Source organism: Nannobrachium achirus (assembly GCF_963921795.1).
Source record: "Nannobrachium achirus genome assembly, chromosome: 11".
Classification (NCBI taxonomy): Eukaryota; Metazoa; Chordata; class Actinopteri; order Myctophiformes; family Myctophidae; genus Nannobrachium; species Nannobrachium achirus.
Window position 1 is genome coordinate 59,246,651 of NC_137820.1, and position 254,358 is coordinate 59,501,008.

Sequence of the window (254,358 nt, forward strand, 5' to 3'; positions counted from 1 at the left end):
TTATTTTTAGATGTGGTTTGCTGTTTATTATATTGTTTTTTTGATATACGACTGCATTGTCTGAAGGATGCCAAACAAAAACAAATTTTACTCTTATGTACCTGTACAAAAGACGTAACAATAAAGTACAACCTTGAACCTTGATACAATGACAAACATGTTTTTGAGGAAAAACAATGGTGAAGTATGGCAGTACATTTGAATAAATTCATGTTTCCTTCTCTGCGTGTCCCCTTGCTGCAGCAGCTAGATTTCTAATTCACCTTTTAAGTTCCATTCCCAGGAATAATTGAAGCAGAAGCACCTTGGTAGAAACCTTTGTAGAAGAGACTGTGACAGATTTAGTTTCGCTCCATGACAACAGAGCTCCACCTGTCTTGCAGCTGTTTATCTCTGTCAGAGTAACGCCTCATTATCATCGTGGCCCTGAACTGTCCAGCTGCATCACAGAGGACACAGCACAGCATCAGGAACATCTTCCAGCATTCGTCAGAGACCATGTAGTAATTAACAGGTATGGGGGCCGCAGAGGTGTTAGCAATGAGGGTCAGATATACTGTAGAGATATCAGTTAAACATTATGCGCACAGTGTTTCTCCATCTATCTCTCTGCTGACTTGTGATGCACCGTATAGAAAGTGTAGCAGTGTAAATGCAATGCAAATGAATGTATGAAATGCAGAAGTGTTCAACCTACTCCCTCAGCAAGCTCTACGGAAGGAACCCTGTGAGATGAAGGTCCTCCTCTACACTCCCCCCCCCCCCCCCCCATTTCTGTAAAAGAATATCTAGAATTGCTTATAGTGTTTTTGCTGATACGTAATGTATTTTATGTCTTGACGAATTGAATTCAAAGGACCACAATAGAAACAAGCCCCCTACGGCTTTTTGTGTAATCCTTTTTACTGTTTCCTAACCTTATGTAGGTATTCAATCAATAAAAAAGGTGATATGCATATCTTCAATAGTGCCTGCACATCACCAATGATGTCTGCTAACGTGAGCTTTACTGTATGTACTAACATTGATAACATTATGGAACTTAGCCCATGTGATTCTCTGTAATGTACCACCAAGGCCACAAGCTCAGTGGCCTTGTGGTTGGAGTGTTCGTCCTGAGATTGGGAGGATGAGGTTCGATCCCCGGCTGGGTCATACAAAAGATTCAAATGGGACCCAATGCCTCCCTGCTGGGCAGCCACTCACAGGGGAAAGTACCTGTGACCCGTACTAGCGTCATGTGAACTTGTTCATCAAGCTGCCTCATGCTACAGAAACAGGAGATAAGCTCCTGCCCTCGGCAAGGCTTACTACTACAAAGCATAAAGTGTGGAGCTGTGATTTACAGTATCTACTTTTGTGGGGACTAGCGACAGAGATGGGCCTACAGAGATACAGACAGAGTTACAGACAGAGACACAGACAAACCCAGTTAGACCAGTGGTTCTCAAGCATCGTCATGTCAAGGACCCCCAGACTGACTGGACCCTTACAGAATGACATTATGAATAAATAACTTAAGCCCCATTTAAAAGAAAATAGTGATATACATGTCGCATAGGGACACGTTGTGAGCTAGTAGTTCTGATACAGTATGTTCACTATTTCTTAAATGTTCCTTAAAAGTTTTTTTAATTGACAGAATTTTTATTTTTGGATTTCTGAAATTCTTTTGAAAAAGGATTTAACCACAAACCAAATCACTGGCGGTGCATCAAAATGGACCCAGAAACACTGCTCTATACAGTAGTCTCTCAGCCTGCATGTGTTCCACAGGGCCAAGTGTTCCCAGTGGGATTGAGTGACAGGTGGTTGCAGGGTGAGTAAGATGGCCTGCTGTTGGAGCATGCCTAATAGAATTGGCACAGTGTGGAGCAGTGTGGTACACCATGGATTACTGTGAGCCACGTGGAGACCAGGCCTCTCTCTCTCTCTTTCTCTCTCTCTCTCTCTCTCTCTCTCTCTCTCTCTCTCTCTCACTCCTCCCTTTGTCTCATCCCCCACTAATCCTCCTCTCATTGCTTTCGCTCCGATGTCCCAAATGTCATATACTGTATAAATCCAATGAAGGAAGCAAGTGAGGGGTGTTGACGCGGGGAGCTGCTGCCTCTTACCTGACGTCAATGTAGAATCCTGAAACTTACGTGTCCATTTTTACAATCGACATCAGGATTTTGGTCAGGGACGTGCTGGCCATTGGGAAAAGCGGTAACAGCCGGTTAATTCCTGGCCAGGCCGGCCATTAGGAAAAAAATAAAATGTCAGTCTTCGTTCCATTTTGGGGGCTGGGCGGCCAACAAAGTAAATCGTCACTGTCGGGCAGAAACCTCGTATCTCCAAGTTTCAAATGTGTACATTTTTTCGCAAAGCAAAGCCCTGCTTCATCATACAAGGCCGTCGCACAAAAGTATTGAAAACAGCAGATCTACAAGCACACTAACGCCTCGTGGTGCGAGGCATTGTGTGCTTGTAGATCGGCTGTTTTCACAAGTTGAATTCATTTTTTAAATGATAAACAAAACAAACGGTTTTGGACATACAAGGTTTCCACCCAACAACGACGAAATATAACTCATGTAATTGGCCCACTGGCTTGTCACTTGTCATGATCTGAAATGGCAAATCTTTGAGTAGCAGCAGCGCTATGGAGAGAGATCTCTCTATAGCGCGCAATGAGGGCCTCTCCAACTCTTTTTCCTGGGCTGAATCAGGGGCCCAGCATGTCCCTGCTTACAGGGGTCATCAATATGTCTGTACACAGACACATTGTCCGTGCCAAAGACTTGGCCTCGTCCGTGGCGAATCTTTTCACACTCTGTGCTCTTTCTCTCCCACTCATACTGTACATATTTATCTGGATGTGTTGTAGAAAGGACTCAGGAGGCATGACCGCCTCCTGTTAACAGGCTGGCCTTGGACTTTTACGCTCTGGCCATGTACATTACCTTTTCCTTTTGACCATGTGGATTGTACCAGTGAAAAATTACCTTTTCAGGACTATGTGGTTGCAAACACACATTTGTGAGCTGCTGTGATAGGAGAAGGATATCAAATGGAACCCAACCCCCTTAAAAACCATTGTATATATCCCTGCTCTGCCTGCATGTAACCTTGATGCATGAAAACTGTTACACTCTTTTCACCTGTACATATGTTGTTCCGATTGTATTATATTGTATTGTATTGTGTGTACACTTCTGCTTTGGCAATGTAAACGTATGTTTTCTCATGCCAATAAAGCCCTTTAAATTGAAAATTGAATTGGTTGAGCCTGACAATGTGCTGAATCTGTTCCATTCCCAGGAATAACTTTTAGTTTTATTTCACAAGATGTCTTGTTACTTAGGGGAGGCCATGAGGTGGCTGTCATCTTTTCCCCCTTGCTGACATCGGCCTAGGCAGGGTTTGAACCACTCAACCTTCCGCATGATTAAGCACTAACCACTACACCAACGTTGCGCCCCACCCTTTGCCTCAATGTCTTTATCATGTAAAGTTGTACCTAATGGATAAAAAATAAAATGCTAAAATAAACTATGTAAATATCTTTTGTTATATTTTCTTCCCCTTCCTTTTATTTTTCTGTCTGTAAATAACAAAAAGATTGAATTCTACACCTGTAAACCTGTGATGTGACTATACAGTTGTTTCTGATTCTGAAGGAGAGGAGAACAGAACATAGAAGAAGCAGGGATTTGTGTGACGGATTCACCAGGAGAAAACCTTTTCTTTCTGCACACCGCCTGGGGTTGAATTTACCACCTGGAATATGCTGTTCTCCCGTGACAGACGGTTGACACCTCCGAGCGACTGTGACAGCTTTACGCTTGGCACTGTCCTACTTGCAGAGCTGACACTCCTCCTCGTCTGACCTCTGGTCCTTTTGTAAACGCCGCAGCATGCAACAATGGCTCTTAGTTATATATACACACAATAATACGTACGGTAAAGTACTGTATGCAGAGGAAAAATGAAAGCTGAAAAACAACAAAAGAACCTGACCACTTTCACCCTGGTGTCCCTATTTAAATTTTTTTCATTATAGGCGAGAAATAAATACAATTTCAAGTAATAAAGAATTAACTAGAGATTAATCTTTGAAAATAGCAGACCTACCAGCTCACAACACACACGCAGTCACGCACTAGATTGGCTAATTATGAAAATGTTTTAATAGGGTTTAAGTGGCTAATTAATTGAAAAATGTATTTTGCACTATTAAAAGCGGAGAGGGTCTTTTGTATCCAGATCAAGTGTGGGCTTGTGAATACACTTCTATTACACCATTCCCACTTCACTCACAGACAATTTAAGAAGAAAAATTATACACTTAAAAACAAACTAAAATGAGCAGGAATTAGCAATTCAGATCTTGTCTATGCAGTGATAGGACAAATTAGCATAAGACAATGACGCAGGTAAAGCTCCTAGGGCTGTCACAATTATGACATTTTACATGACGATTAATTGTCACTCAAATAATTGCAATTAGACGATTATGTAATAATTGTGACTGTCCTATTCCCACCACCTTCCAGTGCTTCCACTGTTCCACAAATGTTTTGTAAAAAGAGGAGTGGCCATTGGGTCTTTCTGAGGCTACTCCTCGAGATGCGAGATACTATTAAAGAGGACTCTGGACAGATTTAATAGGGACACAATACAGTCATTGGTCATGAAAGTGGACTTTCCAAGGAATATAGAGATGTTTTCATTTTAAAAGTCGCTTCATAATTGACAGAGCCATTATCGAATCAAACTGCGGTGTCTTTATTTGCTTCCTAGATCCTCTATAGATGCGTGGCATGTGCCACACCAAAAAAACTGACTTATATCAACGCACTGTGTCGTGGCGTGTTGACAACTTGACAGCTTATACACCTGTTATTTTCAACACATTTATGACAGCAGTGCATCAAGCCGACATTTCATTGAATTAAATTATCCAGAGCACAAGCAGATTGCTGTAATTTAAAAATCTCAACAACCAGCAATGTGTGAGTGATAATTCTCTGTATCAATATCATTTTATTTCAAGGCAACGCCGCTCTTTCATGCAGAGAAATGTGCAGATACCCTCTATTCACTTAAACTTTATGTTGATTTGTTTACTGTTGGGTTGAGTGAGAAAACAATGTTGCACATTAAGTTAATCATCTGGGGACCCCTCAAAATAATTTGGAGACCCCCCTGGGGGTCCTGACCCACAGGTTGAGGACCACTGTCTTAAAGGACAACTCTGGGCTAAATATAACATAGAGGCTCATTTCCTACATATTCCTACAAAGTCTATGGGGGTCTATTTAGCAGAATTGCCCCTGTGGTTCAGTTTCCCCAGCAGACCCCAGCAGCCCTCATAGCATAGAGCAGGGTTCCCCAATAGGCGGGGCTACTGTCTGGCCCCCACCAACCCCAGTAATAATGGTAGCATAAGAGCAGCAAAAACACTAGTATATCGTCGTTGTCAAGTGGAAACCTTGTATGTCCAAAACCGTTCATTTTGTATTTATCATCTAAAAAATGTACTAAAAACATTTGAAACTTGGAGATACAAGGTTTCTGCCAGAGAGTGACGATATCTGAACTGTCGCTGGAGTAGCGGAATTCGCCACCGTCGCCCCCTGCAATGTTGTGGCCCTCGGCTTGGTACCCTAGACATAATTTGGACCTTGGGGAAAACTATTTGGGGAACCCTGGCATAGAGTGTAGATCTGCTGTTTTTGCCGTGCAACTCTGTCACATGACGGGGCATAAATGAAGCATGAACGTGACTGTGAATGTATCGTCTGTGGATGTTGGTCGGCTCTGAGGACCTCATCTGTCAATATCGACACATCTCCTCGTCTCGCCAGCCCACAGTCCACACCCTGACTGAGAAACAAACTGAGAGAGAGAGAGAGATTGAGAGAGGGAGAGGGTATACTACATAGCAGGGGTGGGCAATTATTTTTTCCATGGGGCCACTTTAGCCATTTTTGATGGGTACATGGTAAGGCACCTGCTTGTTATTGAGACAACATCCAATGATTACGCACACATGCTGATGTACGCATTGCGTCCATGTGCGTGAATAAAAAATAATAATAAAAGAAATGCAGCTTTAGTCCATGCATGAGGTAAAATTAGATTTTTTTTTTATTTTGTAATTTGCCATTAACCCTACAAAGGCCGGTCAGAGTGAAACAAAGGGACGCACAATGCCCAGGTCTGATATATAGGGACTTCAATTCTCTAAATTGACCACAGGGAAATTCAGACATCTTAATAGCCATGTGTTCATGCACGTTTGCGTATATTTACTGTCTGTGCACGTCCACATGTGTCAATGAATGCAAGAGAGTGTGTGCGTGCATGCTGTGATTTTAGTGGTCATAATAGAGAGAATAAATCAGATGAGATTTGGTTAGAGATTAGATGCTTTATTGATCCTGCTAGGGAAGCAGCACACTGAGTGATCACGGGCTGAAGATCAATCAATAATCATGCAAGACACAACATTGGGTTAATTATTAACATACTGTACATGCGTTCCCTAAGAAAAAGATGAGCCTGTATGCTTTACAACATATTAAAGACAGTTAAGGTACTGCACATGGTAGTGTACGACTGTATAATGAAACCACACCACTAGAAAACAGTAGTATATTCAAAGTGACAACCAAACACAATCGTAGTAGTATACTGTAGATCAGGGGTCTTCAACGTTTTCAGGCCAAGGACCCCTTAATTGAGCGAGAGATGAAGCAGGGACCCCCTCTACATATTGTATAAATGTGTTATGCAGATTTTCATCGACTTGTTTGACAGCACTGTCATCAGTCTATGTTGGATTTGTGTTAATGTTTGTTCAGACATTTAGCCACTTCAGTCGTCCATACGTAGTAAACTTGACCTTTCCCTCTGTACTTGGTCTGCTCTTTGTGACCTCTACACCAAAACCTCGACTTAGATCATAGCCGATCTACAAGCTGAGAGCTTGTAGATTTGCTATTATTCTGGCTAAAGTTCTCCTCAGAATAGGGATGCAAGGGTTATAATAATTATCCTATCACAAGGATTTGGTGGCCCCCTGGCTGTAGTAACTCTGAGGATCCCCTAGGGGTCCCGGACCCCCTGTTGAAGACCCCTGCTGTCGATAGAGCTACAGTACGTCTACAATCTAGCACAGTTTTAAACTCTGTGATTACTACAACACAATATAGTATAGCAAGTAAGCAGCTCTCCAGGGCCAAGTATCTTCAAGGATCATATGCACAAATGCACGCATAGGAAGCATGTTATTTATTGACACACATAAGCTATCATCCAAAACACCACACACACGCACGCACGCGCGCACACGCACGCACGCACGCACGCACGCACGCACGCACGCACGCACGCACGCACGCACGCACGCACGCACGCACGCACGCACGCACGCACGCACACACACACACACACACACACACACACACACACACACACACACACACACACACACACACACACACACACACACGTAAAGGAAGGAACAGCATGTCATGTATGTTCAGTTATTAGGTGACTGGGGAAACCATACAGTACAGTGACTCACACAGACATCAGTCTGGCATTGTAGAAGTAAAACAAATCCTTCTGTTCCATGCTGTTGGGTTTTGTAATCCCATAATGATTTTCACTTTGCTATGCTGTTATTGTTTCTCCCTCCCCTTGCTATTACATGCAGTCTCCCACTTTTAGCAGCTATAGTCCCCTCCACAGACCACAGACTAGTGTTGATATTAACACAGACGCTAAGTCATTGGCGTAACAGTTCTCCATGGGAAGGGGCAAGTTTAATTCACCTTGTGTGGTCTGAAGAAAAACACACACTCAAATAACATACTTTGTACTTGCCTTCGGCCTGGAAGCATGTTATTTATTCACCAAAATTAAATATATTTTAAATAAAATATTTTAAATAAAATAAATGAATCTCTTTTCTAAATAAGAACTGAAAATGAGTCGATAAAAAATATTAAATGTCTGCACCATCTGTGAAGCCTCATTTATTGACTGTGTCCATGGACATGACGATGAATGCAGCCATACAATTATGTGTGGATTTGGTAGTCTTTTTTCCCATTTACATATTATCCAGACTTGGAAATGACTAAAAGTGTAATTCCATACTCTCCATACTTGTGTAGGAACCCTATCATATGTTTTTTTAATGATTTATAAATGTAGGTCTATAGCACAGAATGTCTCAAACCTTTTTTTCTTTTTAGTTTTTACCCAAACATAATGTAATAATAATAATGTAATAATTAGTAATAATCATTTAACTGGTCAACGATACAATTCAGAATTTACAGTGAATATTATGAAGTATATTTACATTTTTGGAGCCTTCTCAGCTGACCATTCAAGAAGAATATTGGCATTTTTTACTATAGTTGAGAAACTAATAAATAACAAGTAAAAGTTATATTTATCTGCGACATACTGAAAAGATAATATATTCCATTTCAATGTGAAACAATACAGTATTTGGTGCACTGAATCGCTATGTAAACAAAGACAGTAATGGGGAAAAAAAGGAAAGAAAAAAGAAAACTGCACAAACTCTTTTAAATAGCGACATCAATTATTTCTTTGTTGTTTTAGCCAAGCATTCTGGAATGTAGGGTTTTTCCACATTCAACCGGAAGATGATGTGCGTATTTTATAGAAGCTAATAAAGAAATATCGCTGTGTCTTTATTTCAAAGTCTTGGATCAGCATTGGGAACTTGTAGCGTATGAGACCAGTAGCAAACATGTACTGCTTAAAAGACATTGTCAATAAATACAAACTTTTACACCTGTAAACTAGGGCAGTGACGGTAGTACAATTGAATTGATAGTGATACCACATTTGAAATGATAATTGTTTAACATGCTATAATTGTTTTTTTGTTTTTTTTTATCAATAAATACATTTACAAGTCAAATTTATAATGGATTTTTCTACAATAATACAATGACAATTATCTCTGAATGATGCCATTTTCTCTCTCTCTCTCTCTCTCTCTCTCTCTCTCTCTCTCTCTCACAGAACACCAAACTGCATGCTGTGGTGATGTTCTCATAGAGCAGAGCAGTGACAGCACATAACATCAGACAGCATTATGTGGCATCTCTGTCAGTCTGTCATAGAGAGCCCATAACACCTCTCTCTCAGAGAACACATGTCACACATGCTGTGTGACAGATGATTTATTATATGTAAGCCATTTACCATGAGAGGGAGTGGGTTGTTGGCTGATTTACCACTGTTTCAGGGTTGTGGCACGAGGCGGAGCAATACTTAAAGCACAACTTATCAATACAGTGCCTAACAAAAGTGTCCATGACAGTCAATGCTAGTCAGTGCTACAAGTATCTCACCGCCATGTCAAACACAAGCAAAAATACTCAATACTACCAACACAACCCAATAGTGCAGAGCCAAACAAAAGTGTCCATTGGTCAGTGCAAAACAATCTAAATAAAACAAGAAAGGGTGATACAGCAAAGACGCCACATGAAAGCCTCCCTGGAAAGGTCCCTATTATTGATATTACCAGTAAGACTCCCTAATCGGGAGATAAGCGACCGTTGGTCGCTTATCTCCACAAATAGGCCAAAAGTTTGTTTTACCAATTATTACACTCTATGTGAACATTTACATCAACAAATCCCAAGTACTGGTTTTTAGGGGTGCTGAGTGTGGCGCAGCAGCGTGTCATGCATTTTCTGCAGGGCCTTGTCACACCTTTGCCCTGCTCATATCTCCGCATCAGTATCACACTGCTGACATCAGTATGACATCACACCGTACACAAATGACCCTTATATAAGACCGGCATTATCTACCGACAGATTAGTAACAAGATGTCAAAATCGTTAGGTTGAATCTCCAGATATGGAGATAACCAACACATCCCTCCATATATGGAGATAACCGACGAATCTCACTAAGTCTGACCTCACAAGCCCCATATTTGGACACGAACAACATATAACTCCATATATAGAGACATAGCTGCTGACATCAGTATGACATCACACTGCTGACATCAGTATGACATCACACCGTACACAAATGACCCTTATATAAGACCGGCATTATCTACCGACAGATTAGTAACAAGATGTCAAAATCGTTGAAGGTTGAATCTCCAGATATGGAGATAACCAACATATCCCTCCATATATGGTGTGATGTCATACTGATGTCAGCAGTGTGATGTCATACTGATGCGGAGATATTAGCAGGGCAAAGGTGTGACGTGTGACGTGTGACCGACGGACGGACGGCCGGTGGAGGTTTTGATACTAAACTGCGACCTGACGGTCGCAATTATTCTCATTCTAACATGATTTTGCACTTTACAGCTGGACTGAGTTTGTATCCAGGCTCTAATGTCTCTCTCTCTCACTAACAAGAAACAAAGCAGAAATGCCAACAAATGCCAAAACAAAATAATTCTGTGAGACCCTTTTCATTTTTCCCCAATTTAGTCACTGCCAACTACTGGTAGGACGAGGTTGGGAACCCACATTAAAGTCTGTCTGACTATTGACCATATTTGCATTGAAACCGGGTGGCAACTGGGGTGGCATTTCTGGCATTTCATTAACTTAATGGCAAGATGGCTGCAGTGTGAATATGGTCAATTGACTTGCAGGATATCTCTAGCACCTGATACACCCTGAAAGTATTTGACCACTAGGGGGGAGATACAAATACAAAAAATCAAATAAAAAAAATCAAATCAAATAAGACAAATCACACTAAATAAAACATTGATGGTCGATCATAAAAAAAAACTCAAAGGAAGTCTCATAACACTGTTAAACACGTGTGTAAAATGATGCCAAATTGGGGGTGCCATCAACTCCAAACACGTGCATTAGTGACCCGTTGACCGCAGACCCCGCAACTGCAGTTCAGTCAAGATTTCAGACTCAATTGGTCGGTTGACGGGGCGGGGGCGGGCGGGTTATCACCACTCTCATGTGCAAAAAATAAATAAGAATAATCACCTGCTCTTATTTGCCTTTTATTTTTAATAAGAGTAGGCCTATGCCTTATAATAAGAATAAGAATAGGCCTACAACGGTTTGAATACACTTGAATTGAGCGAGATCGAGCAATTTAAAAAATGTGCCAGAGAGGTTTGGAGCGAGGTTTCTCCTCCACTCCTTGGTGCGAGGACCGTCCCAATTCCGCTCCTGTTGGTGCCACGAAGTTGCACGAACCACATATTGCGTCTCGCACACACGATTTCTGACACAGTCAGACACACAACGGGTGCAGAGCAGAATGCACAAACAATTTGCAGTGCGGGTCGCTGATCAGGATTTCACTTAAATGTCTCTGTCATCCACCCTAAGTCTGTAAATGCTTTGTGTCAGTTAAGTTATATCACCCGCCAGTCAACGGATACGATTTGAAACGCAAGTGAGACAGATTTTTGACTGAGTGAACCATTCACATTCACCTCGTGTCGCCCCCATCTCTCGAATCAATAACCAACTGCATTTAATATTGTCTGTCTTTTGCTGTCTGTTTGAAGTACGGGGCACTGTATAAATATGATTGACAGAAAACTTCATTCAAAACGCCATTCATGCCCCGACGATGCCCCCGATTTAGAGAGAATGAACATGTCTTTTTGCATGTCTTTTTTATCAAATAACAGTAGCCTAAAGAATCCCATTTTGAACATGTTTGTTTATTTATTTTAGCATATGACAATATTGTGCTACTGTAGACCTTTCTGTAAAGCGACTTTGGGTACTTAGAAGAGCGGTATATAAAGATGAGCTATTGTGGAGATGATTATCATCTTTTTCTTTTTATGCGGGCCGCGGGGCAGGCGGATTCGTTGATTTGTATATTGTTCTGCAGGGGCGAGGCGGTGCGGGCGGGGTAGGTTCCGTGCGGGTGGGCCGAAACGTTCCTGTGGGCGGTGCGGGTTATGAAAAAAACCTGACCCGCGCATCACTAACGTGCATGCATGAGCCTGTTGCAAATTTGGCATCACCAAACTTTCTGAATATCTTAATTCATATATATTTTTTCCCCTTCTTCATCTTCTTCTGAAAGTCACCTTCATCATATTCCTCTTCATCACATCCCATAGTCATATGCTGTGTTCGGACCCTGTTAATAGCTATATTCACATTTATATTCACTATGATATTCACATGTTCACAATTCATTGCCGCAGAGGTACACTAAAGTCTAATGCAGCTCTGAATGCAGTTAGGATCTTGAATAAGTGCTAACATAGAATACTGAAACAATACCAACATTGTAATAAGAGACAACATTTTGCTAAGAGATACGTTAGATATTGTTTCATTTATATTTAGTCATTTATTAGTGAATAAATGTTCTCCATTGACTTGAATGGGAAAATGCAAAAATGTAACTTTTCCCAAATATGGAGATGGCTGACATCATAAATGGCTAACATCATAAATGTCGGACGTCATAGACCACATGAGACTGACACAGTATGTCCATATATGGACATTCCAAGATATGGGCTTAATATTGATCACATCAGGGATCTCCATATATGGGCATAAAGGGACATGGACTGACACAGAGATCTCCATATATGGCCATTAATTTATTAGTGACTACATTTTCACCATTGTCTTGAATGGGAAAGGTTTGTACTTTTGTTGAATTCTCCTCTTAACTCTGAAAACCTTTATAGCCCACCGTATGACACAAACAAATAAAATGTAAATGTAATGAAAGAAATCAATTATTGATGGGAAACATGGCTTTAACAAGGTGATACAATCCATAGAGGTCTGAGTTGAAGCTTTTACAGTCAACTAATTTTGTTTCCTCCAATATTGTACTTGGGGAACTGTGTGTGCATGAAAAAAATAAAACATTTTGAAAAAGCTATGTGTTTGCATCTGGGGGGCCACATCATCACCAAACTTTTCGTCAGAGAGTTTCGACTTTCCGATGTGCAGCTTTACGAACTCTAATTCACGGCAATGCTTTTCAGAAGTTGCGAGTGACGTCATTTTGTAGTTGAACTGGACCTTTCCGACGAAAGGTTCGGTGGTCAGAGACAGTATGGACAGGCCTTAACCCTTAAAGGTGATACACCATGAAATTTCACTTTTCCTATTTTAAAACCTTTTTTTGGGGTCCCACTAGCACCTTCTATCCTCAAAAAGTCCCATTTCTGACCGTTGTGTCTTTCTCTGGTTTTGAGAAGGCGAAGGTTAAAAGTATCCCACGGGTTCTCAAAACAGGCTATCCAGATTTGCTGCCGATTGTGACGTCATCTGCCGATTGTGACGTCAAGAAAATCGTAAAAAAAAAAAAAATGAGAGAGGCTCTCTATTCAGGAGTGGTAATTTAGCCTCAAACCTTTTGAAAAACGTTTTTGGGACATAAACAATATGACATAAATACTTTTTAAATGCATGGTGTATCACCTTTAATCATGTCTATTAATAATTGACCTATTAACGGATACTAAAGCTGACTAGGTGGTTAACTTGTTCTCTGAAAATGAAATATGTTATCCTCTCTGTGCCTTGCAGCCTACAGGGGATCATACAATAAACTGTGTGCCTGAGAAAATCAAGGGAGAATTCTTTTTTCCTTCTTTTTATAATTCTTATCCCACGATTTTGTAACCCATTTGTTCACCCAGTGCCAATTACCTAACCTAGTAATCCTAGTTTCTGCTCTCCCTCTGCCACGCCTGGGGAGACAACGGGCTGACCTCATGCTTCCTTCAGTGCATGAGTAGTCCAAGTTGCTTCTCTTCACCTGACAGGGGGGGATTTCCCTGGTTTGGACGTAGCGGGTGGAAGGAACACGTTATTCCAACCAGTTCCTTTCCCCTCCATCAGGCGCCCCGGCTGGCCAGGGGGAGGCATTAAAGATTGATGATTATGATGACAAATGCCATTTCTACTACAGCTGTTTCTACACCACAGTATGAATCATACTCTCCTCATTTCTCTGTGGTTGGCCAGGGATTAACATGGTCTCATCTCTAGTTATGTCTCTGTTTTCTTCGAGGCGGGGTTCAGTATCTCTCTTCTCTCTACCAGAGCAGTCAATGGGATCTTTACATCTGCCATCGTCCGTAGAGTCAACCACTTTCCTGACATTGCATGAAAAGTTGTCTATGGGTTTGTTCTCTCTTTTATCATTGACTATAGATGATTCTGTGCATGAAGACTCCATGGGTTCCATGTTAGCTTCATTGTTATTTAAGGAGGATACGTTAAGATGGGCTGAGCTTTCTGTAGAGACCACACCTTTACTATCACCTGTTTTGAAGCCACTATCATCGTTGGTGGTGATACCAGTTATAAGCACATGATTCCTACCATTGGCCGGAGGAGTTGTATCCGTCCAAATCTTAACCGACGAGGTTTCTATGGGATCTTGGTCTTTCCTCCCATTGGCTGAGGTTGCTTGAGGAAACGGCCCAGTCGTGTCATCACCGCCGACCACCTTACCGCCCTTCCATTCTGAGCTGGTGTTGAGGATAGCTCTCCGTGCCCTTTTGTCCGGTGCACTGCTGTTGGGCTGGGGCGTGCTGGTACGTGAGTCTATAGCTGGCTTATAGCTGGCTTGGATCATCGACAATGTCCTCTGTTGTCCCTCTGGTCCCTGGCAGCGGTAAAGCCCACGGAATGCCGAGCGGAACTTCTGGGACATGGCGTTGTATATTACCGGGTTGATGGCACTATTGGCATAGATGCAAGTCCGACAAAACAGGATGAACCAGGAGTCCAGGTAGGGTGTGGACACAAAAGAGTTTATCAGGACCAAAGTCCGGTAGGGCATCCATAACAGCGCAAATAGGATCACCACCACAGCTAGCATCTTAGTTACCTAGAGGTGAGAGAAGAGCAAGCAGGGAACAGCTGTAAGAATCACAGAAAGATTATTCTAGTTCAGGGGTCTTCAACGCTTTCAGGCCAAGGACCCCTTTGCTGAGAAAGAGATGAAGCAGGGACCCCCTCTACATGTTGTATATAACTATGTTGCAGATTTTCATATTTAATATTGTCTGATAAATTGTTACAATTTGTCTGATTATATGTGTTTGCCTCATGATTGTTTGAGGCAACAGAACATTTCAAATGAAACATTAGCAGCCCCTGAAGTGGGTGTATGTGTAAATAAGTGAATCTCCGCAAGTGAACTTGTGGCACTGTGGCACTGTGTGTATCAGATGTATTATACAGGTCAGTCTATTCACAGCTCGTACATAACACATCATAGCTACATCATGCAATCTAAGGGTTTCCACTTTCTCCCTTTCTCTAAAGAATCAACAAAAACTGTCAGCAGTAATGTAGTCAATGGGCTAAACATGCAGAACACTGGTATGGTCCTTTAACAATGATTCTGTGAGTGAGCCAGCCATATAGCAACAGCAATAGAGGGACAGGTGTGCTTAACCCGTAATAACGTGTGGGCTCCCGGTCCAGTCTGTATAGCTACTGATAGTATGTTTAGCTAGCCTAAGTAACTATACGGTTTGTGAATGAAGCTGCCCTGCATTATATTATATGAACGGTAATACAGAAGAGAAGGTCATAATACACTATAAAAAATAATTTGATGACAATGGTCATTGTAAAGAAATTATTTGAATCGGTGCACACATAAACAACAGAGGAATCATCAAACACAACCAAACAGTAACAAGGAAATTCAGTTACAGCAAAAATAGTGTATGTTATTTATGCGTTGTGCATGGTACTGCACATTTGTACAAGTGTGTGTGTGTGTGTGTGTGTGCGTGCGTGCGTGTGTGTGTGTGTGTGCGTGTGTGTGTGTGTGTACAAAGTACAAACAATGCAACATCCCTCACCACACCCACAAACCCCCATGGCTTTGTGACCATGACGACAGCGTTCAGGCATTCCTGAACCCCGGTGCGACAGTAAGAAATAGAAGCAGTCAGCGTATAAGGCTTCAGTGATTAGCCTTATCAGTCCCCAACAATACCACACACCTTCCTTATCCCCCCACTCCTCTCCCCCTCCGCACCCAGCCTCACCCCGTACACCTGCAGACATTTTAGAGCTCCCCCACCATCCCCCACCCGTCGTGCCCATAATAATGTTGTTGAAGCATGGTTGCCTTTCACTCAGCTCCCTATGTTTTGTGATCACTGCAGAAAAAGAAAAAGTCAGGCAGGTTGATAGCGCATATCGTGCACACGTCTCTCCTCCGCTAAATGCTATTTGAGATAAGGGTCTCTGTCCCCTGCCTCGAGCAGCAAGGCAGTGACAGCCACCTCAGCAAGTAGATTAAGAAGGGAAAATCGCTACACAACAAAGCATTTAATTGAACAGGGAGGAGGCGGAGAGGGCGGTTTTCTAATTATCACAATGCAGAGATAATGAGACAGAAAGAATCTGAGTGGCATTTTGAATATGCATATTATTACTGCCACTATGCACCAGTGGCTTACTGGGTTCTGATACCACAAACAAAGAGGACGGACTCGGTCGAGGAAATTAACGTAAGAGTCCAGGTTTCGTTTCACCAAAGAATCTGCTTTTCAGTTCAGATGTAAAATGATATCAAGTTGCCCCTGGTTAATACGACAGCCAGGGACGTGCTGGCCATTGGGAAAAGCGGGACAACTCCCGAACGGCCGGTTCATTCCCGGCCAGTCCAGGCTGGCCATTAGGAAAAAAATAAAAATAAAATGGCGGCCTTCGTTCCATTTTGGGGGCTGTGCGGCCAACAAAGTAAATCGTCACTGTCGGGCAGAAACCTAGTATCTCCGAGTTTCAAAAGCAGTGAAAACAGCAGATCTACAAGCACACAACGCCTTGCGATGCGAGGCGTTGTGTGCTTGTAGATCGGCTGTTTTCACTAGTTTAAATCATTTTTAAAATGATAAATACAAAACAAACGGTTTTGGACATACAAGGTTTCCACCCGACAACGACGAAATATAACAAAAAAAATGAGGGCCTCTCAAACTCTTTTTCCAGGGCTGAATCAGGGGCCGAGCACGTCCCTGGATAGCACCACACACCAAACATAACCACCCCGTCTTCTTCAATGTGCACTTCAGGAGATCACAGACAGGAAAAAAGTCTTGAAGATTAAAAGTGTATATTAATCTCCCACCATTCTTTGGTACACAGAAGTTTATCCAACTCTATCAGATTGAATCAGCCTATCAAACAGCCCGAGGGCAGACGAATGAAAACAGTGTGGACTGCATATTGAAGAACAGAGAGTAAAACCATCTGCAGTATTAAGCACACTTCATTGTAAATCCCAAATCACATTATGCAAATCTTTGGCTCTTGGATGGAGCCCTTGAACACAATATTGATTAGAATCTACTCTCTCTCGTATGAGTATTGAGGCTCATCATGCACGCGTATGCATGCAAACATGCATTTCCTTGCACGTAGCCACACACACACACACACACACACACACACACACACACACACACACACACACACACACACACACACACACACACACACACACACACACACACACACACAGACCAACGCTAGCCTAAGATGGCTCAGCGTTGAAGACAGGGTTAAACAACTAAAAATGGGATTGACATTCAAAATAGTCAATGCAAATCTGCCCTCCATATCTGACCAAACATCTCCAAAAAGTTAGCGACACCCACAGCCACAACACCAGAGGGAGCGCACACAATGATCTGATAACACAAACCCATAAGACAAACATGGGTACATTCTCCTTCTACAACACTGCCACCCAGGTGTGGAATTCCTTGACTACCTCCCTTAAAACATGTAGCTCGCTGGCATCCTTCAAAACTGCCCAGAAAACTCACCTTTCAGGAGGTCAGAGATTACCACTTTGTCTTATCTGGTCACAGATTTTTATGTACTGCATGTGCAAATTGTTGACTTTAGTGTGACATTGTGCAAGTGTGCGATGGAACCCATGCGCCTCCATTCTCTCTCTAAATATCCTGAACACTGCGCTGTTTTTGTGTGTAACCAAGCAGTTGATTTATGTGACCGACTTTCCTTATTTCGATAAGGGCTTCTGTCTCTTCATTAGACTACGTCTGTCCACGTGACATCTTTCTGCTGCGTAATAATGCCCCTGTGTTTACAAATTATTCAATCCTTCAATGCCACGCTTTGGTTTATTTCAGCAGTTGATGTGGATTGCATTCACAGACACCATCAGTGAACTGAACTCTGGTGCGCTTGTAAGCAACGCGAGACCAGGTTATTTTGAGGTTTAGTATTTGTTTGTTTGATCCACACCAGAATTCGCATGAGCCTTAAGCCCTTTGCACACAGGCACGTTTATCCGCACGGATAAAACGGACAATTTAATTTTTTTTAAAGAAAACAATGATTCTCTACGACCTCATGCACACCGGATCCGAACGGCTAGTAATGGAAACAGGCATTACCGTTCATGAAAATATATTTTAAAATGTCATTTCTGCTAAGCAGCAAGCTAAACATGTTTAGATGATTTTTATTTATATAATGATAAATGTGCGCGATGTGAGACGGAAACGGAAGTGATGAGGAGACTTCACTTCCGCTTTAACCAGGTACTCATCGTTCTTCTTTCGATGCCCCAGACTGTATGACGGGAGCATTTCCAAATCGCGGAGTCAACAGTCTGGCCACGCGAGACTATGAGCCTTCACACCAGCCCAAACAAGTAAGCCATTTACCATGAGAGGGAGTGGGTTGTTGGCTGATTTACCACTGTTTCAGGGTTGTGGCACGAGGGGAAGCCGGAAATGTTACAACTGCAACACAACAGTGGGCGGGGTCCATGAGCCAACTCAAGGTTGTTGACTGATTTACCACTGTTTTAAGCCAATCAGAATCCAGTATCTGTGTTACCACATACATGTGACCACAAAAAGTGGTAGAAAGTGCATTTTATGACAATACACGCTCCTTGATTTGTTTTAATCGCAGTAAAACATCCTGGCGTGAATGTGCCCTTATTCACCTCAACTGAATATAGATCCAACTTCTCTATCAGTCTGCTCTAGCCTGATCTCAGACTCAGCTCACGGAGTAGTCTGAAACTGTGCCCTATTCTGAGCGATTTACGGGGGAGGGACTTTTTTGCGAGTGTGCATGCGCGCGTCCGCGCGCGAGTGATCACGACGCACGGTGATCGAGACGCACGGTGGACGCGACGCACGGTCGCGGAGTGTGTGTGTGATTGTGTGTGTGTCTCTGTCTGTGCCAGTGACTGCTTCCACACAGAACTGCGACCAGAAACATGTAATCAACATTAAGAGCTTGGTGAAATCAGCGCGTGCGTGTGTGTGTGCCTTCCTCAGCCTGCCTGTGTGTGTGAACTTCGTTTGAATCGTTTCAACTGCTGCGCGGATTGGATATTCGTTCGACCCACCCCCACCCCCCGCGCTCATTGGACGGGCCGGTGACCAACCAGAGCGATTAGCGAGCGAGACAAGAGCCCTCTGGAGCGCGGAGCGGCAATTGTCCTCGCTCCGCTCCGTTCTTGTGCTCTGACACACACACACACACACACACACACACACACACACACACACACACACACACACACACACACACACACACACACACACACACGCACTCTCTGTGTCTTGTTTGCGCTGCTCCACTGCACTGATTGCACTCAGCTGCGACCCCTGCTTGGGTCCTGAGTCAATACAGCCCTATGTGTATGTGTGTGTGTACATTGCCAGATCTACACTATTTTTTTTTATTCTATTGCTTCCCCGCGACATATGACTCCAAATTTGGGCAAGGTTTCAATCCGATCTGAGGCCTATTGCCTTCCATTATCAATGTACAATATTTATAAGTATAAAACATGATGTTGAAATTAAATTCTGCTGTGGCCTGCTGGCAGTGTGCACAATACATTTGTCAATGATTGTTCCAACAGTTTGTGAGATTAACAACCGGACACACACGCACGCACGCACAAACGCATGCACACACGCACGCACGCACATCACAAACAACCTGGACCCTCTTTGATTGTAGAATGTTGAATTGATTGTAGATGTAAGGTGCCAGATGAGATCCTGGCGAACTTTAATGGCTTTTCTCTGGAAAGTGGAGGCACCTTTGAATGAGTGTCAGAATCGATTTATCCTTAACACATCGGATGCCCACGTGATCTCTGACGTCTTATTTGCTGGTGCCCATGGCAACGCGTCATTTTACCTACCGGCGAGAGTACTGGCGAGAAAAGTAATCCGAGTAAATGTAATCCGAGTATGTCCTGTTTATTTCGCGAAAATCTTTTCTTTCAGTCAGGACCGTTTTTTATCATTTCTAAGCCACAGTGTTTGTGTTACGGCATGTAGAAGAGGCTGCCGTTTTGAGAAAAAAATGAAAAAAGGAAGAGAATCCGGAGAAAACAGCACTTTTGTGCAGCCGGTAAACAGGAAGTCAACGAGCCACACAGCACGTCCGGGTGACGTAATTGCGCGCTGCATGTTGGGAAATGGAGTTGTTTAATCACCGCGGTAGCCAAGTGCAGTAGCTACAGTATAGTTTACTGTACATACAACGCGTCAAACGCGTCGTTGGGCACTCGTAAAGATCAAAGAGATTGACACGTAGACACCACGTGGGCACCCGATGTGTTAAGGTCACACCATTTATTCTAGCAGCGGTAATGTGAATATCGGCAAACCATAAATGAGAACAAATGCTTCAATATTACTGTTCCTTGTGTGATGAATGCAAATAATACATATATGTCCAATTCATTTTAAGAGGAACAAGCAAACCAACTTTTCAAAATGCTATAATCAAATGCCACAATATAATCACTCACAAAGCTACTCCCTTCATGTCCAATCCCCTCATGAGGGGATGAAGTGAGGTAGCTTTTAAGACGAAATGGCTTGAGAGAACGCAATACGTGTGAAAGCACACAGACAAAGCGTGCTATCTGGGATGAAAGGGTTCTCGATACCCAGACCGTTCTCAGAGGTAAATCTCTTTCCCCCCCATTGCCTCAGGAAAATAAGCCATTACTGCCATGTGACACTTAAGTAACCGATTCTCAAGCTAATATTGTGGCACAGAGTGTTGATTTTAGCAATGTTTTTGGTGTCACATAGGCCCTAATAGCCACATAACACCCAGGCCACAAGTGCACCCAAGGGCACTTATCTGAGGTGATAGATAGCAGAAGTATTGCCACTGCTCTCCCTCTGCCACAGAGGGAATCATGGCTCCCAATCCCAACAGATCGCGCACAGGCAAAGACCAGCCATGGGTCAAGTGTGACCAAAAGCTATTCTCTACGACAATTACTGGACAGATAAAAAAAAGAGATGTAATAGTAACAGAGAAGAGGAAGAAGAGGTGAGATTGTGATGACGTACCTCACAGCCTGGCATTTACCCCTTGGAAATGAGATGGTCAAGATCTCAACAAGTTACTCCTAATTCATTATTTCCAACATACCTGTTTCCTTGATGACAGAGCACTCTTTGGCCGGCTCTGATGACCCCCCTTCCCCGACTCGGCCCTTTCTCGGCAGCTGCGATGAAGCGTGGTCGCACCAGCAGTGATGGTGCCACCATCTGGGAGGTTGGGCAGAGGACTGGGGGTAACAGTATCCAAGCATTAACAAAACCATTCATTACAATAGAGAAAGACTGTACGTGGCTTATTTGATTGATCAAACCATCGACCCATTGATCGATTGGTTGTCAAGAAATCAGTGTGTACATTATGACAATGACTTTCCTAAAGGTATTTATGTTTTCTTTCAGTCAGCCAGAACATATTAGGTACCTGAGGTAGAGGATTCGTGCTATGAGGCCATACAGCACAATCGCCAGTAGCAATGGGATGACATAGAAGATGGCAAAGTCGATTAGGTAGATGGGTAGGTAGAGCTCCCGTTTCACCTTGTAGCCACACTGCACGTGTCCATCCTCGCTGACCTGAATGTCACATAGTTGTCACATTGACATACAGCAGGGGTCTTCGACAGGGGGTCCGGGAAGTTACTACAGGGGGGCCTCCAAATCTTTGTGTGATAGAAACTTGTTTTTTTCCCTTTTTTATATTAACCACTTGAACCCTAGCGTCCATATTCTGAGAACAAAAATAGCAGATCTACAAGCTCACAACGCCTTGCAGTGCGAGGCATTGTGAGCTTGTAGATCGGCTATTTTCGGCAAAGAGCTTTGGTGTAGAGGGGAAAAAGAGCAGACTAAGTACATAGTGAAAGGTTACGTTTATTAAGTATCGACGGTTCAAGTGGTTAAATATCTGAAAACACACATTAACATGAATCCAAAATACAATGATGATCGTGCTGTCAAACAATGAAACTATATGGAATCTATGAACAGGTTGTGGGGGTCCCTGCTTCATCTCTCTCTCTCAACTAAGGGGTCCTTGGCTTGAAAATATTGAAGACCCCTGACATACTGTAATTTTAAGTTTTGTTTGTGTAGTGACTTTCCTGAGCACAGGGATGCTTAAAGATTAGAAACGGGCACCAATACAAGGGCTATTAAAACACAAAGAGGGTCAATATGGGGCATTCTTGTTGCACATGGCTGGTGGAGGCTAAGGAGCTAAGACAAATAAACAGTCTTTATTCTGTGGTCACACCAACCATCCAAATCCCTCTCAGGCATACAGTATACTATATGGTTAATTCTTTGAAATGCCAACAATAAATAAATAAAGCTACCTTTAGTCTTGCCCTGCTGCTGCACCACTATGTTAGTTATTCACATTCTAATAAAATCATTATCTGCAGTACTGCAATCGATTTTGTTTTTTCTTCTTTTGCATATCTTGGTTCTATAGAGTCCAAAAACAGTATGAGAAAATGTCAAATCTTCCCCACCACTGGTCCCTTTCTGGGGGGTCATCTATTGTGGGGCCTACCAGAACAGTACGCCAGCCAGTTATTTTCATAATATTGTCATTTCATAAAAATAACTTTTTAAAGCTAATTTATTGCACTTTTAAAGCAGCCAGAATAACCTTTCTGACTTTTGGTTGGGGTCTTTCCTCCCCTGGGACCCTCTTGACTGACCCCAGTGGCTATCTCAGTACTCATTACATTCCTTGCTCAAATTAGATCATAATTGAGGCATAAAGGTTTTGATAGCTGGGATCTGATAACTTCTTTTTAGCTAATACCAAGGGTCTTCCACTGGGGGTCCGGGACCCGTCCTCAGAGTTACTACAGGGGGCCATTCAAATCACTGGTCATTTCAGTTTTGGCCCTATTCTTGCAACCATTTCTGCAATTTGCTAACAATTTTTGAATATTAGAAACTCTGTTTAACTCATTGACTGCCAAGGCACGAGTTTCACGAGTTATTACAGTACTCCCAGGCTGCCACAGCCCGAGTTTCCCGAGTTGGAAGCCATTTTGAAAAAAAAAAAAAAAAAAAAAAAATTCAAAAAAAATGTTTATAAAAAAAATTCTAAAAATGCCTCAAATGTATTAGGCATGATCGCAATTGCGAAATTGCATGTTTAGCCCCATAACAAACACATCTTTCAAAATGTCAAAAATGGCTGTTTTGTCTGACTTTGAAGGCTTGTATCTCATGAATGCCTGAACGGATTTCCAAGCGGATTTTTTTGTTTGAAAGCTGTTAAAAAGTACTACACATATGGTGCATGATCTAGGCATGGGCGTGCACGATCCGTGCACTAGAAATTGATCCGTGCACTAGAAATTTAGGAAGGTGGCAGTGTTTGTTTTGTCTGACTTTGAAGGCTTCTATCTCATGAATGCCTGAACAGATTTCCAAGCGGATTTTTTTGTTTGAAAGCTGTTAAAAAGTACTACACATATGGTGCATATATGGTGCATGGGCGTGCACGATCCGTGCACTAAAAATTGATCCGTGCACTAGAAATTTAGGAACGTGGCATCCTGGTACTTGGCGGCCATCTTGAAAAGGGCATTCAATGAGTTAAGCTTGTATGTGTTTATTGTACTTTGACAGTTTATTAGTATTCTCAGTTTTATTTATAACAGTTATGGTGGACAGGTGTTACTGCAGGGATTACATGAAGGTATTGAAGAACAACGTGTCCATTTACTACATAGTCTTCACTCACAGACACAGACACACACACACACACACACACACACACACACACACACACACACACACACACACACACACACACACACACACACACACACACACACACACACACACACACACACACACCTCTTCATTATTGTCACGCTAATACCCCCACCCCTATCCTCTTAAAGAGCCCATGGTCAATTATGCTCAGAGAGTCACTACTACAATACAGTAAATTCAGAAATACAGGATCTATTCGTCTTCATCATCATCATCATCATCTTGAATGTCCTCCCTAATAGTGCAAAGGGTTTCGTTTGAGCAGCTGCACTGTCCCTTCCAACCTGCTTTGCACTTGCAGCCACATTTGATGAGCTCAAGTACTGCCTTTGGAGCAGGGAGGGCAGGGAGGGGTGGGGGTTTTGGGGTGACAACTTTTATGCTTCAATTACGACATTTGACATTGTTCAAGGACAACAGAGCAAGGAATGTAATGAGTACTAAGATAGGCACTGGGGTCTGTCCAGAGGGTCCCAGGTGAGGAAAGACTGCAAAAAAATGAACTTAGAATGTTTATACAAAACAACTCTAATACAGGGTTGTCAACATTGGACTGTCAGAATCCAGGAGATTTATTTTTGGGGGGCGCGCGGAACTCCCCAACCGGGGTCTGGGGGGTCCTCTCCCCAAAACGTATTAATAGATATTTTTTCCTGTGTTCTGTTGAATTTTGTGCATGTTTGATACATTTATCAGGCTTACTTTACTATCATGGGTACAATTTCAGCCTTAAAATGCCAAATGTTGTTGTACAGATTTGATGACTGAAGCAAAAGGACATCTTTAATAATGATTTCTCATCTTTAAGTCATTACTTAAGTGAATATCTGTATGATCTTTCTTGCATGCATTGCCCCCACCCCTAAAGCGGGGGGTCTGGGGGTCCTCCCCCAGAAAAATTTTAACATAGTAGATGTAATTTCCTGTGTTCTGGTGAATTTTGGGAGTTTGATACAAAATCCAGGAGAAATCCAGGAGATTTGCCAATCCAGGAGACTCCCAGGAGAGGGGTTCAAAATCCAGGAGACTCCTGGGAAATCCAGGAGAGTTGACAGGCCTGCTCTAATAGTATGAACATCCAACATTAACTGGATGTTGTACTGTTCTGGGAGATCCCAAAATATACTGCTCAAAGAAATGAAGGGAACAAAATGTGTACTGCTCAAAGAAAGCTCAAAGAATTAAGGGAACATGTTGTTCCCTTCATTTCTTTGAGCAGTGGATATTGCTATTACAGTCCCAGCAAAGTTCAATGTTGCTTGTATTTTCTCTGACCTGAATATCAACCAGGAAAAACCAGAGCATACAGTAGACACAGGTGATGATCCAAACACCGGTGATGATCCGTTTGGCCCGGGAGACCGTGCACACCGTCTGAGCCCTGATTGGATGGCAGATAGCTATGTACCTGCAGATGGATAGGCAAGGGGTTGTTAAAATATAATGAGACCCCAGTTCATGACTTCATGTTATGGGGTAGAACTTTACTGTATATGTTCAACTGAAAGATGAAGTTTCCCGATGTGTATCAAATGCTGTGTTGTAAACAATGTGTTGTAGTGTACTTTAAGCTATTTGCAGACAATTACAACTTGTGTATTTTCTCATTTCCAAGTGCATGCATGTTAAAATACACTGTTCCAACTTAATTAAATACAGTGGTGGAAGGTACTATCTAGTCTACTAGCAGTGCCCAAGATTATCAGGGGAACAGACTCACAGGAGTGAAAACATAACATTTCCAGCCTGTTGAGGACAATTACAATCAGGCCTATCATTACCAACAACATTAAAGTGATTACAATCAAATAGTATGACTGTGAAATGGGCTAATCTGCATGATAACTATTACGTGTGGTACTGTAAGCATATTTTGATGCCAATACTTTTACTCAAGTAAAATCTTGAATACATGACTTTCATCATGTGATCAGTGTCACCCGATCCCCAAGTTTTCATCCCATAGATTGGGATGAAATCAGCAGCACATTATCCCATAGCTATGGCCGGTTTGGGCCCAATCGCCCCAGTTAGTTGGGGCTTTGGGTCGTTTATTAGCCTTTCCTAACGCTGATAGAATGTGTTGTTTGGGGCAGATCAGCCTTCATTATGGGCAACTCGGTCACGTGACCGATGTCATCATGTTGGCGGTGGTTCGAATCTACTTGATTTTCTGAAATGATTTCCACCCCTTTTTTAATCCCAAAAGCTTTCCTGTGGCATTTTCGTGCCGACGTCTTTATTAGTATCAATACAAATCCAACCCAATGTTTTATAACCACAATTGTGACGTGGTTATTCCTCTGGTTGATTCCCGCACCGCCCCACGGCCTGTGGGCCACGGGATCAATAAAGGAATCTATCTACCAATCAGTCAAGTCTGTACAACACGGCTTTTTAATGTACAGTACTTTTTTTTTTTTTTAAATCGTTTTCGTACGTGTCAGCCTGTATTATGACATTCCATTTCTAATTTTAACATGTTAGATAGTGTAGTGGTCAGTGCTGGTGGCTCTAAGGATTTTTGCCTCTTACCAAATGCAAATGGTAAGGCAGGTTCGAATCCGGGAGAGGAAAGAGGTGGTCATTTAATGATTTGACTGCAGTGTCTCTGCATTGGCTTTTTTTTTGCTTAAAAGTACATTTGATATAACTAATATGTATAAATAATGTAAATATAAATAGATAATTGCGACCGTAGGTCGCATTTACTACCAAAACCTCCACCGGCTGTCCGTCTGTCTGTCTGTGAGTCAGTCACACTTTTGCCCTGCTCATATCTCCACAACCGTTGCCCCCATCCATGCCACATTTTGCACACACACTCCTTACCTGCCAAACTACAACCTCCAAGGACCCCCGGAGCTTCAGGGACCCCCAGGTCCCTGGGGGACCCCCAGGTGTAAAAAATGACCAAATGTGCAAAAATGACCAAATGACCACCCCAACGGGGCTGCTCACGGGGAATTCCTGGGGACCACCCACTCCTGCTGCTCCAGAACAGATGCAAAAGTGGTGACGCCCCCAGTGGAGGACCCCCTCCACTGCAGCTCACATAAAATGCCGTAACTCGGCCTAGGAGCGTCCGGGAGAGCCGGGGCCGGTACCTATTCGTCCGCCAAGGCAACGCGGAGACCCCACCCCTCATTTCTCACATGGCCCTCTTCTAGCGCCACCTTCAGGCCGATTTTTAAAACACATTTTTGGCCACTGCTCCTACAGTTTTGGCCCTAAAATCACACAAATTGCTACACAGTATGTCTACACTCATCCCATCAACATGAATCTGTCCCATATAGCGCCACCTTCAGGCCGATTTTTAAAAACACATCTTTGGACACTGCTCCTACAGATTTTGCCCTAAAATCACGAAAATCACTACACAGTATGTCTACACTCATGTCATCAACATGGATCAGGAAGAAGTAGAGAGTGAAAAAAGTATCAAGTACGTATATTATTGCGACCGTCAGGTCGCAGTTACTATCAAAACCTCCATCGCCTGTCTGTCCGGGGGGGCTGTAAATTAAAGTATCAAAGTTCGGTGCAAGTTACACTTTATTCTGACTCGCCTTTTGACGCTGAATCCAACTAACCCGGTCTCGTGTCTCTACGACGCTCCTAACTCCAAAGGTCAAGGAAAGGTCAATCTAGGCTTCAAAACGGGCCCTCTGTCCTAAAAATCAATAGAAAATAAAAAAAAAATCCTTCTGTTTCAGGCAGGGCACACTTTTCATGTTTGAAGGATGCCCGATCCAACGGAATTGGTTTCGTGTCTCTCCGACACTTTAAACCCTTTCCGTTTGCGAAAAAGACACGAAATTTGCGCGCCACGAACACGATGACACATTTTTTTGGATAAAAAACACTTATTCCGACTTACTTTTTGACGCCAAGTCCGTTGGTGCTGGTCCCGTTGTGTGAAAATCTTTCGGTCCGTTTCTAACACTCCTAGAAGGGCTAGCGCGGGTTCTAGAGGGCGTAGAGACAAAAGGCAAACAGATTCTTGATCCGCTCACCGAGACGAACGCGCTGATGTGTGTTTCATTTCTGAGCGACCCCTAGGGAGATAACTCTAATTCCAACTAGGGTTAGCGTTCACTCCGTACAGGAACATCGTAGGGAGATGACACACACATCAGCGTGTTCGTCTCGCAGAGATGAACGCGCCTATATAACTCTCCTCGCACACATACACTCCTGTGAGGAGATTGATATCTTTGGCGTGCTGGCCAAAGCCCTCTAAGGGCTATAGACTCTATGAGCCTTGTGAAATTGGAGATCCCAGGGGAAAGAAGGTTGTAGAGGAACATGTGAGACATCAAAACGTTCGTCTCGGAGAGCACTACAACATATCTCAGAACCGAGTTCTGACGTCTTATCGTCTTTGAGTTGTTAAGGCTAAAAGGCTAACCCTAGGCTAACTAGGGTTGGCGTTGGTTCACGAACCGATGCATCTCATGGGCTCAACTTTTAGTATGTTGTAGAGCGCATTGAGATGCACGCGTGGATATGTTTTTCGTTTCTGTGCGACATTCCCGGTGCGACGCTAGGTTTAGCCTTCTTTTAATTACTAGAAAATCACAATAGAAATATTGGTTTACTGAGTGTCGACCTGAGGCTTAAAATTACATGTAGTTTTGGATAAAAAATATACCGGAACACCTAGTGACCCGGAACTACCTAAAACACACCAGGAAGTGGCTATTTGAGGCACTTCCTGTTACTCGATTGAAATAAAACCTGTATATTCAGATTCAGCGCACCTTTTTAGGGGTGTCGCGTCCACAGGAAGGGGCGGAGCCATTTGCAAACAAGTCCTATATTCATAGCTCCTCATTACCTTTCATTTAATATGTGGTACGTCTCTATCAGCCTTAGTGGTAAAGTGGTGCTAAAATTGGCTCTACATGGTTCTCATCGTGGTTCACTAATATTCTCTGTATCGTTCCAATTTTAGCCCAAAAATTGAGAGAGAGACGTGAGAGAGAGAGAGAGAGAGAGACAGACAGACAGACGGACGGACGGACGGACGGACGGACGGACGGACAGACAAAATCTTCCTGATGAGCAGGGCAAAAGTGTCACTGACTCACAGACAGACAGACAGACGGACAGCCGGTGGAGGTTTTGGTAGTAAATGCGACCTACGGTCGCAATTATCTATTTATATTTACATTATTTATACATATTAGTTATATCAAATGTACTTTTAAGCAAAAAAAAAGCCAATGCAGAGACACTGCAGTCAAATCATTAAATGACCACCTCTTTCCTCTCCCGGATTCGAACCTGCCTTACCATTTGCATTTGGTAAGAGGCAAAAATCCTTAGAGCCACCAGCACTGACCACTACACTAACTAACATGTTAAAATTAGAAATGGAATGTCATAATACAGGCTGACACGTACGAAAACGATTTAAAAAAAAAAAAAAGTACTGTACATTAAAAAGCCGTGTTGTACAGACTTGACTGATTGGTAGATAGATTCCTTTATTGATCCCGTGGCCCACAGGCCGTGGGGCGGTGCGGGAATCAACCAGAGGAATAACCACGTCACAATTGTGGTTATAAAACATTGGGTTGGATTTGTATTGATACTAATAAAGACGTCGGCACGAAAATGCCACAGGAAAGCTTTTGGGATTAAAAAAGGGGTGGAAATCATTTCAGAAAATCAAGTAGATTCGAACCACCGCCAACATGATGACATCGGTCACGTGACCGAGTTGCCCATAATGAAGGCTGATCTGCCCCAAACAACACATTCTATCAGCGTTAGGAAAGGCTAATAAACGACCCAAAGCCCCAACTAACTGGGGCGATTGGGCCCAAACCGGCCATAGCTATGGGATAATGTGCTGCTGATTTCATCCCAATCTATGGGATGAAAACTTGGGGATCGGGTGCCAGTGTGCAGGCATTGACACTAAGGCTTGCCCACCTGCCCCCGGCAGGTAAATAAAACTTTGGGGCAGGTGAAGTTTGCTTTCAGGTTGCCCAACCGGGCAAGTGCTCATTTGAGACAACCATTTATAAAGACAACACAAGATATCTGTCACGAGATATAAGTGTGAAACCATAGACATTTTTAATCATAGCTATAGGATTTGGATTTGGAGGTATTGAGGTATGACATTTTTTATTGCACAGCCCCAGAAAGTAAAGAAATAAGTGTTAAATTTGAACGGTAATTCAAATTTTACCTATCATTTTATAATGGACAATTTACTTTTCGGGCAAGTGGGCATGACCTTTGGGCAAGTAGAACATGACCTGTACTTGCCCGACGGACAGATGCCTCTGAGACCTTAGTGTCAACCCCTGAGTGTGTTATTGCTACTTTCACTCAAGTAAAAAAGAAATAAATCAGAGTACTTCTCTTCCACCACTCCACATACAGTATTTCTCTCAGTGAAAGGTTTTGGGTAGTAAAGTAAGCCCTACTGTACGTCACCTCTCTACGGTGAAGGCCGTGATGGAGCACGATGACACATTGATGCCCAGGTACTGGAGGTAAGTGATTCCCAGGCAACCGGCGTGTCCAAACACCCACGTGCCGGTCAAACTGTCAGAGATGTTGGGCAGTCCGGCCGCCACGAGCACGGTGAGATCCGCTATGGCCAGGCTGACCAGGTAACAGTTGGTGGGGGTCCGCATGTGTCGGGATGTGAGGACCACAAGCACCACCATGATGTTCCCCACGATGCCCAGTCCGCACACCAGCACCACCAGGAACACGGACACGGTCTTGTACTCCAGGGATTCGGCAACCGCGTCGCCGGGGTTCAGTGAGATGTTAGTCGGGGTGTCCATCCTGGAGCTCTCGTTGTCCGCCATGATGTCCGCACACAAGAAGGGTTGCTTTTGTTCAGATGTCAATAAATCAGTCAAATCATTTGATTAAGATTACGTGATGATGAGGGTCACGACCCTGAAATGTCACCATGATTTTTTTTATGCAATCTGGTTGTATTTCTTCCCACCTGTCCTTCTGTTGGAAATCGGTTCACACCAACGTGTGGCAATTCAACAGCAGCTGCTTGAAGCCACCAAAACTTCCACTAGGCTACTCATAATTTCTCAAGAGACATACTTATGCATTCAGGATGTTTAAAAGGGAAGAAGAGACCAAATAAGATTCACACTGCTTTAACATCTCAAGTGTCTGTTTGATTGTGTTCTTCCCACTGAAGAGCACAAATTAGCGCTGAATGTGCTACAGACTACAAGTGCAATCACAGTGTGAAGGAATTAATCTGAATGTGTTGGTCTTCTTGACTGCTACATTCCTCTTGTATGCCTCTTCTTGTGTAGTTTATTCCATGGACAAAAATTGCAGCCATTTATCCACCTAGAAAGAGAAAATACTGTAGGTTAAATATAAAAATACAAATATAAATACTATTTGGTATAGCTTTGGTAACGGAATTTTGCAGTAATGTGACAATGCACTCAAGCACCCACACACACACACACACACACACACACACACACACACACACACACACACACACACACACACACACACACACACACACACACACACACACACACACTCACGCACGCTCAGACAAAATGTGTATTTATGTAGACATAAACAGAAGTACACGAATGCCTTAAAGCCAAAGGACATAAACACATATCACAAACTACACATCATTGCCACAGCAGGCGACCAAATGGATGCCATTGCCAAGCAGATTACAGTGAGTACATCATAAGGGAGAATGTATCTTTCAGCCAATCTGGTCCAAAACTGGTTTCATCAGCAACCACAATTTAAATAACTCTCAACACATACTTCCATGAACCCAATAGTGCCCCCATTCTGAGGTGAACACACGGTTAGAAAAGCTACAAGCACACAGCGCTTAATTAAGGAGTAGTTCACCCCCAAAATGACTTTTTTTTCTATTGATTACTAACGCCATGGAGACTTGAGTTTGATAATATCTTTTTGGTTTTTGTCGCTTTGCTAAGACAAAAAATTTGATTATAATAAATGTAATAATAAATGTACCCTGATGGTTTCCCCATCCAGTGCCATACATTCGGGTCCCCATCCGGAATCAATGGGGGTAAATTTACATCTTATCACATTTCTGTCTAAGGAATGCGACAAATACAATATATATATATATATATATATATATATATATATATATATATAGTATTGAACTCGAGTCTCTATGGCATGAGTAATCAATAGAAAAAAAAGTCATTTTGGAGGTGAACTACTCCTTTAACTCATTGCATTTTGAGCTGTAAATGGTTAAACCCAGATGTGCGTTCTTTACTGCAGGGTCTGTGCGAGGATGGATTCACCAGTCAAGATGAGAGAGGGCTTAGCCTGTGATGTGGACGAAGTGCTATATCCACCAGACCCAGCTCAGTGAGCAGATGGATAGATAGATAGATAGCAGATAGATAGATAGATAGACCTTTATCGAGCCTACGGGGTAAATTCAGTCGTCATACTAATGATAATAATATAGGCCCCACTCCTTGGGGTGCTCTTTCACTGTATACTTGCCCATACGTGAAATGTGTCCTCTCCTTTAACCTTTCCTTTAAAGGAGCACTATAGGAGCAGTGAGCAGACATTCTCCAGCGCTCTGGGAGCGATTTGGTGTCAAGGGTCTTGCTAAGGGACACACATTTATACATTGCTGTCCTGGAATGGTACCTGGGACAACCGGGGGTCTGGCTCCCCAGGCCATTCAGCTACCGTATATGGCCGAGTCATGGCATTACAGCAATTATATAACATGCGACAGACAGAAAAAGTGATACAGCTAGGAGTACCAAATTGAAAATAAAAAAAGAAGAACATGGAATAAGAAACAGTGCCATGGCATTGGTCCGACATCTCGTCGTTCCTGCATCCCATTAGTCCGAATCTGGTGATTGTTACTATGCCTAAACCTAACCCTAACCTTAAAGGGGAAGACCACCCATTTTCAATATTGAACTATGTCATTAATATAACTTAGAGGAGTTGTGTGGAAATAGAAAAAAAGTTCCCCCTCTTCTGTGTTGCCTAGAACTGGAGGATTGATTTTGGGGTTTGTATTGTAAATTACAATGTGTGATGTCATCAAGTTGTAATTTACAATACAAACCCCAAAATCAATCCTCCAGTTCTAAGCAACACAGAAGGGGGGGAACTTTTTTCTATTTCCACACAACTCCTCTAAGGTATATTAATGACATAGTTCAATATTGAAAATGGGTGGTCTTGACTCTTCCCCTTTAAGCTTAACCTCAGTAAAACTATGCCTAAACCTAACCCAAACCCTAACCCTAACCTCGGTAAAACTAGGCCTAAACCTAACCCTAAAACCTAAACCTAACCAAAGTAGGACTAATGACATGAAGGACTAATGAGATTTAGGACTTATGGGCAGTCCCCATAAGAAACCATCTAAACTACTCATCTCTCAGCACTTGGACTCCCTGGACAGAGATTTTACCAGTCAAACCTGGTAATTCATGGATGTGTTGACAAATTTTACAATTTGGAGAGAAATCTATATTTTCATCAATGTGCAGTACTGTCTTGTGTGTTATGATTGGTCATTATCTTTAATTATGTATCTGAAAAATAAATAATTACATCTTGTGTGTTCAGAGTTGTGATTAAGTACATTAACAGTATAATCAAACCTGGACTATCATTAAAGGACAACTTTGTTTTTTTACAACAAGGATTCATATTTTAGATAGTAATTAGAGAAAATAAAAAGTTTGTGTTAAAATGTTTTCATTTGCTTTGTTCTATTGTTTTATCGTGTTTACTGTGCTAAAATGTGGGGCATGCGTACAAGTGGCTAAATATGTCTTTTTAGACACAATAAGCCAGCAGTTTCTTTATTGCTATTTACAGTAACACTTCTAGCCCCCATAAGTCACATCCAAATCCAACCATGAAAGGCTGCGTTGTATTTTGGGAATGGGCTTATTCTGTGTAAAATGACATATTTAGCCACTTGTACGCATGCCCCAACCACTGAAATAAGAATCTCTAAAACAATAGAAAGAAGTAAATGAAATAATTTTAACACTCATCTATTATATTCTTTAATTACTATCTAAAATATGAACCCTTGTTATAAAAAAATAAAGTTGTCCTTTAATTGTATAATAGTTAAAAGTGTTAGATTGAGCAGAGCAGTGTGGTTCAAATTGTACAATCTTGCAAACCGTGTGTGTTGTATGTGTTACGTGTATTCTTCTTTGTTTTGCTGTAATTGCTTTTCTTTTACCGGTGCAGCAGGTATTGATTGAATCAGAAATGTGTGATTGACGACAACAAACTTGCATTCTTTCTTTCTGTCTAACTTAGCATAGAAACACTGCTTAGAATTAGATGTTTAAGTATATTACTTTGCAGTGGGCAAAAGACAATTAGAACCGTTATGACGACATGTACACATCATTTTGCAGTATCCTCAATCATTGTGCTACATGTGTGCATGGTGTGGAATGGCAATTTCAGGTTGTTCTGTAAAGCAATTAACCATGTTGACTCTGTGGAACTGTTGCTGACATCTGTTGGTCTTTTCACATGAAAAGCTAGGAATTGAGCGATGTTGGATCTTCTACTAAATGAATGTGGACAAAGATGTAAAAGTAATTTATCTCCAGTGCACAAACAGTCAGACTGCATCAACTACCCCTTCCATTCCACACAAGTCTACAATTTAGGCCTAGTTGGGGTTGGTAGGCCAGATCTCACTTCGATAACATTGTTTAAGTGTGTTGTTGCTGGCGGTTGTATTGGCCAGTTTACGAATTTAATTTACTTTTTATTTAAAAAAAAAACATCCAAGGAATTGTCTTTTTTTCTTGGATTGACGCAATTTGTAATACCATAGGCTATGTGCAGCCAAGTTCAAGTTCATTTATTGTTTGTCCCCGAAGGGCAATTTGGTTGCAGCAATATAGACGGGTTTCTGGTCCACGTCACGTTTGATTCGGTACCAAAATTAGCCAATGAAACCAGGCTTAACCAGCGCTCCCCAAAACAACAGGTTTGGGGATTGGACGGACTGATTACATGATACAGTCACCTGTGCATTTAGTCTCAATGTTTGTAAACAAGAAACCCGTCTATATATAGCCTGGTTCAAGCCCATAGACCCGCCCACTCTCAGAGTGGACTGTTTCTCTGGTTTGGAATTGTGTTCATAATAAGTGATTTCTGGAGCCGAAATGACGGCTCCTCCAATTAGCGCAGGGGGTGGGGGTGGGTTTAACAAATAACCAATCTGTCAAAGTCCCTCCCCTCCAGAAATCGCTCAAACAGGGCACAATGTCAGAAATCAGGCTAGCAATATATAAAAGACATATAAAAACACATAGGACACATGGAACAACAAAAACAGGATAGCAGTTCATGATCTCAGCTAGAATTAAAGAAAAAAAGCAACAATCTATAGGCCATGCAGGACCGAATGTACCGGCATTGAAATTCGCATCATTTCATACTTTAGAAACTTAATTAAGTCTCCCAAAGCAACAAATTACCTCCTCCTCAGTCACAGTATTTAAAGCCTGTATTGAAGCACAAAGGAAAACTTATGCCTGTTTGTTGTGGCCACTGGAGCTTCCAGGCGAAAGCCAGAAGGAAGCAGCTTGTACTCAGAGCTGGGAGGATGGGAGCTGTCCATACGAATGGACTTGGCTTTCTTAAGACATCTGTTTTTGGAAGACGTGATCCAGGCTACTGAAGTTTACTTATATAATATTTGAGGCCGTTCTCACAATTCTTCCAAGGTGTTTTTTGTCTTTTATGTTCAGGTTTCCATACCAACAAATGATGGAGAAGGAGATTATTGACTCAATAAAAGCGCTGTAAAACAGTCTCATTAAAGATTTGTCAACGTGAAATGTGGCAAGCCTCCTTAAACAATAGAGGCGTTGCTGACCTTTCTTGCACAACATTTCACAGTTCACATCAAATTTAAGCTTACTATCAAACGTAGTGCCCAAATATTTATAGGTGTTAGCCTGACAGTATGTTGCGGGTTCGAATCCCGTTCCCGACGACCTTTGCTGCCCATCTCTCTCTCCATTTCCTGTCTATCTCCACTATCCCCAGAAAAAGAAATATATGAAAAAATAAAAAGTAAAATCTCTTTCACACACAGGGCACCTTTTCGTATCGACCACAGGGATACCTTCTTCAATTCCATTCCATTCTCCATTAGATCTGCCCACTCCACCGATTCTTTTAAATCCAGGCTCAAAACCCTGTTTTATTCACAAGCATTTGAATCCCCCTGACACGTTCCCGCTGCTTTTATTTGATTTTATTGTTTCCATTTATTATGTTGTATGATTTATTATTATTATGCTTCTGGATGTTTATTTTATTATTGCTGTATTGATGTGACGATGACATGTCTGTACAGCACTTTGGTACAGCGACAGTTTTAAATGTGCCCTATAAATAAATGTGATGTGATTTGATTTGAAATCAGTGCAAAACCTTTTTCAACTGTCAGTCCAGGCTAATGCTACATCATACTAAAAGGCCTATTTCTCTGCTCTGCAACATCAAAAGTCTATAATGTAGGCAATAACTCAAGCTTGACTAAAGCCCCTGACAAGTAGGCTGCTTTAATATGCAGTTTATGTTTTAAATGTTGTCTATGGACTCACTGGAAGGCAGAGCCAGGGTTCTCTCCTTTCACGTTTGAATAACTTCAGATAGCAGATGTCACTCTGTGTATGTGTGTGTTATATTAAACATCCAGAAAGTGTCCTTAGTGTGTGTGTGTGTGTGTGTGTGTGTGTGTGTGTGTGTGTGTGTGTGTGTGTGTGTGTGTGTGTGTGTGTGTGTGTGTGTGTGTGTGTGTGTGTGTGTGTGTGTGTGTGTAAATTAAAGTGTGAGAGAGTGTGAGAAACAGAGTGCGAGTGAGATACAGAGGAAACATGGAAGACACAGACCAGAAGCAATGGACAGACATCATAGACAGAACAGAGAAATGGAAACAGGCAGCATGGGATGTGTCAGTGTCAGTGTGTGTGTGCTGTTGAATTTTAAAACAAACAATGTTTTGTACACTGGGGCAGTCCAGCTTGAGAGGGTTAACTTAAATGCACAATTGCCACACAAAATATTTCATATTGTCTTTACCAATTCTTTCTTTTGATTTGCTTAATGCACAGCCTATGGCAAATTGATATTACGTTATGGCATAGCATTGTAATAACTATATAGCCTTGGACCAAGACTTTTGGTATCGATTCTATGAGTAGCCAGCCTATACTATACTAGACAGGTCAAAATCGACCAAAGAAATATGTGAGACAGACTTAATCCAAGGCAAACTCGGCGACTGTAAAGTGGCATAAGATAAGCCATGCATGAGACGAGATAATTAAACATGCATAAATAATATTATTATAATTTTAAACTCATGCACAACTCAGACAGGTTATTGCAAGTAGAATAATGAATTACCTACCTACTAATCCACTTTCTTGACAGGTGCGATGCAGACTAGAGTCCTATGCTCTTCAAAGATGTCTTTATGGAGTGTTTTCAGGCTTGTCTCGTTTTTCGCATTAGTAGTATTTTCCCCCTTGTGTCAGGTTTCCGTTAAATTGTAGCTGCTAAGGTTATAAATGTTATGGCAGACATTGACAATGACGTGTGTCTGTCTAGACTCTAGAGAGCACCCACTGTACTGCTGCGACCATAGAGTTGACTGCGCCTTGCCGCGCAGGGTGCCTTTAGTGCGCTTGGCGCTTCCTTCCACAAACCCAGGGCTGGGTTGCTTTCCTTGCCGGTCCTTTGTCGCCCTCTTGTGGTCAATAAGGCATTAGCAGCGACACACGTGTCCTAGTAAACTTTTACATTAAATAGGTTTAGGGTTAGGAACGCATAAGATTTAAAAGGCATTCTCTTTAATGCAGAAAGTGTGTGGGTTCAACCACAAATGGACAACTCTTCTATTGTTTGTAGGCTAGGTAGGTAGGTGCCACGGTCTGCCACCAAAACTTGGAGGAGTAGCGCAGCAGAAGAAAGTCGGACAAGTAGCCTACCATAGGTAACAGGTCAGGTGGGCTGGCACCAATTAACCAACTGGCCAGTAAGGATGTCTGGGCACCAAAACCATCTGGGCACTATATATGTGTGGGCACCTGGAACTGGGCATAGACATGTGGGCACCTGGACAACTGGGCACCAAAACCATCTGGGCACTAGGGATCGAAGTGTGGGCACCTAGACGACTGGGCACTAGAGACATGTGGCATGATGTGGGCACGTGCCACCAGGACGATATATCATATTTGCCAAAATAGTAGGAGGTAGGATAAGATAAGGTCAAAAGTAGCCTACATTATAATAACAGAGTTTCAAAGTATTTCCCAAAATAGAAGTAGGCTACTGTTAAATTGGGGAACAAAAATAAGTGTAATAAGTCAAGTGTATGAAAAAAAAAACACAGAGATAAATAGTAGCCTTTTATACATTTATTTTTTTACTGCAAGGTATGTTTTCTCTATCTATTCAGTTCAGCATTTTTTTCCCCAGTAATTTCTTTACTCCCATCTATTTATTTTCTTTTTTTTCTATTTTTCCATCATTTTTGATATACTTACTCTTTGCCCAGTTGTCCAGGTGCCCACATGTCCCTATCGTGCCCAGGTGGTTTTGGTGCCCACTCATCCAGGTGCCCAGTTGTCCAAGTGCCCAGATGTCCAGGTGCCCACTCGTCCAGGTGCCCAGTTGTCCAAGTGCCCATACTATACTGCCCAGATTCCGTGGTGCCAGCCTGACTTGTTGTATTCGTACAACCACACTAATGATGTAGCACAGGTGCCGCTGTAACAGTGTCAGGTTGAACTATTCCTCATAACATTTAGCAGAAGGACAACAGCGTTGCCAGATCTGATCTCAGATCTGCCAGATTTGGCTCTCATCGCGGCTTTTGCTTGCAGATCGTCGGCGTTTGATGACGTCAAGGTAATGGCCGCTCTCGCCGTGTCGTGTAGGGCTTTTTATTTTCTCCACCGCAGCGGATAAAATAACCACCTAATATTCATTGTAAAGTGTAAAAGACAACCTCAAATAGACTGGGCAGTTCTTAGCACCGCAACCGTGTCTTCAAAGAGGTCCAGGTTGCCAAGGTGAATGGCCATGTTTTGATGTTAGCTAGCAGACTAGCTAAAAGCTGCTAGTCGTACGGGAGGCTGCATTGTTAATTGAAAGGCAAGGCGAGCATGCTTAGTATCGATCAGAAAGTGATGCGGCGGAGGTCGTCATTCCGTGCACTTCCACGGCATCATTTTAGCTTTTAAAGGGGTTTTGGTAATAAAGATGAAATTGTTGTTCAGCAGATATTAGGTTTTTTGCGCTAAGGGGCTTCGGGCCTGGTTGCTAACTAGCGCGACTCAGCTGTTAGCTACACGGTTAGCAGGAAACTAAAGCTGCAGGTTTGTGTGTGTGTGTGTGTGTGTGTGTGGTGTGGTGGGGGGGGGCTGCGAACATGGCAAGGTGTAATTGCTGCTTGAGAGAGATATGCAAGATAGTTTTGGCCTTCGTCTCAGGTAATGTAGTTGCTAGCTAGCTAAATAACTCAAGCAACTAAATTACTCATTCTCAAGGGGATAGGCGAAATCAGTGGCCAAAGTAAACAGTTTACAGCTACTTTTCTTATAACTTGTTGTGAGCTGCTACATTCAGTTACACTTTGAATTCGAGCCCTGTGCTGCTGTCTGCAGAAGACTGCTAAAGTAAGCCGTATGTCAGTGTTTTTGACTCATTGCTTTTGTTTTCAGCAGGAACATTGTCTGATGGATACCCCTGAAAGCCCTACCCAGTCACCTCAGTCTCCCGAGGAGGAAGAGAAGGGCATATCCGACAGCGAGCTTCTACGTTCTGCCGACGAGGACGACGACGACCGGCTTCTCTCAGACAGCGAGCTCGTCCACGGCGAGGAGAATGGAAGTCTGGCGGAGGACGAGGGGATGGGGGGTGGAGGAAGAAGGGATTCTGACTTGGAGGAGGTGGTCCCAGATTTCATCTCTGACCCAGAAGACGAGGAGCCTGTCGTAGATGAAAGAGGGGGAACGGGTCAAGAGGACGAGACCATTGTTTTGATGGAGGGAAGTGAGCGGGGGAACAACTCTCCTGCTGAAGAAGGAGAGGCTGAGGAGGAGGAGGAGGAGGAGGGGGAGGAGAGACGAGGACACAACGAGGAGGAAGAAGAGGAGGATAGAGTCTTGGATACCCCACAGTCTCCTGATTCAGTACCAGACCAGCATCAGAGCTTCTTCACCCAGGAGAGAGAGGAAGAGGAGGAAGAGCCACCAGAGGGATATGGGACTGCTAGGAAGGAGGAGGAGGAGCCTATGGCGGAGCCACCCACTGGGACAGCAGCGTTGGATGATGATGATGATGATGAAGAAGATGAGGTGGAGGAAGACAGGAGGAGGAAGAGGGCTGAGGAGGAGGAGGAGGAGAATGAAAACGAAGAGAGGAGGAGACGACAGGCCGTCATAGTCAGGGAGACAAAAGACGACTCTGTGTCTGTCTCCCGGGACCTGGACGAGCACGAGCTGGACTACGATGAGGAGGTGCCTGAGGAGCCCAGCGTTCCCATGCACGAGGAGGATGAGGAGGACGAGGAGGACGAGGAGCAACAGCAGCAGCAGCAGCATGTCAAGGCAGAGGGAGATGAAGAGCAGGACAGAGAGGACAAGGACGGCCGCAGCAAAAGGAAGAAGGCCATCCTGAAGCCCATCCTCCCTCCGTCTCCCGGCGACAGCCAGTCAAAGAAGAACGAGGACTCCAGAGGAGCAGAGAGGAGTCGGAGAGATTCCTTCCGAGACAAGAAGATCAAGGATGAGGATGATGGAGAGATTGATGAAGGAGAAATAGAAGTAAGTGTTTGTGTAGCTCCTTTCGGAACCTCTCCCTCCGCTATGCAGCTCCGAGATGAGGTTCCTCGCTGTCGTCAACCAGAATCGGGCGGCTGGGTGGAAGCTCCGCCGTTCGCGAACACTTCTTACCTTTTGTGAACATTCTATCCAAAAATTGAAGGTCCTATGCCGGGGTCTCATCGGTTTACTTCTCAAGCGTGGAAGAAAATCGAAGCAGCGTGTTGAAATAAAGAGTTTATATTGCTTATTTTGTCAGCCGGTTCCGTGTTTTTAGCCTCTCTGGAACATCCTGGCTCCAGAGGCAACATTACTACCTCCCCTGGTCACGTGGTATATATGTTACAGTATGTTCAAGAAACCAGTAAAAGTTGTCAAGGAGCACTCGTTTTGACGTTCACCACACACTAATCACCACCAGATGGCGACGTCAGCCACTGCTCTGCCATTCACCAGAGTGTATATAAGAGAGTTACGTCACGCTTTGAACTCGCCGCAGACCGGAAGTGTTTACTCTTTATTTACTAGCCTAGCCTAGCCTAGCCTAGCCTAGCCTAGCCATTAGCTCCATTGTAGTCACTTGGACAGGGCGTTTAACGTGCGCTTGCCCAGGCCTTACGGCCTGGGCATAAATATAACGATTGCATTCACCACGGCTTCGTAACTCGCGCGGCGCTCCGCCGGCCGCGCGGCCCTGGCCCGCTCTTCGCGGCCACTCGCGCCTGCGGCGCTCGGGGGCGAAGAGCAGGACCAAGGTCCGCTGGCCTTCGCGCCGCTTGGGGCTTCGTGGACCCAGGGGGGCCTCGTAACTCGTTTGGGCTTCGTGGATACAGGGGGGCTTCGGTAGCCGCTCGCAGTGTCGTGGACAATAGAGCGGCGCACCGCCTGGAGTACGTTGTTGTGGCGACCGCTTGCTCCGCCCCGTGCCGCACCACGAGTGCTCCGCGTCTCGAATGTGCTGTTTCTCTAATATACTATGACATATACATCGAATAAGAGTGGGGACGACAGTGAGGAACCTCATCTCGGAGCTGCATAGCAGAGGGAGAGGTTCCAAAAGGAGCTAGTGTTTGTGATCACGACTGGCTTTAAAGTGCAGTGTATTTTCAGCAGTTCCATAGATGAAGTGACATCAAGATGAGGTGCTGACCATGGTTAATTATCATCGTCACACACCTTCTGGGCACAGTATTTTGATTGATGAGGCTCTTGATTGGCCAATTATGTTATTATTACATCTGTCAGTTATAATAACATCAACCCTGGTAGCATATCAGGACTGCGGTGCTTTCATATGGGATGTCAACTTGCTTCTTTGGTGTAGTATCTGTGATTCTAGTTTAGTAGTGAATGCTGCAGTGACAGATGGGATATATACAGTTGTGAACAAAAGTTTACATACACTTGTAAAGAACATCCAATAATTTCTAAAACTCTTATTTTTCTGTGATAGGTTGATTAGAGCAAATACGTCTTTGTCACACACAAAAACAAATCACAAAGTTTCTTTTATTTTCATGAATTTATTATGGGTTTTCTGAAAAAGGGACCAAATCTGCTGGGTAGAAAATATACATATGGCAATGCTAATATGAAATGTGACCATATCTGTTGGGTCAAAAATATACATACTGCAATGCTAATACCAGTAAGACTCCCTAATCGGGAGATAACCAGTGTCCAAAAATGTGTTTTGCATGAATCGGCCTCATGATGGCACAAAAAGAGGGCCATGTGAGAAATGAGGAGGTTGTGGTTGTAGTTTGGCAGTCAAGGAGTATGTGTGCAAAGTTTGGCATGGATAGGGGCAACGGTGGCGGAGATAGAGAAAAGTGTGACGTGACGTGATGTGACAGACTGACTGACAGACGGTGGAGGTTTTGATAGTAACTGCGACCTGACAGTTGCAATGAAATGTGACCACATCTGCTGGGTCAAAAATATACAAACAGCAATGCTGATATTTCGTTGCCCATTGAAGCAGTAATGAGCTTCCTTTTGGGCTCCACAGTTAACCACTTGAACCACAGTATCCATATTCTGGAGAGAACATAAGCCAAAAATATCAGAGCAGAACTAGCTATAGACATCTAGAGGTGCAGAGGGACAGGACAGGACAGGACTTCTACTATTGGTTTCTATCATGGGAACAGAGTTTTGTTTTCTCCCAAGTATTGCGATACTAGAGCCTGGAATATCATACAGTATTCGGTATTTCGTAAATAAATGTATATTGTGATATATTGCAATATTGATTATAATGCCCATTCCTAATGAATAATAGTCATAAATCTAATGCAATGTAATTTCATCAGCAAAGAATTTCCCAATCCCTTTGAACAAATTCAGAGGCAAACTGATGGGGGGAAAGAGAGGGGGGGGGGGGAATTAACTGCTGATATGACTGATGGTGTGTCTGAAGAGACATTCATCTACCATTTTGTTCCATGTGTACGTAACAAACCAAACATTTAGACAAAAGTTTGAGTGACTGTCTGACCACATAATGTTGTCCATAATGTGTGTGTGGCACAGGATGATGATCTGGAGGAAGGGGAGGTCAAAGATCCTATGGATAGGAAGATTAGACCCCGTCCCATCTGCAGGTTCTTCATCAAAGGTACGTCATCACAAGCCACAGTAGGCCTAGAATTATTGAATGCTTTAACCAGTGAAACATAGCAGATATACAAGCTCGCGTAGATCTGCTATTTTTGAAAAGGTCGTGAAAATGTGTGCAAATCTTTGAATATATGTATTTTCAGGGGGGGTATTTTCTGGGGGGTCCCTGGAACTAAATATTTTGAGATGCGGGTCCATAGCCAAATAAATATCAGTTTGGGGGTTCTTCACATGAAGAAGTTTGAGAACCACTGACATAGTAGTCTCTCAAGAACAGACTAACTGAGCTCCAGTTAAGTGAAAAGGACCTTTTCTTTGTCGATGGCTTACCAGATTGCTGACATAGAAACATAGGTTTTTCAAAAAATCTCAGAAGGATTCAAAAGACACTAATTTTCACGATTTTTCAAAAATAGCAGATCTACAAGCTCGCAGCGCGGCACTCGGTGCCGCGCTGTGAGTTTGTAGATCTGCTATTTTTCAATAGTTAAAGCATAAAATAATGATACACAAACAATGTGTACCCGTTCTTAATGGGTTAAAGCTGGTTTATACTTGGTTGCGCGGCGATGTCACACGCCGAAAACAGACGATCTACGAACTCGCAATGCATTGCATACTTGCAGATCAGCTATGTTCAGCATGCAGCCAAGTAAGCGTAACCCTGGGTTCATACTGGACGCGGAAGCGCTGGGTGCGACCATAGATATAGAAACGTAGATAACTCATTGTTTGCTGCAGTGCATTGGAGCGACCTGTCTCTGTGGCCGCCATATTGGGAAGGGAATGCAAATCCTTCTAATGAATTTTAATATTGAAGCAGGTGGTCTAAATAAAATAAAATAACAAAAATCCATGGAAGATAACTGTTTTGCACAACTTTTGATGTGTTGCCACGGTCTACAATTTATTGTTTAACTGATGAAGTGGTGAAGCCTCAATTTGTAAAATTGAGAAGCAACACATAACATAATAGGATGGCTGTCGATACCACATTCTAGTTTTCCTTCGAATATTCAAATAAAATAATATTCAAATACAAAAAAAGAAGGTTTGATATCTGCTGCAGTTCTTACGAGACTCTGGGCGCATGTAACGTTAAACGTCAACTGATCTCGCAAGGCAGAATTCTCCCCTCAAAGCTTTGACGGTGCCATGTGCTCAGAGTCGGTAGGCTTTAGACTCGCAGTTGCTTGGTATTAGTCTATTAGAAAGCACACCTCCGAAAAACTATGCATGGACTTTTGTCTCTCGTGGTAAAACTCCCTCCATGTCACATTTATCTTGTAGCTTACCTTAATTTGATTAAGCCAAAAACATTCCATTCCATTATAATTTCATGTTTCATGTTGTGGTAAAGATTCATTGGTTGGTTGTTTTTTCACATGATGTAGGACAGCCAACACTAGTTTCTTTCCACAAATGTACCCACGAGGCAGCCACCACATTATAATGCAAATGCAGTTACAATCAGTATTACAATCCAGCTTTAGTTTTTCATTCAAGATTTCACAACTTCCAAGCCAGACAGACACATTTCTGTATTACTAAACCTTCATTGTTGGACCTGTGTGCAACTATGTTCTGTGCACCCAGTTATACATGGCTTGGCTTGAGGACATAATTGCATTTAACACTGTTGATAATGCGGTTGAGTCGTCCACCTCACGTCCACGTGGTCAGATCTTAATGCATCTTTGGAGAACCTGATTTAGCTTTAGCACTGTCTGATTATAATTTGATCACGCACAGTCTGACTGCCTTATCTATGGTATGTTGTTTCATCTGAATTATTGGGGTCATTATTATTGTTATTAAGTCTACACTAGGGGGAGCTCTTGTACTTAAAACCGATGAATGTGTGCACTTGAATCAGTACCTTTGCTTTGGGACATACTCACTTGATATTCTCTCTTCTGTTGTGCTGAACATGATTCGTATAGATGTACCCAAAGACATTTTTAACACTTGTTCTATTTTTTTATTTATTGATTGATTGTGTGCTGTATTCAACCCTGATGCTGAAAAGTTCAGGTGGTTGCTTGCTTGCTTAAGTAATTTAGTCCAGTTGTAGCATTGTTAACAGGATTTCTTCTCTTTTCTTCTTTTTCTTGTATTGCTTGTTGCTTCCCACAGGCAATTGTACTTGGGGTATGAACTGTAGGTTCATCCACCCAGGAGTCAACGATAAGGGCAACTACTCCCTCATAGCTAAACCAGATCTCTTCTCTCCTAATGGGGCTCCTCCTCCAGGAGGAGCACCACACCCGCTCATCCCCAATAACCCCTGGGTAAGTAGATTAGACACCACCAACACAGAGAACCCCCATACACTCATTTTGTGTGAAATAGCCAAATACCAAGAATGAGAACTATCATTGAAAGATATTGACTGAAGTGTATGGCGTTATCCACACCACAACTATAACATGACAGTGGCAAGTGATATTGTTTGGGGATCACTTTCAGAGTGATTTGGTGAACGATAGAAACACTGACGGGAAATCAAATGCGATGTGAGGGTTTTAGGACTAGCCAACACCACCCAGGGACTACTGGATCTCAGCCCTCCACTCCCTCCTATCCTGCATCTGTTGCTAGCTCTGCTGTCACATGGCAGTGTCTCTATGTAGGACGTAGGTGGTGTAGGCATCAGCGAAGTCCATATATGGACATAAAAGGGACAAGATACAGAGATCTCCATAATGGGCATAAAAGGGACACGGACAGATTGGTACAACCGATACTCTGACATAGCTTGGCAGTGCGACATAGGTGGTTTGCCCACCACTTAAAGGACCGAACCGATGGCCCTGCCATGCATAGTCCACCATGGGCACTGTCTTTTATGATAATAATGTGTGTCTTTGGTATGTGTGTGAATGTTTATATTGTATTGGTTCTTTAATCATTACATTAAATTGCTCTATAATCTTTTATTATTTTTGACCCCAGGAAGAATAGTCACAGCTGAGACAGTGACCAATATAATGGGGAACTAAAATTAACAATAAACCTCTAGTTCAGTGTTGCTCAACCACTGTTGCCTGGGGACCTTTGGTGTGCCCCTGAGAAGGGTCAAGTGTGCCCCTTGTGAAACTGCCTGAAAGCCAGTATTGTATTTATCATTTAAAAAAATATTTAAACTAGTGAAAACAGCCGATCTACAAGCACACAACGCCTCACGGTGCGAGGCGTTGTGTGCTTGTAGATCTGCTGTTTTCACTACTGTTGTGCGACAGCCTTGTATGAAACGTACATATTTGAAACTTGGAGATACAAGGTTTCTTCCCGACAGTGACGATATTTACACCCCCGTATTATGTTGGTGTGCCCATGTTCTCGTCCTTATTATTTAACATACTGAGATATTTCAATGGTACAGTATGTTTGAAAACATACCATTGCTATAATTCATTCACTGCTCACATTCTAGGCTGGACCAACAGTTGAAGAGCTCCCGCCACCCCCTCCTCCAGTGGAGCCCCCGGTTGAGAGTGCCTGGGAGAGAGGCTTGAGGCATGCCAAAGAGGTACACACTGCTTGCTACCTACCTACATAGGCATCACTGTTAGTATGTACATCCAGTCTCAAAGGCTTTAACCCATTTAGGCCTAGAATTATTGAATGCTTTAACCAGTGAAAAATAGCAGATATACAAGCTCACAGCACGGCACCGAGTGCCGCGCTGCAAGCTTGTAGATCTGCTATTTTTGGAAAAAGTTGTGAAAATGTGTGCAAATCTTTGAATATATGTATTTTCAAAGCGAACGTTTGTAACTCAGATTTTGCTTCTGGGTGGTCCCTGGAACTAAATATTTTGAGATGCGGCTCCGTGGCCAAATAGATATCATTTTGGGGGTCCTTCACATGAAAAGGTTTGAGAACCACTGACATAGTAGTCTCTCAAGAACAGACTAACTGAGCTCCAGTCAAGTGAAAAGGACCTTTTCTTTGACGATGGCTGGCCAGATTGCTGACATAGAAACATAGTTGTTTTCCAAAAATCTTAGAAGGATTCAAAAGACACTTATAGAAATTATAATTTTCACGATTTTTCAAAAATAGCAGATCTACAAGCTCGCAGCGCGGCACTCGGTGCCGCGCTGTGAGCTTGTATATCTGCTATTTTTCAATAGTTAAAGCATAAAATATTGCGTCATAATGTGTTCAGGCCTAAATGGGTTAAGACTGCAGGCAAATCCAATGTGTTTCTTATCATCTTTAGGACTGACTTTCAAATCGGATTTGTGTAAACTCAACAGCATACTCTGCCGCTCATTGTGTTTGCTTGCGGGAAATTGCTGATCTACAAGGTCACAAAGCTTTGCGTCACAAAATGTTGGGAGCTTGTAGATCTTCTATTACAAAGGCGAGGGACACCTTTGTACGACCAAGTACAAATCAGTTTACATACTGAGAGAAATCTTTGGAAATCAGATTCCATCCGCTTCTTTGTTGTTCAGAATAGCGTAAAGATATACCCTTTGATGTTACCTGCCTGGTTTAGCATGCTAATTCTGTCATCATCATATGGAATGTAGTTCATTCATGTGGCTCCCAGAACAAAGTACAAAGCACATGTCATATTGTAAATCATGATTGACGTTGAGTGCATTTTCATGCACATGGTGGTACAGACGGGGAATTTCGGGACTGCCCCCTGTTCGCCCTTATCTCCAACATGCCTATTGAAAGGCTGTATTTTACGACAAAAGTCTATATCGAGTTCGTTCCATGGTTCCATTGTTGACAGATGCGTTGATAGCTTAACTATCGTTGTCTGAATAGAAGGTGTGAATGACTGAGTCATTCTGACAATGTGTTAAGTAGACCACTGGCATCCGTTTTCAACTGGCAGAGGGAGATCAGCTTGGGAGAGTGCCTGAAAGTAAATACAATTTATGTGATGATCCAGGCATCGACACTAAGGCTTGCCCACCTGCCCCCGGCAGGTAAATAAACCCTTGGGGCAGGTGAAGCTTGCCGACGGGGCAAGTGCTCATTTGAGAGGGGATGCAACCGTCTATAAACACAACACGAGATATCTGTCTAAACACCTGAACGTGGCCAGATCGCTTTGACTTCTGGTGTGTAGAATGTAAAATAAGAGCACTACCTACTTAACCTATGATGTGCTGGTTTTACTGTTGCTATACTTAAAAATATAAAATAACAAGTGTGAAACCATAGACATATTCAATCATAGCTATGTAGGTATTTGGTATTTAGATTTAGAGGTATTTAGGTATGAATTTATCGCACAGCCCCAGATAATGGACGATGTACTTTTTGGGCATGACCTTTGGGCAAGTAGAACATGACCTGTACTTGCCCGACGGGCAAGTGCCTCTGAGACCTTGGTGTCAACCCCTTTGATGCTTTGAAATGTGAGATTACCCCTCACTACGTCCTCAGCAATTATTACATTATCACATACTCGCAATTATGAGTTGATCACAGTTATTTGGCATAATTGTTTCCATGTGGCCCCCGGGGATCCTAACGTGGCCCCTGATGTGATGAAACTCATTGCAGGCCCCCAACAGTGTCTCTGCCCATATTGGTGCAGAATGTGCAGATCGGAGCATGGTTGCACCTCGCAGTATATAGGCGATTGTTATATATTTTGAAAGTATAAAATATGTTAGTCATTTCTTCCAAGTTATTTGCCAAAAGGGAAATAACTAGTTATTTGTCTAAAGACAGACACTATTTTTGAGCACTCTTCACACAATCTTTAATTTACTACTGGGTACTGCACGCCACGGTACAACGAGAATTCAACAAACGTATACAGATAAGATCACAGTGCACGTCACATTTGTTTCCCCTTACTTAAATGCCAAAAGTTAATTTTAACTGGTGTTTATAAGATTGTTAGGATAGGATAACATTACACTCGCAGACATTTTGTGTAAACATGTACGCTTGGGAATGTGTGCAGTTATCTGTATCGCATACCTAACTACAGTGCTTGTCACATTGATTGGGGTTTAATAAGATATACCTTTATTGATCACCATGGGGAAATGCATGCCTAATTGGACGTTTTGACTGCTTTTTATTTTATTTTATTTTTTAAAGTACAAAAATGTTAAATGCATATATACAGTGCTCAAAGCTTATCGCAAACGTTCGGAAAGCTCTCGCCGAGCGATGGAATCGCACAATGATCTTCTCACAGAGGCTTTCACACAAAAACTCGGCGAGCAAAGCCCCATCTTGTGCCAGATCGGGGTTTTGTCCCGAGCGCCAAAAATGGTCGACGAGAGCATAATCGGAGCAAATAACTTTTTTCCATGATTATCAACTAAACTTCCCACAAAAACAGTCCATTATATCTCCCCTTTAATAATTCCAATTGTTATTGTGTTTGTGTGTTCATTTTTATTGTTGATCCGTTACCTTTTCAACGAGGTAAGCATCGGGCATTTGTGGAATGAGCAACACAGCCAAACGTGTGGTTAGTGCCACCCAAAAAGTTGTCAAAATGACTGCAATACTGTTCTGTTGGTATTCACCTTTGTTGCTTGGTGCATTGAATGATTGCACTCTCCCACAGTAATAAGGAAAAGAAAAAAAACAACACATATTGGCCATTTTGGCCATGTTTTACACTTTTTTAAACTCTTGTCAGGTAAGCCCAAAACGAGAGAGTAAATTCCTGCAGAACAGTATTGTAGGCCATTTTGGCAAATTTTTGGGGGGCGCTACCCACACGTTTGGCTGTGCAGCTCATTCCACGAATATATAAAACACAATACAAAACTCAATACCAATTGGTATAATTAAAGGGGAGATGTAATGCACCGAAGTTAAGTTTCCTTACTTTTTGAGGGTAGTTTACAATGCAACAAGCTGGCATTTCGTGGGCAAGACGACAGTACAGCTTCTTGTTTGAGTTGATTCGCAAATAGCCTTGATTTGTTTTAATGGCTAATTGAGTATTTAGATACAATGTACAAAATGCCCAGAAAATCCTAAGCTTGAAAAAAGGGACAGCCCATACTGTATGTGTGTCACATATACTTTAGTAGTCAATCATTTTCTCCTGTTGTGTTGTGTCCCTGACTGTCCGTGCAGGTGTTGAAGAAGGCCACCATTCGTAAGGAGCAAGAGCCTGACTTCGAGGAGAAGCGTTTCAATGTGACTATCGGAGAGGAGGAGAGAGAGTTTGACAAGGAGAATGAGTTCTTCAGAGAACGTAGCTACCGCATCATCAGAGAGTAAGACCATTTATCACTTCCTCAATTAATTAAAACCCATTTAGGTCTAGAATTATTGAATGCTTTAACTATTGAAAAATAGCAGATATATTTTATCTATTTAAAAGCGAACATTTGTAACTCAAATATTTGCTTCTGGGGGGTCCCTGGAACAACATATTTTGAGATGGGAGACCATGGCCAAATACCTGTAATTTTGGGGGTCCTTGACAACTAAAGGTTTGAGAACCCCTGATTTAGAGGAAGGATTTAGAAGTCTGGTCAAAGATCGGGACAAAGATATTCAAAGACTTGCACACATTTTCAAGGTTTTTCAAAAATAGCAGATCTACCAGCTCGCAGTGCGGCACTCGGTGCCGCGCTGTCAGCTTGTATATCTGCAAGTTTTCAATACTTAAAGCATAAAATAATGGTTAAAGTGGCTAAAATCTAATGCGACTCGGGCGCGTTCCAGGTATTTGAGTGTTAAACCTGATGTTGACGCTTTGCTAGTGCCTGCTGTGGTGTAGTAAAAGTGCCATGTCACACAGGTGTGATTGATGATGCTGATGATCTAGAAGGAATTTCTAGAATCTGCCTCAGGTCTAAATGGGTTATAATAAGCACATAATCTGTTCTCCCTTTTCAGTGAGATGGAATTCAGAGATCCTATGTACGGGTGAGTGACAACATATCCTAGAGTCATGCATTTCTCCACCTCACAACTTTCAGTTCATTTCTGTACTTTTTTTCTGTGGGTTGGCACAGGTCACAATTGTTACTTTATTTTTTCTTGCTGCAAAATGTTCGATTTATTTGGTTGGAGATCTTGTAAATCGGTCAAACGGTAATTTCAAGTTTCTCACTGAAAATGTTTCATCTTTTCAGTAGATACAAATATTTAGCATAAAACCATGTAGCATAATCTTGATACAAAACGTGCACACTAATAAGTTCTGCATTGATTTATTGAAAAATGTGTCAATTTAGTCAGAAGGACCTTTTTCAAATAGACATCTCAACCATAAAGTGACATAGTGCTTAACTACAGCTGATCATTGCGATGGTCCACAGCTGTGCTGGAAGTTTTGCATTATAACATTACTTTTTTTTAAGCTCCATTTTCCTTCCATATTTCAGAATGTGAATGGCGGAATGGATAAAAGTAATAGTGTGGTCTTCTTATATATTATAATATACAGTATATTTGTGGGTTTGTATGCGTTTCTCTTTGCAGTGCCACTGAACCATATGCTGCTGATCCATATTATGATTATGAAATGGAAGCCCTGTGGCGAGGGGGGCAGTATGAGAACTTCAGAGTCCAGTACACAGAAGCTCCTCTGCCGTACCCCTATAATGTAAGTGCACTCCATACTAAGCTGAACTACTCTTCTAGAATAAACTAGACCAGGTCACCTGGTTCTGCCAGACCCGCAATGAAAATCAGAATGCAAGGAAGGGGGGGGGGGGGGGGGGGGTGGATCAATCTTAGTCTGGCCTCTCTCCTTTGACCTGTCCGGCAAGCGTGACGCTGGCAGGAGTGCAAGACTCCAGCTGGTATAGCTCGTGGGATCCTTAAGGCACGCAAACCTCCCCACCACGATAAGGTGTTGATCCATGGGGAAGGGGGGGGGGGTGATAGACAGACAGAGGACAGAGACAGGACAGTGACAGTCAGACAGACAGAGGACTAAAACAGGACAGTGACAGTCAGACAGGCAGAGGACTAAGACAGGACAGTGACAGTAAGACAGGCAGAGGACTAAGACAGGACAGTGACAGGCAGACAGACGGCTAAGACAGGACAGTGACAGTCAGACAGACAGAGGACTAAAACAGGAAAGTGGTAGAGCCTGTATTGTTAACAAATTTAAGGGGAACTCTGACAGAGTTGGGGCGGAACATTTTCAACACTTAATAGCAAGAGCTTGTAGATCGGCTGTTTTCACTAGTATGGCACTGAACTAACACATGAACACACAGGATTGTATAGGCTGAGCAGCTGGAAATGTTTCTGAGCTTGTAGATGGGCTGAGGAATTTATAGTGTCAGCAGCTCGTCAGCCAACTCAACTCAGCTGGTCCTGTACAGGTGACGGCACTCAAGGCAATCAGCCGAGCAAGGGAAGGGAGGGGCAGATGAGCAGTCAGAGGCAAACACAGGCACACTGAGGAAAAGAGGGACCGACCGACCGACCGACAGACCGACAAAGCCTTTTGTAGGCCGACCCCCTGGGTCTGGCAACAAGAAGGTGTCTACACCATGTGGCTCTCGGATGTCATGTGGCTAGTCTTGACTCATGTTCGAAAATAAACAAACAGATTTGCTCTGAAATCATTAATACGAAATGTTTGCATTTCGTTCAGTAGGAGCGAGATCATTTAGCGACCTACAACCGGGTCGCGACGTGGTCGGTAGTTTTCAGCGTCCGGGTCGCTAAATCGAGCGACCGGGTCGCTAAATCACCGACCGCGCCGCTAAATCGACCGACCCGGTCGCTAAATCTACCGACCTGCCTGCAGTTTTAGGTCGGTAGATTTAGCGACCCGGTCGGAAGATTTTGCGCCCCAGTCGGTCGATTTAGCGACCCGGTCGCTCGCTTTAGCGACGCGGTCGGTGATTTAGCGACGCGGTCGGTGATTTAGCGACCCGGTCGGGAGGTTGCGTGGCAGGTTAGCCTAACTGAGGTAACGGTCGGGAGGTTGCGTGGCAGGTTAGCCTAACTGAGGTAAGGTTACTGAGGTTGTCGGGTGAAAACCTTGTATGTCCAAAACCGTTGGTTTTGCATTTATCATTTTAAAAACGATCTAAACTAGTGAAAACCGCAGATCCACAAGCACACAACGCCTCGCACCGCGAGGCGTTGTGTGTGCGAGGCGTTGTGTGTAGATTGTTTGTAGATCGGCTGTTTTCACTACCTTTGTGTGACGGCCTTGTATGATGAAGCAAGGCTTTACTTGGTGAAAAAACATTCAAATTTAAAACTTGGATATACAAGGTTTTTGCCCGACAGTGACGATTTCCTTGATATGGTGGATCAAATTGGAACATAACAAACTCACTATCTCAAAGGAATATAAGGGATCACACACTGTAGCTTCCTTCAATTACTTTATTTTGGCATCCATCTAAAAGTGACATTTCGAGCACACACTAAATTCCATAACCTCCCTCTACCACTCACTCCTGCTACTCATGGTACTAAGGCGCTCGATGTACAGATTATTGTGTTTTTGATTGTCTTTTGAATTTGAATTCTTGGTCTACTAAAGTTTTTTGGATTACTATTTCTTTGCATTTTATGTATTAATGTTGACGTATTGATGTATTACCATGTACTGTCCTTGCTTATTGTAAGTCGTTCTGGATTAAGAGCGTCTACTAAATGCATACATTGTAATTGTACATTATGCTTTGATTCAAAGCATCCGCCAAAAGCAAATCACTATTTCCGTTCTGTCCCACCAGGAGCGCGAACGAGAGCGTGATCCACGAGACCGCCACAGGGACCGCGAGCGAGAGAGAGACCACCGCGAGAGGGAACGGCGGCAAAGGGAACGTGAAAGGGAGAGAGAGAGGGAGCGCGAGAAGGAAAGGATGCGCCGAAAAGAGGAGTGGGAGAAGGACCGCATGAAGAACCGGGATGAGAAGGAGAGGCCGAGGATGCGTCCTCCTCGAGAGCCGAGGGAGAAAAAGGAAGAGGATAAACTTAAACCTCGCTCCCCCATCAGCTTACCACCCAAGTAAGTCTTAATACCTGACCCTATACTTTATGCCCAATTCACACAAGCAGCGTGGACGCTAGTACGGCTAAGATGACTAGGTTCTTTACAAACAAGCTGCGAGAGACGAATCATGGAGTATGTGTTCTCCTCTATCCCCACCTATTTAGCTCTACTCCTGGACAGAGGAGTGGCAGCGAAACGTGTGAGCTTGTTCGTTGCGACCAAAGGTCGCAGTTTAGTATGAGAAACGGCACATGTCTCCGTCCGTCCGGACGTCTGTCCGCGTACGCTTTTTTACGGTCTATGGGTTTGGCGCTCTGACATCACTTAGGCGTCTTAGACAACTTTACATTTAAGTACCAAGCACTCTTATTTTGTATTAAAGTCCACACAGTGAGAGAGAGGGAGAGAGAGCATTGGCACTCGTCTTGTGTTTATACTATTATTCCAACTAAAGATGATTGCGTCCCCTCTCAAACGCGCACTTGCCCAGTCGGGCAAGCAGAAACTCCACCTGCCCGCATGTTGTATTTACCTGCCACGGGCAGCCAGTGTCAACCCTGTATAAAACAGCTATAACAATCGATTATGACACGTTGCTGAATCGATTCAGAATCGCGCACAGCCGAATCGCGATGCATCGCCGAATCGATGATTGTTGATACCACTGCTACACAACACAACACATCCCCCTGTGCTGGAGTTAAATCCTTTTGGAAGTTTTTCTATGCAACTTCAGTGATGTCATTACGTGCGCATCCCGCATCAAAAACTCATTCAAGTCACCCAGGGACTCATTCATGTCATGGTCCTGGGGTCCCGGGGATGCACCTCCATTGGAGTCCATGTTAAAATAATTTACCGGGTCGCGGTAAAAGAAAAACATTTTAAAATTCCACAGACACCACCACTGTTCATGGGTGAAAGCATCCTACTAAATCCACGTAGAAAGTCTTAAACAGGCGATAGAAACGTCAATGTTTTGATTCCACCGACGTCCGACGCCATTTTGCGCGCCCGAATTCATTAGGGGCACATGTTTTAGTAGTTTTAGTAGTTCTAAGTTCAATCATTAGCCAAATTGTAAAATAAATATAAGAAATAGGCAAACATTTTGAAAATAGCTGATCTACAAGCTCACAGCGCTCGAAAACATTGTATTGAGGACTCATAAAACTTTTCTGGGACCCATTTGAATGACCACCTGTGGGTCCCGGGACCCATTACATTGAAAACCTAGTAGCATCACTGCAACTTGCGGGTAACGGCAGTGGCTGCCTTTAACTGAAACTTAACCTTGTGCCAGGATTTCAACCGCGGAGCGGAGGAAAGGCTGCTTAGTGCTTTATGCCTCTCCCCCTCTCCTCTGCTCCGTGAGGAAAAGCATGCTCACAGCGCGGCGTGGGGTAGGCGAAATGTGTCCATCTACACCATACATGGACAACTGGCGGCCACATGCGGCCCCCACCTTCACTTAATGCGGCCCGCAGGTTAATACTGGAATACTGATATATTATTGATTTCAGCTGTTACAATTCCAAACATGACCTACTTTAATTCCGTCAGTCTATATTAGTAGCTTAATGACTATTACAGTAGTATTAAAATGTATTTCTTTTATGTCAAATGATTTTGTATTTAGGTTCATAAAGTTAACATGAGTATATAACTAAATGCGTTTGAAATTAAATCAAAATGTTACATTTCAGGATTCCAATTAAAAAATAACAAAAAAATAATTCAGGATTCCAATTCAAAAGATGCAAAAATAGCTGATCTACTGCGATGCGTTTTGAGCTTGTAGATCTGCTATTTTTGCTCCTTTTGTATGAGATACTAAAGTAGGACGTAGCAATATGCAATGTGGTCCTCTGGAGTGAAGGTGGAAATATAGTGGCCCTCGCCATCATCAAAGTTGCCCACCCTCTGATCTACACTGTAGTTCCAACTCTCAAAATAGTGGTTTAAAAATAATCTATATATTTTTTCCGTGCACCATTAAAGCCCTGCTGCACACTCTCCTGTGAGGGTGGGCTGGACGTGTGTGTGTGTGTGTGTGTGTGTGTGTGAGATGAAAACAAGCTATTGCACTGGTGACGTTTAGGGCTTTTCACTCTGCGTCTTGGCCAGGCGCTACTGATTTCAGCCCGGTATGCCCACCTGGCCAAAAAAGCGCTGTCGGAAAAAATTGAGTTAATCCTGTGACACACTGAAAGCGTGACTAACACACATCAAACAAAAGAGTTTCATTTTCTGCGCCACCTGTTGAGAGACATGTCAACTAGTTTTGACATGTCCAATTGACATGCGTTTAGTTGTAGCCTGTGAAATACTAGCAGATACTCAAATACAGTGTAGGCGTGAGATTATAAGTGACACAGAAGCCAATGGTTTGTTTCATAATTTTTTTGCCCACATCTAAGCCCATTTTTTTTATTATTGTTTCTGTAGAAACTCTAAATGCAGTTACTCAGATATTGCACAACCTTTTGTTCTTACCAAACATACAAATACACATACGTAAAGAAAGACATATCGGAGCAGAAAAGGCAAGGTAAAATACTTTACGCATAGACATACACAATCTGAAAATTGGGGTTTAACAATAAATGTCTGCCTAACCCGAGTATCCCGGGCTGTCGCCGAATGTTCCATACGCACGGAAGGCACGAGCGTGTAAACGCATGCATACATGCTTATTGTTATTACTAGGGACGTCCAGCAGTTTGTCTTTTCTCTCCTGAGTTTCTAGTGTCTCCATCTCTCTCTGGAAGAGGTTGCACATGAACTCTTCCACAGCACTGAGGCGCTCCAACACAAACACTGACATTAATCTTCACACTACTTCACACTATTACCATATAGATAACTAGACAGTGTTGCAACAAACCAAACCATTTTTCACTTTTATTTGGGAACCTAAATACATTCATAACGTGTCGTGACTTGTGATGTGATCATGACGCTAGTTTGTGCTTGAAACGTTATCCATGCTTATTGCTCAATGGTGTTGGATAAAGAAGGAAGAAGGAAGAGGGGAGAAGAGTTTCTGTTGCGCACAGACATCAGCTGCTTCCTTGAGTGTAAACCGTTACTGGCTCTCTTCTCAGTTTAACTCATTGACTGCCAAGGCACGAGTTTCACGAGTTATTACAGTACTCCCAGGCTGCCACAGCCCGAGTTTCCCGAGTTGGAAGCCATTTTGAAAAAAAAAAAAAAAAATTTTTTTTTTTCAAATTTTTTTTTTATAAAGAAATTTCTAAAAATGCCTCAAATGTATTAGGCATGATCGCAATTGCGAAATTGCATGTTTAGCCCCATAACAAACACATCTTTCAAAATGTAAAAAATGGCTGTTTTGTCTGACTTTGAAGGCTTGTATCTCATGAATGCCTGAACGGATTTCCAAGCGGATTTTTTTGTTTGAAAGCTGTTAAAAAGTACTACACATATGGTGCATGATCTAGGCATGGGCGTGCACGATCCATGCACTAAAAATTGATCCGTGCACTAGAAATTTGGAAGGTGGCAGTGTTTGTTTTGTCTGACTTTGAAGGCTTCTATCTCATGAATGCCTGAACGGATTTCCAAGCGGATTTTTTTGTTTGAAAGCTGTTAAAAAGTACTACACATATGATGCATATATGGTGCATGGGCGTGCACGATCCGTGCACTAAAAATTGATCCGTGCACTAGAAATCTAGGATAGTGGCAGTCTGGTACTTGGGGGCCATCTTGAAATGGCATTCAATGAGTTAATCAAACGTGCCACTCTGTTACGTTTTTTTCCTCCCGTCTCTGTTCAATGCCGTGTTGTGTGCGGAAAATCTGATCTACACCAGTTGTGGTATGTGCAATTATGTGACCAGCCTCCATGGATCCGGGGATTCCGGGCGGAGGGGAACTCGATTCGATAGGTACTGAAATGTTGTGTAACTGCTGTGCGCACTTTAATGCATGCTCGCTCGTTCGTGAGAGGGAGAGGGCGCGAGAGAGAGAGTCAGAGAGGCTTGCCACCTTTTTCCGCCCCTTCCACTACATTTATTTGAACACTTAAGTTACTAGCCTAGTTACTTTATAGATTTTGATTATTATTACAAAACACTGAGTTTCTGTTGCGTTCTTACGCACAGACATCAGCCGCTTCCTTGAGTGTAAACCGTTACTGGCTCTCTTCTCAGTTTAATCAAATGTGCCGCTCTGTTACTTTTCTTTTTTTCTTTTTTTTTCTCCCCGTCTCTGTTCAATGCCGTGTTGTGTGCGGAAAATTGTGAGCTTCTAGATTTGCTAAGTTCTCCTCTCTGTGTGTTCGTTCAGTCATTCGAGCCTCATGTGTGTGTCTGTGTAATTCTGTGTGTGTGTGTGTGTGTGTGTGTGTGTGTGTGTGTGTGTGTGTGTGTGTGTGTGTGTGTGTGTGTGTGTGTGTGTGTGTGTGTGTGTGTGTGTGTGTGTCTGGGGTAAAGTCGCGCATGCGCAGATCCTGTAGTGTTCGCACTGGCCTAGACATGCACTGGACGAGACATGCACGAGAGACACAAACATGTCTATAGCGGAGCAGTGTTCCACCGCTCCAAAAAGTAATCCCTGAAAACTTGCCCCCTACAACACTCTGCAATTGTTTTTTGTGTGTGTGTTAAAAGGGAATCCGTTTAAGGAACGGCTGGATCTACTGGTTCTGTATGAACTGGGTCCATTTGGTTACTGTATATCAGTAGACTGCCAGAACAAACACAAACACAACAGAGATTCTTTCCCCCATTCAACACAAGCAATTACAAAAACAGGAGACATCTCACTGAGAAGATTCATATAAAGATCTATATAAAATAAATAACTGATGGCCGACTCGCGACGATAGATTTGTCCGCTGTTTGTGTTGTTCTTGGTGCTTCGTGGAATCTCGACTGCAGGGCTAGGGAACACAATTCTGCCTAATCGACCTCTTTTCTAACAGATGTATGAAACAAACAGGCTTTGCTTTTATATTTGATTTGCAGCAGCGACTTGCAAAATAAAATCTTTCTCAAGTTGTTGTGTTGAAAGACACAGCTCCGTGAGCCAGATTCTCCGACCAATCAGTAGCAGCATGGTGTATACAGGTACGTCACTGCTTTGGCCCCGCTTAGCCGAGCTCGGACCTACTCTAGAGTGGATACTTTTAGTACCCCATTTTGTACCACTTTCACACCACTCTACCCAGTTCCTTGTAGTTGAAAACCTGCGTGTGGAGTGGGGTTGGGCCATGCCAATGGAAAGGTGGGTTATGTGTCACCACTTCTTTCCGGGGTTGCCTGAAACGGCGACAGTTGGGAATGTGTTGTGTGGTTAGCCGTGGCACGTCACAAACAATTGACCGGGTGAACAGTTCATAGATAACTCGAACACAAATAACGTTATAGTGCACGTCACATTTATTTTGAAAGCCAGTCCCTTAAATAGCAAAAGTTAATTTTACCTGTTGTTTGCAAGATTGTTACGATAACATTCCATTTGCAGCCATTTCACTGAGCAGACTTAGACGTGTAGGGATGGGCATTATGATAAACATGTACACATGGCAATGAGATTAGTTATCTGTCATATGCATGTACAAATAGCATTACGTGCATGTAAGCCAATCCATTAAATACCCAATGTGAAATTTAACCGGGGTAAGTAACAGGCCCAGACACTCCAAAGACAGACTCCAAAGCTGTGAATCCGGTCATTTGTAAAAAATGTGATTTCTTTACACAATAAGCCGGCTATTTGTGTCGCTGCAAGACTGAAGGTATGGAGGTCAGGGCAGAACCCCTGCCCCGATTTTTCTTTAATATTATGCCTACATATTCTGTCCATTTATCACGCAGATCAGTACACAGTATCTCTATAGTCATGTGATCAAGACAGATCTGTCGGAATTTTCATATTCCATCAAGATTGGCTTCCAAAGTTTGCAGTAGTGGCCTGTTTTTGATCATGAACGCAGCATCCGGTTGCAGTGAAACTTTTCACGCACATCCCCACTGTCTAGGCCAAGAAAGAAATGCCACAAAATCCAGGGGAAAAAAATATAATGATTGTATGATCTACAGTTATTGGGGAGCATTTCTTCCTTGGCCTAGTGGGATGGGATGTGCGTACAAAGCTTCGCGGCAACCGGACGCTATTTCTCTCCTAAAAACCTTGAATATTATATTATGACTGTGATTATGGTGCTCACGTTTCATATCACACAAATCATACAGTACCGCCCCCCCCCCCACACACACACACACACACAAAAGAAAAAACAAATCAGTGTAATTGCTGCAAATAGAATGTTATCCTAGTTTACAAAATAATAATAATAAAAAAGATCACGATTATACATATCGTCAAGTTTTAAATTGCAATATATCGCAGGACGGTGACACCCCTAATCTATTGCCTAAAAATGTGACTAATCAGTTTGTTTGAAGTCATGGAAGAAGTAGCTTACATTCCAGAAAGTGGGAAAGTGCTGCCTTACGCAAAACCTACGTAGATGCCACCTCGAATGTTGAAATAGTCGAACGAAAGAGTTCTCAGGTACACAATCAATTGACCAGGCTTGTAATCCCTCGTGTCATCAAAGTAAGCAAAGTGAAGGCACGCATGGGTGACGTGAAATGCTTTGGCAACCCTACCTACCAGCAATGGGGAATGTCTTCCTGTTCACCCTGCTGATATTTAGAGGATCTCCTCGGGGTGAAATACATCTGTCATAGCTAGGATTATAAGAATGGAACATGTGTCATAAAAGTCAGACGCGTATTGTGGTAGAGATTCTCTGGCCCTAGGCCAACTGCTGTCGAAGACAAGGCATACTTTACTTTATTATATAATTTAACCGAACCAGTGCGCTGAAGAGTAGTGGCTTTCTAAATATAGCCTTTCGTTGTGTTCAATGTGCAGAAACTTGGATGTGAGGAGTAAGGACCTTTTTTAAGACTGTATAGGCCAGGGCATTGATCAATTTAGCAAAATGGTTTGATAAATGGTAGTGTGTTAGGGGGAAGAGAGAGACAATGTGTGTGGTGGTGAAAGAGTATGAAGTTAGCCAGTGAATACAGTAATTTTACCCAGATGGGAATCAATGGGGCAACATTAGAATTCATTTTTTGTCTCATGCTGCACTCACACTGAGAGAAGCCAAGCTAATGGTTTGCTTGGTAATTCAATGTATTCTCTATGCTTGGAAACTTTAAAAGCTGGGTTGCATAGAGAATACATTGAATTACCAAGCAAACCATTAGCTTGGCTTTCCTGTATGTGAATGAGGCATTAGGAATGCAACAAACACAAAAAAATATTTTTCATTTTGGGGGTGAACTACTCCTTTAAACAAACTGTTGTTCAAGGAAAGAAGTCCACCTCCTTTGGGAGGAGGCGTTTTATTGATGCATATCACCTGTTTGGTGTGAATGAATAAACTGGCATATGGTACATTCTGCTCTGGTTCTATAAAAAGCCCGGAGCCTTTTGCTGTACTGTATAATTGGATGTCCCTTGTTGGCTTTATGAAAGATTTCCTGTATTGATTTACTCCCTCTGAACAGGAGGTGCCACAGTGAATAGCGATCATATTTCAGAGCTATAAATAGCTCTTGTGTTGTGCTTCTATTTTTAGACCGATGAGATCTCTTGTGTTGTGGTTCTATTTTTAGACAGATTGATTACGTGGCTGTTTGCGCTTGCATCACACCTCTGGAATTTTTCACTCGGAGGGAGGGGCGAGGGCTTACTCGTGTGGGTAAAAGAGAGATTGCGTAGCGTTGTGTGTCCTTGCACACATTGACGTGTATTCATTCTTATCCACTATTACTTAATGGTGGAAAATATTTACAGATTGCAGCAGAAATGTCACTTTTGTTTTCAGCCAAGCAGGAAGTGGGACTCGCACTCATGCATGAAAGTGACAGTTCTTTAAAGCAGTGATTCTCAACCTGTGGGTCGGGACCCCAAATTATTTTGGGGGGGTCCCCAGATTATTAACCAACATAAGGTTTTAAGTGTATAGAGGGTATCTGCACGTTTCTAAATTGACAATTTATGGACTACATCTAAAATGACAAATTAATCAATGGACAAATTGTCAAATATTAGATGCAGAAATTGTGAAAATAGCAGATCTACATGCTCACAACGCCTCGCAGATCTGTTATTTTCACAATAGAACACTGTTATACAAAATGTAATGCCTCGACTCTTAGTGCTCATCAGAGCACTAAGAGTTAAAATATTACTATTTTGGGATTGGAGGGAAAAATCTTCACCTGCGCGAGCACCGAGCGGAGGGTCTGTGCGTGGCCAGTTGTAATGGCAGCATTCATTAACATGGAGCGGATTTCTTTTTTTGCTCCTGGTGGCATTCAAGCGTCACACATTTCCTACTACAAATATTTAGACAGATGTTATATTTAGACAATATTATTGGTTCCTTCCGCTATGGAAACTCCCAATGTCAGGTTTAATAAGTTGACTTGAATAACGTGGCTCATTAACCAGTAACCGCCCACCTGATATAAACATCCTATAAGCAGGATACAGCTCTTATGTCCAGGATACAGCTCCCATGTATGGCCAGCTGCGTTGAAGTACGCACTAGATTGAATTTGATTCAGGATTCCCCTTTATTTTCCGGCTACTGTAAATGTATACTGAGTGTTTGTTTTTCAGATGACGTTTAGTTGAACTTATAACCTGTTCTCAGCTATATGAACTCCTCTACCCTCATGGAATTTTACAACAATCAGCCCTGTCCTCTACAGGTTGTTAATACAGGTTGTTTAGTGATGCAATCTTGTGTCAGTCACGTAGTAATTGTAGATATGCATTATCTACTGTATCTCTCCTCTCATCTCTTTCAAACTTAAAAAGTATGTATATACTGTAGTTCAAGTAGACCTTTTGGCCTGATGCCATCGTTTAGATAGTGTTTTTTTATTTTTAGACTCTAAACAAACACAATTGGGGGGGGGGGGGGCTGAGCAGAGAACGTGATATTTGTCACTGCATAATAGTTTAAACAACTAGTTTATTTAGTTAACGATTATTAGTAAGGGCAACACCGTTTAATACACTTGTGGATTAGCTGTGCACAACCCTACCTAAAACCTCATCTTGTCATATGGCATGGTAATGCCTGGCCACAAGAGATTCTTCTTCATGATTCCTAATGTTGCTTTTCTGTTCAGTGTCTCTGATCTTCACCTTTATCTTTGCCAGACCCATGAAATGGGTAGGCCTACATAAGCAAATGTCGGCCTGTCCGGGTTTTCTATATAAAGGGTATATATGATGATGACATGATGATGACATGCCTACAAAAGGCATGATGTCATAAATGATGATGACAGACAGGGGGTCTGGCACAACCAGGTTGACCTGGTCTAGTTTTACCTGTATGAGGGTGTAGGAAATGATCACCATCCCCCATGAATCAGAATCAGCTATATTGTCACATCACAGGTTTACAGTGGGTGAAATTCGTTTTTGTGCTTCCCATCATATCATTATTTCCAAAGAAGAAAGAGAGGGAAGAAGAGGGTGGGGGGGAAGGAGATCAAACAAGACAAAAATCAAAACGAATTATCTGATCATGGCATTACAATTAACAGTTATTACAGGAAAAGTTACCTGCGGGTAAGGTAGCCAAGAAATGTTAAGTATCGTTTTTTTATCAACCTATCAGATTGTGTGCACATTTATTCGAAAAATAGGAGGACCACAGGATCAGTTGAAAGTATAGGGGAAAACGTGGCGGACAACACCACTTAATTGACCACTAGAGGTAGAGGATGATTTTGGGTTAAGGAGATTAGTTCTAATCTGTCTTTGACTCTAGCTAGACTATTGCATAGTGGTTTGTCATCATAAGCCCTTGCTCTAAGCCAGTGTTTCTCAAATGGGGGTAGGTGTACCCCTAGGGGTACGCGGAGGTACTGCAGGGGGTACTCAGAAAAGGCCCCCCAAAAAGAAAAATAGAAGTATAAATCATGATAATATTATTCATAGTTAAATAATTAACTATAATTAAATTAGATGGAGAAAAGGCAACTGGCATGTGTTTGAATGATTGAATGTAAGTTATTGACACGAAAAGTGCTGAAAATAAATCTGTCCACACCGTTTGAATCTATCACTCCCTTATTTGTGATGTTATATTCTTGAAAAGGCGAGGTTATCATGGCATCATGTACCACTAGTTATGGTTTTAATTGCAGTTTTATAAGGAAAACTTTGTTGTCGGTTAAAGGATTCAAAAATCAGGGAAAGGGGGTACACAAGCCAAGAAAGATTGAGAAACACTGCTCTAAGCCTTACCTTACCATTTACACCATAACGGGCCAGAAGCACAATGCACATTTTACCTTTTTGATTACCCCCCTCCCTTTACCATTGTCCACTGCATTTCCATTGTCCACTTCAATCCTTCTCTTTGATTCCTGTCCTCCAGCAGGCCAATGGAACCGCCTCCCAAGAAAGATGCTCTCCCTGTAACGAGGCGACCCGACGAATGGAAGGACCCGTGGCGTAGGTCCAAATCCCCAAGGAGACGGCCAGGGCTGGGTTCCCCACAGCGAGGACGGAGACGACACCGGCCCTCTGGCTCCTCTGTGTCCCTGTCCAACTCCTCCAGGTAGTAGGGCTTCTTAGGCTGGATTTACACTGGCAGCCAAATCAGATCTGTGTCACATCCAGATTGGAATCTGATTTGTTTAACCCGGACCCCCATCTCAAAATATGTTGTTCCAGGGACCACCCAGAAGCAAATATTTTAGTTACAAATGTTCGCTTTTAAATAGATGTATTCACAGACTTGCAAAACAAATCTAGATTTTTCAAAAATAGCAGATCTACATGCTCGCAGCGCGGCACTTGGTGCCGCGCTGTGAGCTTGTATATCTGCTATTTTTCAATAGTTAAAGCATTCAATAATTCTAGGCCTAAATGGCTTTTAAATAAGTCTAAATGCATACAGGTCACATGCAATCTGATTTTGTCAAGGTGGTTTCAGATCCGATTAAAATTTGATTTCTAAAGATGTGTCTCAGTCTGAACACAAGTAACCTGATTTAATAAGCCAAGTTACATTATGAAACTGTCCAAAACGTCACTTGCAGCACGACCCGAGCTCCACTGATGTCATTACAGAGAATTGCATTTTGAGGGTGTAATGATGCCTCAGTACATGGGAAATGTACAGGAACAATTATGGAAATATACTGTATGAAGACATATCTCATGGCATGGCAGGAAATGGGTTCTCAAGGTCCTATCTGCAATATCTGAGGAAAATTAAACATTTTGAAAAACACAGAGAAAAGTCATGAAGCCTACGTTGTTACCACGGTAACCAACGCAGATTATGTCGTCGCAGGGCGGCTTTGGTTTGATGACGACCTTTTTATCAAGTACATGATACACTTAACCACTTTCACCCTGGCATCCCCACCAGTTTAATCATCTACTTAGGACTTTGCTTAGAATCTGTGTAGAAGCCAATTTAGCATGCATGTCTGTATAAAACAAGCATGTCATTAGTCCTCATTCCTTACCCATGTTGCAACCTTATAGATACTATTATGTAACGCTGTGGTTTCCAAGAATCTTTGGTGTGTCCAAGACACACCAAAGAGCAAGTCAAAACCTCAAGACACATCTGTGTTCATTCATACACAAGTTACTACATGTTATCACTCCTCTTAAGCCCTTTGCACACAGGACAGTTGCGTTTCTTCCGTTTGCTGTATGAATAAAACGCATTGGATTTGGTGTGCAATGCTGTGCGGAATCTGCGCTGCGGATCCCAAAAGGAGTCATAAAAGGAGTGATGAGTTTTTTACCGCATGCGACAAGACGCACAAATCGAACTGGTTTCGATCGAGAAAAAAACACACGGCCGCAGCCACTCGTCGCACGGCTAATTCGGATCCGGTGTGCATGAGGTCATAGAGAATACCGTATTTTCCGGACTATAAGGCGCACTTAAAAGCCTTTAATTTTCTCAAAAAACTACAGTGCGCCTTATAGTCCGGTGCGCCTTATATATGAAAACAGTTCGAAAATAGACCATTCATTGACAGTGCGCCTTATAGTCCGTTTTTTTTAAAAGAAAACAATACGGTAATTGTTTTCTTTTAAAAAAATGAAATTGTCCGTTTTATTCGTGCAGATAAACGCGCCTGTGTGCAAAGGGCTTTAGTCGTCTTAGTTCCCAAATAATAATCCCTGGACCCAAATAATGTTGACTGATCTGCCCAACGGGCACCCGTCTTGGTTCTCCAACATTACTAACATTACTTCTGAGACTCGTGCATACCCCCCCACCCCCCACCCCCACTATGAAAATAGTTGTAGGTAGACACACCAATCCAATACATGGTTTATTTGAATAGACTGCTTTGCAAAACAAATGTAATTACCTATGGTGGCGAGCATGGACATGGAAGGTGTGCTCTTATGGAAAGGTCATGCAAGTTTATATGTGTTTATTCATGTGAAACAAATGGAAGCTAAAGGAAACTAATCAGGTCTGGAAACATAATATGGGAAATTACTTTTTTGTGTTTTATAACCTCAATATTGTGCCGTAGGTCCTCCTTGTAATAAACTGCTCTCATACAGCACTTGTTGGATGTATTTATATCTTGGGCGTTGTACAAATTAACCAAGGTATTATAAATAAGTCAGGCTCGCGCCATTGACGCATATTGGAGGCAATTGCCGTTTATGATCATATGAACAAACACTATTTCTTTTTTAAGATTGCATCCTTTGTCAGTTAATCGGTTCAGGAAGGATTTGGTTGTTGATTGACGCACATAGGCAGCCGGTAAATATGTTTTTTTAATGATTTGTGTGTGTTTTGCAGGTCTTCGTCTCGCTCTACATCGTACACTGGTTCCGGTTCTTCTCGTTCTCGTTCACGTTCCTCCTCCTTCAGCTCGTACTCCAGCCACTCCTCTCAGCATAGCTCCTTCAGTGGCAGCCGCTCCAGGTACCGTTGGATGTGTTTGTCCACAGCACCTTTTACCTGAATATGCTCTCCAGGTCAAATTCACACTTATGTCACTAAATTAATAATAATAGTAATAATAATTAACCCATTTACGGGGCACGGTGGCGCAGTGGTTAGCGCTTCGCCTCACAGCTAGAAGGTCCTGGGTTCGATTCCCGCCGGGGGACGCTGTGGGCACTGGCGGCGTGTTCCTCCCTCCGCGTCATCAGCGCCCACACCCTAGGTGGGGATGGCGATAGGGCCTTTCTGTGTGGAGTTTGCATGTTTTCCCTGTGTCTCCTAGGGTTGATACCCTCACAAAAACATGCACGTAATCCTGGTCTCAATAATGCCTCCCCCTGGCCAGCCGGGGCGCCTGATGGAGGGGAAAGGAACTGGTTGGAATAACGTGTTCCTTCCACGCGTTGCGTCCAAACCAGGGAGATCTCCACTGTCAGGTGAAAAGAAGCAACTTGGACTCCTCATGCATAGAAGGAAGCATGAGGTCAGTCCGTTGTCTCCCCAGGCTTGGCAGAGGGAGAGCAGAGCCCAGGATTACATAGACAATTGGCACTGGGTGAAAAAATGGGTTACAAAATTGTGGGATATATAAAATAAATTGCAAATGATTTTTTATTTTATTTTTTGTAGATCAAGATCATTCTCCACCTCTCCATCACCAAGTCCTGCAGCACCGAGAATCGCCAAGAATAAAACAGACCTGCCTCCTCCACCGGCTAAAGGGTAACACCAAATCTCTGCCTTTGTGACCTATACCCATCTATTGTCATCCATAATCTGGATTATATCTATTTACACGTTCTCGCACACACGTAACATATGCTTCAGTCATGCATGACATGACGGATAGATAAAGATTGGCGTTCTCAACCCACAGTATATAGGTTAAATACGGGAGCAGACTCTTTGAGTCTTATCAAAGGAACAATCCGTTGTTTTGCACTCACAGGATAATGTTTCAGAGCTTTTAATGTGTCACAGACAATGCGTCTTTCAGCCCTTATGACGTTCGTCAGCATGCGAAGGCTAGAAGGGCCAAAATGCATACTGGCCTTGGCACGCTGACGAAAGTCAGAAGGGTCAATGCTTGTATCTCTCTTTGTGTCTTCTGTCTCTTCTCTTTTTCTTTCCCCCCGACATGGTCAAGTCAGATGGCCGCCCACCCTCTGCCTGATGTTTTTTCCAGTTAAAGGACAACTTAGTTTTTTTACAACAAGGGTTCATATTTTAGTTTGTAATTAGAGAAAAGAAAAGATGAGTGATGCGAAAAGATGAGAGATGAGATGAGAGATGCGATTTTAGTATTTTGTTTTCAGTGGGTGGGGCCATGCATACAAGTGGCTAAATATATATATTTTTTATACACAATAAGCAGGCAATTTCTTTGTTACTATTTACACCAGCCCCCATAAGTCACATCTTGGGAATGGGCTTATTGTGTCTAAAAAGACATATTTAGCCACTTGCATGCATGCTCCCAACCTGAGGGTTGGGGGCATGCCTCAAAATTGTTAAAATCACTAAAACGATAGAAAGAAGTAAATGAATGCATTTTAATGCTCATCTTTTCTTTTCGCTAAAGACTATCTAAAATATGAACCCTTGTTGTTCTTTAAAGGGGAGTTTTTTGTTGCCACTGCGGCAAAATGTCTTGCTCAGGGTGAGACTGTTGGGTCTCTCTCTACATGTAAAGTGTCTTGAGACAACTTGTTGTGATTTTTTGATTTTGATTTTTAATAAAATGCAATTGAATTGAATGGCTGTTGCTGCGGTCACATAAAAAGCTCTGAAACGGATAAAGCAGCCCAAGCATTCATGATCTGAAACGATACACACAGTCAAACATTGCACAGTGCCATCGCATGGGCTTGCCTGTGATGCTAGACACGGTTTTGAATGCCTGCCTGTCATGCTTGCATGCCCGACAAAACGGAATGCCTTCTCCTTCCCCTTACCCCCTAAGCCCGCCGCTGAAGCCTGGTGCCGTGCCCCCCGCTCGCAGGGACAAACCCCCAGTGAAGAAGGCACCCAGCCCCCCACCGCCTGGCGGACAGCAGGGGAAGCCTCCCAAACCAGCGCCGGAGGGGGGCAAGCCTCCCGCCAACATCCGGGAAGGAGGAGGAGGTGCTGTTGGTGGCGGAGGAGGAGCAGGACCGGTGGGAGCAGCAGGAGGAGGGGGCCGGCCCCCTGTGGCCCCAAAAGAGCCCGGGAAGCCCCCCAACCCGAGGGAAGGCAGGCGTAAAGAACGGCAGCAGCACCCCCCTCGGAGGTAGGAGCCCTCCTTAGTCTCTACACCAGGGTTCCCCAATAGGCGGCCCGCGGGGGGCTACTGTCTGGCCCACACCAACCCCAGTAATAAGAGCAGCAACAACACTAGTATATCGTCGTTGTCGGGTGGAAATCTCGTATCTCCAAATTTGTACGTTCTTTCGCAAATCATAAAAGGCCGTCGCACAAAAGTAGTGAAAACAGCAGATCTACAAGCAAGCACACAACGCCTCGCACCGCGAGGCGTTGTGTGCTTGAAGATCGGCTGTTTTCACTAGTTTAAATAATTTAAAGGAGCTATAGTCAACTTTTTCTTGAAAAACGGATGCTAAAATAAAAATAATGTTTCGAAAATATTTTATAAAAAAATAAGCTTCATATATGTGTTTATCTATCTATAAATGCGAGAAGTCTCTGCGTGTGTGTTTGTAATCCGCGTATCTCGAGAACCGTTCGTCCCACCGGCTTCAGATTCGGCACGCGCGCTCCCCGCCGCGGCACGGAGTGCAGTGCCGGGCCTCGACCCGACCCGACGCGCGGTTTTCCCTAACCGGCGCGAAACGTTCGGAATCTCCTTATGCGGGGCTGATTGTTGACATCAGGCTGTTCCGGAGGAAATCGGCGCAAAATCGGTCATTGTGACATCACTGCAGTGCCGGGCGCAAGCGCTGACTCATTGTGACATCACTGCAGTGCCGGGCCTTGCCTCGAACCGACAGATATCTCCGTATATGGGCATAAGACTGAGAACTCCATATATGGGCATATGGGCAGATACAGAGATCTCCATACAGTATATGGGCATATATAGACAGATATCTCCGTATATAGGCATAAAAGGGACACAGACTGATACAGAGATCTCCATATATGGGCATATGGGCAGATACAGGGGCGGAAATCGGTGCAAGCGCTGACTCATTGTGAGATTTGTGACATCACCTCATAAAAGGCTCTGACATCACGTACGCCACATGAGTCAACAAAAAATCTCTGTGAGTGTGTATGTATGTAATCCGCATATCTCGAGAACCGTTCGTCCCACCGGCACGCGCGTTCTCCATATATGGGAATAAAATGAATGCCTGTATGCGGAGCTGATGTCTGACATCAGAGTTTTCCGCAACCGGTACTGTGTGTCCAGAGATCTTCATATATGGGCATAAGTGGACAAAGGCAAACAGATGGTCAAAACGGGTCCTATGACAACAGGTATATTGGGGTTTGCATTAAAGGGTGGGGCATTCATGGGGTTTGCATTAAAGGGTGGGGCATTCATTCCCTATTTCAAATTCGGCACACGCGTTCCCCACCACAGCAGGTAGTGCAGTGCTCGGCCTCGACCCGACCCGATACACGATTTTCTGTAACCAGCACGAAAGGTTCGGATTCTGATGTCTGACATCAGGATTTTCCGGAACTGACACTGTGTCTGCATAGATCTCCATATATGGGCATAAAATGGATGCAGACAGACAGATACAGATATCTCCATATATGGGCATAAATGGACACAGGCAAACAGATGGTGAAAGATCTCCATATATGGGCATAAAGTGGACGCAGACAGACAGATACAGATATCTCCATATATGGGCATAAATGGACACAGGCAAACAGATGGTCAAAACGGGTCCTATGACAACAGGTATAATGGGGTTTGCATTAAGTTTGTCTCCTCCTCCATCTGTTTGTCTGTGTCCCTTTATTCCCATTATGGAGATCTCTGTATCTGTCTGTGCCTCCGACTGTGTTGCAGACACAGTGCCGGTTCCCCCTTTAATGCAAACCCCAGGTTCGGATTCTGATGTCTGACATCAGCATTTTCCGGAACTGGCACTGTGTCTGCATAGATCTCCATATATGGGCATAAAATGGATGCAGACAGACAGATACATATATCTCCATATATGGACATAAATGGACACAGGCAAACAGATGGTCAAAGATCTCCATATATGGGCATAAAGTGGACGCAGACAGACAGATACAGATATCTCCATATATGGGCATAAATGGACACAGGCAAACAGATGGTCAAAACGGGTCCTATGACAACAGGTATAATGGGGTTTGCATTAAAGGGGGAACCGGCACTGTGTCTGCAACACAGTCGGAGGCACAGACAGATACTCCATATATGGGCATAAATGGACACAGGCAAACAGATGGTCAAAACGGGTCCTATGACAACAGGTATAATGGGGTTTGCATTAAAGGGGGAACCAGCACATGTGTCTGCAACACAGTCGGAGGCACAGACAGATACAGAGATCTCCATAATGGGGATAAAAGGGACACAGACAGACAGATACAGAGATCTCCATATATGGGCATAAAATGGACGCAGATAGACAGATAACTCCATATATGGGCATAAAATGGACCCAGAACTATATCTGCAGTGATAAAAATGGACGCCGACAGACAGACAGATACAGATATCTCCATATATGGGCATAAATGGACACAGATGGTCAAAACGGGTCCTATGACAACAGTATAATGGGATTTGCATTAAAGGGCGGGGCATTCATTCCCTATTTACATAGTTCCCGAGTTGGCCAGGTCGCCGACTAGACGCTGGGCCGCCCGAAGGGCGGCCCAGCTTCTAGTATTCAAAAATGACCAAAAAAAGCATAAAATAATGATAAAATAATTATTTTGGCCATTGTCAGACCGACACTTTGTTTACATTCTAGTCTATAGACTAGGATGTAAACAAAGTGTCGGCCCTACAATGAAAAAGTTGACTATAGCTCCTTTAATAAATGATAAATGCAAAACGAACGGTTTTGGACATACAAGATTTTCACCCGACAACGACGATATCTGAACTGTCGCTGGAGTAGCGGGAACGCCGGTGTGGCCCCCTGCAATGTTGTGGCCCTCGGCTCGGTACCCTAGACATAATTCGGCCCTTGGGGAAAACTAATTGGGGAACCCTGCTCTACACAGTGCCCGTTGTGCAACGGTTTGTTAATCGATCAGGGATTCAAAATCGGTTAACACTAGCGGTAGTAATACAAGGGAAAGCTGTCTTGAAAGGAGGAACTGTACCATTTATTAGAAAGCTGAACCTAAAGATTCGTTTCAACAGAGCTCATACACTCTTAACTTGTGACCTTTTGTTGTATCCAAGACTATAAATGATATATTACAGACAACAGCAAGACATGCGAGAAGAGAATCTCTAAAGAGAATCTCTTTAAATACATTATTACCAAATATGTTTACTAGTCTTAAGTTTGCCTAACTAATCTTTACTAGTGGAAGCAGGCTGTTCTGTTCTGTAGGTGTTTGTGAGTTTGCATGAGCATAAATGTGGGCTTGCCTCTATATGTTTTGTTTTGCATGGAAGGTAACTCCATAGTTAATGAAGAAGTAGGAATATTGTATTTCCTAGTTGTGGTGTCAATGTTATAGTGGGGAAGACCATAACGTTTGTGTGGGGGCGAAGGAGTGGGTGGACATGTGAATGCCGTTTTGTTAGTTTGAACCTGCGTGTGCATGCCTCTGTGTGTGGTTGGAGTATCCCGAGGATGTACTTGAGTGGGCAGCATGAGTCTCCCTAGGCTGGAAAACCTCTGGCAAAACCTGTTAGCTCTGTTGAGGTTTCTGTAGACATCACTCTTAATTCTTTCAATGTATATAAAGTTTGATATCTTTAGTTCAAAGATACTGACATTTTAAAAGACAACTGACAGATTATTTCCATGTTTTATTTTTACGTAATTGGTATAGATTTATAAACTGTACCAATCACAAACTGAGAATGTGTGTTAACAGCTAAGGGAGGGTGCGCATAATAACAAATTCCAATGCATAAGGGAATCATAGCTACTCTAGCTAATTTGGTCTTTCTTTAACCCATTTAGACCTGGAAAGTATCTGTGTCACCTTATCTGTGAACCTCTAACAATTATTTTATACTTTGGATATTAAAAAAATAGCAGATATACAGTACAAGATTATGAGCTTGTAGATCTACTATTTTGGGAAAATCTAAATATCTTTATATGAGATGGGAGTCTGTGATAACACATTTTGGGGGTCCTGAAAAGGTTGGAGAAGCAACATACAGTATGTGTTTCAGAAAACTGTTGGGATTTAGAAGACACTTTGTAGAATCACCCTCAGGCCTTATTGGGTCAAATTGACGGCCTCTGTTTGAACTCACAACAGGGAAAAGAAAATAACACATTTTAAGAATATTTTGCCTATAATAGCAGGCCCTGAAAATAACTAGCCTAGTGGTATGCGTAGTATGTTTCCACATTTACTTCCCTCTACTGCTGAACATATTTTCCACAACACCTTTGGTCTGCGAGAAGATGTCCCTTGTTTATCTGAGGTATTTCCTCATAACTGATATTGAATCTTATGCATTCAAAATTCAAATTGTCGTTCACATGATTTTGTAAAATATTCTGTTCACAACCTGGGTGGAACAGGGTTCATTGTCTGTCTGTAGTCTTACATCATCATACCAAAGATCCCCAGTGAGTTGGCACCAGTCCCAATAGTGCTGTACAATACATACATAAAGCCTATTCACACAGGACTAGTATTAATTGCAGACCTTTGGTAATTTTTTATGTACATCAAAAAGCCTATTCACACAGGACTAGTATTACCTGGGGACCTCGGGTCAGATATGATGTCAGCTAGTGCCAGTCTTCTGAAATTAGCAACTTATCATAATAATATAAAAAACAACACATGAAACTAGAACATTTTAAATTTGGTTTTGTTAAACCAAACTCGTCTTTACTTTTACTGTCAACAAAGTGATATCTGCTGTGTCAGCAGGTGCCAGTGTTACACTGAAATTGGCGATCAAAATAACTAGAAACCAACCATGAAACGTATATCCTTAGCAGTGTTTGCAAATATCAAATATTGTACTCAAATGTCATACCTGTGTTGGTCTCATTTCCTTCTCACTACAGTAATATTGTATCAAACTTAATTCTTATACTAGATTCCCACAAATCATATTGTGTGTGTGTGTGTGTGTGTGTGTGTGTGTGTGTGTGTGTGTGTGTGTTTGTGTTTGTGTGTTTGTCTCTCTCTCTCTCTCTCTCTCTCTCTCTCTCTCTCTCTCTCTCTCTCTCTCTCTCTCCATCTCTCTCCCCCAGGCGGACAGTGAGTGGCAGTGGCAGCAGTTTCACTGGCTCTAGTTCCAGATCCAGGTCACGGTCCTCATCCAACTCACTTTCACGCTCACGCACCGGCTCGAGGAAATCTAGGTAAACATACAGAGTCTTGAACAGAGTTTTGCAGGCTCATATAGAGTTATACACACTGTAAGCATGGACTCAACCCAGACACATGCATGAACTTAACATACCGGTAGTTCACAAGTGCACATTCCCTGAATGCATACAGTCAAAGAGGAGATTGAAATTAAGTTTATATATCCTTACATTTGTGATATTTTAATACCCTTTTCCCTTTTCTTGCATTCTTCCATTTGCTGTTTCTCTGCTGACAAACACCCTAGGAAATCCAGGTAAGCCAGGCATCAGCCACGAATGTGATTACATGCATATGCATGGCAGATAAATGTATACACAGGCAGAAAACGTGTCGCTTTGTACCATATTATCAGCTTACCCAGCGTTGATAAAGTTACTGTGATGACAATGCACCTGTACCGAAATTTAACCGAAACCTGACTTACAAAACCGAGGTACTTTCTGAACTGTGTTTTCTGTTTACCTTTACATGCCTAATGTCTACTTGATATTCTAGTTGTTTTGGAGCACTCTAATGTTGCGCTTGTTTGTTGATTAGTCACTAGAGGTCCTGCCATTAACTTTCACTTTGTAATTGTCTCTGGATAATAATAAATGAATTGTCCTCTCGGGTTGTTGCAGATCTCTGAGTGTCAGCAGCGTGTCTTCGGTTTCTTCAGCCTCATCCAGCAGTAGCTCAGTGCGGAGCGCTGACTCGGATGATATGTACGCTGACCTCGCCAGTCCTGTGTCCTCCGCAAGCTCCCACTCACCTACACCTGGCCACCCTCGCAAGGAACGAGGCCCGCCTAGGGATAGGCTGCCCCCGTCCAGGGACAAGGGCAGGGGTCAGTGTGTGTGTGTGTGTGTGTGTGTGTGTTGACAGACCATGAGCAGTGTACTGTATGGCTCAAGGGGGGGTTTTGACTTGCCGTTGTCGCAAGCAATGTTAGCTCATGGTGGGGGGACAACAACGGGTCTATGCTCAACGAGACAACTTGTTGTGATTCGGAACACTATAATACATTTATCCATCCATCCATCCATCTTCAACCGCTTATCCGGAATCGGGTCACGGGGGTAACAGTTCCAACTGAGATTTCCAGATTTCCTTATCCCGAGCAACTTCCTCCACTCCCTCAGGGAGTATACCGAGGTGTTCCCAAGACAGTTTGGAGATATAGTCCTTCCTTCTGGTCTTTGGTCTGCCACAGGGTCTCCTCCCAGTGGGACGTGCCTAACCTATAGAATTTGTACTGTATGCACATTATGTACATCTTTAACCGCTTAGAACCTGGCGTCCCTATTTTGGGCATGTCATTAGAATGGGAAAAAAGATCTACAAGGGTAAACGTTGAGGTTTTTTTTCTTGCTCAAGTGTTTAATAGCTTTGTAGTTCATCAGACTCCTCTCCCCTCACAGGAAGGCCACCAAAGAAAGAGGAACCCTTTAGAGAGGACCGTAGGAAGATGGACCCCTCCGGCATGCCCTCCAGAGGGGGCAACAACCCCATGGGCAGGTCAGGGCCTCCAAACAGGGGAGGAGGCCACCACATGCACGGCCCACCTGGCAACATGGGGCCTCCAGGGGCCTATGGAGGTGGAGGTTCAGGTTCACACAAAGACATCAAACTCACCCTCCTCAACAAGGTAACTAGCTAGCTAGGACGCTGTTTGCAGTTTTGATGTTCAAAAAGATTCCTACCATGCCTTGCTGTAGAAAACAGTGACTGGGTAATAGTATCCATAAAATAACATAACATTTCAATGAGGAACTCAAATAAATCTGTGAAGGGTTGAAGAAAAACATTACTTTTACCTACACTTATAACCCTAATTACAGTATTAATTTACACTGCAGAGGAAAAGGCCTGTGAATGTGTGCGTGCTGTGGCAGCTCCAAGGAGCATGGTTTAATGCTATTCCAAGGAAGCTCTCTTCTCGGCACTGATGAACTAAACACATAATTTAGCTCACAAAGATAAATCTAAAGCTCACAACGCACCACAACGTGTTTTGAGCCTGTGGATCTGCTTTTTTTTAAATGCGAGACATGAGTGCTCAACTAAGTATAAAGCACAATTCTGTCCTAAATTCACGCATGTTAATAAATACGACCTAGCGTTGTGCCAATTGCGTTCTCACTCCGCCTCCAAAATGTTGTCTGCCATTCAAGATATCAGATTTGATTTATTTATTTATTTTTGCATTCAGTGTTTTGAGGCTGTACTCTGAATAGCGTAGTTGAAAGGCTCAATACCTTGTGTGCACTTTTCCAATGCGATGGCACAATTGGGAATGCTAATTGAACACAATTATTGAAAACACAAATATTGCATTTGTGCACATTGTCAGCGGAATATTCCAGCGTACACACAAAAGCACATATTGCTGACATAAACACACACATCAAGGATGCCACATCCACAGTGTCACTTGACAGTTTTTGGTGTGTACCAGTTTACTGGCATTAACCCAGAGGTTAGGAAGATTTATTGTGTATTGGATGCTGCTGCTACCAGAATATTCCTTCTGGGAGAATAAAGACCAACTTGACCTGCACTGAATGTAAGCCCATTGTCTTTGTCATTGTAGCAGCAGGGAGACCGGGGTAACAGGAAGAGGTACATGCCTTCAGACAAAGACAGGCCTGGCTCCCCCCTCAGCAAGAGAATGGCCCTGTCTCCAGACCGAGGTTAGTAGGAGGATGTAATGGCCAATTCATGCTTCATCATACTACCGCGTCACTTGCTAAAAGTAACTCATTGTCAGTTGTTTTCGGATAGTGTGATATGGTCTTATGACAAAGTATAAATTGGGCTTAAATGCTAAAACACAAGTTGGCATAAACTCCCTCCTGACTGACATGCACCATTCACTCACTCTCAAACATCCTCAAATCTATGATCTTGTCCAATCGGAAAAGGTGAAATTATTATTTCCCCCACATGGACATACACACAAAGTCAAGTATTGGAATTGGAATAACTGACCAGTCAGTCATCCTACAAAACTACTGGCCCTCCAGTTTTTTTTTTGCAGAATAATTGTTATTATGCAAAAATGACAGATTTCTCACACTCACTGTAGCACTCCACCTGTCACCTGTGGGAGTTGAGATCAGCTTAACTTAAAACCTCTGTTTTTCAGGCCGTGATCGGAGGATACCAGGCCGGCCCCCACTCTCTCCTCGAATGGATCGGCCAAGAGGTCAAGGTCCACGACCCATGCCTCCCCAGGGAGAAAGGTTAGTATAATCCAAGCTCCTGGTGACTAAGCCACTGTACTTTTTAAGATCAAGTGTCACACAAGCCATAGCGTGTTTATCATTTAATGTCAATGCAAAGGGAAAGTAAAAGTAGACACATAACAGGAAGTTTACTGGACCACAGTTATTTGGTCTAAATGAGGAACTCATCACACATAGGTGGAAGTACTGAAGATATGACAAGCCCCTCTTGTCTGTTTATGCATGTTTCATGATAAAACTTTTCCCTTTTTACTATTCATGCGTTGCATTTGTAGTCCTACACCAGCCATTTTGAGGACCAACACAGGTGTTTTGATTAACGTAGAACATTGGTTCTATGCCAATCAGACACATTGAACACCTGTGTTGGTCCTCAATATGGCCGGTTTAGGACTACAAATGCAACCCATGAATTGGCCTTACAAAAGAAACCTAGTCGGTCCTCACTGGTTGGATTATCAGCCTAACGTTGAGCCAAACCTTTTATGAATAATATTTTATTCTGCGCTACAAACTCCTCAATTATAGCCTTTTTAGTTTATTAGTTGGTTTATTGTTTTGTTGAATTCATCCTCAAAGCTTTTTGACTTCTTCAATTCAATTCAGGTAAAACAAATAAAATAAATAGATCCATGTTCTATGCCTGCTCTGTTAAAATAGTATTTATAATATGTTGTACAAATACTGAAATTGATCAGATCTAATCTACAATGTTTAGAGATTTGAACCCTTTCTAGTTTTCCACACATTTTGTTATGTTTCTACTCATCTTAGAATGTATTCAACACAATGTTCTCATTAATCATAATACCCCACAAGGATAAAGCAAAAACATTTTTTTTGGTAAATTTATAAAAGCCTGATTTTTTTATTATTATTGAATAATAATAATTAGAAATGGCACAATTTACATACAAGATGTCTTTATTATCCACAAGGACAAATCATTTTACAATACGTATGTCAGATTAAAAACCAAGCCATGAGGTCCAAAGATTTTTCTGTAGACCTTTGGACAGATCCCAACACTGAGTATCACGTCATTAATTCAACCCCGCCCTACAGTCGAACACGGTGGTGGCACTATCATGTCCAGGAGACTGGTAAGGAAAGGGAAAATGCAGGAAAACATGCCAAAAAAATACAAGAGTGGCTTAATGAAAACTGAAAGTCCTAGCCTGGCTCCAGCCCATAGATCCCGCTCACTCTCTGAGCGGACTGCCTCTCTTGGTCTGGTGTTGTAATCTCAACCTAGAGTTTCTTTGGTACAAGAATGTATTATCCAATGAGAGACGGAGGTGGAGGTGGGTCTAACGACAAGGAACATGATCACTCTCTGAACAGTGCTGCGCGGACTCTCCCGCACACAGAAAATGGCGTGCGAGGGTCTGTCAGTCAAACACCAACCCCTCCCACCAATCCCCTCCCCTTTGTAATCGCTTACAATGGAGCCAATGTCGGACTCAAGCTTCAGGAAGCTTAGTCTGAAATCAGGCTATGAAAGTCCTGGAGTGGTCCAGACTTGCCCTCAATCCAACCCTTGATGCAGAGTGCCAAGCTGAGAGGCATTAAGTCCCTTTTTTATAATCTTTGAGTCATACCAAAGACTATAAATACCAATCTCATGGCGGACATACTTACCAAAAGGCCACTGAGCTGGTTCATCATTGTCATAGCTCTTAGTAATATGTATTTCCCTTTCTTTTTGTATTGATTATTTTGTTTATATATAAATGTGTCAAATTAACACATACCTTGCCCTTTAAAAATGGCTGTGCCAGGATGCCAAATTCACCCATAATAACAATAAAAAAATAATAATGCACGCCCAGCATGTTCTCCCCGTGTCTCCTTGGGCATAGGCCCTCACACAAAAACATGCAGTAGTCCTGGTTTCTATACTACCTTCCCCTAGCCAGCCGGGTGCTCCCCAGTGTCCCCTGGCGCGGCAGGGGGAGAGCGGAAACCAGGACTACAGGTTAGGTAGTCACCGGGTGAGAAAAATGGGTTGCAAAAACTGTGGGATAAAAAATATATATTAAAAAAAAAGATGCATGCCCATGCACAGATCGTGCACCACGTGTGTGTGCACGCCGTTCACAGCTTTCAAACAAAAAGAAAACGGCTTGGAAATCCGTTCAGGCATTCATGAGATGGCATGTTTTCTTCAAATGTAAACAAACATGGCTGCCATCTTTGAAAGATGGGGTTGGTATGGGGGTCAAACATGCAATTTCGCAATCGCGTTCTTGCCTAGTAGATGGAAGGAAGTAAAACATAATAATGTAAAAATGGCCCGAAACTCGAGCGTTGAGGCGTCAGACAAGGGGAATAACTCGGGGAAACTTGTGAGGGGGCAGAGTATGAGTTAATGATGAGACATTAACAAGCATATTGGACATGACATGACACTGTAATATTTTGCCTCCCTTAGGAAACGGCCTATGCCCCCATCATCCCCCAAGGCGTCTGGGAAAGGCCCAGTGGTACCATCAGGCAAACCTACTGCACCAGGCTCAGGTTCAGGTTCAGGTTCAACCACTGGATCGGGGTCTGGCTCAAACAAACCCAGCAACACACTGTCACGCCGCGAGGAGCTGCTGAAACAGCTGAAAGCTGTGGAAGACGCCATCGCTCGCAAAAGAGCAAAGATCCCTGCGAAGTAATGAACCACGGCTTGCCAGTCTGCCTGCCTGTGTAACCCAGTTGCCGAGGCAACCGTGAGGGGTCATGGGGTTGAGCAGTACCAACAAATCCCACCCCATACCTCCACCCTTCAGTGATGACAAGCCCCTCTCGCCGGACTCGTGTAAAAATGTTCTCTGTCCCACAGTGTATAGAGGCTGTTGTATAAGTGGATCATGAACAAAAGTGGAGGCCACACAAAAACATTTTCTCCTCTCATCCTCAGCGAGAGGATGGGGTTGTGTTCCATTTTTAGAGCATTGTTCACTCCCTTCTGCCCCAGTTCTGTTCTCCTTTTAAGTCTATGGGGATTTTGAACGTGGTGGCACAGTTTACCGCACTATTTAGAAGGGGGAATGTACAAGGGCATCTTGGGAGAAGAGGATGGTTTCGGCAATGGCATTGTTCATTGTAAAAAAAGAAAAAAGAAAAAAAAGAAACAGAATGGTAGCAACGGTGAACTTTGACATTCGCTACTCACTCTGGTCCTTTAAGTGAAAAGGAAGAATCTTCCTCATGTTGTGTTTGATGAATAAGGTGAATTTATATACACCAAATCTACTCTCTTGTATGTCTCTCTGTCTCCCCCGAAGCCCCCCCCCCCTTAATCGTCTCTAATTTCACGTCTTATTCTCAGTTTCCTGATTTTGTTTGTCTATTGTTTTTTTATTTTATTTTTCTTCCTTTTGATTCGCGTGGAGTGGTTTGACTGTTGGATCCGTTCTGTAAACAGCAGGATAACGATTAAGTCAAAATAAAGGGTTGTTTGTACAAAGACATGAAAATCTAAGCATTTGTATTCAACCTCAGAACGATCAGCTGCTCCCGAGACCACTTGTTTCACAACGGTCCCCACCATAACCCATAACTTAGTGCTCTTTAAGCTCTGTGTTCTATGGCTGAGATGGCTTTCATACCATGTACAATAATGTTCCGCCGTCATCAGATTTTCTCAAGTATACGATTATGATTATAGAAAAACTATTTGGCAGTGATGTGAAGTAGTGCTTTTAAAAAAAAAATCTACAGCATTTCGTTTTCCTCCTTAGCTCTTCTCAAGTGATGAACCAATGTTTTTATTTGTCTCGCATTTTTAGTTGCCACAGAGTTATGAGAGATGTTATTGGGGACACTTGGAGACAAGAAGTATCTGTCTTGCTTTTGAGGAAGAAAACTTCTAAATAAACTATTTTGATAAAGAGAACGCCTGATGACATTCTTTTTTCTTTCACCGTGAGCCAAATGACTGCTAAAGACATTTGGCTAATTTGTGCTCATCATAGTCTAAAACTGGTTGCACACTGCACTGTGCCTTTTCGTTGCGTTTTGGAAATCCGAAATCCTCGAAAGCATGTTTCAGGCCAAGGGGAGAGAGAGTAATGGACCCAGTGGTGACTGTTGCAAAAATCTAAAAAAAAATCTGCCCTGGTCCGAAAATAAATACGAACCGGGCGGCAGTTTGAAAACGTCATTGACATAACGTGAGGTTGGTTTTTTTATTTACGTGCGCCGAAATTCACTCCGATATTCAGCCCGAAAAACGCAAAACGTGTGCAACAACCTTAAATTATATTTTGTCACAGGACAAGGTAAGATTTTGTCTTAAAGGACAACTTCACCTCTTTTCAACCTATCTGCATATAATTGGTCCTCACTAATGTTCATGATAAAAACTGTCCCAGTTGTTTTCTACTAGGAGGTCTGTGGGCAGTTCAGAAATCCATCTGCCAGTGACATCGATGGGAATCCAAAGCTAATAGAAATAGCAGGCTTTCTATTCCTGAACAGTTACAATGTTAAAATGGAATCCTTTGTTTTTTTTCTTCCAACCAGTTTTCTGAACTGCCCCTCCTATGAGACACAGACACAGAGTAGAAAATAATGGTGCTATTTTATCATGAACATTAGTGAGGACCAATTATATGAAGATGGGTTGAAAAGTGGTGAAGTCATCCTTTAAGCTGAGGTTTTTTTCACCTACTTAATTTGAACAGTGCTCAATACTTGGGGAAAACACCTGCATTGTAGTTTAGCCTAAAGCAAACAGTAGATATGGTAATTCTATACTTAACTCCCAACAGAGTGAACATTGAACAGTGAACATTTGACACAAATAGCAGATCTACAAGCTCACAACGCGTGGCATAACATGTCGTGAATTTGTAGAGCGGCTGCTTTCAGTGAAGACATTTGGTGTGTAGAGAGAAACAGTTGGGGACCAATTAGACCCCAGGAGGACCAAAATATAGTATGTGTGTGTGGTAAATGTCTAATTAAATAAACTGTATTTATGGTCATCACAATGCGTTATTGTGATGACCATGTCAAAATCAAATATTGTATGTTGCTGCAGTCCCAGTGTTAGTACAGTTTACAGCTTGACCGTATCTCTGTCTATAACGCCTGACACATCACTGATGTCAGATCCTCAGAGCAGGGATCTCCATATTTGGGCATAAAAGGCTGACACATCACTGTGACATCACAGGTGATTTCACAGTGATGTCAGATACTCAGAGCAGGGATCTCCATATATGGGCATAAAAGGGTTCATATGTATGATGACGACAGAATCCATATGGCCAAGACGGATGGCGTTAGGGCGAGGTGGCTTTTCGCCCTTAGGCTTCTTAATGGTTATCAATAACACTGGGGCTGCTGCAACATTCAATTATGCACTCCAGAATGATGCATTGTATTCAGTGTTAGTAGAAGAGTGCTAGTTCACAACATAACTTTGTTGAGAACATGATATTGCACACTAACAAATGTGTCCTTAAAGAATAAGGACACATTTGTACTTAAAGGAGTAGTTCACCACTTTTCAACCTGTCTTCATATAATAGGTCCTCACTAATGTTCATGATAAAATATCACAATTTTTTTCTACTCAGTCCAAGTCTCCTAGGAGAGCTGTGTGAAGTTAGGAATCCATCGTCTTGTGACATCATCATTTTCTCAACAAAAAAAATTAATCAATATTTTTGAAAAAAATATTAGATTTTTATTATCGCGAGAACAATGGCTTCCACTTTAAAATTGCAACTTCTCAGGAATAGAAAGCCTGCAGTTTCTATAAACTGGATTGGCAATCGATGATGTCACAAGACGATGGGTTTCTGACCTGCCCACAGCCCTCCTCTGAGGGGAGAAAAAAGAAAAAAAAGCTATTTTTGAGTGAGGACCAATAAACCCTTTTGTAAATCCCGCCCCATTCTGCCCTGTTACTATGATGGGACATTAACCCTGGGCAGATTGTTTTTATAGTGGAAGTGGATGGGATTTTTTTTCCCTTCATAGCCTCATTACAGCTATATAAAGTACCAAAGGAAAAACACCTAGGTGATATTAATAAAAAGGGAAGACAAAGGTACAGTAGTTACATTGCAAAACAGTAGTTTTCCCCCAAAAAATAAATGTTTTAATTAGTTTAATCCTCTGGATCAGAGATAGAAAGAGAAGCGCATTGCATCTTGGGTACTAGGAAGAGGACAGAGAGAATGTTTCTCCTCACATAATAGGCTGGCTTTTCGTAATTCTGCCCATTTAAATTATATGTACCCAATCGTGACTCTTAGACCATTGATAAGGTACATGTGAACTAGTTTGTTGAAGCTTATTCGTTATGATGAGCGAGATCGCTTGACGCTTGCCGTCGCTATCACCGTACCGGCCGATCTCCGTGTCGCGCACTGCGGACAGTTTTTGAAAGCCTGAAGCAACATTCTCCACTGCACAAACTCCACCCCCGATAGCAAAAAGTGAATGTTTTTTTCTGGTTGGCCAGTCAGGGAGTCTCAGGGACCAATCAGAAGGCTGACAAACGGTCTATTATATGAACATAGGTTGAAAAGTGGTGGAGTGCCCCTTTAAGTATATAATGCTTATAGGGGCTGGCCCGTTTATGGGAGATGTCCCAGCAAAGAGAGGGCAGTCCCTTCTGTTGTCGTGTGTGTGTGCGCGCACGTTTGTGTGTGTGTGTGTGTGTGTGTGTGTGTGTGTGCGCGTGCACGTGTGTGTAACGGAGAGGTCTGATCCTCCCCACCCAGGCTTTGAACCCGGGCCTCTTATGTGAAAGTCCAATATCTTAGCCATCGCTCCAAAGGGATATCCCTATGGAGCGAGGGAGATACCAGACCCCTGAGGCCCCAAGGCTGGGGCTGCGACTCTCTCCGCCATATGAGCGTTTGTGAGTGTGATCATGATACTGTGTAGATTCTATATTCTTCTTCATTCTAGGTGCAGCTATAACCAAGATTCCATTAGGTGGGGTCAGTTATGTGCATTACATCATTACATTACTTCAAAGGTTAGACAAATTAACATTGCCATTTTTGCATTGGTAGCCTACTGAAAAATAATATTAGGCTACCACCTGCTATGTACACTGTACAGTCACTTGCTACTGTACTGCTATTTTACTAAATGGTAGATGGCACAACACAGTAGAAAAGAGATGCCACTTTCTATTTCTCCATGCTCTTACCAAGCTCCTAAAAACACATTTTATGGATAAATAATATTTCACTCAGGTAGATGTATAGAATTTGTTTTAGGAAGATCAGAACATAAAAAGTTTTAAGTTTTCATTTTTCAAATGTATTTTCTTTTTTAAATAATGTATGACTAATAATGCTGTCCCCAAAATAAATAAATAACAATAATAGGACAAATAAGAAAAATTATGTTAGGGGGGAGAATTTTAAAGTCTGACAGCTGTTTTTTTCCATATCTTGAGATCATTCATGATCATGTCTGCATAAAGCATAAGTCATTATTTCTCCCAGATTATTGCACCTAATTCAGACAGGTGATGCAATGTGATGAGGACAGCTGAGTAGGCTCGGCTGTTGCTGTTCTTGACTTGAGGGAAAGAGGAAGTCAATACCTAGGGCTTCCACTTCCTCATGCTTTCGGTTTTTCCCAGGTAGGCAGCAGCCTAGGCTATATAAATTAAAGCAGGCATCATGTCTGAGCCACTGGTTATCAGCACAGAGATTATACAACAACATGTTTGGACTATACAAACTACAGGTTAGTGTGAGAGAGGAGGGACATGGACTTGAACTCTTGTATGGGCTGTGTGTGAATGATTCAACAACTTTTCGTAAAGACAGATATACATTAAATTCTATTTATTTGCAGGTCCTGCTCGTGGGAGTGCTTTTCGTTCCCGCATGGGCTTCCAAACTCCCGTGCTTTGATGAATCTCAGCTGGAAAGCGAAGCTAATAAAAAGCTTAATCGACACTATCCACAACCGTCTGATCCGATGTTTACTACCGGTCCTAAAGTCTGTGACTTGACACTCTACAAGCAGTCCAGTGACGACGCCAACCGCTCTGTCTCCCCCTGGCGGTACATGTAAGTTACTGTCTGCTTTGTTTTACTCTACTAGGCTACTGTTTAGCTAAAAGTGGTTTAAGTGCAGTGGTGGAAAAAGTAGTAGCCTACTCATACTTCTTAAGTAAAAGTATCAGTACTGCAATGTAGAAATACTATGTTACAAGTAAAAGTCCGGAATTCAAAATGTATGCCTACTACTAGCCTACCTACAAAGGTAATGGCATCAAAATGTACTTAAAGTACCAAAAGTAGAAAGTATTATGCACAATGTCCTATTTGAAAATGTTAAATGTACAGTATAACAATCTTTTGAAAATAGCAGATCTACAAGCTCACTATGCGTAGCATCGCAATGCATTGTGAGCTTGTAGATAGGCTATTTTCAAATGCCCAAAATGTAGGGCTGAAGTGGTTAATGTATGTTTTGTAATACCGTAATAATCAAAATCTACAAATTCTAGTAACTAATGTTTCAAATAAATGTAGTGAAGTAAAAGTAGAAGTAAAAGTATTGGAAATTGGAAACACTTCAGTAAAGTAAAAGTACCTCAAAATTGTATTAATACTTGTATTATACTTGTATTGTACTGTACCACCCATTTTCAATATTGAACTATGTCATTAATATACCTTAGAGGAGTTGTGTTGAAATGAATAAAAAGTTCATTGATTTTGGGGTTTGTATTGTAAAGTACACCGAGATGACTTCATCACAGCATAATTTCCACACAACTCCCCTAAAGGTATATTAATGTTATGTTACATCTGTGGTGACATTATCATGTCAAGGAACCCCAAAATGATGAATATTTTGCCACAGACCCCCATCTCAAAGTATCTTGTTCCAGGGACCCCCTCCCAGAAGCAATGATATGATTTAAAAATGTTCGCTTTAAAATAATACATATTCAAAGATTTGCACATTAATGTTCACGTTTTTTCAAAAATAGCTCCACAAAAAGATTGATCTGCAGAAATATCAGCTATTTTTCTATAGCCAAAGTATAAAATAATGGTTAAAGCCAAGTGGTTAAAATGCAAAGTGACACAGATGCGTTCCAGTTCTTAAAGGGTTTTAAATTCATTCAGTCATTCAGTCAAAAGACATTTTCAGGACCTATAGTACCAAATATATCCAATCAGGAGACATTGGAAGTGATGGGGGAGCAGACAAAGCATCTCTTTATATATCTCTCAATATATAAACTAAGCACAAAAAGAAAGGAAACTTGACTTCGGTCTATTATATTTCCCCTTTAATAAAACCAATTTGTATTGTGTTTTATATAATTGGAGCTGTGTGGAGCTCCCTATACGTGGCCGTGTGTGTGGGTCTGTCTGTTTGTCTGTTTGTCTGTCTGTCTCCGGGTATGTAGCCTGCAGTAACCTTTTCTGGCCACACATGTTAAGGGAGGGGCGCTGTTGCACACACACACACACACACACACACACACACACACACACACACACACACACACACACACACACACACACACACACACAGCTCCACTTCGAACAGAGGTTCGATTTTTTTATTGTTGATCCGTCACCTTTACAGCGAGGTACAGCAAGCATCGGGCAATCGAGGCATGAGCTACACAGCCAAATGTGTGGGTAACGCCAGCCAAAATCTTGCCAAAATGGCTTGCAATACTGTACTCTCATTGTGGGCTTATTCCCTGACACTGAGCTTAAAATTAACAAAGTGTAAAAATGGCCAATATGTGTTGTTTTTTCTTTTCCTTTTTTCTGTGGGAGAGTACAATAATTCAATGCTCCAAGCAACAAAGGTGAACACCAAAAGAACAGTATTGCAGGCCTGCCAGGCAACTTTTTAAATTTTTTGGAGGGTCTCTACACGTTTGGCTGTGTTGCTCAATCTGTACCTCGTTGTAAAGGTGACTAATCAACGACAACAATGATATAAAAAACAATACCATTTGGCATAGTTAAAGGGGAGACATAATGGACCGAAGTCAAGTTTCCTTTCTGTAGACTGTAGAACTTAACTTATTATAACGTAGGCTATTATTCAAGTTCATCCCTTTCATATGATATGTAGGCCTATACTTCATAAACGTCGATGATTAATGAATTAGCCAAAGTGCTGACTGAGTTGTCTGTTTGTATTACAGCGCCAACACTAACGATGACAGATTCCCACGGACGATTGCTGAAGCCGAGTGCCTGTGCAGTGGATGCATCATGATCAACGAGGAAGGAATCAAAGAACATTTTGGCTATAACTCCAAAGCTCTGGTGCAAAATAGGATGGTTCTTATGAAGGAAAAATGCCAAGGACAACAAGGAGGATACCGCCTAAGACCAGTGAGCCAGCCTGTGGCAGTTGGCTGCACGTGCGTCACTGCAGTCAATGTTTTCTAACAGAGAACGAACATTTTAAAAGAAAATAGTAGTGACATGTTTCACATTCTGTTGTGTTTGTTTTAAAACACGTATATACAGCCCGAGTCGTCCACGCTGTTATTGTATAGCCTCGTAAACCAGTCTCTCCCGGACCAGTCTGGTCCCAGAGTGTCCCAGTCTCTCCCGGACCAGTCTGGTCCCAGAGTGTCCCAGTCTCTCTTAAGGCCTGTCCATAGTATCTCTGAAATGTTCGGTGTGTTGGACTTTCCGACGTGCACATTTCCGAACTCTAATTCGGTCTAATGCTTTTCAGAAGTCGCGAGGGACATACTTTTATGGTCAAAAAGGACCTTTTGACCGAAACCTTCGGTTTCGGTCAAAGTATGGACAGGGCTTCACTCTTCCTAGTGAGCAAATAGAATGTCTCTCCAGGAGGAGGGGCTTTACGAGGCTAGTTATTTTAGGCCTATCTGCTGTTTGGGCCTATATTAGGCTACCTTACTGTTTATGGCCTGGTTATAAAGACACTATGGATTGATGGCATTGACATCATGACTCACCTGAACATTTTGCCTATAGCCCAGTACAGGCTAATGTACTGTGTGTGTGTGTGTGTGTGTGTGTGTGTGTGTGTGCGTGTGTGCGTGTGTGCGTGCGTGCGTGCGTGCGTGCGTGCGTGCGTGCCTAGATTGTCCCCTTTTTTCTCTCTCTCAATCTGTCATCTTTAAAGCTATTTATTTATTTTTTATTTTGACATACAATAAAGCTATTTATTTAAAGCTATTTATTTTATCTGCAATAATATTTATTTATATATGTTATAATATTTATGTATATGTCTAATATTTTGGAACTTGGTTCCTAATAAACTTGTTAAAACAACATTTGAATCAATGCTCTTTTGTAAATAAAAATGTCAAGTTTACAGGAAAATAATGTGGCAAATTAATTACTGATATTGATTTAAAATGCTGTGACATGAAATATCCACCAAAACTATAGGCTACCTGTTGTTGTTAGCCTGTTATTACTCATTAATTACTGCTGGGTAGCCTACAATGCATGGCATTAATTTAAAAACATGTAGGCCTAATAGCCTATTTATATTTATGAGGAAAACCAGTGGTGGAAAGTAACTATAAGTACATTTACTCAAGTACTGTAAAGTACAGTTTTGAGGTGTTTTTTACTTTACTAGAATATTACCAATTTTCTGTACTTTTACTTCTACACCAATACTTATCAGAGGCAAATGTTGTACTTTTACTCTGCTACAATTATTTGACAACTTGATTTATAGATTTTGATTATTAGCCTACTACAAAACATACATTAACCATGTTCAACCCTATGTATATATCTCTGTTGGCCACTTGAAAGTTAAGATCTGTATGAAAACTTGAAATGAGTATTTTTTTTTACTTCTGGCATTTGAGAGTACCAGTAGGCTACTTTTACTTGTAACAGAGTTGTTCTATATTGCAATATTGATTGTACTTAAAGTAGACAACAATGTCAGTAGGCCTACTGTTTCCACCACTGAGTGAGGAACTAAGCCCATACCTACCTACCTCCCTCTTTCCATTGTAAATATCTATTTCTCTTTTACTATTATTTATTTTTCCCTTGTTAGCCTACCCATGCAAAGTACTGTGTTCTATCCGTCTTTCAGTGTTAGGCCATAAAAGTGGTTCCTGATCAGCTATTTTCGGCAGAGAGGTATGGTGTAGAGGGGGAAAAGAGCAGACTAAGTACATAGTGAAAGGTTAAGTTTATTAAGTATTGACGTACGGTTCAAGTGGTTAAATATCTGAAAACACAAATAGAAAATGAATCCAAAATACACTGATGATTGTGCTGTCAAACAATGAAACTATATGGAATCTATGAACAGGTTGTGAGGGTCCCTGCTTCGTCTCTCTCTCAACTATTAATTAAGGGGTCCTTGGCCTGAAAACGTTGAGTATGGATGTCCCACGCATAGGTCCCACGCTTCTCCGCTTTTTGATCCTTCGCCAAAAGAAATGTCACAGGATCAGTCAGCCAATCTCAGGTCCATGCGTCGGTATGACGCATAATACCAGCGACATGTATTGTGTTGTTGATTTTTGTTAGCAGCGTGTTCCTTCTTATAACTCTATGAACGTGTTAGGTTTGGAAAGGAGGCTCGCAAGAAATGTGTTCCGATTGTCCACAAATGTAGTCCAGATAATGTAGTTGTCCAAAAGATTATCTGGTGTTCACAACTAATGTTGGCGAGATGACTTCAGCTATTCTCTCTGCATTAAATGTCCTGACCAAACCTCTCGGTAAGTGAACACTGCACACATGTTTGCAGTAGACATCCGATCCTGAAACGGGATAGCACCGTTAAGTTACAGCTGCTGGATCGATTTGAACATTTGAATCTGAAATATAAAGCGTTTTATTATAAACTGCCCCCTTCGCATAGATAGCTAGCTGTTGCTACTTTATTGTCTGTCTCGCCACACAACTGCGAAGTTGTTTAACTTTCTGACTGTGTCTGTAATAAGTGTGTGCATTATTTATTTGTTGAATTTGGTATGAGCATTAAGCTACAATCTGGGACTTATGTTCCATAGATTTAAACATATGTAACTGTGTGGTAGAGTCTTATGCAACATGATCACTAGCACTACTAAAGCCGACATCATAGTCGCCTGGGCGGTGGAGAGCTTTACACCGCAAGTCCCAACACATCTCTCTGTTTTTACTATAGAGCATCGCAGTGAGGTGTCGGAAGCAAGCTGGCCATTCATATTTACAATAGGATTTTTCATTATCAGCCACAAAGTCGTAGCAATTCAATGTACACTTACCACTAGGCTGGTGGTTGTAAAATGGTTCCATATGCTCCTGTAGAACCCCCGAGTATGTATGCAATCACTCTAGTTTTATTAAAAACACGTTTTAATCAAGATCGCACGGAGAAGAACTGCATTTCCCATGCTGCTAAACGTAAAAACGACGTCTGTGATTGGTCTAGCTTCTTCTTCTTTCACATATCTTGCGGTTAACGCGGAAGTAGCTTACTGCCCCCTGTCTGCCCGGCAGATTATTGCACATCAGCAGAACTGCGTGAGCGAATACTTTCTTTTACAAATATGATGCACTGTGTTAAAGATGACGATAAGAGAGTCCACAGAGATGACAATCACTACATTTCAGGCCATATGCTGGCCTGGACAACTAAACTGAGCGTGATTTAAGGGCTGTATTTCAGGAAACAACAACAACATTCGCAAGGCATTCTGGGAGTGTAGTTTCCGCGATTTTAAAAATAATGATGTACACAGTCTTGTACCCTGTCCTTTTTTTCAGCTTCCTAATTAATCTTTGCATTCAAAAAAATGTGAATATTGACATGATCCCTCTCCAGCCGAGGTGGCTTTGTCCAAGGCTTAAAAACGTTTAAATAAATACTTTATGAAATGTCTATGGAAGAAATGAATGCGGAAAACGCTTCCGACACCAGAGTGAGGACGGGGTGGGGCTTCAACTGCGATGCTCTATCAGACAGACAGGCTCTACACCCCGTTCACTGATTGGTCGACCTGAACCGGTCTAGCATCTGAACCAGAGGGAGGCGGGGGAGGACTTCACCGTGGGCCCCGTGACTATGATGTCCTGCACTTATTTTCTGACTTGCGGTGGAAAGCTCTCCACCGGTGGATAGCTCTCCACCGTACACTCTGATACGGCCTTACCACCTCTGCAGTAGTGGAGGTGGTCTCGTGGGATAAGAGTCGGACACAGACAGATCTCACTTGACTGTACCCTCCATTGACACTGCCAGCCCATTCATGAAAGATAAAAGTCCTATCTGATCGTATTAAATAACAGTAAACTCACCAATACGGACAGCTTGGGTTATCCTCCGTCTCTGATAAGTCTAATGCTTATAAACAAAACGCCATTGACATGTCCTGAGCAACTAGCTTCTGTAAAAAAAACTTGTGATCTTTCTATATTGTGTTAGAATTTGTTTTAAAATCACTCAATGTCCTGCACATATGCCATTTTGAAACAGGTGGCACACACAGGATGTTGAGTGATTTACAATGAGCGCTTCCCAACTTAAAGCAAGAGTTTATTTACAGAAAGATGCTCATAACACCACCAATTTTAAAATTCCTAGGGTTGCCCGGGGTTGTGCATAAGTAATTACATAAGAAAGATCCATATGTCTGTCCATAACAGAGATTGCAATGATATCCCAACGTGGCTGGAAGCAAGGAATAATGTTTCCTTTATTAACGTCTCCAGAGGCCTCTGTGGGTGATGGCCAGCCCTCCCAGCAGGAGGCACTCGTGGCAGCACTACAGGCCAACCGAGCTCTGCTGTTGGAACAGCTGCAATGTGAGAAGGGCCTTGAAGAAGTGAGGAAGCTGAGAGAGGAGGTGATGGTGGAGGCGACCTGGTTCTCTAGTGACACAGAGGACGCTACATGGAACTTTGTTCAAGAGTGTCTCCTCTTGCTCCTCGCCTTAGCCAGGCACCTCCTGGTCCAGCTGGCGCTCTTCAACCAAAACTCTGCTGCCCCAGCAGCAAGGCTGCGCACCCCAGAGATGGCTCCACCCTTACCCCCGGATGTCCTCAGTGTAATGCAACAAAAGACTCTCGGTGCAACTCTCCAGTTTGTGGTCTCACTGGGGCTCAGCCCCTACTTGGCACCGGGGGTGGGTGTGCCGCTTGGCCACAGGTCTGCATTCGGAGCGATGGTGGAGAAGTTGGTCCGTGGTGACGTGATGCCTGCGATGGAACGCCGCCTGTTCACCACTACAAGTGTCCTGCTACAGCTGGCAGATCTGTCGTCCCTTGCCACGCTGGTTTTCACGCGGCACCTCGGGGATGTCATGGCGGCGCTATGTCAGCTGGGTCACCGGCCGCATCGTTCAGACGGAGGCAGTGGTACAAAAGAGATGGTAATACTAATGCTTTCATACCTCAATGTTATGTTGAATGTCAGGTACAAACTGCACTGTAGGATGCGACTGAGTGAAGGGAAATGAGAATTAAATCTGGTTATTGGAAGTGTGCTGGTTGTTGGCCCTCAGACAACAAAGCAACTTAGCATTGTCTTCCTAGAGATGGAGTTATCCAAAGTCAGATGTTGAAATTCATGCTGATACCAAAGACACCAAACAGCCCTAGTACTACTCTACTAACACTAGTAGAGTAAGGTGTTTTGCAGTTGACATATAGAAATAGTTCTGAGTAATATGCTTTGTTTTCTTGTAGGCACTAAGCATCGAAGAGCGCAAGACGTGCAGGGAGGCCCTCCAAAACCTTCTTGGTAAAGTCTACCAGCCAATTGTTATCAAGGAGCTACTGATCCTCCAAGGCAGGCCAACAAAACAGGTGTGTGGGTGTGGGTCTGGATCTGGGTGTGGGTGTGGGTTACTCATATGTGAGTGTGTGTCTTACTGGATATTATAACTCCTAAAATGTACATTTAGCCTAAACAACCACTCGGAATTTGAAATTTCATGTTGTGTCTGTCTCTAATTCCAAGCCATTTCAGCTGCAATACCAAAATGCCTTTTGTTGGCAAAGGGGAGCTGTCTTTGGGCTAAAATTGGAACGATACAGAGAAGATTAGTATGGCACCATGCTAATCTTCTCTGTATCGTTCAAATTTTAGCACCACTTTACCCCGCCCACCTCATAGTGTCAATAGAATATATCCTCCCAAAAAGTACTGCCCTTTCTCGAGGGAGCCCAATTGGAAATGAGCCCAATGCCTACCTAGACTTGGGCAGATTCAAAAGAGTACCGTACAGACACGCCCATTCATAAAATCACTGAAATGAAAGGCAAGGCTTAGAGTTCATGAATTGGGTTTTTTGGGGCTGGAAGAGACACTGGGAAGACTAAAAAAACAAGTAAAAAATTTAAAAATTTGAAATTCATGGTGTAGTCCCTTTAAGAGTACATGTGATCTTGGCTAATGTGCAGCGTCTCTCTCCCAGCCTGTTCCTACAGGGGGTTCCAGTGGCACCAGTCGTAGGGCTGGTCTGGGAGCAGCTCCCCCGTGGCTCAGACGTCTGTGTGGTCAGCTGCTGTCTGAGAGGCTGATGCAGCCCAACGGGGTCCAGGCTGTTGTGAGAGCCATCCTGGAGGGCGGGCCAGGTGAGATCAATGATGGAGGCGGCAAAGAACATAGTCATGAAAGGAGAAGAGAAGTTTTTGCTTGTGTTTTGGAAACAAGGCTCATATAAGATCTTTAAAGTAGACTTAAGCATGCCTTAAGTGCAGTGTGCAGGATGTGTTCCTATTTCATTCTGTGTACTTGTCAGGTTTTCTTGTCCATTTAGCAGCTCTATTTATCAATTAGTTTCTTAATGCTAGTAACTGGCTGTGTCCACCAGGGGGCGACCCAGACTGGAGGAAGTGTGATAGTGTGGCCAGAATCTTAGCAGCTTGCCCTCAGCAGTCTGTGTCATCAGACAACTACTACAGACAGGTCTGCCCTCAGGTAAGACGGAAGACTGAGACACACACACACGCACGCACGCACGCACGCACGCACGCACGCACGCACGCACGCACGCACGCACGCACGCACACACACACACACACACACACACACACACACACACACACACACACACACACAAATGAATATGCACGTGCATTAATGGGTAAAGACACATGAAACACATACGGTTATTTCTGGAAGACAGGAGACAGGTCTGTTTTGAATTCTGAATGTTTTGAATGAATTCCTTTCGGGTAATTCCAGTAAATATTTTGTCCAGATTCTAGATCTGCTACACTTGAAGGATAAGCTCACTGCCCTGCAGTTCCAGCGGGTGGCCACTAGAGTGGTGGTCATCATTGTGGAGGACAAGTCACAGTTTGCCCAGCAATATCTCCTAGCTCCTCTCCTGGAACCTCTCCAGCGCTGTGCCACCCCCACCGGTCAGAACTACAATTATGTTATATACTATGTTAAATGCCATTTGTTCATCCCTAGCAAGGACCTTTGGTTTCTTTTGTCGAGGGCCATGTCAAAACAGGTTTTTGCCAATGCATAAATTAGGCTTTAGGGTCCGTGTCCACCAAGGCGCTCGCCTAAAACACTATAAAATGCTGTAGAATAAAAACATTTCAGCGCTCAGCAAAGACGTGAGCGAGTGAAAGCAAAATAAACGCTCAGCGCCTCATCACGCTGCTGGGGTAAAACTAAAAAACTGCTCCCATTGTAAACGATAGTAAACAAATGCTGCACTCAGGAAAAAACGTATTGGTGGATATGGCACCTTGCATCTGTATAATTGCTCTGGAAAAGAGTGTCAGGCTATCAGCATATTGCCTTCTTCGGCCGAGAAAGGCCGAAGAAGACATGGCACCTTTTTCACATTGGCATATTATAGCGCCACCAGAAGGCCACAATAATCTACCTGACCTGGCGGAGACCTGTCTTCAGAAGATTATATTATTATGTATTTTCGACTTAAATGAGATCACACCAACAAGTATTAGACCGTAGGATTCACAGTTCAAATTATGTGTTGAGGGTCCTGCTGTACAATGTCCAGAGATCAAGTGAGTTTAGTGTAGCAGTTAATTACTTCTGTCAGTCAGTTAAAATGAACTGTTCTGCACACTGACAGCTTCTTCCGCCTGCCATTACTTTGGATGGAATGTTCAGTGATATTTACTTGTGTGTGTGTGCGTGTGCGTGTGTGTGTGTGTGTGTGTGTGTGTGTGACACATGGGTCGGGTGTGTGTTATATTTTATAATGGCTTGATTAGCCTTTCACACAGTAGTTGTAATTGCCTATACATCTTCGTCCGTCTTCTGTTCAACAGCCCATCTCTGCCACTAGGTTGCCCATATGCAGTTGCTCTGTTTTGCTGTCCATTCTGTAATGCATTAGGCCACGGATCCCCATTTGATATGATTTTTTTTATCTGTGGAACCCCAATCGACACTGTAAAAACCCTCTGTGTTAAAGGGATATTACACTTTCAAAAAAACTTTTAGGTCTAATCAGGCTTGTATGAACACCCTGAACAGTTTTTAATTTGCTTCATTCAGTATTTAGATATTTGATGTAAATGTTACCAGCTCCAACACGCCCAGGCCCTCTCCACATACACACCCATTGTAACTTCAAACTCCATTTTAACCATGATAGATTCATTAAAAACACACATTATTTTTTCTGGTGACTCATAATACCCTCCTAATACGTGAGCAGACCGTGTTTTTTCAATAACTTTTTTCATTTATTTTCAATAAAATATTATTGTATTTAATGTTTTCCATTTTCCCAAAGAATTATTAAAAATAAAAGAAAAAGGTTATTGAAAAAACATGGTCTGCTCACGTATTAGGAGGGTATTATGAGTCACCAGAAAAAATAATGTGTGTTTTTAATGAATCTATCATGGTTAAAATGGAGTTTGAAGTTACAATGGGTGTGTATGTGGAGAGGGCCTGGGCGTGTTGGAGCTGGTAACATTTACATCAAATATCTAAATACTGAATGAAGCAAATTAAAAACTGTTCAGGGTGTTCATACAAGCCTGATTAGACCTAAAAGTTTTTTTGAAAGTGTAATATCCCTTTAAGTTCCATTTGTGCACACTCAAGAGTTACTGTTACTGACCAATAACGGTGCATTTGCTTCCTAACTTATTAATCATTTAGCTGGGCAACCCCCTCAAGAATCCCTGGGTATCACTATGTCCACACACCCCACGTTGAGATCCAGTTTTGTCATATATATTTTAATAAGATAACTGCTCACTCCAGATGTTGGTGTAAATGTGGATTGTAGAGGGCATATCATAAGTAAACCTTTTGAAGGGTTTTCTACATCTGTTTTCCAGGTGATTCTCAGGTTACTGTTGAGGAATTGGAGCTAACACGCTGTGTGGAGGATGTGTACAAGGTGAGAGGGAACCACGTAGAATACAGTCTTATTTGTGTTATCATGATATTGTCAACTGTTTATTACACCTCTACATCTTTACCCATTTAGAACGGGTAGGCCTACACATTATTGTGTATCATTATTTTATGCTTTAACTATTGAAAAATAGCAGATATACAAGCTCACAGCGCGGCACCGAGTGCCGCGCTGCGAGCTTGTAGAAGTGTCTTTTGAATCCTTCACTGAATGCCACCCTTTATTTCATTTTGTTTAATTTCAACTTTTTATGGGGGCCAAAATCATATTTTGTACTTAAATTACATATATAAATCTATGCTTCTATCTATCTTACAAAGGAACAAATGTATATTTATATATATATATATGTCACCGGATGATAGAGAAACAGGACGGTCGAGAAACGTAGCACTCGTCATGCAGCACGGGGCGGAGCGGAGCCGCTCGATTGTCCACGACATTGCAAGCGGCGCGCAGGCCAGCGGACCTGCGCGCCGCGAAGAGCGGGCCAGGGCCGCGCGGCCGGCGGAGCGCCGCGCGAGTTACAAAGCCGTGGTGAATGCAATCGTTACGGCCTGGGCAAGCCCACGATAAACGCCCTGTCCAAGTGACTACAATGGAGCTAATGGCTAAGCTAGGCTAGGCTAGGCTAGGCTAGTAAATAAAGTCGCAAATAGAGTCGCACACGAGTGACGTCAGCGCCTTCACTAGTGAATGGCTGTTGTCGCCACCTGGTGGTGATTGGTGTGTGGTGAACGACAAAACAAGCGCTCTTACATAGAACGTCCTGCGTTACCCAAACATCCGGTAACATATATATCCTATCATTAGATTTGGGCTTCAATAGAACATGTGTAAGATGACCTAGATCATTATGATATATACTGTTATTATGACTGTGTGTGTGTTCTAGAGTGCAATGGCCTTTGAAAACCACCAGGTGGTGGTCTCCTACTATCTGATCGCCATTTGGAAGACACGAGGCATCTTTTTATTTTTTTGATGGGGGGAGCGCTTGTTTTTCTCCAGGCCAGCCATATTAGCATACTAGCCCAAAACGCTTATGTCGCCTTCGATCCGCTGGATCGCGACAATGGAGCCTATTCATATGCACGATCAGAAAGTAGAGCTCACGCCCGTTCGAATGAGTACCTATACATCTCTGGGAAGCACGGGGAAGTGTATAAACGAAACGTTTCTAGTTAACATAGAAAACAATATGAGAAATGTGGCCGGAACCAATGTGTGGCACTGTGTTGCCCGTCGGACGGTCCGATCGGTGCTACAGTCAAATCGGTCCGGGCGGTGCTACAGTCAAACCGGTCCGGGCGCAGAATTTTGAAATTAAAATTAGGTTATGAAGTATAAAACTTTTGATTAATTAAAAAGACGTAAAGTGCGTAATTGGCACTACAGATCAAAGACGTATAGTGCGTATTTGGCGTTCAGAGAGTTAAGGTTTTTGGAAAAACCTATGTTTCTATGTCAGCAATCTGGCCAGCCATCGTCAAAGAAAATGTCCTTTTCACTTAACTGGAGCTCAGTTAGTCTGTTCTTGAGACACTACTATGTCAGTGGTGCTCAAACCTTTTCATTTGAAGGACCCCCAAAATGATATGTACTTGGCCACGGACCCGCATCTCAAAATATTTAGTTCCAGAGACCACCCAGAAGCAAAATTTTAATTAAAAACCTTCGCTTTGAAAATGCATATATTCAAAGATTTGCACACATTTTCACGACTTTTTCACAAAAATAGCAGATCTACAAGCTTGCAGTGCGGCACTTGGTGCCGCGCTGTGAGCTTGTATATCTGCTATTTTTCACTAGTTAAAGCATTCAATAATTCTAGGCCTAAATGGGTTAAAATAAACAAGACAGGGTCTGATACCAGTGGCTCCCGTGTGGATCTCAGACTGCATCTGGCCAGTCTTTGACGTCAGTCATCGATCTATGACGTATGAGCAAGGTTCCCGATCTGACCGGCATTTTACTTCCATTATAAAATGTGCAGAGATCTCCATACAGTATACTATGGGCATATTGGTCAGATCGACGGTGCAACGTAGGTGTGGGGGCCACATATCGGTCAGACCTCTAGAATCTAGAGTTCGGGCCTATCTTTCAAAAACTAGATTTGAGGGCCATTTAGAGTCTAGATGGCCCTCACATTTAGTTTTTGAAAAATAGGCCCTTCCTGCCCTTGATTTGGGCACTGTATTATATTGATAGTTGTGCTTTAGGACACTTTATGTATATATATTTATATATATTATTTGTTCCCTTTCTTGTTGTACCTTGCTCTTACTGTACTCTGTTCTTGTTTTTTCTTTTTATCTTTTTCATACTTCTCTGTAACTTTGTAAATAACCTTATACTGCTGTGCTGCCTCTGGGCAACTGATTTTCCCCCTTGGGATAATAAAGGTATCTATCTATCCCTCTTTGGCAATCATAGACAATTGGAATGGAATACAAAAAAATAATGATGCATGATTATCACATGACTCCAGATATAATTTGTACTAAAATCTGTAGGTGTAGTAGCAAAAAGTAGTAGCAAATCTAGTTGGCGGAAATTTGCATGACCTACATTTGGTGTTGCATCATTGAAAAGGTTTGGGCTCTCCTTCATCTACTGGGAGGGTGCATCAGTCCAGCAGTGTCAGAGATAATTATAATCATATTATTATTAAATTGTCCTGTTGGCCTGGCAAAGACAGAAAAAAAGCTACTTTCAAGGTTAGCTCTGGACAAATGCAGACAGACTAATTTGTCTCGCCTCTTACGGAAAAGAGACCCTAGTCTCAATAAAGGTTAAATACATTACGACACCACACTGCAAATCATCCCCGGTACATTGATTCAGGTATGATCCTTTCCTATGTAGGTCTGGGTGCTTGGGAACAGCGCTTCAGCTCCCATGTTGAAGGCTCTGGAGGAAGTGCTTCCTGTTCTCTTCACACTGCTGTGTTTCACCAAGCAGAACGTCTCCCACCTACGGTACCGTCATTCATTATTGCTCACTCTGTAATGGTTTGGTTCTGTATTGTCATCATCCTTTTCACCTTACAAGCCAATGGCTGGCAGGAGGACAATGAGAACACGCTCCTGGACCAGAGAAGTGCTGTGCATGCTGCATTGGAACTTAACATTGAAATGAAGTGGTACATTAACCCACTGAGGCGTGACAGTCTGTTCTCTGTGTGTGCTCCACAGCGCCCCCTGTCAGGAGATCCTGCTGTGGTACTTGGGTCACGCTGAACCCTCTGAGGCACTGGCAGCCCTGAGGCAGCTCTCTGGCCTGGGGGGGCATACGTACGGGGTGCCACCAGACTTTCACTTCACTCCCGGGAGCGAGGGAGGGGCCAGACTGACCCCCAAAGAGTCTGCCAGGTGACTGGCACTTGACAACACAGTCCATATTAATGAAACATTTGAAGATATTTGTATGTGTGGGAGCGGTGGTAGAACCTCTTTCAACTCTTGTCTCTCCCTCTGCCTCCCAGTGATGAGGACGATGTGTTGTATGAGCGTCTGTCAGGGGAACAGTGGAGGCTGGATTGTCTGATGCAGCTGTTGGCTGAGCTCAAGGACAGTGACTTGCCTGGCGATTTCTTCCTGGAGCTGCTGCAGGTGCAGAAAACACACGCACGCACACGCACGCACACACACACACACACACACACACACACACACACACACACACACACACACACACACATTCAAAGTACATGTAGGGCAGGGGTCTTCACCGTTTTCAGGCCAAGGACCCCTTAGTTGAGAGAGAGATGAAGCAGGGACCCCCACAACCTGTTCATAGATTCCATATAGCTTCATTGTTTGACAGCACAATTATCAGTGTATTTTGGATTCATGTCAATTTGTGTTTTCAGATATTTAACCACTTAAACTCTCAATACTTAATAAACTTGACCATTTACTCTGTACTAAGTCTGCTCTTTTTCCCCTCTACACCAAAGCTCTTTGCCAAAAATAGCAGATCTACAAGCTCACAACGCCTCGCAGCACAAGGCTTGTAGATCTGCTATTTTTGGCTAAAGTTCTCAGAATATGGACACTAGAATTCAAGTGGTTAATATACAAAAGGAGAAAAAAAAAGTTTCTATCACTCCAAGATTTGGAGGACCCCCTGTAGTTACTCTGGGGACCCCCTAGGGGTCCCAGACCCCCTGTTGAAGACCCCTGATGTAGGGGGTAGTTTGACATAAACTTTGTGTTTTTTTTTTCCACTGCAGAAACTGACCAGCTGGACCACAGAAGAGGATGAGCAACAGGAAGTGGAAGTGGACACGTCGGCCATGACTCTTGTAGAGGTGGAGCAGCAGCTGTTGGGGCGTGCTGCAGGCCAAGGCCAGAGGCTGGCCCTGCTACAGGTGTTGGCTGTGGTCTGTGATGTGCTGCCACACACCCTGCTTCTGAGGAAAACCACACAGGTGAATGGGACCACTTTGTACTGGAGAAGCACAAGCACAATCTTAAGCCTAATTGTTCTTGGTGTCTGATGGTGTCGCTACACCATTGTGTTGCTGAAGTATAAAGCGCCCTACAGACGGACGGCGGCTGCCGCTGGATTTCTCTTCTCGCGCTGCGGTGGAGACACAAACACACTCGCTCCACGAGTAAACGCTGGGCGGTATTTCACAAAGATGATCACAATCCAGCTCTTGCCGCCCGTGTGCGCATGCACGAACGAGCATGCGCGCTAGAATTTCACGGGAACGCACCCGCTCGCCTCGCCTATACTTCTCCGCGCGGTTCAAATAATCGTCCGCCTCTCATTGAAAATGAATTGCTAGCTAGGGGGCGCCTGGTGGCCTAGTGGACCAGGCGCATACCATATAGGCATTGCCATTTCGGCATCAATGCCTGTCGGCGTCGCCGGTTCGATTCCCGATCCGGGCGACCTTTGCCGCATGTCACTCCCTGTCTCTCCCCCATTTCCTGTCAGTCTACTGTCCTATCCAATAAAGGCAAACAGCCCAAAAACAAATCTTTAAAAAAAAAGAAAAAAGAAAATGAATTGCTAGGACGCGTCAACCGCGCTCCGTCTGAAAGGCGCTTAACTCATGATTTGGCAGGTAAGGTGCTCAACATTCGGAGATAACCGAGTAACGCTGAGCTATACATGAAGGAGGTCAACGTTACTCAAATATGATACTTAACCACAATGCAGGATTAGATGTAAGTGTTGTTCCATTTCTATGCTAAACAACTCAAAATACTGCACTGTGGTCATGATATGTGTATTTGGCTTTGCTCCGACAGCATAGAAGTGTCCATAAATGCCTGAGTTCAACACGCCACATTCATACCTTGAGCACAAACATGCACATGTAACCACTAAGGCCTGTAGCCACAAAGCACCTCAGTGTACGGCCCAAATGTACTGGCATGTGCAGTCTTTGGACAAGTATTTGATTTATTTCTGATCAGAGCCTAACTTAATCTCAAATGCTGTGATTCACTCTGAGGTGCTCTGTAACCGTGTGCTTGGCATGGCCAAACACCAGGAGATACATGGCACAAGTGAAGTATGGCATTTAGCCACACGGCTACAGTTAAAGTTCCAGCTATCAACCTTTTCTTTTAGAATTAAAGTGTATTACCCCCTCAGGCCGGGAACACATTTTTGTGTATTACAGTACATGTACAGTATGTAGTACAGTCATTTTTTAATTGATATTTAAGTTTTTCAGATTGTTCTCTGTGAAAGCCAAAGGTTTAAGCTATCAAATAGTTTTGGAATTTTGTTTCTAGCTGCTACAGAAGCCAAGTAATACGTTTTCCAGAAAAACAGTGGGTTCAAATTGGACGTAGGTCTTTATGGCTTTTTTCAAATCTGCTTTTTTCTAAAACTGAGGGCAGAATCTTTAGATTAGGATTTCATCAATGGCAGACAAACGAGAATGGTGGAGTCTAAAGCCAGAAGAAGAAGAGAAGAAAGAGTTGGATAGAGCTCATTGGGAAACTAAAATAAACATGGGAAACATTGGAGTCTATTCCATCCTCATTGCTGAGGATATCCTTTGAAAAGGCAGTGCAGAGCACAGGGCCCCACAGGTAGCATGAAACCCATACACAGTTTACAGTACTTAAGTCCTGTAGGGCAACATGCATTCCACCAGGTTTATGAAAATATCGGCTCTCTGTACAGCAGATTGTTTTGTTTTGCCTGAATTTCAGGAGATAGTATTTGCAGGGTGAACAGCACTTCACAGCAGTTTGCCAGAATATATTAGTTTCTTAACCTGCGTTATCTGCTTGTCCTATTTGAACTCAACGCTCTGACTACTATTGTTCTGCCACAGCACATTTTAAAACCAGCCTGTTTCAGGAGACAGTATTTGCAGGGTGAGCAGCATTTAGTTTGGCAGAATATATTTGTTTCTTAACCTGCGTTATCTGCTTGTCCTATTTGAACTCAGCCCTCTGACTACTATTGTTCTGCTGCAGCACATTTTAAAACCAGCCCTGTGTTCCTCTGGATGTTCTAAGCAGGCCACGTTGAGTCATGCTACCACACAAAAATAGCCCATTTCATCTTCCTCTGGGGGTTACAGTAATGAGAGTGAAAAAAATATATAGAACAGGGATTTGTAAGCTATCCACTGAGTTGACAACTGACTGTCGGCCAACTCTGTTGACTGAACTCGTTCTATTTCCTTAAACATTTTGAAAGTGGTTATTCCTGTCTTTTGGTTTTATGAATATTTAACCAAAGAAAAGTATTAACAAGAGCTTGTGACTAAATACCTACATTTTCCAGTTACTGAAAAGTAATGATTTTGGACGTACAAGGTTCCTGACCGACAGCGACGATGTGGTCATTTTGCCTGAGAAAAAAACTTTCCCTCACAGATGAGGAAACGTCTGATAAACTTTGCTGAGCTCTTATTTTTAGCCATCTTATCTGTGGGTGTCCTAATAGGTTTTTAGAGGGTTTGGCTGAGCTTTTTTTCAGTGGAATGGGGCTTGTGTAACGGGGACCCCCTTGAAAATGAGATGCTGCATCTCAAGCGGCGTAGATACCATAGTCTTGGAAGCTACTCAGAGATACCCACAAGTCTCTTGATCTTGAGTCCGAGTCGCGAGTCTTTGGACGCATAACACGTGTGCGTTGCCTACCCAAAAATTGCAGAGCTACAACCTATCAATACACCTGTCATAGCGTGTCTAAAGCTTACAGATCTGTTCTTTTGGAATCGTGACTAATAACGCACAACACGCGACAGAGCAGGCATATAGACATATATACAAAAACTACGCATTTTGCAAACAAAATAATCCTGTAGCACTGTAACATGCGCACGTGGGCATGGTGGCCATATGTAACTTGACGTTAATGCTTTGCACAATAAGTTACGTGGTGTTGATGAGGTATTAAGTAGCTGCAGCTGGTGCACTTTTAAATACTTTTTCTCACAGATAATTCTACCATCTTATCAATGATGATGTTAGATAGATGCTGACAGATGCTGAGCCAAACATATTTGTTTTGCACCGTGCGTGCCAACCTTGAGATGAAACTGGGCATGCTGGAGAAAAAAGGAAAACGTTCTCTCACGCAAAATCCTATCATCTTATCAAAGTTAACTGAAGTTAAATAGCTGATGCTGAGCTAAACATATTTGTTTTATTTCGCTGTTTTAATATATTAAATGTTATGATGAAAGGCTCTCGACATAGCTGAGATTAAGGCTGCTCGCAGCGCGCAACGAAAAGGAAAGGGAAGGAAAGGACAATATTTGTCTGGCTTTTCATTCATTAATGCATGAAATGTATTGTGATGCTACAGCCTGGATGCCCCGTAGTAGCGATAAAGTATTGGGTAATAAAATCACAATATATTGCCATATCGATTATATTGCCCATCCCCCCCAAGACTATTATGGTGGTTTGGTTAGTGGCTTTCTTATCCTTAATATTAATCACTTGAGGCTTTAATCGCACAGATACAACCTTGTGATAATATAACCCTATCTCTTCCAAGTTAAAACTGTACCATCCTCTTGTCCAAGGTGGTGGACTTCATGGTCTCCCTGCTCCAGAGGGCCTGTGCTGGTCTGGACCGATCCCCTGCTGCTGCCACGGAGAGCCCAGTAGAGAGCCAGACTCTCAGCATGGGCATGGGTCTGGTCGCCACCCTGCTCTCTGGTCCTGAGGTACAGAAGCACACTTCACACACTTCTAAGTGATGCAGAGCTACATAACATTTATTTTTACACACGTCTCCCGCTGCTGATGTGGTGTGCTCTTTCACTTCCCTTTTTGTTTTCTCTCACATCTGTCATACTGCATCACATCATGGTCACAAGCTTCCCAAACTGCATTAAAACCATTAACATCAATATACAAACAAGCTATAAAAATCATGGATCAGAAACCAATGAGGTTTTGTACAACCAAACAGTTTTTTAAATGTCTACAATACATAATCATGTCTCACCTCTGTTCTCTGGACTGATACAGAGACGTCCAAGCTCTGGTAGAGCAACACGAGCTTCAACAAATGGTGACTGTATTGTTCCCACCTGCAGTAACTCATTTGGACAGTCTGCCTTCTCAGTTAAAGGGGTAGACCTTTGGAACTTGCCTACCGTTTTAAAACTAGAGACGGATGGTAATGTCTTTTACAGAGGACTCAAGTTATGGTTGAAATCAAATCAACTGTGTTCACATGAATAGTTTCTGTTATTTACCTGCTGTGTGATTTGATTGATTATGGCTATTTATGAAGTTGTATGTCCCACACGCTGATGGGTCAGATTGTGGTATGTTAGTTCTTATTGGTAAACACATATTATAATTTTTTGTACTTGATTGGGTTTTAGATTAGTATTAATGTTTATTGTACTTGATTGGGTGTCCAATGTGATTGTGATGTCCATGTCAAATAAATAAAACATAACATAACATTATTATAACAACTTACAGGTCGGTGCCGAGGATTATGCACCTATGAAGAGGCTCCTCTCACCACTGGAGGAGCTGTCCCAGAAACACCCTGACGTTGTGATTCAGGAGCTGGCGTCTAGCCTACGAGCCGTCATCGCCACACATGGTGCCTGCAAGTTGGAGGACTTCCCACAAGCTGCACAGTCTTCCACAAACACTGCTACGATGCGAAACAACTGCAGCGGGGTGCCTTCTGAGACAAAGCTAAAGATGCAGTCTCAAGCAAGAGATTCCCAGCTGTCACAAAGTAGCTCCCATTCACCCGCTGCGCAGTCTAGACCCAGTATACACAAGGCTCCCACACATCCTGCTAACCATGGAGCCCCTGCACAGCCTACACACACCCCCAAACCTGTCAGAACTCAAGCCAGTTCAGTGGCTGGTGAAACCCAGGCCCAAGACAGTACTCCAACCCGGACGGATCCAGTGGGTCCTGGGCAGACCAGACACACCAACCCCCCTGTGGGGCTTGCACCAGAAAGAGGCCAGACAGGAGGTGAGAGGAACTCTACTTCCACCGGGCTCTTTTCAGATTTGTTGTTGGAGGCGTGTGACCCTGACGTGCCCACCAGAGCAGTGGCCCTCAGGACTCTGACACGGATGGTGCAACAGAGGGACTCGCAGGCTGTCCAGGCCCAGGAGAAAGTCCTCATGGTGGGTTGTTGAGTGGCATTCTTATCCATACTGTTATCTTAAGTAAATCATTTTGATATTTTATGACAATTCAAAAGTAAAATGAAAGCTAGTCCTTAACCAAACTTTGGCAAAAGAGGCACGCACCGCTGTAATCTTATTGCTCCGGGTGATGGTGCAATTAATCATAGTCAAAGTAATAAAAAAAGAAGGTAGGCTTTGTTTCACTTTAACAAAAAAATATTACTAGGACCACTTCAAAGAATTGCAGATTAATATCTCATATCCAGGAATTCACAAAAACACTTCCACTGGCTGTCCCGCTAACAAATGGCCCACAATTTCACACATTGCATAATATAAGTTCCAGTCATACTGCAATATCCTGGGTTGTCTTGTTTATAAAACTCAATCTAGGTTGGCCTTGATGGATGTTCATCCCATGGGCTTCCTGTCCTCACTGTCTTGCACAAATACCTTATAGTAACAACAGGGCAGTAGAGCTGTGGGTCAAGACGTGTGTGTGTGTGTGTGTGTGTGTGTGTGTGTGTGTGTGTGTGTGTGTGTGTGTGTGTGTGTGTGTGTGTGTGTGTGTGTGTGTGTGTGTGTGTGTGTGTGTGTGTGTGTGTGTGTGTGTGTGTGTGTGTGTGTGTGTGTGTGTGTGTGTGTGTGTGTGTGTGTGCGCGCGCGCGCTAGGGATGGGACGAAATGAAAATGTCATATCACGATTATTGTGACAAAATAAATCGTGATTTACGATATTATCGCGATAATCAAAATCCATTATCCCTAGGCAGAACATTTGCCAAAAAATAGCCGAGCTTGTAGATCAGCTATTTTTTGGCAAAGATATTTCACATACGTAAGTTCCTTTTACCAATTATAGAGTGTTTAAGTGGTATATGCAGCTCAGCAAATAAAAGGTGAATTGAACCCAATGCATGACGGTGGACGATATCACGATAAATTAAATCTCCACAATATGATTATGGTGAGTGTTTTTTTATCACAATATACGATAATATCGCTTATTGTCCCATCCCTTGTGCGCGTGTGTGTGTGTGTGTGTCTGCGTGTGTGAGTGTGCGCGTGTGGGAAATTCCTTCTATAGGTAGTTTTCCATTGTCTGTGTCTCCTGGGACTCTGTGTGCATGTGTGTTTGGGTGACTATGTTTAATAAATGAGCATGTTGAACCTGTAGCCCCAGGGGGGATGAGGGGACAGTGGGCATGTGGGCAGTGAGGGGAGGGATTAAGATTAACTCATTTATTATTCACTGTAATGAGGGCACCTTAGACTAGTAAGACGCCTCAGGGCGACAAGCAAGGTCGCCCCATGTCTTGGCCATCTGGCCAGTGATGTATATCGGACCAGTTACCCATATATGGAGACCCCTGGTACCCGGAGATCATGCTGTGAGAGCCCAAACATGCTTACTCAGTTATTCATTATGTGAAAGTCCTATGACGTCTATGACATCTGATATCATACATACAATCCCTTTTATTCCCATACATGGAGATCCCTGTCTGTAGAACCAACCACACAGATATGGGCTGTCATGGCCATATATTGATTCTGTTAGTGTGGTATATATGGGCATTCCCATATGAAGTCACTTTAGTTTAGTTATGGGCTTAATATTGATGACCACAGTGATGTCAGAGCGCCAAACCCATAGACCGTAAAAAAACGTACACGTCCGGACGGACAGAGACATGATGTGCTGTTTTACATGCTAAACTGCGACCTTCGGTCCAACGTCCATTTTCCTGGTGCGGAACATTTGCCAAAACATAACAGATCTGCAAGCTCACAACTGGTAGAGTGAGAAAAAAAAAACACTGTATCAAGTGTGTACGTTATTTACACGTCTGTTTTACCGATTATAGAGGGTTTAAGTGGTACCGGATATGCAGCTCGGCAAATAAAAGGTGAATTGATCCTAGACTTCCCAGTGCATGACGGAGGACAATTTCACGATAAATTTAAATCTCTGCGATACGATTATCATGAGTGTTTTTTTATCGCGATAAACGATAATATCGCTTATCGTCCCATCCCTAGTTTGAAGCATCCTTTTCACCCATGTACTGTAGAACTAAACTGTCAGGCCCCTCTCATTCTCCACTGTCCTGGAGCCCCATGCTGTTCCTGGAGGCTCCTCATCTTCTCCTTGTTCACCTCCCTTGAGAGGGCAGCAGCTCAGCATGCACCCCATATTGTGCATTATGTTATTATTTATTTCCTCCAGCTCTCTGTCGGTTGGCTTCTTTGGCCCAGCTCTTTCATCCAAGACACTATTTTATATATCCATGCTTATCTTTGTCACCCCCACCCCATCTCATTTGATCTTCTGCCTCACCCCCTCTCCTCTTTAACCCTGCATCATCTCCATGTCCTCTACCTGGGGGTAGACCCCTCTCCTCTTTAACCCTGCATCATCTCCATGTCCTCTACCTGGGGGTAGAGTGGTTTATTCCCTTTGATATTGGTCGTAAATGTGGTTCGGTGCGATCAAAAGCTGTGCTGTTCTCTATTGCTGGAGTGAGCACAGAGTAGACTAAGCAGCATTATTTGATCTGTGTTTCTAAGGCTTTTACCCCAAGAAACATTATGTACATTTCAACAACTGCTGGCAAATCAACTTAGACCCTGTCATGTACCTGATCTGTCACTGCTCCAATGCTGCACAATGCTCACATTTCATTTTCTATATTCCCATTCTACTCACTGCATCTGTTGCTCTAATGTACTGCCACTCAACAGCACCTTCCACCTGCTATTGAGTGATCTGTAAAATATGTCTACTTACTACATTCTGCCCCAGCTATGGTTGTGCTCCGCTATATTGTGTTAATTTTCATGTATCGTAGCAGCAGCAGAAGTATGTTCCGAGTGCAATAGAAGCAATAGGCTTACTTACTAGGGCATTAACGGCTTTGTGACTTTTGCAAGTGGACTCGACTCAGTAAAAAATCACACTTGTGTGAACTGAGCGGTGGAGGCTGTGTGTGTGTGTGTGTGTGTGTGTGTGTGTGTGTGCGTGCGTGCGTGTGTGCATGCGCGTGTGTGTGTGTGTGTGTGTGTGAATGTGAGTCTGAACAACAGCGCCCCTCCCTTAACATGTGTGGTCAGAAAAGGTACTGCAGGCTACATACAGACACGGACGGACGCATACATACATACATACCCACACACACGGCCATGTGTGTGTAGGAGACGGTGTGACCACCGCTCAAAAATGTAGTTGAAGTTGACTTTATCGGTTGATGACATCATCACATTGACCAGGGGGTGAACAACGGGGAACAAACCCTGAAAATGACTTACCTCTGGACTTCATAGAATAGCCTAAAGCGATCCTTTCTCCCTTAATAAGGTTTTTGTTTTGATGTTAATATTATATATTCCACTGCAGCCAGCATTCAATAATAAGGAGAGAATCATTCTGCCCTTGACAATAAAGAACAATAAGCAATCCTACTGTTTTAATGATGTACACACACACACACACACACACACACACACACACACACACACACACACACACACACACACACACACACACACACACATGGAGCAAAAGTAATGATAAAAAAAAGCTGATTTTTGTTTAATTTTGACTTTTTTCTGACTGTCTCCTCCAGCTCTTCTTGGAAAACCTGGAGCATGAAGACTCGTTTGTGTACCTGTCTGCCATTCAAGGTATTGGTCTAAAGCAGGGGTCTTCAACAGGGGTCCGGGACCCCTAGGGGGTCCTCAGAGTTACTACAGGGGGGCCACCAAATCTTTGTGTGATAGGATCATGATTTTTTACATTAACCATTTGAACCCTAGCATTCCTATTCTGAGTGGAACATTAGCCAAAAATACCAGATCTACAAGCTTACAACGCCTCGCAGAGGTTTGCAAAGTATTTGACGGTTCAAGTGGTTAAATGTCTGAGAATACACATTACTCCAACATGATGACAGTGCTGTCAAACAAGTCTAAGCGGTCTAAGAAATCTATGAACATGTCTAATCTGCAACACAATTTTATACAATATGTAGTGGGGGTCCCTGCTTCATCTCTCTCTCTCAGCTAAGGGGTCCTTGGCCTGAAAACGTTGAAGACCCCTGGTCTAAATAAGATATCCCGATTATTCTTTGCCAGTTAATTTAGATACTAACGGACTTCACTAAAATGGAATGGTCATTAGAGATAGATTTTCATATTTTGCATATACTGTAGTAAATATCTCTTCAGCGGAAAACACACATAATTGACTTTAACTGTTGAAGGCGGAGCAGAGAGAATATCAGGTCTCATGTCCTCCTCCTGCAGGCCTGGCTGTGTTGTCTGACTCCTTTCCTGAGAGGATCCTTCAGAAGCTTCTGGAAGACTTCCAGCACGGCCCGTCCCTCCCCTCCTCTGACAGAGAGCGCTCCCTGGAGACCCGTCTCAAAGTAGGAGAGGTCCTGATGAGGGCCAGTAGAGCTCTGGGTGAGCATCCACGTACCAACACACGCACATACACACATGTACGCACGCACGCACGCACGCACGCGCACACACACACACACACACACACACACACACACACACACACACACACACACACACACACACACACACACACACACACACACACACACCAGTGTTGTTTTTGACAGCAAATGTTGATTTAAATGTTGAAGCCAGCAAATCCACCACCAGCCCCCCACCCCCCTTTCCACATCCCCTCCTAGACAGCCAGGGGTGAAAAGCAACTCAAGTACTTGTACTCAAGTACTACAGTTGCAGTGTTGTTTTTGAGAGCACATTTTGATTTAGTTTTAGTCATAGTCTTTTGAATAAAATCTAATTTAGTTTTAGTCATAATTTAGTTCCCTGAAAAGTTTTAGTTTTAGTCTAATTTTAGTCCACTAAATATCATAAGATTTTAGGCGACTATATCTACAGTTGATTTAGTCAACTAAAATGTATTTTGGCAGGCCTTGATGGCATCGTAATGACTGATTTTACACTTGGTTGTGTGCTGAAAATAGCAGATCTACAAGCTCACAGCACGACACGTTGTGAGCTTGTAGATCGGCTATTTTCAGCATGCAACACCTGATAGCAACCAAACATAAAATGACTCTTTTCAGCACTTTAGTTTTTGTCAGTGAAAAAAACCCAGTCGGCAAACATTTTTCTTTTTTTGTCATAGTTTTAGTCGACGAAATCAACACACACACACACACACACACACACACACACACACACACACACACACACACACACACACAATTTGCGTTATTGTGAGAACATTTCAGCGACTTAATCACACATTACCCTTTATACTGTATACCTCCTTGACCGGAGTCCCACAGGGCTCTCTAGTTGGCCCTTTTGTCCCTCTAGTCGACACTTACATTTCTTTGCCGAAAATAGCCGCTCTACATACTCTTTTTTTTTGTTATTGTGAGAACACTTCAGTGACTTAAATACAGTACATTTAACAAACACCGTCCGTAACCATTAGTCTTATTCATAACTATACCAAATAAATATTTCTAAATACCCTAACCTTAAATCAGCATGATGTAATGTAAAGTGATTTATTGCTCCCAAAATGTAATTTAGTATAGAATGACATACAAGAACAACAGAAATAAGAACTGTAAATAGGTTGAAGGGGGTTATTGTCTGTATCTGCCGAGGACGAGGGTGTCCATCCCATTTTCTAGACTCCTGGGAGATGGATTGCTGAGGTGAAGCGCACCACCTACCACCAGCTCCCAGTAATTACAACACGTCTTAATTACTGTGCTACTCATACGCCCAGGAATGAACCCAGAACCTTGTGGTCCAAAGGTTATTAAATTCCATGACAGCTGTCTAATATACCATATAAAAACCTTCATGGTCTTGCACAGCGATTCCAAACCTTATTTATCTTTAATGTATTTATTTTATTTCTTTCACAAATTTTCAAAAATGGCAGCATCCACAAGCTCACAACGTGTCCCAATGCGTTACATTTTGACCTTGCGGATTGGCTATTTTAGCTATGAATAGAGTTGTCCCTTGAGATGTGTTGCCCTCTGGTGTACCTTGAGCACAGACATTTTGAAATTGAGTTAGAGTGTGCAGTAAGTTACCTTTCTGTATTGCTCCAGCTCATTTCGGATGGTCTGCGCCACACGTTGATGCTCCAAAATAGAACCCAACTCTGAGAGGTTTTGACACATCGAATTGACGCTTCCAGCGTGGCTACAGCCATGGTAAACAATGTGTTTGATAACACACACCACTGTTCTGAGTTACTAGGGCCCACGGTGGAGGGGCCGTCATTTATTTTATACTTTAGCTATTGAAAAATTGCAGATTTACAAGCTCACAGCGCGGTACCGAATAACGCGCTGCGAGCTTGTAGATCTGCTATTTTTGAAAAGTCGTGAAAATGTGTGCAAATCTTTAAATATATGTATTTTTTGTAACTCAATTTGGTAACTAAATTTTGCTTCTGGGGGGTCCCTGGAACTAAATATTTTGAGATGGGGGTCCGTGGCCAAATACATATCATTTTGGGGGTCCTTCACATGAAAATGACCCTAACCCTAACCCTAACCCTAAACCTTAGATGGATGTAAAAGACACTTATGCAAAATGTTCAAGATTTTTCAAAGATAGCAGATCTACAAGCTCGCAGCTCTATAGATCTGCTATTTTTCAATAGTTAAAGCACAAAATAATGCGTAATAATGCGTTCCCAGTCTAAATGGGTTAAACCCCCTCTCCATGTGAAGAACATTCATGGGGGGCCCGCAGTGAATCCTTGTACCCAGGGCCCAGAATTTGGTGCGACACCCCTGATCAAATCTGCAATAAACAACAGTGTGCAGGTTCTATTATAATTTTTATGCTGATCCTCTGTTTGTCCTGCACCTGATTGCCAGAGTGGATATGCATGCTCTACATTTCTTATTTATAGAAAGCCAAGAATCTCCTCTCTCACACAGTGCACTCAACTAATGTGTTCTTTTAAGGGACATCCTGATGATTTAAGTGGAGAAGTTCACTCACAGAAGCCACAACTCCCATTTAAAAGACATGCTTTTGATTCCAGGGTTGATACTCTAACCACCCAAGGAAGCAGTTATGTTTTGACAGGAAGTTTTACTCCATCAGAAAATGGTGATTGATTGGTTTAATGGTTCACAAACGTTATTATCCCCCCCACTGGGAAATTCTGCGGCAGGCTCTCCCAATATTAAACATCTGCTAAGAGGATGAAATACACAAAATAAACGTGATCTCCTTGTCAACACCATCAACACTTCACCACAGACGTCAACGTTTTCAGGCCAAGGACCCCTTAGCTGAGAGAGAGAGATGAAGTAGGGACCCCCTCTACATCTTTATATTACAAAAGAGTAAGTGATCTACTTCCGGGTCATGTATCGCTAACTTAAATACCAAACCACTTGGCCAAGATGTACTACATATGTACTAAATATAGCATAAAAATTCAAACACCCTCTAGTATTGTATAAATGTGTGATGCCGATTTTCATAGATTCATAGACTTGTTTGACAGCACTGTCATCAGTCTATGTTGGATTCGTGTTTTTAGTTAACTTGACCTTTCACTCTGTACTTTCACTCTGTACTTGGTCTGCTCCTTTTTACCTCTACACCAAACCTATTTGCCGAAAATAGCCGATCTACAAGCTCTCAAAGAGCTTGTAGATCGGCTATAAAGTTCTCCTCAGAATAGGGATGCGAGGGTTCAAGTTGTTAAAGAATGATCATATCACAAATATGTGGCGGCCCCCCTGTAGTAACTCTGAGGACCCCCTAGGGGTACCGGACCCCCTTTTGAAGACCCCTGGTGTTTCAATACAGGAAATGGGGAGAGAGAGTCAGGGAGTGACATGCATGCTGCATGTTCATTTGGCCCGGGACTTACTGTCAAGCATCAGAGCCTACAGTATGTGGTGCGTACCTCAACCACTCGGCCATCCACAGATACTCCTCCATGATCATAATATCACAATCACAGTCATTTCCCTGCCACCATCTCATTGAGTTCACAGAAAGGTTCGCTCTACTCATATTTACTTTTAGTAGTTCTTCTGGACAGCTTCAGGCAGGGTTCCTGGGTGCGGAATCGGATGAATCAATGAAGAAAGGTATAAACCGCACTCGCTTAGTATTCTTAAGAGTCTTCTTTATTAAAGATGCAGCAGCAGTTTGAAGTCGAACAGACGTGTTTCGGCTCTAGGCCTTCATCAGTGTTACTCAATGTAGTGTAACTCAATGTACTCAATGTAGTGTAACACTGATGAAAGCCTAGAGCCGAAACGCGTCTGTTCGACTTCATATTGCTGCTGCATCTTTAATAAAGAAGACTCTTAACTCATTGACTGCCAAGGCACGAGTTTCACGAGTTATTACAGTACTCCCAGGCTGCCACAGCCCGAGTTTCCCGAGTTGGAAGCCATTTTGAAAAAAAAAAAAAAAAAAAAAAAAAAAATTTTTTTTTCAAAATTTTTTTTTATAAAAAAATTTCTAAAAATGCCTCAAATGTATTAGGCATGATCGCAATTGCGAAATTGCATGTTTAGCCCCATAACAAACACATCTTTCAAAATGTCAAAAATGGCTGTTTTGTCTGACTTTGAAGGCTTGTATCTCATGAATGCCTGAACGGATTTCCAAGCGGATTTTTTTGTTTGAAAGCTGTTAAAAAGTACTACACATATGGTGCATGATCTAGGCATGGGCGTGCACGATCCGTGCACTAAAAATTGATCCGTGCACTAGAAATTTGGAAGGTGGCAGTGTTTGTTTTGTCTGACTTTGAAGGCTTCTATCTCATGAATGCCTGAACGGATTTCCAAGCGGATTCTTTTGTTTGAAAGCTGTTAAAAAGTACTACACATATGATGCATATATGGTGCATGGGCGTGCACGATCCGTGCACTAAAAATTGATCCGTGCACTAGAAATCTAGGATAGTGGCAGTCTGGTACTTGGGGGCCATCTTGAAATGGCATTCAATGAGTTAAGAATACTAAGCGAGTGTGGTTTATACCTTTCTTCACCATCTCATTGAGCACATCATGATGAATTTGTTGTGCAGACACGGCCCACCAGCTGGCTATTAAGTTTAATAGTTGATGGAGTGTTTGTGTCTGCAGTAGTCTGTGTACGATTAGATAGGAAAACATTATAAAAATACATGCACATTCCATTGCCCATTACAATATGAGCTGTATCAATACAAAAACAAACATCATTTATGTAGATTAGAGCAGAAGGAATCATTCCACGCACCAGATAGCTCCCATTAAACTGGATTTTATCAGTGCTGTTTCGAGCAACACAGGCTCTTCCTCAGACCTCTTAATGATTATCATAAAGAAAAAGTATGTCCACATCTAGCCACAACCCACACAGTCAACAAGAACGTAGATGGGATAGTTTGAATGAATGGACTTCCTATGAATGGGCTGTTTGTTAGTGGCACATAATGTAAAATACTGGAAGAACACATGTGCCTGTTCATCTATATATCCATTATATGGTTTACATGCATGTTTGTCTGTGTTACTTAGCTTAGTGTCGGTAGCAATTAGTCTGTTACCACCATGCCACAAAGGCCACAATGCATGCTTGTTTTCTGCTTAGCACTCCGTTTAGAAGAGAGACTCAGTGTATTGAAACCGATCCCTGATAGATCTTCCCTGTTTTGGCTTTTTTTCCCCCCACCCCGCTTGTACAGTCTGCCAGATTGCCATCGTACCACTTCCCTCAGACAATCAAGGGGTTTATAACCCTATTGAGAGATTGGAAAGACCTTCGGCCAGCCAGCCAGACAGAGAAACAGTGCAGTGAGGCTGTGTTTGTCCCCACCCTGTGACTGTTCTCCGGTGCTCCCCTCTCCCTGCACCCCAGTCCCTACCAGTCCTCACCCCAAAAGTGGCCAAGTTTGTTTCTTGCCAGGCCTGCCATTTGTAACTGGGAACATACCCTTAATTGACTTTGATGGTTCAGTCAATGTTAAATTGAACATTGGCCCGGCCCAGTTGGTTTTCTCCCAGTAGCAACTTGCAAAGATGCACAGAAAACGAAAGGGTGTAATTAGGCATCACATGAGGATAAAGAATAATGTTGGCATTATGTTGGCTAAATAAAATCCATATTTTGGGAGCATTCTTTTGTCACATTCTAAATCTCTCCTCAGCACAGGTACTGTATAGTTTGCAAATAATAATAATTTGTGTGCACACGTATGCATTTGGAGGGAGAGCTGAAGTGCATGTCTTTGCCTTTGTGTCTGTGTCTCTGACTGTGTATGCATTTGTTTGTTGCATGTTTGTGTCAGCATCTCAGAGAATGTTGGCACCCTGAAAGGTTGGATCTAGGACAAGTTGAAGAATAGGTCTGAATGTCATAGCTGTGTGTGCATTTGCTTTCTTGCTGTCTGTGTGTTTCTCTCTGTGTACGTCTGTATGTGGCCTCTTTTCTGTCTGCCTGTTTGTGAGTGTGTGGGTGTGTTTGTGTGTTTTTGGGACTGGCCAAAATAACCAGCTGTAAGGATCTGGGCTGAGCTGTAGTGCTGCCACACATCACCACTGCCACTACTACTATCACAGTGCAAGGCAGTCAGCTGGCACTATCCATGGATGCTATTGGCTCCATTCCCCTGGTGCTTGGTTGGGGTAGATGTTGGCACTGTCATTCTTTAGTCTATCGTCTTATTAGTCTTTCTCACGCCCCCCGCCCCCCTTTTTCTCTTTCTCTCTGCGAGACATGAACACTCTCTCTACCAGGCACGTGAATGCATAGACATCAAAGAGGGCTTGAGCCCCTTGCCCTTTTATCCATCTGTAAAAAGTGCCCTCTCCAGACCATGAATGCAGTTTTTACTATGTTGAAATAAATGCGAATGCCCTCTTTCCATGCCTTACCGGAAGGCAACATTCAAGACAATTGCCTTGTCCAAACTCTCCCGAACTTGAATACAGCATCTTATGTTGAAAGAATTGCCCTCTCTGTGTAGAAATCCATGCCTTCACGCCACATCTCCAGTACCATAGTTTAGTGTGGAATGAAGCACCGAAAATAGCCGACCTCCAAGCTCACAACGCGTCACAGCACGACGCGTTGTGAGCTTGGAGGTCGGCTATTTTCGATATTTCCACCAAAAGGCCCTTTTTAAAATGTCAGCCCCTGCCTCTCTAACATTCTCTGCTCTCTACAATCAAAAGAGAGTGTACAAACCTACCTGCAGTTACTTGCGCCAGCAGAGCGTGCAAGTACTGTGTGCCGGTGCTCTCTGTATCCGGCTGTCTGTATCTGACTGACAGTACAAAGGCAGAGCCTATAGCCAATGAGGGAGCAGCGTTCTCGGTGACGTCACCACCACCAACAAGTGGGACCTGATGATATAAATAACAAGACGCAGGTTGGCACCTTGACAGAGTGCAGTCTAGTTTAGAGTTGTGGAGAATGAGAAGGTGTTGACTGTTTTACTGAACCTGCCTGACTCAGCATTTCACGGAAAGGAACTGCTCAGCTGAATGCTTGGCGAGGCAAGTCACATCCGAAACGAGGTCCACCTGAGGACACACGCACGCACGCACGCACGCACGCACGCACGCACGCACGCACGCACGCACGCACGCACGCACGCACACACACACACACACACACACACACACACACACACACACACACACACACACACACACACACCTGTGAAAACCACCACAGTGCCCCTCTTCTGACTTTCCTCTTCTATATAGTATCACATGCAAATTATCCGTTACATAGCAGGTATATGTTGATGTTTTTAACTGATTTATAGTTATTTTCAGTAACTGTGGTTGAAATCAATCACTGTTTTTTTTTTCCACAAAATGTACCGATGTCGATCAGTTATTGGGATATACACAATCTCTGGAGACAGAGTCAATGAAGGAAGAGAGACAGACCGAGTGGGCGTCGCCCTTACTTTGATGATGTGGTTCCCAGATTGGGATATACATGACGGCGTACAATTTTTGTATTTATATTAAAGATTAGTTTTTGGGGCTTTTTATGCCTTTATTCGATAAGACAGTAGACTGACAGGAAATGGGGAGAGAGACGGGGAGTGACATGCGGAAAAGGTCATCCGGACCGGGAATCGAACCAGGGACGCCACCAGGTTACACAAAGCCCATGTGGTATGCGCCTGCCCCACAGCTTACTATTTTGACACTTAACTCTTATTGTGCCGATCCCGAACTAGTTCGGCTTTATTTGGACCTTATTAACGTTCGGGGTGCCGATCCCGAACTAGTTCGGCTTTATTTGGACCTTATTAACGTTCGGGGTGCCGATCCCAAACTAGTTCGGCTTTTAAAAAAAAACACGGCCCGCGAGAGCGTCGCGCCGCCGATATTTCCCATCCACGTCAATGCAATCCAGGATCTTTAGAGCTCATTTTCTCTGTTCCATGCATATCCATGAGGTGTGCAAGGTTTAATCACGGCTAAATCGCAGAAAATAGGGCTTCTAAAATGCTTGGTAGCCAATAGCTAACTTCAAGCTAACTCCATCCTGTTCCTGTTCATGCACAAAGGAAAGTGTTCAGGCGCGTCATGGCTGCGTACGGCTTGTGCATATACAGCGTATGTCTATGGTGGATTCTATGGCCATTGGGCGCCCTCTAGTGGTGATTCTGGGCACTGAAAGAGTTAAGCTGATCGCTGTGCTGAAAACGTACGCTGGAACGATTAGTCCAATTTATGCTTAGTTACTTGCATACCAGTGTTGCATCCAAATATAGACAAATATTCTGTACTGTAAGCGCACAACGTGTCGCTCTGTGACACTGTGAGGGGGATTTCCACATGGATGAACATCACCTTTGATTGATTGATTGAAGACTTTATTAGAAGTTTGCATAGGAAAAGGTACAGTTTCATGACGGTACAGTTCACTGGTACAAGGTCAAACTGGTACAAGGTCAAACAGCTTGAGTGCAACAGCTTGAGTGCCACCAACCTCTAACCTCTTCTCACGCTTTCCTTGGCCCTTCTCCTCCTCCAGGTGAGCTGACGCCACATCTGGGACGTCCCCTGATCGGGGTGTTCCTGCAGGGGACCAGGGACAGCGACCAGACGGTTCGAGCCAGCTGTCTGTCCAACCTGGGAGAGCTGTGTCAGAGGCTGGACTATGCCCTGGGACCTCTAGCTCAGGAGGTGAGGATCACAGTACTGTTATTACTGGTTTACCCAATTACAACAAACACAGTTATATAGTGTTTAAGTAGTTACGGTTTAGGGGTTGTCATTATGGGTCTCACGATTTTTCAGAATGTGTGTGTGTGTGTGTGTGTGTGTGTGTGTGTGTACTCGTTTTTGTGACATACTTAGGACCAGAGGTCCTCACAAGCATAGTAGAATTGGAAAAAATAGACAAAGTGAGGATATTTGCCGGTCCTCACAAAGTTTAGGGTTACTGTTAGGGGTTAGGGATAGAGGTTAGGGTAAGGCCACAGGAAATGAATGGAAGTCTATGTAATGTCCTCAGTATGTCACAAAAACGAGATTGTGTGTGTGTGCGAGAGAGAGAGTGTATACAGTACAGTAAGTAAGTGTATATATACTGTATATGCATGCGCTGGGAAAGCAGGACAATTGGCCAGGGCGCCAAGTCCCTAGGAGCGCGCACGAACGCACACGTTAACACGCGCACACACACACACACACACACACACACACACACACACACACACACACACACTTTAGTGTACAGAGAGGGGTGGCTATATTTTTCTTACTGTATATGTCCTCCCACCTTAGTTGGTCTTAGTTGGGAGAATGTGTGTATGTGAGGGAGGGAGGGAGAAGGAAAGATTAATGTGCATGTATTTGTGTGAGTGCAGATATTCGGGCTGCTTCAGTGGTCAGAGGTTTAAATAAAGATGGTGTGTGTGTGTGTGTGCGTGTGTGTGCGTGTGCGTGCGCGTGTGTGTGTGTGTGTTCGGCTCGGCTCGTGCGCTGAAGCTTGGTGTCATGAATAAGCAGCACTGTCAGTCTGTTGAACAGAATGCTTATTCATGAAGCTGCCCTGTGTAACAGCCACTCACCCTGACCATGTATCAGTGTGTGCGTGTGTGAGAGAAAGCGAGCGGTCAAGGGAACATGTTTGTTTAGATATCGATACCTCAATCGATCCAGTACGGTGGTACAGTAGGACTGACCTCAGCATACTATCACTCACGTTTCTCTCTCTCTCTCTCCCCCTTGTTGCATGTCTGTGCATGTGGCACGTGCATGTGCAAGCTGCGCTTTGCCTCCAGGTTCTTGATAACACAAATTGTATTTTAGAACTCTGTTACCCCATATTTTTACTTTTTTATTTTGATATTGTTGCCTATCAGTCCATTTCGACAATTATCTGAGTGAATATTTTGACTCATCTGTATGGTAGAGGCAAAGCAGTGGATCTCAACCTTTTCAGACCGCGAACCCCAAAATAATCATATTTTAACTGGGGACCCCCCCACCCTGCACAAGCACTGGGAATTGTAGGAGTTTGTAGGAGGCTTTACATTTAGTTTGACTCAATCTATACCATTGTGAAAATAGCCGATCTACATGCTCAGAACGCCTCGTGAGCATGTAGATCGGCTATTTTCACAATTTATGCCTCTAATATTTGACAATTTGGTTAATGTTTGACCAACCGTACTGAAAGGGTATTTAACCCATTTAGGCCTAACCAGTTGGGCCCAAATCAGAAATTAGCCTACAAAAACAAATATGTTGATACATACTGTACATGTACTGTAAGCCCCTCCCATACACTAAAATGTGTACCCGGCCTGAATGGGTTAAAGTCCTTAAATTGTCACTTTAGAAATGTGCAGATACCCTGCATACACTTATACTGTACATTGGTCTGCTTACTGTTGAGTGATAAAATAATGTTAACATTTAGCTAAACATCTGGGGACCCCCCAAAATAATTTGCAACGTCTCCCCTGCCCAAGCGGGCTTGCCATCTTAACTCAGTGGTAGAAATGTTGTCTCCCATGTCTCCATTTAGCTGTAGGTTCCATATCCAGCTCAGGCTTTCAGATAAAGGATAAAGGTCACTGATGATGACCCGGCTGAGCCACCCCTGCACCTGACATCACAAACTGTGAGCCCAGAATAGGGAGGCTAGGGTTCATGCGGTTGATCTGGTTGAGTTGGTCTGATCTGAAGAAGAACATGTTTGTCTTCCTCAGCTGAGCTGCTGTCTGACTGCGCTGATCAAGACGGAGAAGGAAGCCGAGGTGAGGAGAGCTGCCGTCCACGTTATCACCATGCTCCTCCGAGGTCTCAGCGACAAAACCACCCAGGTACACACACACACACACACACACACACACACACACACACACGCGCGCACACACACAATTCTACTATTCACTCTTCTTGTGAGCAGTAGCGCTTTCGAGGCCGGACGTGACCGGACGCCATGTGGCCAATATATTTCCCACATGCATGCACGCGCACGGACGGCACGGAACAGTGCTTGCGCTTTGCATGCTAGAATGCGTCCCCAATCCCCATAGATTTGAGTGATGACGCACCATATAACCTATCTAATGAAATGGCTATTTGCATAACACGTTTACTAGGTTTACCAGTGAGTAGGGTGCAGTCACAAGCCCAGGCTACTCTATGTACAGTATATGGATACTTACTTTAACACCAAGGTTTTCAGTAGTGACTGCGTGTAAATGTGTGTGAGTGATCCTCATACATGGCTCCATTATGTGGTATGTAGGCTGTTTGAGATTTGTTTAAAGCAAACTTTGTTTCTCTACTGTAGCGCTTTATTTTCCAATTGAATTAAATGAAACTAGAAAGTAAAATCCTAAGTAACAATGCAAATATAATTAAGACTGCTCATTAGATCTGCTGACATCCGTTCTTTCTAAATAGCCTCTAGAGGCGCGTGCGCGCGCATGCATGTGACGTCAATAAATGACTGTCCGCCCTGAAAAGAAAATCCCAAAGCACCACTGCTTGTGAGGACATCTACATTTTATGATTTCTTTGTTTCATTTGTAACCCTAACCACGAAGTCTACAAGCTCACAACATGCATATCACAAGTCACAACGTGACGCATTGTGGGCTTTTACATCTGAAAGTAATTGAGGATAAATCAGGTATCACTCCCACCCTTACCTGTTCTGAATCTTTTCTCAGTTGTAAGCCTAACTTTAAATGTATATTGAATTATAAAAGAGCTTGTGAGGAGCAGGAAAAGTGTCCTCACAATGTCAGTTTATCAAATTCTGCTACACTTGTATTTATTTTTAGCTTTATAGATTTTGATATTTTATGACAAAGACAGTATTTGAGTGGACATTTGGCCCTCACAAACACATGTGCACACTCACACAGTATACTAGTAAGAAGCTTCAGGATGTGAGGTCATGCAAGGTCATGCCATGGCCATCTGGCCAGTGATGTATATCGGACCAGTTACCCATATATGGAGACCCCCGGTACCCATCCGTGTACTCTATATGGAGATATGCTGTGAGAGCCCAAACATGCTTACTCAGTTATTCGTTATGTGAAAGTCCTATGATGTCTATGACATCTGACATCATACCCTTTTATGCCCATACATGGAAATCCCTGTCTGTACTCTGTAATACCAGACACACAGATATGGGCTAGGCCATATATGGTTTCTGTTAGTGTGGTATGTGGCCAATGTGGCCTCCATATATGGGAAATATGAAGTCCTGTTAAATATGGGCTTAATATTGATGACATCAGGGAATAAATGGGAATAATGGGCATAAAAGGGATTCTCTTAGTGTGACATCACAGTGAAGCCAGAGCGTGATGTCAGAGCAGCAAACCCATTCTGTTAACACTTATGTTGCTATGATTTTTGGAGCTGTGTGAAGCACAGGCTCCCTATACGTGGCCGTGTGGGTCTGTCTGTCTGTGTGTCTGTCTGTCTGTCTGTGTGTGTGTCTGTATGTAGCCTGAACTTCCTAAACTTCGGCACGCCACTAGTCCCACAGTTTTGCCACCACACACTCGCGCCATATGTCAAATCGAACGGCTTACTCGGGAATCGTGGGCTATTACTTTTCTAAGAGAAAGGTTCTATAGTTTAATTGATATTAATTTATTAGTGAATTAATTTTCCCCATTGACTTATAATGGGAATCGCAAAAACTCACATTCAATTATTTGTCTCTCGCAAACCATAGGGGCTAGAGTTTCAAGACTTGGAGAGGAGGTTCATAATGATTTCAAGGATTAAATAAAAAATAATTGTGTCATTTGGCCGCATGGTGGCGCCATAACACCCCACTTTACGTTTTGGCCTGTAACTCTTGAACCGTAGGTCGGAAAATTAAAAATATTTTTTCCCTGGATTCCTTGGGTCATGACGCTTCTCCCCATATAGGCCACGCCCATTTGCGCCATGATAGATTTTCCGCCATCTTGAATTTTCTCCAAAACACACTTTTTGCTCCTTTTCCTACATATTTTCTTCAAATGTCACAAAAATCGGTACACATGATCCACACACACACACACACACACACACACACACACACACACACACACACACACACACACACACAGCTCCACTTCACACGGGTGTGATTTTTTCTCTTCAATGTCCCGCAATGCCATGGTTTCCATAGACTTCCATGTAATTTATAGTGCACGGATCGTGCACGCCCATGCCTAGATGATGCACCACGTGTGTGCACACTGTTCACAGCTTTCAAACAAAAAAATCCGCTTGGAAATCCGTTCAGGCATTCATGATTTATCAGCCATTATGTTTTCTTCAGATGTAAACAAACATGGCTGCCATGTTTGAAAGAATGGGTTGGTATGGGGGTTAAACATGCGATCGCGATCATGCCTAATACATTTTTGGAGGTTTTCAAAAACGGCCCAAACTCGGGGAAACTCGGGGTTGGCACAGGGGTAGTACCTTTTCAAACTCGGGAAACTCGGGGTTGGCACCAAATAGGTTAAGAGTGGTTCCCCTGACATCACAGTGACATCAGAGCATGATGTCAGAGCGGCAAACCCATAGACCGTAAAAATGTGTACAGTACAGTACACGTCCGTCCGGACAGACGGACGGACGTATACAGGCAAGCTGTGCCGGTTCTGATAGTAAACTGCGACCTACGCTCACAATAAATATTATGTAACTTTCTATTTTAAATGTAATGGTTTATATCTACAGTGCTTGCTGGTAATTTTCCCTTGGACCATGTTGGGTTAGGTTGAAGGTTCAGTGGGTTTTTAAGTGACACAGTATGATTCACAGCCTCACCATTCTGGAGATATTTGCCTTCTTTTCCAACATAACAAAGCTCTGACCTACGCTCCTATGTAACCCTGAATGTTAAATAACTGCCAGTGTCTGCCACTGCCAACGTCAGTCCAGCAACTGTTGTCGGAATTTTCCACCAGGAGAGAGAGCTCTAATCTTTTGTTTAAATTACAGGTATTTAAAGAATACATATCGATGGCCAAAACGCAAAGCCTCCTGCAAATTTCATGATTTTTGGATTTCACTTGAAATGAGGACAGGCAACAGGCAATGCTGCACATGGTCAGTCTGTCTGCAAGATCGTTCTGCCCCTCATTTTGCCAAAAATGTCATGTGACTAGAAATAGTAGATAGGTTTTAATGTTGAACACACATTTTCTTTTTAATTTTCCCAACAAAGTGAATTTTTCAGATAGGAGGTTTTGCGTTTTGTCCATCTATATATAGTACATGACTGTATAAATTGTTTGTACTTATCTGGACCTTTTGGAAGAAAGTGTTAAATTAGTGCTGAAAATTGTCTTGATGATTTACAACATCACTTATTGTGATGAACTACAAAGTTGGAAATCAACCTTTTTCATTTCAAGGACCCCCTGTTTGATATTCATTAGGCCAGTGGTTCTCAAAGTGGATTTCAGTGACTCTCTAGGTTCCTTTATGAGGGTCTAAATTGACCCTTACATGTATGTAACTTTGACAGTGTACAAATGGAACCAAGTGGACCCTGGCCTAACGCGTACATTTGAATACCACTGCATTAGGCCACAGCCCACATTTGATACGATTTTTCATGTCTGGGACCACAATCTAAGAGAATGTGCATATCAATCATTTAGCTGGGGACACCCTGGAGTGAGTGTCGTGCTTAAACATATCTGTGTGTTGTATCAACAAAGACACAAGGCCAAAAGTTCAGCGGGGTGTGCGAGGACATTCCGTCGTAACCGTGGTTTCAGAATGTCGAGGCCCTCCGAAGGCAAGACGGAAAGCAACGTCAAATACAATTCAGCTGAGCTCTTTCTTCAAATGTAGAAATGGCCCCACACCCCTCGCCGTTGTCTTTCTGTTACGCTCTTAATGTAGAAACCAGGTGGTCTCAAATAAATACAAGTTTGTAAGTATTTAGGGCAGTAGGGTCTGTTTTTAACGTTAAGAGGCTGTTGTTACACATGTACACATGTCCTGTAATCTAGTCCCTGGTTCCCTTTGGTCATTATCGCCCAGATAATAGACTTCACTGGCTGCTTCTCACTGAGCACAGGAAAGAAGGTCACCCCAAACACTGTGTTTTAGTTAGACACAAAACCATGTTCTCTCTGGGTGTCTCGCACGCCTCATGTCACTTTAACCGTTACGTTAGCGGTGGAAAGTCTGTGCTCATTGTTGGCATCTGGATTCCAGTGTTGTTTTTAGATAGTCCTGTAGAGAGCCGAGGCCAAGACAACCATTGGCTCGCACTTATCAGACCCCGGAAAGTGGTGGCTCCATTCTAGGATTACTGGCTTGATCATCCAGGATCAAATTAAAATTGGTAATAAAAGTTGATAATAAACATTTCGAAAATAATATAAATACTTTATGAAAAAAACAATTTCCTTACAACAGGGGTTTTCAAAGTGGGTGACGGGGCACCCTGGGGTGCCGTGACGGCGGTCCAGGGGTGCCGCGAGATCATTTGATAATATTTGGAATTTATTTGGACACTTGGAAAAATATTTAGTATCATTTTAAACTTGAAGTACAAAGTTATTTTCAATCAGTTCTAACCAAAATGGCTAATATATCAACGTTTTCCTCGCAACATAATCACTAAAATATGGTCACTGTCGGGCAGAAACCTTGTATCTCCAAGTTTCAAATGTGTATGTCTTTTGGTAAAGCAAAGCCCTGCTTCATCATACAAGACTGTCGCACAAAACTATAGTGAAAACAGCCGATCTACAAGCACACAACGCCTCGCGATGCGAGGCATTGTGTGCTGGTAGATCTGCTGTTTTCACTAGTTTAGTGCATTTTATAGATGATAAATACAAAACAAACGGTTTTGGACATACAAGGTTTCCACCCAACAACGACGATATGCTATAAATATAAGTTGGGAGTGAAAATTATAATGTAGGGGTGCCTCGGATTAAAACAAATATTTATGGGGTGCCCTGAGACAAAAAAGTTTGGGACCCCTGCCCTACAATACGACTAAACTGCTGATGGGGGGAAATTGAAACACAACATCACTCATATTTGGTGACCCATTTCTGTTTCCTGACTGAGACTTAAGTGTGACATGGCTGTTCAGTTCACTAGCCAGTGGTGTCATAATGAGTTGACCAGTGGCTTACACAGTCCAGGGCCTGTCATTAGACTAACAGCTGGACAGGTGTGCCGCCACACCAGCTGCAAATATCTAATGACACTCACTGGGACATGAGAACAGACACGCTCGGCTGGGGAGACGAGGCCCCTAGCCTAGCCTAGGCTGTGAACAGACCACGTTGAAACTTGGAACAAAGTGCAGTTGAGTGGGCCTAAGTTGCAATGAGGAGTAATGAGGAGTTACACAGCTAATTTATACGTTGTCGCCCAACCGTGTCACAAATTCGTGGCTTAAAGCAGATGGAGAACAGGTTTTCACAGTCTCAGACCAGAAAATAACTACAGGGCTAAACCATAAGGACTCGGTCTCATATACTAGCAAGAATTATATCGAAGGGATTCAAGCTAGTATATCTCCAATTTCTTTCAGTCTTGAGCGCAATTTCACGTTCCCCTAATTTCACTCCCTTTGGTGTTTCCATGTAGAACTTGATGTGTTTACGTATATGATGGTGGACGGTGGAGTAACACTTTTAGACCTCTGCAACCGCACTGTTATTTCACCACTTTGTCTAGTCATTAAGATGTTAGATCAGGGGTCAGGCCAAGGACCCCTTAGTTGAGAGAGAGATGAAGCAGGGACCCCCACAACCTTTTCGTAGATTCCATAAAGTTTAATCGTTTGACAGCACAATCGTCAGTGTATTTTGGATTCATGTCAATTTGTGTTTTCAGATATTTAACCACTTGAACTGTCAATACTTAATAAACTTGACCTTTCACTCTGTACTTGGTCTGCTCTTTTTTCCCCTCTACACCAAAGCTCTTTGCCAAAAATAGCCAATCTACAAGCTTTTGAGCTTGTAGATCTGCTATTTTTGGCTAAAGTTCTCAGAATATGGACGTTAGGGTTCAAGTGGTTAATATAAAAAAGGATAAAAAAATGTTTCTATCACACACAGATTTGGAGGACCCCCTGTTGAAGACCCCTGTGTCATAAACTATTGTGTGTACTAATTACACGCCGGTCTTTTTCCTTCAGGTTCTTAGTGATGTTCTGTTGGACCTCTACCGAGCGCTGAAGTGGGTGGTGCGGTCGGACCGCGATGACGTCACAGTGCTCCACGCTCAGCTGGCATTGGAGGAGCTTGATGATGTCATGAAGAAGTTCATCTTCCCCCAGCAGAAGTTGGAGAAGAAAATAGTGGTTCTGCCGTAGAGAACAAATGGAGCATCGCAGTAGTTCAGGCAGGCACAGAAGTTGAGCTGGTCTCATGGTCACACACACACTCTCATACAACCACGTTCCTAAAGGTTCAACTACATGGTCTATTTAAACAGACCGTCAATCACTCTCACATGCTCAGATGACTGCTCATCAGTGAACAAACTCCCTCCACCTCCACAGCCTCCTCCGGTAGTAACATTTAGGTCTTCTATAACCCCTTTTACACTGACATGGCCCAACACCACCCCACTCCACACCGCCCACTTGTGATAGGTTTTCCACTACAAGGACCTGGGTAGAGTGGTGTGAAAGTGGTACTAAACGTGGTACTAAAAAGTATCCAAATGTAGATATTTTGTATGTGGTGCGGTGTAGTGTTGTGTAGTGGTGCTAAATCTGCAGTCGAAAATGGGCTTACTGTACGTATGTCAGCCTGCCATTCAATGCAGGATTGTATTGTACCATGTTCTCTTAATATCTGAGAATCTTTAGATTCTGCACTGTGAGCGGTTCATGTCTATTATAATTTCCATGTCATAACTGTATCTTCACTTCAGGCTCTGCTTTGGAGGGGGGGCTTTATTTCAGAGTCTGTCATGCTTGCAAAGTTTGTTCTGGAGGATCACAGGAGCAGAGCCACACGGCCAAATATCATACAAAATATGCAATATCATTGCAATAAATGGTTTTAATCTCGACAAGTGTCTTACTGCTTCATCTATTAGTTATTTTACTAGTTTCCTGGGGATCAATAAGACAAGACGGGGTCTAATAATGGTGTGGCGCCCATGTGGATCTCTGACTTAATGTGGTCAGCCTGTGTCCGTTACTGTGCATATCTATGACATACAGTATCTATGACATATGATATGACTCCAAATTTGGGCAAGGTTTTAGTGTGATCTGAGACCCATTTGCTTCCATTATAAAATGAAGTGAAATTGGAATTGGTCCAGCTATTTCCTTGATAAGCTCCGGATACACACACTCTTATAGATGGCTAGCCTCTTACAGAGCCCCACAAAAAAATGCATGTGTGTAAATTCACACGAGTACAGACCAGTCACAACGCCGGGGCAAAAAGAAAATCTTTCTTTTGTTCTAACTCATCCCTCTTGAGAGAACAGATGTAGCCCACCATCGAGTGATGTGTTAACAGTGTATAAGGCATGACCCTCTACACACACATACAAAAGGCTGTCTCCCTCGTTCCCATGTGTGAACATGAGGATGCAAACAGTAAGGATTTCAGCAGTGTTTGCAGTCTAGATGTCTCTCTCTTCACTGGGTCAAGGTGTCACTGTGGCCCAAGGGCATAAACGGCACAGTCTTCCATCACGATGGCAGATTTAGACCTCTCTTTTCGTACTTTACTTATGCCTTTAAGACCTGAGGACTGGATTCTACAAATGTCTTCTAAATCCTAACAGTTCTAACAATATCGGTGGTTCTCAAAACTTCTTCATGTCAATGTATTTTTGGACAGCCAAAGTATAAAGTACTGGTTAAAGTGGTTCAAATCTAAAGTGATGGGTTAAATCGCACCTTTGTTTAATGGGGTTGGTTTAGCTTTTCTCTTCCAAACAACATCACAGATAATTCAGAGATCTTTGTAACGGTACAACCAGCCATGGTTAAGAAATATATCCAAATGTTTGTCCTGGTGTCATGGATCACTCTGGCAGCACAAAGAGTTTACTTTTCTTCAGTCAGTCTTATTAAATAAAGTAATCTTCCCATGAAATTGGTTAAATTACAGTCATACGTTTAACCACTTAACGCTATTATTCTTCCTTGACCAAAGGCCCCAGGGCTTTATGCTCGGTCCACTCCTTTTTCCCCTCTACACCAAATCTCTTAGCGATGCGACACATTGTGAGCTTGTAGATCTGCTATTTTCGACAAATGTTCACCCCAGATAGGGATGCTAGGGTTCATGTGGGTATTTGACTCTGTACACATTTCCATTCCTAAACCTGCCATTCCTACGCATTGCCATTCCTACGGAGGCAGTGACCACCTAAACCTAACCCTAACCTCAGTAGGAATGGCAGTGTGTAGGAATGGCAGATTTAGGAATGGAGAACTGCCCCCAATTGAATGAAAGCATGGCACTGATGAGGTGAAAACATCTTAAGTGATCTTATGCATCACTGATACATTACTGTATGTTTCACATACGTAAAATCCAGCTCCCTGGTTCATCAGCTGATAGAATAATGATGACATGATTAGGGCTGAAACTATCGATCATTTTCTTAGCGATTACAATTTTTATAAATCAACAAATTGATTGTTGATATATAAACATAATTAAATTATTGCTATTGATTTAATCGATACATTCAATTAACTGTTGCACCCCTACTAACTGTTGCACCCCTACGTAAGTGTGTGCATTTCTGCCTGCATGATATTTAGAAATTTCACAATCCTAAATTGTAGTCATAGCAGAGGTGCACTTTCAAGTGATTATCTCATTCATTCTTGGAAGTGAATTGGATCCACTACAACTCAAAACATTCCTTTTATGGTTTGTCGTTCAAAGCTTTCAGTTGCTTTGGCCAATTTATTAAATGCACAAAATGTAGTCGAGGACTAAACGCCTTATTTGGAAACAGCTAAACATAATAGGCCTATAGCTCTCAAGTAATTGAACAGCGGAAGTTTTGGCTCCATACTGTTATTACTTTGGCTCAGAAATTATACTTTTGTCCAGATTGTCAGTATTTATTATTTTAGCTGGCTATACTGTGGAATAGATGAACTACTCTTATTGTACCTGTAGTTTTGTGAGCACAAATGTCTAGGTCCCTAAGCCTAAGGAATGTGGTGAAATTAAGATCAAAAGATGGAACAATAGGTCGCTGTTAACAAACACCAGAGGAATGTCCTCTGGTGTTTGTTATATGTGTTATACAGTACATGTAGTACATATAGCCTGGAGTAAGATGTAAATGAGAAGAATGTTGGATCCCCTATAGAGACCCAATAGCACAGCATTTCAACTGTCTCCATAACCATGGCTGCTTGCAGTGTGCTAATTATTGTCACGGTCAAGATGCTAAAGTATTTGTGCCTCCAGGCAGTGACATATTTATGAGTATTAGTTGAGGAATTATTAATGTTAGTATTATTTGTCCCCTGAGTAGTTGTTTTATGTGGTGTTTGAGAACACATTGTTGTCCCTATAGGCACATTGGGTTATCGTCGTTTCCAGGTTCTACTTGATTTAACCTTTGCTTTTTGCCATTAAACGCACGCACGCGCACACACACACACACACACACGCACACACACACACACACACACACACACACACACACACACACACATACACATACACACACACACTTTGTCACATAAAGGCACAGCTGGACATTAATGGAATAGAGCAGAGAATAAAGGTATCAGCATTTTTTTCAAGGTGCCCCTCGTGTGGAACAATTAATTCATACACTTTAAGTTAAAGCCTTTATTATCATGTGTACGAGGCTGTGTAAGTACCTGTCTTGTTACAAACATTGGCATGAGCATGTTGTTCATCCTTGGCCTAATGATTACAATCTGAATATTCTGGAATTAAGAAGGTGCAGCATAACCTGACCGTGTCAGATGGTGGCAGTAGTGCGTACCGCCCTACTTTACCATCTGAGATCTCTCGGTGAGAGTTGATAACACTCGTAAAGTCCCGGGCCGGACCAATCAGCGGCAGCTACGGGCGGGCTCTGAGTGCCTCTGAGCCAATAGAGTCTGATTGCAGACCACGTGGAAACCCAGGAGGCGGATGCTGGGTGTAACGTCATGCAGACAAGCCAATATGAGTGGTTGGAGTTGGCACTCCCAGACTGTGATAGAGAGACGGCCCCATCCAATCACCTGCTAAAGAATTTGAAAAAATGGCCCGCCTGTTACATCGGGTCTGCCGGAGCAGTCCCAGATGCTAGTAAGCAGAGCGGTATGCAGCCAGGCAAACGCACTGCTGCTATCATCTGGTCCAGTCAGGTTAGGTGCAGCATACTCACCTGTTATTTATTGTTACTAGGAGATCTTACCCTACTCCTCACCCGTCCAATCTCTAAACTGGATAAATACCCATATATGCAGCCTTATATTATATGCCTTGATATTAGGATGTCACCCTTTGCCCCTCTCTGATTGGCTACGGTTATACACAGCCCTTGATTGGCTAAACACAGACAGGCAGGATTTCTAGAATGTATAGATAGATCCTTACCCCTCTTCCCTAAGGGATCCTTACTCATCCTTACCCTATTTATAAGCTGGATAACTGTATGCAGCATTATATATGCCTTGATATAATGATGTCATCCTTTGCCCTTCTCTGATTGGCTACGGGCATACACGGTAGCCCATGATTGGCTATGGGCGTAAACACAGACAGAGGATTGGTTCCAGACAGACAGGATTTCTGGAATTTATAGATAGATACAGATGGATAGATAGATAGAAGATAGTAGATGAGAATAATATCTTTATGTATATATGGAGATCCATGTACTGTATATGGAGATATGCTGTGAGAGCCCAAACATGTTTACTCAATTCTTCATTCGTTATGTGAAAGTCCTAGACGTCTATGAGATCTGACATTATACCCTTTTATGCCCATACATGGAGATCCCTGTCTGAGTGTCTGTAGAACCAGCCACACAGATATGGGCTGTCTTGGCCATATATGGATTCTGTTAGTGTGGTATGTGGCCGATGTGGCCTCCATATATGGGCATTCCCATATGAAGTCCTGTTAGATATGGGCTTAATATTGATGACATCAGGGAACTCCATATATGGGCATAAAAGGGATTCCGTTAGTGTGACATCACAGTGAAGCCAGAGCGTGATGTCAGAGCAGCAAACCCATTCTGTTAAGAGTGGTTCCCCTCACATCACAGTGACATCAGAGCATGATGTCAGAGCGACAAACCCCTAGAACCACAGTGTCAGGCCATCTGGACAAGCTGTGACTGTTCACATACTAATCTAACTATGGTCTTTTCCCTGCTGTCTCCAGAACTACTACTTTAAACTGAACAGCAGATTCTATGGCAGTGATTTTCAAAGTTGACCTCAAAACCCACATTTTGCTATATAGGGGTTACTCTATTCATAAGACCCAAAGTTAATTCCAATTTTTATCCTATATTAAAATTGCCTAAAGAGTTGGCTGTGGCGGCTGGTGGACCATTGCAATGTCACTACACTATGACTCTGGTGGCTGGTGGACCATTGCAATGTCACTACACTATGACTCACATAAAACTGCACCATCTCTATGACTCAGACTGTCACTATGACTTTGGGATATAACCATTAGTTCTAATCTTCCAATCAGCCAGTGGACAGATTGCACTACTGCTTCGTGGAGCATGCCTGCCCATTTAAAACCTCTGAGACATTCCATCTTACCTCCTAGCCCGGTCATCACCACTCTCAGGATGGCCCTCCTAAATACCAGCTCTATGAATCTCAAAACCCATTGGTTAAAATACTTTTTCACCTCCCGCCACCTTGATCTCATGCTCCTCACCAAAACATGGGTTCATCCCGGTGATTGTATTCTCTTCCCCGATCTCCTCCCACCTCACTGCTCCTTTTTTAATTCCCTGAGGTCCCTAGGCACAGTTGGTGGTCTACTGTAGCTACATCTTCAAAACCCAGCTTTCGTGTAGATTGACTCCCGCCACAGGCTATTCTAGCTTCGAACTTCAACTATTTGAGCTACATTTGTCCTCCCCTTTGCTCTTTGCTCTGGTCTATCGGCCCCCCAAAAAATCTATTGCAGATTTTATTTTTTTATATTTTTTAAAATGGTACCCAATAACCAATGGTACCCTCCTTGGCACTCAGCATCAAGGGCTGACAGGGGGTTAGTCCCTGTGACATACAGTACTAGTGTCATGGCTCATGCTACAGAAACAGGAGATACTGTAGGCTCCTGATCTAAAGGGCCACATGGCTCTGGAATTGCTGGTTCCCAAGGCTACTTACTGAGTGACTTAAAGCTCCAGTCGCTCTGCCAACGCCATGAGAAAGCTATTATTGTAATTATGGCTTTGCCATGGTTCACAGCCAGACAGCTGGAGCGATAGAGATGAAGAGAAAAGGCAAAAGAGGGAGAGAAAGGGCACCAAAGTATGTTTGAAAAAGAGAGGCAGTAATCACTAAAGTCCAGTATACTTAATTGTACGACGAACAGCGAAAATAGCCAATCTACAGTGGATTAGTGGACTGGATCTGCTATTTCTACCTATTTCGACAATTTTCATCTTTAATAACGTGCCCGAAATAGGGACGCAAGCATGGGAGACCACGCAGAGGTAAAGGCCCAAACAAATAAATTCTTAACAAATGTAACCATTGGATGTGGACGTCCGCAATGTTTGGAGTGCATGGCTGAGTGAGAAGATAAATGGAATGTACTGCATTAATCACAAACAAATGTATACAGCAACTCAAATAGGTCGAAGACGAGAGGGAAACTGCTTCCAGACTATACTTATAGCTTACTAGCAGCCAATCAGGTATAAGACACCATCCGCATGCCCCTCCCAAACTCTGCCTGCAAATCACCTGCAACAGCTACGTGTAAAACAGAGCAGCCAACAGGCAGTGGGACTCTGGGGAAGGCATAACAGTCTTGATTAGTATAACAACAGTGTTTACATTTATCATGAAAGCATTGTCCCCTAGTGTTTCAATGTTAATATGTGACTGAATTGAAATGTGTGGTGTTTTGCTTCAGGCATTGATTATCAGAGGCGTGCTGCAGGCTGTGTGTGTGTGGAACCTGCAAGCTGTCAGCAGTGTGGGGCACAGGAGAGCGCAGAGCAGAGGAGGGGTATGGAGAGGGAGGGTGCATGGATAAATAAGCCTATAAAGGATGCTTTGAGTAAGGCGCAGTGGAGGAGAGGAGAGGGGGTTCTGCTAAAACAGTCCGGAGTCTTGTTGGAGCCTGCTGGCTGCACTGCAGCGGGACAGCGAGCTATAGCTAGGCCAGCCGGGGAGGAGGAGGGGGGTAGAGGACAGGCAAGGAGGAGAGAGGAGAGGAGAGGAGAGTGGAAGGAGGTGGAAAAAGGGTCCCGGTTGTAGAAACAAAACTGGCGCGAGTCTGCCAGGCAACACACCAAAGTCACCCAGCCAGGACAGGGAGACAGAGTGAGAGAGAGAGAGGAGAGAAAGTGCTACCTCCTGGGCAGCGCTGCAAAGAGATGCAGATAGACACTGCCACTGCAGCACAGGACACAGAAAGAGGGAGAGGAGAAGCAGACCGAACAGGAGGAAAAGCTCTTGGAGGCCCGGTACCAATGGCTTTCAGATAGACAAGGATGAAACCGAGGCGGGCGAGAGGAGACTGAAATGTGGCCGAGACAGAGATTTGGCCTTCGACCTTCATCCTTTTTTCTTTTCTTTTCTTTTTTCGGCCCGGGGCTCCGCGGCCCGGTTCAGCCCGTCGGGAGCTAGGGGAGCCCAGAGCCGGTATGGACTCCACGGCCGAGGGGACCGATCCACAGACAACGCATGAAGGCAGGGACCGCAACATCTGCCCGGCTTCACTCTCCCACGTACAGGTCTGCTACAGCATCAGTAGCTGGCTGAGGACGACAGGTTGAAGGGTGGGGAGGGGAGGGGGGGTAACTAACTACATGCCCTCGGACAGCCCCGGGAGATAGAGGGACCAGACAGAGGGAGGGAGGGAGAGAGGGAGGAGAGAGGGAGCAGAGGGGGCAGGCGGTCGAGTCAGAGGAGTGGAGGAGCAGGGGGGGAAGGAGGAGGAGGGTGGGCCGTTGGTTCAGCCGCCGTCGCTGAATCTGCAGACCGAGGGATCTCCTGAATTAAGCAAGCAAGCCGGAATAAAGATGTAGTGTGAGAGGGAGGGAGGGGAATGGCAGAACAAGGACTGCGCTGTGCTGTGGAGTGGAGTGGAGTGGGTCGGACGCCAGGTTGACGGACGGACACACAGCTGGACAGACTGACAGAGAGGGACGGACCCACGGACGGAGATCTGGGGGACTCCTGAGGGGGAGACGGAGGGCTCCACAGGATCAGGATGGTAAGGACAATGCTACGTATCTCTTAGAGAAAGATGGTGTGTGTGTGTGTGTGTGCGTGCGTGCGTGCGTGTGTGTGTGTGTGTGTGTGTGTGTGTGTGTGTGTGTGTGTGTGTGTGTGTGTGTGTGTGTGTGTGTGTGTGTGTGTGTGTGTGTGTGTCACGCACACGCGCGCATGTGTGTGTCAGACAGAGAGAGAAAATGGAAAGTTTTAAAAATCAATAACAAGCAAGGCTAAGAAAAGTCAGGAAAATGTGGGACAGAGAGCTAGTGTGCCCGTTTGTGTATGTGGCAAGTGTGAATAGAGTGAGAGGTGAAGATCTTTTTTGTCCCTGCCTGAAACAGAACCTGTGTGTGAGTCATAATTAGTCTGCTAATTACTTGTGAGCTAAGGAGCCTTTCTTTTTTTTTTTACTTTATAATGGCGTGGGATTTGGGTGTAAACTAGTAGTTACATGTTTTAGTAATGATTTAAAGAAAAGAAAGGTATTAATTTGTGCATACACGTATCTATGTGAGTGGGTATCCATTTTTCGTGTGTGTGTGTGTGTGTGTGTGTGTGTGTGTGTGTGTGTGTGTGTGTGTGTGTGTGTGTGTGTGTGTGTGTGTGTGTGTGTGTGTGTGTGTGTGCGTGCGTGCGTGCGTGCGTGCGTGCGTGCGTGCGTGCGTGCGTGCGTGCGTGCGTGCGTGCGTGCGTGCGTGCGTGCGTGCGTGCGTGCGTGCGTGCGTGCGTGCGTCTGTCTGTGTGTGCACGTGCATGTGCATGCCTTCTCGCTTGAGCTCCACGTGGTCGTTTTTTTATTTTTATTCCCCCAAGGCAGGCAGACACTGACCGTTAGCAGAGAGCAACACCTCCGAATTCCTTTTGATGATGGCTTGTGGCATCGCCAAAGAAAACGTCAGCCTGTTTGACTTTCCATGGCATCTCCGCCATTGGCTCCAAGCTGGCCCCTGGCTGGGCTGGCCTGGCCTAGTCTGGTGGCCTTTTGTGATCTGATAGACCAGTGGTTCTCAACCCAGGGGGGTCCCCAAATTATTTTGAGGGGTCCCCAGATGATTAGCTTAATGTGAAACATTGTTTTCTCACTCAACAGTAAACAAACCAACATAAAGTGTAAGTGTATAGAGGGTATCTGCATTGTCTAATGTGGCAATTTAAGGACTTTTTAATACCTCTAACATGACAAATTAAACATTGGCCAAATTGTCAAATATTAGAGGGAGAAAATGTGAAAATAGCCAATCGACATGCTCACAACGCCTCTTTTCGAGGCGTTGTGACTGTGAGCATGTAGATCTGCTATTTTCACAATAGAACTGTGTTTTACAAAATGTAATGCCTCAACTCTTCCAACTCCAAGTAGTGTTTGTCAGGGTGGGGGGTACCCAGTTAAGATATGAATATTTTGGGGGTCGCGGCCTGAAAAGGTTGAGAACCACTGAGATAGACTAACATCACACCTCCAGGAAGGCAGGTTCTTCATTCATACCTTGATCTGATCAGGAGGCAGTGAGGGCTGGGTGTATATACTGTGTGTGGATATACATGTCTGTTTTCTTTTATTTTTTATATGATTTATTAAATACTGCTGTTGTACAGTATAGGCTGGTGCTCAGTAATTGACTGATTTCAGTCCTAGAAGTTGTTATATTTTTAATATCAGAAGGGCTTTCTTTTACATTTAGTAATATGCTGTTTATATACTGTATGTCATTATTCACCCACATTTTGAAGGATCCTTGTTTGAACCCCCTGTGGCTCCCTTCCACTTATAAATTCTTGAATTGGAATTTTCCCAGCTGCATCACTTCCTAATGCATTATGTAATGAGGTCTGTAAAAGAGTATATTGTTGTAACATATATCCATGAATTGAGGCAATAGGGGAGCCCTCTTGTGGCAAATTGTCAGATCTGTTTAATGCCACAAGTTCAGTTTTTATAGCTAAATATGTCATGGCATCACCTTATTTGAATCAGACGTTGATCCCTATCATACAACAACCATACAGTGTAATGTAAGAGTTATGGCCAGGTATATACATTTCTGAGGATATTTTCTTCTGAAATGAACACAACACAGATACAGTAACAGTATAATGTTGCTGTCCCAGCTTGAGTGTGAGAGTGGAGCTTGACCAGTACTGACAAGAGCAGCACGTTTTAAAGTGTCAGAGGAGTAACAGAGGATTTCTGCTCCATTGACTCTGACTGAGAAACCTGCCATCTCTGCAGCTCTCCTGGGCTTTGACTCTGAGTCATCTCATTGAACACATCATGACTCACATTAGCAGCCAGAGAGGCTGTTGGGAGGTGAATGATGATCACAGTTTCAAGTTGGAGTGGAACGGTACACTATGGTCATAAAGAACTCTTTTACCTGATACTAGTCTTCTCTTCACCTGATCCTGCACTTTCATCCTTTGCTTCTCCTCATTCTTTACCTCCTCCCTATCGCTCCACCTCTCCCTACCTCCCTTACTTCTCATAACTTCGTCGTCCTCCCATACTCCCTCCCTCCCTCCCTCCCTTTCAAACATCTCTGTCTTCTCTTCACATCTTCCCTTCCACCCCTTTCTTGCCTTGGTCTCTTTCTTTTATCTTTCTTCCCAGCTTCCACCATCCCCATCTCCTACCCCCCCCCCCACCCCCCACCCCCACCCAGTTACCCTCCTCTCCTGGCTGGTGTAAAAGTCCCTTGTCCCACAGCCAATTTGTTCGTGCAGCAACCACCTCCCCACAGCCTCACCTGAGCTCAGAGCCCTTCAGTCAACTGATCTGGAGGAAGCCACCACACATGGGACAGCTGATCTACAGATACACCTGGGAACTCCGTCCTCTGGTTTGGGATACAATAATTTGTACCCCGGAATGCTTCCCTGCACTAGCTGGAGCCATGTGGGAGAGACAACCTTTTCCTTCTGCTTGGATTATAAACTGGATGTTTTAAACATGTGTGGCTGGTTTGGGAGTTATTGGCCATGCTATTGTCTTACATCAAGGCTGTTTTAGAAAGGCAGACTTGGTTCTCCCGGATTGATATCCTAACCAACCTCAGGATAATGTGTGAATGGACTACACATGATACTGATATTATGGACTGATTGTGAGCTCCCCGCACTACCAAATGACTCTGAATATTGGCACCTGGAGTTTATTCAAATGCACAAGGAGAAAATCTCAGATTTCGGTGATGCTATGCTGTACATACCCAACTATAAGTGCTGTTGATTAGGCCTACCCCTCCATGCTACTGCCGGAACAAAATGTGATAGTTAGACCATGTTTCTCACCACCAAAGTGACTTCAGACATTTGACATTCTATGACTGTAGAGGAACTCTTATTGAAGACTAAAACATTTTTTTGAGAGCCAAGGTGATGACATAATTTTGAAGATGAAATGTGGCATTTCATAATGTGATTCGTGTTCAAGGGGAACCTGCTGCTCTTTGATGTCGCTGTTAGTTTTGATGGTCCATCGTTATATCGGAATAATTATATAACCCAAGTCTTTTTTGTCGGGGAAGAATCCTCTGGCAGTAGAGTACATTCTATACTAAGTTTATACTACTATTCTCTCTTTTTTTTTTTTGTACAATTTCAGTTTATACAGTAGACGTTTATGATGTATAAAAGACAGGAGGCTACATGGCTTGGTTTAGCCATACTTGCTATTTGCTATAGTCCTGAGGGTGGGTCAAAATGCCCACTCAGCAAAATATTGGCTATTGGCTTGTACTGTAAGGCCACACACTCTTATTTCTCTCTTAGACATAGAGGCTACCAATCAATAACTTTCATGAACATGAGAGAAGACTATCCCTTAAGGGGAAGTCTATTTAAAATGTTCTCGCCTCCTTTAACTCGCGTTAACCTTGAATAATCAACAATAAAGCCTAATTTACACTTTGATGCAAAAATAACCGACTTACACTATAAGCGATAAACACGATGTCTCGCATGCTAAACCTAGCCTAGACAGAGCACCTTGTGGATAATTGCTGCTGTCTTCCCACATACCCTCAAGTAATGCTGGCTCGCCAACAACCCCCGCTGGCTACTGTGGCCCTCTAATCAAAGTACAGTCCATGTCGCTGTCTGCTCGTTATCTCCCAAGTGCCCCCGGGGTGTCCAGGCCACACTCACTCAACCTGCTGTTAGAACCCCCACCCCACAGATCATAGAGCAGACTGCTCGCCTCTATGGCCCCCAGAAGGGATAGGGTTTTGCTTTAAGCCTCTTTTTTCATAGACTCCAAATGATCACGTTGATTGAATGAAAATCGTATAGCAAAATTGTATAGATTACGCTCTCCCAAATCTGCAATTGAGAAAATTCCCCTTTCTGTAAATGCTTTCAAAATGCTACACAATTACCCCTGGAGAGCCAGTCGTCTCATTTATCTCAGAGAATGCATGTCTCCGGTGGCCTATGTGTGTGACACGGTGCCAAGACGTAAACCTGTACATCCATTCTATCTGTGCCAGTGAGTGCCATAGAGCTGAATGTTATGATATGAGCAGCGGTGAATGAGGTCTGTCTCTCCTGCTCGGGGCGGACCAGGCAGGGGGCACCGGGAGGTAATTTCATGAATGAAAGGACATGATTGTTCCCCGTTCCTACTGGTCTCAAAGTGCTGGCCAAGCCCAGCCCGGCCTTTAATTAGAGCTATTAACCTGGAGCGAGTGGAAGAAGGGAGCGAGATGTAGATATAAGGCAGACGGGTGAGAGAGGGAATCGGTGAGGGAAGGAGTAGAACAATGAAAAGGTGCTGATGGGGGCGTTCAGCCTGTAGATGGAAGTCCAATAAATATGGGTCAAATCAGAGCACCTGTCTAGCCTATCTTGGTCAATTGTATATTTGTGTACAGTATGTTCCAATACAGTAGTATTCTGCAGAGTGCTCATCTCTTCTTTTCTTTATCCAATACTGCAATGTAGAAATACTCTGTTTCTGTCTAAAAGTCCAAAAGTGTTCGTGGACTCGAATTGACTGAAAAGAGATAGAAAGAGATAAGAAGATAGGTGATAGTAGAATAAGAAATAGAGACAGTAGTTAACAGAGCCTTGTCAATAGGTTGATGAAGACAAGCCTAATACACATGCTATTGCTGTTACACATCAGATGATGGGAACCAGACATTTGATTGACAGGGGTCACTTGTTAGTAGTCTTCATCGCCTGACGGTCTTCAACACTCAGTAATCAGTGCTTTTCACTTTTATCTACAGCAGTCTCTGTTTTTGGGTCTTTGAGTCTTTATTCTTCACGAAAGATGGAGTTTAGGTGCTAGTCAGATGTCGTGGATTTAGAGCGAGCTCCTCTCACTCTAGAATAGATGAGCACCCAAATACAAAGGTGATGCTTTCTTTTTTTTTAAAGATATGTTTTTGGGCTTTTATGCCTTTATTGACAGGACAGTAGATTGACAGGAAACAGGGAGACAGCAAATCTGGTCAGGCTCGGAAATTGAACCAGCGACCCCCTGCAGGCTAAACAGTCTATGTGGTATGCGCCCGGACCAGTAGGCCAGCGGGCGCCCCAAAGGTGATGCTTTCTTGATTTCTCTCTCTCTCTCTCTCGGCTTTCCTCTGTTGTGAATCATGAAAGGCACACGTACTACTCAGTAGTAGCCTATGTCCTTTGCAGTAGACGAAGGCAATGTTAAATGCCCATTCAATATTGAACAAAACAAAAATAAATGTAAAACAAGAAAAGGGGAGGATTTGACGATATGACCGTGACAAGACTTAGGCAAGACAAGACTGTAGTCTTGACAGAGTGAGATGGTCAGATATACCATGTGTAATTCTATCCCCTGTGAAGGAAATTTGCAAGTAAAGTACAAATACCTCAAAACTGTACTTAAGTACAATACGTACATTTAAATGTACTTAGTTACTTCACAACACTGACAACCATACTGTAGGTTCCATGATGTCACTGAACCGTTTAATGATTATGTTTTCATGGTGCTGAGTGCTGTTCATGAATGGTTTTACAGAAAAGCCAGGAAATGACACTTCCCTAAACTTAAGAGAAAGCAAAAAGCCCTCTATGCCAGGCATTTGGGAAATTCCACAAGCTTCTGAGGTCATGCGTTCTCACCCGCCATGTGTAGCCTGTTTGTGTTGGTGTCTCATTAATGTCACTCATGTCAGTTATGTTGTGCAGAATAACTCACCTGCCCTAAGTACCTAAATTACTGGAGAGCTGTGTCGGCCACCAGGCACCTGATGCACACATAGACATAAAAGGGGGCTTGAGCCCCTGCCCTTTTACCTGTCTGTAAAAAGAAAGTGCCCTCTCCAGACCATAAATGCAGTTTTCACTATGGTGAAAGACGTGCAAATGCCCTCTTTCCATGCCATACCCGAAGGCGGCATTCAAGAGAATTGCCATGTCCAAACTCTCCTGAGTCCTGAACTTGAATGCAGCATCTTACTGTATGTTGAAAGAATTGCCCTCTCTCTGTGTAGAAATCCATGCCGTCTCCAGTGTTGACTCGATTAAATGCTTAGTTCAGTGTATCAAGCACCGAAAATAGCCGACCTCCAAGCTCACAGAGCTCTCTAACATTCTCTGCACGTCCCTGTCAGCCACTAGTAAGGTGTGTGTGTGTGTGTGTGTGTGTGTGTGTGTGTGTGTGTGTGTGTGTGTGTGTGTGTGTGCGTGTGCGTGTGCGTGTGCGTGTGCGTGTGTGTGCGTGCGTGTGTGTGTGTGTGTGTGTGTCCGTCTGTCTGTCTGTCTGTCCGTCCGTATGTCATGAATATACAAATGCATTTTTGCAAGCATCATTTTGTGCACAACATTAATGGTCGCATTTATGGTGAATGTCTAGCATTATGTTTACTTGATCACTGTTTTTCTACATTTGTTCTAAATATCACCCTCCTTTCTTCACCCTCCCAATCTGCACCCATCATCCCTCCTTTGTCTTCTGGCATTCTGCACCCATTAACCCTTCCACCCACCCTCCTTCATCTTCTCTCATTCTGCACCCATCATCCCTCCTTCATCTTCTCTCATTCTGCACCCATCAACACTCAATCTTCCTCCATCGTCTTCCATCCTGCTCCTTCCATCTACCTTTCTCCGCCCCCTCAGATGCCCTCTCGCTGCAAGAATGCGCTGAACATCGTGATCACCACCACCTTCGCGGCGGTGGTCCTCTTCACCATCCTGCTGGCCTATGTGACAGGTGAATATGTTGGTGACTTAGAATAACACATCATGCGTGCAGACCAACATGGCAGAGGTCATCAATATGTCCGTACACGGACAAATGTGTCCGTGGCAAGACTTGGCCTTGTTTTAATGTTCTCATTTTGATCATAAATCCCAATTACTGAAAGTCGGTCTCCAGGTTTTCTTCAGAATACATATGACACTGATTCACTATGACACTACAGGCCCTATTTTGATTGTCTTAAAGGGTTAAACCACCCATTTTCAATATTGAACTATGTCATTAATATATATAGTGTACCTTAGATAATCCTCCCCTTCTGCGTTGCCTAGAACTGGAGGATTGATTTTGGGGTTTGTTTTGCAAAGTACTTTGCAATACAAACCCCAAAATCAATCCTCCAGTTCTAGGCAACAAAGAAGGGAGGAGAACTTTTTATTTATTTCCACACAACTCCTCTAAGGTATATTAATGACATAGTTCAATATTGAAAATGGGTGGTTTTCCCCTTTAAGTACCAGGTCTTATGACTTAACTTAAGACCTGTAGGCGTGGCAAATGCTTTTTGGTCCCCCAAAACAGCCAAACGGACCAGTTATGGTCATTCAGGGCAATCTCTTTGTGTTTCTGGTAATAATATACCAATGGGGTAATAACAAAAATGTCCACCACAAACCAACATGGTGATGCCCCCTGTAACATACTGATGTGACCTGAGGAAAGTATTCATCAGCTTGCTCCCTGGCATGGCCATTGTTGCACCACAGGCTACCAGTTCATCCACACCGAGCAGCACCACCTCTCCTTTGGTCTCTACGGCGCCTTCCTCTCCCTCCACCTCTTCCTTCAGAGCCTCTTTGCCTTCCTGGAGCACCGGCGCATGCGGAGCCCGTCGCGGCCCCAGCACCTGCGGCGCACCGTGGCCCTCTGCATCGCCGCCTTCCAGGAGGACCCGGACTACCTGAGGAAGTGCCTGCGCAGCGTGCGGCGCATCTCCTTCCCGGGGCTGAAGGTGGTGCTGGTGGTGGACGGGAACCGGCCGGAGGACCGCTACATGATGGACATCTTCCAGGTAGGGGTGGGCGATATGGAAAAATACAATATCACAATATTTTCCCAAGCTGTATCATGATACACAATATTATCACGATTCTTTTTTCAAGTTGGTTTTTAATGGATATTTTTCAAGTTACTTGACAAAAACTAGACTCTCTGGGTTCCCTTTGGGAGGTCTAAATTGAACTTTACAAGTATGTAACTCTGACAGTATAGGGTCCATTTGGTTTCATTTGTATACTGTCAGAGTTAAGTGGAGACCTTGACATTACATTTTGAGAACTACTGATTTAGACCAAAATGCAGGTTTAAATTGAATTCTGCAATGAATCTCTGTATTATTAATTAAACAGGATTTTTTACAAGGCTCCCTCAATTGTATCACGATATATACGATACCTCTGAAAAGGCATATCGTGGAGACATTGTATCGTGGAGACATTGTATCGTCTCAACGATATTTATCACCATATCGCCCACCCCTACTTCCAGGAGGTGATGGGCGGGGCGGACCAGGCCGGCAGCGTGGTGTGGAAGGGGAACTACCACAACGACGGCAGCGGCGGCGGCTGTCTGGGAGGGAGGGCCACGGTCCACATGGAGGAGGCGGCGCGCGTGGCCCGGCTGGTGAGGACCTGCCGCTACTCCTGCATCATGCAGGAGTGGGGAGGCAAGAGGGAGGTGATGTACACTGCCTTTAAAGCGCTGGGAGACACGGTGGATTATGTTCAGGTAAGAAGAGCATGCCGTTGTGTAGGGAGTCGAGCATGTGTGCAGCCAAAGTGAGCTCAGGGTAGTAAAATAAGAGATTAAAGTACTAGATCCAGGTTTACCCTTATTCTCATTCATGATAGCAATATCTTTGCTCCTATAAAGGTTTTGGCGCATGGCCTTGCTCTGGAGTTTTTCCATTAAATAGCAATGCAACTGTGAACACACACACACACACGCACGCACGCACGCGCGCGCACACACACACACACACACACACACACACACACACACACACACACACACACACACACACACACACACACACACACACACACACACACACACACACACACACACACACACACACACAGTGCTTTTGGGTGTCCATCTATAGCTGAAGATAATCACATTACTCAATCCTATCTCCCAAACAGACTTCTATTTGTATTCGTTTTCACATTCACAACAACGATTTACTCTGTACTGCATTGCTGATCTTGTTATCTTCGCTACTCTTGCACTGCTGACTCATAGAGAAAGACTGCATCTGTGTGGATGTCACACATTAACGTGTATTTGGACAAAGACAATTTTGGATAAACGTTATTCTATATTCCAATTACCGGTACTTTGAATTTGAAATGATTAGCTGTCAGCTTTAGACACATTAACCACAGTAGCCCTACTCTCAGGCGAACATTTGCATAGCAAGCATGTGTGTAGATCAGCTGATCAACAGCTATTTTTGATGCAGAGATTTGGTTTAGAGGGGAAAAAAGGAGCTTACTTACAATAGTCAACTATAGAGTGTAAGTGGTTAAATACCGTTAAGGATGGTGTCCCTTATTGGACACGTTGCTGGCATTTGCCGTCCAAATCGTTTTGGGAAATCACAGTGCACACCTGTACTGTGCAACCACATCACCGTCCTATACCAACCCACTGTTGCATCCTCTGTGTCTCTGGTGCGGGTCAAAGGTTGCAAGAGTTGATGACCCCGTGGTGTGTGATTTCAATAGACCAGCTGGATGCCGCTGTCAACAGCCTGTCATTTCTTTTCTACACTTAAGTAATAACGTAACAAAAAACACAGGGTACACTGAAACACCTGCAGCCTAGCTAAAACCCAGTCCCGGTCAGAAGGGGGAAATCTCGCTCTTTCGAACGACCGTTATTTCGACAAAGGAGCGTCGGGAGGGTTAGCGACTCACCCCACGGAGGTTAGGGTTAGGGTAAGGTTTGGGTTTGGGTGTCAAAAAGATGACACGTAAAGTAGTAACAGCAAAACGCTCCCGGTCAGAAGTCCCCTCACTCACTGCATGGTGCTCTTACAGGTGTGTGACTCAGACACAGTTCTGGACCCAGCATGTACCATAGAGATGCTGAAAATCCTAGAGGAAGATCCCAAGGTTGGAGGGGTTGGTGGAGATGTTCAGGTACTGTATACCTTGTGATTATAGAGATGGTCTCTTCCATGTTGTTCTCTTCTTCTAATCCTCTTCTGTGCAGATTCTTTTTTTACCTTTCTGTTCCCCCCTCTGTGATCTTTTGTTCTCTGCTCCTCTTCATGTTGTGTTGTGTTTGGTTGTGCTGCATCATGTTGATCCTCTTCTCTTCTCTTCTCTTCTCTTCTCTTCTCTTCTCTTCTCTTCTCTTCTGCAGATCCTCAATAAGTACGACTCATGGATCTCGTTCCTAAGCAGTGTTCGCTACTGGATGGCCTTCAACATAGAGCGGGCCTGTCAGTCATACTTCGGCTGTGTCCAGTGCATCAGCGGCCCGCTGGGGATGTACCGCAACTCTCTGCTTCAGCGCTTCCTGGAGCCGTGGTACCACCAGACCTTCCTGGGCTCCAAGTGCAGCTTCGGCGACGACCGCCACCTCACCAACCGCGTGCTGAGCTACGGTTACAAGACTAAGTTCACGGCACGCTCACAGTGCCAGACTGAGACGCCCACACGTTACCTGCGCTGGCTCAACCAGCAGACGCGTTGGAGCAAATCGTACTTCCGTGAGTGGCTCTACAATGCCCTGTGGTTCCACAAGCACAGCCTCTGGATGACCTATGAGTCTGTGGTCACCGGCTTCTTCCCGTTCTTCCTGGTCGCTACCGTGATCCACCTGTTCTACCGAGGGAGGCTGTGGAACATTCTGCTGTTCCTGCTGACCGTTCAGCTGGTCGGGATGGTGAAGGCCACGTACGCCTGCTTCCTCCGGGGCAGCCTCGTGATGATCTTCATGTCACTTTATTCTCTCCTCTACATGTCCAGCCTCCTCCCTGCCAAGATCTTCGCCTTGCTCACCATCAACAAGGCTGGATGGGGCACGTCGGGCCGAAGGAAGATCGTGGTCAACTTCATTGGCGCTGTGCCCGTAACGGTGTGGGTGCTGGTGCTGCTCGGGGGAGTGGCCTACACAATCTACTGCGAGACGCAGGAGCCATTCAACGAGACAGAGAAAGCCTTGTTGATAGCGGGGACGATACTCTATGCCTGCTACTGGGTCGTTTTGCTGGTACTTTACCTGGCCATTGTAGCCAAGCGCTGCAACAAGAGGGAAGAACAGTATCATCTGCCATATGCAGAGGCGTAGGTAGCCATAAGACCCTGCACAGTGTTTTACTGGTGTGTAATCCTTATAGGGTTCTGCTGACCCTGTGAACTGATAGCTACAGCCACTGTACAGCGTGAGTCCCATTATCCAGCAACACTCTCATGCCTTTATCATGTCTTTATCAATGGTGCTAAAAAAAAAGAAGTACGGCTATCTGCTATGAGAAGCAACATTTGTCTGACTTAACTCTGAGATGATCGGAGAAGTACACGTCTCCTTCTTACATCACACTGGTGCTTCACACTGCAAAACCAAACTGAACTGTGCCCAGGCCACACAGTACTGGCCTGTTCATGCACCTGTACTGCTGGAACTACGCTCAGAAGGACCATAGACAGTGCAGTACAGTATATGGGTACAAGTTAGCTGTGCAAACTGTGACAAAATAGTACAGCAGTCAGTGTTGGTGTGTTATTGGGCTTCTCGTAAATATAAAGCACACGTCACACCAAAGTGAGCTAATGGACACTGACCTCAAATGGACCTACAATAGCCTACTACAGTGTCCCTTAGGTCACTTGTGCTCCCTTTGACTGATATGAGACAGTGCTTTAATGTAATATTCCTCTCAAAATTATGAAATCTCTTCAGTTTCACACCAGGATAAAGAGATATAACATGGCCTGAGAACCTGTACTATAACTGACAGTGTCGCTAAATGGAATGGATCGTCATTATGAAAGGGACGTTAGGGAAGTTTCCAATAAACCAGCTTTGAAAAGAATGTGAAACTTTACGCTGTCAAACTAAAGAGCAGTTGAATGTAAAAGGCAGACTGGCTTTGTCACGACAAGACTGCGATAGCTTGAATGGTTAAGCCTAATATACTGTACTATGTCATAAGACCCTGTTGCTCACTGATAACAACTTAATTTCACACAGAAAACATGATGTGATCATACAGAAATCATTTGAGAATCAGTAATGTCCAGCAAGCCATGCGTTCATACGATGAAGCATGAACCATGCTTCAGGCTCCAGATGACACTCATGTTCTGAGACGTTCGCCCATGTATTTGTCATTGGCCACAAATGGCACAATCACCTCCAACAGTTGTATTTTTGTAATGCAGTCATCATCATTTATAATTCAATATAGACAATCTAACATTTCTACACATACGGTATAACATACAGTTATATTTTTGGTGCTGTTGAGCAGGATCAAAAAGAAGAACTAATGAGGTCATGGTCTCGTTATCAATATACAGGAACCTGTGACAAATCATGGTTCTATTCCTGCGATCCGGTGTATTTTTCTACAGGCACTTTTATAGATTGTGAAGGTGCCAAATCATGTTTCTACAACACCTGAATTTTTTCATTACTGTGGACACAGCTGTTAAACTTAGGATGTTTGTGTCCTTTTACATTGTTCATTCATTCCTTCATTTTACACTGGTAAGACTGATGACCAAAGAGAAACTTTCTGAAGTGAGCAAGAACATTTTTAGAAAACCCTGCCTTTACATTTTCTAGTAATGTGGCCTCTTTCACAGCAATGGCTTTAGCAATGTACTGTAAGATTTTCATTACAATTTAGCGTCATTTAAAAACATCTGGGATTCTATTCCATTCCATTTCAGGCGGTTCCGGTTCCTGTCATAAATGGCATGTTTCAAACAGCACGTAATACTTTTCCCATTGTGTTTTATCAAGCTTTATCATATCATAGTATAGTGTCTCCTTTGAAACTTCATTTTTGTTTTAGTCTGTGGAGGTTTCCACCGTTGTGCTAGATATGTGTAATGTGTATACAATTTTATTTCAAGCAGGGCTCTCTATACTTGAACATGCAAACAAGACACAAAAGAGAAATGTTTGTTTACCGGGTTAGTTAGTTAGTCTTTCTGATATAGTCGACCAACAGTGGAGGTTGTGTTACAAATATGATGGAAGAATTCCATCTCTAGACATAGAGATGGGACTTTTCCTAATTCATTATGAATTCTTTCTTTTTTGGGGGCACAAGTGTCCCATTCATACCAAATAGAGAACTATCCATTTCCAAGTGACTTCCTTGTTTCTTCCTACACATGTCCTTTTTTCCAAGTTAATAATAACTTGTTTATATTTGTAATTTATTCCATGTTCTTCATTGTGAAAGAACGTTACGTTACGTTTTCAAGAAACTGTTGGAGCAAGTGTGGAAAAATGTGACAAAAATCTACAATATACAGACATGATGTCTTGTGCTGCACATGTTGAAGCTGATATGAGGCTTCTGTTCTTCCATGGTTTCTTTTCCCTTGTGTCAGTGAGTTCACTGGAGGTATACGACCGACGTGTTGGCCTCTGGCAGCAACTCTTCTGCTTTGCAGCATTTGGTTTGGCTGTGAACCAGGTTCTTCTACTGAGCAGCTAAAAACTGCATCCTCAAACTTAACTAGCCACAGGCATTAAGCCCCCTGACACGGTGTTTCAAACAGTTTAACGTGGGTGGAGGAACCAAGGAGGTTATACAGAAACACAGTACCCTGTCCTGTTCATTCCATACATTGAGACAACTGGACACTGTATAGTCTCATTTGTGAACAACTTACTGTAGATCTGAAGACAATACTCAAACTGCCAATTCCACTCTTAAACCGTCAAATGCAGTCGGAGGCAGCCCAACATAAAGGTTTATCCACTTTTCTAAGCTGACATGAAAACCTTATGAAACGGTACAATATATAACGCATTTTCCTAAGAACATAACATTTGTAGTACTGAAATTAAAAGCATTTGTCTTTTCTATGTATTGGTAATTGCCTTACGGTGATCACTGACTGGATGTTACAGTTTTCAAAGCTTTTTGTAGTATACTGCATCACTATAAACAACCGCAAACCTGGCCTTTGTAGATCTGCATATGGGAATCTTATCGCTCAGTACCCCTAAATAAAAACCCCATGATTTTCTCTATCTTCCTTCAAACCAGCATGAAGTCATGTGAAGAAGAAAACACTCCAAGTAAAGACCTTAGGCCTTGAATTTTCCAAAATGGTTTTAGGCATGAATTTAAAAACATGTTGACTGTGTGTGCTGCTGGTGCACATTATGTGTGAGGTGTTTGTGAATGTATATTGAGGAGGTACCTGAGCACTGAGGAAAGGGAGGGAGTTTTCTCAGCAGTTGAATGAATTGGTCCCTTCACTTCAGTCAGCACAGTGCAGCAGTGGGTGGGGTAGGGGGGGGGGGGGGGGGGGGGGTTGCTATGGTTATTATACGTCTGCCTGGATGCGGGGGAAAAGGGAACCCCACCCTTATCAAACACTCACATACTGTAAATATACACTGCAGAAATCAGTAAAGAATTCTCAAGATCTGAGCTAAATGTTGAAAATATTTATAATCATGCAGCTGCCTGTTCTAGTCTGGGTCTTATCCAATTCCACGTGTGCTTATGCTCGCAATGCAATGAATGTGTGCAATGCTTCCGTTAGCAAGCATATGTTCACTGGCATAAGTGAAGTGCAACATATCAATAGAAAGAAGGGGGGACTATTTTCCTGGCGCACTCACAGTTCAAGAGGAGTTTTGCCCAAGCTGCTTGCTTGATTCCTATCCTTGTAAGCCATGTTAAACGAGCACCTTTTTTTACACCAAATCTGATTGCGGTACTGGGGGGCAGACCTGCATTTCACCAAGTATTTTCCGGGCACTTGCATTGAAAGGGACTTGTGTCAAAACCAATCGTCAATCACCATGTCTGTGGTTGGTTCTGACAAAATGGAAAAGCTCTCGTGAGACTGGTTTGGATATTTGAGTTTTATTTAATTTCAGATATTTTTTATTTCACCGTGAACAAGACATTGTTTTTGGTCACAGAATTCTTGAGCCAAGCTAACCAGCTTTGGTATAGCTTACCTATGAGGTTTACATTTCAGAAATATTCTAAAAGTAATATATTTTGTGTACTGTAGATATGAAAAATATTCTGGGGTTGGGGGGGTTACCTATAATTGTAGCACAAACTTGGAGGATCTGTACACAAATAATGGTAGTAGTTTAACGTTAGATTATGCTTACAAGTATATCAGTGTTCATTTCAAGAGTGTTTGGATGCCAATTCTCAAACCGTTCTAGTTTAAAGAGATATGAGAGAATGTCAATACTTGTGTTGTTGGAATGACAGTTATGAGGTGCAGCTCTAATAGGGCTGTCACGATTATGACATTTTACATGGCGATTATTTGTCACTCAAATAATTGCGATTAACGATTTAATTGTGTTTTTGTCGTTGACAATTACATTTCTGCTTTTAAGTTGCACATGGTAGATATGACACATAATTACTGAAATATTTGACAACTTTATATTTAAAAAAGAACATTGATAGTGGAAATAGCCGATCTACAAGCTCACAACGCGTCGCTTTTATTTAAATATATGAAAAATTTTCAACATGGAAACGATTATGACGATTATGAAAAATAATCACGATTATGTCCAAAAATCACGATTAGACGATTATGTAATAATTGTGACAGCCCTAAGCTCTAATATTCCCAAAATAGGTACAGTACATTCCTTTCACAACAGACTGCACAGAAAAGACAAGCAACAGGATATGGCAACTCAAAATGTATCAATGTACACATTAGAAAGACATTTAAGAAATATGGTTTTGTACCTAAAGCATCATTATTTTCAACATTTACAGTCACTGAAAGCCTGTATGTTGTCGTTTTCTTTCTGAATAAAGACAATGTCATATTCTTATTCCTACTGTATTCAATTATCCTTACCCTATAAATATATGCAGAGATCGGTGCCAAAAGGGATAGACATGTGGAAAAGTATTACTTAATCTTAATTAGAGATGCTCCGATTGCGATTTTTGGGGCCGATACGATCACCTGGAATCAGTATCTGCCGATACCGATATTCCCGATCACAGCGTGAAATCCATAAATTCTTCTATTTATTGTGTTACTGTAGCAGCATTTATATATTTAATGATTCTTCTTACAAAACATTGACATTGTATATTAAGTATAAACATTAGGAGATTGCAGGCTGAGGTCCTTTAGTATCCAATTCAACTTGTAGGAGTTGAAGCTGAGGTTACATTCAGTCCCACAGGTACATAATGTGAAAATAGCTGATCTAGCTTGTAGATCGGCAAAGCCGATACCGATCAAAGCCGATAAAGGCATTATCGGCGATCAATCACCGATCAATCGGCACATCTCTAATCTTAATACCTCTGCAGACAAATTAGCAATATTTTGGGCAGGGATGTAATTGTTTTTGGGAATATGAAATGGCTAAAACACAACGTCTCAAGACACAATCTATACTATAATTTTGCGAATGTCTGAGTGAGTGAGTGTCTGAGTGAGTGTCTGTCACAGCGTTTCTCCTCAGTGGCTGGAGCAATTGATCTGAAATCGCATCACCATAAGCATATGAACACACCTGACATAACTGTGAAGCCCGTTTGTCACTTTCACAAATCGTATGCTGTATATTAGCAATTTTATGGTGTATCTATATCTATTTAGCCTACAGTACCTTTTGTGACCACACATGTTAAGGGAGGGGCGCTGTTGTTCAGGCCATGCACAATCACACACAAACCCACACACACACACACACACACACACACACACACACACGGGGGGGGGGGGTTCTGGCCCTGTTACAGATGTTGTCCAAAAATCATGCAGATCGGTACACAGTATCTCTGTAGCCGTTAAATGGAACGGGTATTTCTTACATTGATGCTCCTACATATTAGCATGCAAGCACCAGTTAAAGTTACTTTCCATCCCTCATATACTGTGTGCACAGTGCACATCCCATAACCCACACACTGCACATCATTTCGGAGCTCATATCTTTGAACGGGTAAGGGCTAGTTAATATTAAGCGAACAGACTCTAGAGCAGACGTGGCAACTGCTGGCCCGGGGGCCACATGCGGCCCCCACCTTCCGGAATACTGATTGATATATTAATGATTTAAGCTGTTACAATTCCAAACATGCAAAGATGACCCGCTTTAATTACTTCAGTCTATATTAGTAGTTGAATGACTACTAGTATAGTAGTATATTAAAATGTTAGTCCAATGTGTATTTAAGTTTATAAAGTTAACATAAGTATAACTAAATGCAGTTGAAAGTAAATCAAAATGTTAAATTTCAGTAGCAAAAATATCCGATCTACAAGTTTGTAGATTGGCTATTTTTGCTACTCTTACTGGAGATCAGAGGTTTTTGCTGGACAGTAACAATATGCAATGTGGCCCACTGAATGAGTGTAGAAATATAGTGGCCCTCTTGATCAGCAAAGTTGCCCACCCCTGCTCTAGACTAGAGTAACCAGATATTTTAGTTTTAGAGAGAAGCTTCATATCTATAGCCTAGCGCAGCTAGACAATCCACCCATGTTAAAACAAAGAGGGGATATATACTGCAGTTAGTTAGCTGCATTAGTATACAGTCTGGCCAAGCCAGGCTATCATCTATGCTCTTGATTAACTCACAAAGCATTTCCCCTACTCGGCCTGTAGGAAGGTAATCTGCTGCCATCTAGTGTTAATGTCCTGCATTCACCATGGGAACTCCAAATAAACAGTTCATTTCCAGCTTGAACTGCGTAGCCATTGGTACACATACTGAATATGTTATCTGTTGCAGCAAAGCACAATATCAGACAGGCCTACCAGCAATACAAAACTTACCAACCTATCAAGACTCTACTGCACACTTCACTCTTTCTATACAGTGTCCTTTGTAGGGGTTTTGGTTTGAATATTTATTGGTAAAACACACAGTCCGTTTCATTTTTTCTGCAACCACTGTGGCGCTACACCTTCTTAGGTACATTAGTAATGATAGGTTTGGGGCGCGTCTTAAACAGGAGCTTCCTCTTGACGAGGGCAGAGACAGAGTAAGAAGTGGATGCCAGGCCTGGCTTGTCCGTAGCCATGGGCTCGTCGCCGTCATTGCTGCTCCCGGCATTGTGCGCCTGGCCAGGATGTTTACTGAGGACAGCAAAGGGTTTCTCCAGTTTCACCACCTTCCCATACAGGATGTGATGCCCCACAATCAGTACGGGCACCCCCTGGCAGAGAGAGAGCAGAGTGAAGAACATACATGATGAGCGATGGGACAAGAAGAGAGAATGGAGGGATGATAAGGAAGGTGGCAACTTACTAGTCACTACATCAGGGGTTGACACTAATAAGATACTTGCTCAAAGATCATGCCCACTTGCCGGAAAAGTAAACCCGCCATTATGAAATGATAGGCAAAATGTATGTTTGTAGAACAAATTAATGTCAAATCCAATTGATAATTACAGAGTGGCAACAGTCACATTGTGTAAAAATGGAGCACTTCATGAATAGCTAATAATATTTAATGAAGTAGGAATGCAGTTGCCCATCGGGCAACCCGAAAGAATCGCTCGGCGGTGTCTCACGTGGCTCAAGGTCACCTGAGACGGCATGCCTCCGTCGTCTCCACCTCAACTGAGGTGCTTTTTTGATACACTGCAAAAAAGGGACTCCCGATGTGTTTCTTACCTCATTGGTATAGAGCATATCTCCCATTACATTTCCAGCTAGTCCAGAGTCCTCCCTGGACACCACCTCTCCCTGAAGTTCCACCAGGAGCCACTCTGGCAGGCTCTTTCCATCCACACTGCTCCTATAGGAAGGGAACACTACACTCAGTCATGGTACTGGTAGGACACTGGACAACAGGTCACTGGACGGGACATGACCCATCAGACCTCTTAAGGACTCTGCTTTCAAGACCATCCATCCATAGACCTTCAGGACATGCTCATCAGGACACCAGGGCTCATCACCCTCCAACTCCCATCGGGGATCGAGCTCAGCATCTGCTGTGCGATCGAGCCAGGGTGTCTGGCCTTACAGCCCAGATATCCTGTATCGTACAGGACTGTATGCTCATACTTCTTTTGGCTTGGTCCTAGCCATAAATCATAACTCTTGTAGAGTGCTTTTATTTTGGGACATTACTCTCTACAAGAGAAAACGTCCCAAAATAAAAGCACTCTACAAGAGTTATGATTTATGGCTAGCTTGGTCCACTAGTTGCTTTGAACTGTGGTGGGTCCTATAGTCCTAGCCTTTAATAAATAACAGTCCTTTTCTATGGATTCAATGAGATCAACCTACAGTAATGCTTAGATGTAACTGTTACTTCAAACAGTATTGCAATGCAGGCTGATTTGTACTGTAGGTGTAAGACAGAGTGATTAGACACTACAGATATTGTGACATGTTATAATGAGCATTAATATGCCTAATAGGTCAGGGGTCTTGAACGTTTTCAGGCCAAGGAAGGACCCCTTAGTTGAGAGAGAGAGAGATGAAGCAGGGGCCCCCACAACCTTTTCAGAGATTCCATATAGTTTCATTGTTTGACAGCACAATCATTTGGAGGACCCCCTGTAGTAACTCTGAGGGCCCCCTAGGGGTCACGGACCCCCTGTTGAAGACCCCTGAAAATGGGTTGAAAATGGGTGAAGTCAGTGGTCCTAATGTTTACTTGTAGGTTGGGTTACAACAACAGAGAGTCCCAAAGTTAACGTACCATTTATAGCACAAGTGCGATTTTAGCCCCATATAGGGTGTGCCAAATGTAGTTCTAAGAGCGGCCATTTCTTGGGTAAACACAGCCTTACACAGGTGTTCTGATTAGACTATAGCATTAGTTCTATGCAATCAAACAATTGAAACACCTGTGTTTTTACCCAAGAAATGGCCGCTAAGGACTACAATGACGTAGCCGCTGGCACACACTATAGAACCTCACCCGTCGCTGCGTCCTATTTTAGCTGACAGATGACAAAAGCTATATTTTTTTGACACTTACCGTATAACTATTTGAACCATAGCCCTCCTGATATCTGATGATGAACGTCCTTGAAGGTGGTTACTGCTGCAAATAATGTATCTGGCCTGATACAACTGATATTATGTTATCTCTAGAAGAATAGTTCGACCATAGATATAGAACTTCCCGCCAGCTGGGCGGAGCTTGCAGTCACGTTCGTGACGCATTTCCGCAGTTCCGCAGTGACAGATTCACGTCCGGTTCAAAGTGCTCCAACGTGGTGTTGGTTCTTGTTTTCAACGCTAGATTTGTGGCACTAGAAGTTTGCAAGAAGTAAACACGTTTCAAACTAAAAGGGCGTCATTACGTGAGTATAAATGCTATGAAATACATAGTAATAGCCTCATTATGTGTAGTTGTGTGTACTTGACTTTAAAGATTGTGTATTTGCTAGCGATAGCGCTGCAGTAACCTGGATCACTGCTTAGAAACAGCAGGAGTTATGAACACATACTACTGATGGAGGACCACATGTTGATGGTTGATTACACTGTAACATCCTGAGTGTTAAAGATGCAATCCGATGTGTCAAGTCCTACCCAGGACCCGTGGGAAACCAAACTTCTACCACTCTTGTCAAAAGTCAGATAGTCTCTGTTTTGGGCCAGGGGAGAGTGCTTATTATATGGCATGCTTATTGGTGGTTCTCAAACCTTTTCGTGTAAAGGACCCCCAAATTGACATGCCAGGGACTCACAGAGAAGATTTTTACAGCTCTAGGGATTCTCAATGTTACATGCATTAGGCTACGGACCCCCATTTAAGGTATCTAAGACCCCAAATTATATTGTAAAATCACCGGACCCCACTTTGAGAACCAGTAGCTTATGGTCTTGAGGATGTAGGCTACTACTTCTACTCAACCAGTAGATGTCCTACCTGACGCCACCAGGTGTAGGGAGACCAGATGTACTAGTTATATTGTATTAACATACTCTTACCATATAGATTGTTTCAGCATAACCTTTAATCATTAGACTAAGTTACAGATTGCAGTTTAGCTTTAATTCGCAGTGAGTCCATTTGGTTACATTTGTACACTATTGAAATACCACATTAACACATTAGGATTTGACTGTACATTACTAAATTATGCTTGTGTGTATTCTCCTAGACCGGTGACAACAACATGGGTGAATTCAAAGTGCACCGGGTGCGGTTCTTTGACTACATGCCCAGTGCCATCAGAGCCATGGCTTTCAATGCCCACACACACAGGCTGGCCCTGGCTCGAGCTGATGGCTCAGTGGAGATCTTCAACTTCAAAGATAAATACTTTCAAGAGAAGGTAGGAGGAACCATAACAAGATGTCACAATATTTCCACATTTAAAATAATGTGATTCTCTACCTGTGGGCACTGGGCCCTCAGGATATTGCAAATGGCTCCCCAAATAATTGGCAAATGTATTGATAATATAGGTAGTTTTCATTGTGATACCAATAGTATATTACGTAGGCTCCAATGATCCAAGATAGAACGCAATCAATTGAATGATCATTAAAATAAACATGTTGTGATTTTGTGAAAATGCAAGCCTGTCCAGACCATGGTCATACTTGAAAATCTTGAAAGTGTTCGTGGCCCCAGATCTAGAAAATGTTGGGAACCACTGCTCTAAAGAATGGCCCAGACTGTTCACATACTCGTTTGAGAATCCAATGACTTGAGCCCTATATACTTCATCATACGACATAAATCAAAAATAGAATAGCTATTTCTGACCATTTTTGCATGTTAGAAGTGGTTAATATGAATTGCTTTGCAGCATTAATTAACTACTTGAACACCACCCTGCTATTAATTGTGGAGGGGGGTATTTTCCTAAAATAGACGATCTACAAGGAGATTGGCTATCTTTGACAGATTTGGTGTAAACTGAAAAGAGCACAAAAAAGGAGTTGCAACTCAGCTCTGTTTCACTAATTCTAGAGGGTTTACCCATTAAAACCTGGAAAGCATCTGTGTGATTTTAGATTTTTGCTTTGACTATTCAAAAATAGCAGATCTACAAACTTTGTGCCAAGCTGCAAGCTCGAACATCTACTATTTTTGATCATTTTTGAAAAATCTTAAAAGTGTGCAAACAACTGATCTTAGAAGGCATTTGTAGAATCCGCCTCAGGTCTTAAAGGTTTTTAATCCATTTAGAACGCGTACACATTATTGTGTATCATTATTTTACGCTTTAACTATTGAAAAATAGCAGATATACAAGCTCACAGCACGGCACGAGTGCCGCGCTGCGAGCTTGTAGATCTGCTATTTTAGAAAATTCATGAAAATAAAAATTTGTCTTTTGAATCCTTCTAAGATTTTTTGAAAAACCTATGTTTCTATGTCAGCAATCTGGCTAGCCATCGTCAAAGAAAAGGTGTTTTTCACTGGAGCTCATCTAGTCTGTTCTTGAGAGACTACTATGTCAGTGGTTCTCAAACCTTTTCAGGTGAAGGACATCATATGCATTATATGTATTTGGCCACGGACCCGCATCCATAAATATTTAGTTCCAGGGACCACCCAGAAGCAAAATTTGAGTTACAAACGTTCGCTTTTGAAAATACATACATTCAAAAGATTTGCACACATTTTCACAACTTTTTCAAAAAAATAGCAGATCTACAAGCTCGCAGCGCGGCACTCGGTGCCGCGCTGTGAGCTGGGTATATCTGCTATTTTTCACTGGTTAAAGCATTCAATAATTCTAGGCCTAAATGGTATAACAGCAGGTTTATTCATGTGCTCTTTTGCTGTGGTTCAGGTGATCCCAGGGCAGGACGGCAGGACCGTTGAAGCTCTGTGCTACGTGGGAGAGCGTCTGTTCAGTGCTGGTCTGAACGGACAGATCACAGAGTATGACCTGGGGAACCTGAAGCCCCGGTACTCGCTGGATGCTTACGGAGGACCCGTCTGGACCATCAGCAGCAACAGCCAGGGGACACACTTGGCGGTCAGTCAGTCAGTCATCACACAGTACAGTCCTGTACTAGGGCTGTCAACGTTATGACATTTTACATGACGATTAATTGTCACTCAAATAATTTGCGATTAACGATTTAATTGTGTTTTTGTCGTTGATAATTACATTTCTGTTTGGCTTTTAGGCTTTGAAGTTGCACATGGCAGATAAGACACATGACCTAAATATACAAAGAAAAATGGACATATTTGACAACTTTCTACTTAAAAAATAACATTGATAGTGGAAATAGCCGATCTACAAGCTCACAACGCGTCGCGATGCGACGCGTTGTGAGCTTGTAGATCTGCTATTTCCACTATTTTTTTACTTATATATGAAACATTTTCAACATTCACGATTATGACGATTATGAAAAATAATCACGATTATGTAAAATAATTGCGATTAGACGATTATGTAATAATTGTGACAGCCCTATCCTGTACTGCACTGGAGATGGACAGTTCATTTAACCACATGTGTAATATGTGTCAGTTTAATTTGAGTTGTTGTAATGCTAAATGTACTGTGTACATCATCTGTCAGACTTCAGTATTTAACCTCATTGCCTTGACACCGTCTATAATAAATAAATTAATAACATTTTTGTTTTGTTGTTGTCAGGTTGGTTGTGAGGACGGGACAGTGAAGTTATTTCAAATACTGGAAGATGGCATTCAGTTTGAAAGAAACTTGGACAGACAGAAAAGTAAGTATATAAAGTTCACAGGCATGGTGTTTGAGCAGTATTGTATTGTTTTACATTCTTATTGCACGTCACGATGCTCAATATTTTCATTACACATTACATCGGGGATCTTCAACAGGGGTCCAGGACCCCCAGGGAGTCCTTATAGTTACTACAGGGGGGGGTGCCAAATCCTTGTGTGATGGTTTAAATTAACAACTTGAACCCTCGCATCCCTATTCCGAGGAGATCTTTAGCCAAGCAGATTGAGGCGTTGAGAGCTTGTAGATCGGCTATTCTTGGCAAATAGGTGGTGTAGAGGTAAAAATTTGCAGACCAAGTACAGAGTGAATGTTCAAGTTTCCAAAATATCGACGATTTAAGTGGTTAAATCTATGAAATGTGTGAAAATCTCCATCACACATTTATACAATATGTAGGGGGGGGGGGGGGGGTCCCTGCTTCATCTCTCTCGGCTAAGGGGTCCTTGGCCTGAAAAGACCCCTGCATTATAAATGGTAATTGGGAAATAGGACGGAAATTCGTTCTAATTACCAAAGGGGGGCGATGGAGTGTGACTGGCCTCTGCTAACCACAGAAATTGCTCGCACACTTTTTTCTAGCATTTCTAAATAAGGACACGTTACATTTTCTTCGCTCTTGTATACCACAATATGTTTAATTTTTCTTTGAGCTTTGTTGTTGTGACTTGTTAATTTAATTCATTTTGATGTTGTCCTCCTAGGTCGTATTATCTCTCTGTCTTGGCATCCTTCTGGAACACTGATAGCTGCTGGCATGATGGACATGATCAGAGTCTTTGATATTCAGTCAGGTGAGCTCAACAACACACTGCAGTGTTCCTAGTGGAATAGGATTGATCTTTGCAGGGCTGGGCACTTCTTCCACTTTGGTGTACTAGTGATGGGCAAATTTTCAAGTTTCAAAAATAGGTTAATTACTTGAAGCTTCAGTTACAGTGACATCTCCTGGCGAAGTGCAAGACTGCATTACATTTATACATGGGGTGGCAGTGGCTCGGGTAGAGAAACCGTCATTAGAACACGGAGGGTTCCCGAAGGGTTCCAAGTTCGATCCCGGGCTCCCCCGGAGTTGGTGTCCTTGAGCAAGACTCTGTACCCCAGGTCGAGGAACTGAACTGGTTGCCGCTTCGGATGTCATTTGTCACGTGATTTGTTCCGCACCGAAGCAAGCTTTGAAGCAATGGTTCTATAAATGTAATTTCAAGTTGAAGCATGTATCGAAGCTTCTGTGTTGGACTACCTTTGGCACTTTCAGTAGCCGTTATTGTATTTTGTCCTCCATCTTATAATTATATCTGTTTTGGAATCCTTCAAGTATGCCACTGCTTTGCTTTTGAAATACTATGATAGCATTATGCAACACTTTATCAGGCATTGACACTGAGGCTATAAACGCAACACAAGATATCTGTCTAAACACCTGAGCGTGGCCAGTGCGCTGTGTCTTCTGGTCTGTGGAATGTAAAATAAGAGCACTATTTACCTATAATGTGCTGTTTTGACTGCTACATTTAAAAATATAAAATAACAAGTGTGAAACCATAGACATATTCAATCATAGCTAAAGTATTTGGTATTTGGATTTGGAGGTATTGAGGTATGACATTTTATCGCACAGCCCCAGAAAGTAAAGAAATAAGTGTTAAATTGAGCGGTAATTAAAATCGTACCTATCATTTTATAATGGACGATTTACTTTTCGGGCAAGTGGGCATTACCTTCGGGCAAGTAGAACATGACCTGTACTTGCCCAATAGGCAAGTGCCTCTGAGACCTTAGTGTCAACCCTTGCTTTATGAAACAAACTGTCTTGAGCATGTCAGTCACCTCCTGCATCGTGGGCCTATTAACCTACTTGCCTGATATGGTCCTGAAATACTTTGTTCTTTTTAATGTGTTTCTCAGGCCACGCCACCCACAGGCTGCTGGTGGACAGAAATGTGGGAGCATCCAAGAACATGGAGGTGGTGGTGTGGAGCGTGACCTTCCTGTCCAACCACACCATCGTCAGCGGGGACTCTGCAGGAAAGGTCCAGGTGTGGGACGGCCTCTCTGGCACGCTGGTCAAAACTCACCCGGTCACCAAGTGGGATGTCCTGGCCCTGGCTGTCTCACAGGTGAGCATGTGATCATTGAAATACTGACGATACACTCTGCATCGTTATGGTTTGTATGTTGATGGCTTGTTAAAGTGTATGTCTAGTGTAGCCCAGTGTTTCTCAAATGGGAGTACGCGGAGGTACTTCAGGGGGTACTCAAGATAAAGCCCCCCAAAAAGAAAAATAGAAGTATAAATCATCATACTATTATTCATAATTAAATAATTAACTACAACTGAATTAGAAGGAGAAATAACATTTACTGTTATGTTTAATGATGACATTTGTAGAAACTTGTTGTGAGCATGATAGTTGCCAACCCAAATTACATGGTAGGCTACCAGGCAACTGGTATGTGTTTGAATGTTGTCTGAATGTAAGTTATTGACATGAAAACTGAATACTGAAATGTTATGGCCACAGTGTTGAAACTCTTTTTTATTTGTTGTGATGTTATATTCTTGAAAAGTGGGGTTATCATATACCACTGGCACTAGTTATGGTTTTAATTGCAGTTGGTAAAATGTTGTTGTTGGTTATAAGGGGTACTTGGATTCAAAAATCTGCAAAAGGGGGTACTCAAGCCAAAAAAGATTGAGAAACACTGGTGTAGCCAATACATTTTCTATGGAAGTAGGGGGCAGTCCTGCACAGATTGTGGGATTGGTGATGGAGCAGGTGAGGAGAGCATCAAAAAACATTTAGATTGTCTCAATATCATGCTGATGGGTACAGCCAGACTTGCAGGACAATCGGATTGCTAAAATGTTTTGTCAGAGACACACAGAAAGGAGAAGAAACTCTTGACGTTATTCACAGGTGAATAAATGGTAGCTGATGTTTGTTATTGTGGCGTTTGTTTCATTTAGGTATTTTCTCTGTGCCAGCCTTAAGTTAACCTTACAGGTGTTTTCCCATGCTGGTATGAAACATAATGTTTATACTGTCTTTGCTATTTTCCCATTTGTAAAAAAGGCCCATTGCAGTCTTGTCTTACATATTGTCAGTCTGTTTATATTTTAAACCCACCAGGAGCCCAAACAACATCTTTGTATTTGTACAGAGACTATCTACAAAATAAAAGAAAACAAAGCACATGGGGCGCCAGCTGGCCACTTAGGCATTGCCACATAGACATGGATGCCTGTCTGCGTCGCCGGTTTGATTCCCGATCCGGACGACCTTTGCCGCGTGTCACTCTCCATCTCGTCCCCCCATTTCCTGTCAGTCTACTGTCCTATCAATAAAGGCATAAAAGCATGGTGAAAGGTGTTCGAATTAATTGGTTTCCTGGGGATGAAACATTTAAACATAGCTTGCGTTGTAGCAACATTGCCCCCCAGTGGTAAACAGTTGGTGGTGAAGGCGATTCACTCCACTTGCATATATCTGCACCATAAGACTCCAGATTTAGTATTTGTGAGATGATATACATTCATGTGTCTTTCTTAACTGCTTTTAACCCTAGCGGTCTAATTTCAGGCATGTCATTATTATAGTAGACATTTTGATAACATAAATTCTACAAAAATGGCTGATCTACAAGCTCACACAAGTTAGGCTTATTTTCTAAATATTACATTCCTTGTTTGTGTCAATGTGGGACCAACAGGATGAGAGCAGTCTAATAGCTGGGACATCAGAGGGCACTGTGGTCCAGTTCCAGTTCCTCTCCTCAACCATGGACCAGCAAGACCATGAATGGATCAAAACCAGGACCTTCAAGAACCACACACATGATGTCCGGGCCCTGGCTCACACTGACACCTCAGTGGTCTCTGGAGGTCCGTTTCACAAATTTGCTATCCGTTTGTACGTTGAGGATGTTAACTCATTAGAGGTCCACGACGTGTCAACACACCAAACTCTTTGATGTCTCTGTGTGCCCATTGACGCGTTTGACTCGTTACCGCCGTGACGAAAAACACTCCATTTCCCGAAATGCAGTGCGAGATCACGTGACCGGGAAGTCTGTCTCCCTGTTTCACTTCCCTGTAACGCTGCTGCACAAACATGCAGTTTTTCCGCGATTGTTTAAAAACGGTCCTGACTGAAAGAAAATATTATCATGAAAATAAACAGGACATACTTGGATTACATTTACTCTAATGACTTTTTTGCCAGAACCTCAAAGATACGTAAAATGGCGGGTTGCCATGGGCACCTGCCGATTAAATGTTGAATAATCGTGGGCACCCTATGTTAATGGCGAGCTGCCATTATAATGTAAATGTATTTTTTGTACCTTTTTTGTATTTAATTGACAGTTCATGGGATGAATAATGTACCAGAAATATTATTTTTTTCTTGAAGGGATGCCAGGACATAATATTGTGTAATATTGTTTTTATTTTTATTTTTTGCATTGAAATCATTTTATTATGGGGTTTTCATTTCTCCAATAAATTGTGGATGACTGTCTGCACTGTGGCTCCCTCAGGGATGGACACTCAGCTGATGGTGAGACCTCTGCTGGACAAAGTGGAGAAGAGGACTGAAGAAGCAGCGATGCGCAAAATCCTTTTCCCCCATGTAAGTATAGAGTAGGTAGGACAAGTTGGCATCTTCTGTAAACCGAGGTTATTCCATCATTATTTGACCCTTTTCCTGAAATCTTCCCTGTAGAGAAGCTTGGTGTCCTGTGGGAAGAAATCAGGAATGCTTCTCTTCCAATTCCCCGGCCATCTAGAGTTATGGAGACTGGGAGAGAGTGAAGGACATGGTGAGGAAAAACACAGCAGAGGGAAGTGAATGTGCAGGCCATCATAAACCCAAGATTATCATCTGCACAAGTCGGTGGTCTGTATTTCTTCCTGTGAGCTTTGGCATTTAAATATTGTGGTTTATGTGTTGCCAGGAAAACCTGGAGACAGTCTACCTGTGAAGAGACAACCGGAGAAACTCATTCACCTGAAGAGAAAGGTCTGTACTTGGCTCCCTTTATGATCCTGATATAAACTTGTTGGACCTTTACATTCCAAAAAAAACTTAAATTGTGGTCTCGCCTGAAAGGCGAGAACACTATGTTATCTTCATTATTTATTTACCAAGACAGTACAAAGACAGTACAAAGGCAGGGCCCTTAGCCAATGAGGTGCAATTGGCGGAAAAACATCTGGGAGAGGTGTTAGTTGGAGTATTGGTTGAGCTTCACATGACATTTAGCACGCTGCAGAATATAGTCACGTTGGCAAACATAAATGAAGGAAAAACAACAATTTATTTGATTAAGAGTTTTTATTTTAGTTATTATTTTAAATTATTTCTTTACAAGCAAGCCCACACTGTTTCGTAGGAACAGTACTTCTAGTTACTTTAGAAATGGTCAGAAGATTTCTCCAGTAGTTTCTATTATTGTGTTTTACTTTTATCTATATTTGTTGGGGTGTTAGTCTATTCATTAGTTAGTTTTAAACATTGAGAATATTGAAACCCATAAATCTTTGGATGTGATGTGACCCCCCCCCCCCCCCCCCCCCCCTCAGGGAGATGACCATATTTGCTCCAGTTCTCTGTCTCCGTGTGGAAGCTGGTTAGCATACTCTACTGTCTCCAGTGTTCGCCTTTACAGAATACAGTACGAGAACAATAACATCAGCATCAATAAGGTGAGGCTGCCAAACAATAAACTGCATATCCATAAAGTCCTTGTCTACATTGGACCTACTGACCAGCATTTAACATTTCTGAACACCGTTTCAACATATTCATGTTGACCAGCATTTAAACACAACAAATGCAAAACAACAAAGTGTTGTTGGACCCTGGTGTCCCTATTTTGGGGATATCTATTAATATGATGTCAAAACCTTTTCAGATGTACTGTAGCCCCTCTACAAGCGCTTAAGTCCAACTATAAAGAATATTCTATGGCAGTGGAAATAAGATTTGCCCAAATTGCCCGGTACCCAAACTAGTGAAAATACGTTAGCCAATTTACAAGCTCACAACACATGGCTTCGCGACATGTTGTGAGCTTGTAGATCGGCTATTCTCGTTAATTATTAAACATTTGTTTTATAATTTATGGAATTTCTTAGATTTTTCTTTTATTTATTCACAAAATTACCTTTTTGGGAATGTTTTTTGAAAATGTTTTGAAATAACAATAATTCAAAACTAAATGTAGGAAACAAAAACTAAAGGGTCGCATAAAGATGAGCCAGTGTTTGGGAAGCAGTGTTCTACGGTACAGTGTGTGAGTGCTCTCTCTCTCTTCCTGCCTCCAGGTGTCCAAGCTGCCAAAGGTCCTTCGCTCTGCCCACCAGCTCTGCTTCTCCCCAGACTCCTCCAAACTCTTTGCGTCCTCTAGCCAGTCTTCAGTCATTGTCGTGGCTCTCAGCCAGTCAGAGTGCAAGTATTTGCACACCCTAAAGCCAAAGCAAGGTGAGACACTCAAGGCAACATTGTCTGACTTAAATGTATGAGTGTGTGTTCTAAGGCTGTCAAAGAATATTCCATATACTGAGAGGCTCTACTTCATCGTATGGCGGTGTTGTGCATGAACGCAAGCCAATCTACAAGTCCACACACAATGCATCGCTGATGCAACGCGTCGTGGGCTTGTTGATTAGCTGTTTGCCATGTGGTCGCGATACCATCATACAACGAAGGATAAATCTGCTTTCTCGCTGTAAACAGACAGACTTCACATGGCAGACAAACGGTAACCAGACTCGCTCGGTAGTCGGTACTAGAAGCACACACGATTAATCATCACACAACGTCACTTTAATTGATTCAAAATGATAACGGGTCAGGCTGAAACGGGTGATTCATTTGATAGTGATGGCAGACCTTTAACAAAATGATTGATCGAAAAAGCGATGTAAAAAGTATGTAGCTATGGATTGGCCCTCCCTGTCAAATTCCCTCAATTGTCACATTTCTCTTCTAGCCTACCTTCATTTGATAAAAAAAAAAAAATTGATTATAATTTCCTGTTTCATTTCGAGGTAACGATCCATCACAGCACAATGAGCACATGCTTGGAACTATGTGTCTCCATTCTCCAAATAAGTCCTGGCTTGTATCTAAACCATTACAGCTTTATTGGCTATAGAATAAAATAAGTATGAAGTAATCATTAATTTGATCTAACAAGAGGGTGTGTTTCTCAGCACCAACCGTGACCGCCACTTATGGAGAAAGAAAGACTTCTTCTCTGTTTGAATTATGTTTACCTGCATACTTTTTCTTATTTCTTTTACATTCGATTGGAACAAACTCACTTGGTGTTTTAAAAGGAATATTCAAACGCCATTGTTGGCCAGTTCTGATAGGCTCTTGTGTGGGTCTCTTTTGTCCCCAGGCTCAAAACAGGCAATTCACCTGATGTGTGCCAGTGAGGATGGAAAATGGCTAGCTACCGCTAATACTGAATGCCACATCCATGTCTACAACCTACACACACAAAAGGTGAGTTAGGACTTTATCGTTTTTACTCTTTACCTGGGTTTATTGATTATGAGTGCCTGGAGTTTATGCCTTTTTATACGGTACAACAACAGTAGTGACCCTTCACTCTGTGTGTGTGTGTGTGTGTGTTTATGTGTGTAGCTCCATTGTAAAGTTCCAGCATACAGCTCCTGTCCCACTGCTATGGCTATCCACCCAACAACAGGCAACCTGTTCATGGTGCATGCTGACCAACAGGTAAACACAAAATCTGCCATTTAAAAAACATGAATGCTTTATTATTATTAGCGTGGCTGGTATTGTTTTCATTGTGTCTTCTAGTCTTTATGTTTGTGGACAGATATTAGCCAACGCAATAGCATCACAAGTGTGCTAGGTGAAAAACATTATAGGTTTGTTGTTCAGATCATAATGAATAGTTTGAAGATGGGTCTGGTCCGAGCAAGGGCACCAGAAATGGAAAATAAACTGATACTGGCTAGCTGATTAACATTTGTTCCAGTGGCTTGGTCCACAAGAACCTAAAGCAAGAGCTTGTTATGTAGCGAGCTCTGGCTCAAAGCTTAACTCTTTGAGTGTAGGGCCGAAGTAAGTAACTTGAGGGAGCTACAGTGTGCAGACCTTTGTTTGCGCTTTGAACTAAAAAGGAAAAGATTTTCTCTTTGATCTAAAAAGAAAACAGATTTCGACAACATATTCTCATCCCAACTCGCCACATTTGAGTTGGGAGCTCAAAAGTGATTAGTTGGAATGCATATGTGACAACTCAGGAATAATGTGGACCATTAAAACATTGAAAACAAGTTAGAAAGCATTCATACAAAGCGGGGGTTGAGTCCCATCAAGTGCACCCGAGCAAGGACGATTTGATGTGAATCAGTTATGATCATCATGGGCTGCATAGTATGCAAAGGGACATGTTCGACATCCGCGTCGCACAAAGCAACCTGACCAAGCAAGCAGCAAAATATGACGGGTTGAGAACGGACTGGATTTCAACCGTTTCATCCTGTATTCAATCAGCCACTCCTATCCACTGTGCAATCTAGATAACATTCATAATTCATTAATTATAATTAATGAATAATGACTAACTACAATAATCTAATAAACAATATTATTTAAGGAGATGCACATTAAACGTTAAGTTTATAAAGGCAAAATGCACAATGTTTACAGTGGACATACTCTTGCTGCACATTCACACCAAATGGGCCATTTTGAGGCAGTGTGCAAATGCAAAGTTAATGGGAGGAGGCGAATTAAAAGTGATTTCACTCCAGGCAACATGAAATGTGGCGGTGAAATGAACACTCAAGATCGCAATTTCTCAACTTGAATGGAAAATGTGCCTGCAGGGGTAAACTGAAAGCCTATCAGATTCATGCTGACCTCTCATAACAGCTCTTGCTTTAGGTGCCTATGGACACTCTGACCAAGCCACTGGTAAATCTACATATTGTAATGAAAAGATGTAATGGAAAACTGACAAGCCATGGCCAATGGAATCTATTCAAGTATTTTACTGGTTGAAAGCTAAATGCCACACTTGCTGCAGGGTACAAAATGGTAAATGGTGCATTATCACCTTTATCCAGAGCTCTTTACAATGTGCCTTACATTCACACAGTGGTGGCAAAAAGGCAGTTAGGGCTTCAGTGTCTCGTTCAAGGACACTTTGACAAGCAGTCAGGATCTGCCAGGAATCAAACTGGGAATTGTAAGACTGATGCTCTTTCTCCTGAGCCTGCTGCCCATGAAAACAAAGCTTCGGTAGCTCAAATGTCCATCACAAGACAACTTGTAAAGACGGGAGAAAAACACGTTTTGCACTATTCAAGCAATTGCACAATTTTGTGATTTTCTTCTCTTTTGTCTGTCGTCTAGATATTTGAGTACTCCCTAGCGCAGAAGGAGTACACCGAGTGGAGTAGAAAACTCCAGAAACAAGGCCTGCATCCACTGTGGCTCCATCGGGACACGCCAATAACACACGTCACTTACAGTCCCACAAACCCCGGCCACATCATCCTGCATGACCTTTACATGTTCTGCATCATTGACCAGAGTCTGGTATGTACCGTGTACTGTAGCTAGTTACTGACCTACAGTATGTAAAGATTTATAGTGCCCAAGTTCACACCCCTTGTGGGAAAGGGGTTAATTTCACTTTAAAACACTTCTGGGGTCATTTTAATGTATACTCTGGCTTTTGCGTGTACCCCAGACAGTTAAGTGGTTTGATTCAATATTTAGATGTTTCAATATTTGCTATTCATGTTTGTGAGCTTGTGTCTGTGGGTATTATAAATATTGAACCAATGAAAAGTATTAACAAGAGCTCGTTACAATTTAAAGGTGTATTCAGTGATAATGAAAGTGGCCGGGGGTCATCTTGCCCCTTACTGGCCTTACAGCGTGGAAATGTTTAGTTTTTATAGATTTTTTACACCATAATGTTCTCGTTTTGATCATTAGACCCAATCACTGAATATCGGTAGGCCTATGTCTCCAGCTTCAGGATATGTATGATACTGATTTACTACGAGACTGTGGCATTTTATGAGATAAGTTGTTTACAATCTAGACGTTTATCAGACGTTCTTAATTCAGAGCGACTGTGGTTCTCAAAACTTTTATTTTAACCATCATAACTAAACATCATAACATAACTACAGCCATACTCTACCCTGATTGGTCGAGGACTGGCTGGCCACCTCTGAAAACCGAATCTAGCTATGCTCGTAACACGGGCCATGGTGGAAGCCCTTATATGGTCAGCACACATTCTAGTGAGGAGAATGAATGGAAAATGTACCAATTATATTTTTATTTGAATGAAATACAGTCACTGAAGGTTATTTTTTTAATAATAATAATAATGTTGTTACTAGTCCTGTGCCCGGGGGTGTGCGATGAGGGATTGAATGTAGGAGTCTCAGAAGTAATGTTGGAGAACCCAGACCGGTGACCGTTGGGCATAACAGTCACCATCGATGTCCAGTTGTGCATTACCCGTTGTATCCGTCTGGCTGGCACTCTTTTATGCCCATAGGTGTAATGGCAATTTCACCTATGATCTTTCACATTACTTCACGGGTTGTAGTGAGGGTGATCCTACGCAGTATGACACAGAAACAAACAATATAATGTCCAGTCCAAAGTTTCCAGTTTTGAGGTGCATTTATTGACATGAGGTATTCAGTTGAAAATGAAACATACCATTTGATATTGCAGTGTTTGGGTTTTGAAGTAGTTTTCTGTCCTTTCTGTTTGTCTGCTGGTCTGCTGGTAAGAAAGGTGTGCTCCCCAACCCTTGTCCTGTCCTACTGAATCTCCTGAATGCTTCATCTGTGACCCATAATAATTGCGACCGAAGGTCGCATATACTCTGAAAAACCGTGTCGCTTGAGTGACCTTCCTTCCTTCCTTCCGTAAGCTTCCTTCTGTACGGGAGTGATGTCAGTGTGATGTCAGGAAATGTCACGAAATGTGGATAACACTATATATGGAGATAGTCCAGTCCATCATGTCATATGGGACTACTGTCATAGACAGTAGCCAAAAGAGAAGGATACACAAGACTAAGAAAGACAAAAAAAGAGAAGAATAAAAAAGAAAAAAAAGGAGGAGGAGGATAAAGATACCAAAAGGAGAGAGAAGAAAGGGTGGATGAGGTTCTGCAGCGACCTATGTATACCCAGCCTGGTCCAAATCCTACTGTCTCAAGGATGAGGAAATGATGATAGCCTTGAATAGTTATCCCTGCCAGACAAGGGCTCTGATGGAGCTCATTGACTGGTTGTGAAGTGTCTATACCAAGATACGCGCTGATCCCATCCATGAAACATTATCACTGCAATCCATACTTTTCAAATCGGCCTCGCACCGCGAGGCGATGTGTGCTTGTAGATCTGCTATTTTCACTAGTTTTGTGCGACCCTGATGAAGCAGGGCTTTAGGCTACTTTATGAAAAACATAGATATTTGAAACTTGGAGATATGAGGTTTCTACCCGACAGTGACAATATATACTTAGGGATGGGTATCGTTCACCTTTTAATCGATACGATACCTTTTTCGATACCTGGGAATCGATATGATACCTTTTTCGATACCATTTTCGATACTTTTTATTTGTTATTATTATTATTATGATTTGCCTTTTTCTATGGGCTATTTTATAGACGTTGGATCATTATCATAATAATAAACATTATAGGCTATTCTCGGCTATTTTCACAGTAACGAGTGTAGCCTACTAAAGCAGTCATTAAACTTTCAGTAGCCCAACTGTTACAGATGCGATCGGCAAGGGGTGCATTCAAAAGTATCGAAACAAGGTATCGTTCGTTTTTACGTGAACCGATACTCGATAGTATCGTGTCAGTGAATCGATACCATTAAAAGTATCGCCGACGATACCCAACCCACTGCCTATACTAGTAAGAGCTTGACAAGGTTCGCTCCTTGTCAAGCTCGACGTTGGGTATTTGGACCTATACATGGAGAAATGGAGCGAACCTGTTTGGCCTAAACATGGAGATGTGGTACAGAATGACTCATATATGGGCATAAAAAGTATGTCATGTGACATCACTTCCTGTACAGACAGTCAGACAGACAGCCATTGACTCCGGCCTAACAATGGCTACTGTCTATGACGGTAGTCCCATATGACATGATGGACTGGACTATCTCCATATATAGTGTTCTCCACATCTCCATGTTTAGGCCCTATCGCTCACACCCTAGGTGGGGTTGGCGATAGGGCCTTTCTGTTTGGAGTTTGCATGTTCTCCCCGTGTCTCCTAGGGTTGATACCCTCACAAAAACATGAACAAACTCCCAACAACAACTAGAATCGTCAGAGAAACGCTGTGGTTGGCCAGATAGTCAAGAATTGGCGCGACGGTCGCATGTCACCCTGAGGTCGCATTCCACCCTCAGGTGTCTTACTAGTAATAATAATAACTGAACTGAATTGATCACTGATCACCCCCCCAGAAAAGGAAAATTAGAAATGGGTCTATAATTTCCCAGCATGGATGGGTCGAGGCTGTGTTTCTTGAGTAAGGGCTTAATAAGTAGCTAACCAAGTGCTGAAATCTAGGGCCCGCCACCTAGTGTCCATGAACTAAAACAGCATACTACTAACCAGAAATAAAAGGCCTAACATAATGGCTCCTACATGGTGTTCCGTGTCCAGGCCAGTCTGTGACGTCATCTCCAAATTTTGGCACTGTAGTGATGTCAGTCAGTGATGTCAGTTGGGCTTTGTTGATGTCAGTTGGGCATATTGTTACCATGGTGGCGACAATTTTAGTATCAGTGATGTCAACATGCAGACGGATGGCGGACGACAGACATTCGGTAAATTAATAATAATTCTTCTTCTTCTTTAGCGATTATTATTACTTTATTTTTTCATTTCCTGAAAAGTAATGGTTTCTACCCGACAGCCACAACATAAAACATGCCTTTTGTGTTTATCCTCTTCCTTCAGCCTCTCCCTGACAAGACAACTGTACTGAGCAACCAAATGACCCTGAGGAGTCTGCCTGAGCATGAGAGGATCAGACACAGCCATGCCTTCAAGATCACCAGGCTCTTCCAGGTAAATATCATAACAGACCAGGTGGAACTCAAGATGTAATGGTGGAGACACAAAGAGTCTCATCAAATTATTGTCTTAGGAATGTGACCAAAACTAAAAAATATCCTTGAATTCCGAAGTCTCCATGGGGTGAATAAACAAAAGAATAATTTTGGGGGTGAGCTATCCCTTTAACTTGTTTTTGATTGGTACCTGGGCTGTCTTCGACACAGGATTTATGAAGTCGACTCGAGTCGCGGGGGTTAATCCGACGCATCGACGAATCGTTTTATAGTCTACTCTGTGTAAAAAAAAAAAAAAAAGTGTTGCTTTAAACCACGTCAACATAATAGAATAATACATTAAGAGATGAATTGAATACACAGTGTTTTCGGTGATATCGGTGCGCGAGCACAAATGTTATCTGCATAGCAGTGTACAACCATAGAGTTATAACACACCGTTAAAACAAATAAAACATCTCCGCTGTGGCACAGCTCCCGCAAGAGCCAGTAGTGTGGACATGTCATGGACGCAAACACAGCGAAACACAATCATTCATCATGGATTACAACACTGGAACAATTCAGAAGCACTTTAATTAGAAAATGTAACTTGTAGCCTACACTTGTGTATGTTAATTTGACTTTAGAAGATTGTTTACTACTTCGTGGACGCGCGTTTGTGCTGTGGCAGGAGGTTATTTAATATGGGATTTTGACAGCGTGCTTCCTCCTCTTAACGGAACACTGTCCCGGCTCTGAATGTTTTAACGAAGCGGCGGTTCTGAACCGCTCTGGCCGTTCCGTCTCACTTTCAACCCGACGCTGGTGCGAGACAATAAATAACTGTTCGCCAATTGCTACTTCTCATTGGAAGTACATGACACCACACCAGTCCAGCAGTGCACCGCAGTAGTAGGCTAACTGGTGATATAAAAAAATATATATTTTCGCTTCGACTCAAACAATTGGCGTCGATTCCCGGGGCTTAAAACGACGCGTCGATTAGTCGATTTTTAGAAGACACCCCTAATTGGTACTGACACCAAATATCAAAGAAATTGATGCCGTTCTGATAACAAATCCTTTTTGAGTGTAGCAAACCAACCTATTATGTCTAATTATTTACAGAATGTAAACATTTACCAAATTCTATTTCCTTTTTCCTGTAGCACCTGCTGTGTGTGAGCTTACTGGAGGACCGGTCTCTGGTGGTGGTGGAGCGTCCTTTATTAGACATTACTACTCAGTTGCCTGCACCGGTTCGACAGAAGAAGTTTGCCACCTAAAGGAAAAGAACGATGCCTGGTTTCTTAAAGACATCTCAGAATCTAGACTTGTGATAAATGCCTGGATCCTGAGGCTAGACTAGTGGTGGTGCAGAAGATGTTGCAACTGGACATTATTGGACAAAGAACAACTTTAAAGCCTGAGTCACACTTAGTTGTGCATGGTTTACGCAAAACAAAAACAGCAGATCTGCAAGCTCACAACCCCTTGGCAGCACGATGTGTTGTGAGCTTGTAGACACTTGGACAACTAAGTATAACTCACCTTTTTTATAGAAAGACGAAACTGCCTTAGATTGTGTTTGTGTGTTTGTTTGGCTTTTACTGCAGCACAGATGATTGCTAATATACTTTTGAGAGAATGAGTTCAGTTTGTCTAAAAAGTACCATTCCTTGACATCCTGAATAAACCGTTCTTTTGGGTGGACCATTTTACCTGAAGAACTTCATATCCCTAAGAGCACATCACTCTCTAGATGACACCTGAAGTATAGGTGGCCCCAGTGTAAAATACCCCCAAACACTGGCAGTGTCAGTGAAATGATCTAAATTATATATTGATATAGCAATTTATTTTGTTTCCAAATCAATAAGTTACAGGGGAAGATAGTTTAGGCAACTCATACTGAGCCATTGTCAGTTGACATCACCCTGCTTCCTTGCACTGTTTGATAATGGAATAAATTGAATTATTTACTCGAAATGCTGCTTATTTAGGATTTTAAGATGACATGAGCCTGAAATGATGGAATGTGAAACAGGAAAACCTAAAGAAATCAGGTTTCACTGCTTGTTGCAGTAATCAATTAGGTGTAATGTAATCCATGAAGGGCCATTGTTTTATTTAGATGGATGAGACCAATGATCAAAAGCCACCTGGTCACAGCTAGGTTTTACAAGTCTCAAAATGTCCTATAGAACACTGTCACTTCCTTGAATAATGAGTCTGATTCTTTGTGCGTCTGCTTGTAGGGCTTCATTTTGAGGAGAAATCAGCAAAGCAGCTTGGTAATCCTGAAGTCCTGTGAAAACATTGTCCCAAAACATGATTAGCTGGCAGTATTATCATTATGTACTGTAGGTCAGCAGGATGGGTGTGTTTACAGGACAGCTATTCTTGAGTTACTGTAGACTAGGCTGCATAACCACTTGAAGACTGGCGCATGTCATTATAGGTGAAAATCTTATGAAATGTTAAAGGAAAAGGAAAAATAGATCTACAAGCTCACAACTTATCACAGTGACAAATTGTTAGCTTGCAGAGTGGCAATTTTTGGTATTTGTAGCATGACAAAGTTTATAAGTAGTTAACCAACTTCTTGGATGTCAAGTTATTTCTTCAGATACAGTATGTGACACAAATCAATTCTAGACATTTAGAATTGTTCATAAAGAAAGAAAATGAAACCGAGCATATTGTCTAGGAGTCTAGCTGTTGCTGTAACAAACCTTCTGTGTAGAGCTCCAGCTCACAGAAAGCCGTGCCACGCCGTACGTACGCTCTCGCTCTGGCAGGTGCATTGTCAGCTACTGGGGGAGTCAGTAGATCAAGTGCCTGATGAAAAGGATTGGTGGGTGTATTCATTATTTATTTTCCAATTTGATTCTCTTCATGTTTTGTGAATGCAAGTTGTGTTCTGTGATAGGCAATAAAGAGCAGGTTGACACAGATCCGTATATAGCTGCCGTACAGACCTGGGAGGAATCCTCAATAGCTTTGTGAAGGTTTCTTAGTTTTAGGTGACAGGCAGCCCTGTTTGAATACAAGGCTGGGATCTTTCTGTTCAGCTTGATTGCAAGGTTATAGGCATTTACTGCACCCAGATAGTTGCCGGTTGAAAAACATTTGCTGTGGAAAGAATGGAGTGAAATAACAGATTATGCAAAATTATGCACCTACTGTATTTAACGCTTGGAAAAGTTCAGATCTAGGAGAGGCATCACATACTCTCCTTTCTCCTTCAACCAGTCTGGGTTCCTCTCTTCCTCCTTCAAGTCTTTCAATTCTGCAAGGTCTGCACTCACTGCGCGTCTTGCTTCAGCTTGCTTTTTGAGCCACTGTTTGAACAAAAGAGGTTCTTATTTGAAATGATAAACTTCATTCTAATTTAAAAAGATGACGCATTCCAACTCGTATATAATTTAGCTTCAGCTATCAGTTAAGCTTTTGTGGTCAATTATGTGTAGATGGAAGTAATAGGACATCCTCTGTGCATAGATCTTAACTAATTCTGAGCAAAAATAGATTTGGGCAAAAATGAGAAGGTCAAAATCTGGCAGTATTTTCATCAAGTGCTATCAAGTGTTCAACTTACTTTTCGACGGTTTTCCGTGCTTCCCTGATTAGTGAGTACTGGGCAGATTCTTCACCTTGACCTAACCACTATAATAATAGTAATGTTAAACTTCCTCACCCCATCTAAGTCATGTAAAGATATTTTATCTTTTACTTGCCGAATGTGAGGCTTAGGAATAAGCTCTGGTTATGTATTACGTTTTAGACATCTTTATTGGTCACCATAATTCTCTTTTTCATATAAGGGAGCGTTCCATCACCCATCTCTGCATTAAAACCGGGCAAAACGTATCACTTAATCCTCTTTAAAACTCACGCAAGGATCTGCTGACTGGCAATGAAGATAAAAAATCCCCTCACCTCTTCCTCCTCCGGCAGTCTGGATTCTCTGAGTGCTGTGGGGAAAACTCTTGGGGTAAATTTGAGTTGAATATTTCCAAAGGATCTCGGAGCAGGCAAATCCACCTGTCTTTTCTTGCTGCTTGCTTCATTGCTGCTTCTTTGATCTGCATGCAGGGAAATGCACACAAACAATATTCAGAACCAATAACTGACTTATAACTGAATATATATACCGTATTTTCTGGACTATAAGGCGCACTTAAAAGCCTTTAATTTTCTCAAAAAACTACACTGCGCCTTATAGTCCAGTGCACCTTATGGATCATTCACTGACATTGACATTCCCTTTAGCACAGCTCCATCTGTTGGATGCATAACACAATGGTAGCGTCTATTATGTGCGCCTTATAGTCCGGTGCGCCTTATATATGAAAACCGTTCGAAAATAGACCATTCATTGACAGTGCGCCTTATAGTCGGGTGCGCCTTATAGTCCGGAAAATACTGTATATATATATATTTGTTTTTGTGTGTGTGTGTTGTGAGTAGACTTGCTATTTTCACTGTTCTTTTTTTTTTTAAATCGTTCATTAATCATAATCGAGGCATAGGTTTGAAATAACTGTGAAATGTTAGACAATGGAGTGCATTTCTTACCACATTTGACCGTGAGTCCATGTGAAGACGCTTTTGTTTTATCCAGGTTGGCTCTTGGACTTGGCATTTGGACTTGGGGTTCTTTGACTGCATCTCTTTTCTCCTTCCATGCCTCCAGCTCTGCTGTTGCTTTCTCACGTTCATCCTCTTTCATTTTCCCGATCCTGTCTCTCTCTTCCTGGTCAAGCTGAACACAATAATAATTATGATGATGACAATGAAAGAGGCAGTATTAAAAACATATCGTCACACTCGTATCTCCAAGTTTCAAATTTGAATGTTTTTTAATTTTTTTTATTTCAGTTTTCTTCCCCCCCCCCCCCCCCCTTTTAAAAAAAATTAAAGCCCTACATCATACAAAAGTGTCGCACAAAAGTAGTGAAAATAGCCTGTAGATCAGCTGTTTTCACTATTTTATCTTTTTAAAATGAATAACAAAAATATGTGCATAGAGAGGCACAGAGAGCCCTGAATAGTCCATGAGACACATACCCTCATCATTGTTTCCAATGCATATTTCTTTTCCTCTTGCCTTTTTGCTGCTTTGGCTTTGGTCTCCATTGCCAGCCTCTCCTGGACTTTCAAGAGTGCCCTCTCTCTAATTTCCTTCATTTTCTCTTTATCGTCTGAAACAGGTTACCTTGTTAACCGAGGCGATCTTTGTCCATTTGTCACAAGTACAATGCAGTTAAGGTGTGTGCTTACTTACAGTTACTTATCATAAGATGCTCCCACATTCTGTTGGTCCTCTTCTGCAGAATGATGACGGCAACACCATTTCCTATCTTTGCAACGCTTTTTTCATCACTTATAGGTTCAAACAGGAAGGCTTCAAAGAGGAAGGGTGGGAAATGGACCTGGTGGTACAAAGATGACGGTTAACTTTTGACTCCACTTTATAGGAAGGTAAAAAGTACATTATGAATTAAAATATCTAATTTGAATATTTATTATGACATTTTCTTCAACATGTCTGGCAAATCTTTTAAAATTTAAATGTCAACATTTCAATGCAGCGTTTTATTTTAAAATCGTGTAGGCTACATTTGAAATACCTATGTTTTAAAAGTACTAGTTATTTTAACTCAAGTAACATTTTGACTGAGCGACGTTCAATTAAAGGTAGGTAGACTAGTGATATTATTTTATTTAAAAAAATACGAAGTGTTAAATATATCTATTCTGATAGTAGGCCTACTAGTCCAGTCATTTTAGGGTTAGACCTAGAACAAATTGCAATAGTAGCAATCTCAACTGATTTTGTATCCTCATTATGTCCTTAGTGAGGGAAAAAAAGTCCCAAGGAATCCCACCGGGGCAAAGTTTTGAAAACGACCTATCTACCTTCACTTACTATACACTACAATATAAAGGAAAAAATGACTGAAAAAAATCTGCTTTAAGTGGGATGTGAGGGGTCAAACTAGGGGTTTTTAATTATTCTGAATCCATTGCAAGCATTTGTTTTGCACGAAAAACATTCCTTGGGCCAGAAATGGCCACTCAAAACGTCAATTTTCATCAATTTTCATCAATTTTCAGTCTTTTGGGGTCCGTTTTTAGCCCAAGGAATGTTTTTCATGCAAAACAAATGCTTGCAATGGATTCAGAATAATTAAAAACCCCTAGTTTGACCCCTCATATCCCACTTAAAGCAGATCTTTTTTCAGTCATTTTTTCCTTTATATTGTAGTGTATAGTAAGTGAAGGTAGATAGGTCGTTTTCAAAACTTTGCCCCGGTGGGATTCCTTGGGACTTTTTTTCCCTCACTAAGGACATATTGAGGATACAAAATCAGTTGAGTTTGCTACTATTGCAATTTGTTCTAGGTTTGGACAAATTTTGGCCTAAAATGACTGGACTATACTGGAGTGTTTGTCTCTCCAGCTGTTTGTCTTTATTAAATAGAAAATGCATTTTCAGTTCAGGATACCAAATTTTAATTCAATCAATAAAATTAAATACATTTGAAAATGATGACACAAAGACAAAAACGGGAACTGGAAAAACTACAAAATTGAAGCTGGTAAATGGTCTAGCAACCAACCTGAAAATGTTTTTTTCTGTAAAGAGCTGGAGGGACAGACCCCATGTTACTTAAAAAACACTAGAGATAGAGATTAGACCTAACAAAGAATATCATTTATCCTTTGAGCCTGTGACTAAAGTAGGCCTATAAGAGTTGGTATATTAGCCTACATGAGTTAAAAAAGGACCCCAATTGAAACAAGCCAAATGCTTTCTTGTGGTGTAGTTGACCTTGTAGGCTACCAGTGAATAGTCTCGAATAGTCTTCAATCAATCAATCAATCAGCCTACTGGGTCTGGGTAGATAAACAGCAGCATCGCCTACCACCATCATCTGCACCATTTAACACTGGCTGGAGCTCTGGTAAGTGTCAGACTATAGCATAATAAACGATTAAGTTACCTTTAGATATTCGTCTGTAGAAATTACGTCCACTTTTGCAACCTTCGTACCCTTTAAAGGTACATTTATGTAAACAGTGGATTCCGTCTGTGTCCATGAGTAGTCTTTAATGATCAGTGGCATTTCCAAATCAGCTCCAACAACAAACTGGACGCGTAACTGCAAGTGAAGTAAGAAATGTTTCCGAATCTTTGTCGAAATGTTCTAAAGATAGGTCTATATTTTAAAAGCCTTTCTTTAACCTTTTGGCGAGGAGTTGTAGTTCCAGGAAGCAAGGTCGGGAAGTATTCTCACTCGCTTTGCGTCTCGTTGCCATAGCAGCCAGTGAGCGTACACCCCCCCCCCCCCTTAAGTAGCATAGCCTATGCACTTTCCCTGCAGACTGCAGAGCGACTGATACGTGCAGAGATAACTAAATAAATATATAGCCTTAGCTAAGCCTTTAACATAACATAGGTTGCAGATAAAAATAGAACATGCCTCATCAAACAATTTGATCAAAGACACTAGGACTCTGCTAGTCCGTAGGATAATGACCAGATTTAAGGTGAATCGTTCACTTTTTCATACAAGCGTGAAAATTGGTACACTTGTACAGTTTAAGGCCCTGAACGTTTTCAGATATGGAGCCATCGCAAAAACGCCCCCTGGTGGCCATGGCGGCCATTTTACTTTCCGCCATTACCAATTAATGTATTTTACATCATAACTCCTGAACTAAACATGATAATACTGAATAGATGATGTCTAGACCTATGTTTTGATGGTCAAGGATTCCATTGATATCATGTACAACATCATATACTGTTCAGGTGAATAGTTAATGGTCAATTTTCTGATGTTTTGAGGTAGTCTGCTGGTTTTGTTCGAACATTTTTCACTTTTTCATAAAAGTATGAAACTTGGCACACTTGTACATTTTGGGACCCTGAACATTGTCAGATATGGAGCCATCGCAAAAACTCCCCCTGGTGGCCATGGCGGCCATTTTAATATCCACCATTTTCAGATAATATATTTTGCGTCTTATCTCCTGAACCATACATGATTGCGACCGTAGGTCGCATTTACTACCAAAACCTCCACGGGCTGTCTGTGAGTGAGTGAGTCAGTCAGTCAGTCCGTCACACTTTTGCCCTGCTCATATCTCCACAACCGTTGCCCCCATCCATGCCAAATTTTGCACACACACTCCTTGACTGCCAAACTACAACCTCCAAGGACCCCCGGGGGGACCCCCAGATGTAAAAAATGACCAAATGTGCTCACACGTCACACGTCACACTTTTTCCCTGCTTATATCTCCGCACCCGTTGACCCGATCCATGCCAGATTTTACACACACACTCCTTGCCTGCCAAACTACAACCTCCAAGGACCCCCGGAGCCCCAGGGACCCCCAGGTCCCTGGGGGACCCCCAGATGTAAAAAATGACCAAATGTGCAAAAATGACCAAATGACCACCCCAACGGGGCTGCTCACGGGGAATTCCCGGGGACCACCCACTCCTGGTGCTCCAGAACGGATGCAAAAGTGGTGGCGCCCCCAGTGGAGGACCCCCTGCCACTGCAGCGCACATAAAATGCCGTAACTCGGGCTAGGAGCGTCCGGGAGAGCCGGGGCCGGTACCTATTCGTCCGCCAAGGCAACGCGGAGACCCCACCCCTCATTTCTCACATGGCCCTATTCTAGCGCCACCTTCAGGCCGATTTTTAAAACACATTTTTGGACACTGCTCCTACAGTTTTTGCCCTAAAATCACGAATATCACTACACAGCATGTCTACACTCATGTCATCAACATGGATCAGGAAGATTTGGGAAAAACACATTTTTGCCCTATTTGTGGAGATAAGCCACCTACGGTCGCTTATCTCCCGATTAGGGAGTCTTACTGGTAATACAGAATATGTGATGTCTGCACCTATGTTTTGATGGTCAAGGATACCATTGATAATGTGTACAACATCATAAACTGTTCAGCTGAATAGTTAATGGTCAATTCAGTGATAAATCACAATATTTCGTGTCTGTTGTATACTTGTGTAGAGTTTTAGCTTTGCCCCTGATAATACAGTGAGAGCAGAGCAATATTCAATATGACAATAACAAATTAGCTTTAAATAATGTATGCAGACAAAGGTTTATTTATAAGATTTTATTTCAGAAATAGTTGGTTTTGTTGTTGTTAGAACATATTGGTTTCATTGTGTTTTTCTAATTGATTTCTTAAGCACATATATTTCATTTCATATTTTTCCTAGTATTGATTTCATGTTTCATGCATGTTTTTTTTTGTTTGACTGATTGATTGTTGTCGTTGTTGATGACAATTAATCTATTATTCAATCTTCACTGTCTCCTTCACAGCATCCTCCACATTGACACTATGCTGTGCACTATAAGGAGACTTTTTTGCATTCATTTGCAGCCTTTCTTGCAGCCAGAACTCAAGAGCTCAAGAGCTTAGCTTGCCTGTGGAAGAATTGACCACACACACTTAATTGGAGACCATCTCCAATTAAGTGGGTACGTCCAACCCCAGTCTGTTGGAGATGGTATATCTGGTGCCACCTCGAATGCTTGTCCCCAACACTGTACTCCTTGGTACACTGCTCTTTTGAGGTGCTGCACCAGTGCATCCTTAATTGGGGGTATATGCTCCATCACTCTTCCTTTTTTGTGAATAACTCAAGATGAGCTTGATTGATGTCAAGTTAGCTGCTGGTGTGATCGTCGGAGAGAATTGTGAAGTGTTCCATAATGGAAATGACTTGCTCTGGAATTGTTTTATGAACCCTTTGACAGAGCCATGAAGGCCTCTGTTGCCATGTCAAAGGCATTCCAGGTTTCCCATGCCCTGGTTGCAAATGCAGATACTGTGTCACAGCCAGCGAAGGCATGGAACACAGGAAGAGCCATGGATTTGTCAGGAGTGGACCCAGAGTTTTGGCATTCTCATGGCGTTTTTTTACAGTCCCAAATGCCACCCAGCAAGCTTTGTCTTGAGTTATTCACAAAAAACTAAGGATGCACTGGTGCATCAACTCAAAAGAGCAGCTTACGAAGGAGTACATTGTTGGGGACAAGTTTTGAGGTGGCACCAGAAATGCCATCTCCAACTGACTGGGGTTGGACGAACCCACTTGATTGGAGACCATTGTGGTCAACTCTTCCACAGGCAAGCCAAATGCAAAAAAAAAAAATGTGGAGGAGGTTGTGAAGGAGACAGTGAAGATTGAATAATAGATTCATCGTCATCATCAACAACGACAACAATCAATCAGTCAAACAAAAAACATGCATGAAACTTGAAATCAATACTAGCAAAAAACATGAAATATAATATAAGAAATACATTTGAACAAGACAATGAAACCAAATGTATGCAACAGATGCAAAATATTGTGATTTCCTTCTCAAATCACTGAATTGACCATTAACTATTCAACAGTTTATGATCAGGGATGAGATGCCGTGGGCTCGGTTGGGCTCGGCGAGCCCACACTTATCAAGCTGTACGCACACGCGCCCGACATGCACGCATGCACACGCGCGTGCACGCACGTCGTCAAGTTGTGTGACGGCTCGACAGCTCGGTTTCTGAACTACTCCTTTAACTCCTGCAGATGTCACCTGCAGTTGTACTTCAATCCTCTACCTGTCTGCTTTGCATAACAATACTCTGGTAGGCAGGCTCATTTACACTTAATGTATATGCGGCCAGCATATACGTTCGCCTAGCATTCTTTGCAGACTTTTAGCTCCTTTCGGAACCTCTCCCTCCGCTATGCAGCTCCTCACTCTTCATGTCATGAGTTTAAATCACTCATTTTGTCAGAGCTGCAAAGCGAAGGGACTCGAAAGAGGTTCCGAAAGGAGCGAGCAGACTTTACTGTGTGTGTGTGTGTGTGTGTGTGGGTGAGTGAGTCTATAAAGTCTATGTAAAGTTATTTTATATAAAAAGGAAAATACATTAATTGAAAATAATATAAAAACAACAAATTAACAATGTAACTAAATAATAAGAAATATAATTATATAGTTATACAGTATTAGCGGCAGACATGCGTGCACACATGCGCGCGCGACGTGCATGTGACGTCATGAATTTAGAGGGCCACCACTTCAACAATCTATATCACACCACTGTTTATGATGTTGTACACATTATCAATGGAATCCTTGACCATCAAAACATAGGTGTAGACATCATCTATTCTGTATTATCATGTATGGTTCAGGAGATGCAAAATACATTATCTGGTAATGGCGGATATTAAAATGCCTTTTTTTAAAATGCTTTTTTGTGATGGCTCCATATCTGACAATGTTCAGGGTCCCAAACTATACAAGTGTACCAAGTTTCATACTTTTATGAAAAAGTGAAAAATGTTTGGACAAAACCAGTGGTATCTCACAACATCACCGAATTGACCATTAACTATTCACCTGAACAGTTTATGATGTTGTATATGATATCAATGGAATCCTTGACCATCAAAACATAGGTCTAGACATCAACTATTCTGTATTATAATTTTTTGTTTAGGAGTTATGATGCAAAATATATTAATTGGAAATGGTGGGAAGTAAAATGGCTGCCATGGCCACCAGGGGGTGTTTTTGCGATGGCTACATATCTGAAAAGGTTCAGGGCCTCAAACTGTACAAGTGTACCAGGTTTCATACTTTTATGATAAAGTGAAAACAGTTCGGACAAACATTCAGACAAAACCATTGGACTACCTCACAACATCCCCAAATTGACCATTAACTATTTTTCTGAACGGTTTATGATGTTGTACATGGTATTATTGTAATCCTTGACCATCAAAACATAGGTGTAGACATCATCTATTCTGTATTATCATGTTTGGTTCAGGAGTTATGATGTAAAATACATTAATTGGTAATGGTGGAAATTAAAATGGCCGCCAAGGCCACCAGGGGGCGTATTTGCGATGGCTCCATATCTGAAAATGTTCAGGGCTCCAAACTGTACAAGTGTACCAAATTTCACGCTTGTATGAAAAAGTGAACGATTTTCGTCACTATCCTCCAGACTATGCTAGGATACCACACATCTGTCTAAAAACATGCTATTGTTGGCTAAATTAACGTTTGTAGTCAAAAAACTTGAGAATAACAAGTGACCAAGTAGGCCTATCCATTTTTTTTTCAATATCTTTATTCATGTCACATATGCATCAACAATTTACATTAAACATCAATTAAATATTGTAAAGACATTTCTTTTCTTTTTTTCTCTCTTTCCCCAACCCTCCCCCCATATTGCTATCTTTAATCACTCCTTTAGAAAAAAGAACATAAAACACAAATATAAAATTGAAATAGGCCTAGTTCAGATAAACATAATAGTAAATACACAGTTGAGACAAACACCAATACAAAATTAACTATCCAGCTTTTTAATGATGATGCAGCCTATGTGCTTTGTGGCAAATGCACCTCACAAGAATGATTTTACTAATTGAATTGAACAACTGGATGGATACTTGACAATATCTGACAGGTTAACTGTTGACACAATCATATTTTGAGAACATAAATAAAGACAGCAGAATCTAATCTTGTCAACCATCTACAGTAGGCCTACATCCACAGAACTTTGTATAGCCTTGTTTTAATGCTCTACAACAAGGGTCTTCAACAGGGGGTCCGGGACCCCTAGGGGGTCCTCAGAGTTACTACAGGGGGTCCTCCAAATCGTGTGATAGAAACTTTTTTTCCCCCTCCTTTTTTAGATTTACCACTTGAACCCTAGCGTCCATATTCTGAGAACCTTATCCAAAAATAGAGATCTACAAGCTCACAACGCCTTGCGTTGCGAGGCGTTGTTTGCTTGTAGATCGGCAATTTTCGGCAAAGAGGTTTGGTATAGAGGGGGACGAGGGGGGAAAAAAGTATTGACGGTTCAAGTGGTTCAATATCTGAATACACAAATTGACATGAATACAAAATACACTGATGATTGTGCTGTCAAACAACTATGGAATCTATGAAAAGGTTGTGGGGGTCCCTGCTTCATCCCTCTTTCAACTAAGGGGTCCTTGGCCTGAAAACATTGAAGACCCCACAAGATTTACTGTTTCTAGGCTTGTAGCCTTTCAAGCCCTTTTAGAAAATCTATATATGGCTCTAAAATCTGGATGAACTCAGACATTTCACTAAAAGAGTATAGACCACCTTAAAGCTTATTCAACAGAACCAAAACGCAAAATCAATGAAATATCCATGATGGAAGTGGAGAGCTGTAAGACTATGTAACAAAAGAGAAGGTGCTCTTTGGTAGATAGTAGATATATTTCTTGAAGGGAATGAGAGATACCAATTCACTTGACTTTAAGAGAAAAGTTCTATATAGAAAATTATTAAAATATGAACTTCGACCTGTTAAGGCCACGCTGGCTGTGCCCAATTTGTGTTCGGTTCAAGATAAGCAAAAGTTATACGATTACTCAGGCCAAAACTGATGACCATCCACCTCATAATAACATACAGTATGTTATGTTGAGTAACTTGTAACTGTGTCATGAGTGACTATATCCTTGGTGTGGTCCTGATGATTGGCCCAGTGATTATCCATCCTTTAACTCTGACAGTACTGGGCTGGCTCCATGCTTTGCCCACCATGCATACTGTACACCCCGAGAGTGTCTTGGAATCAACAGCTTGACCTGCTGTAATTTCTAAATCAGGGTTCTTCAACAGGGGGTCCAGGACCCCTAGGGGGTCCTCAGAGTTACTACAGCGGGGCCGTCAAATCTTTGTGTGATAGAATCATGTTTTTCTTTTTACATTAACCGTGATAACAGTGCTGTCAAACAAGTCTAAGCTGTCTAAGAAATCTATGAACATTTTTAATCTGCAACACAATTTTATACAATATGTAGAGGAGGGGGTCCCTGCTTCATCTCTCTCTCAGCTAAAGGATCCTTGGCCTGAAAACATTGAAGACCCCTGTTTCTAAATCAAAAGCTGATGCCACTTTGCTACTGGCTGGCGGATTGACTGCATCATCAGGCTCCAGTGCTGGTCCTCAGAACTCTTCCCTTTCCTTATGTTCAGTCGGCCGATCAGATGTTTGGGTGACTTCCTGGCTGCGTGCGACTGATACACAGAGACCAAGATGTCGCATTCTTGAAGAGGAAGCTCCGGCAGGGAGAACATGACGACCTGATTGAAGACGGTCACTTGTCGCCGGGGAAAGGCCGAGGTTTTCTGGTGCCGTCGCTTGCACTGGTTGCACTGAATGCTGATCCTGGCGTTCAGGGCTGTACAGTGCATCAAGCAAGGGTTAATCAGTGGTGCGAAGTAACTAAGTACATTTTTTAGTTATTTGTAGTTTATTTGAGTATGGTATTTCCACTTTCCAATACTTTTACTTCTGCCCCACTACATCTCGGATCCAAATATTGTACTTTTACTCCACTACGTTTATTTGAAAACATTACTTGTTACTAGTTAATTTGCAGATATAAATTACAATATTATAAAACATACATAAACCACTTTAGTCCTATTTTATACCTAGCCTATTTGAAAATAGCCGATCTACAAGCTGTTGTGAGCTTGTAGGTCGGCTATTTTCAAACATTTTGTACTTTTAGTACATTTTGATACGAATACTTCCAGACTTACTTGTAATGGAGTATAGCTACATTGCAGAATTGATACTTTTACTTAAGTACAACATTGGAGTCCTTTTTCCAACACTGGGGTTAAGTGGGGTTAAGCGATTAAAATGTTGAGTTCTCATGCCTTGCATGGATGTGATATGACAAGACAAGACAACTGACAACTGTGTGTGCATGACACAGTGTGGGTGTGTGATATTTACCCATATCTGTTTGTGTGTCAATGGGTGGAGTTCTGATCTTTAGAAATCCAACCTCCAGCCTCTGAGAAGTGGGAAGAAACTTAAGGGAGAGAAGAACATCCCCTACAGGATCCTAGAGAGCAAGGAAAGGGTGGCGTCACAGTATGTACAACATCTTGGTGTGCTGCTAAAGATAGCAAAGTATAAAAGACACAACCTGTACTTGTTTGTGCATTTATGCAAACACAATTGCATGCATGTTTGCATATTTGTGTCTGCAGTTAATATGAACACAAAACTGTGCATACATGTATGTAGGCCTACTGTATGTTGGCATGTCTCAGTGTCTTACTTTTTGAGGTGTCTGGAGGTCTTCTTGGAGTTCCTGAGGATAGGAACTACGCTTGAACTGCCCCAGAGGAACCCGAACTTCTCCCAGGATGACATGCCGGGAGAACTTATCAAAGTCCCAGACCTGAAACACACACACACACACACACAGATACACACAGATTGTTAGTAGTAATGTAAATCACCTGGGTATCAGACAAAAGACTGATATTGTTAGTTTTGACTCATGCATTCCAGCCATGATGCTGTTCAGTATAACACAAGTGTGTAGGACTGCAACTATCCATTATTCAAATAATCGAGAAGTGCATTTCTTTTTAATACATATCTTTATTGAAATATAATATTGTTGGTTTGAATTCAGAGTACCTCCATCCTGAGGGTGACATGATGCAGCTCCTGCAGCTGTTGCAGGCTGCAGCTGAACTGTTCTCCAAACAAAGGGTTAGAGCTGTTCTTCACAGTGCGTGTCTGCCACTCCTGCACCACTGTCCACAAAGCATCTTGGGTTATGCCTTCACCCTAGGAGAATGAGTAAGCTTTCATTTATGCACGCCTTTAGCAGAGAGCCGTGGTTTAAATGAGAAATGCTAACAATTTTAGGGAAACTATGGAATAGGAATATTTTTACACAGTTAAAACAATGGTGGCACTGGTAAACTCAAAATATCCCACCACAAATTAAAAGTCAAGGCATTCTTTTAGAAATCACTAGCATTCCAGCTCATTTACACAAAATTAAAAGGACATAACCATATGTCAGCTGAATGAACTGAACCTTTTTCAGTTGATACCTGATGCCCAATGAACCCTTTCGTTTTAACAGACACTTCATAGCATAGTTTCGGGTATGTCATAGAGCAAGCCCTGGCGCCTGACAATAGTCAGTCAATAGTTGTGTCAATACTTGCTAACTGGTGTGCCTATATCAAACATGCACTATTAATTGTATTAACTGCAACTGTATGTTTATACCCCTTTAAGCCAGATCTATGAAAAGGGTCCATTACCTCCTCATCCTCAAGACCCTCCATTTCCTCTTCCTCAGATCCCACCCGTATCAGTCGTAGCTTGACAAAGGGATGGAGACTACGGGTCTTGTTCCTTCCATGCAGCCCCTCTGCCTGAAGTACAGTGACCACTAGACGAGACTGCAGCTGGTCATAGTAGACGGAGAATCGCAGAGATCCATGGATCTCCTGCTGGAGGTGAGAATAGAGTGTCTAGAGGTTCAACTTGAAGTTTCCTTAGAAAAGGAACAATACTGAGATGAAAAATGATTTGCAGATGTGTTCTTGTAGATCTTACAAAACGAGTGTGAAACCATGCACATTCAAAGGATAAATACTAGAACTGGACAAAGCCCACTTGCACTCCTGGAGCAATTTGTTAGCACAAACTGGGGCAGAGCTGATGGTCTCTAAACTTTAGACCATCATATTCTTGATGTACTGTATATAACCCCCAAATTATTTTGGGGGGTCCCCAGATGATTAACTTAATGTGCAACATTGTTTTCTCTCTCAACTGTAAACCAGGGTAGCCAGGTAAAATATTTGATTATTTTGGGGGTCGCGGCCTGAAAAGGTTGAGAACCACTGTTCTAAAGAATATACAGTATGTTTGGTATTTGCATTTTGTCGTGGTCTGCAACTTCCTTCAAGTTATCTGAATTTCAGAAGGGCCACGTAAGCTTTCAGCTTTCAGGAATGTTGTCATGTTCAGTATTACCGTCTCTTGGTTGGCCTGATCGTCCAGTGACCCGTCTGACAGGATGCTCTCTGAGGAGGGAAATGACCCCAGAGATAGATACCGACTCAGCCTGTGAGACTCTACACATACGTCCTCCACCTGGGGGAGCCACGCACACGCACACACACACACACACACACACACACACACACACACACACACACACACACACACACACACACACACACACACACACACTAATATTTAGACATACGTCATCTTAACCCACTCAGGCCTAGAATTATTGAATGCTTTAACCAGTGAAAAATAGCAGATATACAAGCTCACAGCGCGGCACCGAGTGTAAATCTGCTATTTTTGAAAAAGTCGTGAAAATGTGTGCAGATCTTTGAATATTATGTATTTTCAAAGCGAACGCTTGTAACTCAAATTTTGCTTCTGGGTGGTCCCTGGAACTAAATATTTTGAGATGAGGGTCCGTGGCCAAATAAATATAATTTTGGGGGTCCTTCACATGAAAAGGTTTGAGAACCACTGACATAGTAGTCTCTCAAGAACAGACCAACTGAGCTCCAGTTGAGTGAAAAGGACCTTTTCTTTGACGACGGCTGGCCAGATTGCTGACATAGAAACATGGGTTTTTCAAAAAATCTTATAAGGATTCAAAAGACGCTTATAGAATCGTGTAAAAATTCTAATTTTCACGATTTTTCAAAAATAGCAGATCGGTGCCGCGCTGTGAGCTTGTATATCTGCTATTTTTCAATAGTTAAAGCATAAAATAATGATACACAATAATGTGTACCCGTTCTGATGAGGCAGCTATTTTCCATTATTACCATGTAATGAACATGACAGCAGTCAAGGTCTGTTTTATTAGACTCAGACTCATGACTGGTGTCATCTATCTTCTGTTTGATCACACCATTCGACAGCAGCAGAGTAGAACTCACACACGCACCTTACTCAGTGTTTGGTTTACTCAGTGTACAAGACTAACACACCTCCTGAGGTACACACAGATACTGTAGATAACCATGTAGAGTTACGCTGTGGCTTACACCGTGACTCACTGTGAGTGTAGATCGGTGGAGATGTGTTGTAGAGGGAAAAAAGTACAGAGCTGACCCCAATCAAGTATTAGTATAGAGGGTTAAGGGTTTAAAGGGCAAGTTCACCCCTGGGACAACCAGATCTGATTTTATTGTTGTTTGGGACAAGATCAACACGATCCTGAGTTGTTTTTTTTTGTTCAATCTGTGTTTTGAGATATTTTAGTATTTCAGCATGAATGATGATGCATTTGCATCATATGAGTCATCATGCTGCATCATATGATGCAAAATGCATCATCATTCATGCTGAAATACTAAAATATCTCATAACACAGATTGAACACAAAAAATAACTCAAACAACCCAAACAACAATAAAATAAGATCTGGTTGTCCCAGAGGTGAACTTGCCCTTTAAGTGGTTAATGGTAAAAGTGAACAATAATAACTAGAAAGATGTGCTCAGTAAAGTGCAAATCTCCACCAGGAGGCATGTCGCGTTCCTATAACATAATAATAATAATCATCTTTCTTCGTACAGTCAAAGTACTGTAGCATTCTGTTAGATGATAATCTCCACTGTTATCTACCTTCCTCCATCTTTCTCTCAGATATCGGTCATTTAAATGTATTGTAATCGGCAAAGCCTGATTGTTCTTTTATTTCTGTCAATTATGTTTGTATTGTACTATAGGTGGCAATTTGAAATGTGCCATGTTTGCGCTGCCCCACTGCAGGCAACAACAGTTTACAGCAGTATTAACAGCCCAGCTGTAAACACATTATATTTATCTTTACCAATAACAAGAAAAATGTCGGTATGACTAAGGGATTTGCTAAAACAAGTGAGGTCTGTAACTCTGGGAGTGTACAAATGGTAAGTTGATAAGTGAAATTCATATGGGGAGTGTCCATTTGTACACTCTCAGAGTTGTGTGTGTGTGTGTGTGTGTGTGTGTGTGTGTGTGTGTGTGTGTGTGTGTGTGTGTGTGTGTGTGTGTGTGTGTGTGTGTGTGTGTGTGTGTGTGTGTGTGTGTGTGTGTGTGTGTGTGTGTGGGGGGGGGGGGGGGTCCTTGAAATGTAAAAGTTTTAGAAACCAATAGCCTACAATAGATTATCAACTAAAATGTAAATTGTCATTTCAGACTCAGTTCAGCTTGTGAAAATGTAATGCACGATTGTGTTAGCGTAAGCCCCATAAACCAGATAAATGCTGATTGGCTAGTTCCGGTGCATAGCCTTACGGCATACAGTATGTATTCCATAGCCAGGAGGGATAATTGCTCTGCAACTCTTAATCCAGAAAAAAAGGTTGTCATTGATTTGAAAAATATTAACAAATTGAGATGCACAAGAAATACAGGACTGATCAGTCCAGTAGTACTGTATGTGGAATTAGCTGCAGTCGCACATACAGACACTCGCACACAGATATGGTCTAATCTCTAATGTATAACTGGTCTAGATGAAAAACTGCTCAGCAAAGCTTTGAATTCTGCCCCTCTTAACAAAATGTGATGCTGGCCATGTAAGACTGAAGTTCAAAAGAAATTCACTCCAACTTTGTATCTACATCACCACCATGCAGCTTCTTCCATCAAATGTTCATCTTCATTTTTCTTGTCAGGTCTCACCTTAGTGTTTGGCATTCCTGGGCAATTTCCAGGTGTAGAGGACATGTCATCAGGGTCGGGAAGGCTGCTTACTGTTACAACAGATGTCAGGGGAACATTATTACTCTACTATAATTACTATGTCATTATTAATTATTAATGATTACTTGTCACTTTTATGAGCACATCCTCTACTGCATACATGGGCAACTGGCGGCCCCGGGGGCCACATGCAGATGATGCGGCCCCCACCTTCGCTAAATGCGGCCCGCAGGTTAATATAATACAGATATATTATTGATTTCAGCTGTTACAATTCCAAACATGACCTGCTTTAATTCCGTCAGTCTATATTAGTAGCTTAATGACTAGTATAGTAGTATTAAAATGTATTTTTTTATGTCCAATATATTCGTGTTTAAGTTCATAAATTTAATATGAGTATATAACTAAATGCGTTTGAAATTAAATCAAAATGTTACATTTCAGGATTCCAATGAAAAAATAACAAAAGATAATTCAGGATTCCTCTCTGAGCTTGTAGATCTGCTAATGACTTCTTTTGTATGAGATACTAGAATGTCAATGTAGGATGTAGCAATATGCAATGTGGCCCTCTGTCTGGAGTGAAGGTGGAAATATAGTGGCCCTCACCATCAACAAAGTTGCCCACCCCTGCTCTACTGTGTTATGTTGTATTCCAGGGCTCCCCAATAGGCGGCCCACGGGCCATTTGCGGCCCGCGGGGGGCTACTGTCTGGCCCACACCAACCCCAGTAATAATGGTGGTATAAGAGCAGCAACAACACTGGTATATCGTCGTTGTCGGGTGGAAATCTGGTATCTTCAAATTTGTACGTTCTTTCGCAAATTATACAAGGCCGTCGCACAAAAGTTGTGAAAACAGCAGATCTACAAGCACACAATGCCTCGCGGTGCGAGGCGTTGTGTGCTTGTAGATCGGCTGTTTTCACTAGTTTAAATCATTTTTAAAATGATAAATGCAAAACGAATGGTTTTGGACATACAAGATTTTCACCCGACAACGACGATATCTGAACTGTCGCAGTCGCTGGAGTAGCGGGAACGCCGCCGTCGCCCCCTGCAATGTTGTGGCCCTCGGCTTGGTACCCTAGACATAATTCGGCCCTTGGGGAAAACTAATTGGGGAACCCTGTTGTATTCTATTCCCCAGAACTCACCAGCATCCTGTTTAGCACGTGTTGTGCAGCATCTGAAGACCTGCCACAGCAGGATACCCAGAGCCACCAGCAGCAGAAGCAGAGAGATGGCCAGGATGCTGTACTTGACTGGGTCTGTGAAGGGCATCTTCAGCTCCCCAGCAGCCAGCAAGGTTACAGGGAAGTCCATCAATGCTGCCATGACTATCTACCTCCATGAGATCTACCTCTTCAACACAGGTACAAAGACAGCATACGTTATAGCAGTGGTTCTCAACCTTTTCAGACCGCGACCCTCAAAATAATCTAATTTTAACTGGGACCCCCCCCCCCCCACCCTGACAAGAACTAAGAGTTGAGGCATTACATTTAGTAGAACATGGTTCTATTGTGAAAATAGCAGATCTACATGCTCACAACGCCTCATTGCGAGGCGTTGTGAACATGTAGATCGACTATTTTCACAATTTCTGCCTCTAATATTTGACAATTTGGCCAATGTTTAGTTTGTCATTTTAGAGGTATTAAAACGTCCTTAAATTGTCACTTTAGAAATGTCCAGATACCCTCTTTATACTTAAACGTTGTTGGTTTGTTTACTGTTGAGAGAGAAAACAATGTTGCACATTATGGCTACTCATCTTGGGACCCCCCAAAATACCCTGGGGGTCCTGACCCACAGGTTGAGAACCACTGCGTTATAGGTGACTGTTCACCGCAGTAATGTCTCACAGTAAGTAAGAAAGACCCACACATTAACTACCAAACCAAATGTGGAGTGGTGTGTAATCTCTGGACTGGGGAATAATTACAGTACAGGTATATGACCTTAGGAGCTCAACAGTAACAGGTGGAGATTACTATGGCACTGCCACGAGGACATACTCACGACCTATTGGGAACTGTCTAGTCAAATAGAAATTATCCTGTTGCCATGTTATGCAAAGTTTACTCTACACACTTCACACAGGCCACAACTACTGTATGTCTTTGTTTTAAACTCATTGAGTGGGGCAGCTAAATTCAGTCATTAATTTGGTGTGGGTTTAATTAATTAATTGTAGTTAAGCGCTGTTAGTAATGATTAAGATAAGCATGCGTTTGGTGTGGTTTAAGCTTAGGGGATCGGGGCACCTGAAGGATTACCAGTGCCATCCAACAACATACTGTAGTATCCACTGCCTACTAATAATGTTTATGGAATACAGTTATACAGGGCAGCTTCACAAAAGAACATGTTGATTATGGAATTAAAATTCTAATGATGTAATTTAAATATAGCATAGCATCACAGTCACTGTTTATGATAGACTGTCTGGACCCTTTTAGAACCAGTTCACTGTACACATTATTTTGTATAGTATTCTGAATATCATTCAAGTTATACATGAATAGTTTACCTCCAGTAAGTGAAGAAAATTCCACTCTTATGATTGAATACCGACATCCAACTGTACAGTGCTATAAATCCATGTTGCTCAGCTGGTAAAATTCCAAAATGAACGAATGAATTCTTCCAGAAGTTCAGAACTTGTCTCCCATTCCTCTCATCAGTGTTTTATCCTGTTGTACTCTCTACCACTCTGTCTTCTAGGCGCTCTGTGTGTATACTCCACATTCATACCTGCCCACACAAATGGCTACACACACACACACACGCACACACGCACACACACACACACACACACACACACACACACACACACACACACACACACACACACACACACAAGCGTGTGTGCACACACAGGCGCGTGCAGCACCTGACTGCCCCCACGCCTTTCTGGGCAAACTGGTCTGATGAGATTTAAGTAATACTTCAGGAAGCAACTACCTATTTATACTTTTATACGTTGTTAATGCAACAAATTGTGAGCTTGTAGATCAGCTATTTTCGGCGTGCTTTGTCGTCGCACCACTGTTGTACCCAGCCTTATGAACCATAGCTTAGAATAGCCTTAGCATACTTACCTCAAGACAGGTAATAACAACATTGGTAATGAATAAGATGGACAATGCATTGTGGTTCTCTGTCAGCCAGTTACATTTGAAATGACCGTTCCAGGTCTGCGACGTGTTATCATTGAACAGTACCCAAATCAGCTTCATGTACCCAAATCAGCTGCTTGTATGTTGACGATAAGGCCTGTTAGACTCTTACATAAGAAGTCCAACAGAATGATATAACATAAATGTTGAATAACAAACCAAACAACGTACATTATTCCGAGAATGAGGAAGAAAAAATATTTAGACCAAGCTTCCTGGTTCTTTGTCTCAAAGTTAAGTAACAGCTCTGCCTCAACACAAGGGTACATGCACACACGTCACGTCACATCATGCATGCATGCATGCATGCACGCACCCACGCACGCACGCACACAGTTTTATGAAATAATACTTAAAATAATCCAAGATTCCAAGACTTTTAATCAAGTTTCAATAAATAAATAATATTATTCTGGTAAAGCAATGATGTCAGTGTGAAAGATTAAACACAAATTCATAGCAGCAACGTTTAAAGTTTAGTGGCAAAAAACTACTTTCTGGTCATGACAGCCCATACATCCAAACATAAAAGTCCTATCTGATTGCATTAACCCATTCAGAACGGGTACACATTTTGTGTATCATTATTTTATGCTTTAACTATTGAAAAATAGCAGATATACAAGCTCACAGCGCGGCACAGAGTTTGTAGATCTGCTATTTTTGAAAGATCGTGAAAATTAGAATTTGTCTTGAATCCTTCTAAGGTTTTTTGAAAAACCTGTGTTTCTATGTCAGCAATCTGGCCAGCCATCGTCAAAGAAAAGGTCCTTTTCACTGGGGCTCAGTTAGTCTGTTCTTACTATGTCAGTGGTTCTCAAGCGTTTTTATGTGAAGGACCCCCAAACTGATATGTATTTGGCCATGGACCCCCATCTCAAAATATTTAGTTCCAGGGACCCCCCCCCCCCCCCCCCAGAAGCAAAATTTGAGTTACAAACGTTCGCTTTGGAAATACATATATTCAAAGATTTGCACACATTTTCACGACTTTAAAAAATAAATAGCAGATCTACAAGCTCACAGCACGGCACTCGGTGCCGCGCTGTGAGCTTGTATATTTTCAATAGTTAAAGCATTCAATAATTCTAGGCCTAAAATTAAACAATGTTAAAGGACATTAAACTCACTTTGCCACTCGATACCCTCTATACTGTAGAAGAGTATAGGATTATTTTTTACATCCGTACCAAGCAGATATTGTAATTGAAGATATCTGTCTGTTTGTCACAGCAACAATAAAGGGACAGTTTTAATTAGAACTGGATCAAACAGCAGATGAGTTGGGGGTCGGCCAAGACCTGTGCTATTGATTTAATTCTGCTTTATTTTTTCCCCGAATCGTTCAAAGGTCAAGGTCATGTTTAGCCCTATGCAAAGCATCTCTCTGAGTGCATTTCTAAGTATTGATTTCTGTCCTTCAGGAATGCATATTACTGTATGTACAGTAGCTAGACTCTCTATTTTAACACATCATACTCTAAGCCAGTGGTTCTCAACCTTTTCAGGCCGTGACCCCCAAAATAATCACATTTTAACTGGGGGACTCTCCCCCCCCCCCCCCCCCCACCCTGACGAGCGCTTAGAGTTGAGGCATTACATTTTACATCACGGTTCTATTGTGAAAATAGCAGATCTACATGCTCACACGTTGCGAGGCGTTGTGAGCATGTAGATCGGCTATTTACACAATTTCTGCCTCTAATATTTGACAATTTGGCCAATGTTTTAATTTGTCATTTTAGAGGTATTAAAAAGTCCTTATATTGTCACTTTGGAAATGTGCAGATACCCTCTATACACTTAAACTTTATGTTGGTTTGTTTACTGTTGAGTGAGAAAACAACATCGCACTATAAGTTCATCATCTGGGGACCCTTCAAAATAATTTGGGGTCCCGACCCACAGGTTGAGAACCACTGCTCTAAGCCTTCAATACATTCATGTTTTAATAGCTTAAGATTACTGTAACAGAAGCAAAACACTGGTGTAGTTCATTTAGTGGTGTGGATACACTCCTCATCTCCAAACTGGCCAGGGTCACCAAGGCAATGGTTCTCCTGTGTAGTGTAGAAACGACCCGTGGTCCTTTTCAGTCAGCTCACCAATCACAGACAAGATGGAGTCCACACTCTCCTCTGGACTCAGAGGAGCCTGGAAACAGAAACATCTGGAATAAAAACACTGTTTACACGCATATACATGCATTTAAATATTCTAATCATTGAACTATATTGGGTCATGTATGGTTGCATAAAGCACATCATTTGGCCAAATGTGACTGATGACAGCTTAGTCTAAAAATGTAAATTGTTCTGTCTAAAGCTCTATTCAAACCTGAAGCTATTTGGTTCGCACCAAGCCCGTTTGCGCTGTGCTCAGTCGCACGTCGTCTCGTCTTTGCATTCACTTTGTTTGTAATTGCGCAGCTTGAACTATCCAGGTTTGAACACAGTATAAGCCTTAGACGGAACAACTTTATTTTCTTATAACTCAGCACAACAAGAAAGGAAACTTGAATTCGGTCCATTATATCTCACCTTTAATTATGCCAAATGGTATTGTGTTTGATATCATTGTTGATTTGTCACCTTTATAACAAGGTACAGCTTGTAAGGATCTGGCATTCGTGGAATGAGCATAACAGCCAAACGTGTGGGTAGCGCCCCTCCAAAAATAGTCAAAATGGCCTGGCAGGCCTGCAATACTGTTCTTTTGGTGTTCACCTTTGTTGCTTGGTGCATTGAATGATTGCACTCTCCCACAGTAATAAGGACAAGAAAAAACATTTTGTAATTTTAAGCTCAATGTCAGGGAAGCCCAAAACGAGAGTAAATGCCAGCAGAACAGTATTGCAAGCCATTTTGGCAACATTTTGGTATTATTAAAGGGGAGATATAATGGACCGTCCTTTCTTTTTGTGCTGAGTTTATATTATTCCTTTAATCTATCCTGAGCTGACACTGCTTGGCTGCTTTATGCCAAAGTAGCCTCAATCTTAATTAAATCTCATGCTCAAGCTCATATCTAGCTCAATTCTTAAAACAACCATCCTACATCACTATAGTCAGGGCTCAGGTGTTAACCACAGTTGCATCTGATTAAATCTTCATTCAGACCCTCAGCCTTGGATCAAATGAACGCAAAAGATGTTTTAGCCTTTGTCATTATGAAGGTTACTTTGTGTGAGGGAGTAAATACCCAGGGGGCAAACCAGCCTTTTTTTAGGAAACCTGCATTTGCCCCGACATACAAAGTTGTCCACCAGAAATATTATCTATGACCCAGTAGGATCACAACCTATATGGACAACCCGGTCAATTTGTACAACAAAGTCCAATATGGCCACCTTTAGTTTTAATGGGGGCGTAAATAGGGCAAAAATTTAAACTGAGGGATATTTCCACGAAACTTCACAGGTTGATCAATGGTATACATATGAACATTTTTTGTATTGCAAGTTTCCATGAAATCCAATATGGCCGCCACAATATGGCCGCCATAATGTAAGGACCCAGAAAATAGGTTTTGCCTCTAACTTCTGAACCAAGTAGGTCGGGAGTGGCTTATTGTCGGTATCAGCCGGTAACACGCGGGAGTCTGTCCCCGTTACAATGCGCTAGACCCCTGGGAGATGGACTGCTGAGGTGGAGCGCCACACCTACCATCAGCTCCCAGTACTTGCCGCACGACTTGCCAAGCCATGCTACTCATACGCTGAGTTGGCGGTGCCCGGAATCGAACCCATGACCTTGCAGTACAAAGGCGAGAGCTCTACCGAAACGCAAACTTGGTGTCTATTTCATGGTGTCTGACCATGGGAGACTCAATGGAATAGCTAATTTTATTATTGGGTGTGTCTGGACCTTTATTGTGCATATTTGCAAGATGGTGGACTCCCAAAATAGAGCTATAACATAATTTCTACCATGATTGTTGACTGCTTTTGCAAATACAAGCAATATGAATCCATTTGCTAAGATTTATGGCACAGAAGGGACTTATACCTGTATTATTCTTGAGTTTGCATGTTGTCAAAATGGCTGTAAACGAGATATTATATTTCCTGTCCGATTCTACTGTATGTAGTTGTAGCAATGACTTCAGATAAAATCAGAGACCAAAACAATGTATCTTAGAAATTATTTTTACAGGCTGTGAATAAAGGGCAGGGCACGACACTGTGCGAGTCCAAGGGCTGAGATGGATAGGAAGATATGCATCCTGCTCTGTTCTCACCCACAGCTCTGGAAGGCCTAGGAGGTGGGTGGCAGCATGATATAGGCACATGATGATGATGTCTGTGTCATTAGCATGGATGACAACTCTGTCAACTTTGTGAGCCTGGACACTGTAGATGGTGTGTAGAATTACCCTTGTGTCGGCCTCCTGTTGTGTTGACTCTAGTGCAGGGACATCAACAACACACCCCTCCTTGATCACCACACTCCTTGTCTCTTCTTTAAATCCTCCACTCAGGTAAAGATGGGTTGTACCAAGAGCAGACTTAAGTGTCTCATTTTGACACCATTCTTCACAGAGGAATCTTAGAAGGTTTGCTTTGTTTTCAGAGACAGCAAAAAAACTCTTGAGGATCAGGAGCTGTATATTGTGCAGAGACTTCATTTCTTTTGCAGGTTTTGAATGGACATACCTGTGTTCCTGCTCAGCTGTTTTAAGACTGGGTCCACTGCCCTGACCTTTATTCACAGCCTGAGTGGCAGAGATACCACCAGCTATCCCTTTTTCACTGGAAAGAAGGCATGGTTCAAGACCAGCATGGGTCTAGATCTCCCTGCACTTCAGGAGTTTGGTGAAAATTCCTCTTATTCCCTCTCAGAGGATGTCAAGAATCAGGCTAGAGAACTCACAATAGCTGTATATGCATCAAAAGCTGACCATTCGGAGGACTTTGACCTGGCAAAGCTGAGAGTGTACAAGTTCCTAAATAACCGATCAACCCTGTTGAAGCTGCTGCCACCTACAGAAAATGCCTTTGGCCTGCACCTGAAAAGAGCTGCTCTAGCAGCCATAATACATAAAACTGCACACATCGCGAAGCCAGACATCCCTTGCTTCACTGAATATGGATGGTCTCTCAGTGATGGGAAGGCAGTCCCCTGTCCATCTACAGAGCCAGCCAGGCCTATATCAATGGACAAGGCAGTATCATGTAGCTGTATCAAAGGCTGCCAGAAAAACTGTTCACGTGCGAAGAAGGGAATTGCATGCTACTTGGGGTGTCGTTGCCAAGGACTGGAGACAAGATGCAGCAGGATAGGTACACATGACAGTGATAGTGACTAGCAATTATTTGCATTATAATGCAGCCTGTTTTAATCATGTGTTCATTATAATTTCCCTGAAGCTGAAGTTGTTGGAAAGCATGTGCATGTCTATGTGTGAAAGACCCAAAAAGGCAGTTGCATTCATTTCATTGAGATAATCTCTCTCTTTTTTTCTTTTTTTCTTTTTTGATTAAAAAGAAAATTCTAAGATACATTGTTTTGGTCTCTGATTTTATCTGAAGTCATTGCTACAACTACATACAGTAGAATCGGACAGCCAGGAAATATAATATCTCGTTTACAGCCATTTTGACAACATGCAAACTCAAGAATAATACAGGTATAAGTCCCTTCTGTGCCATAGATCTTAGCAAATGGATTCATATTGCTTGTATTTGCAAAAGCAGTCAACAATCATGGTAGAAATTATGTTAAAGCTCTATTTTGGGAGTCCACCATCTTGCAAATATGCACAATAAAGGTCCAGACACACCCAATAATAAAATTAGCTATTCCATTGAGTCTCCCATGGTCAGACACCATGAAATAGACACCAAGTTTGCGTTTCTAGCTCATCTGGTTCAGAAGTTAGAGGCAAAACCTATTTTCTGGGTCCTTACATTATGGCGGCCATATTGTGGCGGCCATATTGGATTTCATGGACACTTGCAATACAAAAAAATTTCATATGTATACCATTGATCAACCTGTGAAGTTTCGTGGAAATATCCCTCAGTTTAACATTTTTTCCTATTCACCCCCCCATTAAAACTAAAGGCGGCCATATTGGACTTTGTTGTACAAATTGACCGGGTTGTCCATATAGGTTGTGATCCTACTGGGTCATAGATAATATTTCTGGTGGACAACTTTGTATGTCGGGGCAAATGCAGCACACCTTCCTTTGCCCCCTGGGTAAAAGGGTGCTGCAAAAAAACTGAATGGAGACAGACAATTACCAGGCAGGAAGTGTTTACATTGCATTGAATTATGGGTGATATAAGTTAACAGATTTGATCTCCCACTCCGAGGGTGTACTGTAGTGAACTTAAAGGTAACTGCATGACTTGTGCACTGGACCCAAAAACAACATTGAGTTTTGAAGTGGGAGGCCGAAAAGCTATAGGGTGATGAGCTGAGGGGACTAGCAGCCCAAATACAGCCTAAATCTAAATCAATCCAGATTGGAATTGGATTGGTTTTATGCAGTCTGAACAAGGCAAAGGGAACTGGTTCAGATTTGTTTAGCAAAAATGTGTTTCCATGTGTGTTTAATTCTTTCTTCTTCTTCTTGTTATCTTTGCTGTGCAGATCAATCTGGATAGGCCACAAATCAGATTTGGGCTGGATTTGGGCTGCTAGTCTGAACAGGCTAAACGGTATCCAACCTCTATCGTATGAATACTCACAGGAGTGTAGTGTTCTCTTACCTCTGGCCCCCCCATGTCAGTGCGGACCCAGCCTGGGTGCAACGCCATGCAGAGAATCCTGTCTGGCTCCAGGTCCACTGCCATGCAGCGACTTACCATGTTCAGAGCACTCTGTGGCAACATATCCCAAACAAATGACAGTGCACAATTAAAAACACAAATGATTACAATACATAAAACCCAACCAATGTCTTTGCAATCTTTGCAATGAAATGTGTTAGAGCCGGGGTCTTCAACAGGAGGTCCGGGAACTCTAGGGGGTCCTCAGAGTTACTACAGGGGGTCCTCCAAATCTTTGTGTGATAAAAAAACTTTTTGGAAAAGGTTGTGGGGGTCCCTGCTTCATCTCTCTCTCAACTAAGGGGTCCTCCTTGGCCTGAAAACGTTGACGACCCCTGTGTTAGAGATTTAACAAAGGTTGTGCACAGCAAGTTTCTTTTACATATTTGTATTGGAACCTTGCAATACATTGCGCTAGTATGGATAATCTTTAGCACCATCAAATAACAAAGGCAATACTTTGTAACAATTTACAGTGTTGCATAACACAACAAATACATAAGGAAACTGCTCTTTATCCAACACAGCATCCAGTCTGGGCAGTCTGGTGAGCCTCTGCAGCCATATATTAGCATAGCATTAACTAAAACTAAATGAGGTGTGGAGGAATGCATGACCGAGTAACACCAGGGAGGTAAATTCAATTTAGCCTTTGTCATTACCATTGGCTGACTCTGCATTTAATCCTAATCATTAACTTCTTGTTACCCATCATGAAGACAAAAGATCTTTTCAATATTAGTATTATGTCATTGTGGCATCGCTGGCATGGTCTAGGAGGCACTGTCTGCCAGCGGGGAGGCAGAGGTGACTCCGTGCCAGCTCACAGCCACACATGCAGCTGATCAGGTAATTAGGTCACACATGCAGGTTATGTAACTCTTTTGTAGCTTGGTCTTGACACAGGTCTGTCTGTTCTGTGTGCATAGAAAGATATAATAACGGTGTTATTGTCACTCTGTGACCGTGACCAATTCATCATTTTATTATTTGCTAGTTTACGTGCGGCTGTGGGCCAGGAGAGGCTCCGTTCATCCCCGTAGGCAGGGGCGTCACAAGGGGGGGGGGGGGGGGGGGGGAGTGGGACTGAGTTACTAGGGCCCAAGGTGGAGGGGCCTTTAGCTATTGAAAAATAGCAGATATACAAACTAACAGTGCGGCACTGAGTGCCGCGCTGCGAGCTTGTAGATCTGCTATTTTTGAAAAGTCGTGAAAATGTGTGCAAATCCTTATTTTTTAAACTCAAATTTTGCTTCTGGGGGGTCCCTGGAACTAAATATTTTGAGATGGGGGTCTGTGGCCAAATATATATAATTTTGGGGGTCCTTCACATGAAAAGGTTTGAGCACCATCGACCCAAAGAAATCTAGATTTTTAAAAAATAGCAGATCGGTTTGAGCACCATCGACCCAAAAAAATCAAGATTTTTCAAAAATAGCAGATCTAGAAGCTTGCAGCGCGCTGTGAGCTTGTAGATCTGCTATTTTTCAATAGTTAAAGCACAAAATAATGCGTAATAATGCGTTCCCGGTCTAAATGGGTTAAACCCCCTATGAAGAACATTCATGGGGGGCCCGTAGGCAATCAAGCTACAGTTCTCATTTTGCCCGGGGCTTTGTGTAAAAAAAATACATGTTTGAATAATACCTTGGATGTCCGGTAAGGGTACCATTTGAAGTTGTTGGCCCTTTCCGCCCAGTTCAGCTCAACGGAGCCCAACAGAGAGGTCATGTTGATGACTGCTGCCCGGTGGATGCCCATGCTACCACCTGTTCCTCCTCTGGAGGCCGCTCGCTTCAGCAGCGGCAGGAAAGCCTGGCAGGGACAGAAAGACCTTCGGATTAAGACCGGAAGCTAGCTTTGGGATCCGGTTTCCAGATCCAACATTGAGGAACCGAAACCATTTCCAGAACTGGTTCGATCACACTGTCAGACCTGGTATGTGAACTTAACGTCTGCTATACGATTACAATAATAATGGATCTCAAACTATAACATATAAGGACCACCATAACTCTGAGAAGATATAAATGGTGGTTTAATTTGTACACTCTTAGCCTTAGGGCCGATGGATACTCCACTCTTAGAGCAGAGTTTAATTCGGTTCGGATCTGTCCAGACTACAATATGACGTCATTCAGAGGTTCAGGCACCGTCATAAAGTTGGCTGTTCGGTGCTGCCCGGATGTTGTGCCTCCCCGAACCGAACCGATGCATCGGTCCTTAGAGTTACAGAGAATACAGACTTCTAAGGGTCCATCTGGAACTCCCTATGCCTTTAGGAATCGTTAAAGAACCATAATCGTTAAAATCCTAAAGGATCTCAACCCTACTGGAAACACACTACAGGATGTTCATAAGATTTACACCCAACACCTGTGTTTTACATACAGTAAGTAACGAATTATGGAATATTATGAGTAGCGTAACAGTACTTTTACAAATTGTGCGATATGACAGCTGCTATGTCAAGCAGTGCATCACTTTCAGAAATTGTATTTATAGTTTTTAATGCTTGTAACAAATTAATGCACCCAATATCTATCAATCAATATTTTATAGATTTTATTTTATTGTATGACCTTTTCCAAATTGTATATTCTAGTCTACACCAATAGAGGGTGCTACAGCTTCTGAGTTGTTTGTGTTTCATCATGACAATGAAATAATTATAGTCTAAAAAAAAAAAAAAAAAAAAAAAAAAAAAATAGCATGTTAGTACCGATATATGTAATAATAATTCACATTATTATTACATTTTGAAACTATCCTCCCCAACAATGTTCAAGGTCAGGTACTACATTTTAGGTGGCTGCTTTGTTTAAGATTTGTTTTTAAAATAAAAATCCTCTCTCTCACACTTCTGCCAGTGTGCCGGTGATCACCCTCCCCTGTGCCAACGTTGGCACCCGTGCCTAAGGTTGCTTGCCCCTGCTCTAGAGTTACTGACAAAGACTTTATGATTTATTCTTCATGTTCCTTTCTATCAAGCACAGTGGCTCTTGCTGTTGGTGGTGAGTGGTGACCATAGGACACTGATGTGTTTCATGGGGAAGTGTGAGTGTCTATAATATAGAGAAGACAATCCAACATCAACGAAAACTAGAATTTCACAAACGTAACACTTGTCAGGTTTCTAAAACATTGGATACCTTGGTTATCATGAGAGGAGCCACAGAGTTAGTGTGGAAGTTCTCTATCATCATCTCTGCTGTAACTGTCTGGAAGTTGGCCACCACATTGATTCCTGCGTTGTTAATCAAGCAGTTCAAACCCTCTTCCTGTACGAGCTGTCCCACTTCCTCCGCTGCCTTCTCTATGCTCTCTTGGCTCACCACATCTGATGGAGAGAGACACAAGCAAATTAAACAGGGCCATGCGGACAGGGCTGTCGCACCAAATTCTGGGCCCTGGGTACTTTAACTATTGAGAATTAGCAGATATACAAGCTTACAGTGTGGCAAGCTTGTAGATCTGCTATAAGCCTTTGAATATTTCAAATCCTTCTAAGGTTTTTTGAAAAACCTGTTTCTATGTCAGTGGTGCTCAAACTTTTTCATGTCAAGGGCCCCCAAAAGGATATTTGGCCACATACCCCCATCTCAAAATATTCAGTTCCAGGGACCCCCCCCCCCCCCCCCCCAGAAGCAACATTTGAGTTACAAATGTTGCTTAAAATAATACATTAAAAGATTTGCACACATTTAAAAAAAAAAAAATAGAAGATCTACAAGCTTGTATATCTGCTATTTTTCAATAGCTAAAGTATAAAATAATTAAGGCCCCTCCACCTTGGGCCCTAGTAACTCAGTCCCACTTTCCCCTGCCTTGTGACGCCCCTGCATGCAGAGACAGGAGGGAAGTTGTTCAACTCTACACACAGTCAAATCCTAGGCTTCATTTGTACAAATAGATAAATGAACACTGAGGATTTCACTTAATCCCCCTCCCCCCTTTTTGGGAGAAGACTGGGCACTATTTGGGTTTGAGTTAAATTCCTCAATTGCACCCAGACTTCCCCAGTGCCCATTCTACCTTGGTGTCCAGTATGCAGTAGGTAGGCTATCCCCTTGGTGGTCCCACACTACTTTGGTGCCCACTTTTCATGTATGTAGCCATTCATTCAAACACTACAACTCATCACACTGTCACACATGAATTATCATTCTTTTCAGTGTTCTTACCCAGGGGTATTATATGGATGTTGGGATGCTTCTCTGCCAGTTTCTGGAGCTCCTGTACAGTACAGCACACGCAACAGAACATTATAGGCCAGGGGTCTTCATCAGGGGTAAAATGTACTTGACCCTAAATTTACCCCCATTGACCCAAATGCATTTGGGTCCCCAATCCCCATCCAGGGCCTTGTATTTGGGTCCCCATCCAGAATCATTGGGGGTAAATGTACTATAATATATATTTTTTTGTCTTAGGAATGTGACGAATACAAAAAATATTATTGAACTTGAAATTATGGGCACTGTTGCAGCTGTATTATGATTGATTGGCAGTCAGTAATAATAATAAATGTCTTGCGCACATGATTGACTGTATTCAGGCTGTAGGCTACAGCTACAATATACAGCGACATTATTATACTAGGCTATGTTGTTGATAGGTTTCTAATAATAGGCCTACAGGGTGACTGACAACTACCTGAGCACCACTCGGGTTCCGTGCCGTGGCTATGATCTTGCCCGGTGAAAACTCTCCCGTCGCAAGGCTGTTTACTATCTGCAGACCGAGTCCCCGAGTGGCTCCCGTTACCATTACAGAACGGCAGTTTTTGAAATTCGTTGCACCACTCATTGTCAGTGCGCAGTCTGCGCACTGTCTGTAGCCTATAGGTGATTACGATCTTTATTTGTTTTAGAGCTTGGCTAAGCCAGGAGCTTTTCTGTTCAGATTGTCACGTGACGACGTGTCTGTGACTCTGTGCCACTACAGAAAATGTTTTATGCATAATCCTCCTGAAATGTAACATACTAACCAGTAGGTGGCAGGATTTCAACACTTCTGTAGCATCTATGTATACTAGTTCAATCAAGCCCTAAACGCACACGCGCGCGCACACACACACACACACACACACACACACACACACACACACACACACACACACACACAATGCTGGTGACATTTAAGTTAAAAGTGACATGTCAGTACAGTACCTGTACTTCAATGTACAGTAAATTGACATTTGACTGGATGTCGTGGCCTATATCTTATCTTCATGTCTGTACCTTTCAGTATTCAAGTATGAGACTGTATAGTGTTGTGGAACTGAAGGCAAGTATGAAAGTTTATAGACTTGTGTAATTTAATTGAACAGCATATGGCTATGTATCCTTCAAACAAAACAAGATAGAGTCCAAGCCTTTCCAAGAGTTTTGACTGCAGTGTAAAATGGTACAGATATCGATCACCTTGTAGTTATTTCTTCCTCTCCCTGAATCCCTCAAGGATCCTCTTTCATATGATCTTCCTGGCCAATTTCAGGCTTCCCTGGCTTTCAGAGAGGCAGAACACAAGGCCATTAAAACTGTCTCAGGAGCCCTATGCAAGAAGGCGAAAAGAAATGACAGAAATCACTCACAGGCTTTATGTAGGGAAAATACTGTTTCAGTGTTTTGGATTTCCACTTAGATGGATAGAGAAATATGCTTTTGTGGAGTTTACAATGTCAGGTGAGCCCCAGCAATACTCAAGCTAAACTTTTAAAATGTCCACTTTTTGCCCTCAGAGAGTACAAGAGTTCATTCTTATTTGATCAATGAACTGGAATGATTCTGCTATATTTAGCTTCAGTTGGTCTTCATGAAGTATGGTTGAATTATGTCTCATGTAAGCCTAAGAGGTTGCTGACTGTGCATGCATGCGTGTATTTTTGCATTTGAGCACTGCACTCGATCGTGTTCGATATTGTGTGAGGTGTATCAGAATTTACGTTGGAGAATCCATTTTCAATCACTTATTTAATTCGCACGAGTTATATTTAAAGAGAGGACATAAATAAAACACCAGATTTCCCTTCATCAATGAATAAGTCATGGTTGTTACCTTTTTATACTGCCTGTGGTCTTCATCATGTCAGCTTTTACAGATGTAGCTTACTCCGTCAGTGAATGTTAACATACACGCCATCATTCATTCACTCTACTCAAGCAGGCATGCTGTCTTTCAGTTGGCTGCAAGTGGTTTTCACAATTATGTCAAAGCTGAATAAAATAGAAGATACAAATGCACTGCCTCATGGGAAATGTGGTTTGCTGAACACCAGTACAGAACATAGTATGACCTACATCTCGCAGTGGTGTGACTGTGGACTGCATAGGCCTATATAGCACATTCCCTAACTAACAGACGACACATAGCAATTTAGTTAAACGGCCAATACATTGAATAACATCAACATGGAATATAAATTCACTGCCAGCACACTCAACAGTGACAATACTAGAACATGTGTTCTGCAACATCCTCTGTGATGCTGTCAGTCTGGTAATGCTTAATTTATACTATCCCATCACACACCAGTGTCACTGAAAATACACTGTTAGCTGCCTTGAAGATCTATTGATAATGACAGTGGCAGCATAGTAGCCTATACAGTACTCACACACATGGTTTATGTAATACATTGCTAAAAAATGGAAACAATAGCCTATTTTATTCTTGCATATCATTGCTGGCAGGCACCTTGCATGTCAATTTACTTTTCAGGAAATGGAAATAAATAACCAGTGTTCCAATAACCTCATGTCACCTCACGTTTTCGTTACAAGCTGACTAGTGTGATCCCATCTAGCTCTCATCGACTTCAATGCATTCCATTGAACTTTCCGGCTCCAGTTAGCTGAGCTCCCGTTGCAAAAATTCTGCCATCTGAACTTGCTTGACAGAGAAATTGACATAGACAAGATAACAAGTTGGTCCCTGGTATCCCCTGCCAGTGGATCCAATGTTGTTATATTATTTAATCACAAGCTCTTAAAATTGACACAATCCCAGACAGACTGAACCCCTTTCACTTTCAAAATGTTTCAAAAATATAAAAAATAGTAGATCGACAAGCATTGCATTTGCGTTGCAACGTGTTGTGAGCTTGTAGTTTGGCTGACACCGTTGTTTGACAAAGCAGGAGTTGAAATATGGAGATACAAGGTTTCTGCTCGACAGCGATGATATTTTAAAATAAATCTACACCATCTGCTTAAGTTAAAACACAGTATTAACCAGTAAGACTCCCTAATCGGGAGATAAGCGACCGTAGGTCACTTATCTCCACAAATAGAGCAAAAATGTGTTTTTCCAAAATCTTCCTGATCCATGTTGATGACATGAGTGTAGACATACTGTGTAGTGATTTTCGTGATTTCAGGGCAAAATCTGAATCGGCCTCATGGTGGCGCTAGAGGGCCATGTGAGAAATGAGGGGTGGGGTGTCCGCGCCGCCAAGGCGGACGAATAGGTACCGGCCCCGGCTCTCCCGGTCGCTCCTAGCCCGAGTTACGGCATTTTATGTGAGCTGCAGTGGCAGGGGGTCCTCCACTGGGGGCGCCACCACTTTTGCATCCGTTCTGGAGCACCAGGAGTGGGTGGTCCCCGGGAATGCCCCGTGAGCAGCCCCGTTGGGGTGGTCATTTGGTAATTTTTGCACATGTGCTCATTTTTTACACTTGGGGGTCCCCGAGGGAGCTGGGGGTCCCTGGAGCTCCGGGGGTCCTTGGAGGTTGTAGTTTGGCAGGTAAGGAGTGTGTGTGCAAAATCTGGCATGGATGGGGGCAACGGTTGCGGAGATATGAGCAGGGCAAAAGTGTGACGTGTGACGTGTGTGACGGACGGACGGACGGACGGACGGACGGACGGACACCTCGAGCAGCTTTCTGTAGTAAGTGCGACCTACGGTCACAATAATAAGTAATTCTAGCTACAATAGTATATGTATTTCATCCACAGTTATTTTCTGAATCTGAATGTAAGTGTATCTCCAGTCTCCTGTTACTCAAACTCCTTGAAGTCCTTGGCAAGATTGGGGTATTTTAGACCTTTTGAGGTTTTATTATTGTCCTATTTGTGGATAAAATCCTCAATATCCCCTGCAGGGGTCCCTGCAGTGTTCAGAGCTGTGGCTGATGATTTAAAGATTTAAATGCTTCTGATTAATTGATGCAGATTTGTGCATGCACTGCACAGTGAGCTGGGAGTTGGTGGTGCACTCGCTGTATTATTCAGGTGGCTTTAAAAGCATGTCAGATCAATTGAAGGGATTTTACTAGAAATATCATGTCCTGCCTCGCTTACTCAGAAGTAACAATCCCAGTCAGAGAAACCTACCACCACCAAAACAAGACCAGCTGAAAACCCATGTGGTATAATATGGTCAGAGGACCACAATGGAAATGCTTTTTATTTTATTGTAATTCTTTGTTGTGTTATCCCCCATTCTCTAACAACTTCAATGTCCTTGTCGCAGTGTTATATAAGCTTTTGTTATGTCAAATCAAAATCAGAAGGCCATATATGAAATGCTGGAGAACTTTTACGGTTACGAACAGTTACGGGAAGTGATGACACACACACACACACACACACACGCACACACACACACACACACACACACACACACACACACACACACACACACACACACACACACACACACACACACACACACACACACCTAGTCCTAGAGTCCAGCCAAGAAGAATACTTCCTTTATAGTCTGTTTTTTTAATGACCTAAATAAATACAATAAAATTATAAAAAAAATTAAAAAAAAAAATTAACTTTGTTTGCCATTTTTAGTGCCTCTGCATGATATTGAGCCCCATAATAATTAGGCTGTCTGTCTGTCTGTCTGCCCATCTGTTCACTTCACTCTTCATTTTATTAATATTATTGCCCTGCCTGCAGCAATGTGTGGCAGGGAAGTGGAATCGCACTGTGAGTCTGTCTGTGAACAAAAGAACCCTAGAAACAGATGCATGGATTTTCATGAACAACCACTAAGCTGCCCCAAAGAGATTATTATTAGCTTTTGGGTCTCAAAGGTGAAGGTCACAATCCAAGTCAAGGACATAATTGGTCATAGCTCTGGAATGACAATACATAAACCAAGAATGTTTGTTGCAGGTACTACTCTTAGTGTTGTGTCGGGTCAAAATTCTAATTTTCACGATTTTTCAAAAATAGCAGATCTACAAGCTCGCAGTGCGGCACTCGGTGCCGCGCTGTGAGCTTGTATATCTGCTATTTTTCACTGGTTAAAGCATTCAATAATTCTAGGTCTAAATGGGTTAAGATACAATTCCTTCTAATTTACTTTGATATCTTGTAGGGTACAACAATTCTGTCCTCCAATTGTCTAAATAGGCATGACATTTTCTTTTGTTAAATAAAAGATTATACAATACAGACTTGTGTACCAGGAGGTTGATGTCAACCTCCTGTCGGTTTTGTTTTCATTTTCGGACGTCCTCATTTGTAAGGGAAAACACTCGTTTACATGTAGGCTGTACGTACGTGTCACCCTCAGTTTTGCCTGTCTTTTCTGGCCCTTTACGTCAGAGCAGAAGAGCACTTTGTGCATCTATCTATATATTTGAAACAAGCATATGGGAGTGAGATGCATGGATTACATTTCGCAAAGGTTATTATAGTAATATAGTTATTATATCTGTCCAAGTATATAAATGCAAGTTAGACAGTGTGCAGCAGGGCAAGAATTTCATGGGGGCCATGGGGGAAAAAAACACAATCTTTTCCACATGATTTACATGTAGGGCTGAGAAATATTTGCCCACTTGGATCTTGAATTGCATTCAACCTGGTCTACTCTGGCCCTGGGAATGGAGATCCACAGTGCAAATGAACCTGTCAGAGTGAAAACAAAGTACACCATGGTCTGTTTGACTTAAAAGCACATTTTAGTGATAAGCACAATAAATTGCATCACCTTAATCTTAAGATATGTTTTATTAATGTTTCCAATTGACAGTATCAGCCAAAAACCAACATTGAAAATGAAAATCTGAGCATGATAATAGTACATAAGGGACAACAAGATGACTTCAGGAAAAGAAAAAGGTGGAGATTTCATTCCAGATCCATCACAGGTTAATAAATAACAAAAGTTAAATCCATCACAGTTTGTTTGCAGTCATGTTTTACTATATTTATATTGTATTTAATGCAAAGAGCGAGCGGGAATAAGGTTAAGGGTCACTCAGTCTACTGTTTTGGAAGGCAGAATCAAACTTCAGGGAATATCACCAGGGTGTCATTTTCTTAAAAAGGTGTCTGGGTCGAGGGCTAGAATAAGTCACAGTTTGAAAGGAGTCAGGCTGAGTATGGAAAGCTAGGGATTCCGGTAGGATCATGGGATGTGAAGAGGCAGGTTTGGAGTTAAGGTTTGGATAAAATGGTCTAGGCCAGTGTGGTTCCCAAACCTTTCAGCTCGAGACCCAAAAGAGAAGTTTGCCCGGGACCCAAACTAGTGAAAACAATACTTATTAAACGTTTGTTTTCTAATTTAGGGAATTTCTTCTAAATCTTCTTTCATTTATTAATGAAATTACTTAGAAAATTATTGCAATTTTCTTTTGTTTTAATTCATGAAAATCTTAGGCTTTTTGGGGAATGTTTTCTGTTTTTAGTTTTTTTTTATATATATATTTTGAAATAATAATAATTAAAATCAAAATGCAGGAAACAAAAACATTTTTAAGGACCCACAAAAATGTGCCCACAAGACCCACAAATGGGTCCCGGCCAGCATGTACGAGCAAGAGCCACTCCACCTTCACCGAGCTGAAAGCACATGAAGGAAGCGCTGTTTGGGAAACAGTGGTCTAGGCCAGGTTGATAAGGGGTCTGGTCATGACTGAGCTTTACAGTGACTGATGGTTTGGGTGTATGCTCATGGAGTACAGGGGTGTTTTGGGTGTATGGTCATGGAGTGCAGAGGTGTGCCTGAACTGCTTTCATCATGAAGGTGAGAAGCTAGAGATTTTCAACAGGGCCAGGGCTACGCTTATAAATACGGTCAGGTTGCAGGGATTTAAGAGCTCTTTTGTGCTGTTAGTGCTCTTTATCATTAATTCTGAGCTCATACCATGAAGGGGCGTGTCCGGCACATGCACCTGGTAACTGTTGCCAGGCAGCTGGAAGTGGGCGTGAACTCAGGTGGGGGGGGGGGGGGCGGGGGGACAGGCAGAGAGAATGATGGCTGGCATTAAGAAAGGGGGGACAGGTCACATGTCCCTGCAGAGGACGATCTCCAGTTCGCTGCGGTACAGCTTCCCTCCGTCAGACAGGGCCATTATGCTCTGCCTGTAGCCGGTCAGATTCTTCACGTCCACGTCCTGACCGAGAGAAATGACGTTAGAATCATTACATGACATCGTGTTACCTTTATTACTTGTGCCAGCAGAGCGTGCAAGTACTGCGTTCGGCTGCGTATGTATGCAGGTAGCTGTGTGTGTTTAAGCCCGTAGCCCAATCAAGGACCAGCATTTCTGGCAACGTCATGCAGGTGGTGATGTCACTGGCATCGCCAGTGGTGATGCCAGTGTGTAAGCGCACCTCATGGCGCGCTCTGCTGGCGCACAACTCACTTACTGCCAAAAATAACCCTGTCTATGTAGCTCCCTGCCAGGCCCGATAAACCCGAGAATTTAATAAGCTTTAATTAAAATCGTTTTTTTATCGCCCCCGGAACTAAAACAGCGGAACCAAAGCTCTCGGAGTGGTTTCTTCACGGACCCATTTTATCGCTGCACTATTACCATGGCAACCGGCAACCGGAAGCAGATTTCGTCCCTCCGAGCCATGGGATGGTTCACACACTGTTTATACAACACAGGAGCCAGTTCCTGAACGGATTGTCTGTTTTCTCTTTTGTTTGTTTTGAAGCTGTGGACTGCATGGTTGGGGTCCGATCGTGCACGATTGATACTCTCGCGCCCACGTTAAAAGGTAAGAGAAGACAGGCAGTGAGCTACATAGGGATTTTCTCTGGACTATCGGGGGTTGCGATCAATGAGTAGGCCATACATGGCCTACTTAATGTGCACAAGCTGCAAGTTGGCACCTCGACAGAGTGCAGTTCTAGTTTCTTTTTGTATTTTTATTATAAGTAATGAATGTTCATTAACATGCACTGTCCTGTAAATAAACAAATACATGAAGTAATGAGAAACATCAATAAAGGAAGTGAATATCCCAGCAAGCAGCTGATCAAACCAGTTGAGATGTTATGATTATTGGACATCCATTCCCTGGCTTAAGCCATCAATGTTATGACCATAAAATATAAGTGTAGCTGTAGCTCTTAGGTAGATTTTTGCTTAGAAGTTATGTTTCTGGCTTCATTCAAGCTGGCAAACATCAGCCTGTCAGTGAATTTATTGTGCCTTGGGCCTGTGCCTATCTGCATGAAAGCTGACTGTGCTACTAAGTGAGCCAAATTAATAGTACAGATTAAGGGAGACGACTGGTGTACTCTTCCAGTTTCACCATCCTGATCTTTTAGCCCTGATTTGAAAGCTGTTAAAAAAATAAACTACAAAAACTAGCTAGATTTTAGACGGTTGATAGGTAAAGCTAAAAAAAGCTCAAACAAGTATCAAAGGTTGCACTGTGTTTCACATAATACAGTGCATTATCAACTGTGCTACAAGTGTACTATATTTGTTCCGTCTAACATTACTTTAAGGCATTGTGGCTTTTATTTCATTGTACATTTGAGTGGAAAAGGTAAAAGGAAAAATTAAGAAATGTATGCTTTGTGCCTCAGCCTTGAGGCCGTCCACCAGATGAACACACCATATGATAAGCTGATATACTGAGTGACTAGCCTATAGTAATTCTCACCTTCTTGTTCTTTTGGTAAAGGTCCCGTAGCAGGGCATCCAACTCCTGCTCATCAATGTAGCCATTCCCATCCTGATAGGAGACAGAAAACATCACACATTCCATATTAGCCTTGAAATAGACAGATGAAAGGAAGATTTAGGAGACAGAAGGATTTGGAGACATTAGGCAGAGAAGAAGGGAAAAAAACATATATTTTCTTAATACAGCAATAACAGCTAGAGACCAACAATTCTGACATCACACTTTGATATCACTGTGATGTCATAGGAACCACTCTAACAGAATCCCTTTATGCCCATATATGGAGATCCCTGATGTCATCAATATTAAGCCCATATCTAACAGGACTTCATATGGGAATGCCCATATATGGAGGAAGACAGCCCATATCTGTGTGGCTGGCTCAGACAGGGATCTCCATGTATGGGCATAAAAGGGATTTTATGTATGATGTCAGATGTGATAGACGTCATTTTCGTTTTCACATAACGAATAACTGAGTAAGCATGGTTTGGGGTCGTCTCACAGCATATCTCCATATACAGTACATGGATCTCCATATATGGGTACCAGGGGTCTCCATATATGGGTAACTGGTCATCATTGGCCAGACGGCCAAGACATGGCGCAACCTCGCCATGGTTGCTTGTCGCCCTGAGGCGTCTTACTAGTATAGTTATATAGTTATATATATATAGTATATAGTTGTATTTGAACCAGGACAAAAAGTACCTGTACCATGGCACTGTAACAAATTGATCTTCCATTTATTTATGATGACACCAGAGATCAGAATCCTGTGTGTTTTATTTTTGTGATTTCGGAGACCATAGAAGACCGGACCGCCCTAGATCACTTGATTATATGAATTATATAGATTTTACCTGACATGATTTAAAGCAGGTCTTTGCAGAATTAGAGACAAATGGAATACCAGACTTTAACCCATTTAGAACGGGTACACATTTTGTGTATCATTACTTTATGCTTTAACTATTGAAAAATAGCAGATATACAAGCTCACAGCGCGGCACCGAGTGCCGCGCTGCGAGCTCGTAGATCTGCTATTTTTGAAAAATCGTGAAAATTCGAATTTTGACCCGATTCTATAAGTGTCTTTTGAATCCTTCTAATTCTAGGCCTAAATGGGTTAACCCAGTAAAAGTCTTGAATATTTTCAAAGCTTTGCACAATTCGAGGCACTGTGAGCAACGTTACTGTACAGTTGACCTACCACACTCTGCCGTCTGGCCACAGCCTACCCCACAATGCCTCAGTGCCAATGACAGCAGTTGGCCGTGTTTCAGCTGCAGGGGTTCGACTCGTAACAAAACACGGGAAACTAATTACCCTCATGAATGTTGGCACGTCCGCTGTGTCTCCATGAATGAAACATGGTGGCTCATCTACTGTACTGTATAATTGAACGTGTCTGCCATTCTTAGCAAGTGAGATAGTTGGTCCACGACATTAAGAACAATGAGCATGTCATGGGTTCCTATCCTATATGCTTGGGTAGTCTTGTCCACCTGATCGCCAGGATTTATGTACTGAACAGAGTCAAGGTATTGACAGCAAAACAATCAAGTCTCTCTGACAAAAAAATATGGATACTACTATAATGTGCAGTTGGCTACCCAGGGTCTGGGAACCACAAGCCGACAATCTTGCATGCAGTAGAACAGATAAAAAGCATGAGATCGGATTGCAATACGATCTGATCTGACAACAGTGCTGGTATAAAGTAACACACAACTGGGTTTTGATTTATTGAATACTTTGTTCAACAGCACAGAGGTATAGTGCACGCCTTACCCCTTATCTCTAAACTTATTTAGCCATATTTTACTATTTTTTAAAACTTTTTAAAATGGTTCTACTAGCCGATCTACACGTTGTGAGCTTGTCGGCTATTTGAACTATTTTTCACAATAGTAAAGAAATTGCTAAATAGTTTAGGCAAGGGGTATCCAAGGGGTATGCAATGTAAGGCCCTTAGGCTAAAAGGATAACACAAAAAGGTCCTGTGAACTCGTTTCCATTGTGGTCCTACATTTGCTCAAGAACGTTATAATTACCAGTTCAAATCAGTCTTCCATGTCCACAGAATCCAGCTGATATAATCAATAGAAATAACTGCTGTACAACTGAATTTCCAGTGGTCCCCCATTGTACTGCACTTCTCCTTTAATCAGCTGTCTACACCAAGCCATTCATTCCAAGCATGTGTAGTTGAAAGCACCAGGCAGTTCCTGCCACTTCTAAAGGGACATGTGCACCCGTTCCATCTCATTTACCTAGGCAACGCAGAGGATTGACCATTAAAATGTTTTGCATAGTCATGGTTTTGACTAGGGCAGGGAAAACTCCAAGGCAAATGCTGAGTCATCCAGCAAAGTTTACCTGAAGCAACCTCTTACAACCATATGTCCATACTGCAGTGCACAAAATACGTGTTTGTTCCAAGCCATCTCTAAAGTTGGACTCACAACTCAAGTAATCCAATGATAGGATATGAGGAAATGGTGTATAGCATAGTATGACTTGGGGACTTAAACCTGGGCGATTATGTGCTCATGTCATGATTGCCTTGGACAAATCTAATGCAAACAGCATGCAAAAAGCATCCATGTTTCCATGCCTGGAAAGTGAAGTAATTCAGTGAAAGCCTAGTCTCGCGTAGCCAGACAACTATTCCACAATCTCTGAATGCTATATAGAGTCTGGAACAGCAGCTCCCGAACGGCGAGTATCGGAAATGGGCATTACCGCTCGAGAAAATATATTTTAAAATGTCATTTCTGCTAAGCAGCAAGCTAAACATGCTTATATGATTTTTATTTATATAATGATAAATGTGTGTGATGTGAGACTGAAACGGAAGTGACGTGGGGGCTTCACTTCCGCTTTCATCTCGCACTCATTTTTATCCTTCTGCTTTGCCAGACTGTATGCTGGGAGCCAGGGGCGTCACACCAAATTCTGGGCCCTTGGTACAAGGATTCACTGCGGGCCCCCCATGAATGTTAACTATTGAAAAATAGCAGATATACAAGCTCACAGCACGGCACCGAGTGCCGCGCTGCGAGCTTGTAGATCTGCTATTTTTGAAAAATCGTGAAAATGTGTGCCAAGAAACCTATGTTTCCATGTCAGTGATGCTCAAACTTTTTCATGTGAAGGACCCCCCCATCTCAAAATATTTAGTTCCAGGGACCCCCAGAAGCAAAATTTGAGTTAGAAATGTTCGCTTAAAAAACACATATATTGAAAGATTTTCACACATTTTCACAACTTTTCAAAAATAGCAGATCTACAAGCTCGCAGCGCGGCACTCGGTGCCGCGCTGTGAGCTTGTATATCTGCTATTTTTCAATAGCTAAAGTTACTAGGGCCCCTCCACCTTGGGCCCTGGTAACTCAGTCCAACTTTCCTACCCCTTGTGACACCCCTGCTGGGAGCATTTGACCAAATCGCGGAGGCAACCGTCTGGCCACGCGAGACTAGTGAAAGCCTATAGCCAGTAGTGGGGTCATAGGTCATTTACCTTGTCATAGAATGTGAATATGGCGTTGAACTCCTCAGTGGTCAGCTTGACACCCTATAACAACAAAGGGTTTGAGTTGGGAAATTAAGAGCTGCATTACAATAAACGAGACAATAGTATCCGTTTTAAACTTGTTCATCGTCCTTTACTAATGTTATTTTGGTTTACATTTGATAGAATGAGCACTATTATTTTACACTATACCCTACCTGGAACTTAAGTAAGAAGTTCTCCTGAACAGGGAGAAGCCTGTGGGAATGGAAGTCTTCATCAGTTACATAACATGACATTTTATTTTGTTTTGTTTTTCTTATCCCCCACCCCCAATTTAGTTGCTGCTAGTCCCCAATGTTGGCCTGTGGAAGGTGAAGAAAACCATGCAACTCTCTGATAAACATGCGAGTTGGACTCATATTGGACTGGAGTTTCACTGGGAGAGTGTAACACACACAAAGGTTCATGATATCTCCCCCAGATCCCCTCCCTGTTGATGAGGTACCCCGAACAAACCAACAGGGGTCACTAGTTCAGCAAAATTACATGATGCTTTACTGGCTTCCCTCCCGTTGCCTGCATACACTGCCAATCATGTTTGTTTGTGCAGCCAACCAATGCTAGGATTCAAACTTTTTTAATTATAGAACACTTTTGGATGCTGAATAAATAGCAATGACATTGTACATTACCTCGCCATCTCTGATAAGCCCAGCTTTCCGTCTCCATTCGTATCAAACATCCTGAGCTGTGAAATGGGTTGATAAAAATCATTATGAAATCATACAAATAAAAGAAAACGTAGCTCCACCCAAAATGTTGTTCTTCAACAATCTACAAATCGGCCTTCAACGCAGGGACTGACTAATCGGTTAAAAATGTATTAAAAACTGTGATAACATGAGAAAATGTCTCGACTCTGTGAAACATAAAATGGTCTATCTTGTTTCAGTAAATTGGGTCAGGCTCTGTGGCTTTTAGGAAGCAGCAGATGGTAGCACATCTGGGCTGTAAACAGACGACCTGCAGGACATGGTGAGCCATGATCAGTCAACTATGCAGTGCTGCAGCCACTAGCACAATAGGCCTCTGTTTTCTTCTCTGCCAGATGGACACTAGACGTTACCTCTTGTGAGACTGACCGTGTTTTGCTACTATTTTTTTTGTCATATCTGGTATTTCTAATACTAGACAAGATAGGTTCAGCCTCCAGGGTCAAAGTTACTCACTATAGATATAGGTTTTTGAGTATTACAGTGTGGAAATGTGTGTGTGTGTGTGTGTGTGTGTGTGTGTGTGTGTGTGTGTGTGTGTGTGTGTGTGTGTGTGTGTGTGTGTGTGTGTGTGTGTGTGTGTGTGTGTGTGTGTGTGTGTGTGTGTGTGTGTGTGTGTGTGTGTGTGTGTGTGTGTGTGTGCGTGTGTGTGTGTGTATGTCTATCATACTATGAGCTGTATATACTCAATGTGGTTTGTCACTATCGTGTTCTTTAACCAGAGAGAGAGAGATAGAGGGAGACAAAGAGAGAGAGAAAGAGAGAGAGAGAGAGAGAGAGATATTTACAATGGTCTGTGTGTACTCTTGGAGCTTCTGGTCGTCGTAGTGTCTGTTGGCTTTCAGCAGCAGATCTGACAGAAAGCCCTGCAACAGGACAGAAATAAACGCAAAACCAGATGGGAATCACCTACTGTACATATTAAAAGAGATTTCATAAGTGTTGACAGGCAGAATGTAATATGTTCACATCTACTATAGCACTAAAGTGACCCTGAATATAGAATAGCAAGTAACGAATCACACTTATCCCAAGTTCTCCATGGGAATTCTAGGTTAAATGGATTTCTCTTGTTTCACGCGGCAGGGTCCCTCGCCACCTTCTGAGGCATCTCCTCAAGCCTAGTGAGGGATATATTTGTCCCTCTGCTGGACCAAGCTTTAAGCCCAATCTTTTCCCTCGATGTATTATGTTATATCAATGGGCCAAGACATTTTTGTGAAATGTCAGAAACATCCCCCTTTTTATATGAAAAAAAGTCCTGTTTGCCCGGAAGTCTACATATTTTAGCACTCTCGTCCAGAAAATGCGCAAATGTATGAATTCTGGGTGAAAACAACTGAGCTGTCCTTAAAATGGCACACCTTATCTGATCTAAATACACAAGTATGTCATACAGAAGTATGTCATCCAAACACTTTTCTTGTACTTCCTATAAAACAAAATTGGCTAAAAATGTATTTAGGGAATGGGACGATGAGGGATATTATCGTTTATCGCGATAAAATACACTCACGATAATCGTATCGTGGAGATTAAATGTGATTAAATGTATCGTGATATCGTCCTCCGTCATGCACTAGGAACAATTGACCTTTTATTTGCCGAGCTGCATATCCAGTACCATTTAAACCAGCTCTACTAGCTCTACAGCTCTACAAGCTCACAACACGTTGTGACGCGCTGTGAGCTGCTATTTTTTGGCAAATGTTCCGCCCCAGGATAATGTTTGTTGGGGATATTTTGATTATCACGATAATATCGTAAATTGCGATTCCTATGGTCACAATAATCGTGATATGAAATTCTCACATCTTCCCATCCCTAAATGTAATACCATGTACATTATCTGCAAATTATTTTGTCCTCACATAAAATCTCTCCTTGCTATTATATACTGTATCTACGGAGACTCTACGAAGACGATGTCTGAAATGATTTGTCTTTGTAGTCCAGTAATTTTAGGCCAAAAATAGGCTAAACCTAAAACAAATTGCAATAGTAGCAAAAAAGAAATGGCCACTCAAAACGATGGTTTAGTGATGAGTCATCAATTTTCACAGTCTTTTGGGGTCCGTTTTTAGCCCAAGGAATGTTTTTCATGCAAAATAAATGCTTGCAATGGATTCAGAATAATTAAAAACCCCTAGTTTGACCCCTCACATCCCACTTAGAGCAGATTTTTTGGGAGTCATATTTTCCTTTATAGTGTAGTGTATAGTAAGTGAAGGTAGGTAGGTCGTTTTCAAAACTTTGCCCCGATGGGATTCCTTGGGACTTTTTTTCCCTCACTAAGGACATAATGAGGATACAGATTCAGTTGAGTTTGCTACTATTGCAATTTGTTTTAGTTTTTTTCATATAATGACTGGACTATTGTGGTCATATTTCTCTCAGAGGGTGCTTGAACTCACAGATCTGGTGTCTACTGATGTAGTGCAAATAATAATGCTACATATAGCTATTAGCTAGACAAGAACAAAAATCATGTTTGATTCATACAGTAGGTGCAAATACTACTTGCTTTGTTGCTGCTGCCGATTCCAGCTGTTCACTTCACATTTACAAATAACAATACATTTTATAAAATGGCAAATATTGCTTATGGGTCTCAGAACTCAGATGTGAAAAGTCACAGTAGTTTCTGTTTATTAAGGCTGAAAGAGTTTACATACCGGTAATAAAGGGAAAACTCTTTCAAGGAGTTTCAAAAGGGTTCGTTTTTTTTTTTTAAGTGGTATTGTTTATTGTAGCATATAGATACAGTAGAACACCCAGAGAATGAAACGTACCTTCAGTTCATTTGCTTCAATGTAGCCACTGCGATCTGTATCGTATCGCCGCCATGCCTAAGAAAGAATAACCCAATATAATCAGACACACTAAAGAACTGAAGAGAGAATGAGCAAAGTAGCACACACGCATGCACCCAGGCCCCCACACGCACGCACACATGCACGCGCGCACGCACGCACGCACACACACACACACACACACACACACACACACACATGCACACAAAGAATTGGGAAGGGTCCGAAGGGAGAATCCATTCCTTCATTAATGAATCCTCTTACATTTACATTTTAGTCACTTAGCAGATGGTCTTCGCCAGAGTGAGTTCAGGGTTTCCTGCAGGAAAAAGTCTTGACCAGGGGGGGATCTCATGGCGCACGCGCAAAGCGCGTGCGCCGAAAATTTTTGATAATTAATTAATTAATTCGAGTAATTAATTCACTTAATTTTTAATATTAATTCTTATTTTTGCCCTATAAAAAACACACGAATGTGCCCATGATGACGGAAAACACAACTACATGCTATCATCCACATTTATTCGACATTGAATAACTTATATTGCCGGTTCGCCACCAAAGGGTTAAAAAAATAGTGTGCACGCTGGTGTACGAATTCGTGCACAGATGATGCACTATGCATGTACACGCTTTTCACAGCTTTCAAACAAAAAAATTCGCTTGGAAATCCGTTCAGGCATTCAGGAGATACCAGCCCTTATGTTTTCTTCAAATGTAAACAAACATGGCTGCCATGTTTGAAAGATAGGGTTGGTATGGGGGTTAAACATGCAATTTCGCGATCGCGATCATGCCTAGTACATTGTTGGAGGTCCAAAAAGTTTTTTTGAAAATTTTTTTTTTTTTTTTTTTTTTTTATACCCTTGGGGGGGCGGGGGGGTTTTCTGGCCAGGCGGGGCGCCTGGCCTGTAAAGTGCTGCAGGAAACCCTTACAACCACCCTTTTTCGATCCCATCCAACCAACACTGACTAATAGTTAGATTTTCTCAGAGGAGGAGACACAGAGATCACCTTCCAGAGAAGGAGGACTTATAGCTGGGGAGGAATTCATGAAAATCGTGTACTTGGTGATATGTTTTTGATTTTTGGCACGGTGTTAGGTATGGTCGTAAGGTTTTAAAAAATCATCAAGTTGGGCTCGCCCCTTAGTGGTCTGTTTGCATTGAATCATTATTAGATGGAAGATTAATTGATGGAAATAATTGATGGAAGAGAGTTTTCAATGGATTCTGTTACTATTGGTTGTGCTAAATAACATACTAAAAAATAGGAACATCCAAGTTTAGGAAAGGCATCATTTTCAAGATGGCGTCTAATGGGCCAGCCAAACTTGTTTGAGATGTTTTTTGTAAACCTTATAACCATACATAACACCATGCCAAAAATCAAAAACTTGTCACCAAGTGCACAAATGATTTTATGATCTTTCTTTTACATATTCCTTCCCAGCTTTATAGGCATTTTAAGCTCCTGGCAGCCATCGTGGACGCCATCTTGAAAATGATGCCTTTCCTGAACATTTCCAATTTTTTTTAGTATGTTATTTAGCATATCCAATAGTAACAGAGTCAATTGAAAAATCTCTTCCATCAATTATTTGGGGTTTCATACTGACCTATCTAATATTTGATTCAATGCAAACAGACCACTAGGGGGTGAACCTAGTTTGCATGATTTTTGTAAACCTTATAACAGGGGTCTTCAACGTTTTCAGGCCAAGGACCCCTTAGTTGAGAGAGAGATGAAGCAGGGACACCCACAACCTGTTCATAGTAGATTCCATAGTTTCACCCTTTAATCATCAGTGTATTTTGGATACATGTCAATTTGTGTTTTCAGATATTTAACCACTTGAACGTTAATACTTAATTGACTTGACCTTCATTTCACTAGTAGTCTGCTCTTTTTCCCATCTACACTAAATCCCTTTGCCTAAAATATAGCCTATCTACAAGCTTGTAGATCTGCTATTTTTGGCTAAAGTTCTCAGGAAAAAAAAAGTTTCTATCACACAAAGATTTGGAGGACCCCCTGTAGTAACTCTAAGGACCCCCCCTGTTGAAGACCCTTGCCTTATAACCATATACGGTAACTAACACCATACCAAAAATCTAAAACGTATCGCCAAGTGCACGATTTCGATGAGTTAGGCTGAATTCCTCCCCAGCTCAGAAAAAACGGGATCACCATGACAGTAATCAAATGGTTTTTCATTACGATCCCATTCTCCCGCCCAATACAGAGAAAGCTACAACCCAGAGAGAGAAAGTGAGGACGACAGACCGGGGAAGGAGAAAGACATTTAATGAATGTTTTAATCTAGCAGCTGTCCCTGTCTAAAGAAAGGCTCTTTATCAAAGATAGATGGCCTCTCCACCTTTCCCCTCCTCCTTCTCCTCCTCCTCCCACTTTCCTCTCATCCTCTGGGCTCGGCAGAGAGGAGCTACAGCCCAGTTTATCCATTATACATGACTCTGAAAATAGAAGGTTCTTGCTTCCTCCTTCTACAACCCTTTAAGAACCCCCCTTGCGCTCCTCCTCGCCACACTCCTGCGCACGAAAAGACTTGATTAGCTGTTCTACCGTCTCCTTTCTTTCATTCTTTCCATCCAGGCTGTTCGGCTGACCTTTTGGCTTTCTTTCACCTATCTCCCTTTCCCTGTCCCGGCCCGCGGTCTTCAACTTCATCTAATTATTTCTTGACGTTGACGTGACATGGGAAGAAAGGTGACAGCTCCTCCCCGTTGTAATTGCTCTCTAATTGGTTCTAGCGCTATGGTTACAGTGCAGCGGATGTGGCCCGACGATCGTCCTCTCATCTTCCAGCGATGTGTTTAAGAAGTAATGGTTTCCAATTATGCGGCCCCTCAGTATCCATCCCCCTCCACCGCTGAGGGCTCTCCATTAGATTAGACGGATTTGTGTCATTAAAATGAAATCACATGGCTCAGACCTGCTAGTGTCAGTACCAATTCATCTTGACGACTTGTTAGCCTTTCAAAGCTATCAGCGCTCACCGTTTTATAGCCCGGGACAGACAGATATGTAAATGTTGACACATCTTTCACTTCATTACAAGAGGTGTATATCCAACGGCAGTCAGACAGTCCTCGTGGTTGGATGGGTGTCTGCCCTCTGAGGGACCTGATGGGACTTTAGAGTTGACCAGGGGTGTAAAGTAACTAAGTAGATTTACGTAAGTACTGTACTTAAGTACGGTTTTGAGGTATTTGTACTTTACTTGAGTATTTCCAATTTCCAATACTTTTACTTCTGCTCCACTACATCTCAGATCCAAATATTGTACTTTTACTCCACTACATTTATTTGAAAACTTTAGTTACTAGTTACGTTGCAGATATAAATTATAATATGATAAAACGTACATTAACCACTTTAGCCCTATTTTATACATAGGCTATTTGAAAATAGTCGATCTTGTAGATCTGCTATTTTCAAACCTTTTGTACTTTTACTTTTGATGCATTAAGGATATTTTGATGCCAATACTTTTGTACTTTTACTCAAGTACTTTTTGAATTCTGGACTTTTACTTGTAACAGAGTATTTTTACACTGCAGTATTGATACTCTTACTTAAAGGAGTAGTTCACCACTTTTCAACCTGTCTTCATATAATAGGTCCTCACTATTGTTCATGATAAAATATCACAATTTTTTTCTACTCAGTCCAAGTCTCCTAGGAGAGCTGTGGGAAGTTCAGAATCCATCGTCTTGTGACATCATCATTTTCCCCAAAAAAAATGTAATCAATATTTTTGAAAAAAATATTTCGATTTTTATTATCGCGAGAACAATGGCTTCCACTTTAAAATTGCAACTTTTCAGGAATAGAAAGCCTGCAGTTTCTATAAGCTGGATTGGCAATCGATGATGTCACAAGACGATGGGTTTCTGACCTGCCCACAGCCCTCCTCTGAGAAGAAAAAAGAAAAAAAAAAAAAGGAAAAAAGCTATTTTTGAGTGAGGACCAATTATATGAACATAGGTTGAAAAGTGGTGGAGTGCCCCTTTAAGTAAAAAAAATGTACTTTTTCCAACACTGGTGTTGACTAAAGTTTTGTTGACTATTCATTCAAATGGTGCTAATCAGCAAATCTGTGAGATCACCTTCCCCTACCATAGCAGTGAATAATATAGAATGAAAGGATGTAGTATAGATTTGTGGAATTAGTTGCGAAGCCAGAGGATGTGTGAAAGGGCTAGTCATCCAAAGAAGTGAAACAAGAATCACACGTGCACACCCATGCGTGTGCACAGCACACACTCACCGCCATAAACTCAGTACTGGAACCGACAAACTCTCTGAAGCAAAGCAGGAAATTCTCTTCAGTTGGAAGAATCTGGGCCAACTAGAGAGGGGGAGAGAGAGAGAGAGAGAGAGAGAGAGAGAGAGAGAGAGAGAGAGAGAGAGAGAGAGAGAGAGAGAGAGAGAGAGCGTGGGAGGGGAGTGACATGAAACAACATGATGGAGTTCATAGGGGAGGAGAGAGAAGATGTAGACACTAGACAGAACAGTTTTTATACCAATCCTGAAATGGGCATCAATCAAACCTAAATAAGAGAGGGCCTTGACCGTGGAAAATAATCAATTTAAATAAAACCTCTTTTTGCAGATTAATGCCCTACTATATTGTACAAGAGTGTCACACAAAAGTAGTAAATATAGCCGATGTAGCCTGATTTCAGACTCTGCTGAAGCTTGAGTCACAGGGGAGGGACTTTGACGGCACGGATTGGTTATTTGTTAAACCCACCCCCACCCCCTGCGCTAATTGGAGGAGCCGTCATTTCGGCTCCAGAAATCACTTATTATGAACACAATTAGCCAGTAGCTATGCCCCTCCCGAAAAAGCTTTTGTCCAATGCCAGCTTATCAACCGGCAGCTTGCCAAGGCTGTTGCCAAGGCAAACCTTGGCAAGCAGGAAGTTATTCTAAGCTAGCATTGGACAACAGCTTTTTGGGAGGGGCATAGCTACTGGCTAATTCCAGACCAGAGAAACAGTCCACTCTGAGAGTGGGCGGGTCTATGGGCTGGAACCAGGCTATAGCCGATGTACAAGTTCGCAACGTGTTGTGAGCTTGTATTTGAACGATTTTAAAAGTGAAAGTGGTTACGTCTGACTGTAGGTTTTATAAACTAGAGGTTTGGCCCTCTACGTGGACCTCACACCTAGGTTGCACCGCCGATCTGTGTCTGTCAGTCCTTGACCCTTTCTACACACATGTCCTGAGAGGACAGGATATGAGCGAATAGTAAGAGAATCAATGTCACGTGATTCAGGAGAATACTGTGGAAAAGTTATTTCCATATGCCTCATGTTATCGGGCGATATTCATCCATGCCCAGGCCCGACACCGGGAGTCCTCGGAGCCCTCACCACCGTGGCTAACGAGGCTAACGTGGCTAACAACAACAATAGCCACCGGTTAACGCCGCCAGCTTGGCTCCAGACGCCCCTGTTACCGCAGCTAGCGGCTACCGAACTGTTAGCCTGGCTTCATCTACCCCCACCCGTGTTCAGAAGGCTACTCGGTCTCGACCTGTTGACACAAACGGCGACTACCGGCCTGACGACATCACCAGCTCTAGAGGCTGCTACCACCGTGCCTAGAAGCCTCTGCAGCGGAGCTAGGCCGCTGGATATCGACCCCGCAACACCATCACCTGGGGCTGTGGCCACCGTGCCTAGAGGCCCCGGGCAGCGGGACACCGGCCCGAGGACATCGCAGGCCCCCGAGGCTGACTACACCGAGCCCAGAAGTCTCTTAGAAGGAGCTGGGCCGCTGGACATCGGCCCCGCTGTACCACCAACACCATCACCTGGGGCTGTGGCCACCGTGCCTAGAGGCCCCGGGCAGCGGGACACCGGCCCGAGGACATCGCAGGCCCCCGAGGCTGACTACACCGAGCCCAGAAGTCTCTTGGAAGGAGCTGGGCCGCTGGACATCGGCCCCGCTATACCACCAACACCTGAGGCTGTGGCCGTCGTGCCTAGAAGTCTCATCAAAGGAGCTGGGCCGTCATCTGGGACATCATCATCATCATCATCGTCATCAGCTGGGGTGGCCACCGTGTCTAGAAGTCTCTGCACCGGAGCTAGGCCGGTGGTCACCAGCAAGAATAACTCAGCTCTGGACAATGACACAACACGGTCCCCCCCTCTCCGGCAACCACCAAAGCCACCTATGGCTAAGGTAAAATACAGGAACCCAGTTTTTAAAAAACATAGAAAATGTAAATTTTTTAAAACACTAAACCAAGCTAAAATTGTGTGGGACCCCCTATGTAAACCCAAAGGTTTGTTCTGTGGCCATCTAAACATCCAGAGTATGGTAAATAAGCACAGTGAGCTAGAAAATCTGCTTGTAAACTCTAACATTGACTGTTTAGGTCTGACGGAAACATGGTTAAAGCGGTCATCCCCAGATGCCTTAGTGAGCATGCCTGGTTACAAGGTGTTCAGAAGGGACAGAGTAACTGGGAAGGGTGGGGGGGCCCTGCTTTATATCAAGAACACCTTACAATGTAAGCAAATTGTATGGCCCACTGAGATCCAGGCCGAATGTGTAGGTGTAGAAATTACACTATCCACAGAGATGAAGTTCACTCTAATTTGCTTATACCGTCAGCCATCAGCTAAAGTAGAAGTATACGACCAGCTAAAGACCATCCTCACGGCGTGTGATTTTAATCAAGAAGTAATACTAATTGGTGATACAAATGTTAACTGGGACGATAAAAAAATAAGGAAAAATCTTAAACTGGTAACAGACCACTATAATCTGACCCAATTAATAGAGCAACCTACAAGAATAACCAGTCACTCAGCAACCAAGATAGATTTACTGTTTTCAAATAAAGTGGAAAGAATCGCTAAAACATTTAACTTTGTGACAGGTCTCTCTGATCACAACATAATATTCTTTTCCAGAAAACTCTCAAAACAGGCGTTTAGCAAAGCTCAGTCCCAGCCTATAGTCAAAACAATCCCAAAACATCTGCAACATAACCTTGAGGTTGCCCTACAAGGGCTTGAGTGGGATGATCTACACTCATGTGATGATGTTGAGACCGGATGTAATATCCTGCTTTCCAAAATTGGCAGGGTAATGGAATCTTTCACCAGAGGTGGTAACCAGAGGAAAGGGAGAAAAATTACTCTACCTTGGGTCGATAAAAAATGTAGAGATCAAATGAAAACCAGAGATTTACTGCTTAAAAAGGCATTAAAATCTGGCCTGACAACGGACAGACAGCTATTCACACATGCTAGAAACAAAGTCACAAATTTCTTAAGGAGGGCTAAAGCTGGATTTTATATCTCCATCATAGAGAGTGCCAGAGGAAATGGAAAAAAAGTGTGGGAATACATAAATAAACTGACAGGGAAATACTATAAGCAGGATAATAACAACTTAGAACTTAAAATAGATAATGTCCTGGTGAAAGATCCCCACACGCTTGCTAGCAATCTAATGCTGTTTTTTCTAAACTCTGTGTATGAAATCACACAGTTGTTCAGACCCTCTAAGTTTGTTTCACGCCCTGTTCAAAATGATCTCCCCATTTTTAATTTGGAGGAAGTCACAGAAAACGAGGTGACAAACATTGTCAGATCACTGAAAGCATCCAAAGCTAAAGATGCACACGGGCTTGACACAAACTTTCTTAAAACAAATATTGTCTCTCTGGTGGCACCAATCACACATCTGGTAAATCTGTCCATAAGAAAATGCACTGTCCCAACTCAGTGGAAAGCTGCTGTTATAACACCTATATTCAAATCTGGCTCAAAAACGGACATATCAAACTATAGACCCATAAGCATCTTACCTGTTATATCAAAAGTGGCTGAAAAGTGGATTGTAAAGTCTATTGTTAAACATCTAGACAAAGGCTACACCCCTCTGCATCCTATGCAGTTTGGGTTTCGAGCCTTCCACTCCACTGAGTCAGCAAATTGCTTATTCATTGAAAAGTTAAAGTGTGCTTTGAACAAGGCCCCATGCGCAATGGCAGTATTTTTAGATTTCAAGAAAGCATTTGACTCTGTCAGCCATCAGGTCCTCTTGTCCAAACTAACACATTTCAACTTGTCCCCAGAGGCCATCAAATGGTTTACATCATACCTATCAAATAGAGAACAGTGTGTAAGCATAAATGGCATCAAGTCTCCTTATCACACTTGCTCGGTTGGTGTCCCCCAGGGATCAATAGTAGGACCAATTCTGTTTTCTCTGTTCATAAACGACCTACCTGATGTATGTAAAGATGTACATATCCAGATGTACGCAGATGATGCGGTTATACTGACTCATGGAAAGAGCTATGCAGAGGTGTCAACGGTTTTAACTTCTGTTCTGACCAGCGTTCAGGACTGGCTTACAGACTCATGCCTGCTCCTGAATGCAAAAAAGACGGTCTGCATGGCTTTTTCCAAAAGACCAGTTGTGATGGAGTCATCAAATGTGTTTCTGGGTGGAGAGGAACTTGAACTTGTGCCAGAGTTCAAGTACCTCGGGGTCATGTTAGACTCAACCCTAACCTTTAAAAAACATGTAAAAAAGGTTACAAACACAATCAAGTTCAACCTGCAGAACTTTAAACAAATCAGACCTTGTTTGGCAGTTAGTGCTGCTAAATCTTATCTCCAATGCATGATCCAATCACACATTGAGTACTGTTTCACAAACTGGTCTTGCACAGGTATAACGATTCTCAAACCCATTAAACAGCTATATAAGAGTGCGCTTAAGGTATTCGATAGGAAACCCCGCTCATATCACCATTGTAATATTCTTCAGAGGTACCGTTTTTTGAGTTTCGCTAATTTTAAGGTATTTAAACAGGTCAGTATCATATATAAGACCCTAAATGGTCTATGCCCACCTCCCCTAAAGGAATTCATAAAAAGGAAGCCCGATAGAGGACTCAATACTAGAGCAATCACTAGAGGGGATTGCGAAGTACCGTACCGGGTAACCGCTTTTGGAAAAAACACCCTTTCAGTGCAGGGATGTTCAATCTGGAATGACCTACCTCTAACAATAAGAGACTGTTTGTCATTTCCATCCTTCAAGTTCAATCTAAAAAAATGGTTAGTTGACAATCAAACCTGTGACCATGTATAGTTTTAAGAGCACAGCTCATGTCATGTACGTATATTTCTTTTCTAATGTAGGGTACTGTTAGTAATATGTGTTGTTTTGTTGTTTTCTCTTGGTTGAGGAAAAATAGTATTTGTATGTATGTTCTTAGGCGCCCTCTCCTAATGTAGGGTTACTGTTTGTTGGTATGTATTGTTTTGTCTTCATGTGGGGACTACGGATGAAATTTAGCATTCTTGCTAATTCCGGCTTATTTACATTGCTCTCATGTAGTGTTCATTAATATGCATTGTCCCGTCTAAATAAACAAATAAAGTAAAGTAAAGTATTGTTTGAACGGAGAAAAACTGATGTGTCTCAAAGAATATGATTATAGGCAGGAAGGCGGAAAGTTTTGAATATTTGGCCGACCCGTTTTCATTTTCCACAAGATCGGTGGTTGTTGCAAACACTTCAGCATATGTTGCGCTATGATGAGAAAAAAACAACATTCAATGTAACAACGTGCACGCTCCGTAATGCAATCCAATGATGAACGCTGTGTTGTTTTCACACAAAGAAAAATGTGTCGATTCTGTCAAGCCCCGAAATACCCGTATGTGTCTCACAGAATATTATTGGAGTTATATTACTATGGCACACAAGCAGAATTATCACTATTTTTGTATACCCCTCAGTCTAATTATTTACATCAGAATCAGAAAAACTGAATAATACAACAAAGAGTTGGGCTCCAGGCCGTACCTCTGACATTTCAATACGGCCATCTTTGTTCTTGTCGAATTTCTGCATGAACTCCTTCATCTTTTCTCTGAAAGTGGGATTTGTTGGGTCCTGTCAAATACACACACACACGCACACACGCACACGCACACACACACACGCACGCACGCACGCACGCACGCACGCACGCACGCACGCACGCACACGCATGCACATACCAGATAAAAATATGAATCCCTTAATGCCAATTCTATTAATTGTTCTTCTGTGGCATCGGGAACTCATGAATTCCATCGGGCTGGAGAGGTTGACATATAAAGTTAGGGGCAGACAGACGTATTTTGAACAGCTGTGGGAGATGTACATGAATGCCATGGAAATAACTATACCTAATGTAATAACAATGTATGGTTGAAGAAGATCTTTGTGGGCAATGTATGGGAACTATGTATTATTATTGATATTACTACTCTAGATAGGCATGTGCAGGTGGTATGTGTGTGAATGTGTGTGAATGTGAGTGTCTTTGTCTTTGTGTATTGTATGTAAAAAAAAAAACAATGGAAATATATAATAAAAGAAAATTGTTCTTCTGTGGTGGTGGATGTCCTCGTTTGTGGACTCACCACTCCTGCTCCTCTCCGGGCGACCTCCAGCTCTCTGAAGAAGTTCTCGAGCTCCTTCCCCTCGATGTAGCCGTTACCTTGAAGACAGACGTACCACAATGACACACGTGAGCACACGCAGCACCGAAATATCTATGGATTACTGAGATGCCTTCTGTTAGCATTACACACGGAAGTGGTCACAGTCATAATCAAATACATGGCTTTCTCTGGTATTGATCCAAACATGAGACTTTTCCAATAACACACTTCCTTCCCTTGTTTCTCAATAAATTAAAAGTATCGACTAATAATGCAAACTGATCGTGTGTGTGTGTGTGTGTGTGTGTGTGTGTGTGTGTGTGTGTGTGTGTGTGTGTGTGTGTGTGTGTGTGTGTGTGTGTGTGTGTGTGTGTGTGTGTGTGTGTGTGTGTGTGTGTGCGTGCGGCATGGGGGCAGCATGCGGCTATTTAAAGAATGCTGTTTTTCTAATATATCTTTGAGGGTGATGAAGCACAGACGACCTCTTAGAGTCAATAGAGATGGTCAATAATCGGCTGTGATGGGAATTGGGAAATATGAAAAATCAATATGGAGAGAACAGTATGCACAATGAACACAAGTACAATTGAAAAAAGAAATGTAGAGCATCCATCAGTCTTACTAATGTCTTCATTTGCTGTAACATCAACATTTCGAGCCATCAGCCATTCTCTCAGAATTGGTGTTATTTTTTATGCAATTTTCTTTTTGAAAGCCCTCATATCGTCGTTGTCGGGTGGAAACCTTGTTATGTCCAAAACCGTTCGTTTTGTATTTATCATTTTTAAAATGATTTAAACTAGTGAAAAAATCTACAAGCACACAAATCTACAAGCACACAACGCCTCGCACCACGAGGCGTTGTGTGCTTGTAGATCAGCTGTTTTCACAACTTTTGTGCGATGGCCTTGTATGATGAAGCAGGGCTTTACTTTGCGACAAAATGTACAAATTTGAAACTTGGAGATACGAGGTTTCTGCCCGACAGTGACGATATATTGCTGTTCATAAACCAGTTGATGCTGCATCCTCAGGGGATGTTAGGTGAAGTGGTGAATGGGGTTACACAGTTGTGTACCACAGTGGTTCTCAACCTTTTCAGGCTGCGACCCCCAAAATAATCATATTTTAACTGGGGACCCCCACCTTGACAAGCACTAAGAGTTGAGGCATTACATTTTGTATAACAGGGCTCTATTGTGAAAATTGCAGAGGCGTTGTGACCATGTAGATCGGCTATTTTCACAATTTCTGCCTCTAATATTTGACAATTTGGCCAATTTTGTCATTTTAGAGGTATTAAAAAGTCCTTAAATTGTCACTTCTATACATTTAAACTTTAGGTTTGTTGCACATTAAGCTAATCATCTGGGGACCCCCCCAAAATTATTTGGGGACCCCCCCGACCCACAGGTTGAGAACCACTGTTGTACCACACTCCACATAGCACCAATAAGCAGACCAAAAGTGATTGATTGGACAGTTGGTTCTAAAGAACGAAACTGACTGTTTCATTAAAGACAAACAAAGAATAATCTCTCTCTCCTTTCTGGCTCTCTTCTCTGTCAACAAAAGTTCTATTAATGTGTGTGTGCGTGTGTGTGCGTGTGTGTGTGTGTGTGTGTGTGTGTACATGCATGTATTTGCACGTGCGCATGTCTAGTGATGTTGACAACACTCGTGGATGTAAGCAGTTCTAAGGATGGGACGATATGAACATTTCATATCACGATTATTGTGACAAGAGAAATCGTGATTTATGATATTATCGCGATAATCAAAATCCATTATCCTGGGACGGAACATATGCCAAAAAATAGCAGATCTACAAGCTCACAACGCGTCGCAACTTGTAGATCGGCTATTTTTTGGCAAAGACATTTGATAGAGAGTGAAAAAAAAGACTGTATCAAGTACATATTATTATAAGTACGTTTTACCAATAGAGGGTTTAAGTGGTACTGGATATGCAGCTTGGCAAATAAAAGGTGAATTGATCCCAGTGCATGACGGTGGACGATATCACGATAAATTAAATCTCCACGATACGATTATCGTGAGTGTTTGTTATTAGGCCTGTGACGATTTACTTTTTCCCGATTCGATTTCGATTCATAGGCTGCCGATTCGATTATATCACAATTATTGCGTTTTCCTACGATTTGCGATTCGAATCACGATTATTGCGATTTTTCCCCAAAAATTACAGCTTTTTTATATTGAAACATTTTAAAACAATTTTAAACAATATAAAACATTAAAAGTTGAATCATATACTTCAAATCAATGCAGCCAAATAAAGTCAGTCAATGTTTCTGACATTTATTTCAGCCAAAGTGCCAGTGGTACTACATTACAACAACATGTTCCTGGTCAAGATGCCAGAAAACACAGAACAAAACAGTCATAAAAAAAAGAAGAAAAAAAAAGAAATCGCTGTGCTGCAGGCCTACAGCACTGTGCTAGCTTTAGCCATAACATGACATCCTCATGACCTAAAACTGTTCCTTTAGGACTTACTCTGACTGAAAGTGGTTATTTCACCATCAGGTTAATTTCGCCTTTAAAAAAAAAAAAAAAAAAAAAAAGAAATTTTTTATTTTTATAAATAAATAAAATCGGGAAAATCGATTCTGAACTTTGAAAATCGATTAATTGAATCGCCAGCATTAACATCACGATAATATAGTGAATCGATTTTTTTGCACAGGCCTATTTTTTATCACGATAAACGATAATATCGCGTATCGTCCCATCCCCAGTAAGCGCCGCTATATGAATAAGTGGGACAGTGAAGAGCCTCACTGCAGTGCAACCCCTCTCTCATTCCTGTGGGTCTTATTGACATTTTGGCAGTGATTGCACTCTGGGGAGAAACTCCCGTCTAGCAGCTTGATCACCACATAAAGAATATACACATTTAATTACCATGAAAACACCATGAAATGACTAGGAGGTTCCAATAAAAGCCATGATGGATCCATCACACTGAATGGGCACATCTGTTGGTAATTGTACTGTGCTAATTCAAATGTAGGGTACATACCGCCTGCTCCAAACTGCCTCTAAGCTAAAACAAACATATGCTTAATGTACCCTGTTCTAATGAAATGTTATATTTGGTGTGCTCTAATTAATGATTTCATCCTCATTGTGCTCAAAGTGCATTAAACTGTTAATAATAAAATGCAAACCCAAAAAGGGTTTCCAATTTTTTGCAAGGGCATACTAACTTCTTCCTGTACCTAACTGCAGCTATTTTAGAGGAATTATGATAGCTCTCTAAGATATTTTGAAATATTAGTCAGAGGGTGAATTTCATGGATGAGTTTAGCCTGATTTATACTTAGTTGCATGCCGGATTGCCAGTGTTGTGCACCGAAAGTAGCAGATCTACACAAAATGTCACACCACGGTGTGTTGTGAGCTTGTAGAGCAGCTATTTTCAACACAACACCAACCAAGTATAATGTATGCCGGGTATTACATTTACTTCAAGATCAGACAGTTGAAATTTGAATTTACCGCCTTGCCCTTTACATAAGAAAGTCGGACTCTGCATTTGATGCATGTGATTTGACATACACCTTTGGTGCTGCCTTCACTAAGGACCAGATAGAAATAATCCTTTGGGCTTCATTGTTAACATTAAAGAATCACAATAACATGCTCTTGACAGATACTGCAAGACTATTCCTCAGAGATCCTGGTGCAGACATTAACTGTGACTCTTAACACTGCTGCCCAGCAATGGGAAACCTTCAAAATGTTTTACTATGCCAGCAAGGGCATTCCATAAGCCGATATGAATGTTTGCTTTTCAGCTTCGGTACTGTCCACTTATTTATTTTACTCATTTTCTTTCTTCATTGAGAACATGGCCGAGTTAATTGAGTTGTTCCAACTCATTCAATTTAGGAAGTAGATTGTAATCAGAATACAAAACTCTCAACAGTCTTTGGCCAGAGAAGGTTGTCATATCCATCCTCATAAAACGTGATAAAGAACGCATGCTCTACGTTCCTCAACAAATTGCTCCATCGCTTTTCCATTTTGAATTAATCGAACTGGAAGTCAGCTGAGTCTAGAGCCCTGACAGATAGTAGGGAAGACGAGAGGGGCACAGAGAACAGGAGATTCAAGTGACACAGCCCCTATGAGATTTGATCCAGGGCAATGTGTATACTGTAGCTTCATCATCTCTGGTTGCAAGGCCTCCGGTGTATTTTGCATCTGCACCTCAGAGATTTACTCCATGTGAAAAACAAAGAAAAAAACAAATGAGCTTGGCCTTCTTGATCTACATGCACCCTGCACCCAGGCAATGCTGCTTGTGTGGCAACAGAAATCAAACACTCTCCATCCAATCCTATCGATGTTTGTATTTGATTTGCAAAGTGGGTTGTTGCAAACCATGGGTATACACATTCTGTTGCCTGTTTAACTCGAACACCTGCACGGCATTTTCGCCATTGTTAACTCTGAGCGTGTAAAATTGACCCAAATGGATCCACTTGGTTCCATTTTGCACCCTCAGAGTTAAATTAAGACAGAGGAATTTACTGTGCGGGGGGGGGGGGGGGTTGAAAGACATTTTGACTGGTGTTCTCAGACATTGGCACAGTCACCTGGAACAGTCACCTAACAATGGAAAATAAATTGAAGTGTAATTCATCTTTGACAGCAGTTCATGTTGCATCTGCATCTGTGCAACCCTTATCTTCCACCCCACCACACTCCATCAGAATCACTAGTTCTCATAATGAGTACAGGCCTGAAACCAGATTATCAATAAATCAACATTGACATTGACTCAAAGACTCACATTGTTCACATATCCCCAGCACAATTGCCTACAGCAGCCTTTTTCTCTAGTCTACACAGTAAAAAAGTGATATTTTTTCCATTGGTAACTCTGAGAGTGTACAATTGCAACCAAATGGACCCAGGGCAGGGGCTCCTGGGGGTCTTCAGTTAAATGATTGATGCCCTGGTGTTCCAGGGGCCCCCAGCTAAATTATTGATACTTACAGGTCCATTTGTACACTAAATTAACACTCGGAAATGGTACAGTGTACCTTGTTATTGTACCTTGTTATTGTAAATTTATATATAGGCACTTTCAGTGGAGAAACATTATTGGTCAGCACCAAACAATGTATTATAAAAGACAAAATGAGACACTGCTATTGTGCTATAGGCTGGAGTTCAGGCACATGCACACTTAGACATCAAAGGGGGCTTGAGCCCCTGCCCTTTTATCCGTCTGCAAAAAGTGCCCTCTCCAGACCATGAATGCAGTTTTTACTATATGGTGAAAGAAACGCAAATGCCTCCTTTCCATGCCATAACTGAAGGCAGCGTTCAAGAGAACTGCCTTGTCCAAACTCTCCTGAAATTGAATGCAGCATCTTATGTTGAAAAGAATTGCCCTCACTTATCTCCAGTAATGACTTGATTCAGCTTAGTTCATTGAATTTTCACCAAAAGCCCCTTTAGAAATGTCAGCCCCTGCCTCTCTAACATTCTCTACACGTCCCTGCTGGAGTTCATTCACCTTATTAAGTGTTATACTCTGTGTAATACAGTATCTGGCTTAAAGTCCTGTTCGCAATTTGGTGTTAGGGGAGTTTCTCACCTGAACTGAGTCAGTGGGTCCCTAGACATGAAAAATCACCGAGGTGCTCGTCCGCCATAGTGCCAGGAATGGCGCAATGGCCATATCAAATATGGCTGCCATCGGCTATCATGAAAATCCAACTTTTCTGTTTCTGGGTGTATATGCACATGTAATACCTCTATTTGGACTAATTGTGGTGTGGGGAATTCATTTCTGATATTGTTTTAACCATTTTGGGTGATTTGGACCTCAAAAGGTCATGGTCAAGGTCATTTTGCTATTCGAAGACCGTGGGCCATAACTTGGCCATTGTTAGGAGTAAAAACAGGTGCAGTAGGTCTAAATCAACTAATGCTGACATGTATAATTCATTTCTGACATTGTTTTGACCATTAAGGATCATCTTGTCTTTGAAATATCAATGTCAATGCCATTTTACAAAAACGATTTTGTTCATTACTTGCACTTTTATAGTATTTTTTGTAAGTTTGTTACTATTTTATAGTAAGTTTGTTTTGTTTATAACAAAAGACATACTAGTGAGAAATACAACAAGTAAACATCAACATTTAACTTTAAAGGGGGGTTTTAAATGGGTGTTTAAATGAGCAAATAAGACTATTTACGAATAAAAGTAACAAATACAATTACACAACAAAATCACTCACAAAATTAAATAACAATTTCCCTCAAAGTGCACCATATTGTGATTGTGTGCATGCAAGTATAGTATGAGGTGTTTTTACAGGATGGATTTGTCATTGTTCCATGGCAAAATATGATGCACAGAACTCCATCAGTGTCGAGTGTCTTGCTTCAGACATGGCAGGAGTGTACTAAAGTCAAAGTGCTCCTTCCATCCATCAGAGCTTGACATTGACTTTTTGAGGCAGTTGTCCTTTGGACAAGTATATTTCCCATTCACTTGTCTGGGGACAAAAGTCACTTGTCCGGATAAAAATGTCATACATTGAAATAATAACAAAAGGACGGCTACAATGACCCCCTTGCTCCCTCCACTCCATAGTATGGGCACTTGTCCCGGACAACAGGACAAGCCTTTATGTCATGTCCTGTTCCATGTTCCATTGGTTCTAGTCTTTCCTCAGGTTCCTTGGCTGTTGCAAGCAGGTGGCAAGAAATGCGCTAGAAAGGTGCCTTGTTGGTCTCAGCAGTTGTACTTCTCTGCTACCAATACTGTGTCTTGTTCTGTCAAGGTCTTTGCCTCTCCAAAGTTTGTTAGATATTGTACTTGGTCAGAAGCCATAACTACATGTTTAATCCTCTCCTTTCTCCAAGGCATACAGTATGTACCTTGATCACTGTCTTGGCTAGTGGTGCTCCAAGATGAGACTGCTTGATGCAGTGGAAGTGAGTCTCACCAGTGCCATACTGCTGCCAGATCTCCTTCATCCCCAGTGCTTGGAAATATGGGGTGTAGTATAGCAGTAACGTGAAGGAGACTGGGGTCCGCTCATAGTTCCGACATCCCATTATTCTGACCATTAGGTTAGTGAAGGTTAGGGATAGGCTTAGTTATAATGGAGGCTGTACATGATCAAGGTGTCAGCCTCCTCAATCCTATTCAAGATGTCTGGGATCTCTTCTCCACTAGCGACATCATCAACAGAGACAACAGAGCTGATAATGGTAAATGGACTGCATTTACAGTATATAGCACTCTTCTCCAAAGCGCTGTACAATGTATTTCACATTCGCCCATTAACACACACATTCAAACATACATTCACACCATGAAACCATGCAAGGTGCTCATCGGGAGCAGTTAGGGGTTCGACAAATAAGCAGGAGGCAGCCGTTCTACCTACATCGCCACAAGCTTGAATGGACACCATATTCCGAACACACAGCTGGAGAGATGTTTGTTCTCCTCAGACACCCAGAATTTGTAAAGTTGATGAGGGATGGGTCTGTCGACTCTGTTATCTCTGATGATGAGTGGCTCCCTGCAAAAGGGGCTGGAGGTGAAGAGATCCCAAAGATTGAACTAGATTGAGGAGGCTGTCACCAAGCTGCTGGTACATGTGGAGTCAACTGGCCCTATTATAACTAAACCTACCCATAATCCTAACCTAATGGAGGGCATAATGGGTCGCCAGGATTATGAGTGGACCCCAGAGAGTTGTCGTAGTGATACTTCCAAGCACTGGGGATTAAGTAGATCTGGTAGCAGTATGGCACTAGGTGTGCAGCGGCACATGCTTCTACAGCATCAAGCAGTCTCTCATCTTGGAGCACCACTAGCCAAGACAGTGATCAGGGGACATATGCCTTGGAAACTGGAGATGACTGCATGGGCCAGGTGGGGACTAAGCATGCAGCTATGGCTTCTGACCGAATACAATATCTAACAAACTTTGGAGAGGCAAAGACCTTGACAGAACAAGACACAGCATTGGTAGCAGAGAAGTACAACTGCTGAGACCAACAAGGCACCTTTCTAGTGCATGTCTTGCTACCTGCTTGCAACAGCCAAGGAACCCGAGGAAAGACTAGAACCAATGGAACATGGATGGATGCAAGGAACACTTCGACTCTCGAGGATATGGCTGCCTTGCTGATGGATAAATGGTAAATGGTGCATATATATAGCGCTTTTATCCAAAGCGCTTTACAGAAATTGTGCATTACATTCACCCACACATTCATACACCGGTGGCGGAGGAAACCATGCAAGGCACCAACCAGCTCACCGGGAGCAATGTGGGGTTCAGAGTCTTGCCCAAGGACCCTTCGACATTAACTCAGGGGGAGCCCGGATTCGAACTGGGAACCCTTCGGGAACCCTTCGTGCTCTAATAACGGTTTCTCTACCCCTGAGCTATGCCGCCCCAATATCGGTGCATCATATTTTGCCATGGAACAATGGCAAATACATCCTGTAAAAACACATCATACGGTACTAACTTGGATGCACACAATCACAATATGGTGCACTTTGAGGGAAATTGTTATTTAATTTTGTGTGTGCTTTTGTGTGTGATTTTTATTTGTCAATTTTATTCGTAAATAGTCTTATTTGCTCATTTAAACACCCATTTTAAACCCCCCTTTAAAGTTAAATGTGGATGTTCACTTGTTGTATTTCTCACTAGTATGTCTTTTGTTATAAACAAAACAAACTTACTATAAAATAGTAACAAACTTACAAAAAATACTATAAAAGTGCAAGTAATGAACAAAATCGTTTTTGTAAAATGGCATTGACATTGATATTTCAAAGACAAGATGATCCTTAATGGTCAAAACTATGTCAGAAATGAATTATACATGTCAGCATTAGTTGATTTAGACCTACTGCACCTGTTTTTACTCCTAACAATGGCCAAGTTATGGCCCACGGTCTTCGGAATAGCAAAATGACCTTGACCATGACCTTTTGAGGTCCAAATCACCCAAAATGGTCAAAACAATATCAGAAATGAATTCCCCACACCACAATTAGTCCAAATAGAGGTATTACATGTGCATATACACCCAGAAACAGAAAAGTTGGATTTTCATGATAGCCGATGGCAGCCATATTTGATATGGCCATTGCGCCATTCCTGGCACTATGGCGGACGAGCACCTCTGTGATTATTCATGTCTAGGGACCCACTGACTCAGTTCAGGTGAGAAACTCCCCTAACACCAAATTGCGAACAGGACTTTAAGTCAGATACTGGATTAGTGTAAATGGTGCATTTATATAGCGCTTTTATCCAAAGCGCTTTACAGAGATTGTGCATTACATTCACCCATTCACGCACACATTCATACACCGATGGCGGAGGAAACCATGCAAGGCACCAACCCCAACCTACTCACCAGGAGCAATGTGGGGTATAGTCTTGCCCAAGGAAAGGACCCTTCGACATTAACTCAGGGGGAGCCCGGATTCGAACTGGGTACCTTTCGGGAACCCTTCGTGCTCTAATAACGGTTTCTCTACCCCTGAGCTATGCCCCCTCTGTGTGGCATCCCAGTGGACTCATTGATGGTACTGCATCCTTCTAAAGGGGGGCATCAAATAGTAAACAGTATATAGGATAGGCCATCATATTCAACAAACTACCGAAGGGAAACTCTGGACGTTACTGGAGAGAAAAGGTGAAATACTAAGGCAGGGCTTCAACGGCTTCAACGTTTTCAGGCCAGGGACCCCTTAGCTGAGAGGGAGATAAAGCAGGGACCCCTTAGCTGAGAGGGAGATAAAGCAGGGACCCCCACTACATATTGTATAAAATTGTGTTGCAGATTTTGATAGATGGCATAGATAGATTCATAGACAGCACTGTCATCAGTCCATGAATTGGATTCATTTTAATGTGTTTTTTCAGACATTTATCCACTTAAATCGTCAATACTTAATACATTTGACCTTTCACTCTGTATTTGGTCTGCTCTTTTTTTTTTCACCTCTACACCAAACCTATTTGCCAGAAATAGCCAATCTACAAGCTCTCAATGGCTTATCTGCTATTTTTTTTACTAAAGTTCTCCTCAGAATAGGGATGCGAGGGTTCAAGTTGTTCACTTAAAATAATTATCCCATCACACAAAGATTTGGCAGCCTCCCTGTAGTAACTCTGAGGACCCCCTAGGGGTCCCTGGTCCCCCGTTGAAGACGCCTTACTAAGGGATACTGAGTGCGTGTGCACCGTGCCTGCGTGCGTGCGTGCGTGTGCGTGCGTGCGTGTGTGTGCGTGCGTGCGTGCGCGCGCGCGCGAGAGAGAGAGAAGGGGACTGAGATTAAGGAGAATGGGTGAAGGATGGAGGGAGAGCGAGAAAGAGAGAAGAGAGAGAGAGAAAAAAGAGAGAGAGAGCTAGAGAGAGAGAGAGAGAGAGAGAGAGAGAGAGAGGGAGAGGGAGAGGGAAGGGGGATGGAGGACAGAGGGAGAGAGAGAGAGAGAATAGTAATAAGAGAGATGACTTTTATTTGAATAAATCTAGCCTGTGTGATATTCTGTAATCCTCAATAGCCTATTAATTTGTGTTACAGGCATATTTTATATTGAGACATTGCAAAAATGTCAAATAAATAAACCTCTATCTTTTCTATTAAGTTATAGGCAGACTATATCATGTCAACAGCACAGAGAGACTATAATGACTTGCATAATTTATTTCAAGTAATAACTGTTCGCCTGAAAACTGGTTTGGACACCATCCAGAATCTATATCTAAAATATCAATGCATAGCTAGAATGAAGTTTTCTTTTTAATCAATAATAGGCTAATTGTGAATAAATAGGCTATACGAGTTGTGAAGATTAACCACATTGCAACGCATTTCTCTAGCCTATAGTGAAGTCTAACAACGTGAAATCGTTTGAATTGTAAAATATAGCCTAACTAATTACAACAATATAGGTGGTGTTATAGGATAGGCTAACAGTTCGGGGCAAGTTTGTTATCGAGTCTTGGGTAGCCTTCATTATGCGTAATCAGTGGTGGAAAAACTAATCGCATTTTGCATTTTGTTTACAAGTAAAAGTCAGGAATTACAAATTTACATGAGTATAAGAACAAAGGTATTGGTATCAAAATGTAGGCTAGCCTACTTAAAGTAGGCTATAAAAGCAGAAAGTATAGTCATTATGCAGAATGTCCTATTTCACAAGTTTTCAAATGTGTTCAAACTTCATAGAAATAAAAATCGAATTAAGGTTGGATTAATCAGGGTAGCCTACTTCGAGTCTTCGACGTGACAGTTGATGCAGACAATCGGCAATTGTATACTATGCATCAATTCAACCTTTGAAACAGCTATGCTATGCAACAATAAACAAGTTGATCAATTACCATTATCGTTTTATCAATTTTTGCTGTTTAACCATTCTACAGGCAGAAACATGACTGCTTGATTCATGCATTCTGCATTCATTCTAGTTCGTTTAAATCAACGTGTGTTAGGCTACATTAACGTCGGGTTTTCTTATTGATAGACAAATACCTGCTAGCCTATCAATCAAATTAATTGCAGCAGAACGATATTTTTCCTTCACAACATGTCCCACTATCACTTCACAGTATAGCCTGAGTATAGTCTACTTCAAAATTAACTGATCTACAAGCTCACAAGTCACAATGCGTTGTAAAAGCTTGTAAATCACCCATTTTCATTGTGCGGCACAAGAAAATAAGCAATGCTGAAGTTTAAAAAAAGAGACACAGAGCAGATGAGCAGAGCAACCCACAAACTTGTGCCTCCTACCGTCCGCGTCGAAATGTTTCCAAATGTCCAGGAACTGAGATGCGGTGACCTCGGCCAGGTGAAGGTGAGGAGGCTGCTGAGGTTTGTTTGCCATCTTCTCAGAATAAGATGAATGGATTTATAGTTGTATTATGATGATGATGATGAGAGGCTTTAGTCCTGCTGCCGGCCGCTGCTACAAAACGCCGCACTATAAACTTTTATCCGTTCAAAAAACACAACCCACTCTCACTCACTCTCACTCACTCTCTCTCTCTCTCTCTCCCTCTCTCTCTCTCGCTCTCTGTGTGCCCCCCGTGCGCGCTGCGCGCCGCTTTTAACCCCCCGTCCGGGACGCTGCAGTTCCCCGGTGCGCGCGCGGGAGGCGCAGTGTCACCGCCGACGAGACGAGAGCGTGTGTGTGTGTGTGTGTGTGTGTGTGTGTGTGTGTGTGTGCGCGCGCGCGCGCGCCCGTGCGCGTGCGCGTGTGTGTGTTGGCATGTACCATACGTGTGACAGAGAGTGGCAGGTTGTCATCATCAGTTCCTGCACTCATCCAGAGGCGTCAATTGGGTATGGCAAGGTATGGCAGCTGCCATACCAAATAAACAAATAAAATGCACTTCTTAAAATAAATCCATCATGCCTGTTGCTAAGGTATGGCAACATGACTGGTGTCTTGCATGCGCGCCTTCGCGCGCATGCAAGACACCAGTCATGTTGCCATACGTTAGTTTTTGCTGAACTGACGCCACTGCACTCATCATAGGTACATCCATCTGCTTGTCGGTTTGTTACAGTATACATAGACTGCTGAACATCTGTGTCAAAGTAATGTGCGTGCGTGCGTGCGCGTGTGTGTGTGTGTGTGTGTGTGTGTGTGTGTGTGTGTGTGCGCGTGCATGCATGCACTGTACCACATGTGTATGGACTGACTGCGCAGGTCTGTAGTAGTAGAACATCTGTGTGCGTATCAAAGCGTGCGGCTCTCCAAGCTTGGCTGCCAGTGAGAAGAGCAGAGCAACATGGATTTAATTAGAACTCACAGGCTAATCACATTTCCCACACAGCCGCAGGCGAGCAGCCAGTGATTAACCCACATAATAATGTAAATCATGAAGCATATTATTTTTGTGTCATGAATAGACAGTCTAACATGTGCAGGAGGGCACCATGAAGGAAGACAAGGATCTGTCGGCTTATATTGTTTATTTGATATGGACAGAATATTTAATTTATTTATGGTTTATTTGATAGGAACACAGAATGTTTATTTATGGATTGGGCCTATATCTGATAGGGACAGATAAAGTATGCATACACTGGCTGAGAACAATCCAATGCAATTTGCAACACCCACTAGAATGGCTTTGTTAAAAACAAAGGCACACATAAATACGGTTTAGTGGTCAAATATAATAAAACACAGGATTAGAATAATGTAAAATAAGTGAGTAGCCAGGGTTGTTTCAAACATCATTTCTTTGGGTGTATATATAATGCACATTAACAGTAATTAAGCTGGACCAGGCACGTGCACACTCTTCAGACATGCATGAATGCAGTTTTTACTATGGTGAAAGAAATACAAATGCCCTCTTTCCATGCCATACCTGAAGGCAGCATTCAAGAGCATTGCCTTGTCCAAACTCTCGTGAACTTGAATGCAGCATCTTATGTTGAAAGAATTGCCGTCTCTGTGTAGAAAACAAGCATCGAAAATAGCCGACCTCCAAGCTGTGAGCTTGGAGGTCTGCTATTTTCGATATTTTCACCAAAAGGCCCTTTTAGAAATGTCAGCCCCTGCCTAACATTCTCTGCACGTCCCTGCGCAGGACCGACTAAAAGACATGGGAATGTGTGAAAGTGCATGTTGTGTGTATGCATGTCTATTTGAGATGAAGTGTGGGAGAGAGGCCTGTTTGAGTGTGTATGACGTGCGTGAGAGTGTTAGCTCAGCAGAGCTGTCTTGGTCTATTTCCTCAGTGTCTCTTTTCACTCCATAACAATCAATAGCGGGCCCTGTGCTCGGTTGGCACAGAGAACCATAGATAGATCATCATTACATTACAGGCGAGGGCTGTCGCCTGCCTTTGGGGACTGCAGAGTCACTTTATAGCCTACACATGCGCGGGAATGTACAGTTCAGTACACTACACCAGTGGTTCTCAACCTTTTCAGGCTGCGACCTCCAAAATAATCATATTTCAACTGGGAACACCTGCCATGCACAAGCACTTGGAATTTTAGGAGTTGGCATTACATTTAGTTTGACTCAAACTATTCCATTGTGAAAATAGTTGCATTGCGAGGCGTTGTGAGCATGCTATTTTCACAATTTCTGCCTCTAATATTTGACAATTTGACAAATGTTTGACCAGAGGTACTAAAGGTCTTTATAGTCCTTAAATTGTCACTTTAGAAATGTTCATATATAAACTTTAAACTTTATGTTGGTTTGTTTACTGTTGAGAGAGATTGCACATTAAGTTAATCATCTGGGGACCCCCCAAAATAATTTGGGGACCCCCCTGGGGGTCCCGACCCACAGGTTGAGAACCACTGCCCTACACTGCACTACATTACGCTGCACGCACGCACGCACGCATGCACTGTGTGATACGATACAGACTTGACCTCAAAGACCTCAGGAAGGCGGGGCGTCCTCCTGGCTCTACCTCTCGTCTATCTCCGTCGCTGTATAGGCTGTTTCTCTCTACCGTCCTCATCTCTCTGCCTCTCCATCTCTACTGTATCTCCCTCTCTCTATAATTGTTTCTTGTTCTTATCTCTCTGTCTTGTCGTTCTCTCCCTTCCTTCATTCAAAGCAGATGGTACAGCTATTTGCATCCTTCAGGAATAAGTCGCTAGTGTTCTGCAGTGAGGCTGAATTGTATTTTGCATACAATCATGTCAGCGCAGGTGTGTGTGTGTGTGTGTGTACAGTATGTGTGCATATGTCAACATCTGCACACAGGTCCAGCACACATATTGTCTTCAAATTTAAAGTGTGTGTGTGTGTGTGTACGTACAATATGGTAATGTAATAAAGTAATAAATACAATCCTGCCTATGGGTGCATGTTGCTGTTTCGGTTGTCAGGATGCCTGGATCACCATGTTAATATTTCATATCTGCTCACCCACGTCAACATGCTGTATTATGAATTATGTAATAGATAGGACCAGAGCATGGGAATAGCCATTTCCATTCAGATGAACGTCACAGCATCTCCTTCTGTTTGAGATATAGTTTGACTTGTGTGTGTGTGTGTGTGTGTGTGTGTGTGTGTGTGTGTGTGTGTGTGTGTGTGTGTGTGTGTGTGTGTGTGTGTGTGTGTGTGTGAGGTTGAAAAGGGAACGTGCCCTCTCCTTTATCTTGTTGTATTTTACACATTATTTCCTGTTTATTGATCAGAATTATTGATGGGAGTGGAATTCCGTTTCTCCTTGAATCAAAGCTCAACATCCACATTGATTGCCTGTGCATGCGTGCACACGCACGCACGCACGCACGCACGCACGCACGCACGCACGCACGCACGCACGGTCGCACGCACGCACGCACGCACGCACGCACGCACAGATAACACACAGATACACACATACACATTTGTTTTAACACTTTTATTTTTTATTTTGAAGCTATTATAGCTTGATGAAAATACATTTTGTTTCAAGACAACAGAGATACTGTAGTAGTGTAAATGAAGTGCCCATAGGTTCCAACCTGAGACCATAAAGGGGAATGGCACTGAAAGGGGAGCCAAACCCAAGTACATTTCTTGCCACATTTGTGAGTTCGCTGTCATCTAAAGGTTAAAACCTAAGAGCTATCTAATACAATTCGGTCAGATATTACACAAATAGACTGCAAACACTGCCAATTTGGTCTGCTGCGCTTGACACATAACATATACATATACATCGGCCACATAGTGCAGTGCATGCATGTATACCTCTTGATTATGTTTGCCTAACAACTTTTGATGGGCATCGCCCATCAACAGCCAATGAGATTGTTTGTTTGCCTTGTTTACCTTCGGATGCAGATAGCTGTTCCCCTTTAGTGACCAAAATGAAGGAAAAGCTCATCACTTTGTAGCTACATGACACAAAAACAAAGATAACAAAGCCTACAGCAGCTGAGAATTCAGCAACACCTCAACCAAGTTGATGTCTGTTTGAACAGTGCACAACTGGGATGTTATCAGGCTGTGCAACATGGGATTCTCACTGATATTTCTGAAAATGAGAGTACCTTTCTTGGTCTATAATTAGAATACATAGTTTGACCATCAATCTTATAGGGCTGACAACTCATTCACATAATGAGTCTCACAGCTCAAGATTTTACATCCAGATGACATTGTTCTTATTCCCTTCATTCCCAGTGGTATTCCCCCATATAACTTGCATTAGCACCTTAATCGAAAGCCTGGTGGAAAGTGCCTCAGAGGTGGAGCACTGATCTGGGATCACTCCAGCCTCTTAGGTTCTAATAAATGAGATAGCTAAGGGAACCTGGCAGTTGGTCCGAGATCAGTTCTGTGAAAGATTGAAAAATGCAGCCCTGATAGTATAATAGTCCTGCTTTAACGTTACAGTTACACGGTCCTACATCACGACTACATCTACACTGTGATTAGCGCTTGCTTTTGACTCTTACTTTGATATCACGTTGTGCAAATCATAATTGTATTTTATTTATTCATTAGTGTTCCACTGTATTTATAATAAAGAGCTCTATATTATTTATTTGACGGGTGTCTTAGAGACCAATTAAGCTAAAATCAACATCCTTAGTACTGGTATCAATCCACATCCAGTATACATTATGAATTTTATACATTTTATACATAAATATATTAGATTGTTAAAATAGGTGTTTGTTCCATTAAAAAATAAATTACTCTCATTTTAATATAGAGAAATTCAATATACTCTACAAATAGCAATTCACATTTGTAGACACAAATAAGTATTCATTTAAAATGATGTATAAATAACAATAAAAAACTAAAACAAGATACAGTGCCATATAGACAAAGGGATTAAAAGCTTGATCACAAGCACGTTCATCTCTACCTTTTCTATAAATTATGAGGCCTTATTTGGTGACATGTATAAACCTAGGCATACTGCACTACAGTCTTGCCCATGGAGAAACTCCATTACAAGTTCCACGTTCTAACCCTGCATTAATTTAGATAAAAACAGACCACAATCACAGTGTCTTCTGAACAGTTGTAGAGATGGGAGACTACATTCACAGGTGATGGTACTGTATAGCCTACATTTGTCTCATGAAAGGAAAAGAAAATCTGTTAATGTTAGCTGAAATCTGGGAAAATACTGTTCTATAACCCACTAAGGTCAAGTTCAGAGGTTGTGAGTAATAGCTGCTGTCCAGACAGTTAGTTCCTACGGTAAGAGGACAGTGCTGTGATTCATTGTGAACCAAAATGCTGACTAATTGTCCTCGTCCTATCTAACCTACTGTAATAGAGGTAGTAAAAAGATAAACAATCTCTGTGGACAAGATCAGTGATGTTGATAATATTGATAATAACAATATCGTCATTGTCGGGCAGAAACCTTGTATCTCCAAGTTTCAAGTTTGTACGTTTTAAAGTTAAGCCCTGCTTCATCAGACAAGGCTGTCGCACAAAAGTAGTGAAAACAGCCGATCTACAAGCACACTGTGTGCTTGCAGATCGGCTATTGTCACTAGTTTAGTTCTTTTTTTAAACGATAAATACAAAACGAACAGTCTTGGACGTACAAGGTTTCCACCCGACAACGACGATATATACTTTACACTACTAAAGGGTAGTGTGCTCAGGGCCGGATCTAGCCTTTAGCACTAGGTGGGGCAGGAAGAAATGATAGGGGGGTCACCTCCAGCCCATGCCGCTTCGGGGAAAAAATGGGCGGACAAACCCCCTAAAACACCCGAAATGCATAGAAAACAAAGCATTTTGGCACACTTATACCTATAACACGCAATACAAACAACAGGTCTTACACCTATTTATCTCTCTCTCTAATATCTTATCAGTTTATCTATCCATCTACCTTGTAGCATAACATTTCAAATAGTTAAATACTTTTGAAATTTTAGATTTTTGCATGCCATCATGTTTGGTGGGGCAGACAGGGCATTTAGGGGGGCATTGCCCCCCCTTGCCTATGCCTAGATCCGGCCCTGAGTGTGCTGAAGTCTAAATTAGCTTTCATCACACACTGACTAGTCAGTGAATGTCTTCTATACGGTATGTTATGGTGATGTCAGCCGTGTGATAAACCCCAAGCATTCATCTAGGATATTATCACTCCAGTGTCCAGTATATCCTATGCATCAGTGATACTCAAACTCCGGCCCGTGGGCCACTTCCAGCCCACGGCACAATTTTGACTGGCCCACCAGCTTAATGTCCTCAAAGTCATGCTTCCAACAAGCTTTAAACTGAGCCGATTGGACCTTACGTTCCAGAGATAATGGCCAAAACATCTTGAAAGCGGCCATTTAATCGCAGATTTATTTTGACCATTGTCTCTGCCCGATTAATTAGCAAACCCAAACGACATTGTAGACAAATGAACCAGACAAATAGCAGACAAATGTACATATAGTTTGTTTTAGTGTTTGTGTGGAATATGCTAATTGCACAGAATTATTAAAAAGAGAGAAAATGCTCTATTTTCTACCAAGTACTGAATTCAAATTCCTCCACAAACTCCCATGCTGTCAAACAGTTATGGGAGAAAGATTTCAACATCTCTATCGATAATGTTGATTGGAATGAAATGTGGACGTATGCAAAGGAGATTTCTGTCTGCAATCGGACTAAATCCATACAGTACCGCATATTACATCGTATAAATATAACTTCTGTCCTTAAAAACAAAATGGATCCTAGTGTGTCCCCACTTTGCCTCAAATGCAAAACAGAAATCGGTAATTACGTTCATTGTCTCTGGTCATGTGTGAAGCTCCAGAACTACTGGTCTGATGTCGTAACAGAACTGTCAACCATTTTCGGTGTCCCCATAGAACCAAACCCCTTGTGTCTTATACTTGGTCTCCCAGATGGTCATATTGTCAATGCCAATCATAAGAGGCGATTCAATGTGTTAACGTTCGCTGCCAGGAATAATATTCTCCTATTTTGGATCAAGGATGTTGCTCCTTCCAAAAAATCATGGCACAATATTATAATGGATTGTATTCCTTGTGAATACATAACATGTATGTTACAGTCCAAGATAGACGCCTTTTATAAAATCTGGGACCCCTACTTAAGATTCATCGGGCCCACACTGTCTGCTGCTGTGCTTAAAGGGTTCCCCTGTCGGCCTTGACTTCTATCTGTCGCTGTTTCACTTGTCTTGAAGTTTCTCGACTGATGTTGAACTGTGCTCAGTGAATCTAGTTCCGATCTGGGTCAGGTGCCTGCCCTCTCCACTCTGAGGGGGTCGTGGGGGGGCTGGGGACTGATTGCTTCGCTCATCATGTATTATTATTCCATTCTACATGTTATTGCCTGAGCTTGTTATGATTATTATTCTTTTGGTTTTGTTGTTCTAGTTTGTTTGTCTCTTTTTCCTTTTCTTGTATAGTGGTGTTGTTGTCTTAATAATGTCTGTTTACAAATTTAATAAACATATTATTCAAAAAAAAAAAAAGAGAGAGAAAATGTAGCAAATTACTTTGATTACAAATTGTGTCATTGACAGAATATAAATGGAATTCCAAGCCATAAAAGAATGCACATTGCACTTGGCTTAAGTTATGTGGAAATAAAGCAAATAAAAGAGAGAAGTTATCAAGTAATGTCATTTTATCAACTGGCCCGTGGCCCCTTGACATTTTTA

The 254,358-nt window shown here is 42.4% G+C and overlaps 10 protein-coding genes across 10 annotated transcripts; 4 read left to right on the plus strand and 6 right to left on the minus strand.

Annotated features, from left to right (window-relative positions):
* Window positions 1-341: 341 nt before the first annotated feature.
* On the minus strand, window positions 342-30,999 carry trhr2 (thyrotropin releasing hormone receptor 2; the record flags this gene model as incomplete). Its single annotated transcript, XM_080737224.1, has 6 exons — window positions 342-556; window positions 14,376-14,886; window positions 21,483-21,621; window positions 21,816-21,967; window positions 25,433-25,565; window positions 30,617-30,999. The coding sequence occupies 6 exons, from the start codon at window positions 30,997-30,999 to the stop codon at window positions 342-344; spliced, it is 1,533 nt and encodes a 510-aa protein (XP_080593350.1).
* An 8,166-nt stretch (window positions 31,000-39,165) lies between these two features.
* zc3h18 (zinc finger CCCH-type containing 18) lies at window positions 39,166-82,246 on the plus strand. Its single transcript, XM_080736767.1, has 19 exons — window positions 39,166-39,306; window positions 39,958-41,061; window positions 43,594-43,678; window positions 45,817-45,971; window positions 47,117-47,212; window positions 50,767-50,909; window positions 51,538-51,567; window positions 52,126-52,249; window positions 54,360-54,634; window positions 65,076-65,258; window positions 67,494-67,619; window positions 68,271-68,363; window positions 69,604-69,909; window positions 75,050-75,160; window positions 75,791-75,996; window positions 76,571-76,797; window positions 77,743-77,842; window positions 78,298-78,394; window positions 80,832-82,246. Exons 2-19 carry the CDS (start codon window positions 39,973-39,975, stop codon window positions 81,061-81,063), a joined length of 3,678 nt encoding a protein of 1,225 aa, XP_080592893.1. The 5' UTR covers window positions 39,166-39,306; window positions 39,958-39,972; the 3' UTR covers window positions 81,064-82,246.
* Window positions 82,247-91,022: 8,776 nt separating this feature from the next.
* Window positions 91,023-129,419, plus strand: tango6 (transport and golgi organization 6 homolog). The gene is made up of 18 exons (XM_080736501.1): window positions 91,023-91,103; window positions 93,082-93,740; window positions 94,057-94,176; window positions 94,788-94,947; window positions 95,187-95,293; window positions 95,577-95,739; window positions 97,660-97,721; window positions 100,611-100,723; window positions 100,940-101,116; window positions 101,230-101,356; window positions 101,980-102,177; window positions 105,763-105,906; window positions 106,679-107,353; window positions 110,983-111,040; window positions 111,662-111,820; window positions 120,410-120,561; window positions 122,598-122,711; window positions 129,050-129,419. Exons 1-18 carry the CDS (start codon window positions 91,055-91,057, stop codon window positions 129,224-129,226), a joined length of 3,414 nt encoding a protein of 1,137 aa, XP_080592627.1. The 5' UTR covers window positions 91,023-91,054; the 3' UTR covers window positions 129,227-129,419.
* A 14,996-nt stretch (window positions 129,420-144,415) lies between these two features.
* On the plus strand, window positions 144,416-148,859 carry has3 (hyaluronan synthase 3; the record flags this gene model as incomplete). Its single annotated transcript, XM_080737287.1, has 5 exons — window positions 144,416-144,509; window positions 145,265-145,569; window positions 146,046-146,285; window positions 147,602-147,703; window positions 147,930-148,859. The coding sequence occupies 5 exons, from the start codon at window positions 144,416-144,418 to the stop codon at window positions 148,857-148,859; spliced, it is 1,671 nt and encodes a 556-aa protein (XP_080593413.1).
* Window positions 148,860-155,591: 6,732 nt separating this feature from the next.
* chtf8 (CTF8, chromosome transmission fidelity factor 8 homolog) lies at window positions 155,592-157,846 on the minus strand. Its single transcript, XM_080737511.1, has 3 exons — window positions 157,723-157,846; window positions 156,402-156,525; window positions 155,592-155,938 (listed from the first exon to the last, which is right to left on the minus strand). Exons 1-3 carry the CDS (start codon window positions 157,740-157,742, stop codon window positions 155,681-155,683), a joined length of 402 nt encoding a protein of 133 aa, XP_080593637.1. The 5' UTR covers window positions 157,743-157,846; the 3' UTR covers window positions 155,592-155,680.
* A 142-nt stretch (window positions 157,847-157,988) lies between these two features.
* Window positions 157,989-176,469, plus strand: utp4 (UTP4 small subunit processome component). Its single transcript, XM_080736728.1, has 17 exons — window positions 157,989-158,050; window positions 158,858-159,031; window positions 160,505-160,693; window positions 161,330-161,414; window positions 162,139-162,228; window positions 163,343-163,554; window positions 165,149-165,320; window positions 165,977-166,068; window positions 166,162-166,258; window positions 166,394-166,458; window positions 167,022-167,144; window positions 167,766-167,922; window positions 168,848-168,954; window positions 169,096-169,191; window positions 170,842-171,027; window positions 174,461-174,571; window positions 175,725-176,469. The coding sequence occupies exons 2-17, from the start codon at window positions 158,873-158,875 to the stop codon at window positions 175,839-175,841; spliced, it is 2,058 nt and encodes a 685-aa protein (XP_080592854.1). The 5' UTR covers window positions 157,989-158,050; window positions 158,858-158,872; the 3' UTR covers window positions 175,842-176,469.
* A 284-nt stretch (window positions 176,470-176,753) lies between these two features.
* Window positions 176,754-181,691, minus strand: dnaaf4 (dynein axonemal assembly factor 4; the record flags this gene model as incomplete). Its single annotated transcript, XM_080737225.1, has 9 exons — window positions 176,754-176,863; window positions 177,291-177,396; window positions 177,537-177,690; window positions 177,790-177,899; window positions 178,498-178,643; window positions 179,137-179,323; window positions 179,629-179,762; window positions 179,846-179,993; window positions 181,569-181,691. The coding sequence occupies 9 exons, from the start codon at window positions 181,689-181,691 to the stop codon at window positions 176,754-176,756; spliced, it is 1,218 nt and encodes a 405-aa protein (XP_080593351.1).
* Window positions 181,692-188,559: 6,868 nt separating this feature from the next.
* syt19 (synaptotagmin XIX) lies at window positions 188,560-195,472 on the minus strand (the record flags this gene model as incomplete). The annotated part of the gene is made up of 7 exons (XM_080737226.1): window positions 188,560-188,867; window positions 189,434-189,545; window positions 189,765-189,887; window positions 190,133-190,285; window positions 190,774-190,965; window positions 191,495-191,544; window positions 195,346-195,472. 7 exons carry the CDS (start codon window positions 195,470-195,472, stop codon window positions 188,560-188,562), a joined length of 1,065 nt encoding a protein of 354 aa, XP_080593352.1.
* A 3,941-nt stretch (window positions 195,473-199,413) lies between these two features.
* Window positions 199,414-208,960, minus strand: LOC308293838 (C-signal; the record flags this gene model as incomplete). The annotated part of the gene is made up of 6 exons (XM_080736476.1): window positions 199,414-199,527; window positions 204,092-204,202; window positions 205,799-205,966; window positions 207,304-207,491; window positions 208,336-208,387; window positions 208,808-208,960. The coding sequence occupies 6 exons, from the start codon at window positions 208,958-208,960 to the stop codon at window positions 199,414-199,416; spliced, it is 786 nt and encodes a 261-aa protein (XP_080592602.1).
* Window positions 208,961-215,406: 6,446 nt separating this feature from the next.
* Window positions 215,407-246,596, minus strand: calb2a (calbindin 2a; the record flags this gene model as incomplete). Its single annotated transcript, XM_080737227.1, has 11 exons — window positions 215,407-215,517; window positions 217,028-217,099; window positions 220,578-220,631; window positions 220,787-220,826; window positions 221,264-221,319; window positions 222,133-222,210; window positions 224,137-224,193; window positions 228,452-228,532; window positions 234,037-234,126; window positions 234,642-234,718; window positions 246,503-246,596. 11 exons carry the CDS (start codon window positions 246,594-246,596, stop codon window positions 215,407-215,409), a joined length of 810 nt encoding a protein of 269 aa, XP_080593353.1.
* Between the last annotated feature and the right edge of the window lie 7,762 nt (window positions 246,597-254,358).

Coding starts and splice junctions, on each gene's coding strand:
- tango6 (XM_080736501.1), top strand. CDS start 91,055: ATGACTTCAGCTATTCTCTCTGCATTAAATGTCCTGACCAAACCTCTC. Junction 94,948..95,186: donor CATCCTGGAGGGCGGGCCAG/GTGAGATCAATG, acceptor TGTGTCCACCAG/GGGGCGACCCAGACTGGAGG. Junction 95,294..95,576: donor ACAGACAGGTCTGCCCTCAG/GTAAGACGGAAG, acceptor TATTTTGTCCAG/ATTCTAGATCTGCTACACTT.
- chtf8 (XM_080737511.1), bottom strand. CDS start 157,742: ATGGTTCAAATAGTTATACG. Junction 156,526..157,722: donor ATGGTTCAAATAGTTATACG/GTAAGTGTCAAA, acceptor CCCTTCCTATAG/GAGCAGTGTGGATGGAAAGA. Junction 155,939..156,401: donor ATATGCTCTATACCAATGAG/GTAAGAAACACA, acceptor TCTCTCTGCCAG/GGGGTGCCCGTACTGATTGT.
- utp4 (XM_080736728.1), top strand. CDS start 158,873: ATGGGTGAATTCAAAGTGCACCGGGTGCGGTTCTTTGACTACATGCCC. Junction 159,032..160,504: donor ATAAATACTTTCAAGAGAAG/GTAGGAGGAACC, acceptor GCTGTGGTTCAG/GTGATCCCAGGGCAGGACGG. Junction 169,192..170,841: donor TGGTGCATGCTGACCAACAG/GTAAACACAAAA, acceptor TCTGTCGTCTAG/ATATTTGAGTACTCCCTAGC.
- zc3h18 (XM_080736767.1), top strand. CDS start 39,973: ATGGATACCCCTGAAAGCCCTACCCAGTCACCTCAGTCTCCCGAGGAG. Junction 50,910..51,537: donor AGCTACCGCATCATCAGAGA/GTAAGACCATTT, acceptor CTCCCTTTTCAG/TGAGATGGAATTCAGAGATC. Junction 75,997..76,570: donor GTCCAGGGACAAGGGCAGGG/GTCAGTGTGTGT, acceptor CTCCCCTCACAG/GAAGGCCACCAAAGAAAGAG.